We start from the raw sequence: 282,017 nt of genomic DNA on the forward strand, positions 1-282,017 counted from the left end.
GCAAAGCTTCGCAGGTTCTCTCCTTCACAAGCGGCCCCTCCGGGAACTGACCCGCTAACCTCAGACGAGATTAACGTTCCTGATCGAGGTGAGAAAAAGTTGCTGTGTTGTTGGCTGCGCCGCAACAGGCCCCCTTATCGTTTGCAACTGACGGGAGGCTCTTGTACAGCTATCCAGGGAGTTGGCATTTCCCCCCATTGCCCATTCTCTTCACCTTTTTGACGTAACTCACGGCTTCACCTGTCAGCACCTGAGAGCCCCTGAGCTACAGCTGTTGCCAAACCAGAGTTGTCTTGCCACCCTGCAGGGGGAAAAAAACAGGTCTCTGGAAACGAGCGGGTCCCAGGAGCCTTGTTGTTATATCTGGCGGGGTCTTTTCGGTGTGGGCACAAACCCTCTGCGAGGTCAAGCAAGAAAAGCGGAGAAGTTGTTGAACTTCAAGACTGGAGCTCGAGCAATAGGCATTGCTTCCTCTGCTGTTCACAAGGGCGAGCCTGCGTGTGCCACCGTTTACCACATGCCGTGGCCTGAGGTGTTTGCCTTCATTCCTTCAGAGATGCTGCAGCTCTTTTGTGGTCCAGCCGAGCGGCAGATTCTCAGACACCCCGGTACAACGTGGCTCGGGGGAGGTTTTCTCACCCACTTCCTGGGGCAGGAGTGCTGGCCTTCTGCGCAGACCAAGCCGGTTGCGGAGTTCCCAGTCGGTGGGACAGGCGGATGTGCGGTGGCAGCGAATGCACGCACATGAGAAAGCGAGAGGACGCCAGGGCTCCCTTCTCAGCTGCTCAGGTGGTAGCCACGCAGTCCTGCAGGGTAGCCCGCTCTTGACCTGAGGCACACAGCCTCCTCCACCCCACACAGGCAAACTCCTGGAGCTTCTCAAGAGACCCAGATCCACAGGGCTTGTCTCTTTGACAGAGCAGCCGGCTCTCTCTGACAGATAAACCAGCGTGGGTATTAATAGCTCAAGATTCACGCGGTGAGGCTGGAGGGTTAACTCTTCCATTCCCACCAGCAGCCGGTTTGGTCCACAGATTTCAAAGATGAATGGGAGACCATAGCCCGTGTGTGTGTGCACACACCATGTGCTATCAGTGGGGGCGAGGGTTATCTTGAGTTTCCTTCTCGTGATCCCAGCTCTTTGAGGAGGAAGAAGAGAAGAAGAGTTTGGATTTATACCCCACCTTTCTCTCCTGTAAGGAGACTCAAGGTGGCCTACAAGCTCCTTTCCCTTCCCTTCCTCTCCCCACAACAGACACCTTGTGAGGCAGGTGGTGCTGAGAGAGTTCAGAGAGAACTGTGACTAGCCCAAGGTCACCCAGCAGGATTGCAGGAGTGCTGAAACACATCTGGTTCACCAGACAGGCCTCTGGCACTCAGGTGGAGGAGTGGGGAATCAAACCCAGTTCTCCAGATTAGAATCCACCTGCTTTTAACCACTGCACCACGCTGGCTCCAGTAGTTGGATATGCAAATATTAGAAGGTGAATCTCCATTTGGACTGGAGATAAACAGCACGAAAAATGTTGACTGCTCTACTTCCAAGCATTGGGCTACTCTCCAAGGTGTGGGCATGCCGGGCCCCTAAGCCCGAGGGACAGTCGCCAACTTCCCCACCAGGTTTGGAAGCTGTGCCTTAATCGGCGCTTCCAGCTGGCACCCTCAGCAAGTCGCCAGTTTGGCTTCATAATTCCCGCACATCCCACCGTGGCTAATGGCCCAAGAGTAAGCTGGCCTTTGCTTTTCTGCTTAGCTGGCAACCCACGAGCCTGCATGTGGTAGTGGTTAGAAAGCCAGGCTAAAATTTGGATGGGCGGGTTCAAATCTGCACTCGGCCCCGGCAGCTCTTGGATACATTCTGGGCCGTTCCCACCACTCAGCCTAACCTATCTCACAGTTGTTGTTGTAAGGACGGAACGGAAGAAAGGAAATTTAGGCTCATTCTGCACATGCAGAATAATGCACTTTCAAACTGCTTTCAGTGCTCTTTGAAGCTGTGCGGAATAGCAAAATCCACTTGCAAACAGTTGTGAAAGTGGTTTGAAAATGCATTATTTTGTGTGTGCGGAAGGGGCCTTAGAATCCACCTTGGGTCCCCATTGGAGCATAAATTAAGTAAATAAATCAATGAAAGCAGCACTAAGAGGAAACAGAGATTTCCCAAGGAAGGTCTAAGAACCCTCCTTATCAAGTATATGGTGGGGATTACGAATCAAATAGCCAACTTTTGGGTTGACCTTTGGCGCTCTCCCTTTCCCCCATGAATTGTATAAGGATTTCAACCCACTACAACACTCTGCAACTTCTCAAACAGACTGGCCCCCCTCTCTCCTTCTTGAAGGAAACTGGATCTTGCTGGGCAGGTTTGGACTGGGCGTGTGGACGGAATCCGTGTCAGTTTGGAAGTTGAAGACCCTGAGGATATTTGGCTGGCCTCAGATATCTGTTCCGTTTATATGCTGTGTTTGTATGAGTTCAGTCCTGTCCTTGGCTGACCTTTCTGAAACCCCGGCGAGCCATGACGTTTGTGCCCAGAGGCGCAGGGAACAAAAAGGAAAAAACGGTGCTTTTGCAAGACCTAAGAGCCAGCTTGGTGGGGTGGGCTGAACCTGGTCTGGCAGAACTAAAAGTATAAATAGTGGGAGCGATCAAAGTTCTACCATTGGGATTGTATTTCTCTGCACTCCCTTTCCCAAAACTTTAAGCGGGAAGGAAGGAAGGAAGGAAGGAAGGAAGGAAGGAAGGAAGGAAGGAAGGAAGGAAGGAAGGAAGGAAGGAAGGAAGGAAGGAAGGAAGGAAGGAAGGAAGGAAGGAAGGAAGGAAGGAAGGAAGGAAGGAAGGAAGGAATTTGCATGCAGTCTGGATGTGCAAGCGTCAGGGTGTTACAGAATTCTGCAACTCTGACAAGACATCCCCGCCTGTTAAACAAGGTTTGTCAGCAATGCCATTCCTCCCTGCCACTGTGACCTTGCTGCTGGGGGCACTTTGGGATGGAAGGAACCACACAAGTCCCTGGCTCCCCCTCCCCCCACCCCCCAACTTGTGGGCTCTGTGTCATTCCCTCTTCTGAATTATTTAGCAGGACTCCGTTTGAAATGCATCTTCCCCAGCAGAGCCCCACCCCCGCTAATGGGAAAAATCAATCTTTTGCTAATTTATGGGGACCAGGAGGCTCTTGAAAGCGGCTCACGGAGAACATTTGGCTGGACCGTAGAAGCTACTGGGACACTGACGTGACATTCCTGCTCCAGGAAAGAGCCGGATGATACCCAGGGGGGAAAAAAAGAATGCAGCACTGGTATGTACCCAGTTCTCTTGACTCCCAGTTTTTTCCCACCCCAAAAGACCAGGAGCCACTATTGAGCTGTCTCCCCATGAAGAATTCCAGCTCCAGCTTTTCTGTCATGAAAGTTAGTACTGCATGAAAATTGGCATTAAAAAGAAGAAGAAGAATTTGGATTTATAGCCCGCCTTTCCCTCCTGTAAGGAGACTCAAAGGGGCTGACAATCACCTTTCCCTTCCCCCCCTCACAACAAACACCCTGTGAAGTAGGTGGGGCTAAAAAGAGCTCAGAAGAACTATGACTCGCCCAAGGTCACCCAGCTGGCATATGCAGAAGTGCACAGGCTAATCTGGTTCCCCAGGTAAGCCTCCACAGCTCAGGCGGCAGAGCAGGGAATCCAACCCGGTTCTCCAGATTAGAGTGCACCTGCTCTTAACCGCTACGCCACTGCTGCTCTCTTCTTTGCAGCATCCTTTATCCTTGCACAGAAAAAAATGTTTCTCTACATCTCATCCTAATAGTTGTCCCATTCTCTCCCTTCTTCGCTAATTAAAAAAAATCTTATTTTCCCCTCCTCACACATTCCACTGAATAACCTGCCTTTCGTTAATTTCCCTTGATCATGTTGGTTTCCAGTTGCCAGGGTAGCCAGATACCAGCAGAGAGCCAGGGGCTTGAAGCTGCTGGCATCAGTCTCTGTTCCTCCATCTTATCCTCACAACAACCTTGTGAGATGGGTTGGGCTGACTGTGTGTGACTGGTCCAAGGTCATCCAGCAAGCTCCCAAGGCAGAGTGGGGGGTTCAAACCTGGGTTCCCCCGAATCATTATCCGACACTCTAATCACTTCTCCGCTCTGACTGTCCTGAGCTAAGCCCAAACTCTGATATAGCATAACAACCAAAAAGGTTTCAAATAAATCTCATTAAAGGTTTCATTCTCAGATGTTTTTCAGCTACCTGTTGTGACTCTTAGGCCCTTCCGCACATGCAGAATAATGCACTTTCAATCCACTTTGCACCTAGATTTGACTGTGCGGAATAGCAAAATCCACTTGCAAACAATTGTGAAAGTGGATCGAATGTGCATTATTCTGCATGTGCGGAAGGGGGGCCTCAGCCTCAACCTGTCCATCTGCGATAAGGAGCTAATAATGCCATCTTTCTGTCCAGAGCTGTTGATTTCTGTGAAATGGTTCAAATCCTTGAACTGTATAAAGGACAATTGTATAAAGTTGCTCTAATCCCGCTTGACAAAACCCAGCTTCCCTGAGTTGTCCCGGCTGGCCAAAAGAGACTGTCGTTTTTTCCGATTGCTCTTGGCCCCGGGATTCTTGTTCAGCTACTTAGACCGATTTCTCTGTAGACCAATTTCTCTGTAGACAGCGGATCCATCCTGCGCTCTAAGATCATCCCCATTAGCACAGAGCCCTTCCAAGGCCTCGATGTTCTCTGTTCTCGGCTGATATTGAAATCCTCCAGAGCGTAGGCAACAAAAACCTACTCTCTGGAGTGGAACAATTGCCTTTCCCTGAAGCTTGGAACAGGTTCCAAAAGAACAATTGATAAGTGAACGGTACCTGGACGCAAATGACTCCATCGGTCTCCCATAATGGGCAGCATTAATGTAGGGGTTTAGAAGATCTTCCTTCCAAAATGTCAGCTCCGATCTAGAGGGGAGTTTGAGTAGCCTCGGCAAGACCAAGGCTGGGATATCAACGGCACCAATCGTAAGCAGTGTTACGACCTTCAGAATCTGTTGAAGGCCCTGTTCTTAGACTGGGTGTTGCTTTCACGTGGACGGCGCTGCGGATCTTGCCTGGGTGAGCCCAGCAAATTAGTCAAGTGGCTCACACCAGAGTTGCATGTTTACATCATTTACAGTCCGCCCTTTGCACTGGGGCTCAGGGTGGATTACACAGAACGAGTGAATATAATCAACGGATGGGACATTCGACAAACAAACGAGCATGTTTACAGATAAAGGTGCAAGCCCCGGATCATCTGCAGAACTGGGTTCAGTTCCCCACTCCTCCACATGAGTGGTGGACTCTAATCTGGTGAACCAAGCGTGTGTCCCCACTCCTGCACATGAAGCCTGCTGAGTGACCTTGGGCCAGTCACAGTTCTCTCCGAACTCTCTCAGCCCCACCTACCTCACAAGGTGCCTGTTGTGGGGAGAGGAAGGGAAGTAAGCCGAACTGAGACTCCTTAGGGTTGACAAAAGCAGGGCATACATCCAAACTCTTCTTCTTCTAGTAGGAACCTAGCTTCAGCAAGCTATATCCAGTAGCATCGGGCACAAGTTGTAATTTAAAGTGTTGCATGATAGGGCTATGCATAGAGAGCAAACTCCCAGAGAGGAACACAGGTGGTGTCGGCTGTCAAACAGAACACCCCAAGAAGCAAGATCCCCTGGGGTTTCCACCATGACTTTCAGGAAGCAAAGAATTGCTGGGCCAAAAGCACTGTGTTACTTGCCGGTATAGGAGGACTTCACAAGCCAGCAACCCTTTCCCCGGAGACACCCAGGGCTTCACCATGTATCGAAGAGATTGTTTCAGATTAATAAGCACAGATTGAGTCACTCTTCCCAAACCCATAGCAGTTCTGGGAAAACAGAGCACCGTGGCAACCTGCTGCCAGGTGCCCCGAGAAAGAGACCTTTCCTCACTCGGTTCCTGTCCGCCTTTCCCCCTCTTAGCCCCTGCCCGCGCTTGCTGCACTTTAAATAAAAGACAGAACTCAATAAAAACCCATTAGCTTGATCACAGTCTCGAAGAAACCACAAGGTTTTAATAGCCGGGTGACTGGGTTTTGCACGGCTGCTGGCTCCCTGTCAGAACGTTTCGTGCACCGTCACTGGGATAATTTGAGATTTCAGTGCGAAGTTTGGACCACCTGCTTGCAACAGCTCTGTTGAGGTGTCAGTGCTGTCTGGGGGCTTCATTGTGCCTCCTGGAGTAGGAATTTTGGCAGAGGTCTCAGCGTAGGATGAAGAAAGGAAACAGAATCAGGACAGCAGCTTGGCTATGAACAGACTTGTTGGATCAGACAAAGCGTCCAGTGTGTAGCATTATGTATGCAAGTGTTACCCACTGCCAGGGGTAACTAGAAAGTGATTTCAGAGTGATTTCAGCTTTGTCAGCAATGAGCAATAGTGATTTCAGAGTGATTTCAGCTTTGGCGGCAGTGAGCAGATGCAGAGGCAGGCTTCCTTCAGAGCACAGGTTCTTTATTGTGATTTCAAGCTCTTTCCAGGCCAGACTGCCCAGTACAGAACGAAACACAGCCCTTTTTATTCAGTTTTTCACCCAATCAGAGGAGGAAGGGGCAGTCCCTTGCCACATAATACAGACAATCTAAAACAAAGAGAAGGAAGACAGTCTTTTGTTTTTGCTGATGGGATTAAGTCCCAGAAGAAAAGGCTGCCAATGAATCTTGAGATCCTAGAAGTGGAAAATTCAATAGTCCAATGGGTCTTGAGATCCTCTTCAGTGAAAATTCAAATAGTCCAATGGGAAGTAGGGTGATATCCTCCAAACGGCCAAGGCACACCTTGTAAGTCCAAAAGGTCTTTTGTTGGTGTTGACAAACTTATCAGATTGTAAGAAGGAGTTGTCCTTACTTTGCATTTTCTGATCTACTTCCTTGTTACTTAGCTAAAATAAAACTACTAAAATCCAAAGAGGCTTCTTCTATTAATACAATAAAGTAAGAAGAATATTTCTAATCCATTTCTCTTCTTGTCTATCACTTAAAGTAACTCTATAGAATCCCTTAACCTTATAACAAAGAACCTCCAATACAGTACAAGCCCATATAAACATATAAGCAAGAATATCCTAAATTAACAGTAACAAAACCTTAAATCAACTGGAGAACCTAGCTAAAGTATAATCCTAACATTTGGCAAATAATAAATCCAACACTGAGGGGCTTACATTAAAACTTAAAAGGGACAAAGGCAAGAAGGAAACCATGTGAAATATCAGCACATTTGTATATACATGTTCTTTCCAGGACTTATGGAGGCTTTTGGACAACACTGGTCTCTTTGCTCTGATCCTTAGCCAGTGTAGTTTGGTGGCATGCTCAGGAAAATATTTTTCCTATTTTCCTGGCGGTAACACAAGAACAACCCACAATTAAGACATAAAGATACCAACCCTTTCTTTGTTGTACCTGGTAGACCAAGATGTACTGTCCCTGAACATGGAGTGTTTTTTGCTCGTGTGGTTCATGACTGGTCAAATAATGATCCACAGGTCTCCCTACAAGGAGAGACTTAGGGAGCTGGGTATGTTTAGTTTGGTGAAGAGAAGGTTAAGAGGTGACAACATAAGAACATAAGAACATAAGAACAAGCCAGCTGGATCAGACCAGAGTCCATCTAGTCCCGCACTCTGCTACTCGCAGTGGCCCACCAGGTGCCTTTGGGAGCTCACCTGCAGGATGTGAAAGCAATGGCACCTGGACTGTTAAGGCATTTGCAATCTCAGATCAAAGAGGATCAAGATTGGTAGCCATAAATCGACTTCTCCTCCATAAATCTGTCCAAGCCCCTTTTAAAGCTATCCAGGTTAGTGGCCATCACCACCTCCTGTGGCAGCATATTCCAAACACCAATCACATGTTGCGTGAAGAAGTGTTTCCTTTTATTAGTCCTAATTCTCCCCCCCAGCATTTTCAACGGATGCCCCCTGGTTCTAGTATTGTGAGAAAGAGAGAAAATTTTCTCTCTGTCAACATTTTCTACCCCATGCATAATTTTATAGACTTCAATCATATCCCCCCTCAGACGTCTCCTCTCCAAACTAAAGAGTCCCAAACGCTGCAGCCTCTCCTCATAAGGAAGGTGCTCCAGTCCCTCAATCATCCTCGTTGCCCTTCTCTGCACTTTTTCTATCTCTTCAATATCCTTTTTGAGATGTGGCGACCAGAACTGAACACAGTACTCCAAGTGCGGTCGCACCACTGCTTTATATAAGGGCATGACAATCTTTGCAGTTTTATTCTCAATTCCTTTCCTAATGATCCCCAGCATAGAGTTTGCCTTTTTCACAGCTGCCATGCATTGAGTTGACATTCCCATAGAACTATCAACTAAGACGCCCAAATCCCTTTCCTGGTCTGTGACTGATAGCACTGACCCCTGTAGCGTGTATGTCAAGTTTGGATTTTTTGCCCCTATGTGCATCACTTTACATTTTGCTACATTGAACTGCATTTGCCATTTCTTAGCCCACTCACCTAATTTATCAAGGTCCGCTTGGAGCTCTTCGCAATCCTTTGTGGTTCTCACCACCCTACATAATTTGGTATCATCTGCAAACTTGGCCACCACGCTACCCACCCCTACTTCCAGGTCATTTATGAATAGGTTAAAGAGCACTGGTCCCAAAACAGATCCTTGGGGGACACCACTCCTTACATCTCTCCATTGTGAGAATTTCCCATTTACACCCACTCTTTGCTTCCTGTTTCTCAACCAGTTTTTAATCCATAGGAGGACTTCCCCTCTTATTCCTTGATTGCTGAGTTTTCTCAATAGTCTCTGGTGAGGAACTTTGTCAAAAGCCTATTGGAAATCCAAGTAGACAATGTCCAATGCCATGTTGGCGAGGGAGCAAGCTTGTTTTCTGCTGCTGCAGAGACTAGGACCAGGAGTCATGGGTTCAAGGTAAAGGAAAAGAGATTCCACCTAAACATCAGGAAAAACTTCCTGACAGTAAGGGCTGTTCAAAAGTGGAATGCACTACCTTGGAGGGTTTAAAGCCTCCTTTGGACAGTTTAAAATAGAGGTTGGATGACTATCTGTCAGGAGTGCTTTGCTTGTGTCTTCCTGCATGGCAGGGGGTTGGACTGGATGACCCTTGGGGTTTCTTCCAACTCTGATTCTATGATTCTATGATTATGAGCAAGTCTGAAAAGGACATTATTTTTTCCTGGTATTCAGGCTAACATACTGTCAATTTCCACAGGATGGCAGTAGAAGACCCCAAATGCATTTTCATTGACTTTGTTTCTCACTACCTGGCTTCTGGGTTGCTGCTTTGTAAGTGGGCTGCATTTGGGGCCAGTTGTGGTAAGATTGTGCTTGTGTTGCACCCGTCGAAGCATTAGCTGGGCTTCCTGCTGTGTTTTTGTGACCCCTGAAGCTCGCCCCAAAGTTTGTAGCTGTTCTCAGAATGGTCATAGTTCTGCCTTTCTGCGCCCTAAATATGGCCTGTGTATGTGATGACTGACTGGGTAACACTAGACTCTTGTTGCCAGAACTGAAGCATAAGGAGCAAAGGGCCCTCCATTATACCCCACGTCATGCCCCAACGTCACACCACCACCCCTGATTTTAAAAAAGGGAAGCTGGGCTTTCTTGTGCGTTTTTGTGTTGTGTTTTGGCAGAAGAAAAAGCCAACAGTGTACCAGTGTTTTGTGTTGTGGCTACTGTGTGAAGGGTTTCCTGAATGTGAGAGTGTGCCTTTTATATCACATACATGGCTATATTGTCGTGCCCCTGGACTGTTCAATACCAAACCTCTGTGTTCAGATGATGTCTTTATTACAAAGCAGCATCAGGAATAAGCATTTAGTCTTCCGTTGCCAGAGGTGTAGCGTAAGGAGCAAAACACCCTCCATTGTACCCCACCCCACATCCCAGTGTCACACCACACCACTCCCAGACTACCAGTTCCCAAGGGGGGATGGCAACCCACCAGTCCCAGGGTCTGGAGACAGCGCAGCCTCCCCTGGGTCAGAACAACCTACTTAGCCCAATAGTGGAAGAACTGCAGCGGGGAGGGGGGGGGGTCTAATGAGCAGGTAATGCATTGCTCAGGAAGCAAATGTACACAGAGGGAGGATGCACAGGGTCCCCTGGTCTGGCCAGGAGACATGAGAGGATCAAACCAGAAATGGGCCAATCGTGACATGCACATTTTCAGACAGTGGAGTAACAGACCCATGGTCTTCTTTGGGGCCATCCGTCTCAAAAGTGAAGACACCTGGCAGCATTGTCAAAGGGAGTCTAGTGTCTAGATCGAGGGATGTAATTGTACCTCTTTATTCTGCGTTGGTTAGACCTCACCGGGAATATTGTGTCCAGTTCTGGGCACAGTAATTCAAGAAGGATGTTGACCAGCCGGAACGGGTCCAGAGGAGGGCAACCAAAATGGTGAAAGGTCGATGCCCTATGAAGAGAGTCTTAAGGAACTGGGGATGTTTACTTTGGGGAAGATGTGACATGATAGCCCTGTTTAGATATTTGAAGGGATGTTGTGTTGGTGAGGGAGCAAGGTTGTTTTCTGCTGCTCCAGAGACTGGGACCAGGAGTCATGGGTTCAAGGTGAAGGAAAAGAGATTCCACCTAAACAGCAGGAAAAACTTCCTGGCAGTAAGGCCTGTTCAAAAGTGGAATGCACAACCTCAGGGCGTAGTGGAGTCTGGAGGTTTTTAAAGAGAGGCTGGATGGCCATCTGTCAGGAGTGCTTTGATTGTGTGTTCCTGCATTGCAGGGGGTTGGACTTGATGGCCCTTGGCGTCTCGTCCAGCTCTGATTCTGTGATTGTGAGCAAGTCTGAAAAGGGCATTAATTTTTCATGGACTGCCATACTGCAAATATCCACAAGATGGCAGCGGAAGACCACAAATCGCCAATTTTGTTTCTCTCTCTACCTGGTTTCTGGGTTGTTGATTTGTAAATGGGGTGCACTTGGTGCCAGTTGGGGGAAGATTGTGCTTGTGTTGCAACTGCACAAGCAATAGCTGGGCCTTCCTGTGTGTCTTCAGGGTGACCCCTAAAGTTTGCCCCCAAGTTTGAAGCTATTCGCAGGATGGCCGTAGTCCCGCCTTCCTGCTCCCTAAATGTGACCTGTTTATGTGATAAGTGACTGGGTAACACTAGACTCCAATTACCAGAACTGAAGAATAAGGAGCAAAGTGCCTTCCAATAACCCCCCACCCCCCACCCCCCGTCATACCCCAATGTCACCCCACCCCACCCCTGATTTTAAAAAAGGGAAGCTGGACTTTCTTGTGAGTTTTGTGTTTTGGAAGAAGAATTAAAGGCAACAGTGTACCAGTGCTTTGTTTTGTGGCTATTGTGTGAAGGGTTTCCTAAATGTGTGAGTGTGCCTTTACATCTCAAACATGGCTATATTGTCGTGCCCTTGGACTATTCAATACCAAAACTCTGTGTTCAGATGATGTCTTTATTACAAAGCAGCATCAGGAACAAGCATTTATACTTCCGTTGCCAGAGGTGAAGCATAAGGAGCAAAACGCCCTCCATTATACCCATGCCATCCCATGTCCCAATATCACACCACACCACCCCAGACTACCAGTTCCCACTAGGGGATGGCACTCCAGCAGCCCAAGGTCCGGAGACAGCGCAGCCTCCCCTGGGTCAGAAAAACCTACATAGCCCAATACTGGAAGGACTGCAGCAGTGGCTGTCTAATGAGCGGATAATGCATTGCTCAGGAAGCAAATGTACACAGAGGGAGAAAGCACAACCCTAAAACAATAAGAGAGAGGGAGGGGGGAAGAGAAGAGAGGCAGGGTCCCCTGGCCTGGCTTGGAGACGTGGAAGGATCAAACCAGAAATGGGCCGGTCATGACATGCACATTTCCAGACAGTGGAGTAACAGACCCCTGGTCTTCTTTGGGGCCATCTGTCTCAAAAGTGAAGACGCCTGGCAGCATTGTCAATGGGAGTATAGTGTCTGGATCGAGGGATGTAATTGTACCTCTCTATTCTGCATTGGTTAGACCTCACCTGCAATATTTTGTCCAGTTCTGGGCACTGCAATTCAGGAAGGATTTTGACCAGCTGGAATGGGTCCAGTGGAGAGCAACCAAATGGTGAAAGGTCTGGAGTCCATGCCCTATGAAGAGAGACTTAGAGAGCCGGGGATGTTTACTTTGGTGAAGAGGTGACATGATAGCCCTGTTTAGATATTTGAAGGGATGCCAGGTTGGCGAGGGAGCAAGCTTGCTTTCTGCTGCTCCAGAGACTAGGACCAGGAGTCATGGGTTCAAGGTGAAGGAAAAGAGATTCCACCTAAACATCAGGAAAAACGTCCTGACAGTAAGGCCTGTTCAAAAGGGGAATGCGCTACCTCGGAGTGTGGTGGAGTCTCCTCCTTTGGAGGGTTCTAAACAGAGTCTGCAAGGCCATCTGCCAGGAGTGCTTTGACTGAGTGTTCCTGCATTGCTGGGGGTTGGACTTGATGGCCCTTGGAGACTCTTCCAACTCTATGATTTTTTGTCAAGGAAGTACTTGTCCTGTTGAAGCATATCCGCTGCAGCCTTTCACACCAGTGGTCTTCTGTCTTTTTGATGATAAAGGGCTGTTGTTCTGCATCAGAAGACCATTTCCAAAATACCTTTGATTTAATGGCATGCTCTGAGGCAAAAGCAGGAAATGCCTCGGATGACTGGACTTCTATTAATTCAATCTGTTTTTATAATCCCCCTTTGGTCATATGAGATCTTTAAATTGCCAAGTCCGAGTCATCCCTTTTGATCCCCCTCTGAACCCTGTTCTTAGCATCTTGACTCTGTCCATCAAACCAGAAGGCACCTCTCAGGTTCTCTTGATGGGATTTGCATGGAACTATTGAAAATATTTGAAGCGCTCCCTTTCTAGTCGCTGACAGCCGAACCCAAACTGAAAGCGAGTCAAGATCAGCACTAGAAGCCCTTCTGCCTTTTTAATAATGTTCATGCTGTGAGGCAAGCCAACCCCACCACATTGCAGCAGTTCAAGGTGTTGGATTCGATCTCTAAAGTCCTGTGTTCGTAACCACCTGGGATGGATTGCCCCCGAGTAACCACTTGGATTGCACGCTGCTTCAGGGCATCCATTTTCTCCAACTATTGCTTTCAGCTTCGGGCACTTTTCTGGGAATAAGATTTGTTGAATAACAGGGACCGTATGTCTGAGTAGGTCTGGTTAGACTTGCTCCTTGGGTTGATAAAGGCCAGAACAGAGTACCATTAAGGAAGTGTTTCAGATGCAGTAAGGAAGTGTTTTAAGTCCCGTCTTTTGGAGGTGCCGCGGTTCATTTCACGGCCACATGATGTCACCCTTTACCTTTTAAGCCGGCAATGAACCAACATTTTTAGCCAACATCAGTTTTTCGGCATTTGATTTAGTTGAAAGGCTAAATCATTATGAAGACCACTGAGGAGCTTAGTTCTCCCAGAGGGTAATAGGCAATCAAAAATGTTCCTGGCAGGGGTTGGCTGCTGTTATTCATTATGGGTTATCCTGAATTTATTTGCTCTCACAGCAGCATTTCTAGGCATACAGCATTTTCCTAGTTATAGTTACTTTGCAGTAATGTAAACAAGGATATCACAGCCTAACACATTTTTCGGAGCAACGGGTCAGGATTACAGGACTGCATAATAGAAATCCAATAGGTAAAGCTTTCCTTTATCACAGTGAGAGAAAGTGATCCCCCTGTAATGTCCACCATTCAACTATTTTGTTTAAAATGTTTAAATTTATTTATAATCTAGTTGCATTTTTTCCTCATGACCACTGAATATTATTCATGACATATATGGAAGCTGAAGAAAAACATGTGGCTCTATAAAGACTAACAACATTTTATTCCAGAACAGCAGTTATTGTACATAAACGTTTATCATCAGGAATATTGACCTATAGACAATTGTAGCCAGATAAATACAAACAGATAAGAAGGGAGACTTGGCACATCAGGACACTCGTCTGTATACCCTTCGGAAATTTCCCTGCAGGTAGAAAAACAGACTGTAAGGGGGGAAGATTCCCCGAGAGGCTAGTTTTCTATATGCAGGGAATCATGTTGTGCAAATGAATGTATGACTACCATCAGAATTACCAGAAAGGACTGACTGACACCCACCCATATTCCTTTCCTTTTTTCCCCTTGTTTTATTCTTCCTTACTAACAATTATTAAAATGAAAGTGGGTAATGTAAAGGTCCGTTTTAAAAGTTGCCAATTTCAGAAAAGGGAACGGTTAAGGCCCAACTGCGCATGCTCACTGCTCAGCGCCGGCGAGTAAAGGGAAAAGGGGACCGAAAGGGGGCGTGGCTTCGCTTCGGCGTGTGCGTGCGGTAGAGTCTTTGGCCCCGCCCGCCTGTGCCTCGCTCATCTGGGATTGGCTCCGAGGGAGCGTGCGCGCTCGACGCTTCTGCCGGGTGTGTGTGTGTGGGGAGGGGGGGGAGTTTGGCTCAGTGGAGCTTCCGGTGTTTGCGGGAGAAGCAGGAAGCGACAGGGAGTGTAGGGTCGGGGGCGGGGCGGTTGACGGTTGTGGGCGGGGCGGCGGCGGTTACCCCCTCCTTGGCTCCCCCCTCACCCCTGAGGCGGAAAAAGCAGATGGAGGATCGCAGAGACAGCGAAGGGAAGGGCTTCTTCACGAGGGCCTGACGGGGATCAGGCAGGGCGAGGGCGTGGATTGAGGGGTGGGGCAGTGAGGAAAGAAGGGGGGCTGAGATAGAGGCCTGGGCCACCCCTACAGTCAGTCCCTTCCCACCCCCTGCGAGGAGACCCAGATCTTCTCCTGGGGGGCAGTCACATTCCTTCCCCAGGTCACTGAGCCTTTTGAGGGGATCCCTCCCAAAAAGGGGAACCCCATTTATCCGCCTCTCTCTGTTTACATTAATTTAAAATCTGTTTTGCATTCATCTGTTTTTCTTAACTTAATTTGGGAGGGGGGGGTGTGTAACAGTGGAGATGGATTTCGGGGGAGGGGAGCCTTCTGTCCCTGTGATGGTGCTGCTCCTCTCATAAACTGATGGGTTCCTGAAGCCAAAGGCCAGGGAGGGCATTATCGTCCTACTCTTTGTGAGAGAGGGGGGAACTATTTAAATAAAATATATAGATATATATTTACCCAAATGGAGGAGGCAGGGCCTTATGTGACCGTGACATGAGGTGACAGGGTAGAGGGGTGTGTGGAGAAAAAGCCAAACGCCAAGAGCCAAATAATCCCAGAAATCTCCGGCAGCTGCTATGGTAAGTTTGAAAGAGGCATCTGATGTTTGATTGGAAGGGGGGGGGGCATCCATAAGCATTCTGATCTTAACATCTATATAGCGTTTATTCTGAGTGTGTGTCATTGTCTCCATCTGTACAACAGTTCTGTAAGGTGGGCTGGTGGTATTTGATAATGCAGATTAATGTGGGCAAAGGAAGTGGTTTAAGGTTCACAGTCTTTTGAACTGTGAGATTTGACATTTAGACTCTTAGCTCCTACAGTGTAGTGATGTAGTTCAGGCTCTCGAGCAGAAGTTTGGTGACTGACAAGGATGCTCAATGAATTCTGAGTCTTGCCCATAAGAGATGACTGGAGAGGACCTGTAAAAGTGCTGTCTCCCTTTGCAATATTAGCTTTTGCCAAAAATTGATAACAAAGGCCTCAGAGAGCTTTGTGTCTAAGGATGTCCATTTTTCTTCCTTGTTTGCTGATGTCAGAGATGGCTGGTGAACCTTCTGGCAGGATGTTCCAAAGACAGTTATAAGAATGGGAATTGGTTCCTGCATTTGAAGACCCAGAGAGCTGCTTAGTTCCTTGCTAAAGGTGCTGGGGTGGGCAAATTAATTAAAGGCCAGATTTCCTGGCTTGGTACATGCATAACAGCTTGGATGCGTGGGCTTGCCTCTAGCATCAGTTCGGCAACAGATCCCAAATGCAAGTTGATCAGCTGAGAGTAAATTTAAGAGAGGCGGGCTTGGCTTTGGCCATTACAGACTGAAGGGTTCAAGCATATCTTTGGCATGTTCAGGAATATCTGCCCCTTGCGATGACTTGATTGATTGCTGGGAATGCCGTGTTGTGAACACAATAATTGGCCCTAAAGAAAGTTGGAACATGATGCATGGTGTAGTGGTTAAGAGCAGGTGGATCCTAATCTGGAGAACCGGGTTGATTTCCCACTCCTCCAGTTGAGTGGCAGGGGCCTGTCTGGTGAACCAGATGTGTTTCCGCACTCCTCCATTCTTGCTGGGTGACCTTGAGCTGGTCACAGTTCTTGGGAACTTTCCCACCTACCTCACAAGGTGTCTGTTGTGGGGAGGAGAAAGGAGCTTGTAAGCCACCTTCAGTTTCCTTACAGGAGAGAAAGGTGGGGTATAAACCCATTACTCTTCTTCTTTCTCTTCATCCCCGATATATTAAGCCAGATGCAATTTGAAGAGGTACTGCAACTGTGAATTCCTTCTTTGCAAGGCTGGGCTTCTCGGAGGCTGGCAAGTATGCGAAGGGCATTGAGAGCTGGCCGTGAAAGCTGAATAAAAGTTTGGGCTTTAAATTAATCCTTTCGAATGTAAGCGCTTGCCTGATGTGTGGCATAGGCAAACTAGCAGGACTCTGCATAGACAGTAATGGCGTGTTCCATGGTATCTGGTATCCCTCCTCCTTTCCCTGTTTGCCTTTCCATTTGCCTCTCCTTTTTCCCATTCCCCTAGTTTTATTTTATGGCGCCATCAGATTTATTTTAGGGTGCTGCTGAAGTTTTAATAGTAGTGGGTTTCAAATTGGCCTTTTGTAAGCCGCCTTGAGCCCTTTGTTGGGGGAAAGGCGGCACATAAATCAAATAGTAAATAAATACAGTGGAACCTCGGTTTTCGTTGGTAATCTGTCCAAAATAATCAATGAAAACCGAAACCAATGAAAACCGAGGCAAACTTTTCCATAGGAATCAATGTAAATACAATTAATCCATTCTAGGGACTCCAAAAAACATACCAAAAACACATTTTTGGTGAATAAACATAGTGTTAAATTCTGAAAACAGTAACAAACAATAACACTAGGACCAGCTTCAGAGCCAGTGGACCAATGTCATACCAGAAAGCTGTCCCAAGAGGTCTGTTTCTGACACTTCTTTTAGATTTGTCTGAAATGGGGCAAGACATTGTCATTAAACAAGTTGCAGACACAGCCTGCAACAGCTTCGTCTGGGTGATTTTTCTCTACAAACCCCTGCACCTTACTGCAAATTGTTGAAAACAGAGGCAAATCAATGAAAACCGAGACAATTTTTTCATTGAAAAAATCGATGAAAACAGAAGGCAATGAAAACCAAGGTTCCACTGTAAAACAAACTGGGATGCAGAATCAACACTCTAACCCCGTGGTGGCAAACCTATGGCACTCCAGATGTTTATGGACTACATTCCCCATCAGCCCCTGCCAGCATGGTCAATTGGCCATGCTGGCAGGGGCTGATGGGAATTGTAGTTCATTAACATCTGGAGTGCCATAGGTTCGCCACCACTGCTCTAACCTGAGGTGACGGGTGGATCCCTATTCAGTTTTGTGCTACCAGCTGGGAAATGGTGGCATCCTATGTATTCTTGGCATTTATTTATTCATTTACATTACTTACCATCTGCTTTTGTCACCGGGACTCAAGGTGGATTACACAGAATAAGTCAATGCAGTCAACAGAATGGATCATATGACAAACAGTGCAATAGGACATGGGTTGTAGAAATCTAGAACCAGCCTGAAATCCGAAGCATTAAATATTAATAAGACAAGGGAAGTTCAGCAGCGGTGAGCAAATTCCTGGAGATCAACATTCCCCATGTTTCTCAGAGCTTCCTTCAGTTCGTGCAGTTTAGACAGGCCCAGCTGTTGCTCTACAGAAGTGCACCCGAAGGATTCTGTGCCAGGTTGGCACACGCCAAGAAGGCAGGTCGCAGGAGATACCTTGGATGTAGAAAGAGTCTGAAAGCCATTAGCCTGGAATGTTAGCTCATTTGTGCTTGGAAAGATGACTTGCGGAGAGGCAATAACAGGTAAATGGCATTGTTCACAGGCTGCGTGAATCATAGAGTTGGAAGCGGCTCTGCTGTCCAATCTGTTGCTCAATGCAGGATCAGCCTAAAGCATCCCTTGCAGGTGTTCATTCAGCCACTGCTTGAAGACTGCCAGTGAGGGGGAGCTTGAAAGCCATGAAGAATTTGATGCTGTGTCTGAAATGTTAATGGGGTGAGAATGACCCTAGCATATTGGGGCAGGACATGTCAGTCGTTCTGTTTCCAGTTAAATAATTCCCGTTCGCAGGCTGGGCTAAGGCCTTAGCTGAGACCTTGAGAACAAGTGTCTAGACAGTATATGTAATCATAGAATCATAGAGTTGGAAGAGACCCCAAGGGCCATCAAGTCCAACCCCCTGCAATGCAGGCACACACAATCAAAGCACTCCTAACAGCGTCTGTTTAAAAACCTTCAAAAAAGGAGACTCTACCTCACTCCTAAGTAGTGCATTCCACTATCGAACAGCCCTGACTGTCAGGAAGTTTTTTCCTGATGTTTAGATGGAATATCTTTTCCTTCACCTTGAACCTGTGACTCCTGGTCCTAGTCTCTGGACCAACATTGCTTGGTCCCTTCAAATATCTAAACATGTCTATCATGTCACCTCTTAACCTTCTTAATGCTGGGTTCGTCTTCAGTTCTGTTAGCATGCGTTGTTTATGCTTTCTGATTCGTCTGCTGTGAGTCCTGGTTTCTTGTAGCCCTGGAGCTTTGGGAAACTCACATGATTGAAGAAACGTGACCGGGTTGGAGAGGGAGGAAGTGATGTAGTGGGCTGCTTCAGCTACTTCTGGGTGGTGTATTAATAATCTTTTAGGGTTCTGTCCACAGCATCCCTCTGCCTTTCTCACGATCTTGGTAATCGTTACAGAATGATTTTTCCCATGGTGTGGGCGTGGGGATATTGCCGAGATTTAAGGCAGTCGTTTCCAGGTCTCCAGATCAGTGGCTCCGTTGCCTTCTACATAAGCACCAGGAGGTTCAGCAAGAATTAGACTTGTACTAGAGCTCTGTGACTTTTCCCTGCAAGTATATGGGCAAAGGTAGTCTGGCATTTGTCTTGGGCAGACATTTTGTAAATATTGTGCGGGGCTGGTTACTAGTTGCGGTGGGATTACGACAGATGACGGAGGGAAGTGGCCAGGAGATACATTAAGAAATGCACGGAGGGAGAGGTAAGCAACCCGTCAGCTCCGTCTCCAAACATACATGTGTAAAACACTTGCTTCTGGTGGCATTAAGCATCTGAGCGGTTTGCACAACGGTTGGGTTTGCCCGCCGTGCTCCGCAGCTTCAGTTACAATCAATATTCTGCACTCAGCCGCCACTTAGAGGCAAACAGGTTAACAGCGTGACTTAGCCGAGCCCTGAGAAATATCCACTTCCCAGCGATTTGCTTGTCTGAACAAAACCTTCAGTTCGTCACCAGTAGTCCTTATGGGAAAGCAACGTTCAGGGAGATGAAGATGCAGCGTTGAAGTACATCCGATCAAATGCCAACAGTCTGTGTGGTTTTTTTGGTTCTAAAGAGCTGGTCTTTGCTGTGGTGTTGCAGGGACTTATGGAGCTGCTTCATGCAGAATTCAGGCCCTCTGTTGCTTTTCTTTCCCAAATAATCTCCCTTTTGGAGCTGTCATGGTGTAGTGCAGTGGTGGCAAACCTTTGGCACTCCAGATGTTATGGACTACAATTCCCATCAGCCCCTGCCAGCATGGACAATTGGGAATTGTAGTCCATAACATCTGGAGCGCCAAAGGTTCGCCACCATGGGTGTAGTGGTTAGGAGCAGGTGGGCTCTAATCTGGTTGGCTTTGATTCCCCACTCCTCCACATGAGTGGCAGACTCTCATCTGGTGAACTGGATTTGTTTCCCCAGTCGTACGCATGAGGTCTGGGCCGGTCACAGTTCTTTGGAATTCTTTCAGCCCTCCCTGTCTCACAAGGTGCCTGATGTGAGTGAGGAGAGGAAGGAGAAGTTGTTTGTAAGCCCCTTTGAGTCGCCTTACAGGAGAGAAAGGTGGGGTATACATTTAAACTCCTCCTCTTCCTTCTTCCTCTGCCACGTAAAAGAGGTAGTAAGCTGCAGTAAGGTTTAAAAAGTGTAGACGTGATGCTTGAAGGAGGGGAAGGGTATGCTTGATAATTGCTGACTAAGAAGTAACACATAGGGGGATAAATTGCTGAATCATATCCAAACATTTCCTCTTCCTTTAAAGAACCTTTCTGGGACCCATGCATTATACATAGCCAGTGTGTATTTTGCAAGCCACACGAGATGAAGAGGGACGGCGCACTTTCTCAGCAGCACAACGGCTGTGTAGTGTTGGCACGGGAATATTGCTCCATAAAAATGAAACTCCCACCTGCGTGCTGCAGCGTAGCCTGGCCAAGTACTCTCCCCAGGCAACTGATAATGCAGTGTAACTGCGGTAGGAAGTTGGTCTCTGCCCTCGCCTGAAAGATCTAGTCAGGGATTTGAAAATACATGATTGTTAACTGTGTCCTAAAACCTTGAAGAGAGGAGGTTTCTTCAGCACAATGTTTCTCCCATGTTTAAATTGACTCTCATTTAAAAGAGGGAAAAGGGTAAAAATTATTGAGGGTCAGCAGCTGCAGGGACCTGAAGCTCCAAGTTGCCATTTTGAGAGTCTTCCATTCTGTGTAACTCATGAATCCTTGGAAAGAGGCATTTGCATGGGATCTGCCTTCTATTTTCAGCCTCCGAAGAGGGCTGAGCAAGAGAAAAATATAGAATTCTGTTGCTTAGTTACGAATGGCATTTTCTAAGCTAGCCTTAATTCAGTTCAGCTAATGAGAATTTATGAATTCAGCTTGGAAGGCTAGAGGTGGGGGAGCCTTTGTATCCAACAGAGGTGAAGGAAATCGGGAGGGGTGTGTGTGTGAAGAGTTCAGCGAACATTCTAAAAGTGACAGTTGGAGGCTGCGGCTCTCAGCACAGAGAAAGGCAGTTTTTTTGGTTGGGGGGTTTAACTGAAGCTGAAGCCCAGCTTGGTTTTCCTGAATATATTTTTTTGGTTAGTTCATTAGAGCAATTTGTAAGCTTGCCTGTTACATGTCTTAAGCTACATTAAGGATGACTGAAGGATTGGAGCACCTTCCTTATGAGGAGAGGCTGCAGCGTTTGGGACTCTTTAGTTTGGAGAGGAGGCGGCTGAGGGGGGATATGACTGAAGTCTATAAAATTATGCATGGGGTAGAAAATGTTGACAGAGAGAAATTTTTCTCTCTTTCTCACAATACTAGAACCAGGGGGCATTCATTGAAAATGCTGGGGGGAAGAATTAGGACTACAGTAATAAAAGGAAACACTTCTTCACACAACATATGATTGGTGTTTGGAATATGCTGCCACAGGAGGTGGTGATGGCCACTAACCTGGATAGCTTTAAAAGGGGCTTGGACAGATTTATGGAGAAGTCGATCTATGGCTACCAATCTTGATCCTCCTTGATCTCAGATTGCAAATGCCTTAGCAGACCAGGTGCTCAAGAGCAGCCGCAGAAGGCCATTGCTTTCACATCCTGCATGTGAGCTCCCAAAGGCACCTGGTGGGCCACTGCGAGTAGCAGAGTGCTGGACTAGATGGACTCTGGTCTGATCCAGCAGGCTCGTTCTTATATTTTTATGTAAGTGTTTTCTTGAATTTTAAGTCGCTAGCTGTCACTGGAAGTTTTATTATGCTAGCCTAACTGAGATATCAGATATAAGTAAGACTTCATAAACTACAAAAAGAAAAAGTGTTCTAACCGACTGATTGTCTCTGAGTGTATTGAATCAATAACTAGTTCAAATAGAAGGGGACTGTGGAGTCTTCCTTGACATGGTGGCAAGCGGAGGGATTTTGAAATACACTCAGTGAGTAGGTGTTTTGTTGGCAAGCAAAGAGTGAAAATTTGCTCTAGTACGAACCACAGATTTCAATTGAATGCGCAGATGGACGAACCGGTAGTGAAACCTCGACCTAAAAAGGTGAATGAAGTGCAGGTCACACTGGAAGAGTCCAGAATATGCACACCAGTTTTCTCAGCTGAGCCGGTATCAAGCAGCAGAGTGGTAGCTCAAGAGTTGGGAGCCACGGGACAGCTGTTGAATGGCAAGGAGTTGAGAGACATGGATGAGAATGACCAAGAAAGGTCTGTAGTACATCCCAGAGGATTACCCAGAGTTAATGCAACCAGACTACGGGTGCTCCCCATGCACTGTTACTAGGCACTTCAACATTTGTGTAACCTCCTTCTCCACAACTTCTTTCATACGATTGTTAATAGGGTATGGTGTGGTTTTAATAGGTGCAACACTTCCGGTGCCAATATGGTGGGAAATCATGTGAGTCAAACCGGGCTGTTCACTAAACAGCAATTCAAAGTCCTTTAATAAATGTCCAATTTGCTTCCATTGCCCTCCTGATAAACCATCTGAAATTCGAACTTTACTCACATCAGAACGCTCCTCAAAATTCCATTCCACAAACTCATCTGCGTTAGTGTCAACTTGTACTGGAAAAGTCATTACAGATCTCTCACGATACGGTTTCAACCTATTCGCATGCACAGTTCTCTGCCCACCATCTTCTTGGATTACATAATTGTCACGGGGTAAAACCTGTATTATCACATAAGGTCCCTTCCAAGCCACATCCAACTTAACAGGCTTATCCACTGACAATAATAACACTTTACTACCCACTGCAAAGCTGCTCTCCGTGATTCAGTCCAAGAAAGCCTAGGATTTAGTCCAAATCAGTTATTGTTTGGTAGAGATATCAGAGGTCCTTTGGGCTTAGCTAGAGCAAATTGGGAAGGCTTTACTGACAATTCTTGTCCCAAGGATGTAAATGCATATTTTTGTGAGCTGCAAAGAACTCTGCAGGAAGTAAGGACAGTTGCAGCAGATAATTTAAAGCAGGCTCGGCGAAACAAAAGACTTACTTTGATGTTAAGGCTAGGCCACGCCGAAAGGACATGCCTGTTTCTTCGAATATTTTGGCTGCCATGTTTCATTCGTAACCATTAGCCTCCTTCTGGACTCACACAGTCCTGATCTGGGTGCTTAACTGGATCTCAGAGCCTTCACACTCCATGTGAAGGAAGCACCAATTGTGTGCTCAGAATATGGCACTATCCTGAGCATGCAGTGTGTAATTTGGTTGGGACTAGGGACCGTTCTGGCACATGTTGGGATGGGAGAAGATCTGGAGGTAAGGTCCCAAAACCATGGAAGAGACTAGAGGTATTTGGGGTCCATTCAGGCTGGAAGGCTCCAACAGATGACATACAAAATGCCCCGTTTTAACCCTTTCCTGAAAACCTCTTTGGCAGGCATCAGAAGAGGCCTCATTACGAGCCCTGGAGAATCTAATGACCGAGTTTTTCCACAACTGCACAACCAATGAAAGAAAGCGTGAGATCGGTAAGCACCTTGATTTTCCATCCTCTGCCCAGAGGTAATGCTTGACAGGCCAAAAACATCTTCACATTTGTGTGTTTGAGTGACTGCAGTATATGCCGTTTCATATTTTGTTATATGCTTACTTTTCACTCATTTTGAGCAGAAAAAGCTTGGCACAGTTTCATGAAAGCAATCCAACAGTGTTTTTTGATCACAGATTTAATCAGGGTTTCACTATTTGAAGGCTTTCATATCAGCTCACTGTCTTGGGTTTTCCAGCCAATGTGGTAATTTTTGCCGCTAACTCTTTTTTTTTTTTTTTTGCATCTGTGGCTGGCATCTTCAGAGTCACGTCATTGGATTCCAACCCAGACACATACAAATTCACAGCACACCTGTGAGGTGGAGAAAACACCCACCACATAGTCACTCCACGTAGTGCCACAAAGAGGAATACATCTTCCCGTAAAACGCCTCTCAAGGCGCCAGCCGCAGATGCCAGCAAAACGTTATGAGCCCTGGCCTCACAGCCCAGAAAACACACAACAGCCAGATTTGCTTTTCATATAAAAACAAATGACCGTCTCACGAGGGGGATCCAGTTTGTTCATTGTGTACTGGTATGAATCATCCTGAGCCACTCAGATGCCAAAGGTGTGCTATAAAGATTGTCAGTTGCAAAATATCTTCAACGGAGTCAATAACCCTGTGGCCTGCTAAATGATGGAAGATGTCCCCAGATTTCCAAAAAGCCCAGCCCTGAGAATTTACTGGTGGTGGCGGCAGCGACACAACACCGGAGGCCTTGATTTGGGACCCGGTTGTCTGTGGAAGGGAGTACTGAAAGTGCAGTCCTGCGCACTGGGGCTTTAACCCCTCTCCTGCAAATGTCTTTTTTTCCAGAGGAGCTCCTAAATAACTTTGCCCAGCAGATCGGCGCCTGGAGGTTCTGCATCTATTTCCTGTCGAGCACAAGAAACGACTATGTTATGATGTACAGTTTGACGGTGTTTGAGGTAAGATTTCAGGTTTACGTAAAGGGGCCAGGAAATATCCTTACCTGTCACCAAATCAGGCCTTTGCAGAAGTGCTTTATGGGACCCTTGGCTGGGATAATTTACCATGCCAAACAGAATGACAGGCAGCCCCGTCCAAGAGCTGGGTGCCGAGCTACCGCCCCCTTCAAAAAGGCTTCCCACTGGTGTGGGGAGGCTCAAAAAGTCAACTTGAGAGGCAGTGAAATATCCTCCCCGGGAGCGAATACTTTCACTGTCTGTCGTTCACTATGGCCTTGCTCGGGTCCGTAACACCAAGGTGTGTCCGTTTCTTTCAGAACCTGATCAACAAGATGTGGCTCGGGGTCCCGTCGCAAGACAAGATGGAGATTCGCAGCTGCCTGCCCAAGCTGCTCTTGGCGCACCACAAAACCCTGCCTTACTTCATCAGGAACAAGCTTTGCAAAGTTATCGTGGATATTGGCCGGCAAGACTGGCCCATGTTCTATCATGACTTCTTCACCAACATCTTGCAGGTGAGACGGTCCCTGGAGATCCCACCCCTGAAGTCAGGGAGCAGGTTCGTGCTGAGTTCTCCTGCTCTGTGTCAGTTTTGAGGGGTGATAGCCTCATCTGTTGGGTATCTTGTGAATTTCACTGTTGGAGGTCATAGAATTATAGAGTTGGGAAGAGACCATACAGGCCTTCAAGTCCAACCCGTTGCTCACTGCAGGATCAGCTGGAAGTGTCCTTGACAAGTGTTTGTCCCGCTGCTGAGTAGTTATTTAAAAATATTTTAAAATACTAGGTCCATAGTTTACGCTCTGTCCTGAGCCTTTCTTCCCCTTGTCCTTATTCCCACAGTTGATCCAATCCCCCGTGACCACACCGCTCGGGTTGATCATGCTGAAGACGACGTCGGAAGAGCTGGCGTGCCCACGGGAGGATCTCAGCATAGCCCGGAAAGAAGAATTGCGGAAGTTGCTCCTGGATCAGGTCCAGACAGTGCTCGGCCTTCTTACAGGTGAGGCTTGGTTCCTCTGACAGAAAGAAGGAATCTCTGGTTTTCCCCACAGCAGTGCTTTTGGGACGTGTACAAATGGATCTTCCATGTGTGTGTGGGGGGGGTGGGGGTTTCTGCATTTGTGTAACAGTTCCTTTGAAAGTTGCTGGTTACAATTTTACAATTTATAGCTCGTGGCCCAAGGGCCCTATCACTGCCACTGACATTCTGGGTCAGTGTTGTTCCATCGCGGTCTCAGACAACCAGTGTGGTTTAGTGGATCAAAGTCATTCACATTCTCATTGAATCAGGAAGCTCACCAGGTGACCTTGGGGGCCCGGTGGTTACTCTCTCTGGCTGGCCTACCCCGCAGGGTCATTGTGAGGGTGAAAGAGAGGAAATGAGGTGTGTGTCTGTGGTCCTGTTCCTCCTTCAAGAAAGGGCCGAAATACTAGATGCTACATTCAATCTCTGGCCTTGCCTCGAAGAGACTATGGTGGAGCAAAGCCGGCATCTTCATCTCTGCTGCTGACTGGCAATCCCTGAATGCCGGCATCGTTCCACATACTGACTGACCTCCCTGAAAGAGGCTCTCCGAAACAGCTTTCCCTTCCTGATACTGATGCCCGTCTCCATTGAGAGAGGGGAGCGCTTGTATACATATAGCTGATCCTGAAGGGTACAGGAGGCATAGCTTTTACCCTTTGTTCCTGATAGGTATCTTGGAGAGCATCTGGGACAAATACAGCGTTACTGCCGCCACTCCACCACCATCCCCGACGTCGGGAGAAAGTGGTAAGGCCTTCTTCTGTATGCCTGTTCACTAGCGATGTGTTATGGATCCCAGAACTTGGGGCTCAGGGCTGTGTTTACCAGAGTTGCAAAGAGAACTGCTGCAGCTGATCCCTCTCATGCTGATGGGATAACTCCAGATTCTGGAGGGGTGCTGCTGGTATGGGAGGGAGTCACCACCTGCTCCTGTGAGGAGGGTGTTTTCTGACACTGCTCAGTGGCTCAGGAAGGAGCTACTCGGGTAATGTCAGAATAAGACATTTGAAGATCAGCAACAGCTCCGTAGCCATGGGCAACTCCAAAGGAACAGTTTTGGTACACTTGACGCTGACTCCAAGCTGTCAACCTCTTCTTCCCTACCTGTTCATTCGTAGTATCTGGGTGGTAAATATGAATCTGCCTTAACAGGTGAATTTAAGGATTATCTGAATAACCAGAGCAGGCGGACTCTAATCTGGAGAACCGGGTTTGATTCCCCAGTCCTCCACATGAGTGGCAGACTCGTATCTGGTGGACTCGGTTTGTTTTCCCACTCCGACATTCCTGTTGGGCAACCTTGGGCTAGTCACCGTTCTTTGGAACTCGCCCCACTTACATCACAAGGTGTCTGTTGTGGGGAAAGGAGTTTGTAAGCTGCCTTCAGTCTCCTTACGAAAGAGAAAGGCGGGGTCTACATCCAAACTCTTCCTCTTCATCATCCTGACCCCAACTCTGTATGCTTTGGGTCGTGAATCCCCTGCCATAAAAAGCTCCTAATTTTTGCACCCAGAATAACACAACTCTGCCCGAGTGAGTTGAGGCGCATGCTCGTCTTTTCCTCCCTTTCCCAGGAGACCTTTTAAGTAGCCTGCTGCGGAGTCCCAGCACAGCCAAACTGCTGAACCAGCCAATCCCCGTCCTGGACGCGGAAAGTGAGCACGTCTGCTCCCTGGCCCTGGAGTGCCTGGCCCACCTCTTCAGCTGGATCCCCCTTTCCGCCAGCATCACCCCATCCCTCCTCACCACCATCTTCCACTTCGCCCGCTTCGGCTGCCACACCCGAGCCCGCAAGACGCTCTCCCTCAACGGTAGCAGCCAGAACTCTGTCTTGGGGCCGGAGCGGGGCCGGCTGGGGGTGCTGGCCATGTCGTGCATCAACGAGCTGATGTCCAAGAACTGCGTGCCGGTGGAGTTCGAGGAGTACTTGCTGCGGATGTTTCAGCAGACGTTCTACCTCCTGCAGAAGATCACCAAGGAGAACAACGCCCACACGGTGAAGAGCCGGCTGGAGGAACTGGACGAGAGGTAAGGGGGCTCCAGCCGAGAAACCGGCTCTGTGGCTTCTCTGTTTACTGCCAAGTTGCCCTGACCAATGGCTGCTTGCGCCTGGTGTGTCTAATCGCCTTTTTTCAGGGTTCCTGTGTTGGAGCGAGGTGGTAGGTAAATGTCGCCAGGTACGTTAGCTCTTTCTCTTTTCATTTTGCAAAGCAGTTGTGGTGCCAAAGGGTTGTATTGTGTGCCTCCCTCCCCCCCATTCACTACATTTGGCTGCAGGTCAGAAGTGCTACCAGATCTGAATTTGCCCGCATTTGCTTGCTGCCGAGAATGGCACAGTGAGGTAAAGGAGGGTTTCTTTTTCTGACGGGCATCTGCTCTGTTTTTTTTTTTTTTCAAATAGTGAGAGGACACCAGGTTTTGAAAGGAAGAAAATAGCTTGTTTTGAACTCAGAAAGCTCTAAAAGGTGTGGAGGGTTTTCCTTTCTCAGTTGTGCAGTGGATGGTTTTGAATAGTTGAACCAACTTGTGGGCTTTGCTGCTGATCAACTCTGCAAAAAGGTATTCCAAAATCAGTTCCAGTTTTCCACTTTCTATGTATTCCTGGAGCTCCTTGAAAACAAGGAGGGTAACCTTGGGCAGGCTTCTCCATTAACTTATTTTTCTGTGAAAAACCACCAAGAGGCCTTTATGGGACTCCTTTGACGGACTGGGTTTGGCAGAAAAGCCAGAAAGCCGAGAGGAATCGTGTAGCTGTCTGGAAGAGTCGCTGAACACGAACTGGCAGAAATGGTTGGCGGTAGTGCCTCCTGAGGTTTGGGGCCTTGGGTCCAAGAAACCCTTCGGTGCTAACTTGCAGTAGTATTTGCTACACTGTTTAAGTGTTCCTGGAAGGGTGATATCAACCTTTATGCGCCACACTGCTCTGCAAAGGAACCTCTGGCAACTGATAATTGGTCAACTGTAGAAGACACAGCAATACCCAATTAAACATCCAATCAGCCACCCCAGTCCCTTGCCCGGTTTATATTGCTGTGGTCTCTTCCGCCGCTGGTCTTTTCAGCTGTCGGGTGCAAAAACTCTTGGAAAAAGCATCCAGGCCTGTGTGTGCAGCAAAAAGGAATCCTGAAATGTGTAACTAGAATAAACACAACTAAAGGCAGTTGAATATATGTCAAGGGCTTGACGTCAGAAGGGTGCCTGTATTCTTTTATTTGGGGGTTTAGTGGGAGGGTAGTTCAGCAGCTTTGGTCAACTGTGTGGCTTTCCACCAGAAGATCTGGCCTAGATCCAAAGTTTGCAGTCACCCAATAGTACTGTTTAAAAAAATTTAAGTGGTGAATCTATACCTGTCCCTGAACCCCCCCATGCCACCCAACTCTCCCTTCCCCTCCAGAATTGGTGTGAACCACTTCCATTCGGCTCCTGCAGGTCTTTGTTCCTTGAACTTGTGTAATTCCCTGAACCCTGCCTGGAGCCCACGGTGGTTTCTCGTTTTAATAGTTGTACTGGCTAAGCTGGTGTCCTTTCAGCTAAGGGGGGGAGGGGTAGCTGCTCAGCAGAAGATCTGGGTTTTGGATTATTTCACCAAGCTGAAGTTGCTTTTGACGCGACTGTCTCTTTCTGCTATGTTTCAGGTGTTAATGGAAGGAAGGGTTACCCGCCATGTAGGTAATTGCTGCAGGGCTTTAATTTTAACTGTTGGGCTTGGAAAACGAGTGAATGGCAATATTTTGAGGCAGCCGCTGCTTCCAGCGGGTTCAGACGTTTTCTTAAGGGGGTCCTCTTGTCTTTCTTTTCCTTTCGTAGTTACATAGAGAAGTTTACCGATTTCCTGCGCCTCTTTGTGAGCGTCCACTTGCGGCGGATCGAGTCCTACTCCCAGTTTCCTGTGGTTGAATTCCTGGCCCTGCTGTTCAAGTACACTTTTCACCAGGTACCACGTCACGGTCCCCCTTCCGTTTCCTCCTGCTCAGTTCCCAGTGCTTGACTCGCAAGTATTGCAGCATTTGTAAGCCAGCTTCCTGAGGGGTCAGATGTTCTGCATGGTGATAGTTGCTTTTGTCTGATAAAGACTACGTTGTCTTTCTCTGCATATCTGCGAACAGTCTTGAAACCTCTGACTTTGGTGAAGTTGAGCCCTGTGCCGATTCGTCCCGATGCCCAGAAACGTGGCTGCTTGGGCCCAAACCAGGTCTTAGCTGCCTGGATTCTGACTTGCCAAAAACGTAGAGCAAACGAGGGAGGAGTCTTCAAGGTTTTCCTTTTCAGCTTTTGAAAAGTCATGCATTTGAACAACTCTTTGGGGCCACCGTAATTCTGAGCAGGGCTCCCGTCCTTCTAAGTCTGTTGACGTCAGTGGACTGAGATCGGGGTAACTCTGCTGAGAACAGCGTGGTTAGAGTTGCAAAAACCTGCCCTGGAAATTTTACATAGGCAGAGCTGTTCCTCAAGGGCGGGGATAGGCAGAAGAGGAGGAAATCTATTTCTGGGCATTTGTCTTCCTCCGTTTATATTTGTTTGTGTCTGTCAGGCCCAGGATAAAAGCAGAGAACTAAAGTGGGCTTTAAAAAACAGACCCTGTGGCTTGGGTTAGGCCTGATCTTTCTAATGCTTGCCTCCGTATTTCCTTGAAGGGGATGTTATATCTGCATATGCACAGTCCTGTTGAGCCAATAGCCTGTACTGTTCATGTTCAAAAGCACGTCTCTAAATAGTACATTAAACTAAACAACTTGCTCTTGTGTGCATGTGTGTGTGTGTTAAAACCATGGCATATATTTTTAGATACCAGGTTAGGTTGATTTTTGTTGCACAGGGATCGTTGGGGTTTACTGTAATTCCATCCAGTCTGTTTCCGGGAATTAAAAACGCACTCCCCTGTTTGAGCCAAGCTTACTTGGCTTCAGTAGTCAAACTTGGGCTCTCCTCTTTTCGGCTGCTGGTGAATGATTGAGAGGGGCACCTGATAGCTGTGGAAAGAAAGGGGTGTTTGACATAGGGGGGCGTTGCTAGATAGTGGGTGATCCTTTAGGGCATAAGTGACAAACTTGTGGCCCTCCAGATGTTATGGACTGCAGTTCCCATCAGCCGATCAGGGATGATGGAAACTGCAGTCCATAACATCTGGAGGGCCGCGAGTTTGACACCTGTGCTTTAGGGGACTACCAGTCTTTACTGCACCAGGAGAGGACTTGCAGGTGTCTAGGAAGTGACTGGCCATTCTTTCCCACCTGAGTTTCTGGGTCGGTGACGACACCTCTCTGCCTTCCCTCTTCCAGCCGACCCACGAGGGTTACTTTTCCTGCTTAGACATTTGGGCGCTCTTCCTGGATTACTTGACCAGCAAGATCAAGAGTCGCCTGGCCGACAAGGAAGCAGTCCTCAACAGGTAAACTACGCCAGTTGCTGCTGAGGGAAGGAAGTGGAACCAGGAACAGAGCAGCAAACTTAGACCTCATTACTCTTCAGAGAACAAGAGTAACACGCTGAAGTCCTTTATTTTAGGAAGTAGCTTTTTTGAGAAGCGATTTTTCCCCCACAGTGCATGTATGAAGCGGAAGTTGTAAAGCACACATTTTACATATGAACGTTTGACAGACTGGAGCGCGGTTACACCACAGGAACACTGCTGTTGACTTCCTGTCCCCAGCAGTGTTAGCCTGTTTTTTTAATTCATCAGAGTTCCCCTTACAAATTGGCACAAGGAAGCCAGCATGGGGGTTAGCGTCAGTCTGGAAAGACCTGAGTTCAGATCTCTTCCCTGCCTGCTTGAACTTGGGCTGATGGCATGCCTTCTCTCTCCGTTTCCCTTCTTCCTTCCAGGGTAAACTCCTACTCTGAGCTCCTTAGAGGGAAGCTGGCAGGAAAATCCAGTCACAAAATAATTTTCCAAGGCTAGCTGAAGGCCTAGTTGGTCCTGCATCGTACCTAGACACTCTCTCTGATTTACGTGAAAAGGCCTATTTGTTGTTCTCCTTGGATTAGAGAGTGGGTTTGCGTGCTCTGCCTCCGCTGTGCTGGGAGAAATTAGAACATAAGAACTAGCCTGCTGGATCAGACCAGAGTCCATCTAGTCCAGCACTCTGCTACTCGCAGTGGCCCACCAGGTGCCTTTGGGAGCTCACAGGCAGGATGTGAAAGCAAGGGCCTTCTGCTGCTGCTGCTCCTGAGCACCTGGTCTGCTAAGGCATTTGCAATCTCAGATCAAGGAGGATCAAGATTGGTAGCCATAGAGCGACTTCTCCTCCATAAATCTGTCCAAGCCCTTTTTAATGCTATCCAGGTTAGTGGCCATCACCACCTCCTGTGGCAGCATATTCCAAACATATTCCAAATTACAGTCTTCCCAGCCCACAAATTGTTCAGGAGCAAAACCGCGTCAATCAGTTAGCTACTTAAATTCATCCCAGGATGTCAGATCACAAAAAGGATTACAGGTTATCACAGAAAAATGTGAACAAAATGTCTCTCTTTTTCTGACAGTGGAACTTTTTATTAGTACTTCGCTGTCCATCATGCAGGGCACGGAAATGAATCACGTATAAGGTACATTTTCCATAAGGACTCCCAAGTTTTGCCTGCACGGAGCGTTGAGACTAGAGAACATGTTACCATTTTCTCTTTTGACAGCATATATAAGATTCGGTCTTTAAAGTTACTACGAACACACATTCCTCCGTTGGATCTTATTTTACCAGTCCCCCAACCTTCAAGCCATCAATTTTATTTTGGTTGGGTTTTTTTTCAAAATAATCTCTCAAAGGGTTCCCAATTGTTCAAAAACTTAACAATTCTTTAAATAATGAGATTAGTTTGGCTGGATTTTGCTAACAAAAGCACCAACATCCCAAAGCCCCCGATCAAGGCTAGCTCCTTGGTACACTGAGGAGCTACGCGGTATGAAACGGGAGCTCAGACGGCTAGAGCGAGTGTGGAGGAAGTCTCGTGACGGAGCCGCGCGAACATCTTATAGGACGTTTATGAAGGCCTATGAGATGGCAACGAAGGAGGCGAAGAGGACATTCTTCTCCTCCTCTCTTGCATCTGCTAGCTCTCGCCCAGCGCAATTATTTCGCATCATTCGGTCACTCACCTCATTGACTGAGGGCTCTACAAATCAACAATTGGCTATCAGCTGTGAGGCATTTATGAGCTTTTTCGCAGACAAAGTTGCGTCGCTCCGCCAGGACCTTCCCTCCACCTTAGAGACAATAAGTGAACTGGAGGCTCCCTTGCCGTCTTCTGGCCCTTGTTTGGCCCAGTTTTCCCTGCTCTCTGAAGCCGCTGTCGACAGGGTCCTAGCTGCTGTTAGACCTACTACCTGTCCTCTGGATCCGTGCCCCTCCTGGCTTATTAAAGGATGCCGGGCGGAGCTACAACCCCACCTGTTGAATATCATCAATAGCTCCCTTGAGCAAGGAGTTTTTCCGGGTGGGTTGAAGGAGGCAGTGGTCCGCCCACTCTTAAAAAGACCATTGTTAGATCCTGGAGATCTGGCCAATTACCGCCCCGTTTCGAATCTTTCGTTTCTGGGGAAGGTAATTGAGAGAGTGGTGTTGGAGCAGCTTCAGGGCTTCCTGGAGGACACATCGGCGCTCGATCCCTTCCAGTATGGCTTCCATGCTGGGCATGGGGACGGAGACTGTTCTTGTCGCCGTCACAGACATGCTCCGTATGCAACTTGACCGAAGCGGATCGGGCGCTCCTGGTGTTGTTACTTCTTACCGCATCGTTTGATGTGGTCGATCACGCATCTTTTGACCCACCGCCTGGCCGTTTCTGGGGTGCGCAGGCACTGTCCTTCAGTGGATTGCCTCGTTTCCCCGGGACCGGACCCAGCAAGTGTGAAAGCGGGGACTCAGCCTCCCGAAAGTGCCCACTTCAGTGTGGTGTACCTCAGGGAGCGCTGCTGTCCCCGCTGTTATTTAACATCTATATCGCGACCCCTTGCTCCAGTTGGTGCGGAGCTTTGGGCTGACCTGTCATCAATATGCTGATGACACTCAGCTCGATTCTGTTGATGGAGGGGGGAGCGGTAATGCCCCCTGTAGCTCTCCAGCATTGTTTGGAGGGGGTCGCTGGTTGGTTGAAGCAGAGCAGGGTAAAACTGAATCCATCGAAGACGGAGATCCTCTGGCTGGGCGGGGGGGGAGGGGTTGGGGATTTCCAGCCCCCGGTGTGGGAGGGGGCTACATTGGCACCGGCCTCCTCCGTCCGTAGCCTGGGGGTCCACCTGGATTCGTCTCTTTCAATGGAGACCCAGGTGGCCCATGTAACCCGGGTTGCGTTTTTCATCTCCGGCAGGCCCGACGGCTGGCCCCCTTCCTCTCCCAAACGGATCTGGCTATTGTGATCCATGCAACGGTCACCTCCAGGCTAGACTATTGCAACTCGCTCTACGCAGGCCTTCCCTTGCGATTGATTCGAAATTAAAACTGGTCCAGAATGCGGCGGCCCGCCTGCTCACAGGAGGTGCCGCCAGAGATCACATTTCACCTGTGTTGCGCCGCCTGCACTGGTTACCGGTTGAATTCCGAATCATCTTCAAGGTGCTGGTATTGACCTTTAAGGCCTTGCGCGGCCTGGGACCTCCGTACTTGCGGGACCGTCTTGCCCCATATGTCCCAAATCGACCACTGCGTTCAGCAGAGGCCAACCTACTGGTGATCCCTGGCCCCTCAATGATGCGGCTAGCCTCTACCCGGGCCAGAGCCTTTACAGCTCTGGCCCCTGCCTGGTGGAACACTCTACTTCCAGCTACGCGGGCCCTGCGGGATCTTAATGATTTCCGCAGGGCCTGCAAGACAGAGTTGTTCCACCGGGCCTTTGGTGAGGCTGGCCGTTGATGGCCCCAGCAACATCTGTGGACCCTGCTGTCCCTCTTCTCTTCTTCCCCTCCCCCCTTTTTTAGGGGATCTATTAGTAGGACGCCATTGCTTACCTGATGTTGGAACGCTGCATTTTAAACGGGGTTGATTTTAAAATGCATAGAGCCGTTATTTAATGATTACTGATTTTATTGTGCTCTAGCTATTTGTCTGTTCACCGCCCTGAGCCCTTCGGGGGAGGGCGGTTTATAAATATAAAAAATGAATGAATGAAATGAAAGTGACTAACCATACAGGAAAAAAATGAAAATGGACGAGGGGAGGGTTTTGCCTGCTGAACAGTTTTCCTTTGCTTTGGCCATCGTGATGTGGTGGTTAGGAGCAGGTGGGACTTTAATCTGGAAAACCGGGCTTGATTCCCCACTCCTCCCCATGAGCGGCAGACTCTTGTCTGGTGAACCAGATTTGTTTCCCTGCTCCTCCATTCCTGCTGGGTGACCTTGTGCCAGTCACAGTTTTCTGCAGAACTCAGCCTCACCGACCTCACAAGGGGCCTGTTTGTGGGGAGAGGAAGGGAAGGCGTTTGTAAGCCCCTTTGAGTCTCCTTACAGGAGGGAAAGACGGGGTATAGATCCAGACTCTTCTTCTCGTGTCAGCATGTTCAGGCCCCGTACGCAGGGAAAACCAACTTGGCAAGATATTTTTTAGCTGTTGCTAGGTAGAAGTATCTCTCCTCCTTTCCCCCTCGCCAGCTCATCTACTCTGACTCCAGGGTTCCTAAATCCTGCGCAGGGAACGAAGGAACGATGGAGGAGCTTCGAATGAGCCACGAGGCCCCGGCACTGTGAGATCTTCCCTTGTGAGTCGCAGCGTCGTGCCCTGACCGTTCCTCTCTGGCTTGGCTCTTCCCCAGGTACGAAGATGCTCTGGTGCTGCTGCTGACGGAGGTGTTGAATCGGATCCAGTTCAGGTACAACCAGGCCCAGTTGGAAGAGCTGGACGACGAGACGCTGGATGACGACGTAAGAGCAGATCTGTGGGGCTTGGAGGACTGGGGGCTTGGGGGCCTGGGTGAGGTTGGAATGCTGTCCCATCGTGGCCCCTGAGCAGCTTGTCACATGAAGCAGAGCTGTACTCTTGCAAAGCAGCAGCGGAGCTAATCGACTGACCCCCACTCTTTCTCTTCCTCAGCTGCAGACAGAGTGGCAGCGGTACTTACGCCAGAGCTTGGAGGTTGTGGCCAAAGTGATGGAGCTTCTGCCAACCCATGCCTTCTCCACCCTGGTAAGCTAGTGACATCTGTCTCGATCCAGATACCTTCTCCAGTGGATCACAGGCTGAGTCCCTGGTGTTTCAGAGACCCACTATACCAACTGTAGGCGACGCCCACCCTGCAGTCCATCCAACTACTTGGTCAGCTTCAGTGTGTCAACTGGGACGCTTCTGTCATTTGGAATCCTTCCTGCTGGGATCCCAGTTCAGGGATGGGAAGTTTGGAATGCAGCAGAGAGCTCTTTCTACAAGAGACAAGGCCTGTGGTGGGAGGCAGTCATTCGCCAGGGTTGTTCTCCTATGGCAGCCTTGGCAGCGTGGTGTGGTGGTTAAGAGCAGGTGCACTCTAATCTGGAGAACCGGGTTTGATTCCCCGCTCTGCCACTTGAGCTGTGGAGGCTTATCTGGGGAACCAGATTAGGCTGTGCACTCCAACACATGCCAGCAGGGTGACCTTGGGCTAGTCACAGTTCTCTGGAGCTCTCTCAGCCCCACCCACCTCACAGGGTGTTTGTTGTGGGAAGTGGGGAAGGGAAAAGAGATTGTCAGCCCCTTACAGGAGAGAAAGGTGGGATATAAATCCAAACTCTTCTTCTTGCAATGCAAACATTGCCCAATGATGCTAACTCCAGGGCTGGCATCTGAGGCATCTGATCCTTTGGCTGGACATCCTGACTTATTTCCTCATTGCCAACAAGTTTCCATGGCACGGTGGGGAGGACCCAGAGTCTGGGTCTCTGCCTCGTGAACTCTGGGAAATGCTGGTGTCTCTTGGGGTACTGCTTTCATCTCAGGCCCCATCTTGGTTAATCAGTTGGCAGGCTGGGGTATCAAAAGCTCTGCTCAACACCCGAGAAAAATGTTTGTGGCTAGATTTGAGAAAGTCAGGGAACCTTCACGTGTCTTCCTGACAGTCAAAACCCTTGTGGTGGCGATCCCTAGTTTCCGCTTCGTCTTTTCCAGTTTCCGGTGCTCCAGGAAAACTTGGATGTCTACCTGGGATTGCAGCAGTTCATTGTAACGTCGGGGACAGGTAAGACCCACTCGGGTTGGCTGAAATTCTTTACTCCCACATACTGCTATCTTTGCTATTCACAAAGGGGCTTCTCTTACCTTGTGTCCGTATTGTGCCTCTGACTAAACAAGTGCTTCCGTATGTCTGATGCCACTAGGAGATTGGGGGAGAGAAGTAGGAAGGTTTGATCGCTTTGCCGGCGACTGTTCATTAAAATATTTATACCCGCCCTTTCCTGCTAAACAGACCTACGCAGCAGTGATTGTCAGTGACTTCAGGATAACAGCCTAGTCTCTTGAACCAAACCTTAACACAGCTATGGTGATTCAACACTCTCACTGTCCCATATAGGATTAGATTCTGGAAACAACTCCCTGATTAATTTTGTCCATGGAGAACTATGTTCTGAGCATCAGTGGAGTGCCTCTATGTTTCGAGCTAGTAGTAATTCCGAAGTGGGCTACTGTGTTGAATTTGTACCAGTATAGCCGCTTCAAATACCAAAAACCCTGGGAACTAAAGGCAAATACGAGACTGAAATTACTGGCTAATTTGAACAGTAGGCTTTGAACCGGTTTGCTTAACCACCCTCTCTGGCTTTGACATGGGAATGTCAACTCGATGCATGGCAGCTATGAAAACGGCAAACTCTATGCTGGGGATAATTAGGAAAGGAATTGATAATAAAACTGCAAAGATTGTCATGCCCTTATATAAAGCAGTGGTGCGACCACACTTGGAGTACTGTCTTCAGTTCTGGTCGCCACATCTCAAAAAGGATATTGAAGAGATAGAAAAAGTGCAGAGAAGGGCAACAAGGATGATTGAGGGATTGGAGCACCTTCCTTATGAAGAGAGGCTGCAATGTTTGGGACTCTTTAGTTTGGAGAGGTCTGAGGGGGGATATGATTTTAGTCTATAAAAGTATGCACGGGGTAGAAAATGTTGACAGGGATAAATGTTTCTCTCTTTCTCACAATACTAGAACCAGGGGGCATACATTGAAAATCCTGGGGAGAAGAATTAGGACTAATAAAAGGAAACATTTCTTCACGCAACGCGTGATCTGTGTTTGGAATATGCTGCCCCCTGGTGATGAGCTGGTGATGGCCACTAACTTGGATAGCTTTAAAAAAAGCTTGGACAGATTTATGGAGGCGAAGTCAATCTATGGCTACCAATCTTGATCCTCCTTGATCTGAGATTGCAAATGCCTTAGCAGACCAGGTGCTCGGGAGCAGCAGCAGCAGAAGGCCCTTGCTTTCACATCCTGCATGTGAGCTCCCAAAGGCATCTGGTGGGTCACTGCGAGCAGCAGAGTGCTGGACTAGATGGACTCTGGTGTGATCCAGCAGGCTTTATGTTCTTATGTTCTTATTCAGTGCTTGCAGTTTGTCCCACAAGTTGACTAATGCAGAGCAAATGCATATAACATAATTATTGCAAACGCTTCGCTTCCTGGTAGGCAAGCTCTGTAATTAGATTTTTCGTTCCGGCACTTCACGTATTACAAACTTAGGGGCAATGTACAAGCATTGTATTTTAAGTTTTTTTGAAGTGCCCGTATGGAGGGAAGAAGAGAGCAGCTTCTCGGCATTTTTGTGGCAGTCGCTGGGTCCTTGTTAGCACAGCCAGAAGGTCCCTTCTGCTGGGCTCTGTCCTGCTGTTTTGATGGGTGCGCACTGTCCTTTTTAGGCCACCGATTGAACATCACAGCTGAGAACGACTGTCGCCGTCTCCACTGCTCCTTGCGCGACTTGAGCTCCCTGCTCCAGGCTGTCGGCCGCCTGGCCGAGTACTTCACCGGAGACATGTTTGCCGCCCGGTTCCGAGATGCTCTGACGGTCGTGGAAAGGTAAGTGACAAAATGTTCTGCCGAAATATTTTTGCAGAGAGTGGGACCAGCCTGTTGCTTGAGCCTTTTTTCTGCTGAACGAGGAGCTCAAACCAACATTTCTCCTTGTGACGCTCACATGTCGTGTGCATCGAATTGTGCGGGAGGATGAATCTGAGGCAGGCAGGGATGCGAAGATGTCAAACTTGGAGGCTCCAAGGAACTGGACCATATTGCCCAGAGTGGATGCTGTCAACTGTTCTGTTGAACCCCACCTATAACAAATAGGCAAAAATCAATATTTGCTCCTTTTCTTGCCCTGCCTTGACAGGAGGACAGGAAGACACACAGGAAAGGAAGGGTTGTGGCTCCTTGGCAGAGTATTTGCTTTGCGGGTGCAGGACCCCAAGTTCACTTTGCTTGAGACCTTTGACCTTTGCTCCCTGAGACCATGTATAGTGACTGACCACTTGATGAGCCAAGTGGGTGGAGTCCTATCGTGGTTTACGGCATTTTGCTCGTGGCCATCATTTGTGCGTTTCCCTCCTTCCTTGAGACTGACTCCCTGCCCCTGCTGTTGCTTCTCCTGCAGGTTAGTCAAGGTTACCCTCTATGGGTCCCAGGTCAAGCTGTACAACATTGAAACTGCTGTGCCATCGGTGCTGAAGCCCGACCTCATTGATGTGTAAGTGTGGCGGCCTTAAGCCTAGTGTTCGGCTTCGGGAACATCGGCCTGATGTTCCAGGGTCAAAATCGAGACGCGCAGCTCGAGGTCTGTGCGGGAGCTTGCTGGGGTCATCCTGCAGTCTCTGTCGCTTGCTCCTGGATAGGAAGTCAACGGGCTCAGGAAGGTTTGGCTTGGCCCTGGCTTCCTTCTGACAAACCAATTGATCTACTTGCATGGGAGAGGGAGAACAGACTAAAAACTAAATCCCTACAGGAAAAACTATGTGGCCAGTTATCACCCAGTCTCGAATCTGCCCTTTCTGAGCAAAGCGGTTGGGAGAGCGGCCGCAGACCAACTCCGGGTCTCCTTGGACAGCTCATCTGCTCTAGATCCTTTTCGGTCCCTTTCTCCCTGCCTCGTTGAAGGTTCCTTCTGTCTTACCTAGAAGATTCCTTTCCTCTCTAGGCACGCCCAGTCGCTGGCCGCTCTGCAAGCGTACTGTCACTGGCTAGCTCAGTTCTATGGTGAAGTCCATCGGCAGAATCCGGAGCAGTTTGTCTCTCTTGTCTCCACCTCCCTGGAAGCCATCACTCCGCTCATCAGCTCCAAGGTACCAGCACCAAAAGGGCCGCTTAGTGTGAAAAAGCAACTGTGAAGCTGGCTCCGCCTCCCAGCGAACACTGAGATAATCCCCACGCAGCGAAATGGTGCAGTCGCTTGTGGGTGGGGAACACCGTTGCCGAGAATGTAATGTGGGTCTTGCTTCTTCCGTGCTGCTGGAGAACAGTGTTGGTTTTTACCAAAGCAAATAGCCTCGGGGCAAATCTAAGCGGTGGGGTGACTTCTGATTGGAGGGCCCCAGGAGGCTGGAGAAGACAGTTCAGAAAGGGGGCGCGTGAACCTTCCAGGCTTCTCCTCTGCCCATTGTCCAGACGAACAGGTGAACGAAGATCCTTCTGGGGGCCCTGACGTTTGCCAGGTGTCTTTCTCTAGCTTCTTATTGGTGCTTGGGTTTCCTTGGGACTTAAAACCCAACAAACAAGCGGTTAAAGGGTCAGAGTGTTTCCTTGTAACCTTAAGCATAGGTATCAAACTCGCAGTCCTCCAGATGTTATGGACTACAGTTCCCATCATCGCCTGCCAGCATGATGGGAACTGTAGTCCATAACATCTGAAGGACTGCGAGTTTGACACCTGTGCCTTAGAGGAAAGACAAGTTGAGCATTAGGTCTTTGGCCACCTTGCTTGTTAAGAAGTGCTCGGCTCCCTGTTCTAAAGGAGAATTGCCTCACGGGCTGTCGGCAGTGCCCGCTTTTTGGACCCTCTGGTGATAGTGTCTTCCTGTCCCCAGGTGCAAGAGAAGCTGCTGCTCTCGGCTTGCCACTTGCTCGTCTCTTTGGCCACCACAGTGAGGCCCGTGTTCCTGATTCGCATCCCAGCCATCCAGAAAATGTTCAACAGGATCACTGATAGCTCTGCGCAGCGCCTGCCTGAGAAGGTAAGGTTGGGCGCAGGAGAGCGAACAGGTTTGTTTTCTGGGCCGGCCTGACAGAGGGACACTAGCACATTTCTGGGCCAGAACCCAGTGGTCCTCAGATGCATCCAGGAGCTACAATATGGAGTTTTGTGGATGTGGAGGCTGTTTCTCTGCCCTTTGAGACTCACGCTGTCCTGCCATATCAGTCGGGAAAAAAGCCCATTTGTTCTCCTAAATAAATCTGAAAACGAGGAGCAGAATCTTCCTGATTAGTGTAATTAGCGGTCGTTGCTGCCATTAGCACAGCACAAAAGTCTCCTTTGTGTCCTTTGGTGAGACGGGACTCTCAGTCTCAAGAGCAGCAGCCCCCATTTCCGGTGCCCCGCTGCACCCTTGCCAGAGGTGGGGTTTGACCAGCCAGGGCTCAGGCCTCTCCCACCCCACGGCTACCCTCTTCCGCCCCCGAGCGATTCACCTAGAGCCGCTGGCAACAGTTTGTCCCGTATTTCCTTTTACAAACATGCACCCTGTAGCATGCGTCGCTGTCATGAAATCTGCCTCTTTTTCTTTGTGGAGCTGTCCTGGTGACAAGTGCAGGATATGTCACCCTTAATAGAGGATTGGTGACTAAGACTATCTCTGGAGCATTTGGGGGCACTGTTGCTGACGCATTTTCAGAGCCCAGGTTGCCACTGAAGCTTTGGGGTCAGGGCAAGAAGAAGAGCTGGAACTCTTCCTCTCCACATCTCTTCTGCTTAGTTGCTTTTCTCCCGGTTGGCATCTCATACTGGGCCTAAGATCCTCCCAGGTGAATGGGAGAGGCGGATTGCACAGCTTGTGTTCAATCACCTGTCTCAACCAGCCCTCTGACACGGGACTTGTGCCCCCCATTTGGGCTGGAGGAACGCAAAATGAAGGCTTGAGCATCACCTCCGTTGCTGTGACCCATAGCTTTACATATTGCCTTTTCTCTCGTTTTCTGCAGGCTCAGATACTGGTGTGCAGAGCGCTGTCGAATATCCTGCTGCTGCCGTGGCCAAACCTGCCTGAGAACGAACAGCAGTGGCCGATGCGCTCCACCAACCACGCCAGCCTGGTATTGGCCCTCACCAGGAATTACCGCGCCCTGAAGACTAGCGCCATCTTGCCTCAGAGGAAAGTGCAGCAGGAGGACGGTAGGTCAGCCCTGACCTGGCTTCGCTTGTGGCCTGTGGGTACGCCACTAGAAAAGGGAGGCGTGGGCAGTACGGCGTGGTCTCTCGTGCCACAGCAGAGCAGATGGCAGGCCCCACAGGAAGCTCTACTGGTGTCAAGTTCCCATAAGTCCCTGGCTGTTGTTTCACGTCTCTCCCTCCCACAGTCACCGTGGATGGGCGGTGGTGACGCTCTCCCCGTTTGTTCTCCCCCTTGCAGCCAAGGTGGTGATCCATCAGACGCTTAGCATCTTGGAAGACATGGTAGAGAGCATCTCCGGAGAAGCCACCAAGTCCCGCCACATCTGTTACCAGTCGCTGCAGGAGTCGGTGCAGGTCTCGCTTGCCCTCTTCCCCACCTTCATTCATCAGTCAGGTATAACCACAGGGGTTGTTAAGAAGCTAAGACCCCTTCCGCACACGCAAAATAATGCATTTTCAAACCACTTTCACAACTGTTTGCAAGTAGATTTTGCCATTCCACACAGCTTCAAAGAGCACTGAAAGCAGTTTGAAAGTGCATTATTCTGCATGTGCGGAATGAGCCTAAGAGAGAGCCAGCGTGGTGTCGCGGTTAAGAGCAGGCGCACTCTAATCTGGGTTTGATTCCCCGCTCTGCCACTTGAGCGGTGGAGGCTTGTCTGGTGAACCAGATTAGCTTGTGCACCCCAACACACGCCAGCTGGGTGACCTTGGGTTAGTCACAGTTTTTTGGCGCTCTCTCAGCCCCACCCACCTCACAGGGTGTTGAGGGGGGAGGGAAAGGAGATTGTCAGCCCCTTTGAGTTTCCTTACAGGAGAGAAAGGGGGGGGGGGTATAAATCCAAACTCCTCCTCCTCCTCTTCTTCTTCTTCTTGCTGAGAGAGATGAACTAGAATGTCCCACTGGCAGTATCAGCCAGTAACCCTTTTCTTCTGGCCTCCTCTGTTCAGACGTGACGGACAAGATGCTGAGCTTCTTCCTCACCCTCTTCCAAGGGCTGCGAGTGCAGATGGGCGTCCCTTTCACCGAGCAGGTCATCCAGACGTTCCTCAACATGTTCACCAGGTAGCCACCCCTGCCTGCCTTCTCGACCCCTCAGCTGTCGATGGAAACGTGCCTGCTGGGGAAGCCGTTGTCCCAGAAAACAGGATCCAGTTGGGCATAGCAAAAATTTGACATCCTCTTCTGGATCACTCTGGTGTTGCTCTATCAGCCTGAGTCATACAGGGAAAGAATAACTATGTTTAGCGCTTGGTGGTAATCCCGAGCTTCCCTAAACCTGGCCATGCATTTTTGGAAGAGTCCTTTGGCGAGGAGTTTTGGCCTGAGGGTCTTCCCTGGCCCCCCAATTCACGGATTTATTTGGTAGCAGGGGCCTCTGTTTTTCCTGGGAAGGTCTTTGATGCGTACATGTCTGTCTGTGGTGGTTCCGCAGAGAGCAGCTGGCGGAGAGCATCCTCCACGACGGGAGCACCGGCTGCCGAGTGGTGGAGAAGTTCCTGAAGATCCTCCAGCTGGTGGTGCAGGAGCCGGGCCAAGTCTTCAAGCCCTTCCTGCCCAGCATCATCTCGCTCTCCATGGAGCAGGTCTACCCAATCGTGGCAGAGGTAAGACCTGCAGGGGGGAGGGACTGTGGCTTTGTGGTGAAGCATCTGGTTGGCTTGCGGGAGGTCACGTGTCCAGTCCCGGGCATCCCCAGTGGGAAGGTGGCAGGTGATGTGAAAGGCTTCCTCCTGAAACCCTGTCAGGCAACCCTATGCTCTGTCAAGGCATACTGGAGGGAGCTAAGGGGGGGAAACAGCATCTTCCCCCCTGCTTGGTGCCCCCTGTCAGAGACCTGAGCCACCTCCAGGCTTCCCAACTCAGCAGGTAGCCTAGGGTCCCTCCTCAGTGGCTGTGAGCCAAAGCAGCATCACGTGCAGCACCTTGAAGGCCCTGTTTGATAGGCTGGAATAGGTCCCGAGGAAGGCAGCCAAAATGGTCAAAGGTCTGGAATCCCTATGAGGAGAGACTTAGGGAGCTGGGGATGTGTAGTTTGGTGAAGAGAAGGTTAAGAGGTGACATGATAGCCCTGTTTAGATGTTTGAAGGGATGTCATGTTGGGGAGGGAGCAAGCGTGTTTTCTCCAGAGACGAGGACCAGGAGTCATGGGTTCAAGGTGAAGGAAAAAAGATTCCACCTAAACCTCAGGAAAAACTTCCTGACAGTCAGGGCTGTTCAAAAGTGGAATGCACGACCTCGAAGTGTGGTGGCGTCTCCTTCTTTGGAGGTTTTTAAAGAGAGCCTGGATGGCCATCTGTCAGGAGTGCTTTGATTGTGTGTTCCTGCATTGCAGGGGGTTGGACTTGATGGCCCTTGGGGTCTCTTCCAACTCTATGATTCTATGATAGGGGCTGGCCCTTTAAGATCCTCCGTGCTTAAAAGGTGCCCAGCTCAGAATTACCCCCTTTGTTATCCTTCGATGTTTTTGCCCCATCAGCAGCCACTCTCGATGAAAGAGTCTGGCTCTCAGGCATCTTTGAGTGGAGTGCAAGCGAGAGGCTTATTTTGTCCTTTTCTGGTCCTTCCCCCACCCAGCAGTCCTCCCCAGATGTGAAAGCGGAGCTGTTTGAGCTGCTCTTCCGAATCCTGCACCACAACTGGCGGCACTTCTTCAAGTCCAGCGTCCTGGCCAGTGTCCAGAGAGGGGTCGCCGACGATCACATGGACAACGAGCCACAATTCCGTGCCATTATGCAGGTATTGGAGGGAGGAGGGAGGGAAGTACTCCCGGCCCTTTGGGCAGTGGCGCTGGACCTGGCTCGGGAACCTTGGAAATACGTCAGCTTCCAGCATCTCTAATGATAGAATACGCTCTTGCATCTGAATAGAGAATCTGGACTAATTTGAGTCGACAGAATGAATCTTTTCTTGCAACCTTTTGTCTCTGAAAGTAGAAAAGCATGAATTGTGAGCTGTGCTTTTTTGAATTCTTGCTAGCAAACTAGGCAGAAAACCCTCAGAGAGTGTCTGTCTTTTATTGGAAAAAGAAATAATTATCTGTATTAGACAAGATGTTGGACAATACACGCACGTGAAAATTAACCCTGCAGCTACCGCAGACACAGGCGCCAAGACCGTTAAATTGTCTAGCATTCTCAACTGTGTCTGAATTAGTAAAAATTTAAAGCAAAACAGATTTGAGTGTTATCTAAACGGCTTCCAGAAATTTTTATATAAACTCAGATCACACATACAAACAGAAATCTTACCAGATCTCTTCTGAGAGTTGCACCCAGAGAAATCTAATTTGCTTATCTTATCAGTGGGTACTTGTACAAAAAAAAGCCATCGAATCATATGCTAAATCCTACTGTAACTTAACCATGTGATCAGCATCTAGATAAATGGTTCTTATCTAATGATGAGATAATCAAGGGCATCTAAAAATGCACCTGGTCCGGGCTTGTTGCCTTTTTCAGGCAAGATCAGAAGGTCAAATTTACCTCTTGGTCTCTCTTAAAAGGTGTAGTAATATTACTTTTTTTATTGTTTTAATTAGCTTTCAACGATAAGAGAAAAACCCAATGCAGTTAGTTTGACCAATAGCCGAACCTGCTATGAAAACATGTAATCCAGATCTTGTTACAGATCCTCTGTCAAGTAGATCCTTGGTCAGATCCCACAGAAATGGTTTGTGTGCTCCTTGAAACAGATTGTCCTGATGGGACGTTCTGTCCAGCGCACCTGTCCTTCTTCCGAGAAGCTGGAGGGGTGGGGCTGTGGCCCCATGACAGAGTGTTTGCTGGACATGTAGACAGTCCCTGTTGGGGTAGACAAGACTGTCCACTGGTCTGATTTGATGTAAGGCAGCGACATTGGTGAGCTCTCCTCTGCCCGTTTTTTGTCCATGCGGCCAAGATAGCTTAGCGCATGGCCAACCCAGAGAGCTTCACTGCAGAGGGTGGATTTAGACGTGGGGGTCTGCCGAGGCCTTCATCTAATGCTATAACCCTTCTGCATTGCCAGCCCTTACAACTTAAGAGCTGTGAGAAACCAGGGCCGCTGAGAACCGGGGCATAGCTCAAGTATTACCCTGGCACGTAGCACAAAAGAAAGAGAAAGGTACACTCGGGTTCACGTTGCAGCTCTGCATGTTTCAAGATTGTGGAGGAGAGAAAGGGCAGCTGCCTGTTTGAGTTCAGTGACCCCGCACGTGAGAACGGCGTGTCGTGTCAGGCACTCCCTGTTTGATAATGTCAAATCATCTCTTGGCTCAAGTGAGCCTGTTAGCCCTGAATGCAACCCATTTATTACCAAGTAGTCATGAGGGGAATCTCTTCCGAGTGTGGAGCTGATTGGGCTGTGACAAGTCACCAGAGATCGCAGCGTGTTATCGCAATCGCCCCTGTCTTCGTGGGCTGTCGGCTGCTCTCTTCGGTGCCAGCCTTTTATCTAGCATCTGCTAAGAGGCTGTTAATGTTCGGTGTTGCAGGAACATCTTCCCCCAGCCAGCCCCTTGACTTCCCTTTCGCTCTGTCGCAGTGTGCCAAGTGCTGGCCCTTCTGTTAATCTGTAAGCAGGAGGCCGATTGGTGGCTGAAGGCTGTGTCCGCCTGTTAACCCACGCCTGCTCTCAGCCACGTTTTCCTGGCCCTTTGCGTTCTCAGCCAGCTAGCGATCTCTTTAACATTCTCGGCATGTTTTTGTGTTGGGCGGAGGGCCCGTTTAACTTGTCTGCCCACTGCCGCTGAGGTCAAAGTACAGTCTCTCTCCTATCTCTGGCCATTCCTGCAACACGTGCAGTTAATTTGGATGTGCCCGGCCATTCCACTCTCCCCCAGCAACTGGTGGTTTCGGGAGAACAGGAAAAGGGTCCTCTTTGCCCAGATTTTGTTCTTCTTCCCCCAAATCCTCAGTCTGTTCAGAGCAGGCCACCGAATCCCGGCCATTCTTGCTTCCAAGGGCAGTTTGAGCAACTCTCGACATCTCCAGAAAATAAGCAGGATTCCCTAAATCAAATGTTACACGAGAGTCCTGTTTGCGGCAAGAGACTCACACGACTACCCCTCTGAAATTTGACCCCGATGCCTCTATTCATTGGCTTTTCCAAAAGGCTGGCTTCCGCTTAGTCAATTGACTAGTGCTGGGAATGTGTGTGTATGTTGGGGGGGGGGGGGGGATTAATCCATTGGATGTGGGTCCTGTTGAGCTTGGGTGAACTTGTGATGGGGTGGATCTTGTCCTCTGAGCAGGCTCAGGTTAGCCTAGTGCTTGCGTAGGAGTAGAACGATGGATCTCTGTGTCCTGGCCGCGTTCAGCTCTCTCCGTATCTATTTGAAGGGCAAGCTGGCCCAAGTCAGATAGGCCCGCGTGTGGGCATCTAGCCCCTTCACCCACAGCACAGTAGACGAAGCTGCAGAAAGCAGTGCTCCAAAAGGCTAACGGTTCAGCCAGCTTGAGGGAGCCACCCCTTCGGACCCAGCCTCCGGACAGCAGAAGGCAGAGGAGGCATCCATTTAGGGCTTGGCTGGGGGCAAGATTTGTGCTGGGTTACGTGCGTGGCCAGTCGTCCTAAGAGGTTTTTCTGTTACGTAGGCTTTCGGCCAGTCCTTCCTGCAACCTGATATCCATCTGTTCAAGCAGAACCTGTTCTTCTTGGAGACGCTGAACACCAAACAGAAGCTATACCACAAGGTGGGTCTCTTCCGTCAGCCGGGCTCGCTCCCTGCAGCCCTCCAAGCATCCTGCGGGATTGCTTTTCCCCAGAGGCTGGACTGAAGCGGCCTCCTTCTTTCCTCCTCCTGCAGAAGGTCTTCCGGACGACCATGCTGTTCCAGTTTGTCAATGTGCTGCTTCAGGTGCTGGTGCACAAGTCACACGACCTCTTGCAGGAAGAAATTGGCATCGCTGTCTACAACATGGCCTCGGTGGACCTCTCGAGCACAGCCTTCTACGGCGACGCTTTTGCCGGGGTTTCTGGCTGACGCTTTGCTACGCGATTAATGTCGACGCCAACCAGAAAAAGAAGATGCAAGGTCCTTAGGGAGGAACTTCAAAATGGACAGGGTGAGCGGGGTGTTGGGGGGGACGGAGCCCTCGGCACAGTACGCCTCCATCTGACTTGCTGTCTCTGCTGGTATCCATCTGCAGCAGTAGTGGTTCTTCATGGAGGCATAGTGGTTAAGAGCAGGTGAATTCTAATCTGGAGAACTGGGTTTGATTCACCACTCCTCCTGAGTGGTGGAGGCTTATCTGGTGAGCCAGACGTGTTTCCGTACTCCAATTCCAATTACCACCCAAAGAGCCATTTGGACCCGTTTTCCACGGCCCCAAAGATCTACCAAGCTGGAGAGTTGGCTCCGCACAGAACCACCTCCAGTTCAGCCCCTCCACTCACCTTTCCTTCCAGTGTTGGAAGGCAGAGGCTCCGGGCAGGGAAACCGCTCTGCCCGACAAAGCAGGCAGCTGCCTCCTCCATAGGGCAGAGGGGGGGGGGGTGGTTGCGACCTGCCCGGTGCCGCTGCCTCTTGTGCTGCAGGAGGCAGCAGCGCCGGGCAGGGAAACCCCCTCTGCCCGATGGTGGCCGCAGCCTGCCCGGTGCTGCGGGGATGGCAGGGGGGGGGGATGGCGGCTGCTGTGGAGGGACAGAGGGGGTTGCGGAGGGACAGTGGGGCTGCGGGGGAATGGCGGCCCAGCAGGGGGCAGAGGGGGGATGGTGGCACTGCAGGAGGCAGCGGCGCCGGGCAGGGAAACCCCCTCTGCCTGCTCTGTGGGGCAGAGGGGGGATGGCGGCTGTGGCCTGCCCGGTGCCACCGCTTCTCGTACTGTGGGAGGCAGCGGCAACAGGCAGGGAAAACCCCTCTGCCCAACAGAGCAGGCAGCCGCCTGTTCTGTGGGGCAGAGGGGGATGGCGGCCACACCCTGCCCGGTGCTGCGGGGATGGCAGAGGGGGGATGGCGGCTGCTCTGGAGGGACAGTTGCGGAGGGACAGGGGGACTGCGGGGGCATGGTGGCTGCTGTGGGGGGCAGAGGGGGGATGGTGGCTGTGGGGATGGCAGAGGGGGGATGGCGGCTGCTCTGGAGGGACACGCCCACACTACCTTCCGACCTCCAGGCCATGCGGAGCTGCAGTATAAGGCTGAAAGAGCTGCATGTGGCTCCAGAGCCACAGGTTGCAGATCTCTGGGCTAATCACAGTTCTCTCTGGACTCTCTCAGCCCCACCTGCCTCTCAAGGTGTCTGTTGTGGGGAGAGGAAGGGAAAGGAGCTTGTCAGCCACCTTGAGTCTCCTTACAGGAGAGAAAGGTGGGGTATAAATCCAAAACACTCTCTCTCTCTCCCTCCTGCCTTCTCTCTGTAGGACCTGCCATCCTTCACCCAGAGCGTGCACAGGCTGGTGAACGACCTGCGTTACTACAGACTCTGCAACGATAGCTTGCCTCCAGGGACCGTGAAACTATAGTCCCTGGCGTGAGAACTGCGACTCCAGTTGGCGTTGAGAGCAGACCTGTCGTCTCTGTGTCGCTGTGGCCTCTGTTCCCTGAAGTTGCCAGTCCCCACAGGGCGCAGGGTCTTGCACGGGGGCTGCGCATCGGAGCTGCACACTGCGCATCGGAGCTGCCCACGCGCCCCCTTTCCTGTCCTCCCCCACCCCTTTCTCGGTTATCCCCACGGCTCAGTCAACAGCTCCTTTTTCCTGCAGGGTGTCTTAAGGCCAATCGCGGGCTGTTTCACCCGCTGGGCGCTCTTGTCTTAATCCCACCCCCACCCCCCCCAGCATTTGGTCACGTCGGCAGGTTTCAGTGGCTGGTTTTGTGCGCCAATCATGAGACAGGAAGGTCAAAAACTACTTCGGATGTTCCCACCTTCGCATCATTCCGCTTGCCTTCCTTTTCCCCTCCCTGCCGTTGGGGGAGGGTTGCCCCATTCCCACCCCCACCCCTTGTTGGTTTCAAATTGCCTTGAAGCCCCCCTGCTGTTGGTGGGGGGTTAGAGAGAGACTTTGGGGTTTGTTTTTTTAAATCTACATTTTTCTCATCATTCCATTGTGATACTAAAATGTGCTTAATGGAAATTAAAAGTGCTTACTTTGTTGTTTTAAGACGGTCTGCTTAATTTCCCTTGAAGTGAGAGAGAAAAGTCTCGGGATTTTGCAGTCCTGGGACTGGGAAAATCCCTGGTGCTAAGACGAATACCATAGAACAGCTTTTTGGAAAGCACCTCAGAGATTCTATCTTGGCAGTTCTTACAACAGCCTTACCAGGTAGGCCACTCGCCTTATCCCCACTTGGTGGATGTGGGGGGACCAAGGCTGAGCACGGGAGCATCTTTTGAAGACTGTTTAATGAGCAGTATCCTTTCTGTGAAGGTCGTTTAATGAACAATATCCTTTCTGGGCTGCCTAGCCTGATCCTATCAGGTCACAGAAGTTAAGCAGGGTGGATCCTAATTTCCATTTGGATCGGCCCAGGTGGCTATGCACAGGCAGCCAACAGTAACGCACCTCTGAATCTCTCTTGCCTCGCAAGACCTTACGGGCTCGCTGCACGCCAACTGCACCTCGGCGGCAGAAAGATAAATACGAGTGGTTGGCACAAGTGAGATTCGAACCGGGGAGTCCTGTGGGCTTGTAGCTCGTTCCTTCCTGAAACCCATGCTGGTTACCAGCTGGGACACAGGGAGCGGCCCTTGCAAAATCAGAAGAGGACCCAGCAGGTTTCTCTGAGTGCTGTCGGCCACAAGAGAGATTGCCAAGAGGGGCTGGAAAATACACTGTCCTTGACATAGTGCTAATATTTTTGTGCCCTGGGAGCAAACTCCCCGTGGATACCGCCCTTTGACCTCTGGGCTGCCGCCAGTTCAGGATTGCAGATCAATACGCAAGGGGGAGGGAGGATCTTCGTACCCCCTCCCCACAAACTCAGCCATGCACGGTGTCCGAAATTGGTTGCAATGCCCTTAACAGCCTACCTTTGGAAGTGGGTCATCTTGCTTTTGATTGTCAAGTGACAAGCTAAGCTCCTCCCCCTTGGCAACGAAGCCGTCTTTCAAACAACCTACTCCCTTCATACTCTCTTCCCCGTTTGCAGGACATAGAAATTAGAGAGGGCCTGAGCTTGACAGAACTTGGAAGCTTAAGCAGGGTCGGCCGTGGTTAGTACTTGGTTGGGAGACCACCAAGGAAGGCCAGGGAAGATGACGGCCACCTCTGCTTTGGACGGGGTCACCAAGAGTCCATTGCGGCTTGATGGCATGCCCCTCTCCCCATCCTCACTTGATGCAGCTCCAGTCGCTGGCATCTCTTGTTCAGGAGAGCAGAGATGGGATGTCACCATGGCAGCATCTGCACCTACTTATGGGCCACAGATGCTCAGGACTCAGGAGGACAGTCCACCTCGCTGTTTTTATGACATGAGAGGACGGCTGATCGACCTTGGACTGAACACTGCTCGGGCCAAAGCAAGCATGGCGCTTGGCGTTGGCTTTGTTGACCCAACGGGCAGAGTCTGCTTTTGCCATAATAAGCCCGGCGTTCCCTCTCAATTAGACGTTCTGCAAATTGGCCCAGCCTTCCTGAAACCAGATGCCCTGGTCTCTGTTCTCCTGATTCGGTGTCCTCTCCCTTCCCCCATGATCAACATGCCCCCCCCCCTATTTTTAAAAGACTGCAGACATTTCAGACTGTAATGCGAATATTTAAAGTCTATGGGATACAGAGAGAGGGATGGGAAATTGTAATGAGAACAGGGTGAGCTTGGGGTTTGTGAATGATGGCATCCTATAGGGTTGGCCTCTGATGACAGCCACTGCGTTTCTAAGAGGAAGCTGAGCCATCTTTAAAGTTGGCAGGTGGGCCTTGAATGCCAGGGGCCCCTTTTGTTTGCAGACCCTGCGGAGAGGGGGCTGTATAGGGGGGGACACACAGACATCTGCCTGGAGAAGAGTCGCTCTCGGCCACCTCCTGTGTTCCACCACATGTACAAAGGAAGAAAATGCCAACCAAGCTACATTAGTGTTCAGTGCTCCGTGCCCCCACCCTAGAGGGAAGCAAATAGGGGAAGGGGCTGCCCGTTGGATTTCACTGCTTAAAGGAGGAGGGTCTCTGTATCAGTGTTTGAAGGAATCGACGTCTTGAACGCAGGACCCCAAACCCCTGCTGAACGGGCTGCACTTTTAAAATCTCGAGGCTCTTCTCACAGTGATGTGCCCTCTGGCTTGCCGCCTCTCGGCCTGGCGTCCTCTGCCTTCCAGGAGAATGAGAAGCCCCCCACCCCACCCACCCACTCGGCTGCCTCCATTCATTCTGTCTTGGGTTGCCAGCTCTGGGTTGGGAAATGGCTGGAGATTTGGGTGAGCTTGGGGAGGGGAGGGGCCTCAGCGGGGCAGGATGCCATAGAGCCCCCCCCCCCCGAACAGAGATCTGGGGTAATTCTGAGAGATCTCCAGCGCCCCCACCCCATTTTGCCCAGGCTTGGTGTGGCCTGAAGGGACCCCACCTCCCAATGGCTGGCAGTAAACTGGGCCCCCACCTCCCAGTGGCTGGAAGTAAGCCGGTCCACTGCCCCTTAGTGGTCCAGGGGCGTGATGGGGGAGTTGGGTGGGAGACCCCGTTCCTTCCCGGCCAGTGGATCCCTGAGGCAGCCTGGCAGGAGACCCCCTTTCCAATAGGGGGCGAAGAAGGGGCGGCTTCCGCCCAGCTGCCCAGATTGGGTTAACCCTTTCATCCCGGAGATGGAGGAGAGGGGAGACCCTCGCAGCAGAGGCACTGGGGGTGGGACTCCCTGGCCGAGCCAAGGCGGGACCCAGCAGCGCCCCCCACCCCACCCCTCGGCTGCTGGCCGGGCCGGTCGCTGCAAAGTCCCTCCCCGGCTCCTCCTCCAAGCTGGGGGGCGGAGTGGCCGGCAGCAGCCCCCAGGCGCCCGTCCGGGCTATAAATCCCGCCGGGCCGGATGGATCGGTCCCCGGTGGGCCGGCATGGGCATGGGCTTCCTGCAGCGCTGCGTGGCACGGACCCTCTGGCCCGGGAGGCCGAATCTGGGCAGCTGGCAGCCACTTAAGGCGGCGCATCGTCTGTACGGCGCGGGTGAGCAAGACGTTTCTATCTGCTACCCTAAATTCCCTGCAGGAAAGGCAAGATGAAGATCCACCAAAGAGACTGAAGACTGCAATGGAAGAGCCTCCCCTCCTCAGTCCCCCCCCCCGTCCCCCTGGCTGGAAAGAAACTCTTCTAGTCGGAAAAGTTCAGATCACTTTTCTCCCCCCACCCCCCCAGCCAAAAGCGGGACCAGCCCCTGGAGCTTTGCCAGACTTCAGGTAGGGCGTAGAGATCACCTGCAAGGAGAGAAGAGAATGCCCAGGTGTTTAAAAAGATGCTTCTGGAGTCAGCAGCATGAAATGGATGTTTTGCAGCAAAAGGGTCACAATTGGGGGGGGGGGATTAGTGATGTTTTGCATGGTCTTCTGGGCGCAGTTTGACAGATAATGTTCTGATTTTTGTGCAACTGGCTCTCCCCGACCCAAGGACTGGAGCAGAAACTTCTTCTGAGATGGGACAATGATTTTGGGGGGGGGGGGAGCTGTCCTGTGGTCACCCCATCCCTATTTTACTGAACTCTGCAACATTGGCCATCTGGGATGGTAACTTGAGGGTTTCATTTGTGGTTAAATGGCACCCTCCAGTGGACCAACTGGAAAATTGCACGCCAGCCAAAACCGAGGGGCATAACACAAGGTTGTGCTTTCTGATGTTGGTGAGAAACACCCGTGAACGGACCCACGATTGAGTAACTCGGGGCCCTTCCACACATGGAGAATAATGCACTTTCAGTCCATTTTCAGTGCACTTTGCAGCGGCGCGGAATAGCCAAACCCACTCGCAGACAATTGTGGAAGTGGATTGAAAGTGCATCATTCTGCCTGTGCGGAAGGGGCCTCAGTCGCTGCCGGAGGACCCTTTTCTGTGCCTCGGTGGCTGCCTGTGTTCTTAGAGCAGCTGGTGATGTTTCTCTCGTCTTTGTCGACAGGGATACCCGGCCTGCAGGAGCGCACCCTGATAGCGGTGAAGCCGGACGGGGTGCAGAGGAGGTTAGTGGGGGACGTCATCAAGCGCTTTGAGAAACGGGGCTTCAAGCTCGTGGGCCTGAAATTGCTGCAGGTAAAGTCAGGGGGGAATGGACTCACGACCAGCAGGGAGGGTTGCCAACCGGGGCCTGGAGATCTCCCCGAATTAGGACTTATCTTCAGGGAGCAGGGGCAGTGCCCCTGGAGAAGATGGCTGTTTCGGAAGGGGAGACTCTAAGGCACTGCAGCCCATGGAGCTCTGAGAGAACTGGGACTAGCCCAGGGTCACCTAGCAGTGGCGTAGTGGCTAAGAGCAGGTGCACTCTGATCTGGAGGAACCGGGTGTGATTCCCAGCTCTGCCGCCTGAGCTGTGGAGGCGTATCTGGGGAATTCAGATTCGCCTGTGCACTCCCACACACGCCAGCTGGGTGACCTTGGGCTAGTCACAGCTTCTCGGAGCTCTCTCAGCCCCACCTACCTCACAGGGTGTTTGTTGTGAGGGGGGAAGGGCAAGGAGATTGTAAGCCCCTTTGAGTCTCCTGCAGGAGAGAAAGGGGGGATATAAATCCAAACTCTTCTTCTTCTTCATGCGTAGGAGCAGGGGAACAAATCGGGTTCACCAGATAAGAGTTCTCCGCTCACGTGCAGGAGTGGGGAATCAAACCTGGTTCTCCAGATTAGAGTCTGCCTCTCTTCACCACTACGCCACGCTGTCTGTCATACTGGCAGAGCACCCTGTGACCTTCCACCTTATTTTTGCCAGGCCAACGAGGGGATCCTGGCAGAGCATTACCACGAACTGCGGAGGAAGCCCTTCTATCATGAGCTGATCAAGTATATGACTTCAGGCCCAGTGGTGGCTATGGTAAGCTAGGCAGCCTTCTCGGGTTGCTCATGCAGGTTGGATGGAGGTCGTTGTGCAGAGCTGGGGGTGGGGGGGATACCAAGTGGTTTTTAGAAACTAGGCAAGGCCAGGTGGGGCTTTTCCACAGCAGCGTTTCGGGCTGGCCACTGACGATCCAATTGGTTACGCTGAATTTTTAAAAGTTGCTTCAGCCGCTGCCGCCTCCAGACAAGGATCTTTGCTGTGTGACGGAAGGTGAGCTGCGTGTCTGCACGTAAATGTGTCAAAACCCCAAAGGAGGCCTGTTAAACAGAGCTGCTCCCTGCAACGTTAAAGTATTATTTATGGGGAGTATAAAATGCAGGCCTAGCAGGGCTCGTGGCGATTTTTGTTCCTTCTGAAACCTGCCGTCCAGCTTGACTCTGGCTCACCTTCGCAGCCTATTTACCGGCCCGCAAATTGGATATTGATTGAGCAGTCTGCCTTGTGCCTTTCCTGCCTGATTATTTGCCACCTGAATATTTTTTGAAAGCACAGCACAGACTTTGATTAAACGCAGACCCGTCAGCACTTTTTTAAAAAGCAGAATGGATTCTTTTTTAAGTTGAAAAATTGCTGTAGAAGGTAGGGGAGAGCGAAGGAGGGTTGTTACTTCTCGCCACCTAGTAGGGTTGCTAAATGGCTTGAAAAAAATGGCCTCGGCCTCTCCTCTTGATCAGGGGGTGACAAAAGGAAATTAGAAGCTTTCCATGGCTTACAAAGAAACTGAATGTAATTGATGCAGATCGAACTGCTGTTAGAAGGCTTGCTGCAGGAGCATGGGTTAAAAGACGGCACTAATACTAGCCAATCAGTGCTGTGTGCAGTCAGCTATTGTAGTAAAGCCTGCTTGCCCCAGGAAGAGAACAGCGTATACCTAAACAACAGATAAATGTGATTCAGCTGCTTAAATTACGCATTATATAACCTTAGAATGTACAAACGGCTGAGTTCCTGTCCTCCGATTACCATATCATGAGCCACAGGGACTCTGAATCACAAAAACTAACAAGTCATTTCAAACATACACACGACGATCCCGATCCCGGACGGCATTGAAACACTTGCGTTTCAAAAGCTGGAATTGGGTGAGTTCATATCTTCTATTGTAGCATATCACAAGAAAGGAATCCCTCTAAGTCAACAAACCATGAAGTATATCAGAGACAGGCGTCATTTCTCTCACGGCAACTGATTTACTGCAGGTTCATTCCAGTTAAAGGCACGCAGGAACCTTCCCATTGTGATGCATACCTTGGCTGAGTCATTCTTTCTCTGACTAACCTACCTTGCAGGGTTGTTGAGAGGGAAGAAATCTGAATTCCGCCCTCAGCTCTTTGGAGAAAAGAAAGATGGATAATGAACTAACTAAATAAATGGAACCAACCAAGCCTGTTTGTGGAAAAAGCAGGGCTGTGAAAATTCATTATTAAAATGAGCTCTCCCACTAGGCACGCAGCGGGACCAAAATAACACTACCCTTAGTCAGAAATGCACATTAAAAACCAACAGTGAAGATTGATAGAGTATATATTTGAGGTTTTCTCTTTTTAATCTAGATTTGATTCCTTGCTGTCACATAAAAGTGCTTGCTTGCTGTGCTGGTTTTCCCAACGGCCCTGTAAGGTAGGCTAAAGCACAAGAGAATCTCCAAGGCCGTCCAGTGATTCCAGCCTCCCTCTGCTCCATCCTAATTTGTTATTTCAGCATTTCTAGCCCATTTTTCTCTCCATTGGGGACCCAGAGCTGTTCACAACATTAATTTATACATTTTATCCTCACAACAGCCCTATGAAGTAGGTCATGCCACAATTGATAGGCACATGGTCCCCCATTGATCTGCTAAGGCAGACTAAAGATTTGAATTGGGTTTCCCAGATCCTATTCCAACTTTCTGGCCCCCAGTGAGTCAAGAAAACATAGCTGTTTCTATATAGCATTTAACCATTCGTTTCACCAAAGCAGCTCAGGTTAGCTTATATGGTTCTCTTATTGGGTTTATCCTCACAGCAACCCTGTGAGGTGGGTTAGAGAGAGAAAGTGTGTATGATTGGCTCAGCGTTACCCAGAATGCTTCATGGCAGAGTGGAAATTTGAACCCGACTCTCCTGTCCTAGTCTGGGATTCTGTTTTAGAGCCCTTTGTGCGTTGAGTTGGTGAGACTCTGTGGTTCTGTTTCAGGTCTGGGAAGGCCACAATGTTGTCAAGACCTCTAGAACCATGGTGGGAGAGACGAACCCCACAGAAGCCAAGCCAGGGACTGTCCGGGCAGACTTCAGCGTCCACGTCAGCAGGTATGAGTGAGCTGGGCTCAGCCATAAAGCAATAGACCTTGCTGGGCTCAGACCTTGATTGGAGTCTCCAGCCTGTGATCTTTGACGGTGGTAAAGAAGCTGCTAGTATAAATTGTCCCATTGCTGGGCAAATGGGGCTGGATGAACCATTTGGCTGTAGAATACATCCCTGGTCAAATTGCCCGGTGTGGAATATGGGCCTGTTTCAAAGATTGGCAAGGCCAAAAGTCTGTCTGGCTGCAGGGCCTTTAATAAAGATGTTAAATGTAGAAACCAGCATCAGAACAGAAGAGCCACCTTCCCCCTCTGGTCCATCCAGTCCAGCATCCTGTCTCATACAGGAGCCAACCAGTTACTCTGGAGGGCCAGCCGCGGAGCCTAGAGGCCAAGGCCTTCTTCTCATAGGAACCTCAGAAGAGCCCTTTGGATCAGACCAGTGAGGGTCCACCTAGTCCAGTGATGGCGAACCTTTTCGAGACTGAGTGCCCAAATTGCAACCCAAAACCCACTTATTTACCACAAAGTGCCAACGCAGCAATTTAATCTGAATAACCCCCTCGAGCAGGGGCCAGCCTGCTCTAGCCTCCAGCGAGTCCCACATGCGCCGCTCTGTGCCTCTCTAGCATCTCTGCCGCCTCTTCCCCCCACCTCCACCTCAGGTAGCAGCTACCTGGAGCACAGGCACCAGGCCCACCAGCCAAGTCCTCCCTGCTTGCTAAGGTGAATGCACATCAAGTCCAGCGGCCCAGGCCAGCCTAGATGTGTGTGTGGGGGGCTATTTCCCCCCCCCCCCACATGATGAACTCTGTGCACGTGTGTCCACAGAGAGGGCTCTGAGTGCCACCTCTGGCACCCGTGCCATAGGTTCACCACCACTGACCTAGTCCAACCCCCCTTTTCACACAGCAGCCAACTAGTTCCTCTGGAGGGCCAGCAACAGGGCCTAGAAACCTCAGCCTCCCCCTGAAGGGTGCCTCTTAGCATTGGTGTTCAGAAGTTGACTGCCTCTGACCAGTTAGTCACCATGGCCAGTAGCCACTATGGAGTCTCTCCTCCACAACTCTGTCCAGGCTTCTGCAGGTGACATATTTCACAAAGTTGCATCGAACGGTGGCAAAAAAACCACCTAGGAGCACATGGCAGAACAGTTTTAAGCGTTGGCTGTGAGCCATGATGTTTCCAGGGCCTTCACTGCGCATGTTTTTCTCTCCTTTTTGGAAACAGGAACGTCGTCCACGCCAGCGACTCCGTGGAGACGGCCCAGCGGGAAATCAGCCTGTGGTTCCGCAGCGACGAGCTGGTCGAGTGGGAGTGCTGCGATCACAAAATCATGTATGAACTCTGAAGACCTGGCCGTGCCCAGAATCGGTCACTGGATCTGCTACCTCGGCCAGCGTGCCAAAGGGCCTGTGCATCACAAGCTCTGAATTGGCAGGGGGGGGGGGGGGCTGCGAGATGGCGTGGGACAGTATTGCATTTTAACCACTGTGCCTCTGCTCATGGGGACAAGTAGCTCACACTGAACCGTTTCTGTGAACTGCTGGGAGCCTCAGGATAATCCAAGCGCTGCTGTTTTGAAAAATGCTTTTACATGTTACAAGAATACCACAGGGTGTTGCCCTCCAAAGAATTTGCATTAAAAAGGTACAACCGTGATTCTGTGTGTCTGGTGTTGGGGAAGAGAGATCTGCACCTGGTCCAAACACAACCTGCCCCTTTCAGGTGCAGAGAAAACACATTCACACCACTTAATCTTTCCCCCCTATTGAGGCCCGTGACATTCAGGAAGTGGGTTTCCCCCACTTCACGCTGCCCTGAAAACGTGGATCCTTCACTTCTGCTTTAAAAGGGGGTTTCCAGTGCTCAAGCTGCCAGAAAAATGGTGGCAGGGGAGTGAAGCAGGAGTTCCCCATCTCCCAGGTAAGCCTTTTGCCGATATAGTTTCTTATCTTTTTATTCCAGAACAACTGCACCCTGCCCATTTTATTTTATTTTTCCGTCCCCTTTTCTCCCTAATGAGGACTTGCATCGTTCTCCCCTTCTCCTGTTTATCTTCACAACAACCCTATCAGGTAGACTAGGCTGAGTGAGAGTCGCTGGCCATAAGGTCAGCCCACAAGATTTTATTGCAGAGCAGGGATTTGATCCTGGGTCTCTGCAGTGCAAAGTTGCCTACACTTTCTTTTTCAGGGCGGCCTCAAATTGCACCTGGCACGCTTAAATCTGAAAGGCAAAGCTTCCCAATAGCTTGAGATCTGTGCTTAGTTTGCTATTGTATCTTCCTCTTAATGATGATGGCTGATTTTGGTTGGCCACCTTCTATCCGTCTTGGGCCACTTTATATCTGTTTCTCGCGCCTCACGACCCTTTTGCCCAGCGAGGTGACCGCCACTTGGCCACAGGGAAATTAAAATACTGTCCATAACGCTTTGCTGCCACAAGAGGGCGCCCGGGCCCGCAGTGCTCTGAAGGCGGCCGATTAGCATCAAACTACACTTCCCAGGATGCCTTGGGCTGAGCTAGTGCGCAAGCGTGATGTGCGGGGTTCGAAGTCCTGCGTCGGACAGGTAAGCGGAGTTCTTTACCTGAGGGGAGTTCGCAAAACTGATTTTTTCGGAGGCGGGAGGGCCCGGCTGATAGGACTCGTCGTCCATGAACATCTGGAGGGCCAGAGTTGCCCATCCCTGAGCTAAAGTGAGGGGTTTTGGAGGGGCGTGGGTGGGCCTCCCCAGTATGCCTGGGAAAGAAACTGCCCTGGCCAGAGATGAGATGGGAGGTCTCGTTTGCCCCTCTCAATCCACTGCCTCTCCCTTCGCTCCTGTATTGCTCTGTTGCAGTTTTGCCCCTGGAAGATTTTTGCAAAAAAAAAATCCCCATTTTGCAAATGGGAAAAAGCTTTCCGTCAGACGTTGCCTGTTGCAATACTGGCCCGGTTCTTTTTAACCTTGCTGGAGCAACATGGCAGCCGAAAGTGTGCAATAGGTGCCCTCCCCCGCAGATCGGACTCCGGAGGGCCAGAGAATGATTGACCCATTCCCGCAGGTTTCCCAACCAACACTGACAGATGTTTACCCTTTGCTCTTTTTGCAAACCAGTGATCCACAGATTCCTTACTGTTCTTTGCAAGCTCCACTGCCAGTTCCTGCAAAAATCTTATCTGCCCTCTCAGTGCTGCAGTCCAGGATCTAGAAACGTGGGTTGCAAAATGGGCCCCCTTGTATGATCTGCCCCTGCTGATCAACACCCCCCCCCCCCCCAACAAAGTTTAGGAGCATTTAATTTGTTTCTGAGGTGTGGACCACTGAATCAGACAAAATGGACCCAGGGTGCGAGAGTGATTCTCTGTCTTGTGGCTTGTTTCCTGCAGACCCCTCCCTACAGCCAGTCATGGCCAAGCAAGGCTTTGCTTGCGAGCCCCCTCCAGACGTGGACACGGATGACTGTCTCCAGGAATACTGCCACCTCTTCAGCGCAGACATCCTCAAGTGAGTTTGCTCTTGCTTGGGCCGAAAACCCACCGTGAGACTCTTGAAGTGATTCATTTCTTTGTGTGACATTTTATGTTGAGTTTGTCCCAGCACTGGGGATGTAGAGGCTTCGTAAAATGTGGGGGGGGGGGGGGGAGAGGGGGAATTCTCTCCCCATTTTTCTGTAGGACTGTTCCCCAGGGGCCTCTGAGCCTAATCTACCTTGCAGGGTTGTGGTGCTAAGTCATCTCATGATACAGAATGTGACTGACACAGCGTTTAAGAGTTTGAATCAGGCTTCCTGAGATTCTCTGCAGTTTGGCGGCTGCTCTTTGGTGTGTTTGCAGGACGGGAATTTTGCCAGAAAAGGTTTGCAACTCCGTCTTTGATGTCACAAGGTTCTAAGCATGCACAATGGAAGATCACATGCAGATTCCATTTTGCCTGGTGAGGAAATTCCCTTCCTCCTCTTTTCCAGGGACAAAGTGGCGTTCATCACTGGAGGCGGCTCTGGGATCGGATTCCGCATTGCAGAGGTACTGATGAGGTAGGCCCATTGCCCTCAAGGGACCCTGGAGCAGGAATACCCAAGTCTGGGGCACTGTGGTGGGTTTGGTACCTTGTTGCACTCTGTTTCATCTGTTCCTGTGATTGATCAGCTTACGGACCTTTTCTTGCAAATGCAGCGTTTCGCTCCCTGTAGTGGTGGTGCCGTGGCCTTCTGGGCCATAAAGGGCAGCCGTGACATTGCCCGTGGCTTTCTAGCAGCCGTGGGGGTTACTCTTTGTCCAAAGAGAGAACCCCGTATGTATCAAAGCGGGACAGAGCATCCCAGGACAAGTTTCTTTCTTCATACTGTGGCATTCAGACCTATTTTTCCCCGCCGCCACCCTCCAAATCTTGTGGGAAATATGCCCATGGCAGTCAGTTCAATCTGCAGAACTCACCCGGGGTTATAAATCCTTTTTTAATAAACCTGCTTGTTCCAGAGAGGTATCTGCGGTAGTCTGCAGAAGGGAAAATGAACAGGATCATCAAGGCCTGTCTGCTTTGGCAGGGGTAGAGGCTGCTCAGCTAGCATCTGATTGAGTTCTAGTCCAGAAATACTTATTTTCCAGATACTGCACAGTTGCTTTATTGGATGGTGATGTTACCTGAGCAATCTTGTGTCTTTGTCTAAGCAGCAAATTCTAGCGGTCTGACAAAGACCGCTTCCACATGTTAAGTGACAAATGGATTTCCCATGTAGGTGGAAGGTTGGTGTGCGGTGCGGGTTCCATGTGTTGCTCATCTTGTGAGATTTCCTTTGCAGGCATGGCTGCCAGACAATCATTGCAAGCAGGAACCTGCAGAAACTGACAGAGGTGAGTGGGTGAAAGATCGCAGTGAGGGTTTTTTTTAAGTTTATTGAGCGAAAAACGCACCACTGGATCTTTTTCCAAGCAATGCACCACGACCAATAAATGATCAGTTGAATATTTAGAGTAATTCCTGTGTAGGTTTATGTCAAAGTCTGCGGTTCAATAGTTTTGTGCTATCTGGATTCTTGAAACAACCCTGGCTGGGCAGTTCTCCTAACAGCCTGTGAACAACTTCATGCCTCAGCTTGCACTTTTAATAAGGTTAAGAAATGCAATATAGTGTGTGGTACTGATGGCCAGATTGCAGTGGGTTTTGGATGCAAATCAAAGTCTTGGTGGAGGGCTTGCCAAAAGGGGGCAGATTAGAATGTAACACATTTGATTCACTTCACAGAGATGTTGTCCAGGGCCCGGAAAGGGGTGGGGGGGCATAGAAATCTAATAAATTAACTTAAGCAGATGATAGCGGTTAAGGCAATGGGCTAGGACAGTGGTGGCGAACCTATGGCACAGGTGCCAGAGGTGGCGCTCAGAGCCCTCTCTGTGGGCACTCATGCACAGAGTTCATCATGTGGGAGGGGGGTGGAAAATCACCCCCCCACACACACATCTAGGCTGGCCTGGGCATGATCCTTTACCTGGGAATAAGCTCGGTTGCTGGCAATGGGGCTTGCTTCTGAGTAAACCCTCCTAGGATTGTGATTCACCCATTTGAAGCGTTGCTCCTGAGTAACGCGTGCCTCGGAGCCAACCGTTTTTTTAAACTAAAACCTCAGTATTCAGGTTAAATTGCTGTGTTGGCACTTTGCGATAAATAAGTGGGTTTTGGGTTGCAATTTGGGCACTCAGTCTCGAAAAGGTTTGCCATCACTGGGCTAGGATCTGGAAAACCCATGTTCAAATCGCCACTGTGCTGGGAACACTGATTGTCTTTATGACAGGAACCCTTTTCTTTTACAGGCAGCCAAAAAACTGTCCGCAGCCACCGGGCAGCGATGCTTACCCCTCTCTGTCGATGTCAGACAACCCCAGACAATCGTCTCAGCTGTGGATGAAGCCCTGAAAGAGTTCTTGAAGATTGATATCCTTGTTAATAGTGAGTGTGTTGAGGGTGGAGGGGGCTGTTTGGGCCCCTGGCTAGCTACTTGCAAGTCCAGAAAAAAATGGACACTGACTCATGCTTGTGGAACGGGATCCCTACATCTGCAGGGAGGACTACTTTGATCTGTTTATGTTGCTGTTTATATGCTGAGTTGGTTCACCTCAATTGTCAGTGTCTCCTGCAATTGGTAGTACTGAGTGTTGAGTCCGAGAGGGATTTTCCCCAGCCTTGCTCTGTGAGATTGTTTAAATGGAGGTAGCATAGATATAGAACTGGGGACCTGCGAGCAAACCGGGTTCTGCCGCCATGCCACAAGTTTTCTAGTTCAGATTGTAAAGAGAAAGATAAGCAGTTGCTGATGCAAAGGGCAGCTAATCTGGTGGCCAGGACTGCCTTGACTTCATCTGGTTTGTTTGATTGTGTGTTCCTGCATGGCAGGGGGTTGGACTTGATGGTCCTTGGGGTCTCTTCCAACTCTATGATTCTGGTTTTCTTCCCCAGATGCTGCGGGTAACTTCCTCTGCCCAGCTAGCTCCCTGTCCTTCAACGCCTACAAAACTGTGATTGACATAGATACTTTGGGCACATTCAACGTCTCCAAAGTCTTGTTCGACAAGTACCTCCGGGTAAGTAATCCTTCCCCGCCAAAAGCCCTTGAGCTGACTGCTTTTCATAGCCTGCCTTTCTCGACCAGATTTGAGGCGGGTTACAATGATAAGGAATGCGGTCGGATCAGCTTACTGCACATTTATTCGCAAAATCAGAACACGTTGCATGGAAAACATAGTATAGTACAGACAGTAAAGCCGTAATGAAGAGATCAGGGACCGATGCAGTGAAACTTTATAGTAATACAAAACTCTGTGTTCCGTGATGGTTTTCTGAATACTGATTTTGCTTAACTTCTGAGCTGCGTGATGGTGGAAAGTACCACCAAGTCATAGGCGATGCCATTGGGTTTTTAGAGCAAGAGCCGTTCAGAGCTGGTTTTCCATTTTCAGTCTCTGTGTTGTGACCCTGATACTCTTTCAATGTCTCTCAAATACTAATCGGGCCGACCCTGCTTAGCTTCCCACATCTGACAAGATTGGCCTAGCCTGGGCCAATTCATTTAATTAAAATGTGTTGTACACATTGTGTCTCACAATAGAGCTGTAGAACATATGGGCTTGTGATGAGCGTCCCTTGTGGAAGAGAAGAAGAGTTTGGAGTTATACCTCACCTTTCTCACTTGTAAGGAGACTCAAAGTGGATAACAAGCTCCTTTCCCTTCCTCTCCCCACAACAGTCATCTTGTGAGGCAGGTGGGCTGAGAGAGTTCCGAAGAACTGTGACTAGCCCAAGGTCATCCAGCGAGAATGTAGGAGTGTGGAAACACATGTGGTTCACCAGATAAGCCACTCTGGTGGAGGAGTAGGGAATCAAACCCGGTTCTCCAGATTAGAATCCACCTGCTCTTAACCACCACACCACGTTGGCTCCCTTGTAGTCACCTTTCTGTCGTCCTGTCCTGCCATGTTTGCATTCTGGAACTCAGGGCGGTGAGAATAAGGGTCCCTTGGAGGTTTCCTATTTAAGCACTGACTAGATCTAGGCCTAGTTAGCTTCAACCAGGTGGGCCCATCCTTGACCCATGTGTAATAGAATTCATGTATTCCTTAGCTCCTTACTTCTTGTGGCAAATGCTCCTGGGAGACCCCTTTCTTTCATAGGCTGTTCAGCGAGTGGGCTTCTGGGTAGCGGGCCTCACAGGACACAGAGCTGTTGTTTTGCTTCTGGACTTCTCCTGAATGGTGGCCCAAATCATCTCTCCTTTTAAAATCGATCCAGGACCACGGTGGAGTCATCGTGAATATCACGGCAACGCTGAGCTACAGAGGACAAGCTCTCCAGGTGCATGCTGGGACAGCCAAGGCCGCTGTAGGTATGGTGAAAGCTCATAAAAACTTGCTGTCTCTTTGGGTCTCCTCCAGCCTCTTGGGTGCTGGTTGTTTGTGCTTCCCTGGTAACCAGCCATGTTTGAGTAGAGCCTTTCCCCCTCTTAACTGGTTACCAGGGCAGGGCTGCTCCTTCCCTGCGGGTACCCCATTTATTGGAGAATTTTAGTAACTTCCTGATGAAAGGAAGGACTTCCCTGGTTCTGGATTAAACCAGTTGCTTGTTTCTGAGGGTCAACGTCCAAATTCTGTGTACTGCTTTCGCCACAGATGCGATGACCAAGCATTTGGCCGTCGAATGGGGACCCAACGGGATCCGAGTGAACAGCCTGGCACCTGGTCCCATCACAGGCACCGAGGGCTTCCGGCGTTTGGGTAAGGTGTCAAGTGCTGGTAGTAGGCACTGAGCTTTCTGATTTTATTGTCTTGGAGGAGCGGGCCAGAATGGGACAGCAGACCCAGGTGAATCCCCACATCTGCTATGGAAGCTAGCTGAATGACTTTGGGTCTGCTACCAGCTGTCTCCCTGCCTACCTCACAAGGTGGTTGTTGTAAGAAAATGGAGGTTGGGAGAATGGTGTTTGGCGTCCTAGGCCTCTGTAATGAAAGGCCAACAATCAGCCAAAGAACTGGCAGCTGTGCTATCAAACAACAATAATAATAATAATTTTGCAAACAAATTTGACGGCATCTTCTTTGGCCGCTCCTTGTTCTTTCTGATTCCTTTATTTCCTTTTGCGTTCTTGCAGGAGGGCGTCACGCCGAGTCGAGTGGCATGTACCAAACCATCCCGCTGCTGCGCATGGGCAATAAGACCGAGATCGCTCACAGCGTGCTATATCTGGCGAGCCCTTTGGCCTCCTATGTAACTGGCACGACCCTGGTGGTGGACGGGGGGAGCTGGCTGACCACCCCAAATGACTTCCCCTCTCTGTTGGGTATTGCTTCACACTCTTCTAAGCTCTAGGTGACGTTCCTTTTCCGCTCTGTGGGGATTAGGTAGTTAAGCAAGGGCCCCGTGTCGGAAAACTGTGGGGTGAGATTTTGTATCATGTTGCGTTCCTTGCAGCGAGAATGTCTCTGCACCCAAGCTGTGCATGCCAGCTGCACAGGATAAGCGTCAGGTTCTTTGCCTTGCCTTCCAAAGAAATGCTCTGTCTTCATACCTGCAATAATACTGCATTGGTCTACAGCAGACATGGGCATTATACGGCCCGCGGGCCACATCCGGCCCACCGGATGACCCTGACTGGCCCCCTGCCATGCTGGGGAGCGAGGCGCCTTTGAAAGCCCCGCAGAAGCCGGTTGCCTTGGCTGCCGGCTTCTGCGGGGCTTTCAAAAACGCCTCACCCCCCTGCCTTTTGGCCCGGCCCTCCACAATATTTTCTTATGTGGCCCCATGGAAAAATTAATTGCCCACCCCTGCTCTACAGCAAAATGGCTGGGCATGCAGTGCCTAAATCTTGCTCAGAGACTAATTAATAACTTCTTGACTGGGGAGGCAGGATCTATCAGCTGTAGCATTCGGGAACGTTTATTCCTACCCCAGGTTTGTACCCCAAATGCATTGGTGAAACCTGCATGTTTCAAGCATGTGCAGTGAACACAGCTTTCCATACATCTTTTCATGAGCACGGCTGATGCCGGGGTCAGCGGCTGCTTTTGTTTTTACGGCTCCCATCCTGCATTTATTACACTCAGTGTGTGCAAAAGCAGGACAGAGCCGTGTGTCGTGGTTGGACGCCAAAATGAGTTAAATTCGTTGACTTTGTGTCACTTCCCGGACCTCCATTTCTGATCCTTTGGAAACTTTGGTACAGTGTCTTGAAAATCTGTAACTCTGGGGACTAGAAGACTACACGGTACCATTCCACATCCCAAATAAGCTACTTTGAGGCATGCCATGTTAGATCTGCATGTAGCCTCTGTTTCAAAGGGTCTTAAGAATATTGACATTTGTGCATCTTCAGATTAAAATCCACCTGTTAGTTTAAAGCCACAAATGCACTTTTCTGTATTCCAGAGATGATCAGTGTGTGTGTGTGTGCGGAGCCACTATTTTTATGCACCCTTCTTCCAAGAAGCTTAGGGCAAAATAAATAGTTCCCTCCTTCATTTTATCTTCACAGCAATCTTGTGAGGTAGGTTATGTCGAGAGAAAGGGACTGCCCCAGGATTACCCAGCAAGTTTCCATGACAGAGTGGGATTCAAATCCTACACTCTGACCATACCATTTCAGGACGCTCGTAATACTTAATTCATCTGGAGTGTCTAAAATCTTCACAGATTACGTTTGGAAACACTGAACAGCCGTGTAAGGTAGGCCCGCATGATAGATTCAGTCTGAGGGGGTCTAGTGGAAGGCCATCTAGCGAATTTGCAGCTAAGATTCTCTCCTGTTGCTTTCTAATTCGTCTCTTCGTCTCTCATTGTGCCGCCTTCAAGATGACTATATCTTGAAAGCTTTGACATTCTGCCTGCGTCAGTATCCTAACTGCATATGGGATGGATTTATTTACGTCATGTTGTGTAACTAAAAGACATGGACGGCTGGGGTTTCGGGGTTATCTCTTGATGGGTTCTGTTCTTAAGGGAGGGGGAGAAACACATCACTGTTAATTAACATTTCCTTTCTTTGTGGGTTGTTGATACTTGTGCAGTTTTATTCTGGGCTGACCTGCTGAATTCTTGAGCGATAAGGAAGCCGCTACCCCAGTTCTAAAATAAGATTGTCTGACCCATCTGGCAGAAGGTCTTGCTGCTTTGGGTACGCCAAATCTTTCTTCTGCCCATTTGCTTTGGATCCCGTTGGCTTCATCCTTCTTCTTCTTCTTTCTTACAGCTGTCTGGGCCACGGACAGAGAGAAACACAAATGAATTAGGACCTCAGGGCTGGCCGACGGGATACCGCCGTTCAGATGTTTTCCCAGAAATGCCCATGTGAGCGCCCTGGGCCCTTTTCTAACAGCAGGGTGGCTTGGGCAACATCGGAAGTAGCCGCCTTTAAGAGCATGCCTCTTTCAACTCAGCTACATCTTAGGATGTTTTCTGTGCTGGTTTCACGAATTCAGCCTGTGGGGTTGCTTTATCTCAAAGGAGAATTTCCTCCCTGCTTTTTTTTGGTCTGGAAAAAAGCATGATCCCTTAACTGCTTGTGCCCCAGTTGGAGAAATTACTAAAGTTGTACATTGTACATTTTCTCCAGCAGGGATGTAAACAGCTTGGGAACTGGCCAGGTTTGCAGTGCTTTGAGTGCAGAAGGTTTAATCCCAGACGTCTGCACTTAAAGGACTGGTTATCAGGGGATGTGAAAGACCTTGGATTGGGGCCTTGGAAACCCAGGCTTTGACATTCTGCCTGTGTCTGTATCCTAACTGACTGCAGGGTTTTTTGGAAATTTGAGGGGTGGGTGTTTACCAATCAAGCAATCTTTATTTGTTATGAGCATAGATCAGCCAAGATGGACACTCACACAGAATCATCAGTGCAATGAAATTTCAGAGCCGTACAACAGACTGATTTCAAAAAGCACAAATTGCTTCCTTGCTGAGCATACCAAGGGGCCGTTCGATCCAGCTCTCTGCTGTTTTAGTTTTTGAATTGTCTTTTGAAAGGCCAGGTTACTTTCCGCACAGGACTATTTGACTGGTTTGGATTAATAAGAACATTCCTGTTTGTGTATATCAAATGTGTTTTTTCCAGTAAGAAAATGGCAGGAGAGGAAATTAAAGTGACCCTAAGAAAGCGGTCCCAGAGGCTGCATTTAGCAAAGCAAATGTGATTATTTGGAATAAAAAAATTACGGAAGAAATTGTAGGGTCGGTTGAACCCTTAGCGTTACAGGAGAGATAAAGGAAATAGGGGCCTGTGGCATTTTTATGTTCTTGGCCACAAGCCTTGCCTTTTTGAGATTGTCACAAGCTATCTGGGATGGTAGCTGGAAGAACGCTTGTGGCTTCCCCTAGACCCATGGCTAATTGGACATGCTGGCAGGGGCTGATGGGAATTGTAGTCCATAACATCTGGAGTGCCAAAGGTTTGCCACCACTGCCCTAGACTGTGGTTACTGGAAACCCATTTGGCTTGATGTTAAATATTTGCAAATTCTTGTGGCCTATTAGCTTGTCTGCCAAGCTCTCCGCTTGGGACTTTCTCAAGGAAAGGTGTCCACGTGTGTGTTCAGTGTCTACCCACCTAGCCTGAATTTTCACAGCCTCTTATCTTTGTGGGTCTGTATCACACAGGGTAATTCTGCACATCCTCCAATGCTATCCCCCCCCCCCCTGCCCCCAGTGATCAGTGCAGCAACTGGAAAGAGGGCAGCTGCCCTTCTGAGGATTGTCTGTTTTCTATCTAATAAATCTCTTTTGAAAAAATTTTGGTCAGGCTTTTAGTTTTGAGTATTGACTTGATTACTGATGTGGTAAATGCGTGTCTGGAAATCCAAGGGGAAATCCCATGTCTGGCTGCTTCTTTTCCCCCTTTCCCTTTTTTAACGTTGCTCTTCTTGATGTCTGAATTGTATCTTTTTATTCCTTTTGTGCACGGTAAAAATGTTGCCGATTGCAAAAACAAGCTAGATGGGTGTGTAGATGGCAAAAAAGGCAAAGCTATTTAAGAAACTGTGAGCACTGCATGTGGCTTTTGGAATTTCTAAGCTGCTGGACTGATTTATTTTAGGAATTACTCCAGGTTGGATTCCACATGTATGAGTGGCTACCAGGAGTGTTTTCCTCCGGCGTCAGGAGCTGCCTGCCAATGCAAACTTGCAGCCTGCTACCTGTAGCAAAACAGATCCTTTTTATTGTTCTGAGTTAATACTTCGAACTCTTGGCAACCTGCTGTGCTGATTACAGACTTCCACGCCTCTTCACGTCATATGGACCAGAAACTTGCTTTCATGTTTTAATGGAAGTTCAGATTTTCACAAGCACCTATCCTGTGTGTCCTGGACCCACCTGCTGTGTTTTCTTTCTGTTTGTTCGTGGGTATCAAAACCCCATGAATTATGCAATGACTCATCAGCATGAAGTCACATTTTCTGAGTCTCTGCATCACCTTTATGTAACACCTGCAGCAGGCAGACTCAGCCCTAAAAATAGCCTTTTTCTTTCATCGTGTCCTTTCTGTCCCATAATCTTCAGGGTGCCCTTCTTCGATCCCTCCTCCATTTTAGTCCTGTTCACAGCAGTGAACATTTAATTGCATTATCCTTGGCTGGCTGCTAAAATATCTAGAGGGGTGGGAAATGAAGCTGAGGATCTTGTAATCCAGGGCATCGTAGGGGAAGCCATCCCTGTTTCCCCCAACTTGACAGTGGCTTCAAGGCTCCATCATTGGGTATGATGGCCAGGGTGTCTCAGTCCCCTTCCACGCTTCTCTTTCCAAAAAAAGCAGCAGGCCTTCCTCTCTCTTGCCCTGAGCAAAGAAGGGCTCAGAGGCATGTGCTTGGGAGATCTAGCTTTGGCCGCTAGTTTTGTGGGCAGTGTTTCTCAGCCGTCTGACATTCTCCCCCCTAAGCTTCCTCGTTGTCAAGTGAGCCCGTTGCTAGGCAACTCATCTTGCCTGTCTTTGAGTAGCCAAGGGGGCTTGGGAGGCTGCAGCCCTGCTATCCTTCCCGGGAGTCCCTACTCTCGTAGCTATGGCAACCAGCAGGTGAGCATCAGTGTCTCTTGGGCAACCTGAGTTAGGATGGAGTGAAAAGGATCTGGGAGCTTCTCCAAGATCCTGGAAATCTCATCTTTGAAGAAAAACTGATCGTTGGCGGCAGAGCAGAAAAGTCGGGGATGCATCAGCCTAGAGAGACCTCTTGTAGAAAAGCAGAGAGACCTTGACACAGGAGCAAGCTTGCTGTGATTTGGGCCCATCTGCTAGAGCTGCTTCAGAGCACCCGGTGGGGGAACAGCTCTTGAGAGTAAGGGGGTTGCAAATAGGCAAAAACAGGCTGGTGTGTCTTTACAGATAAAGCAGGCTACGTATTGTGCTGATAAGGGGCTTTTTTTTTTAATCATTGGGATGAGGCCCTGGGTTGTTTCCTTGGTGTTTAATTTGTAAGGTTGCCCACTGCCAGGTGGTAGCTAGAGGTCTCCTGGGATTATAACTCCAGACGACAGCAGTCATCTGCTTACCTGCAGAAAATGGCTGCTCTGGAAGGTGGATTTTGTGGCATTTATAACCAGTGACTTCCCTTCCCTCCCCTAGCCGTGCCTTCTTCAGGCAACACACCAAAAATCCCCAGGGATTTCCCAACCCGGAGATGACAGCAGCTTGGCCTGAATTCAGGTCTGATTTGATTTGATACCTTGATGTTACAAACAGCAAAGTCAAGGGTCACCCCCTTCTGACACCCCCTTTCGTCACTGGAAGCGAATCTCCTAGCTCAGGGGTAGGGAACCTGCAGCTCTCCAGATGTTCAGGAACTACAATTCCCATCAGCCCCTACCAGCATGGCCAATTGGCCATGCTGACAGAGGCTGATGGGAATTGTAGTTCCTGAACATCTGGAGAGCCACAGGTTCCCTACCCCTGTCCTAGCTGGAGAGGCTGGGATGGATAATCTCTTTCCTTTTGGCTTTCCAAATGCTTCATACATCAAAAAAAGAAGCTTCCTTGAACTGCATGGAGGAGATTCCAGAAGAGTGACATTTAAAAAAAATCATGCAGAAAAATCTCACCCTGCTTTTTTTCTCATCGACAGGCAAAGAAGTTCATGTTAAATAATGCATAAAGGTAAAGAAGAGTTTTCAGCTGCAAAGTAATCTTTTAGTTCTCAGCCAAAGCTGACGTTCAAGACAGCATCAAAGAATCCTCCTTCCTGCAGTTATTTTGTTCCTGATATTCATTTGCTGCTCTTCACCGAGACTCAGATTTCTACCTTTACCACTTCCTTTTTCATATTCTTCCCTCTGGTTTCTTGGAAGAACAGGACCTTTAGTGCGTGCATGAGTCTGCCCATCGTGTTAGGACATAGGTGGCGTGCCCTGTTCTTTCCCTCTGATCATGGCTCTCCGATGTCATGTTCTTTTCTGTCTTTGCTTGGGTTAAAAAGGCACACGTTTCTAGACCTCATGGCAGTATGGGCTTGGAAATTCTGCATTGTGTCTGCTCTCCAATGGTCGCGGCAGCTGATGGAACTTTCAGGTTGTTTTAAATGGGAGTACAGTACAGTAGCTAACAGCATTTATCCCAGCAGAAGAATAACAAAATAATAAATTCTGTTAGCCTTTAAGTTGCCACTGAGTGTCTGTCAATTTTTCTGTACACCTCAGTCCCCCTAGAACTACTGTAAAGAAACCTGTTCCTAAGTTTTTCTCAGAGCGGCATAAATTGTTCTCCACTTCCCGTTTTGTCTGAACAACCCTGTCACGACTGCCAGCGAACTTTGCGGCTGACTTGGACTTGGCTTTCCAGCACACTGAGCACTGTTCCACAGAATGGCTCTTTCCTCCACCCAGGTGAAAAACAGTGACGATAGAAAGATTTCATCCCTACACTGCCATTTACTGTCCCTTTTGTCATAAAAACAGAACTTGTGAGCGTGGTGGCTGTGTATTTTATAATTTGGCCCAGAATCTAGGAAGCATTTAATATGTTCTGCCTTGTGAGTGCTTGCGTATGTTCCCTCTACCGCCTCGGGGTTATGTATTTAATTTCTCCTTAATATTAATTAGTGTAACACATTTCACTTGCCATATTTGGATTCAAACTAGTTTTTTCCCCCTTGGCAGCTAAATAAAGACACAATAAACATCCCTGGTGCGTAATATGTTCTGTGGGACTGCATTTTTCCAGAAAATACCATGTGATGCTGTACTACAAACAGCTTTATTTTTTTCTGTCTTAATTTTGCTCACTGGGTTTATTTTGACAATGCGGAATGTCTAAAATAAGAAAAATAGGCCAATGCACAGGAAAACAAAGTCACGGATTAAACAATGCTTTGTGGCATATGTTTTTGGGAAGTCCATGAGGACAAATAATTACCTTTCTTCATGAAGGGTTTTTTTTGGGGGGGGGTAATATTTGCAATCTATGCTGTGCGTTTCCTTTAAATTGATATTGGAGGTGGGGGATGCAGTGGTAGCATTTTAAAGGTTAAGTTTAAACTTTCTTTAGAGGAGGAAGTCCTGGAGTTGTGGCTGCTGTTACCCTGCACACTATAGAGGTATGGCTTTTCTTTTGTTATAATTATCACGTACAGAATCTTAAATGGAAAAATGAAATTATTGATAAATAACAGGCTGGTTAGGCTGAAAGATCAGCAAAATTTTTATCATTTAAAAAGGTCAGCATATGAATTAACCCATTTACATAACTAACAATATGCTGCCTAACTTGACTGATCATTGACTACAATGACCAGAAACGGTAAATAGCGCAGTTGTTTTCTTTTTATCACGACCCCGCAAATAGATCTCCAGCAATCGCCAACTGGCTACCATTATAGCAAATGCAATGGGTTTAAAGCAGCCGGCCCTTTAATTCGCGCCTCTCTCGACGCATGCGCATCAGGCTCAGTTCGGACACGCCGCTGACGTCTTGGTGTGTGACATCATATTTCAAGCCGCTGCGGCGGCGGCTGAAGCCGAAAGGGCAATATAAATCCTGCGTTTCGCAGATCCTCCTTGCGAAAAACGGCATGCGCAGGGGATCTTTCACGAACCGTCTGCTTCGTTTGTAGGGTTTTTGTAAAAAATGGATTATGATGTAAACAGAGGTTTAGTCAGCAAAATAATGGGATTTAGTGCCAGAGATCAACCCTGATATGTGTGAATTTTTAAAAGTGCTGCTAAGCACACACAGAGCAGCGTTGCCAACCCCCAGGAGAGACCTGGAGATCTGGAATTACAATTCCTATCTATTCCCCTGAAAAAAATGGCTACTTGGGTAGGGCCAACTGTATGGCAATATACTCTGCTGAGGTCTTTCTCCACCCCAAACCCTGGACTCTTCAGGCATCTCCAGGAATCTCCCAACCAGGAGTTGGCAACCATGCAGTGCTCCTTCTCAGCGCTGGAGAAGCACCACCTCATACATTTGGCCTCTGTCTGGAGGGAAAGGTGTCCAGAGGAGGGGCTGAAAATGTGACTTCGTGCTGACTTGCAGCACAATCCTAACTAAAGTTACTCCAGTCTATCTGTTTAGGATTGCACCGATTGTCAAATTAGATATTTATATCCCATAGCCCTCCCCAGCCTTCACGGTGGGTCGACTTTGCTTCAAAATTACATTTTCTGGACACTGTTGCCTTATCCTCGCAAGGTGCCATCTTGGCTCCAGAACTGGGCACCCAAAGGTGGGCACATTGGATGGTCAGTCTCCAAGTAGCAAAGATCTGCTTTTAGGACTGATCTTCAGGTGACACAGATCTCTTCACCTGAGGAAATGGCCGCTTCGGGAGGCGGGCCTTCTGGCATCACACCCAATTGCCATCCTCCCTCCCTAAACCATGCCCTCCTCAGGTGCCACCGTCACAGTCTCCAGGCATTTGCCAGTCTGGAGTTGGCACCCCAGGTGTGTGTGCACCCAATGAGAACGCCGCATTTTAGAAGGGCAGAGAGAGAGGGTCGGGTCTCATACCGAGGAAAGTTTTGGGATGCTAAAAGCGAACACACCTGGCCTCCATTTTGGGGACTAGACATCTTGGTTGGATGATGAGGGAATTTGTTGTGGTGCTTCAGCCAAACTAGTAATATTTTATTAGTAATATTTTATTTATCCACCTTTCCGCCCTCACGAGGCCCACCGCTGCTAGCAGTTCCAAAGACGTGATAAAAATCACATTTCGGAGCCATGAAACTTTCAGGTTGTCTCACAAACCTAATTATTCTGAGGTAAAAATTAACCAGGGTGCCGACAAATATCAGTTGTGTGGTGTAGTGATCAGTGTCGGATCAGGACCTGAGAGAGATTTAGGTCCGAATGCCACAAAATGGGTGTCCTTGCGTTTGTCACACACACACACACACCCGCCTAACCTGCCTCACAGGGCTGTTGTGAAGATAACGTGGAGGTGGGGAGAATGATAAGCCGCATTGAGTGCTCATTGGGAAGAAAAGCAGGCGTTGGATAAAACAAACTCTGGGCAATGTTAACAACTTGGCCTCCTGAAAAAAGCGAACCTCCACCTCCAGAGGCAATGTACCTGCGGATCCCAGGGTTGGGAAGTGGCAAGGCCTTGTTTGCTAGCCCTCCAGGGCAACTAGTAGGCCACTGTGCGATCTAGTCCTGGGTGCTGGTCTCCTCCAGGGGTGATCCCTTCTTCTTCTTCAGACACAATGGTTGCTTTGTGGGATGGCCTTTGGCATGGCATCCCACTGAGGTTCCCATTCCCCACCCCCCCAGGCTGCACCCTCAAGTCTCCAGGAGTTCCCCAAGCTGGACCTGGCCCCCCTACCCCTCTACGCCACGTGCCAGGGCAACTTTAGGATGCCGGGAATGGTGGGCTGCTGTCATTCAATGTTGTGTTCATGCATCGCCCGCTGTTTTATTAGCAAACGACGATCGTGCATTTCTTTATTTAATTTTAATTAAATGAAATTCATTGGATATATATCCCGTCCTTTCCCTTGCAGGGGCGTCATTGCTGGCCCGCCTTTCCCGCTGACGACCCCCCAGGCGGATCGCCGACCCCAGCCTGCCCGCCGCTTTGCCCAGGAGCCGCTGTGGCCGCCTTCCCGCTTCTCTGAGAGCGCCGCCGCCGCCGCCACCCTGGGCCGGGCGACAGGGGGCGCCCGCTCGGCAGAGACACAACGCCCACCTCCGCTCCGCCCCGGACGGGAGGAGCCTGCGCGGGAGGGAGCCGCCGGGCAGACACCAGCCGAGCCGCCCGCCCGACAGCCGGCTTGCGGGGAGCGATCGGCAGACCCACCCCGCCAGGGCAGCAGGCCACCCGGGACAGAGGACCAGGGCGACAGTAGGGGGAAGGTTGCGGAGGAGGAGGACGGGGGGAGACAGCCGATCTCTCTCTTTTTTTGCACCCCCCCTTTTTATTTGCAAGCGGCGGTTTGTATTTCAGCGATCGGGGGCTATTTGCAGTGGAGGGGGGGTCGCATTGCAACTCAGTCCCCCCCCCTTTTTTGTTGCTTTTGCTCCGCCGGGCCTGGGGCTGCCTCCCGCCCCCGCCCCCCTGGCGGTGATGGATGCGAGGCGGCGGCATCCCCGGCTTGGCTAGAGGCGGCTGGGATGGGGAGGGGGCCGCCGAGGCCACTCCCTAGGCCAGCGGGACCCTCTTCTTCCCCCCCTCCTTAGATCGCGGCTTGCAAAGCGGACCCCCCCTTCCCCCCCTATGAAAATGGATCCGGATTTGCTAATGACTCTTTCTGAACCGGGGGGGACCAAAGCGGATCGAGAGGCGCTGCTGGCGCTGGGGCAGCTGCTGGCCGAGCAGAACCGGCCCTATCTGAGGCTGGAGCCCCAGAAGGGCCCCGATCCGGATTTCGTGCTCCTCTCCCGGGAGAGCCCCGAGGGGAAGCCGGCCCTGAACGGCATGAAGCTGCCGGCGGAGCTGGAGAGACCCCTTTTCCCCGACGGCTCCCTGGACTGTCTCTACCGGGTAGAAAAGGTGGACCGGGACCCCCCGGAGCCAATCAGCGGCCGGGGAAGCGGCGCAGGTGGGGCCGGAGATTGCCCCGGGGACGGGTTGGCGTTGAGGCTGGTTCCGGTTCGGGACACCTTGGAGCAGAACCCTGCCCTGGAGGGAGAAGAGCCGGCCGGCCTGGCGGTGCCTCCGGATTTCCTCCTCCTGCCAGAGGAAGCAGGCCAAGGAGAACCGCCTGCGGTTTTGCCAGCAGAAGAGGAGGACTTGCTCTTGGTCATGGAGTCTCCTCGAGAGGAGGTGCCGTTCAACTGTCTGCTGTACAGTAATCCCTGGACTCCCAATGGCGACAGTGGCCAGGGCCAGAGCTGCCCGGGGAGCCCCTTGGACTTCGCTCCCCAAGTTGGGAATGGGGTGGACCTCTTCCCTGCGTTGTGTTCCCCCGGTGATCTCAACCCACACATTAAGTTTGGGGAGATGGAGCATCCGGACCAGGAGGCTGCAGGACCCCCAGAGGACTCGTCCCGGCTCCGAGCAGTCTTCGACGCCCTGGACCGCGACGGGGACGGGTTTGTCCGCATAGAGGAGTTCATCCAGTTTGCCACCGTGTACGGTGTGGAGCAGGTAATGTAAGAAACATTTAGGTGGCTTTAAAACCTACTGTGATGGGCGGGGGGTTAAGTTTTGTCTTTCAGGGACTCATTGTCCATTTTTGACCCAGCTGATCTTTGTTGCGGCTGCTTTATGTTTTGGGGGGACATATTTGTAGGGTAGGCCAACGGCTTCAGTTGAAACTGCGCTGTTTTGGTCTGTGCCTTGACCCTTTTGGGGCCTACTTGGATGTAAGTCATAGGGAGGCCAGTGAGGGTTATACTCAAGTCAGTGTATCCAAAGGCCTGGTTTTAGATATCCTGCGCCATTTTTAGTGGCAGATCTTATCCTGGGTTGCCGTCCTTCAGGACACAGGGTAGGCCTAGCGTGTTGCCAATTCTCTTTCCTTGAGTGGCTTTTAGGCTCATGGACAAAATTGCGTGCTAGCAAGGAGGCTGGGTGGAGACTTCTTTGACAGGCTAGCTTTCTACATGCAAGGTGGAACACGTGCATCTTTGTGTGCCTCAATATTGCAGCATCCTGAATGCACTCACACAGACGGAAGTGGTACAGGCCAGAAAGACTATAACCCATTTTTGCTGGGCAGTGAATGTATTGCAGTGACACCTTAGTGACAGAAAATTGAGTGACACCTTAGAGACAGAATTTATTCCAGCCAAGGCTTTTGTGTTGTCGCTGAGTTAAAGTAATGCAATGAGGACTGGTCAGATTGGACGCCTAACTATTTTTGGCTTGTCTGCTTCACCGGTGGTGGGTTCCGTTCCACTGGAATGTTATTATAAAAGCTGGTCCCTTGGCGGCTTTTGAGATAAATATGTGGTTTCTAACCTGCATCTTGCATGCCTGAGACAACGGGGGCAGGGTTTGTGCTCAGACTGGTGGGAAATTGGCAGGAATGAAAGCCACTGGGAAAATCTCCGGGGGGGGGGGGGTGTAGAGGTTTCTTCTGCCTCCCCCATCCAGACCCCGAGAAAAGAGGGGGACGTTTTTACCTTGCAGCCGGCCCCTGAAAAATGAACACCATCTAAACAGCCCCGTCTGTTTCAAATGCGCCTGCTTAATAAAATAACTGGCATTCCTGTTTAATAGCTAGGCCAAGGTCTTGGTTCTGTGTCTATAAGGGCTGTTCTTTTGGGATACCAGAGTGCTCATTACAGATTCATTAATGTGAACCCGTTCCTGCATACCCCCCTACAAAAAGAATTCCTCTCTATTCGGTGTCTCGTTGCTTGACTAGCGGGTATCCAACTTGGCCTAACCCGGGTTGATCTGCTGGGACAGGTTGATTGACTGTTTTGCTCGGACTCTCTGGGGCTGGGGGCAGAAACTTGTCTTTAGGATCTTGAGGCTCCCGTCCCCATTTCTTGGGGACTGCCATGGCTGGTGGAGAGGAGAATAAAGCACGCAATACGCCTCTGCAATATTTTTTTCTCCTCCAGTTAGATTTTCAAGCCAGAAATTATTCTTACTGACGATAGTGTGGCAGGAGGCCATTGCTGGAAAGAACCGGCATGTATTTTAATGGTTAATGTATCCTCTGTGTGTGGATGTTCCCCCAACCCCAAGATCTGATTGTCTTGACAAAATGTGGGGGTGAAATGGAACGCACAATCAAAATTCTCCTTTGCGCCTTCTGATTATGGCATTTTGGAGAAGAGCTTTCTTGGCTGGCCCCTTGGGCCAAATTTTGCTTGTGCGAACGCACAACGGGATGAAAACAACATGGCTGCTGTTAAGAGTAGACGTAGAGAAACATAGAGAGGATGGGTAAACTGTTGGTCTGGGTAAACTGTTGTTCATGTTGTGGGTATCATTACTGGTGTGTTGTCTGTCCTTTTGAGGGAAAGAGAGCACACTTCACAGTTGTGCTTCTATTGCGTTGGCTGCGTGTGTTCAGAGCATAAGCTTGTTGTGGAACTAACCCATGATGAGTGACCCAGTTGTGGAAGGAACGAACAGGGAACGCTGCCGAACGTTCTCTCGCTTCGGTTGGCACGGCTTTGATAAATAAATCACAGCAAGCCGACATTTCTCCTAGAAATCTCGGAGCCAAGGCAGGTGAACGAGGATGGGTGCTTAGGGTATCGGGCTCAGATGCGGGAAACCCAGGTTCAAATCCCCACTCCTCTGTAGAAGCTCACTAAGTAACGGGGAGCTTGTCACTCTTTCAGCCTCACCCACCTCGCAGGGTTGTTGGTGTTGAGTTAAAATGGGGGAGGAGGGACAGATATTGGAAGCTGCTGTGGGTTCCCACTGGGGAAAGAAGCTTAAATAGCTGAATCACCAGTCATGTAAAAAAAGCCAATAAAGCTTATGGCGGAAGCCCCATATAAAGTTTGCAGAATGTCACATGCACTGTGTAGGCTCCGACAGCCTGAACGCTGATGGAAATAGGTTGGCATCAGTAGAACAAAAAAATTTCCCGAGGCCTCTCCCTCCCTGCTTAGCAATAACAATAAGAAGAGTTTGGATTTATATCCCATCTGTCTCTCCTGTAAGGAGACTCAAGGTGGCTTACAAGCTCCTTTCCCCATCTCTCCCCACAACAGACACCTTGCGAAGTAGGTGGGGCTGAGAGAGTCCCAAAGAACTGTGACTAGCCCAAGGTCACCCAGCAGGAATGCAGGAGTGAGGAAACACATCTGGTTCACCAGATAAGCCTCTGCCACTCAAGTGGAGGAATGGGGAATCGAACCCGGTTCTCCAGATTAGAATCCATCTGCTCTTAACCACTGCACTGTGCTGGCTCTCAGTGATTGAGATTGCACGTACAAATACCTGTACTGTGAACTGCAAAATGTTCAGAAGGTTTGTCTGTTTGTGATCTTGGATGACCCAGGCTGGCCCGATCTCATCACACCTTGAAAGCTGGGCCAGGTTGGGCCAGGTTTAGTATTTCGATGGGAGACCACCAGGGAAGACCAGGGCAAGGCGGGCAAGGGCAAACCACCTTTGAACATCTCTTGCCTTGAAAACTCTACGGGGTTGCTGTAAGTCGGCTGTGACTTGTCCACACCTTGGTATTACCGCTGTCAAAGAAACGGACCATGCTTTTATCCCAGGGTTGGGAAAGATTAACAAAACGCCAAAGCTGTAATTTTATTATAATTAGGGAATAACTTTCATTTTGAACAGGGTTGACGTTTCCGCGAGTGATTCCGATTGGGTTGGGCTCACTTTTGGGACAGTTGGTGAAAGAAATCGACATGCATTGAAACAGTGTTGGAAGAGGACGATTTCTATGAATATTCTCTGACCCATTCTCCCCCCCCCCCTCTTTGCCTGTCACCTGTGTGCAGCGGCGATCGTTGCCTTTGGGGAATACTTGGACAGTATTTGCAGTCACCTGCGACATTTGATTTAATTAGTACATTTATTAATTTAATTAATTCCTGCTCTGATTTGCATATGAGGGTGGAGACTTGAGAGGAAGGCTACCCACAAATGCCCTACTGGGAGAGAACAAATCTATCCCATAATGGTCCCAGTGGGTTTTCCAGGCTGTGTGGCTGTGGGCTGGTGGATCTTGTTCCTCGTGTTTCGCCGGCATCTGTGTTTTGCTCTGCATCTTCAGAGGCGTGTCACAGAGAGTCTGTCTGTGATGCACCTCTGAAGATGCCAGCCACAGATGCAGGCGAAACGTTAGGAACAAGATCCACCAGCCCACGGCCACGTAGCCCGGAAAACCCACCACAGCCAGTTGAATCCGGCCGTGAAAGCCTTCGACAATACATTATCCCATAATGGTTTCTAGGCCATCTTTCTCATTGAGATGATGGCTGTCTGCATGCAGAGAGTTGAGACACTTGTACTTTGAAGGGGGATGGTTGCCGAAGGGGACTGTACTATGTGGTACAGGACTAACAACTCTTGCAAGAACTGCCCTTTCTGATCTGAGCAGTTTCCAAGTATGAAAGGCAAGGGATTGTTTTCTTGACAGCCCTCCCAAAAGTATCTTGGGGAATGCAAACTTTTCATTCCTCCCTAGCTGAGTAAATCCACCATGGCCAGGCCATTACAGGTGCATCAGAAAAAGGTATTTCTATAGACATAGGACTGGCAACAATTGAAGGAATTGCTTTTTAGAATAGCTGGACCCTCTTTGCCAAGTGGGATAAAATAATGCAGTTAAAGCCCCCTTTTAACAAGGTCATAATGGAATTTCTTTTGTGGCTTGGGGTAGATGTGACTGTCTATATACTTTTACCAAGGTATGCTTTACTTTTTGGGGCCAGATCTTTGCACACATGCCAGGTAATGGAGCAGAAGCAGAGCTTTGAAATGCCCCCCTCCCCAAAAGATCTGCTTGCTCGTCCAACTTATTTCAAGGGGCACTGAATTCCCAAGACTGTGTTTGTCTTACAACAAAGTGTGTGTTGATGGGACTACCTTGATGAAAGCAGAGCTCCTTCCACGGTCCAGCGAAGAAGGGGAACTGGTTTGAAGCCCTTTGTATTTGTGGCTGCGGTTTCTGCCAGAACGGTAGTTTGCCCAGACTCGGCCCAGGGTATGGAAGTCGATTTCCTCCTCTTTCTTTTTTCTCTCCATAAAATCAACACCAGCATTGTGTGGATTGCAGCGCTCAGTTTCAGGCTCCAAAAGCCTTTGTGGGGAACTAGAAGGACAACTGAGAACTGAAACTCTCCGGTTCAGATTGTTCACAATGAAACTTTTTTTCCTGTTCTGTGTCCTGGGCTGATTTGAATGTCTGAGCAAACCAGGCGGTTGTTTGGGGCACCGGGGTCTGCACGGCGAAGATGAAGTGGGGACACCACTTGGGGTCCCTGGGTGGTGTCCCTACCAGCTTTGGGTCCCCCGTGTTGCATTGTGTGTGGAGTTGTTTTGCTGAGATCTGTCACGTGCTTTCAGCGGTGAAGACAGGGTCTGTGCAAGTATCCAGCTACAGCATGTTAGCCTTTGTTAGGAAATGCAGGAGGTGTGCTGTGTTGGTTTAATTCTCTGGCCCACAGTGATCAAGCAGTTGTACCAATGGTCACAGCAGAAGCAGCAGAGACTAGGGAAACTGAAGGTATAACAGGCTTGTTATGGGCTAGAAGTGTGCATAGATCAGAAGAGAAGAGTTTGGATTTATACTCCACCTTTATCTCCTGTCGGGAGACTCAAGGTGGCCTACAAGCTCCTTTCCCTTCCTCTCCCTGTGAGGCAGGTGGGGCTGAGAGAGTTCAGAGAGAACTGTGACTAGCCCAAGGTCACCCAGCAGGAATGTAGGAGTGTGGAAACACATCTGGTTCACCAGATAAGCCTCTGCCGCTCAGGTGGAGGAGTGGGGAATCAAACCCGGTTCTCCAGATTAGAATCCACCTGCTCTTAACCATGACACCACGCCGGCTCTCAAAAGTAAGGGTAGCCTGATGGTGCGCTCAACCTCTTCGGGACACCGAACTTGCGTCACCTGATCCCACTGTTGAGTCAAAAAGGATCCCTTGCCAGGGCTATTGGTCGCTGTGCAGCCCTTCTCTAATAACAGCAGTTCAGCATTGATCTGCCTTGGACACATGTGACGCTGCCTTATACCAAATGGGACAGTTTGTTCACTGAGTTCAGAATTGTCTCCTTAGACTGGCAGCCGCTCTCCAGGGTCTCTGATTTAGGTCTTTCCCATCACATCCTGCCTGCTTCTTTTAAATGGAGATGCTGGGGATCCCACCTGCCTTCTCCTTTGGCTAGGTGATTCCGCACTCTTCCATTCGTGCAGGGTGACCTTGGGCTAGTCACAGTCCTCTCAGAAGTCTCTGAGCCCCACCTGCCTCACAAGGTGTCTGTTGTAGAGAGAGGAAGGGCAAGGAGCTTGTAAGCCACCTTGAGTCTCCTTACAGGAGAGAAGGGGGGTATGAATCCAAACTCCTCCTCTTCCTCCTCCTCCTTCTTCTAGGTGCATTATTTTTAAAGGGTGATAGGAAGTAACAGGAGGAACGTTCCTTTCTTATTTTTCCATTCTCTAATGAGCAACTGTGGTTTGCCTCAGCATGTTGGACGTTAAAAGAGCCAGGCTGGATTCCAAGACAAATGATGTCCATTTCCCATGGGTGATGTCTGAATTCTGTTACCTCTTGCTTTTTCTACAAAAAACTATAACCCACCCACTCTTTTCCAACCGCAGCATTCTGCAGCCGGTCTGATCTTTTAAACCTTTATAGTTGCTTGTGCCAGGGCTCTGTACCAGCAAGAGTTTGGATTTATACCCCACTTTCTCTCATTTAAGGAGACTCAAGGCAGCTTACAAACTCCTTTCCCTTCCCCTCCCCACAACAGACAGCAGGTAGGTAAGACTGAGAGCGTTCAGTGAGAACTGTGACCAGGCTAAGGCCACCCAGCAGGCTTCATGTGTAGGAGCGGAGAAACAAATCCAGTTCGCCAGAGTCCGCCGGTCATGAGGAGGAGTGGGGGAATCAAACCCGGTTCTCCAGATTAGAGTCCACTGCTCTTAACCACTGTACCACGCTGGCTCTTAACCACTGCACCATGCTGGTTGACCTGGCTGCCCCTGTGGGATTTTGTTACTGATCAACTTGCACAACAGAATGCTGACCTTGATGCTGGGTGGGCGACTTTTGGAAATGCTTACAGGTGACGACAAACTGCTTTGAAACCGCCAACAGACCTCTGCTTGAAAAACCTGGGCCTGTCAGAGTCCCCGCCGCTGCAGTCTTCGCAGGGTATGTTTGCAAGCGCAGATACGATCTTCAGCTGCTTTGGCTGTTGTGCGTTTTTGTAGATGTATGTAATCCTTGTGTCATCCAAGCAAAGTTTCAAGGTGGGGGTGGAGTGGGAACAGAAAGGTGCCTGTAGCTGGTGAGAAACTCAGCCAGGGAAGGCGGTGGCTTTATGCAACGGAACAGCTTGGCGGCTTTGCGCAGCCAATGTTGCGGCTCCTGACCTTCCTGGTTTGATATTTTTCGTTTGCTGCCTGATTTTGCTTCTCCTTCGAAAGAAGGAATTTCAAGGCCGGAAGCGAAGCTGATCCAAGCAACCAAATCTTGCGCCCCCCCTGAAATGAATGTGTGTGTTGGTGCGGGATTGGTGGTCCTATGAGTGCAGGACCAACCAATGCTGAAAAATAAAGCAAGGAAACTTAGTGGTACGAGAGAGAGAGAGAGAGAGAGAGAGAGAGAGAGAGAGAAGCACGCCGCGCCAGTAAATATACAATCTGGTTAAACAAATGCACGGCCTAATCTCTGCCATTTGATCCATTTATTAGGATGCTTAAAATGCCTTCCCCCCCACTTAGCACAAGGAAGCTTACAGTGAACATGGTCCATGCCTGATTTAAAGTGTCGGAGGTAGTAGGTAAGCGAAGAAGAGGATGTCTCTCCCTTGGGGTGAATGTCCTCAGCGATCTTGAAGAAACAGTGAGTTGTGATCCTGCAAAGTTGGAAAACTGGCTCTTTTCTAAGAAAAACTTTGGGCGGCCTAGGTTAGCCCGATCTGGCTCGATCTCAGAAGCTAAGCGGGGTCAGCCCTGGTTAGTATTCAGATAAGAGACCACCAAGGAAGAAGAGTTTGGATTTATATCTCCCCTTTCTCTCCTGTAAGGTGACTCAAAGGGGCTTACAATCTCCTTTCCCTCCCCCCCCAACAAACAAACACCCTGTGAGGTGGGTGGGGCTGAGAGAGCTCCAAAGAACTGTGACTAGTCCAAGGTCACCTAGTTGGCGTCTGTTGGAGTGCACAAGCTAGTCTGGTTCCCCAGATAAGCCTCCACAGCTCAAGTGGCAGAGCGGGGAATCAAACCCGGTTCTCCAGATCAGAGTTCACCTGCTCTTAACCACTACGCCACGCTGGCTCTCAAAAGTCCAGGTTGCTTCACAGAGGCAGGCGATGGCAAGACAACCCCGCCAAAGGAATCTCAAGAGGATGGAGCATGTTGGAAATCCCATCGCTTAAAATATGTGCTTCCTTAGTCGAATAAGCTCTCTGGATCTTGCCCTGTGTTGTTCCACCCTGTTTTACTTTGAATGGATTCTCAGCTTCCTTTCACCCCGCTGCCTTCCTCATCAGGTCTGTTCTGGGGGGGTGGGGGTTGTTAATTTTAAAGTACTTTTCCCCTTCTGTTTTTAGGCAGTGCTCTTGTGGTTGCAAAGAGTGGGCGGGGCGGGGCGGGGCGGCATTTTACTGTTAGGAGTGACTGTACCTAACAGCCAGCGTTGGGATGGAAAAAGAACCTGTTAGGTTGGCGTTTCTCAATTCCCCGCCTCTTGCTTCCAAGTTTGGTTTAATTTAGTAGCCTGCTTGCTGTACCAGTGTGGGAAGGTTGGATCACGAGCCTTGGGAAGGGGGGAGTAAACAGTGACGTCCTTGTGACTCATTGAGGCCTTAGAGCCAAGTGTTTCCGTAGCTCTGTGTGGCTCTCCGATGGATGTGAAAGGGCTATTCCTTTTTCCCACCCGCCTGGGGCCATTCGATCACTTGCTACTGTCTGTCTGAGTCCCCTACGGCTTGTTTGCACTCCTTCAAACCGTCTCCCTTGGGAGCAGCGTGCTTTTAATGCTTTCATCAGCTCTTGTTCGACACGTGCCAAAAGTTTTCCAGTTCTGTAGCAGAGTTTCATCCGAGCCTTAAACGGGAGCAAGGGAGGCTTCTCTCGGGCGGTGTTGGAACATCTGGGTTACAGCTGTTTTTTCCTTCGGTTTTTCATTGCAATGAAAACTGGCCGGATTTCCACTCGGCAGCTCGAACTGGCTTTCCCAGGGGGCTGTGGGAGGCAGCAGAGAGGAACGCAGAGCCGAAAGGGACCTCAGGGGTCATCCAATCCAACCCCCTGCACAGTGCAGGAAATTCTGCTCCCCACCCCAAATAACCCCTGCTCTATGCCCAGAGGAAGGCAGAAAACCTCACAAGGTTTCTGTGGGAATGAAATGGTAAGGTTTTGCAGGGGACAAAAACATAACAGGTCAATGTGCCTTCCAGCTTCTAACACACACACCCCCTCCCCAAATACTTGTGCTTTATGCCGTTATCACATTATCCATTCTGGACCAGAGCTAATGATATGGGGAAGTCCCAGAGATGATCGCCTGTACACGTTACAGCTGTTTCACACAACCTGCCAGCCTCTGAGGATGACTTGACCGTGTGAGTGGGTCATAGCTGAAGCCAAGTCCTGGTGTCCCTTCAAACACAATAGAGCCCATTCATATACGCAGCCAATAACGCGGCACGGCTCAAATAGCTGTTGGAGTATTTATGCGACCCTTTCCTGCCTGGCAAGAGGTTGGTATGAGAAAGAGGTGTGGTAAACCCAGGCCGGACTTTTCTAAGTCGAGAAAAATTAATAGGGTTTCCTGAATCGGGGCACACCCTTTTGGCACGCCTCGCTTTGGGGCTTGAGGCTTTGCAGTTCAAGGAATCTGGGAATGTTTCCTTGACTTGGTAGGATTACTATTTCCTTACTGCCCGTGTAATTTTTAAAGACCCAGTGTTTGAGAACTCCTTTGAGGGCTGCTCTCCACCCTTTTTTCCTCCTTCCAGCTGCTGCAAAATGATTTCGGTGGTTTCTGTAAAGGAAATCCAGTGGCAGAAAGGCGATACTTGGCACGCCGGCCTCTGTAACCGGAGCCACAGCGAAGACGTTGTTCTCAAGGTAACTCCTAGATGGTATCGCGCTCGGGCCAGGACTGAATATTTCTGAGCAGGGCAGGCATTGTGTCGCTGAAATGCAATCCTCGCTTGGAGAAGGGGATCGGTTTCCTCTTCCACAGTCACCTTAGTGATCTCACAGGACATCTTTGTTCTGCAAGTCCCTTTTTTTCTTTTTTTAAAGGTTGGGAAAGGAACACTACATATTTTCTGGACGTTTCTTGCCTTAGCGCAGGCCCCAGGAATCATCTGTTTATGTAAGGGGCTTTATCTTCGCAGGGTAACATATGTGGCACTACTTAGGTGAATCAAATGGCACCTGGACGCCGTGTTCCCCTCCAAATAGCTGCGCCCCCACCTGAGACAGGGCACAGCTGAATACCAGTGAGCGATGCTGCTTCCCCACCCCACCCCCATCTCCACGTGGAGATTGGGCGTGGCACGATCAATCGCAAAAATGCCATTTTTTTGGCATGTAATCTCTGCAGTTTGGTGAATTTTTCTCCAGTTCGCGTTCCCAGCCTTTCCTTCCAGCCAATGGTTTGGGATCCAGTCTGTACTGCTTTCTTACCTGCTAAATCCATGTGGTGAAACCTTCAGGTGAAGAGGCACTCTTTGCCTTCTGGTATTTATCCTTGCCTCCAGTGTCTTTAGGTTTCCCCTGACTCTGAAATACGCTTCGCTCCGTTCCTCCGAACCAGCTCTTTGGAAGGGAGGTGGCAGATTCTACCACTCTGCTTTGTGTAAGACTTTCCAGACAAGAAGTAATATCAGAAACATTCACCTAGAGGCAGAGGATTAGCTGCCTGGCGTACCTTCGTGCTCTTCGGTCTCAGGAATTTGGGATATGTGTCCCAAGCTTGCTAACGTTGACCTGAAACGCTGACAGAAGTTGAATGCATCCATGTCTGGCTCAACGGCCCCATATGGTCCAAGTTGCATATGAACTTTATCTGCTGAAAGTGACAAGCTCTTCGACAGCATGTCGATTTCACGCATGTCATAGCATCCTAAATGCAGGCAAGTCTAGTCATGTTTCCAAAGTATCCTTAAAAAAATATATAAATGTCTGCAGTAGCCATGGAAATTCTTGTAGTTCAGCAGCTATCAATAGGTTGCTATAAAAATCTTCCTTTGATACATTTTTTGAGAGAGCAAAACCTTCTCTTAAAGCCGTTTATGCATTCCAGAAGAGAAGACCTTTCTCTGGGGCTTTTAACAGCGTTCTGCAAAATGTCCAGGTTTCTTCCCCCTTCGGGGAAGAAATTATGCGCTCCACTTTTCCTGTTTCTTTCCAATCTAATCATGTCGTTCCCTGTTAAGGAAACTCAGCATGGGTTCCGTAGGGTTTGTTGGAAGTCTCCTGTCAAGGTGCTAGTCAACCCGAAACCTGCTTAGCACCTGCATTCCACGTCTTCCGGCAACAGGTAAATTTTGCCTTTTGATTTGTAGCCATTTCTCTTGAAAAGCCAGGTCTGTGTATTCCTCTGGCTGCTTGAGAAATGCAGCGTGTAAAGGTACTGTTGGGAGTTCTTGTCCACCATTCATAGGCAGAGGTCTTAGGTAGCCATATCATATTGGCCAGTTAGAGTTCTGCATGAGTGTTTGAGAGGCAGGGGTTCGAATCCCCACTCTGCCCTGGAATTTTGCTGGGTGACCTTGAGCCAGTCACGCCACTCCCAACCTAGTCTACCTCACAGGTTTGTTGTGAGGATAAAATAGAGAGCTGGAGAACAGTGTAAGCTGCTTTGGGTCCCTACAAAGGGACAAAGGCAAGATATAGGACAAGTAAAAAAAATAAGGCTCTAGATTAGAACCTTCCCCTGTAGAGACAGGAGCAGCAGTGGCCTAGTGGTTAAGAGCAGGTGCACTCTAATCTGGAGAACCGGGTTTGATTCCCCGCTCTTCCACTTGAGCTATGGAAGCTTATCTGGTCAACCAGACTAGCTTGTGCACTCCAACACACGCCAGCTGGGTGACCTTGGGCTAGTCGCGGTTCTTCAGAGCTCTCTCAGCCCCACCCACCTCACAGGGTGTTTGTTGTGTGGGTGGGAGGAAGGGAAAGGAGATTGCAAGCCACCTTGAGTCTCCTTACAGGAGAGAAAGGGGGGATATGTATCCAACTCTTCCTCTACAGCTGGGGTCTTCAAACTATGGCCCTCCAGATGTTCGTGGACTACAATTCCCATCAGCCCTGCCACTTGGCCATGCTGGCAGGGGCTGATGGGAACTATAGTCCATGAACATCTGGAGGGCCATAGTTTGAAGACCCCTGCTCTACAGGTTGTCCGTACCCTAAACTGCTGTGTTATCTCTCTCTCTCCTCTCCCCTCCTTGGTGAGTTTGTACTTAATATCACACCTGATAAAGAATTAAGATGTCAAAAGCTTGCCTGCTGTCTTCTGACCTATGTCTTTTGGTGGTACTTTGGTTCTAATACGATAATATTAGACAAAGGGTCCGCAGTTGCAGTGGCGACCCCTTGTGGAGTTTTCAAGGTAAGCAATGTGCAGAGGTGGTTTGCTGTTCCCTCTGACCTCTGGTAGTCTCTCATCCAAGTACTAACCATGATCTTGGTTTGCTCTTGCCTGGACTGTTCACGCCGCTGGTTCCGAGAAAAGGGCAATTTAAAAAATATGCCCAAGGCCGATGGTGCACAATAGAGTGAAATATTTTTATCACTTAATTAAAATCCCCAAAATTCCTTCCGTGTTTTCGCCAGGAGGCTTCTTTGGGGAAACTCTGTAAGTCTTGCTGTGATTTTTCAAAGAAGAGTACCAGATCAGTAGCCAAAAGGCTATTGGCTAGTGCTGGGATGAGATCGCATCTTCCCCTCCAGGGTGTTTTATTGACCGATTAACTAGCTATAATTGCCATCAAATGGAAACTCGCTCAGAGCTGAGCTTTTCTCCCTGTCCACATTATGCTTGACCTGTTAGCTGTGCAATGAATTTATCTGGTTAGCAAAGAAGAGAGAGGCCAGTCCGGAGTTGGTGGCGTGGTGGCCATTGCTGTGGAACCTTGCTTCACGGGCTGTACAACATCTCCTTCTGAGAACTCTTAGCTTTTTATCCTCTTTATCCTTCCTGCCCTCTGAGGTGCATGAGTTTGGATTACCCTTGGCCAGAGAGGCCAACTGCCACTAAACAGTGTGGTTTTGTGGTTAGGAGTTGTGGGCTCCAATCTGGAGAACTGAGTTTGATTCCCCACTCCTGCACTTGAAGCCTGCTGGGTGACCTTGGGCTAGTCACAGTTCTTCAGAGCTCTCAGCCCCACCTACCTTGCAGGGTGTTTGTTGTGAGGGGGGGTAGGGAAAGGAGATTGTAAGCCCCTTTGAGTCTCCTTACAGGACAGAAAGGGGGGTGTAAATCCAAACTCTTCCTTCCTTCCTTCCTTCCTTCCTTCCTTCCTTCCTTCCTTCCTTCCTTCCTTCCTTCCTTCCTTCCTTCCTTCCTTCCTTCCTTCCTTCCTTCCTTCCTTCCTTCCTTCCTTCCTTCCTTCCTTCCTTCCTTCCTTCCTTCCTTCCTTCCTTCCTTCCTTCCTTCCTTCCTTCCTTCCCTCCCTCCCTCCCTCCCTCCCTCCCTCCCTCCCTGTGTGTAGGCTGTTGGGATTTTAGTACGTCTTAATTTATGAGATTTTACCACCATCTGGGTATACATTTGGTAGATTAGGTTATTGGATGCTGGCATTATTTTGTATTTCTTCTACAGTGGAAGCCGACCCGAACCTGTAAGGGGAAAGGCAGCCTGTCAGTGCAATAAACAAGTAAAATAAAGTTGCTTTCCTGCTGCATTGAAACTTCATTTTCAGCAGCGAAAGGAAAAACCTTGTTCCCTGTTAACAGGCAGCATTTTAAAGGCGGGACTCTCGACCGTGCTCTTGGTGCGAGAAAACGAATCAGGGTTTCCACTTGTCCTTCAGCATCTGCCACTGATCGCGGTGTCACTCCTGTTGCTCCGTTGAAATAAATAACTCTGCCTGAGATCTTGCAGTTGGAATGCTGGAGAATTTGTGGGCTGACCTGATAGTTGCCAGCTACCTAGACGCATTCTGGGTGCCCTCCTGCTTGAGTGGGAATTCTCAGGTTCCAGGGGGCCAGGAGTCCCAATAAATTACAGGTTTATACATTGGCCTGAGCAAACCCTAGGCCTGGGGGGAACTATGCCAAGCAGGGCATTGGCTCAGTGTCAGAGTGCCTGCTTCCCATGCTGAAATCCTGGGTTTGATCTTCAGAGTCTCCCATGGGAAGGAAAAAGGAGAAGGGGTTTTGTGTGACTGTGGAGAGCAGCTGGCAGTTGGAGTAGTCAGTCCTGAGTTTTGATTCCAAAGACCATAGGTGTCAAATTCGCGGCCCTCCGGATGTTATGGACTACAGTTCCCATAATCCCCTGCCAACATCATGCTGGCAGGGGATTATGGGAACTGTAGTCCATAACATCTGGAGGGAACCTTGGTATTTACCTGTCTCATAGACACGTGGTAAAGCGAACCTTTGGCACTCCAGATGTTATGGACTACAATTCCCATCAGCCCCTGCCAGCACGGCCAATTGGCCGTGCTGGCAGGGGCTGATGGGAATTGTAGTCCATAACATCTGGAGTGCCAAAGGTTCGCCACCACTGCCATAGAAGATTGATTCTTGATTCAGGAAGGATATTGACAAGCTGGAACGGGTCCAGGGGAGGGCAACCAAAATGGTGAAAGGTCTGGAATCCGTGCCCTACAAGGAGAGGCTTGGAGAGCCGGGGATGTTTACTCTGGAGAAGTGAAGGTTAAGAGGTGACTTGATAGCCATGTTTAGATATTTGAAGGGATGTCATCAGCGGTGGGATTCAAAGGATTTAGCAACCGGTTCCAGTGGTGGGATTCAAATAATTTAACAACTGGTTGTATACAAGCACAATTTTAAGAACTGGTACTGCCGAAGTGGTCCGAACCTGCTGAATCCAACCCCTGGATGTCACGTTGTTGAGGGAGCAAGCTTGTTTTCTGCTGCTCCAGAGACTAGGACCAGGAGTCATGGGTTCAAGATGCAGGAAAAGAGATTCCACCGAAACATCAGGAAAAATTTCCTCACAGTCAGGGCTGTTTGACAGTGGAATTCACGACCTCAGAGTGTGGTGGAGTCTCCTTCTTTGGAGGCTGGATGGCCATCTACCAGGAGTGCTTTGATTGTGTGTTCGTGCATTGCAGCGGCTTGGACTTGATGGCCCTCGGGGCCTCTTCCAACTCTGTGATTCTATGATTCTAAGGTGGTTTCATGTGAAACCTATTGGCAGCCCATGCTTTGAGAAAAAGGGAATGGCTATTGCGTGGCATTCTTAGGGCCTGCCTTGTTTGGTGTCATGTAAAGTTTACAGAGGCGCTATGGCAAGCTACTTGGAACAAATCTCCCCCCCACCAATTAAAGACTTGTGCAGGTGGACTTCTTGGAATTCCTTCTCCAGAGCCATTTATGGTTCTCCATTGGGCATCGCTTCCATTTCCCCACTCTCCCTTCCAGGTAGGGTGCTTCTGAGGTCTGCAGTGCCCACCCACTTCCCAATTTGCCCACCTTGCTGTTGCATTTCCTGTTCAACCTCCCCACCCCCCTTTGGACAGGGCAGCGGCCACGCGTACCGGTTTACCCTCTCCTCCTCTTGCATTTAATTAGGTTTTATTTTTCGTCTGCTGAATAAAAATACTCAGGGGCTGGAGGTTTAAGCTCTGAGGTTCATCAATAAGGAGCAAAGCTTTTCGAATGGAAGGAGAGGCGGAAGTTAATGTTGAGTTTCCCTTCGGGGAGCAAGAGAAATACAAAGGTTACTGTTCTTTTCTAATCAGGCAGGTAATTTCCAAAGGATTTTTGTGTGTGTTTTTTTAAGCAGTCCAAGTTCCTTGTTCCTTAACGACTCAAGAAACAAGAACTTGTTCTCAGCATCACTTTCTTTTTGCAAACCTCCTTTCCAAATAATAAAAGGCTTCACTTTCTGGGAGTCAGTCAAAGTTGTTGACATAATTGCTTTTCCAGCGGCTGTATTGCAGAAGCTTTGGGGTTGCTTGGCTGCCCAATGTGGAAATGAAAAACAATAAAATCAGCTGCGCCAGATTCAGGCATGGGTGTTTGTTACGGGCCTCTGCGCGTGCCGCGGATTTGTACCTTGCCTGAAACTCACAAGCGCTGTCGCCGTTTAGCAGTGACACTGTTGGCCCCTTCCGCACATGCGGGATGATGCACTTTCAATCCACTTTCAGTGCACTTTGAAGCTGGATTTTACTGTGCGGAATAGCAAAATCTGCTTGCAAGCAATTGTGGATTGAATGTGCGTTATTCTGCATGCGCAGAAGGGGCCAAAGAGTAGGTTAGGGGTCCCGTATCTTTTGAGCCCCAGGCGCCTTTGGAATTCTGAAGAACATTCATAAAATGGTGGCCATAGCATCACTCGAGTCACACAGTAAAGATCCTTGTGCTGTGGTGGCAGCTGCTGCCAAAACATTGACGGCACAGATTTTGTAATAATCGAATCTGCAATGGTCAGTCAGACACCTTGCTGGGCAGAAGCCCTACCTAGCCCCACCCACTTCCAAAAAACACTTGGTGGGTGTATTATTGGGGTCCCTTGGACTAGGCTTTGGGAGGTGGGGGCTTGGGTTCAAATCCCCACTCAGCCTTGATGCTGGGACCAGTCACAGTCTCAGTCTACCCAAGCTTGCAGGGTTGATGTGGAGGAAGGACATGTTGACTGTCCAGAGTTCCTTGGAGGAGGGGTGTGGATAAAAATATGCTAGACATGGGAAGTGCTGCGGCTGTGCTTCGTTTCCTGGGGAGCAGTTATTCGGAGCTTTCTGCAGTGCTAGAAGTGTGCTACGTAAACGTAAAGCCAGGTTCAAGGAATCAGCTTATTTTCAAACTTTGCAGATAGGTTGCCCGGATACATCTGGTGGGCTCTTAGTGGCATTACAATTCTGGCCATCTTCCCTTCAGCCCCTTTTCCTAATAATCCCCAATATGGTGTGACCCTGAATTCGAATGGGTGGCACGGACCCACGCCCCTTTTGAGATGCTAGCAGGTAGGGAGGCTTTCCCTGACCTCTCCATTTTCGTCCTGCTTCCACCTTCGCCCCTCCCAAACGCTATATTAGACCCCTGCGCAGGACGTTTTTACTCGCACAAAGAGGTTTATGCAATATGGACTGAATTCTTTGCTTTTTTCCTTTTGCAAGGAGCGAGAATTCCGAGGAACATCCTTTCTGACCCACCTCTGCAAAATGCTAGCGGAAAAATGCATTTAACGCTGCCGTCTGCTTTGTTTGGAGACGGACCTCTTCCTCTTGCCCTTGGATTCGTAAAAGGCCTGGAATGTCTCTCTGGAGCAGAATCACAGCAGCCTGCCTCACCTCGGAGGCAGAGACGGGACCAACAACATGTCAAACGGGGGTGTCCCACTTTTCAGTTTTCCGCCTCATTAGCTCGGGGGTTGGCCACCTTCCTGGGTTGAAAACCACTTCATTTCTTTCTTTCTAGCGTCTGTAGTGGAATTATTCTTAGCAAGCAGGGCATCAAATGGCTTTGCCCCCACTTGCTCCAAATAATTTCTCCGTTCGTTGCAGTCTGGGACGGGTTCCATTGTTGACCGGGGAACTTTCCCATAATGAAGTTCCGTCTGATTAATTGGTAGTTGGGGGCAGGGGGGAAATAGTATGTTTGGTGCCAGTGCCTAGTAAAAATGCACACTTGGCCGGGAGCCATCTTGGAAGAGGCATTCCTCCCTTTGAGTGAGAGCTAGTGTGGTGTAGTGGCTAGGGCATCAAACTAGGATCTGGGAGGCTGGTCTGAGTTCAGGTCCCGACTCTGCCATGGTTAGACCGCTGGGTGATTTGGGGCCAGCCTAACTTTCCTCACAAGGCTGTTTTGAAGATAAATGTGATCGAAGCAATCCACGTCGTCTTGAAAATAAGATTTCTGGTGAGCTTAGATGCTCAGATCCGATTAGTTATCAGATTAAGTAAACCTTAGTTCAGCGATGACGTCTGGTGTGGTTGACAGCGGTGTTCTTCACGCTTTTTTGTTTTAATTTCATGTGGCTTTGTTAGTTGTTTGTGCGTCTTGGTTTGAACACCCACACATATAGACCCAGTGCAACTTCCTGTTTTTGTGGGGGGGGATTGGGGTTCTAAGCTGTGTTCTCTTTATAGCAAAAGTTTCCGCAAGGGAGGGAGGGAGATATGAGTATGAGTGATTTTTAAACTTTTCCAGGACATAAATAGCTGTTTCAGCAGCCCTGGTTTGTAAAACTCTACCTGTTTCAAATGCCTCAGAAAGGAAGCGGCAACTTCAAGTAACTGCTGCTAAAATTATACTCACGTTGAGAAAGTTTGTGGTACGTAATAGATGAATTGTGAGTCGTGACCCATCTCAACCTGGCTTCTTCTTAATAGAAGGCATATTCTTGGTTTCAGACAGGGTGGGTTTGAACTTGGACTCAGCATCGCCTCTGGGACCCCTTCCACACATGCAGAATAATGCACATTCAATCCACTTACACAATTGTTTTGCAAGTGGATTTTGCTCTTCCGCACAGTCAAATTCAGCTGCAAAGTGCACTGAAAGTGGATTGAAAGTGCATTATTCTGCATGTGCGGAAGGGGCTTAGGGCGACTTGCTTTTCTTCAAGGCTCATCTTCATCCTCCTGTTATATCTGCCCTGCAGCATGGCAGCAGAATCAACATTGACTGAAGCCGGGCTCCCCAACCAACCTGTTGCAGCAGAGCCAAATCTGGCTCGGACCGGAACTTTAGAAAAGAAAAGGAAATCTTTAAGGTGTACTGAACTGATAGGTGAGATGCTAGAATGATCAGGATGTTAGGGGGACTGCAGGCAAATATTTTTTTTTAGCTTTGACCAGAGAGCTTCTGAGAGATGCTTTACAGAAAGGGAAATGAACAGGTGCCTGGAATCCCAAGTGCAAACCAAGCTCAGATTAATATCAGCACGCAAAAGCAAACACACAGGGTGTTCCTGGGCATACTCATTGCTTATTGTGAGACCTCACGGGTGCCACTTCCCAATAAAGGAATCGCCTGGGGCATTGTTGGTTCTGTGTCTATTGTTGGGATCATGGCAGCGACCTTTCCTACAGCAGCTCATTGTGAGTGTCTTGCGCTGACTCCTGATATAGGAGTCTTCATTCTGACGTTTTTTGACTTCTGGATTGAGACTTATTAAAGATTTGTGTCATCGTCCCCTGCCCACAATAATGCTTTTAGCAAGATTCACATCAGTGTTGAATGGGTGTTGCTGTAAAGAACCACAGGAGGGTTGTGTTTGTAAGTTGCTGGGGGGGGGGCAATGGGGTAGGACTCAGAGGTGTCAAACTCAGGCCCTTCAGGTGTTCATGGACTACGATTCCCAGCAGCCCCTGCTAGCACGGCCAGCTGGCCCTGCTGGCATGGGCTGATGGGAATCGTAGTCCATGAACACCTCGTAGGTAATATTTCAATAGCATCCTTGAGCAAAAGTGTTATTTTGTCTTTTGGGGGGGTCTTATTTATGTATGTACCGCACTGATGGAGTGGATGATCTGGACTAGGTCTGGGAGATTTGAGTTCATAACATGCTTGTGCTAAAATGTACTGGATTTTGTTTGTTTTGGTTTGGATATGCTTTCTTATCTTCCCCTACCTTGCAGGGTCGTGTTGGGGTTGTGCGGAAGGAGGACGCTGTGTATTTTGCCCTGAGGTTCCTTGAAGGCAGGGGGTGGAATAAAAATCCACAAAATAAGCCTGATCTCAGTTTTCAGTCTTTTTCTCACTCCTCATACATTCTAAATTATTTTTCATGTCCTAGATCGAAACATGCCTCTTAACCCTTGCTAACCCATACGATCTTCTTGTTCCTATGAATGGCTGAATAATCACAAAGGCTTTACGTTCTGCCTCTCTGCCCTCTTGTGTATTCAGGCGTCGCACTGTGGAATTCTCCTTTAATTGAAGATGCGCCGGAAGGTTGCCAATGGGCCTTGTCAAGCAGCTGCCTTATATAATAGGCCTAAAATGAGACAATTTATTCCGTGAGGATCCTGGATGCCCCAGCCTACATAGTGCAAATCCTGTGCAAATCTTTCCACATCCCACTGCAGCCTCCATCTATGGGCTGAGCCTGTCTGCTGTGCCATTTTGGATTCTGCCCGTCCGTCCGTCTCTTCTGGAAAGCCATGCTTTCTCACGTTTCGGCGCTCTTTCGCCCTCTGACCTTGGATGTGCGCCTTTTTTTTAAATGGCTGTTTTGTGGCCTGTACGGAAGCTCCAAGCTGAGGAGTTCCCAGAAAGCTAAGGGAGAGATTGGGCTGCGACTGCAAAGTGGAAAATGGGTGGGGAGGAAAAAAAATATATCAAGATCTGTCTGTTTTTGTCGAAAGGGGTCTGGATACGGTGTCTGAAAGGCAGCCGTCCAGTCAAAGGCCGGGCCTGTGAGGGTTCCAGCAACCTAACGCCATTTTGCGGTCTCTGCCGTTGCAGGTGAAAGACTTGACCAAGTTTTTGGACCCTGCTGGACTGGGAGTGATCAGCTTCGAAGACTTCTACCGAGGAATCACAGCGATCCGGAACGGAGGTTGGTCTGCTTTTGTGTGTCTGTGTGTGTCTGTGTCTGTGTCTGTGTCTGTGAGTGCACGCAATAAAAGAGAACGGGTATGGTTAGAGCATCTGATTAGGTTGGGGGTTCCTTGGCTCCAGTTACTCACTTGTCTCGTCAGTTTCAGTGCCTGAGCTAGAACCTGTCGCATTCTCTCACCTGAGCCGTGGACTGTTGCCTGGCGTACTGGATTTGTTCTCCCACTCCTCCACATGAAGCCTGCTGGGTGACCATGGGCCAATCGCAGTTCTTGGAGAACTCTCTCAGCCCCCACCTACCTCCCCAGGTGTCCGTTGTGGGGAGAGGAAGGGGAAGGAGTTTGTAAGCCACCTTGAGTCTCCTTAAAAGTTTACAAAAGCTGGGTATAAAAATCAACTCTTCTTCTAAGTGAGAAGGGCAGGGGTAGGGAACCTGCGGCTCTCCAGATGTTCAGGAACTACAATTCCCATCAGCCCCTACCAGCATGGCCAATTGGCCATGCTGGTAGGGGCTGATGGGAATTGTAGTTCCTGAACATCTGGAGAGCCACAGGTTCCCTACCCCTGGAGAAGGGAATTTTGCAAGGTGGGGTAGGCACGTGAGCCGAGGTGGTGGTGCCGGAGATCTGTTTAAGCATAGTTAGATGGCTGCAAGAAAAAAGATGGGAAAGGAAGGGAGGAGACGGGGGCGTGGGTGTGTGTGCTGTGCCTCCCCCCACCCCCGAATTCCTGAGTGATTTCAGAGAACAGATGGAAGATGCTGGCAAATGAATGGCAGTTCACATTGGTAAGGCTACCAGTTGCCAAACGGTTCCCCTTTTTTTATGGGGGAGGGGGGAGACGGCCTTCCTAATGTGCATCGCCCCCTTCTTGATGGGCCCGTTATTTGTTTTGCTGTTGTCAGGGATATAGACAGTCTTGTAGACTTTCTGCATTCCAGTTCCTCTCCACTGGGTCAGGAGCAGCATCAATAGGCGGTGCTGCCAACGCTTCACTCGTCCCCCCAGACATCGTTTGGCCCTGGCTTTGCGTGGCTGAGACTTGTTGGCTTGCCTGGCTTATCGGGGAACTGCGAAATGCTCAGGTTGTTCAGGTTGGACGCTCGGCTCTTGGATCATGGAATCACAGAGTTGGAAGAGACCAGAAGGGCCACCCAGTCCAACCCCCTGCCATGCAGGAACACACAGTCAAAGCACTCCTGACATATGTTCATCCAGCCTCTGTTTAAAAGCCTCCAAAGAAGGAGACTCCACAGCTCTCTGAGGCAGTGAATTCCACTGTCGAACAGCCCTGATGGTCAGGAACATCTTCCTGATGTTTAGGTAGAACCTCTTTTCCTGCACCTTGACTCCTCTACTCCGTGTCCTAGTCTCTGAGGCAGCAGAAAACAAGCTTGCTCCCTCTTCAACATGGCATCCCTTCAAATATCTAAACATGGCTATCATGTCTCCCCTTAACCTTCACTTCTCCAGACTAAACATCCGCAGCTTCCTAAGCCTCTCTTCATAGGGCATGGACTCCAGACCTTTGACCATTTTGGTTGCCCTCCTCTGGACCCGTTCCAGCTTGTCAACATCCTTCTTGAATTGCAGTGCCCAGAACTGAACCCCGTACTCTAGGTGAGGTCTGACCAATGCAGAGCAGAGTGGTACAATTACTTCCCTGGATCCAGACACAAGACTCAGTGACTCAGTGGCCTCTGCAGCCCTTCTTTCACGCACACACACCCTCTTAAGTTTATTGCTCTTTCGATGCAGCAATAAACGCTTCCCTGTGCTGATGCTTCCAGACCAAGCAGGCAAGTTTCGCTGACTTCACGTCACACCCAGAAGCGCAAGATGCATTTGGCAACAGACGCCGTTTCTTTAATACCTCCCCTTCTCTGCTGTTCTGGTGACAATAAATGCTTAATTGTTCACCCAAGCTCTTCCCCATCTGCATTGCAGAGCGCTTGCCGTCCTCTCAAGAAAGAGGGGAATCTGTCCCGTTAGGCGGATAGCCACAAAGTCCCAATCCGGAATCGGCTTGGCTGTCATTTTATAAAAGTTCTTTTTTATTGTTAAGATTGAAACCTACATTGAAACCTACATTGATTTGAAACCTACCTTGAGATTGAAACCTACATTGGGGACCTTGTTTTCTTTGGGAGCCCACTGGTTAGAGAGGGTCAGACTGAGATCTAGAGAGCGCTGGTTCAAATCCCCTCGCTTGCTGGATTGCTTTGGTCCACTTGCGTTCTCTCAGCTTAACCCACCTTGCAGGGTCGATGTGCAGAATTGAAGGCGGGGAGAATGCAGTGCCTCAACCCAAGCTTCTTGGATGAAAATGTAGAAACTGAACAAATGCCCAGTACAAATGGTTGAATGGGCTGGATTTGAGCCCATCTTTATCCTGAACAAGGAATGTGATATTTTTTTGTCCCGCTGCTACACTAGCCAAAGTTGAGCCAGTGGTTGTTTAATCTGGTTCACTCACCTGCCACTGGGAATGGAGAATAACGATGAGTCATGCTTTGCTTTTGGGGTTTTTTTGCGTGTCTCTTTCTTCTCCATAAAAGCCTTGCTACTGCACTCACGGCACACGGTTTTAGTGGTAAGCAAATACGAATCTGCTTGATCCTCATGTTTACGTTCAGCACAAACTGCAGAGAGGAACATAAATTATATTATGGATGGGTAGTAAGCTGTCCTTTCCTACTTTTAGGCCTGTTTTCTTCTCAATTCCCCTTCTAAATTTTCCTTCCCCCCTCCCCCACGCATGGTGTAGCGGTTAGAGTGTCAGACCAGGACCTGGGTTCGAATTCCCACTCTGTCGTGGAAGCCTGCTGGGGTGACCTTCACTCAATCACACACATTTAGCCCAACCCACCCGAAAGATTTGTAGGGATAAAATAAAGGCAGAGGAGAACGATGTGAGTTGCTTTGGGTTCCTCCTGGAGAGGAAGGCAGGGCTATAAATTAAGTCAGTAAAATAAATTTTAATCCTGCTGTTTCCCCATGGTCGCTTCCCCAATTCTCCCCACCTTTATATCAGCACCTCTGCCAGACTTTTCCATTTGACATTCCCTTCCTTCGTCTTCTTCCTTGTTTCTAAAGCGCCTCCTTTACCTGCCTCACCTCCGTTCCATCTCAGGATGGAAGATTTGACCTCTGAGAGGGGGTTGCCACAGCAACTCAAAGTGGTGCCTCCGGAGACCATCTGTGCGGCTTTGGGGTTGCCGTAGCAACTTGACAGCTGCTGAGGTGCTCTGCTGCTTGTGGCGGATTGAACCGCAGTGCCCTCTGCCAAGTAACAGGCGTCACACCTAATGCCCAGGTCTTTGTTGAGGATGTAGATTGGGTGGCAGAATCCCTGCTGAAGGAGTAGGAAGCATTGGGGTCTCGGTAGGTGGCTGAGGCAACTCAAAGGTCTCCTGGGGGATACCATGTTATTTTGGTTATCTTGCGGTTCTTACTGAACGTCTCCGATTTCAGGAACCCATTTTGAAAGTATTCTTGCCCAGAAATCCACACTGCTATTCATCAGGCAGATGTGCAAATAGACTCCACTGCTAAACATTAATGCTTGCCCTTTATAGAAGAGTTTGGATTTGTACCCTGCTTTCTCCACCATAAGCAGCTTACAAGCTCCTTCCCTTCCTCTCCCCACAACAGACACCTTGTGGGGCCAAGTGAGTTCTGAAAGATCTGTGACTAGCCCATGGTCAGCCAGCAGGCTTCCTGTGCAGGAGTCAGAAAACAAACCCGTCAACCAGAGTCTAATCTACTCATGTGGAGAAGTGGGGGATCGAACCCGATTCTCCAGATTAGAGTCCACCTGCTCTTAACCACTACACGACATTGGCTTTCCTTGCATAACGCTGCGTGATGTGGATTTCCAGTTCTGCCGATGCTCTGGTGGCCTTTTTCCTGTTCTCCAGCGATCTTTGTCTTTGCGGCCATCTGAGCTGTGGCATCTCTGCCCGCCCCAAACCAGCTTGGGAGACGATCTGACATGTTGACCTAGTTATTAGAGATGCGGCACTGACGTTTGTAGCAATCGTGCCAGTTTGCTTTTATCGCTGCCAGGCCAAACTGGGGGTGCCAGAAAAGCTACTCGGATACACAGCTGGGAGGAGGGGATGAAGGTTTCTCTTGTAGCCTTGGAAGCAACCAGATTTCTTTTCTTCTTTTTTTTTCTAGTAGCCTTGGAGGAATTTTTTTTTTCTGATCTGCACACATCTAGAAATGTCTTAAAGGATGTCAAGTGCAGACTCTTGACCTGTTAGCTATAAAGGCAACTTCTGATCCCTAGATATAGTTTTAATTTGAGTAAACCTTTTCAGGGCAATATATCGGCTCTCCTGCCGGTACTTGTGTTAAGCAAGAGGTGAGTCCTGGTGACGTTTCAGGTTTGGAATGTTATAAAGTGGGAAGCTCCAGTCCCGTGCCCTGCACTGCCAGTCTGAATGTGCTCCAAACCAATATGCCTCAAGACTTATTTTTTTTCCTGGTGGGCATCAAACATCAAAATCCTGGGAGCCAGTGTGGTGTAGTGGGTAAGAGCAGTGGACTCTAATCTGGAGAACTGGGTTTGATTCCCCACTCCTCTGCCTGAGTGGCAGAGGCTTATCTGGTGAACTGGATGTGTTTCCACACTTCTACATTCCTGCTGGGTGACCTTGGGCTAGTCACAGTTCTTGGGAACTCTCTCAGCCCCACCTACCTCACAAGGGGTCTGTTGTGGGGAGAAGAAGGGACAGAAGCTTGTAAGCCACCTTGAGTCTCCTTACAGCAGAGAAAGGAGGGGTATACATCCAAACTCCTCCTCTTCTTCTTCTGGTGGGCTCCAACATGAAACTCCCATGTGGAGAATAGTGCTGACATGGTAGCGTGGTGGCGAGAGATCACTGTCCTTGTTGGAGGGGGTCACAGCCCCTTGGTGAGAACAGAAATTAATCTGTGTGAAGGATTTCAAGATCTGCATTGGAAGTGGGTGTGTGGTGGTAGCAGAGATAAGTCCTGAATATGTGCAGATGCCTTCTTGTTATATTGACATAGCCATTCGAGGAGTTCCCCCCCTCCCCGCCCTTGCGAGGCTCGGACACATTTGTGAGGTGAAGACGCCAGGCTTGCCGGCCCTAGTGGGAAAGCAAAGGGGCTCTGGCCGGGCGTCTGCGGAGTCCACAGTAAAATGCTCATTTGGGCAGGAATTCAGAAAGCTTAATGGGCCTCATTGTGTCGGAGGCTGTGGTAGGCTTGGTCCCCATAGCAACGGCTGGTGCAGGCAGCAGGCCTGATGCGCCGGGAGGGGCGAGAGAGGGAACAAATGGATTGGGTGGAGGATTTGGGCTGGTTGTCTCGAACCTGACTTCTCTCTTGGCTCTTCCCATGGATTTGGGATCTGTTCTGTCTCCAGAGCTCCAGGAGGACCCCCGAGTGACTGGCGGCCTGCGGTGGGTCATGACAGACAGCTGTCGTGTTTTCCGCTTGGCCTTCCCTGGCTTGAGCCTTATAACCCCCGCCCTGTGAGGCTGGCTACCCAGCCTACGGCTACCCAGAAAGCGCAACAGAAACACAGATCTAAACCTGGGTCTCACTCTTCCTAATTTGACAGTTGAGTCACTACGCTGCTGTTGCCTTTGTGGTAATTATAGCAGTGGGAAATTTTTGTTTTTGGGTGAACCAGTAGCCTCCCGTTGCACGGTGGGGGACATGTGTACTGCAAGTGTTATAGCTTCTCATTCTTTACCCCTCTGGAAACCTGCATGCAGCCCATGGAGGAAGATCCACACTGAGGCTCGCTGGTGGTAAAGATGGAGTCAGGAAAACCTTGTTGTACTCATTGGGGAAACAGGAGAGGGAAGGTGTTTAAGCAGGCTTTGAGGCTGTGTGCCTGGTACTGCCTCTTGTGGCAGGTTCTTGAGAAAGCCCAAGCTCCAGTGCAGACTGGAAGGCTGGCTCCCATTTATGGGTAGAGGTAGCAATGCAGTCTAGCTTTTGTCAACAACCCACCAGAGGCTCTGGTGCTAATTTTTTAACTTCCTGTTATGTCTGCCCTTCTCCCTAATGAGGACCTCTCTTCCTTTCTCCTTGGGAGCTCACCTCAAACTCAGGGATCAAAAATGCTGCTGTGGCACCGAGCGATATAAGCTCAGCTGCGCTTTGTGGCAATAAAGTTAAGTCCAAGTTGGGTCCAGATGCAGCTGTGCCAACTAAAAAGAGCACGGAAGGTAGGGTACTTAGAACCCTTGAACACCTGGACCGGGCAGTTGCACGGATGCTCTGGCATTGATCTCCTCTGTTATCTCTCAGCTGCAGCCCGCGAGAGCAAAACTAGCAAGTCCCCAAACAAAGGAACAGCTGCCCTTTCCAGACCCCTCCCCACACGGGCTCCTGGGGTCTTAGCCAATCTGGGTGTCAGGTCAAGCCCACCAGAAGGTGGCCCCCTCCAATCAACAGGGGGTTAACACATCAAAGAGCCGGGATGTTTTCCTCGTTGGTTGTGAATGACTCTCTTTGTCTGGTTCAGTGCGTCTCTCTCTTGCTGTCAAGGATACGAGCTCAGCCTTCTCTATCTCTGTAACTGTCACAGCGTATCTTACCCGTCACCCCTTCATCCACGTGGTATCTGTTAGCAGTAATGAGGATGGCTCAATCTAAATATTTTGAGACCCGGTTACCAGGTACAGCATACAGTTCTTTGCCCTCAGGGACAATTTGTACCAGCAAGGGCAACTAACGGATTCTGGCCGAGGCCCAGCTGCTACCCCGTATGTCCCCTTGCCCCCCCCCCCCCACCTCCACTTGTGAGTCAGGTTTGGTGGCCGTTGACATCCGCTGAATAGTCCAATTTGCATAACAGGCTTTTCTACTTTGCAAAAGTGTCTCTCTTTACGGATGCAACCTGCACACACAAAAGGCGACTTCTGCAACAGCCGGTTTTGTCCCACGGATTACGAATTCAGTAGACGTAAGTGCTGCGAACAATAGAGCCCGGAGTCCCAAATTGGGAGAGCTGGTGAGCTGGCGTCGGCCGCTCGGAGCCGTAAAGCACTCAAAAGATCAAAAGTGTCAATTCGAATTACATCTGGAAGCTGACGGCGGAGAACCTAACCAGCTTTTGAAGAGCTGCCGCTCTTTGGCCCCAACAGTTTCTGCCAAGCCCCCTTTCAGGAAATCCTGAACTATACTTTTTTAAGGCTAAAGGTGACACCAGATCTTTGTTCTAGAGTGGTCTGCTTGGGCCCTCGTGCCTTGGGGACAGAACTAGGTGGGCACCAGGACCCAAACAGCATTCTAGAGCAAAGACGGTCCAGGAAATGGCCGATGAATTCTCAAACCTGTCATCTTTATCCAGGAAAAGGTATAGATAGGCATTTGAGGCAGGGTTTTCATGCCAGAATGCAATGCCCCCCTTTTGCAAGGCTAAGAGTCTTGGTACTCGAGCTTCATGAGGTGTATCGCCTCACGAAGAGAGCCAGCGTGGTGTCGTGGTTAACAGCAGGTGGATTGTAATCTGGAGAACTGGGTTTGATTCCCCACTTCTCCACCTGAGTGGCGGAAGCTTATCTGGTGAATCAGATGTGTTTCCGCACTCCTACATTCCTGCTGGGTCACCTTGGGCTAGTCCCAGTTCTCTCAGGACTCTCTCAGCCCCACCTACCTCACAAGGTGTCTGTTGTGGGGAGAGGAAGGGAAAGGAGCTTGTAAGCCACCTTGAGTCTCCTTAAAGGAGAGAAAGGTGTGGTATAAATCCAAACTCCGCTGCCTCTACCTCTGCCTCCTCCTCCGCCTCTTCTTCTTCTCCTTCTCTTTCTCTTTCTCCTTCTCCTTCTTCGCCTCCTTCTCATTCTTCTCCTTCTCCTTCTTCTCCTTCTCCTTCGACTCACTTTTCTTCTTGAAAACCCCGTTGGAACAAGTACTTAGGGGTAGGGAAATTGTTTGTGGGAATCTCTGTTGACAAAACAGGATGATGATTTGCTGGCTTTTTATTTGCTGGTTTGGTAGAGTGCTTCAACATTAGGGTTTGGGAAAGGAGGCTTCTAAGAAAAAAGAAAGAGAGAAATTTGGAAATATTTAGTCAGAAATGTCTATGCCATTAAAGGTTATCTGTACAATTAGTCAGAAATGCTGTAACCCTGGTTCTTCACAAAACAAGAACTCTGTGTAACTCTGCGACTGTCCCATTTGCTGGGTGCTGTTATCTTTAAGGAACTGTGATCCTTACCTGTAATTCTGGTAAAAAAAAACAACCTTGTGGCATTCAAGGGCTGGAGCCCATTTCTCAGCTAGTGAATTCGCTAGGCCCAGTTAGTTAATTTTCTACAGTATATAAGAAACTTGCAGTTACCCCAAGATGACCAAAGCGCGCTTTGAAAACTCTTGATGTCTCCTGGGGGTAGTTAATGATCTGAACCAATTAGCTTCCCGTTTGCCCTGGAATGTGTAAACATACCTCAGGCCAAAAAGAGATCAAGGGTTACAGTGACAAGAGAACCAGCTGTGATAACGGATCCCACCAAAGCCTTCCTGCGACTTTTTGAGAGAAAGATCTGATTCAGTTTTCCCTCCAGTGCAAAGTGGTTCCTTAAAACCTGTCTCCTGGCCAGTGTTTTCAAAAGGTGGCAGGGCTGCCAGCCGTCGCACGTCCCGGTTAGAAAAAGACTCCATTCGTCAAACCACCTTGTGCTGCACTTCATTCAGAAAGAGCTGATCCTGACGGAGAAAAGCCAAGCCAAGAGCGTCCTTGGAAAGCAAGCGCAGCATTTCTGGGATGGGCCCACTTGATGCAGATACCCAGTTGACTGTTGAAGAGGTTTATTGTCCAAGTGTGGGAGGAATAGCCCAGGCATATTGGACAGCAACGACATCAAGTGTGACCAGAAGGAAAACAGAAATGCTTTAGCACACAGATGTCAAACTCATGGCCCTCCAGATGTTCATGAACTACAATTCCCATCAGTCCTTGCCAGTATAGCCAATGCTTCTGTTGGGAGGGACTGATGGGAATTGTAGTTCATGAACATCTGGAGGGCCACGAGTTTGACACCCCTGCTTTAGCAAATTCTTCGAAATGGAGTTGAGGTTTTGCAGAAATGTTCTTCTGCATTGCAATAAACTTTCTTTATGTTTTCAGTTATGCTCGTGGTTGGCTATCAGGTGGGAGAGGGTATAGGAACATTGAATGTTTTCCTTAAAAATTGAACTTCTAAGGGTTTAGAAGAAGAGTTTGGATTTATACTCCACCTTTCTCTCCTGTAAAGAGACTCAAGGTGGCTTAGAAGCTCCTTTCCCTTCCTCTCCCCACAACAGACACCTTAAAGTGAGGTAGGTGGGGCTGAGAGAGTTCCAAAGAACTGTGACTAGGACAAGGTAACCCAGCAGGAACATAGGAGTGCGGAAGCAAATCTGGTTCACCAGATAAGCCTCTGCCACTCAGGTGGAGGAGTGGGGAATCAAACCCGGTTCTCCAGGTTAGAATCCACCTGCTCTTAACCACTACACTACTAAGAACCTGTACCGGTCTGGCCATTCTCCTTCCAAACTTCAGTTCCCTGCAATTGCAGGTGCCTGCTCATGTTAGAGTCGGTGCAGGCCCAGTTTAGACCCCGATGTGCGGAGCCGAGGCAGTTGCTGAGGTGCCCGTATTTGGGCATCGCAGCGAATTCGGTTCAAAGGCTGTACCAGAACTAGGACTTTTTCAATTTGTTCTTGATGTGTAAGATGAGGAAAGGAACGTGAGGGCAGCGTGTGCCTCCCATTTGTGACGGTCACAGACCAAGTGTGATGCCAGTGTTCAGCCTTTGGTGTTTCTAAGTCTGAGGTCTTCCTGAGAGTTGTCGTCACAGTGTCAGTGTCTCCTCTGAGCCAGGTATTTGCACTGTGTATCAGGAGTGCCTTGAGCGTTCAGGTCCCATCTGACGCAGAGATGCGGCAGGGTTATACTTCCCTGGCGGAGGCTTACTGGAAGGAGGCCAGGCAGAGCTGCAGATCCATGAAAGAGCAAGAGAGAATCAGTGGGAATCCTGGTCTGCGCTGGCAGGATTCCTTCCTTCCATCCTTCCCTCCCACCCCCCCACCCCCAGTTAACACTTCTCAAAGACTCACTCTCCGTTACCTTGCTGGACATTGACCGGAGGAGAGTAGTTTGCATGCACAAATGATCCGAAAGGCCTTCTGTAACGCTGCTGTGTTTTTCTCCCCTTCCTCCTTTTTTACAGCCGATCCTGAAAACCAGCTGTGTCCGATGGGGTACACTCCATCCGCCTGTCCTGACGAGTTCGATGACTTTGTCACGTTCGAGGTAGGGAAATGCAAATGCGCCCTCTTCTGTTTCCTCTCCCTCCCCCTTGTTTGCATCTGTTACCCTCGAGGAGCCTTCTCCTTCTCTGTTTGTATGTGTATGTTTGTGAATGTTCCTAACTTGTGCCCCTTTGATGCCGCTTATTATGCAGTTGATTCATACACACAAAAAAGGTGTTTTAAAATTGTGTGAACTGAACTGGGGGGGGGGGGGGGGGGGGGGGGGGATGCTACAAGAGAAGCCGAAAATAGTCTAACTTGTGGAATTTGGTTGGTGCAGCAGGGAGAGAAGCAGGAATGTATACGGGGGTGGGGGGTTCTCTTCAAAATGGCTGGATTGCAGAATTTGGCAGCATCCCACTTGGAGGTGAATGCACGTTAGAATTTCTTCTGTCTTTTGGAGTGACTTGAGTATGTCCTGGTGGAGCCAATATGGTCCAGGGTAAAAAGTCACACCAGGGCACTCAGACCAGCCAGTGTAGTCCAGGGTTTGAATGTCGGACCTGGAAGAGACATCTTCAAATTAGCAGTGCTGTAAAAAATGACTCTTGAGACGCTTCATCTAACCCCAGGGCCAGAGGAGGTTTTCTTGCAAGAAGTTAAGGTGCAGGGGCAATAAAGACAATAAAGACATCTGAGAGTTGTCACATCATGTGCGGAGGTGGAAGTGTTGCATGTATCATTTTCAGGCGACTGCAATACTCACGGCACCGTTCACAATACAATAAAGCCATGGGGACATATGAGTAAAACAATCCCATGGATAACCAGCAAGACCCTTTACAATATTGGGTTGTAGCCCAGCTTGTACCCCTGACCTCTATGGCCTGGGCTTGCCCAGTCTCATCAGATCCTGGAAGCTAAGCAGGGTTGACCCTGGTGAGTATTTTGGTAGAAGAAGAAAAAAGAGTTTGGATTTATACCCCGCCTTTCTCTCCTGTAAGGAGACTCAAAGGGGTTTACAAACCCCTTTCCCTTCCTCTTCCCACAACAGACACCCGGTGAAGTAGGTGGGGCTGAGAGAGTTCTGAAAGAACTGTGACTAGCCCAAAATCACCCAACAGGCTTCCTGTGTACAAATGGGGAAACGAATCCAGTTCACCAGATACGAGTCTGCCATTCATTGGCAGGGTAGGGAATCAAACCCGATTCTCTAGATTGGAGTCCACGTGATCTTAACCACTACACCATGCTGGTAGTATGGAGAGCCAAAGAAGTATGGTGTGATAAAAGCGGCAGAATCTAATCTGGAGAATCGGGTTTGATTCCTCACTCCTCCACATGAAGCTTACTGGGTAGCCTTGGGCCAGTCCCAGTTCTCTCCGAACTCTTTCAGCCCCTGTGGAGGCAGGCAATGGCAAACCACCTATGAACGTCTCTTGCCTTGGAAACCCACTGGGGCCGCTTTAAGTCAGCTGTGACTTAACAGCAACAAATAAAATAAATGAATCCAGAGTCTTTTTGTGCTGCTGCTGCTGCTGCTGCCCTCTGTCGTCCAGAGATGGACCGGCAAAACACACTTTCTCTATCAGATAGCCAGGCTGAGACTCAAGCGCCTTAAATCCCACAAGCCAGCCTTTGATCCGATGTGCAACAAAATTAGTGGCGGGAAAGTGTGAAGAGGAGGAGGGCTTTTTGTGCTGGCCTGGCTTGGAGGAAGGAAGACAGTTCTGAGAGGGGGTTATTTGCATGCTGGAGAGACGCAGCGCCACTTTGGCAGCGCGTGGGAAACTCAGAGCCTTACAAAGAATTGCATTAGCTGTTTCTGCGAGGCCCATTCCGCACATGCAGAATAACGCACTTTCGAGCCACTTTCACAATTGCTTGAAAGTGGGTCTTGCTATTCCGCCCAGTAAAACCCAGCTGCTAAGTGCATTGAGAGTGGATTGAAAGAGCATTATTCTGCATGTGCGGAAGGGGCCTACGGCTGTGCAGACATACTTAGGGGTTTGGCTGGAGGGACATAATTGCAGATATGGATCCAGGAGATCAGCTCTGAAAATGTAACTTTTTTTTTTTCAAGTAAGGTGACAAATAGTTGGAATAGTCCAGGGTCCAGGAGTGTTTAAAGAGGTCAGAAGAGACAGGGCAAAGTTCAGAGGTTTATTGCCTACCTGTCCAAGGGGACTTTACCTTTATATTCAGACTACAGATAAGCTCCGTTTTTAAAGGAATAAACAAAACCAGTTTGCTAGAAATCCACAGGCAGAGGAGTGAACAGTGCTGATCTGTTGGGGTACTGGGTTTTCCGGGCTGTGTGGCCGTGGTCTGATGGGATCTTGTTCCTAACGTTTCGCCTGCATCTGTGGCTGGCATCTTCAGAGGTGTATCACAGAGGGAAGTCTGTAACACACTGGAGCTAATCTGACCTGTTACTGTGTGTAGGCGAAACGTTAGGAACAGATGCAGGTGAACTTTAGGAACAAGATCCACCAGACCACGGCCACGCATCCCGGAAAACCCACCACAACCAGTTGAATCCGGCCGTGAAAGCCTTCGACAATACACTGCTGGGGTAGGCTTGCAAGTAAATGGGCTTTGCTCCATTAAAGAATGGAGTGAAAACTGACGCGCTTGCGCTGTCATCTTCCGCCAATCAACCTGAGTTTGGCTGTCCTGTGCCCCATGTGCTGGGGTGGTTCTCCCTGAGACATCAGGAGCCAGCGTGGTGTAGTGGTTAAGAGCAGGTGCACTCTAATCTGGAGAATCAGGTTTGATTCCCCGCTCTTCCACTTGAGCTGTGGAGGCTTATCTGGGGAATTCACATCAGCCTGTGCACTCCGACACACGCCAGCTGGGTGACCTTGGGCTAGTCACAGTTCTTTGGAGCTCTCTCAGCCCCTCCTACCTCACAGGGTGTTTGTTGTGAGGGGGGAAGGGCAAGGAGTTTGTAAGCCCCTTTGGCCCCTTCCGCACATGTAGGATAATGCACTTTCAGTCCACTTTCACAATGGTTTGCAAGTGGATTTTGCTATTCTGCACAGCTGCAAAGTACATTAAAAGTAGATTGAAAGTGCATTATTCTGCATGTGCGGAAGGGGCCTTTGAGTCCCCTTACAGGAGAGAAAACGGGGATGTAAACCCAACTCCTCTTCTTTTTGTGGTGGCCTCAATCCCTGCCTTTGTAACCATTTCCAAGGCCAATAAGGGTGCTCTGTGTGCCTACTCTGCTGGACAAGTTTTGGGGGAAAAGGTGGAATTGTGTGTTGTCGCAGCAAGACCAACCTGTGCGTCCATGTGTGCAACTTTCGGTATGCATTGGTGGGGAAACCTTAAGATGGTGCAAACAGAACCAAAACATGCCTTTATGCGCATGTGCATATAATTTCCTATATGGAAATTAACATCACTTCCTACATGGAAATTAACCTGAGGAACCTGTACAGTGGTGTCCTGGGTTGCTCCCTGAATTGGTTTTTATAGGTTCACAAGGAGCGCGCTGAGGGTGTGACTTGGTTAGAGCTGGCAGGGCAGAGTTGTGGCGAAACTGCAAAGTTTGTTTTGGCAGGAGGGACTCGCACGGTCCAGCTTTCTTTTACAGCTGGCAAACCGGTAGCCCTCCAGACTACAGACATGACTGAATCACGAGGTTATCATATTTACTCAAAGGGAAGATGTACACATTTTTTGTTTTTTTATTCACCTTTCTTCCCCGTTACCCTTTATTTCTTAACCGTTTGTGGTTTAATGGTTTTTGTTGTATTGTTATTAATTTCATCTTTTTAATAAAATTAAAAATAAAATAAAATAAAAACAGGTCACCAGTTCAAGGGGAACTGAAAACCAAAGGGGAAAATTACAGCCTATGAAACAGAAGGAAATAAAGGATTGAATGATGAAAAAAAAAAGGGAAGATGGCTTTGAATATAAGGCTTTAAAATGTTTTGTGCAAAAATAAATTGCACATAACTGTCACTAGTGTGCAAATGTGAGATGCCCCCCCCCCTTTTTTTTGACTAGGAAAAAACCTGGTCTTGCGTTTGAGTAAATACTGTTAACTATTCTTCCATTCTGCCACAAAACTCTTCTGCTGCTGGATTCTATAAGCTTTGCCTTCCAGCCAATGAGCTTGGTGTTCAGCAGGCCGAGTTATTGTTTGCGTAACAAAGGACCACCTGACCAGGTGAAACGGCACCCACTTTTCAGAAAAGTGGCCCAGCTAGAGGAAGAAGCAGTCCCATGCATGTATGCTGGAGTGGTATGGGTGTGTGGGGCGGGGGGGGGGGGGGCACAGAAGAACCGGTTGCTGTTCCTGTTTCAGCTTCTGCAAATGATTACTTGAAGACTCTGCCTCCGGTCTCAGTGGACGTGAGGAATGTCAGGTGGCCAAGGCTGCCCCGGACCCATAGATCCCTTAAATCTGGACTCTGCCTCTGAGTCAGGAAGTAGCTTCGTACATAGCTGGGAGCCAGGTAGTACTTTGGCTGCCTATTCATTAACCCAGCCACAGGATTACAGCGGCCAAGTGCCTTTTGCCACAAGAGAGAAATCTGCAGCCACAAATCCCTTTTCCAGGTTCCAGCCTCACAAGGTGTCTGTTGTGGGCAGAGGAAGGGAAAAGGAGCTCGTAAGCCCCTTTGAGTCTCCTTACAGGAGAGAAAAGGGGGATATAAATCCAAACCCTTCTTCTTTAAAGCTCTTTAAGCTGGCAGCCATCTCTGGGCCCCAGAGTAGTAATTACCACACATGCACTTCATAATCTAAGGGATCTTTCTGCTTGTCAGTCCTCAGACATCCTGCCAAACTTTTACACAGGGTTTCAGTGTTCTATGGGGACAGGGCGGGATGGGCGAGCCCTGGAGCCAGGTTCAGGTTTGCTCTGTACCTTGCCGGCTCTCTCTCTCTCACATCTTTCAGAAGCAAAAGAGAGCTTTGCTTGGGGTGGGGGGGCCAGTCAGCCCTTCCTGCTGAAGTATTTGAGGAGGGGGGATCGGATTAGCTCACAGACGGGTCATCTGGGGAATTCAAGAACAAAAGCAACTCTGTTGAGAGACCTGAGCTTTGCAGCCCCGTACACTTCCTGATTTCTCTTGCCGCCTCCTCCTCCTCGTCCTGGGCCGTCATCTGGGAGTGAGTGTGTGCGTGTGTGTGTTTCCTCCTCTTCTAACCGGAGAGTGTCCAGAGGTGGACTTTTCCCTTTCCGAGCGAGTCCTTTGCGTGCCTTAGGGTGCAACGCAGTCCTTCCCGCTTCTGAGCAAGGCCAGGCAGGTTGGTTGCCGAGATCCACGTTCCCATTCAGTCTGGAATCCTCGAGCCCATTGAGCGAGGGCGGGCGTCGGACACCTCGCCTCAAGGAAGTTCAGTCCCGGCGGGCAGGGGCGGGCGCTCAGCGCTGAGAGCGGTAGGTGGCTCCGGTTTCTGGAAGTGTTCGTCCAAAAAGGGTTCTCTTTCTCTGGGTTAAGAAGAGGAATATAGACAATATTTTGGGGCGCACAGAATCCCTCCAGGAAGAAGCCAGGTAGGGTTTTGTGTCAGGGAAACTATTTATATGGCAAGCAGGGTGCGGCAGGAGCAGTTGACAGAGTTAGTTTGGCTAGCTGCTGATTGACTGATCTGTGAATTGTGTAGGGTTCAGTAATGCTATTGCTGTTTCTATAAGGGTGTGTGTGTGTGTGTTTAAATTCAGCTCAGCAGCTGACATAAGACCTGATTGCGGTTTACGGAAGTAACGTCGCTTGGAATTCCTTGGCTGGCAGGTAAAGCTGGGACGTTTCTTGACGGCGGTTCCTTGCAGCACACTCAAAAGGGCAAATTGTTTTTCGGTGGGGTGCCGGGTTGTTCAGGGGAAGTAACTTCATTTTAAAAGAGAATTAGAAAAGGCTATGCAAGACCGGTCTGTCAGTGAAGAAATAAAGCCTCCATGTAGGCGCAACAGTGGGGGAGCCTTTGGCCTCCGTGCCATGCTTGGGAGGGTTCCCCGGGGTATCTGGCCTGCCAAAGTGTGAAACACACTGCAGAGACTGTTGGTTTGACCCTTCACTGCTGTTTGTACATTCATAGAATTCAGGATCCTGTACCTGGTATGAGCAGCAAACAATCTGTGGGTCTTGGAAGTATGCCTCCCCTCCCCCTTGCCAAGACGTGCTTATTTTAAGTGGCTCCAAATATATGCCCTGGTATTTTTCATATTGTGTTCAGGGCCCTTGTGGATTTGGCCCCCAAATCCTTTCACAGTGGCTGCTCCTATTTTCAGCTAGCCCTTCAGCCTTTTTCAGGGGAATGTCCCAATTGACTGGATGGGGGTGAGCTGGCGCCCTTGGAAGGCAGTGCTTCAGTCTCTCCCATTGAAGGTGTGGTGAGGGGGGTTCGTGTGGACGCACATCTGGTTGGATAGCAGTTGTGGGTCTAGAAGGGCAATGGGAGCAGACCAGCCTATTGTTAAAATATGAATGCCGTTCAAGTGTGAGAAATCTGTGCATTGGTGCAATTTGTATCTCTGTAGGTCATGCACAGTCTTAGAGCCAGCGTGGTGTCGTGGTTAAGAACAGGTGGATTCTAATCTGGAGAACCAAGTTTGATTCCCCACTCCTCTACCTGAGTGGCAGAGGCTTATCTGGTGAACCAGATGCATTTCCGCACTCCTACATTCCTGCTGGGCGACCTTGGGCTAGTCACAGTTCTCTCTGAACTCTCTCAGCCCCACTCACAAGGCGTCTTTTGTGGGGAGAGAAAGGAAAAGGAGCTTGTAAGCCTCCTTGAGTCTCCTTACAGGAGAGAAAGGTGGGGTATAAATTCAAATTCTCCTCCTCCTCCTCATCTTGTAGCAGGGTTTAGTTATTTCTCCATCAAGCACTGGCTTACCCCACTGCTACACGTGCATCGGTAAAGGTTCTATTGAGCATGTAAACGGTGGGCAGTGAGCCCTCCAGATCACCGTTGGCTTTTGGACGACTGCGTCAAACTGAGGAGGGCCATTTTTTGCTGACTGTAGCCCACCTCTGGCCAATTAAAAATCCCAGGCCTTCTACCCAACATGAACCTGTATCTTGCCCATTTCGGGGTAGGCGGAGCATCAAATGCATTCAGGAGGGTTCATCAGACTTATCCAGTTCTGCTCTCTGAGCCGGCAACACGAAGAAAGCATAGATCTTGGCACGGCGTTCAACCTTGGCTTCCCCGTCGGGGAGCATCCGCAGCTTTCCCGGCTGCAGACCTTTGGCGGTGACCTCGCTCAGGAACGCAAGCCAGAGCGAGGGCCAAGAGCAGGCCACATCGTGATATCACCGCTAGGAAATCATCAGGATATGATCCTTTTGTTTCCCTGCAGGGATGCCCTTGATACTACGATTTCCAAGATTCTTGGAAATGTAGTTCTGTTTATAGAGAGACATGTTATTGATGTCCTTTAAATTTTTTTGGCATTGGCTTAAGCCAACATTCAGGTGAACATTTTTGAAGAGTTGGATTTTTATTGTTTTTACTGTGAAAGTTCCACTTTAATTAAAAAAAAATGCTTGTATCATAGTTTGTCTTATTAGCTGAATGCTTTAAGTAGGGTCGACCCTCCTTTGCTGCACGGATTGTGGCTCATCTGGATTTCCTAAGGTTATTCTTGGGACATCTCAGAGCGAACCGGGCAGCTTTGGGGGCAAGAGTTGGATGCAGTGATGTCTTAGCTGTTTCAGACATTAAGAAGAAGAGGAGGAGGAGGAGCTTGGATTTATACCCCACCTTTCTCTCCTGTAAGGAGACTCAAGCTCCTTTCCCTTCCTCTCCCCACAACAGACACCTTGTGAGGTAGGTGCGGCTGAGAGAGTCCTGAGAGAACTGTGACTAGCCCAAGGTCACCCAGCAGGAATATAGGAGTGCAGAAACACATCTGGTTCACCAGAGAAGCCTCCACCACTCGGGTGGAGGAGTGGGGAATCAAACCCGGTTCTCCAGATTAGGTTCCACCTGCTCTTAACCACTATACCACGCTGGACACAGTGATGTCTTGGCTGCTTCAGACATTAAGACTCTAGAACTGCTTCAGAAAGTATTTGCAAGAGAATTCGGGAGTCACTGCTGGGCATTATCTCGCAAGGCAAAACATCAAAATCCAGGACAATGGAGCGGTTTTGTGCATGTTTTACAAGCCACCCCTTCCTGTATGGGGGAGTGGACAGTGTTTGGACAGCCTCTAACTTGGCAACCTCTCTGGAATGGCCCCCTGCCTTAAAACAATGGTCATTGTCCATTGTCATGTGGCAGGCTGAAGGAAGGATTTATCTGGAGAAGGATGGGGGGTGGGTGGGTGGGAATGTGCTGAGGTCAGATCTCTTAGTCATACAAACACAAACTTCCCTAGTGGAGGAATCTGGCAAAGGGATTTCAACAGCGACAGACAGGCTGTCCTTCTGGACATAGTCCAGGGCACTGGGATTAAGGGTTTTTGTTAGGGGTGCATGAACTGCCAGGGGAATTTGGGGGACCTCTGCCTTTTGGTAAACAGATCTCTAGGTGAGGAGCAGGAACCTGTCTTCCTTGCAGGTCTTGTCTTTGGAGTTTAATATTTAACCCAAGCAGTGGAATGGAAAAGTTTTTGTAAGGCCGAGTGCGCATCTGGAACGCTGCCCAAATGAACATCAAGCCCCGTGGTGGTGAACCTTTGGCACTCCAGATGTTATGGACTACAATTCCCATCAGCCCCTGCCAGCATGGCCAATTGGCCATGCTGGCAGGGGCTGATGGGAATTGTAGTCCATAACATCTGGAGTGCCAAAGGTTCGCCACCACTGATCTAGCCTCTAAATGTGTTCAAGTAGAGCCCTTTTGCTTTTTTAGCCTTTCGACAAGGGACCGTAGTGGGGTGGCTCTGCAGGCCTTTTGTGTGCGCGAGAGGTTCCAAGCTGTGTCTGCAGACGTTTCTTTTTTTGATCTTTCAAGCTATATGACACAACAGTCCAATAATGCAACAGCTGTAACGCCTGCTGGGGAAGTCCCCGGTTCTGGATCGCAGAGCGAGGAGAATTAAATGAACAACAAATATCCCCAGGCCGCATTCAGCTGCATCCGCCTGAAAATGCGGGAAATATAGATATAAGTGAAACTGAATAGGAACGTCTGGTGGGAATCGCCGTGAACGCTTTAGAGTTCGTCATCCTTGCGATTCCGGGCAGCCCATGAGATTAATGGGGCAGGTCCGCCCTACCAATAACATCTACCCGGAACGATATGAAAAGAGTCAATTGAGGTGGCTATGGTCCATTGAGCTCCCAGTCTCTTCTCCAGACTCTAGCCCAGGGTAGAGCATCTTAAGGGGGGGTATGGTTGGGCAAGTAGAGCAGTGTCGTTACTTCAAGGAATTTCTACCGGTTTTGAACGTCATTCTCGCTGTATTGTCGAAGGCTTTCACAGCTGGAACCACTAGGGTTGTCGGTTTTCCAGGTTGTCTGGCCGTGTTCCAGTAGCATTTTCTCCCAATGTTTCGCCTGCATCTGTGGCTGGCTTCTTCAGAGGATCTGATGGCAGCAAAGCAAGTGGAGTATATATACCTATATACCTATGGAATGTCCTATATATACCTATGGAATGTCCAAGAAAGAACCGATTGCATTGGTTAAAAGTGTTAAAATCGCACCCTCGACACTTGTTAACCAGTGCAAATGATTCTTTCTCCCACCCGGGACATTCCACAGGTATAGACACTCCACTTGCTTTACTGCCATCAGATCCTCTGAAGATGCCAGCCACAGATGCAGGAGAAATGTCAGGAGAAAATGCTACTGGAACATGGCCGCACAGCCCGGAAAAACCACAACACTGTAGTCATTCTCACTAATAGGGTTTTTCATTCTTTGCTACCCATGTTGAGATTTCAGAAAGGGCAGCTGGACGTTTTAACCAATGAGGAGGGCGATCTGTAGTTTTGTCCCGTTTTTTGCACGTATGGAGAGATTAACCAAAATCTGTCGCTAAGGAATTGGCACATCCCCCCACCCCTCCTTTAGTCCACCTCTGTACAAAGCTGAACACCTTGTGCTGTTTTGAAACATGCTTTTCTTTAAACCTGATAAGAGTCTCTGTTTGGTTTTCTCAGGTGTGCCTGTTTTGGGCCAAGGTGCCCTTCGGTAGTCCTTCACAGGCACCTGACTTCTCTTGCTCCTGCTTTTTAATCTGCTCTTCTCTCCCTCCACGCTCCTTCGCCTTTTTTTGTGCTTTTCTGATTCTTCCATTTCTTGACTCAGCTTGTTTACCTGGACTCCCTGTCTGCTTGCCTTTCAGAACTCGTCTCCTTTCTGCGTGGCGTTTAAACGCCTGGCAAAAACTCGCCTGGTTCCGCTGGCATTTTCCTCCAGGCCTTTTTCTCGCCACTCCCTTTCCCTCAGCTACCTTGTGTCTGCCTTTAGCCCGTGAGCCCAAGGGCAGAGCCTGCGTCTTACTTTTTGCTGTGTCGAGCACCAAGTCTTGGTTGGCTGGATGGAAACAATTATTAACTCTTGGGCCCTCGAGCAGGAGGGAGCAGCCGTGCACTGGCATGACTTCCTTGCATGCGAATGCTTCACTGTGTCCCGGGGCAACCGACAAGCATTGTTTTTCCCAGCGTGAGGACTCACCCGTTGGCACACGACTGCTGCCCTTCCACTGTGGGTTGAGGGGTGGTGTCTGAATGTGGCTTGTGATGGAAGCAGAAGAGGGACTTGAGTGGCAGAGGCTTATCTGGCGAGCCAGATGTGTTTCCGTACTCCTACATTCCTGCTGGGTAACCTTGGGCTAGTCACAGTTCTCTCTGAACTCTCTCAGCCCCACCTGCCTCACAAGGTGTCTGTTGTGAGGAGAGGAAAGGAAAGGAACTTGTCAGCCACCTTGAGTCTCCTTACAGCAGAGAAAGGAGGGGTATAAATCCAAACTCCAACTCCTCCTCCTCCTCTTCTTCTTTGTTGCAAATTAGGGAGCTGGTTGCAGGAGGGCGAGAGGTGGGATGCTTCACGGTCACCGAGCGAGGGTGGGGGCCGACCCTTCGTCTCCTTCCTACATGTGGCATGACTTGGGCAGGGGCTGGGGATCATCGGCAGAGCAACACGATGCACGTGCAGAAGGTCCCAGGTTCAGTTCTAGGCATCTCCAGTTACTCTGGGGCGCCAGTGTGAGGAAAGACCTTCATCTTCCTGGGACCATGGAGAGCAGCTGCCAGCTCCAGGAGGTAATGCTGAGCTAGATGAACCTGGTATCTGGCAGCTTCATATGCTCATTTGCTGAGCAGAGGCCGTGGCACAGTGCTAGAATACTCGCCTTATGTGCGGAAGATCCCAGGTTCAATTCCCAGCTAAATCCATCTCAGTGCAGGAAAAAGTCATTTCTTTTCCAGAGACACTGGAGAGTCACAGCCAGTCATGGGAGAGGATATTGAGCTAGATTGACCAATGGTTTGCCTTGTTGTAGGGGGAGCCTCACCTGCTCGTATGACTTAGTGAGGCAGGTAAGTCTCATCATTCAAACTGAATTGTGTTTCAGAGCCGAAGGAGTTCATCGAAAAGGAGGGGGTGGTCAAACCTGCGATTTTAAACTTCTGCTCCGCTTGTTCTTTTGCCCCTCTCGCCAGGCAAATGAGGTGACGGACAGCGCGTACATGGGCTCGGAGAGCACGTACAGCGAGTGCGAGACGTTCACGGACGAGGACACCAGCACCCTGGTTCACCACGAGATGCACGATGAGGTAGAAACGGACAGCGCGATCGATTCCACCGTGCATTCGGAGTACACGGATCCCAGTGAGGAGCCGGAGAACGGGTAGGTGCCTCTCCCGACCGAAGCCGGACTGGAGCACAGCAAGTTGGTGGCTAAACGTTGGTCGGAGGAGGGCCAAGCTGGGAAAGTGTGGGGCCTGTCTCAGTCTCTCCCTCAACCTACCTCTCCGCATAGCTGTAGGGATAAAAGGGTCAGGGTCGGGGTGGGGGGCAGTGTGTACTGCCCTGAGCTACCTGGAGAAAGGTCAGGAGGTGAACTGCTTAGTCAACGATGAAGTTAACCAGCAGGAAAATCTTGGGCACTTGCGGAAGAGGTGAGCAGGTGGGTCACACTGGAAGCTTCTAACGCAGTGATGGGGAACCTATGGCACGGGTGCCAGAAGTAGCACTCGGAGCCCTCTCTGTGGGCACGCGCACACAGAGTTTGTCATGTGGGGGGCGGAAAATCACACACACACATCTAGGCTGGCCTGGGCCACTGAGCACGACATGCGCACACTGCAGTGAGCAGGGAGGACTCGGCTGGCGGGCCTGGTGCCTGTGCTCCGGGTGGCTGATGTCCGGGGGGTGGGGGTGGCACAGAGGAGGCAGAGATGCTAGAGAGGCACAGAGCGGTGTGCAAGGGACTTGCTGGAGGCTAGAGCAGGCTGGCCCCTGCTCAAGCAAGTGGGGCGGAGGAAGAGGGAGCCAACCGTTTTTTTCCAAACTAAAACCTCAGCATTCAGGTTAAATTGCCGTGTTGGCACTTTGTGATAAATAAGTGGGTTTGGGGTTGCAATTTGGGCACTCAGTCTCAAAAAGGTTCACCATTACTGTTCTAACGTGACCTGTAGCGGATGACAATTTTAAAATTAAAGGCACCCCCCCCCCCTCAGTTCTGGGAATCTGGCTCTGCCCGTGATTGATTTCAGTGAAGCTCGCATACCGACAGCATGCTGGCAGGGGATGATGGAAACTGTAGTCCATAACATCTGGAGGGCTGCGAGTTTGACACCTGTGGGTTAGAGTATCGGCCTCAAATCCCCACTCTGCCGCCAAAGTTCGCCAATCAACCTTGGGGCTCATCATGCTGTTAGACCCACCTACCTCACAGGGGGGTTGCTGTGAGGCTAAAACGGAGGAGAAGAGAACGAGGCTGTCGGCTGCTTCGGGGCTGAAAGGGTGCCTGGCCGTCGGGAGGCCCCGCGGCTTAAGACGGGGAATGGGATTAACCTGCCGCCTGGGCGTTCTGTGCTGACGAGTCCCGGGCTTCAGCCATTGCTAACCCTCTGCCCCTAATCGGCTTCCAAGCTCTGAGCCACAAGGACCTTTTCCTCCAAGCGGAGAATCGGCAGGCATGCCCACCTGTCCGCATCCCGCTCGACCTCCAGGGACCATGGCGAAAAACCTGGGGCTCGCCTGTTTGTCTGAGCAGGTACCTTTTACAGGGGAACATCTCTGGGAACATGGGGTCTCTGTGACTGGGGTGGCCTTCGGTTGATTTCTGGGCACGGGCTGGGAGCCAGGGAACGGTGCCACGAGCTGAGAGTCCCTGTGGTATTATTGCTCTGGCAACATCGGGAGGAAACTCCGGAGCTGCCTATCTGAAGATCCAAATAGGACTGGCAGATGTGTGTTAGGATAAAGAGGGAGGTCTAACTATGTCCAAAAGAGTATTGGATCTTCCGGTTCAGCTGGTTTGCGTGTTCTTAGTTGAGCAGTCCCGTGCCTGGGAGAACACAGATTCTCTGGTGTAGATCACATAGAACAGCGAGGGAGGCTGGCTAGATCCAGTATAGATTCAGTAGGAGAAGGCAGGAAGCCGACCATGCTGATAATCTTCCTAGCTAGATTGGTCTGGGAGTGCCATAGCACAAGACCACAGAGGTCTTTTTTAGCGTAGTAGACTGCAGCCGCATGAACATCCACCTGCCATTACGATCATAATAGAAGAGGAGTGTTGTTCGCAAATGGCAGACCCGGTGATGGATAAAGCTTGACCTGTTGGTTTTCTGTTCCTGTAAAACTTGGACAGGAGTTATATAGGGCTGTCATATCAAAGAGGGAGCAAGCTTGTTTTCTGCTGCCTCAGAGACTAGGACGCGGAGTAACAGATTCAAGGGGCAGGGAAAGAGATTCCACCTAAACATTAGGAAGAACTTGCTGACTGTCAGGGCTGTTCGACAGTGGAATTCACTGCCTCAGAGAGTGGTGGAATCTCCTTTATGGAGGTTTTTAAACAGCAGCTGGGTGAACATATGGTTTTGGTTGTGTGTTCCTGCATGGCAGGGGGTTGGACTGGATGGCCCTTGTGGTCTCTTCCAATTCTATGACTTCTCTTGCTGCAGCTGCTGCTTGAAAGGACTGTGGCTGTGGATGGGACTGAATTCATGAGCCCCCCCCCCCCCCCGCTTCAGTTCAGTGGAAGACTTGGCCCCCTCGAGCCCGTGGATGCCTCTCTGGTTGACCTGGCCCAGACGCACATGCTGAGGACACTGCGGTATAATCCTGCGTCTGCCACCCTGAGGTCTTTGCAGGGAGAAATGGGGATACAAATGTGGTAACAGGCAACAGTTGACAGGTGGTGGCCTTTTGGGAGGGGAGTCGTGGTTCCCCCCCCCCTTTTGAAAAAATTTAAAGCCGCTGAGGTGCTCCGAAAAGACGAGAGCTTCTGTCCATTGAAAAAGGCACGCAGACATTGGCCCTAAGCTTTAAACCGGCACTGCAAAGCTTCTATGGGTCTTGGAAGAAATGAGTTTTTGCAAGTCGTTTTTGGGTTGTTGGGCTTGAGACGGGCCTATAAGCTCCCATGGGGTAGAACTCCCTAAGCGGGGGCTCTAACTGCTGCAGAATTATTCTCAATGAAGACGAGTCCACAGTGGAATTGAGTGGGGGTTGGGTCACAATCTACGTGTGCCATAAACTGCACGCTGCATTTGGGAAGTCGTGATACATTTTCTTATCTTGCAGTTGGCTTTTGGGCCAGTCTTGCAGTTGGCTTTTGGGCCAGTCCCGGACTCTCCCATTCTGTTCTGCTTGGCCTTTTTCAACACCTCTTCTTACCATGCAGGTGGAGGTTGGTGAGACAGCCTCGCTCCTGTTTTCTGGGAGCAGAACGAGGCTATTAGTTCTGCAGGCCCAAAAATGAAAACGCATTGATATCTTCAGAACCGCTGATCATTCTTCAAATTCCCTTTGAATCGAGGCAGGAAGCGGCGCTGTCTCGGTCCTCCATTTCCTTCCATGGATGGATTTCTAGTTTCCAGAGAACCTTATGCAGCCCATGCCTGAGGATTGCTCCCATCTCAGCTCAGGAAGTACAGCCCACCCTATCCCCACACTATCTCGCAAGCTCATGCAATGTTTGACAGTGGAATGCACTACCTTGGAGTGTGGTGGAGTCTCCTTCTTTGGAGGTTTAACAACCACACAACCTTTATTAGGCATTTAAAAATAGGCTCTAGAGCGTTACCAGACATTTATGAAGTACAAATCAAGAGTACATTCAAAACGCAGACAGAAAGACTGTATATAGCGGTATACATTACTTAGAAAGTTCTGGCACTTGTAAAATAAATTTTGCTACTTTTCCCAAGAGCATGACATCTGTATTGTTTAACAGAAGCTCCACAGCAGAACTGTCAGAGTCTCTTTCAGATTTGTCTAGGGCCAGCCTGGGAGAGAAATTCCTAATGCCCACATATCTTGGACAGTCGAGTATAACGTGAGCAAGAGTCTCCACTTGGTTTTTACAGTGTGGACAAACCCGATCCTGGAGAGGGCTTTGGAGGTTTTTCAAGAGAGGCGGGGTGGTCCTCTGTCAGGAATGCTTTGAATGTGTGTTCCTACATTGCAGGGGGTTGGACTTGATGGCCCTTGGGGTCATCTCTATGATTCCAACTCTCTGATTCCATAGGAGATGGAGTTCTCTTTTTCCTAGTGGAGAAAGGAGGCCACATGGTTTGGCCCAGCTAGGAAGGTGGCAGAGGCTCTTGAGCTAGATATGAACTGTCACCCACACCTGGCATTCCATATATTCAGCTGCACTTGTGCTAAACCCATGCGTGGCATGATGAAACAGACAGGTGCATGTGAGTAAGAAAGAAAGGGCAGCCCAGAAATGTGTGTTGTTGATGGGTTAAGAACATAAGAAAGAGCCTGCTGGAATAAACCAGAGTCCATCTAGTCCAGCACTCTGCTACTCGCAGTGGCCCACCTTTGGGAGTGCCTTTGGGAGCTCACCTGTAGGATGTGAAAGCAATGGCCTGCTGCTGCTGCTGCTGCTGCTACTGAGCACCAGGTCTGCTAAGGCATTTGCAATCTCAGATCAAGGAGGATCAAGATTGGTAGCCATAGATCAACTTCTCCTCCATCAATCTGTCCAAGCCCCTTTTAAAGCTATCCAGGTTAGCGGCCATCATCCCCTCCTGTGGCAGCATATTCCAAACACCGATCACACGTTGTGTGAAGAAGTGTTTCCTTTTATTAGTCCTAATTCTTCCCCCCAGCATTTTCAATGTGTGCCCCCTGGTTCTAGCATTGTGAGAAAGAGAGAAAAATTACAGGACTTTGGGCTGCTTCTGGACCCTGAACAGGACTAAGCATTCCTGGAGCACAGTCACGGTTGAACTTTAATAGTTCTCGCTTGTTGTCCTCGACCGAGACGCTCTGCCCTTTTTCCATGCATTTCCGTGCCCTGTTTTTTGGTTGTGTTATTTTGCAAGTCCAACTGAGCTGGTTCACCAAAGACTGTTGTGTTTAACATCATTGGTTTTGTTGGGTTCATGCTTTTATGGGCTCGCTACCTTACATCACCCTGACCTGGGTAGTCCAAACTAGCCCTATTCCATCTGATCTTGGAAGGTAAGTAGGGCTGGCCCTGATCAGTGTTTGGATGGTAGACCACCAGGGAACACCAGGGTCAAGATCTAGACTCAGCAATGGCAAACCATCTCTGGCCGATCTTGTCTTGAAAACCCACAGAATTACGATATGTCAGTTGGGATTTGATGGCTAAACAAAAACGCTGACAAATACCGGTGAAGATTTGTGGTAGCATCTTCTGCAGGGCATTGTCCACCCAAATGGCAGATTGTTGACATAGCCCCATGTCCTGGTGTGCATCGCTTGGACACTGCCCGTGGTTGGTTGGGTCCCTGTGGTTCGTTACTGTGAAGCGGAGCGGCAAGTTCTTCAAGATGGCACAGTGGTTGGCACTGTCACTGTGCCTGAATAAAACATCCAAGTCACACAACAGGTGAGGCCAACCTCAGAAGGGGCTCTTCGATGAGAGAGGCCATCCCCCAAAAGACCCTGCTTCGGGTTGATAGTGCAGGCAGCACGCAGACCTCTGAAGAGAAAGAGGCTTAATATTGGGCTCCTCTTCTTTATTTTCTCGTGGCCCCAGTAAGTGCAAATCACAGTCTGGCTTTATTCTCTGCAGGGAAGCTGTGGTCACAATTGAGTATGGCATACCTAATGGGTTCAAGGTGAAGGAAAAGAGATTTTACCTAAACATTAGGAAAGGCTGACAGTCAGGGCTATTGGACAGTGGAATGCACGACCTCGGAGTGTGGTGGAGCCTCCTTCTTTGCAGGTTTTTCAAGAGAGGCTGGATGGCCATCTGTCAGCAGTGCTGTGATTGTGTGTTCCTGCATGGCAGGGGGTTGGACTGGATGGCCCTTGGGGGTCTCTTCCAACTCTAGGATTCTATGATTCTACTGGTGGCTGCAATCTGCTCTGGCTTTTTTGGCCCCTGACTCTTCTTTTCCTCCGACAGGTCTCACCCCCCTGACCTCCCCTTGAGCTCGGACATCAACGACCACTCCATCATCACTGTAATCAGCGGGGAAGAGCAGTTTGAGGATTACGGGGAAGGGAACGAGGCGGACCTCTTCTCAGACAGCTTGTGCAACGGGGAAAACAGCTTCTCCAACTCGTCCTTCCTTTCTCCCAGGTAACGGCAAGTCAGTGATTGACTGTTATGCGCATTGGGCTTTGAATCTGGGTTGCGCCTTTGTGAGCGTGTCGCTTACACTGCCTTGCCACCCAGGAACAGGAGAAGGGCTGGTGTTTTATGTTTCAGTGAAGGCTTCCAAGAAAATGCCCAAAGCATCCTCTCCTTCGTGGCGTAATGGTTAAGAGCAGGTGCACTCTAATCTGGAGAACTGGATTTGATTCCCCACTGTGCCACATGAGCTGTGGAGGCTTATCTGGTGAACCAGATTCGCTTGTGCACTCCGACACATGCCAGCTGGGTGACCTTGGGCTAGTCACGGTTCTTCAGAGCTCTCTCAACCCCATCTACCTCACAGGGTGTTTGTTGGGGGGCAGGGGGAGGGAAAGGAGATTGTAAGTCTCCTTGAGTCTCCTTGAGAAGGGGGGGTATAAATCCAAACTTCTCCTCCTCCTCTTCTTCTTCTTCTTCTTGAGTTGGTTGTGGGTGGAATCTCTCTCCCCCACTGCTGCAGCATGGAAGCAGTCTTGCAGAATCATATTGGGGGGTGAGTTATAGAAAGCTACAGTCCTCTATAAGGGCTCCCCTCCATTTCATGCACCAGAACCGGCAGTCCTGTCCTGTCGATATCATGTGTCATTTTTTAATACCAAGAATGTCTTGAGCATCACTTGTCCCCATACATGTATTGGCTTCCGGAGGGACAGAGACTACTTCTCTCCAGTACTTGCTTTGGGGAGTACATCTTCTCACTCCAGTACTTGCTTTGGGGAGAAGCTGGCTGCAGCGTTTTTGGGGCCCCATAAGTGGAAAGAAAAATATTCTAAAAAAAGGGACGCTCCAGAGGAAAAGGAAATCCTCCCCTCCCCGTTTTTGTGACAGCTGAGTTTGCAGTTTTCCCAAAAGCTTCGTGTAATCGGTAGTTCTTTATAGACCTTCTGTGGGCGCCATGCCAAACCAAAGATTCCAGTGTTTCCTAGCTTTAAACTGCTTGTGGCTCTCCTGTATGGTCCTCGGTGCATGCTCTGCAAGCATTATCGAGTTTGCCGTTTAACTGCCTGACTGTTTCCTTTCCAGGTATATTTGGGTGTTTAACCTTGTTTCTGTTGGCTGTCTCCTCTCTGTGTGTATGTGCGTGTGTGTGTGTGGTGTGTTAACTTTCCGGTCACAATTATCACTGTTAAACTCCCTCCGACGCAACCTTGTGGCTTCCAGAAGTTTCTTCCGTTAAAGTGAACGTGTAACACATTCCGGTCTCAGTCGAATATTTTCTCACTACCAGCTTCAGCACATTAAAGCGAGGAAGCAGAGCTGGCCTTCTGGGCTACTCTTACTGAACAGGGGCAGAGCCTTTGCGCCTCAACGAAAACAGTGTTTTGACAGTATGATAGTTGTAGGGACAGCGTCGGACTAGCACTTGGCAGACATAGGTTCAAATCGCCACTTGGCCATAAACGTTGCCAGGTCACCTTGAGCCAGGTCCTTGTAGGGGGGGTGGTTTGGACCAAGATGGAGGATAGGAAAACTAAGTGTGTCCCTCCAGCATAGTGTAGTGGTTAAGAGCAGGTGGATTCTAATCTGGAGAACCAGGTTTGATTCCCCCACTCCTCCACCTTATCTTAGGTGGAGGCTTATCTGGTGAAGCAGATGTGTTTCCGCGCTCCTACATCCCTGCTGGGTGACCTTGGGCCAGTCACAGTTCTTTGGAACTCTCTCAGCCCCACCTATCTCCCAAGGTGTCTGTTGTGGGGAGAGGAAGGGAAAGGAGCTTGTCAGCCACCTTGAGTCTCTTGACAGGAGAGAAGGGGAGGTAGAAATCCCAACTCTTCTTCTCCAGGTTCCTTGGAGAGGAGTAGTGGGATAACAGGAAAAGGGGTCGATGGGAATTTAGCCTGGACCTGTTCTCTGCCCAACTTCCATCCTCCACTTATTCTGGGAGGGGTTGCAGCCCCAGCCCGCTTGGCTGACTTTGGCCTTGTTTTCCCTCTTCAAAATGTTGTTTGTGCCTCTGTTGTTCAAGCAACCGTAGGCAGCGAAGGAAGCATGAAGGTCAGAGCTTCATGGGGCCAAGTTTCGAAGCTGGCAGAAGACCTTGTACGCGGCCAGTAGGTGCCTTGCCCCGCCTGCTGCAAGGATTCACTGAGCTTGAGACGCCAGGAGAAAAAAGGGAATGCAAAGCCGGCTGTTGTAAACAAAATGACCTGACTGTGTCTGTCTCCGAGAAGGAGCCTGTAAAGAAAGAGGCTTTTGAAATACACCACAAAAGCTCAAAATGAGTAGAAAGGTAGCTCTAGAGTGAGAGCATTGAAAGTAATTATACAAAAATTTTGCTGAGTTAGCATAAACAAACCAATCAAACTCTCACACCAATTTGCAAAGACAGCATAGTGTAAAAACATTGTCACCACCAGGTGTAATGTTTAAGGAAGGTCGTTAAAGTCCTAAGAAGAAGAAAATATTTTCAGCTGGGGTGTGACTTTTAGCTCAAGCAGAATAGAATTAAAGCGATAAAGGCAATTTCTCCACAGAGCCCTTGCATTCAGGATGGGAAAGTTTCTGGCTAAGGGCACCTGAAAGAGGCAGGGCTCCCAACTCCACCTGCCTCACCTGCCTGTTGCCTTGAGATTTTCCCGCCCCACCCTGCCTTAGGAAGGATTTTCTAAAAGCAGAGCCTGCCCCATGAATCATCCTGGGAGAAACAAATTTGCTTGAGTTGCAGTGGTAAACGGTAGGAGGCCTGGGAGTTGTTCAAGGAAGTTGCCGCTCGGAGGAAAGGGCTCATGATGTACACATTTCTGAACTGTCGACGTGAACCTTTTGTCGTTCTGCTTGTATGGGCAGAGTTGGCATCTGTCTGGTGGCTGTGTGCATATCCCAGGGGCCGGCCTCCTCTGAGCACAGGGCCGAAAAGGCCTAAATGTGGACTCCGTTGATTGGAAAGATTGTTTTTAAAACTTGTTTCTTTGAAGCCCCACCTTAAGCAGTGACAACCACCCTCGGTGAGGAAGGCCAGCTCTGGGTTTCTAGCCAGATGGGTAGCGAAGGACTTGTTGGCCTTACTGAGACTGAGGCCCCTTCCGCATGTGCAGAATAATGCACTTTCAATCCACTTTCAATGCACGTTGCAGCTGGATTTGACTGTGTGGAATAGCAAAATCCACTTGCAAACCATTGTGAAAGTGAATTGAAAGTGCATTATTCTGCACGTGCGGAAGGGGCCTTAGCATTGCCAATAGGGCATAGGCAGGACCCTTGGCACGGTCCTGATCTTGTCCTTGCCCTGTTATTTTTTAAAAACCCTGCCTTGGGGCAAAGAAACCCCACCCAAAACTGGTGTGTCGAAGCCTTAACTTCTGGAAGCCGCACGTCTGCCGGAGTTGCCCCACCTGTCTCTCCTGTCTGCACTAAACGACTGCCACTTCTGCTCTCTCCAGCGGCCACCCCCTCACCACCAAACTGCACAGCATTATCACTGACGAGGCGTTTGAGTTTTACTGTAGCCAGTGCCACAAACAAATCAATCGCCTCGAGGACCTTTCCGCTCGCCTAAACAGTCTTGAAATGAATAGGTAACTGGGTTTGCGCTTGGCTGTTTTCTCTCTTCTTTTACAAAAATGTCATCGAAGTGCATGGCGGGGCGCATCCGCGGGAAGGAAGGACTCTCCCCCTTATGCCAAACAGGCTTGTGTGATTCGTATGCCTAAAATGGAAACAGGTCTAGCTTGGGTACAAAAGGAAGGCGTTTTGGCCCAGGGGCAAAGAAATTGAGCCGTGAATCAGGTGGTTCAAGGTTCACTTCTGCTGTGAAAATCTCTAAGCAGCCGTAGAACAGAGGTCGCCTGTGTGGTGCCTGTAGGTACCACGGCGCCACCAACATTTCCTGGTGGCTACCAAGCATTTTTAGAACGTGGAAGGGGCTCAGTGGAGCATTTGCCCAGCAAGGCTTCTGACTGGCTGCTGGGGATTTGATTTCCTGGGCAGATTTTTGAAAGTGTTGCTTTGGCATTAGTTGCCCCCACAGCACAAGGATCTTCACTGTGTGACTGAAGGTGAGCTGTGGAAGCCATTTTGTGACTGTGCTCACAATTCCAAAGGATGGGGACCCCCGCCCTAAACAAACCACACTGACGCTTCATTCGTGCGCTCAGTGATTTCCTAGTGAAACCCTTTTGGAATCTGGTGAACTGGGCTGTTTTCACAAGAGAGGCTTTCAATCCCATGATAGCACCTGTCCTTGGGGCTATCACTGAGAAGGTCCTGCTTCTGGTAGATCTCAGCCCCCTGATACATTAGGCCCAAGAGCAGAGACCCTCTAGTAGGCATAAAGCACAGGCTGTCTCTGGTGGGAGTCTTTCCTTCCATATTTTCTTGCATGCTGTCGGGACAAAAACCCCTTTTGTAAGATTTGCCATTTGTGTGACGTCTGCAGCACTTGATTTCCAGTCTGCTGGGTGACCCGTGCTGGGTGAGCAGGGGCGGGGCAAGAACAGGTTGGCTGTAGAAATAGTTGGGAAGCATCGGGTGATCCTAGGGGGAAATCTTGGGGTGGGGAGTTTCACAAGCTGGGTCTTGAGGATGGGGAAGTGACCCGTAGAGCGTTAAACAATGACACTTCCAGCTAACTTCTCAACTGTGTCCCTCCCAAGTGACATGAAGGGCACTAGAGGTGAATGAACAGAAGCTTTGCCTGTTGAGATATGCAGGAAGTATCCCGGAGGAGGCTTTTGGGCTTGGAGGAGGCAAACCCTGGGCGTTCTTCACTGTAGGATTTCCATCGAGGGCTTCTCCCAGAATCAGGATAGGGGTTCAAGCTGTCCCAGTTCCTCGTTGTAGAAATTCCTGTGGTGCGTTTAAGTAGCGTCCCATGGGCTCCTGAGAGCCAGCATGGTGTAGTGGTTAAGAGCAGATGGATTCTAATCTGGAGAACTGGGTTTGATTCCCCACTCTGCCACCGGAGTGGCAGAGGCTTATCTGGTGAACCAGATGTGTTTCCACACTCCTGCATTCCTACTGGGTGACCTTGGCCTAGTCACAGTTCTCTCCAAACTCTCTCAGCCCCATCTACCTCCCAAGGTGTCTGTTGTGGGGAAAGGAGCTTGTAGGCCACCTAGAGTCTCCTTACAGGAGAGAAAGGTGGGGTATAAATCTGAACACTTCTTCCTAGAGCTTATCAGGACTTCAAGCCATCACATTACAAGGCCAGAGGTGGGTTTGAATGCAGGCTTCCGTCCAGTAGACGGTTCTATTATTTAGATTGAGGATCTGTTTTCAGGGCTGGAGCCGGCCAGTGGAGGGGAGTGGGGGAGAGAAGAGCACCCTCGGGTGGGATCGGGGCATCTTCCGAGGGCACAGCCGGAGACCTCGACGGAGTGGACGCGAAAACGCTTTTAAGCTGCCTGCAAAATGTCTGGAGCGGGGAGGCGCTCGGTGCATGCCCCGGGTGTGCTGCGTGTTTGTGCCGTGCTGTGAATGGTAAAGGATATGCCCCGGTGCCCTGTCTGTCTTCGGTGGCTTCCTGTTTCCCCGTTTCTCTCTAGTGTCAGCTTTCCTGACTTAGTTTTCCTGTTGTTCATTCCACAGTCCCAATAAGAGACTCTCGAGCAAGAAGGTAGCAAGGTATGCTGATGCGGCTTCTTCCTACCCACCCCGCTTCCTTTCGTTCGATTCTCGAAGCGCTGTCTTTCTAGCACAGGTTCTCCTGCATGCGGTGTCTTATTTATCCACCCCATGGGAAGGGTTCCCGAGGGGGGGGGGGGGGGCATCTTCCAAACCCGGCCACTAAAATCCTTTGTTTTGCTGGTGGCTTCCAGTGACACTCTGCTGTGGTCCTAGTGGGAACGGGGTGGATTCTCCCACCCAGCACCTCTGGGCTCCATTTCGTTTTGCTGACACTCCAAGCCCACCTTGCATTCAAAAGTCTGGGATGGCCGATGCGCTGTGTTATCGCGTTGATGCCCGATCAGCCTCGGAGAGCGGCTGTTCTCATGTATTTGGTTACAATCTCAGAGATCCCCCAAGGACTCCCTCCCCGTGTGCAGCGATAAACCATGTCCGTGTGGCGTTCAAGCCGCAGGCTGTCAAAGAGTAACCTGTTCGGTCCCCCTCTGGCTTCGGATTCCCCCAAATTGTCACCCTGGTGTTAGTTCTCCAGGGTGCGGAACGGCAGTGAGAGGCAGAGGCAGAAAGTGCTGTTTGCTAGCACTGGTAGGCAGACATGAGTTCCTTAGGGAATGGGTGCTCCTCTCCTGAGGTGACCGCCTTTCTCTGGTCCAGCCTCCACTGCCTTGTTCTCCCATGAGACCCCACGTCCAGCAGGGTCTTTGGCTGATGGACTGTCAGTCTGTGAGAGAATGTAGGTCCAACCCAAGCAGGCCTCTTGTCAATCATCTCCTTCCATAGGACTTTGGTCTCCTCTGGCAGATATAGAAGGACCCCACTGCCCCTTTGGGATGGTTCCCCACCACCATTTTATGCTCAATCACTGCAGAGAGGCACCCGGCCGGCAGCATTGACCAGTTTTCCGGGCTTGCCTACCTTTTCTGCCTCCAGCAGTGAGATCGGCCGCTCTGTGGGTTTGCGGGCCCGCTGAATGAGCAGGTGGCTTTAGCGGTGGGGAAGGACTTCATGTCCGCAGGCCCCTCCCCCAAACCTGAGAATAGGTTCCTCCGTCACTGCATGCAGCAGTACTCCTGAACCTGTGTTTGCTGTGAACCTCACTACTGGGAGTCCTTGCCCACAAACCTCTTTTGCGCAGTTGGTGTCCTGTGAGCCCGTCCCTTGAAAGGCCAACAATGTTAGGCTCTGCCGCCCTGAGAGCCAGCGTGGTGTGGTGGTTAAGAGCGGTGCACTGTCATCTGGAGAACCAGGTTTGATTCCCCACTCCTCCATAAGAGCAGTGGGCTCTTCTCTGGTGAACTGGATTTGTTTCCCCCGCTCCTGCACGTGAAGCCTGAGGACCTTGGGCTAGTCGCAGTTCTCTCAGAACTCTCTCAGCCCCACCTATCTCACAAGAAGGAAAGGAAGGGAAAGGAGTTTGTAAGCCACGTGAAGTCCCCTTACCATTGAGACAAGCAGGGTATAAATCCAAACTCCTCCTCCTCTTCTTCTGCACCCCGAGTCTGCCTTCCTCTCCGCCCTTCTAGCTGCTAACATTTGTTAACATAGAAGAGTTTTCCTTTACCTGCAGACAGATAAGAGTGTCTGTCGTGAACTTTGGGTGGGACACTGAACACCTTTTCCCTGATAAAACATATCGCTGGCGAACAGCTGATCAGCCTAAAAGCCGCGTCATAAACACCGCATCCTTTGAACCACGGCAGAAACTCAAGGGGCCAATGTCGCAATCGTGCGCATTGAGCCAGAGGCTTCTTGGGAGTGGGGAGGCAGGGCCCCCTCCCAGAGCACAATCTCCGCTTCGGGCCGTTTATTACCCTGAAACACCACTTTGGCCTGTCTGCTGCAAAGATTAAAAAAAAAACATATTAGGTGAGAGAAAGCATATCTTATCACGTCCCGTTCCAAAGAGCAAAGGAAAAGGGGTTGTGCTGTGATTTCCCAGGCTGGCTTGCAGTCTCTGCCTCACCTGCGATCTGCATTGAGCCTCGGCGCCTGATTTTTTGGTTTTTGGGTCAAGCTGGGCTGTTGAGTTGTGCTTTCCCCCTTTCAAGTGAGGGTGGAAGCCTTGATGGGAATGGAGAGGAGCAATTCCAGGGGACCTGGCCCTGCGTAGCTAGCTGTTCTCGCCTCCTCTGCTGCAATGATCTCCCTAATGGTGTTTTTGCTGTGGGTCGGCTTGGTGTGTGTGTATTACAGGCACCTGCATCAGACGGGCACCCTCACTGTGGACATGGAGGAGCCGTTCCGCAACAGTACGGAATGCCTGGAGGAGGACATCGCCGACAAGGTACGTGTGCCTCCGAGCGAGGGCCAGGTACACGGCAGCGTCGGAGTTACCTGCCCCAGTAGAGGCTGATGGCTGGAGTAATTAACTCTGCAGCAGACACCTGCCACCAGGAAGGGGTGTGGCACTGGTTCAGAGCATCAGGGGACATCTGATCTGGAGAGCCGAGTTTGATTCCCCACTCCTCCACACAAGCAGCAGGCTCTTATCTAGTGAACTGGATTTGTTTCCCCGCACCTACACGTGAAGCCTGCTGTGTGATCTGGGCCAGTCGCAATTCTCTTCGGCGCTCTCTCAGCCCCACCTACCTTGCAAGGTGTCTGTAATGGGAAGAGGAAGGGAGAAAGAGTTTGTAAGGAGTTTGTTTGAATATGTCCAAATTATTATTAATCCTCCTCCTCCTCCTCCTCCTCCTCCTCCTCCTCCTCCTCCTCCTCCTCCTCCTCCTCCTCCTCCTCCTCCTCCTCCTCCTCCTCCTCCTCCTCCTCCTCCTCCTCCTCCTCCTCCTCCTCTGCATGCAGAAGGGCCCAGCTACAGTCTCTGGCAAAAAAGGATAATGATCAGGTGATGCAAAGTGAAGGTCCCCATGAGCCCAGAGTACCTGGACCACATAAACACATGAAGCTGTTCTTATGCAGAGTTGCCATCAGTTTTCCCAGCTGGGGCTGGCTGCAGCTTTCTGGCACCTCTTTTTTCTTGTGGCCTGGGGGCTGTTGTTCCCCTTTCCCACAACAGGCACCTTGTGAGGTAGGTGGGGCTGAGAGAGTTCAGACTGGAGAACCGTGACTAGCCCAGGGTCACCCAGCAGGCTTCACGTGGAGGACTTTACCACGTGGACTTAGAGCTGGTCACACCGCTGGAGTAAATTCTCCACCTTTGCTATAAGCACATGCAGTGTTGAAAGCATAAGAGAACAAACAACCCCAAAACTTCCAGTTAATGGCAGATCTGTCTGTTTTTGTCCTGTGTGGCGTGTTTATCTTCTTGATGGACTGTTTGCCGCTAGCTGCTTTGTTAGCTGCCTTGAGTCTAAGGAGATAAGGCAGGATATAAATATTTTAAAGGCATATGTATTGTTAGAAGAAAAGGCCCGCTTGAGTTCTTGGTTGGATACTTCCTCTTCGTTTCACACATGAGTCACAATAGCCTCAATGCCCCAGTGCTCCCATCATTTTCAACCCCACAGGTTTGACATTTCCTCTCCTGGATGCTCAACTTGAGTTCTGTTTGATCAGCTGACCAGTTCAAGTGGTGGCTTGGTCCCAGCGGGTCCCAGGTTCTATCCTTGGTACCACCCATTGCTGGGTTTTGAGTGACAGGAGGTTTCCTCTGCCTGAGAGATAGCTGCTGCCAGTCATAGTAGACAGTATTGAGCTTGCTGGGCCTGACTTGGTTCAAGGCAGCTCTGTATGTTTCATGCCCACTTCCCCACCTCTGTCGCCCATCAGACACGGGATGTTGGGACCCCTGAATGGAAAAGCCCAAGTAGGACACTGTTGTGGGCCAGAGTGGCGTAGTGGTTCAGAGCAGGTGCACTCTAATCTGGAGAACTGGGTTTGATTCCCCGCTCTGCCACTTGAGCTGTGGAGGCTTATCTGGAGAACTAGGTTAGCCTGTGCACTCCAACACATGTCAGCTTGGTGACCTTGGGCTAGTCACAGTTCTTCGGAGCTCTCTCAGCCCCACCCACCTCACCGGGTTTTTGTTGTGGGGAGGGGAGGGAAAGGAGATCATAAGCCCCTCTGTGTCTCCTCACAGGAGAGAAAGGGGGAATGTAAATCCAAACTCTTCTTCTTCTTCTGAACTAACCCAGACTCATCTTCATAGATAGCTGTGATAGCCACAGCTCAGCTCTAGAAAGGCTGTGGGGTTTGGAAGAAGCAAGAGGGGTGGGGATTTAGTAGAGTCACCTGTGTTTCTGTTTTCTGCAAAAAGTGTGCAAGCTTATGCTTAATTCTGGCTGTGGATGACTGTTTTGTTTGCAGGCGATGCTGAAAGGAAAGGCCCCGTGGTACTTAAAACCTCCCTCTTCTTTTTCTTTAAAGGTGATCTTCCTAGAAAAAAGGGTGACGGAACTGGAAAAGGACACGGTCGCGAACGGAGAGCAGCACAGTCGACTGAAACAGGAGAACCTCCAGCTGGTTCACAGGTAGGCTGGCCTTGAACAGAGGCCTGTAGGAGCCCTGGAAAAAAGCACACGGTCCAGTTGCACCATTCCACTGGGCTGTCCAGATAGTTGAGTTGCGTTGTTCCCTTGGGCAGGGGATAATTTTCCTGTATCCATCTCTGCCTTTGTTTTCAGATCGGGGGTGGGGGGGTGGGGGGGTCATAAAGGAGAGCTTTTCACTGGATTGTGTCTTGTTAATTGTTGGAGAGGGTGTGGTCAGTGTGGATTGCCAAAGCGCACTTAAAAAACAGAGTGGAGAGTGATCCAAGAGATCTGAGAGCCAGTGTGATGTAGTGGTTAAGAGCAGGTGCATTCTAATCTGGAGAACCAGGTCTGATTCCCCACTCCTCCACCTGAGCGGTGGAGGCTTATCTCGTGAGCCAGATGTGTTTCCGCACTCTTCCATTCCTGCTGGGTGGCCTTGGGCTAGTAGTCCCAGTTCTCTCTGAACTTTCTCAGCCTCACTTACCTCCCAAGGTGTCTGTTGTGGGGAGGGGAAGGGAAAGGAGCTTGTAAATCACAGGTGAGAAAAGTGGGGTATAAATCCAAACTCTTCTTCTTTATCTCTCCCGTCATTGCTGTATTCCTGTATTTTGTGACTGTTACCAAATTTTGGGAGGGCGGGCGGAGGGGCCGGGAGACTCTTTGTTCCTTCTCAGGTTCTTTGGAATACCATAGAGAGGACTGCTTCCTCTGTCTAGAAAGTAGGGTTGAAATAACTGTGATCCTTTTAGGGTGAGTTGATGGGTAGAGTTAAGAGGACCGGGAAAAGCAGAGGCCCAGGGGAGTTCAGCAGGCAAGCTGCGCAGCAGGCAGCGGGGTGCCTCCTTGTGTAAGCAGAGAAACGCTAGGAGACCTCACTGCATAGCTAAGAGCCCCGAGGTAAGTGTCCCACACCTTTCTCCACTTGCAGAGCTAACGCCCTGGAGGAACAGCTGAAAGAACAAGAGCTGAGAGCCGACGAGATCCTGTTGGACGAAATCCGGAAGCAGCGGGAGCTACTGAGCAAGATGGAACGGGAGAAGAGCATCGAGATCGAGAACCTTCAAGCCCGGTATGGAGGGCCGACATAGTTGGTCCTGTTGTGCTTGGTCAGGATAATTGCTGTGACTGCGTGCAGCAAGCCTCACTCTGCTGTCCAAGGAGCAAAAAAAAGGTCCTTCTTTGGATTGGCTTTGTGTGAAGGGTCTGCTCTGAATGCGAAAGTGTCTGCGGAGGCAACAGAGCCTCCCCGAGGAAATATTCTTCCTGGTTTCCTTTTAAGCACATCGTCCCAGAGGAGGTGCATCTCTGGAAGCGCCCCTTTTTGCAGGTGTGCCAAAATATGTTCTGGACTGATTGTGTGCGTCTGTGTGCCAACCACAGGTTGCAACAACTGGATGAGGAGAACGGTGAACTCCAGGCCTGTGTCCCTTGTCTGCGAGCCAACATTGAGCGTCTGGAAGAGGTGAGGCAGCTTTCCTGTGTTGGGGGCTCGGGATTTTCTCAGGAGTGCTTGCTTGTTCATCAGAAGCACAATGGGAGCTCTGCGTTCCCCCGGCGACCATGACAGGTGCAGGTGACTGAGAGTCCCACAGTGACTCAGCATTAATTATACCCAGTGACTCAGTACTTTCTTTCTTATGGAATGTCTTGGAGAGGTTACTGTGTTGGATTTGCTCTGGGTGATTCTTTCCCACCTGTGTTGGATGCATTCATCACTGCCTCTGATATTCTCCACCTCGTCCAAACCAAATAATATGTATATATATCCCAAAGACGGCCTTGCAGATTTTTGACTCACACAGCACCTTTCCTCAGGCTGGGTAGCTGCTTTTCCCAAGTTCTCAGTGCACTTCCCATACATTAGTAGACAACAGCCCTATGAGGCAGACTGGGATAGTTAGCCTCGTGTTTGGGACAGCAAAAGAGGCCGAGAGGAAGGGGCTGGGTTGTCCAAGATGACCCCTGACCTCTTGCCAAGCTGCAACTGATATTGCAAGGGCAGCCAAAATATGACTAATTTCACCTTGGTACTTCCCTATGTCTGAATCTCATGGGTGTTTCCTGCTCCACAGAATCATAGAATCATAAAGTTGGAAGAGATCCCAAGGGCCATCAAATCCAGTCCCCTGCAATGCAGGAACAAATAATCAAAGCACTCCTGACAGATGGCCATCCAGCCTCTGTTTAAAAACCTCCAATGAAGGAGACTCCACCACTCTCCAAGGTAGTGCATTCCACTGTCGAACAGCCCTGACTGTCAGGAAGTTCTTCCTGATGTTTAGGTGGAATCTCTTTTCCTTCACCTTGAACTTGTGACTCCTGGTCCTCATCTCTGGAGCAGCAGAAAACAATCTTGTTCCCTCCCCAACATGACCTCCCTTCAAATATCTAAACAGGGCTATCATGCCACCTCTTCACCTTCTCTTCACCAAACTAAACATACCCAACTCCCTAAGTTTCTCCTCGTAGGGCATGGACTCCAAACTTTTTACCATTTTGGTTGCCCTCCTCAGGGCCCGTTCCAGCTTGTCAATTTCCTTCTTGAATTGCAGTGCCCAGAACTGCACACAGTATTCCAGGTGAGGTCTAACCAATGCAGAATAGAGAGGTTCAATTACATCCCTCGATCTAGACACTAGACTCCTATTGATACAGCCCAGAATCACATTGACTTTCTTGGCCGCCGCATCACACTGCTGATTTCTGTTGCCATTGACTTGACTGCATGCCCATTCTGCCCTCTAGCGGTAGGACATTTGGAAGCTTTTCATTCAGTTCAATTTGTTAATAGGCCAGCCCTTTCCTTCCAGGCTTGGGGCAGCTAACATCAGGTTAATAAATTACATGTAAAATACAAATAAATTATAAGCATTTAAGAATTTAAAATTTTAAAACATTCCAGCAGTCTGATCAGTTTGGTCCAAGGAGCTGTAATGGAAGGAAAGGAAGGGAATAGAAAAAAAGGAAGAAAAGAGAAGATAGAATAAGAAAAGTTTGGATTTATACCCCCCTTTCTCTCCTGTAAGGAGACTCAAGGTGGCTTACAAGCTCCTTTCCCTTCCTCTCCCCACAACAGACACCTTAAAGTGAGGTAGGTGGGGCTGAGAGAGTCCAGTGAGAACCGTTACTAGCCCAAGGTCACCCAGCAGGAATGTAGGAGTGTGGAAACACATCCGGTTCACCAGATAAGCCTCTGCCACTCAGGTGGAGGAGTGGGGAATCAAACCCTGTTCTCTAGATTAGAATCTACCTGTTCTTAACCGCTACGCTACGCCGGCTCTCAAAGATAAAGCGGGAGGGGAAGGGAAAAAGGAAATGGAGCAGGGATGTAGGGGAGAATAGATGGTATTTCAGCTGCCTCAGCCATATCCTTACTGAAGCAGAGCCACTGAGGGCTACCTTTGAGGACCTGTAAACACAAGGGGATGCCTGCATCATGCATTCGGGGGACCGGCCTACAGACTGGCCTTGATAGTAGGCCAGAAGTTTCCTGTAGCTGCAGCTCCCATGGTTTGGGGTGGAGTCTCATATCCATTGCGGGGGCCTTTGGAAGGCCTTCTGGCTGCTTTGAAGTTCAGTTCGAGGTCAGAAGTCAGTTGCTCTTCACACACGCGGCAAGTTAAAAGAACTTTGCACGTGTGCTTGCTCCCACCCACCCGCCTCCTGGTTCCGTAGATCCAACAGAGGTGTGTGTATCTCTCGGAAGAGTGGCTTCCATATCACTTGCCTCTTCTTTTTTTCTTTCCAGGAGAAGCAGAAACTGCTGGACGAAATTGAAGACCTCACAATGCAACTCAACGAGGAGCTGGAAAGTAAGCGGAAGCTGGGAGACAAGCTGAGCCACGAGAGGCACCAGTTCCAGAAGGACAAGGAATCCACGCAGGAGGTACGCAGGGGGAAAAGGTCGGCCGGTTGGGGATTCAGGTCCACTGGAAATCAAGTAGAGTTTGGCCCAGCCGTCAAAAGCTGCAGGCGAGTGTGCGCATAAGCAGTGGCACAGTATGAAAGCATTGCAGGCCTGCTTTCCATTTCAAAAGCCAGCGTGGTGTCGTGGTTAAGAGCAGGTGGATTCTAATGTGGACAACCGGGTTTGATTCCCCAGTCCTCCACCTGAGTGGCGGAGGCTTATCTGGTGAACCAGATGAGTTTCCGCACTCCTACATTCCTGCTGGGTGACCTTGGGCTAGTCCCAGTTCTCTCAGAACATCTCTCAGCCCCACCTACCTCCCAAGGTGTCTGTTGTGGGGAGAGGAAGGGTTGATGACCAACCAAGCCCTGAAACTCCCTTAGCTCAATTTAACCACAGTGGGATTAGTGAAAGCAAGGAAGTTATGGACGATGTAATAATGCTCTGTAACTTGACAGCAGCAACCTTGGGGAGAGGAAGGGAAAGGAGCTTGTGAGCCATCTTGAGTCTCCTTACTGGAGAAACAGTTGGGGTATAAATCCAAACTCCTCCTCCTCCTCCTCCTGTGAAACCTTTTGGGGATGTTTGGGGTGAGGCTTCTATGATGCACCAAGTATTGCAGCGTAACTGTGCCACTGCTGAGTAGTATTATCAATTCTGGAAGGGCTTTGTCCCTTTGACATGCACGATTAATGCATGGCCCCATTTACCTGTGTATATAGCAACAGTCCCTGGGGAATGGAACCGGCCGTCGTGCCGGGAATGCTAGGTTCTGTGGAGGAATACTCAGCCACTGACCTCCCCATTGACATTTCAGCTGATTGAAGACCTCCGGAAGCAACTGGAACACCTACAGCTCTTCAAGCTCGAGGCGGAGCAGCGGCGGGGGCGGAGCAGCAGCCTCGGCCTCCAGGAGTACAACAGCAGGACGCGGGAGACAGAGCTGGAGCAAGAGATCAGGAGGCTCAAGCAGGTATCCTGGGCTGGGGCAGATGTTTTGGGAGTGGCTGGTAGTAGGCCCTGGATTCAGGCCTTGATACCTTGGAAAGCCAGTGTGGTGCTACGGCTAGAATTGCTCCGGGGAAGAAGTCGATTTGCTAGAATGGAAGTTGCTCAAGTTCCCAGAAATCCTGGGGCCTATTTTGACTGAACAGGCTGGAAAAAGGCAATAAATTTGCTGTCGGGAAAGGACAAAGGAGTTCCCAGTGATGTAGCCCGGTTTTGTGTTCTAATAAACAAATACAGGAGAGCAGGTGGACAGGAGACCATTAAGAGGAATGTTAAAATAAGTTTTACTTTATATTTTAACTTTCTGATCTATTCGTTTATAAATAATCTTGAATTTGGCATTCTGTGAATTGTTTTACTGGTTGTTAACCATACATAAATAAACAGTGGCTAATATGTCAAACTAGGGTCTGTGAGGCCCAGGTTTGAATCTCTACCCTGTTAGGGAGGCTCTGAGTCAGTTGCTGTTTCTCCTCCTGATCTCCTGCGCAGGGTTGTTGTGAGGTCGAATGCAGGCAGGGAGATGAGCGTTGTCAACGTCTTTGGGTCCCCCAGCAGTGAGAAGCACAGTACAGGCAGCTAATTAAATGATTGCACGGGCGCCAGGAGCCGCTGAGAACGGCAGCTTTGACTTTTTGGGCCGTCCTTTGCCAACAGGATAACCGGAACCTGAAGGAGCAGAATGACGAACTCAACGGGCAGATCATAAACCTCAGCATTCAAGGCGCCAAGAACCTTTTCTCTGCTTCCTTTTCTGAGTCTTTGGCAGCAGAGATCAGCTCAGTCTCCAGAGATGAGGTAAGGGGTGGGGGCACACTCCTCTTGGATGGGCAGTCGTGTTGCATTTCCCCCGTCCAACAGGGGGAGCCATGAGGGCCACGCTGACCAGCTCTTGTCTTTACCAGAGTTCTGCTGCCCAGGATAGGGGCTGCGGCTCACTGGCAGAGTATCTGCCTGCCAGGCAGAAGGTTCAGTGGCCAGCGTCTCCAGTAGAAGGACCACTGGGTAGGTGATGTGTGACCCTGGGGAGCCTCTGCCAGTCAGAGTAGACAGCACTGGCCTCGATAGTCTGATTCAGGGCCAGGCATCTTTGTGTGTTCAAACTGGAGAGCCAGCACGGTTGAGTGGTTAAGAACAGGTGGACTCTAACCTGGAGAACCGGGTTTGATTCCCCTCTCTCCCGTATGAGCAGTAGACTCTTATCCAGCGAACTGGATTTGTTTCCCTGCTCCTGCATTCCTGCTGGGTGACCCTGGGCTAATCACAGTTCTTTGGAACTCCTTCAGCCTCACAAGATGTCTGTTGTGGGGAGAGGAAGGGAAAGGAGTTTGCAAGCTTCCTTGAGTCTCCTTGCAGGAGAGAAAGGTGGGTTATAAATCCAAACTCCTCCTCCTCCTCCTCCTCCTCGTCTTCTTCATCACCAACACCACTGAGACTGGGCTCTTTTCTGGATGATTTTCCATCTCAGCACCATAAGCCCAGTGCAATTCAGCCAGGGTAGAAATCAGACAGAGGCCTTGCTGTGACATCTCAGTCTTCACATTTAAAGCTTACTCCTTTAGGTTTCATTCCCATATTGAAGGACATTGAAGAAACTGGCTTCTTGGTAACTAACAGTAATAGCTATCAGCCCCGACTGCTGATGTCTGTCCGGAAGTCGGTGCCTGTTTTTATTGCGGCAGTTTATGGAAAATTAGAAACCTTTAGCGTGAACTTTTATTGTGTTTATGGGAGATTTTTACAGCGGTTGTAATTTTACGATTCCTCCTGTTAATTGCATGGTTTTATTGACTGCAACTGTACATCTCATGACTCTTATGTGTAGAAAGGAATCATGGGGGCTTTCAAAAGGGATATGACGGAGGAAAAACAGCACAGCTGGCATTTTCTTGGGTTGGGGCGGGGTGGGGATTTGGGCCGGCGTAGGAAGATGGCAGTCTGGAATAATGCCAATTTCTCTGAGGGAGAGCCAGGATGGGAGAAGAAATGTATCAGCATCGCTTTGGACTCCTTGGAGGGCCAAGGCGGGATGGAGGGTTGATTTCCATCTCTTCTGTGAAGCTGTGTCTGTTATCACTTGGTGTGTCAAATACACGGCCAGAATGGGTCCCTTAAAACTGTGCGCCATCCACCCCAAGGATTCCCAAGAGAAATGGGACTTCATTCTTGATATATGAAAAACGTAGACTGTCAACTGGCTGTTTGCTCACCTAAAACAGTTAAATTAGCATGGCACTAAAAGTATAAACCAGTAAAAGTGTCCAATGTTGTACAGTGTGGTGCACTTCAGAGCCAGTGAGGCGTAGCGGTTAAGAGCGGTGGACTCTAATCTGGAGAACTGGGTTCAGATTCCTCGCTCTTCCCCATGAGCAGCAGATTCTAATCTGGTGAACCGGATTTGTTTCCTGCTTGTATACATGAAGCCTGCTGGGGTGATCTTGGGCCAGTCCCAGTTCTCCCAGAGTGCTCAGCCCCACCTACCTCACAAGGTGTCTGTTGTGGGGAGAGGAAAGGAAAGGAGTTTGTAAGCCGCTTTGAGACCCCTTGAAGGGAGAGCAAAGCAAGGTTTAAACCCAAACTCTTCTTCTTAAGCTGAATAGCAGGTTAAAATGGAGTCAGTGGGTTGGGTCCAGAAACCTCTGCCTTCCTTCACAGAAGAAAAGCTTTTGAAAAGTCTGTCTTTGGTGAAGGAAATCTTTCTCCATTGGCAGAAGGAAGTCACAGTGGCCAATTCTGTAGCATTTTGATCATGGAGGGGTGAGACACTATATGGCAGTGATGGCGAACCTGTGGCACAGGTGCCAGAGGTGGCACTCAGAGCCCTCTCTGTGGGCATGCACAAACAGAGTTCATCATGTGGGGGGGGGGAATCGCGCCCCCCCCACACACATCTAGGCTGCCTGGGCCGCTGGGCTTGATTATTAGCATTACACCTAAGACCTAGTTTTGGGGAAGCAGTATAGGTAACTCTGTTAAGCGCTGTTAAACCCCACTGATTTTCATGCAAAGAACTAAAGCGCGATCCTTTACCTGGGAGTAAGCTCGGTTGCTGGCAATGTGGCTTGCTTCTGAGTAAACCCTCCTAGGGTCGTGATTCACCCGTTGGAAGAGTTGCACGGTTGCTTCAAAGCAAAGCCAATAACTACCACCAAGCTTACTCCTGAGTAATGCGCGCCTCGGAGCCAATCTTTTTTTCTAAACTAAAACCTCAGTATTCAGGTTAAATTGCCGTGTTGGCACTTTGCGATAAATAAGTGGGTTTTGGGTTGCAGTTTGGGCACTCGGTCTCAAAAAGGTTCGCCATCACTGCTATATGGAAAACTCCCCAGCTCAAGTGACAGAGCGGGGAATCAAACCCGGTTCTCCAGATTAGAGTGCACCTGCTCTTAACCACCACACCGTGCTGTAAGTGCCCCTAACAGATTGCAGAGTCACCTTCTAGTGAAGAGCCTCTCCTTCCCTTCCCTTCCAGCTCATGGAGGCGACGCAGAAGCAAAAAGAGATCAATCTCCGGCTTCAGGACTACATCGACCGGATCATTGTGGCCATCATGGAAACCAACCCGTCCATCCTGGAAGTCAAGTAAGAGGCCATAGCTTCTTCGTCCTGCTGACCCAGGGTGCAGCGGAGTGGCTGCTCTGGAGGAGGAGGAGGAGGAGGAGGAGGAGGAGGCGGTGACTGTGGAGGAATCTTTGCTTTGCGAAGAAATCGCAGGAAGCCTCGTGGCGGACAGTTGGGTGATGGAACCTGGTGGACCTGTGGGAGCCTCGTGGCCGGGGCGACTGTGGTGGTTTCAGGGTGGGAGGCGAAAAGGGAGTCTTCGGGCCAGGAGGCCAGCCACGGACACAGTGTGGGGCACTCGTGAACATGTGCACACCCCCCAGCACGCGCCTGTGGGGACGTAGAGGGCACGCACAAGGCCGCAACTGGGAATTGTTTTACTCTGGTCTTGCAAATCTGGGGGGTGAAAAAGCAACTGCCAGGAATAGCGGTAGGGGAGGGAGGGTTTGGTAGGAAGGGAAAACCAAAATGCCAACCTGATCTTTTGCCTGCGCCTCTGTGCGTTTTGCCACTTGCGACCTGAGCGCCCATTGAGTCGCTCGGAAGCCTCGTCCCTTTGCAGAGCAGAGCTCTGTCTGAGATTTATCAGCACGATGCAAAACATGGCTGATGGCTCTGCCCTCTTCGGCTAGGGGAAGGGAGCGGACCTGGGTCTGCCTCAAACGTTTTGTGCTGCCTGGCTTTCAGGGAGCATTCGTTGGCTTTCTGCTGAGAGTTGTTCCGGACCCCTTTGCTTCTCGCCAGCTGCCTTAAAATCCATGGCTGGCGCTCTCCTTCTGGTGGGTAGAGAGCTTGGGAAAGGAGCCATCCCACCAGGGTGGCCCTGCAGACGGACACTATGTAGTTAGAGTCCCGTAGCAGCTACGGAGCCCTCTGTGGGTACCCTCTCAGCAGGTGAAGCTGTTGGTCTGCTGGAACCGGCAAGGCTGAGGGGGTGGGTGCTCTGCTGATGATACTGCAGCGCTGGAGGCAGAGCCATCTCCCACCAACCCCAAACACACACACACACCCCGGTGCTGCAGCAATCTCTTCCCGCTCTCTTCATGGCCCGCCCTGCCTTCTGACATAGCTCAGTTCTGCTCTCTCCCATTAGGTTGCTTGAAGGCAGCTCGCCTGCTGGAATAATCCCGTGTTAGAGCAACGGAGGGCCGCCTCGGAAAGGGGCTCGTGCCGACACGGCCCCCCCGCCCTTTCCCTTATCCAGCTAAACCCAAAGCCGGTTCTGCTAACCTCGGATGAGTTTTCCATTCCCCTTGGAAAGGATGAGAGGAGATTGCCCCACGGTTGCTGTGCCACTTTCCCCTGCGCTGCAGTCGAAGAAGAAACAAGGGGATGCCTGGATATTCTGGGAAGGGGTTTGGGAAGAACTTTGCATGTCTTCGTTCTCCAAGGAAGAGGTGCACTTTGCTTGGGAACAGACAACAACAACCACACGGGGGCTCTGTTTCTACTGAATTGTAGGGGGTGAAGGGTGGATCCCAGCCACGCCTGTTTTTATATCTGCCCTCGGCGGTTGTTTTAAATGTTCTTTTTGGTTAACCCCCCCCCCCTTCAGTTTTAATGGCACAAATAGGGAAAAGAAGCCCCTGGTGGAGGAATGATCCAATGAGGGTAGATTTGCACTGTAACTTGATGTGAACGCCCCCTCCTCTCCGAGCCTGAGTGCTGAGCGGCCAAGTGTGCGCAGCTCTCCCATGGAGGCTGGGGATGGTGAGTTTTTGCCTTCTCCTCAGAATCTCTCTTAGACTCCTCCTCTCTCGAAAGCACAGACACAACAACCACACCACAGCCAGCCGCGAGGTGTCTGGCACGGCCTCTCCGGACAGGCCGAGGCCCCCCCGATCCTTCCAATCCTCGTGAAGAGGTTGGAGCGAGCGAAACAAGCCCGCGAATCGTGCTTCCTCCCCTCTGCCTTGCAAACCGGATGGCGTTCGAGTGCTTTAGCCTTAGAGTGCCACAGAGCTACGCAGTCCTGTTATTAAATGGAAAAATGCACCAAAGGAAAACACACGCACACACCCGAATCCGTTGTCGCACCACTGAGCTAGGGCGGTTAGGATGGGTTGGCTGGAGAATCCTGCAAGACGTTGGCCCAGCTGGCGTGGAAATAGCTAACTTGAAACAAATACCAAGTGGGAATTAAAGACGTCCGCAGTTTCAGGGAGATCAAACGTGCGTGTGCGAATGGGGGGCGCAGAAGCGAAGAACTGCTTCTCTGCCTCCCTCCCACCCACAAAACAGTTCTCAAAACCCAGGTCGATCAAGGTGTTTTCACTCCCTTTTTGACGCTGCAGGAAGGGCCCGGGTACTGTACAGCTCTGGATGTCGGGGTGTAAATCAGTATATACTTGGAGAGGGAAAGATTTTTTTTTTCCTTTTTCTATCTTGTAGAGTTAGGTATTTTTTTATAGAATGGAGGTTGATCAATTTTTTAAAAAAACTTCCAAGAAGAGAGCAATGTATCTGTGTATATACACACAAATATATATATATATGTATGTATGTAAGTATAATGTACAAATCTATAAATATGAGATCTTGCCTTTCTCGAAGTGGGCACACGTTCTATCCACAAACACACAAGCGCACTCCCCTCTCTGCCTTCTGGCTGATCACAAAGAGGTACTGTAATGTAAATAAATCACAGGAAGAAAAAAAACACCAACCGTTTAAACTGACAACGACAAGAAAAAAGCAAAGCACTGACTTGCACATGGCTTTAATTTCCCGAGGAAAAAAAAACCTTGTTCTTCCCTGCTAGTATGTGAAGGAATTTCCCCAAAAAGAGGCAAACAATGTCTGTCTTAACGGGTGTACTGACTCTTGTCTGATTAAAAGCTGTTACCGTCTCTTTGCAGGAGACCCAGCCGGGCTGTGTCTGTTTGTGCGGCTTTCGTCTTGTATCACACCCAGGGAATGTTGAAAGGAGAGACGTGAGGATTTGCATGGGTCTGAGTTGCAGTTGGGAAAGGTGGCAGCTAGGCGGAACCTCCACGTCCAGGCGCAGCGTATCCCTCTAAGGCAGTGATGGCGAACCTATGGCACGGGTGCCAGAGGTGGCACACGGAGCCCTCTCTGTGGGCACGCGCACACAGAGTTCATCATGTGGGGGCAACAAAAACACCACCCAACACACGCACATCTAGGCTGGCCTGGGCCACTGAGCACGATATGTGCGCATCGCGGTTAGTAGGGAGGACTCAGCTGGTGGGCTTGGTGCCTGTGCTCCAGGTGGCTGGGGGTGGGGGGTGGGGGTGGGTTGCAGAGGAGGCAGAGATGCTAGAGAGGCACAGAGCGGTGCATGCGGGACTTGCTGGAGGCTTGGACAGGCTGGCCCCTGCTCAAGCATGTGGGGCAGAGGAAGAGGGAGCCAACCGTTTTTTTTTTCTAAACTAAAACCTCAGCATTCAGATTAAATTGCCAGGTTGGCACTTTGCAATAAATAAGTGGGGTTTGGGTTGCAATTTGGGCACTCGGTCTCAAAAAGGTTCGCCATCACTGCTCTAAGGCCAGTTGTGATGGGGAAAACACGGAGCAAGCACAGTTGTGATGGGGAAAACACAGACAGGGGCTGTTGCCTGTAGGTAGTCCTCCAAAACCATTGCAGACTGGAATTGTCCTGTCTACAGCAGGCGGAGTTCTGTCCCTCAGCTCCCCTGGGAGGCTTACTGTAGAATGAAGCAAATGAAGGACTGAGGCAATGGTGATGGCACTTTTATCTGCAGCGGGCAGAAAATCGGGGATCGTTGGGGGGTGGTTTTCGTCCGCAGCTAGGCCAGGAACAGAACAACTCTTGAGGGTGCTCTGCCTTCTGGAAAAGGGTTGATAAAGGGGCCGGAGATCCATAACCATGCTTGCAGTTCTAGGTTTTGTTTTCAACAGGTCAAACCACCTGGCCCGGCTGGGGCAGTGGCGGAAGAGGTAGATGCTTAACACTTCCACGCGCCCCCTCCCCACCATTTTCCTGATCTAAATTGCTCTCTAAATTGCTCCCCAAAGCTCCTTTTGGTTGAAGAATGCCTTCAGGGAGGGCCAAAAACAGCCCTAGGGAAGGTTAAGCAGTGCTTGTCTGTGCTCCTTCTTGATCTCGTGGGGGAAGGGCCTTTCTTTTTTGACCTTCTGAAACAGTCCAACAGATGCAGTTAGAGATTTCTTTGCATAGCGTAGCTTCAGTCCTTTAGTTTATGTGACTGGGCCTACATGTGTATAAAATGCGCGGGAGGTGTTCTTGTGACTGATTCAGCAACAAGCAAAAATCTGTGCTTGCTTTCCGGGGTTTTAGCCAGCAAAGGTCAAGGCCTGGGATGCTGGAAAAGCATGCGGCTTGCAGCTCTGACATCTTGACCAACCTGTTGGGTCAGGATCCAAGGGAACTAGTTCTGTGAGCTGAACAAGGCTTTGGCCCGATTTAGATTTTTAAAACAATGGCCTCTGCCACTTCATGGTGATGTGCTGTTGGAAGGATGGGGAAAGTTTCCAGAGTGGCTTTGCCGATGCTGTTGCCGCCGGCCGCTCGAAATGGGCTTCTGCTGGCCTTTACAACAAAGTCCTCGCTTTGCATCCGGACCGTTAGAAGGGTTGGCGTCGAAATTGCTGCTTGAGATGGCGTGATTTGAGAACTGGGGACAGAATTCGACATCTTGGCAACCTGAGGTTGTGCTTAAAAGGGGACAGGAAGGAGAGCGAGTTAGAATCCACCTGCTGTTAACCACTACGCCACTCTGGGAGCAACAGGAGGTGCTCTGCCAGAAGTCTGGCTTGTCTACAGCTCTGCACTGGGGGTCAGCTGGAAGGCGAACCTTCTTTTGTGGGTTCCTGTGAGTGTGTCTCCCCTTGTTTTCCCCTGAACAAGCCAGAATGGAAAGTAGTGACAGCAGAGGGCATTCTTGAACCCGTTCTGCGGCCACTTTGTCAGCCTCAAGCCACGTGGCCTGAGTTCCTATTCATTGCCAAGGGGCTGCCATGATAGCTTGTCATCGCAAAACAGAACGCAAGTCTTAAGGACATGTTAAAGGCTTAATGGCGTTTATTTCGATCTGAGCTTTTGTGAGTCACAGGCTGCTCTTGCGGGAGCGGGCTGAAGAGGAAAGGCTTCGGGGCTTCCGTCCTCCTTGCTTGTCGTGACAGACAAACAATCCTCCACAGAAGCACACGCGTGGGCATATCAGCCTGGCCCCTGGTCCACGTGATTGTGGATGGCTTGCGGCACTTCCGCCGTTCCAGCACTAGGTGGCACCCAAGGACTGCTGGAATTTTAATTGTGATGGAAAATGCAGTCAAGTCACAGCAGATTTATGGAGACTCCATAGAGTTTTTTATTCACGAGACATTTGGAGATGGTTTGCCTCTTCCTGGGCTGAGAGAGTTCTTAAAGAACTGGGACTGGCCCAAGGTCACCCTGCTGGCTTCATGTTGAGGAGTAAGAAACTGAACCCAGTTCTCCGGATTATAGTCCTGCCGCTCTTAACCGCTACACCACACTGGCTGTCTTGCTGGCACATATTAGCCCAGTGAGCCACATGTTAGCCAAATGCCTGTCCTGTCTGACTCTACATATGAGGAAAATGCCTTGCATTGTTGGCCGGGATCTCTTTAGGAAAAGCCAGGCCAACGAGTATTGGGAGTTGGGATTTTTTTGGCCTTACGTGTGGCATTTCAGTTGTTCCCTGGTGTCTATGGCAATCGCCTCCTGGCTTGGGAGAAAGGAAAGGAGTACATCTGAGGACACCATCAGGGATGGGGCCCAGCCTGGTCCAAAGCTCATCCTGGGTCCAGCCACTGCAAATCACTCTTCTGTGGATTTGCAGGGCCCCATCTTGGGCCTGCCTCGCTGGCCCGTGCCAAGTAAGAAAGTCACAATGTATATGGAGTCCACATGGTCGGCTGCAACTGGCCACAAACCCTGGCTTCTTCCTTAAAAAGGAGCTTCTTGCTCACTCCGGCCTTCTCAATGTGTCACCCTGCCCCGTGTGAAAAACTGTTTCCCACTCTGTCTTTGTTGACTCACTGTGGTGTAGTGATTAAGAGCAGTGGACTCTAATCTGGAGAACGGAGTTTGATTCCCCACTCCTCCACATGAGTGACGAAATTTAATCTGGTGAACCAGGTTTGTTTCCCTGCTCCAACGCATGAAGCCTGCTGGGTGACCTTGGGCCAGTCACAGGTTGTGGTTTGGCGGGTGGTTTTAACCTTGAGCCACTGCCAGAGGAACGGGGAAGCTGCGTGGCTCTTGCCAAAGGTGGAAGTAAATGTGGCTTGTTTGGTTGATGGAATTGCAGAACCGCCCCGCACAGGGAGCGGCACCGCTGGGGTAGAGAGTTGATTAGGAGGCTGCTGCCGAAATACTGTGCCGACGTCACACGCACACACCTGCTTTTAAACATGGTATATTTTGGCACAAGAAGAGAGGTTCAGGCCAAGGGGCCGAACCAGAGCACTTTTCAGATTGCTACCTGCAAAAAAAAAAAAGAGAGAGAAGGAAATGATTATAAACTTCCTCAAAGCACCTAAGGAATGTCGCAGTTGAATTGTTAAGAGTACAAAGCAAGCACTTTGCCAAAGGGTGTGTGTGCTCAGTGAATGGCTGATGGCTGCGGTATGTTAAGTGAAACTAGTCCCTCTTTTCTGCGAGCCCTGAGTGTTCATGGTTGCTTTTAGAGCTGCAAATCTCCATCGATTGAATTGATAGGTTAATCAGGGGAAGTTCCAACCGATCGAAGTTAACGGTTCCCTTTTAACAAGTGGGAGAGAGAATTAAAAGTAGATTTTTGTTTCTTCGCTTGTTAAAGCCTGCTTGGGGTCTGGTGAGTGAAAAGGCAACTTGGAAGCCACATTCCCCAGCTAACAAAGGCACCTTTGTTCTGTTTTAAACATTCTCGTTTTTCTGCATATCAGCAAAGAAAGGTGCTGATATTGAGATTATGGTAATAACGTGAATTAAAAATTTAACAATTGGTTAAAAGGCATGAAACGTAATAAGGAAAACTGCGAATATCCGTTTTATTTGTGTGCAGGTCAAGCCCACAGGCTGATCTCGAAAGCTGTTTAGATTATAGCTGAAATACGCCACCCCTAAGATTCAGAGTTCTCTCCCATGGATTTTTATAAAGGATATTTTTTCGACACCTTGTGGTCAGGTCACGGTTGGCATTTCTTGTAAGTATGGGACATCCCAAGTGTTTCTTTTTTTAAAAAAATCAAAATTTGGCAATATTTGACAGGATGCTATAGAGAGGAATAAGCATTCTATTATCTGCCACCAGTCGCCGGTTGCTGTGTAACAAGGGGTCCAAAACTCAAAACGTTAAAGTCAGAATTTGACATTTTGAAAACGTTTCTGTTCAAAAGCTTACTTTCCCCCCCTCTTTGTAACATTTAGCAAACTTGCACTTATATCTTGTTTCCTTGCATTTCCTCTGCTATCAATATTCTTGTTTTTCAACTAAAAGAGTGTCGCAGTGTGACGGAAAATGTTCTAAACAGAGCTCTTTAATTGTTTCTTTTTCTCCAAACGCGCTACTGATCGGAAAGCCGAAAATCCCCTTGTGATTCCCACTAGCCACGTTTTTAAAAATTCATGATGGTTGCCAAATGGAAATTGAGAAACTCCAAGGGAGTTGACACAAATGTCCGTTCCTCCAAAATGTATCCCCGTGAAATGCTTCGGCTTAAACGCCCAAACGGCTTGAGCCCCGGATGTTTCCAGTATCAAGACCCCCTTTCTTATCCCAAATGCCCAATTGTTAGATCAACCAAGAATGCCTTCCCCTCTTGCCTAATCCAATCCTTCCCCCTTTCTCCACTTTAAAGGCTCAGTGCAAAGCATTGTCGACAGATGGAGCAGCAAACCGTAGCCCCTGTTTCCAGTCATTCATCCCGGCCTGTAAGCGCTGGCTCTTTAAATGTCGGGATTTGGAAGTGGAAGAGCACAAAAACGCAGGTTACAGCTGGGAAATAGCAGTGGAAGGGCAACATACCGTTTCAGCAGGGCAAGAGCCAGTGGAGGACAAATGCTTTGTTGCTACTTCCATCCGCCTTATTGCTGCACCTTCTTATTCTGTTGTCGGTGGGAGAGGAAGATATGGGTGAGTAAGACAGGGCAACTGTAGATGATGAAGATGAAGAGTTTAGATTTATACCCCCCTTTCTCTCCTGTAAGGAGACTCAAAGGGGCTTACAATCTCCTTTCCCTTCCCCACTCACAACAAACACCCTGTGTGGTCGGTGGGGCTGAGAGAGCTCCGAAGAACTGTGACTCGCCCAAGGTCACCCAGCTGTGTTGGAGTGCGCGAGTTAATCTAGTTCCCCAGATAAGTCTCCACAGCTCAAGTGGCAGAGCGGGGAATCAGACCCGGTTCTCCAGATTAGAGTGTACCTGCTCTTAACCACTACGCCGCGCTGGCTTTCAGATGAAGTTGTGAGGGTGGAAGGGTGCTCTCTGAGGCTGCCTCGTGCTGCGTGATGAAGCAAATGTTTATATGTAAACAGGTGTCATTCAGCCTGCCTTCTGAACGAGCTGGCTTTGTCATCGCAGAGCTGGGAAACCACATGCATGTGCGCAAGAGGAGGGATGGGCTCACACTGCCTACGGGAAGGAAGCCATGCGGAAGAGATCTGATCCATAGATTACCTTGCCAATACATATGGAAAAAGAGATGAGGGCGGCCAAGCGAAACTCATGTGATCGCAGGGCCTGCTCATCCTGCCGGACTGAAAGGCCTGCTTTTGGACTGTGGAACGGCAGAGACTCGGCGCCTCTTCCGTTCTTCTCGGGGAATGATACTGCTTCCCGTACGCAGGGAATATTTTTGCTGAAGTTAGGAAGGTGCGTCAGGTTGTACCGTGTGGCAGTTTCCGGGCCGTATCGTGCCACGCAGCAAGTGTTTTGAACGTGGCTCCCAATACTCCCATTCAGTTTGGGCAAAACCACTTTTTATTGGCATCCACATCTCAGTACTCTTCTCATCAGAGGCGTATCTAGGGAAAATGTTGGCCAGTGCAAAATCAGGAGAGAAAGGTGGGGTATAAATCCAAACTCCTCCTCCTCCTCCTCCTCCTTTTCTTCTTCTTCTTCTTCTTCTTCTTCTTCTTCTTCTTCTTCTTCTTCTGCTTCTTCTTCTTCTTCTTCTTCTTCTTCTTCTTCTTCTTCTTCTTCTTCTGCTTCTGCTTCTGCTTCTGCTTCTTCTGCTTCTTCTGCTTCTTCTGCTTCTTCTGCTTCTGCTTCTTCTTCTTCTCCTTCTCCTTCTTCGAATCACTGTTGGTCTTTTGCTTTTCCTTGCAAGCCTCTGGCCCAGAATACGTTCACTCCAGGCCTGTTTCAGTTGCTCCGGCACCCCAGGGGAGTTCTGATCTTCAAAATACAGTTCTTGGCTCAGCGCTACCCAAAGAACCATGCCATGGTTCTTTCTAGGCAGAGGACAGAGCAGCCTCCGCTGCCATAAAACTACAAAACCACCCCAGATCTTTCTGCGAGCTGGAAACAGCACATCTCTGGAACTTGATGCATCTCAGATGTTTCTCCTCTGATCCACAAGAGCTGTCTGGACCTCGCTGCGATGAGACAATTGGATCAGACGTTGCCATCTGATCTGTTACATTAAGGGATGCTCGGGGGGGAGTGGAGGATGAAATGTGCTCTCCGTAAGAGCCCCTGGGGAGGCCGGTTGGTAGCAGCACTTTGCTTTCTCAGACGTACATGAGGGGATGCTGTCACAAAATGTTTACAGAGACCCAATGAAGGGCCTTTAGCTGCAGCTCTTGAGGGTGCTTGTGAGCAAGAACGTTGGGCACTGCTTGATTTAAATTTCGGAAGAGCTGCTGAAGGCTGGGTAGAGATTGCTCGGAAGGCCGCAAACAGCTCACAAGGCGCCCAAAGATCTGAGAGAGGGGAGTGTCCGTTGCTTTTTGCAAGAGAGCCTTGATTTCTGAGATCCCAGCTATGGGCGGGGCGGGGGGGGGGGGTTGGAGTCCAGAAGGCCTCGGCTCTAGTAGAACAGGACTGGAAGAGATGCTTCAGGGGGCTTCAGACTCAAGGAATATCTGTGCAGCCTTTCAGTTTTCACTGGGGTTTTTTTTTTGTTTGCGGTGTACAAAGGCTGCTTTATTGCCACCCTCTCCTAACAGGAAATGAGAAGAGCCCTGTGGCACATAGAGGCCAGCTGCGGTCCAGGCTCTGCTCACAACCTGAGCTAGATGGCTTCAGGTACCCAGATCAAATCTGACTCAGCCGTCCATCTTTCCGCGGTTGGTCGAATGAATGAACACCCAGCTTACTTGTGTAGACAACTGGAGAGAGCTGTAGCAAAATAGACTGCCTGATAAACGTCATATGATGTCACCCCATAGGTCCGTAATGACCTGGGCCTGGTACCTGCCCAAGGGGCTACCATTACCTTAAAAGGGAATGAGCAATGAAACCAGTCAGCAGCGTGTGAGATTCCCTTTCTCCCAGATTAGACCTGAATGGGGGGGAGAGAGAGAGATAAATTGCTTCCTTCCACAAGTCCAGAGTGAATCGATGCACAAGGGGCTCCCTTCCGGGGGCCAGCAGCCCACCCCAGTCTTGGTTGAGGAATCCCCCTGCCTCAAGGTCCTGTTTGTCGCTGGAATGACTCCCCCCCCCCTGCCCCCGCAGTGCCTTGGATTCATCAGTCTGAGAAGGACCGCAAGTGGGCTGAGATTGCTCAGTGACAGGGGCAGTGCGCTGAACCATTCTTAAATTACAGCCCTGTATCTCTTGTTTTTAATTAAGGGACACAGTCAGCCACAGACTGGAATAATGTTAAATTGGGGCGGGGGGAGCGGGGGGGGAGGCGGCTTGCGGCCAAGATAGACAATATCGACATTTTCACTTTACATGTCTGGCAGCGTCTTCGTAGATAAAGGAAGAAGGGGTGGGGGAGAGACTTTGCTTCCTTCTGCTGCAACAGACCCGTCAGCTTGACCTCTTTGGTGCCGGCCGGCTCTCTCTTGGCTGGATTGATCAGTGAGATTAATTACCTAAAGCTTTAATTGCAAATTAAGCTCGACAGGCTCGTGACAAATAGTTTGGAGTTCTGAGCTGGCTGGACCGTGGGCAGGCCCAGAGCGGAAGATTCCTGATTGGGGTTGGCGGTGGCAGTGGAAGGAAGAATCATCAGATGCAGACAGCCACAGCAGAGGGAGTGGAGGCCCTGATAGGCTTAAAATGAGATGCTGGATTAGTTTTAGAAGAAGAGTTTGGATTTATACCCCTTTATCTCCTGTACAGAGCCCACATGGTGTAGTGCAGGGGTCCCCAAACTTTTTAAACAGGGGGCCAGTTCACTGTCCCTCAGACTGTTGGAGGGCCGGACTAAAAAAAACTATGAACAAATTCCTATGCACAAATGATTGTAAAATGTTTGATTTCACCTTTCAGCCTTTCTGTCATGGTCTATTTTTAGAACAGTGACCAAAGTATGTCAAGTACAGGGTTGGCTCCAAATATTGTTGGGGAGGCTGTGGAATTCCTTCCCCTGTAAAAAAAAGCAGAACTTTCCCAATGAAGCATTCCATCTAACCCAGGATCAGGTATCTTCCTGGGTTCTTTCCTCCCTAGCAGCCAGCGAGCGATTCGCCAGCCTGGCTGATGCCAATGGGAGTGAGGCGGAACAGAAAGCCTGAGAGCAACACATGGAGTAGCTGAGAGGGAAGGGCGGAGCAGGCATTGCCACATGTAAGGTTTCCAACTCTGGGTCAGAAAATTCGTGGAGATTTGGGGGTGCCATCATGTAACTGCAATCAACAGCCTTTGGGGCCGGTTCCTCCTCTCCCTCGAGCCCCCACTGCACATGAATGGAGCCATCACCGCCATGCCTGGCGGGCCGGATAAATGCCTTCAGGGGGCCACATTTGGCCCCCGGGCCGTAGTTTGGGGACCCCTGGTGTAGTGGTTTAGAGCAGGTGCATGCTAATCTGGAGAACCGGGTTTGATTCCCCGCTCTGCCACTTGAGCTGTGGGGGCTTATCTGGGGAACCAGATTAGCTTGTGCACTTCAGGACATGCCAGCTGGGTGACCCTAGGCTAGTTACAGTTCTTTGGAGCTCTCTCAGCCCCAGCCACTTCACATGGTGTTTCTTGTGGGGGGGGGGGAGGTAAACGAGATTGTCAGCCCCTTTCAGTCTCCTTACAGGAGAGAAAGGGGGGATAGAAATCCAAACTCCTCCTCCTCCTCCTCCCCCTCCTCCCTTCTTCTTCTTCTTCTTCTTCTTCTTCTTCTTCTTCTTCTTCTTCTTCTTCTTCTTCTTCTTCTTCTTCTTCTTCTTCTTCTTCTTCTTCTTCTTCTTCTTCTTCTTCTTCGCTTACAAACTCCTTCTCTTCCTCTCCCACAACAGACACTTTGTGGGGTAGGTGGCGCTGAGAGAGTTCAGAGAGAACTGTGACAAGCCCAAGGTCACCCAGCAGGCTTCACGTGGAAGAGCGGGGAATCCAACCTGATGACCCAGATTTGAGTCCACCGCTCCTAACTACTACATCATGCTGGCTTTCAGGAATATTTTAATACCGGTTAAAAACATGCTAAGGTGCCTGCCAGTCATTTCATGATGTTTGCCCTAAAAAATATGTATTTGTAAATACGAGAAACAAAGTCAGAAAAAAAACAGAACAACAATATAATAGTGGATCGATAGAAAAAGAAACAATGTAGTAAACAATGAATGGTAATAATCACGAACAGTAAATGGCGATCTAATGAACACTGAGTGATGATAACCATAATAATAAGCCTAAGGATAAATGTCTATAAATAATTTTCAGCTATTGGAAAACACATTCCTAGGTAGCTGTTGTCTACCTGCTATTAAATCAGTTTTCCCCGATTAAACATGGGTAGGGTGTCTGCTTTGCGTGCAGAAAATCCCAGGTTCATTCATTGGCATCTCAAGTGAAAAGGATCAAACTGCAGATGATGTGAAAGGCCCCTGCGAGGCAGCTGGCCTGAATAGACCATGCCCGTCCTTGATAGACTAATTTTCAGATGTAGTGGAAGGCAGCGTCATGTGTACGAAAAGCGCCTCACTTCCTCCTCTTCTGTGCCCAGCACAAAAGTTAATGGACGGGGACCCTTTCCAGTTTGCGCCCGAACTAAGCAAAAAGCTTTCCCTTGCAAAGCAAATTACCGCTCGGGCTCTCTTTGCAGCATTAAGAATTATGGTTGAGAGCAGTCATTTGACTCAAGGTCAATATGTTTTCGTTATCTGTATGTTGGGAGGGGGGAGTTCCAGCCATTTCCTTCTATACAGTCTTCTCCAGATAGGAATAGTGGGGGGTGGGGGTGTGTGATTTTTGCCAGTTTGTGTTGGAAAATCTGGTGAAGTTGACAGAAAAAAGACAAGCTGCATTCTTTTGAATGCTTTGTAGCTGGGGGCTATTGCAACTCTGGTATGTTGAAATGAGAGCCAGTGTGGTGTAATGGTTAAGAGCAGGTGGATTCTAATCTGGAGAACTGGGTTTGACTCCCCACTCCCCCGCTGAGTGGCAGAGGCTTATCTGGTGAACCAAATGTGTTTCCACACTCCTGCATTCCTTCTGGGTGACCTTGGGCTAGTCATAGTTCTCTGAACTCTCTCAGCCGCATTAACCTCACAAGGTGTCTGTTGTGGGGAGAGGAAGGGAAAGGAGCTTGTAAGCCACCTTGAGTCTCCTTACAGGAGAGAAAGGTGGGGTATAACTCTGAACTCTTCTTCTTCAGTACTTGGAAGGATCGCCCAAAAGTTCAAAAACCAACCAGGTGACAGAGCTAGCAGAAAAACTGAGCTATGCGCTGTTGTTGCAAAAGAGAGCCGTGGGGAACAGAGGAGGCACCGCGCGCTATCAGCAGTTGGGAGCCCCTCTGTATTTTCATGGGGAGAATATGACATTGGTGCCACCCTTCAGGCACCCACTAGGCACGAGCATTCAGAAGGCCGGCACCCACATTTGTTGCGGAAAGAAGAGGAAAAACCTGTTCCCTATCTGGCTCCCAGAAAATCTTGCCGGCGCCTCCGTTCTACAAGCCTTTTCCCAGCACAGTGCCTGTGAATAATAAATGAACAGCATGTGCAAGTAATAGATGCCGAAGTATTTGTGCACAAATGAGGGACACCTGTACAGATGCAGAAGTGTGCAGCGGTTGAATTTGTCAGTTTATGCGAGATGCCGGTTATTTTGACCTTGTCTTACACCTGTCAGTATGTTCTGAAGGTCTTGCCCTCCGCTCCTGCCGCTTAGCTGCATTTACTGGAAGACTTGAGTTTTGTGATGTGCTCAAATAATATGATTTTGAGGTCATATGGTAAAAAGGGGCCTACCAAAGTTATAACAGAGAGGCCAGCCCATCAGAAATGCAGGGGGGTTGACTCGGGGACACTTATTCATCCACCTTCAGACAGAGAAAGTTATATGTAGAAAGAAATCTCCAGGAGGGCTAGGGTGAGATAGTTTGACAATGGCTTTCTCACAATACTGGAACCTGTGGGCATACATTGAAAATGCTGGGGGGAAGAATTAGGACTAATACAAGATGTTTGGAATATGCTGCCACAGGAGGTGTGATGGCCACTAACCTGGGTAGCTTTAAAAGGGGCTTAGACAGATTTATGGAGGAGAAGTCGATCTATGGCAGTGGTGGCGAACCTTTGGCACTCCAGATGTTATGGACTACAATTTCCATCAGCCCCTGCCAGCATGGCTACGGATCTATGGCTACCAATCTTGATCCTCCTTGATCTGAGATTGCAAATGCCTTAGCAAACCAGGTGCTCGGGAGCAGCAGCAGCAGCAGCAGGCCATTTCTTTCACATCCTGCATGTGAGCTCCCAAAGGCATCTGGTGCGCCACTGCGAGTAGCAGAGTGCTGGACTAGATGGGTTCTGGTCTGATCCAGCAGGCTTTTTCTTATGTTCTTATTTTTAAATTCAGTTCTCTTCTTGCCTCATGTTTTCTCTTTGGCTGCACCCTGTGTTGTAGAATGGGTGGGCTTCCCAAAGACCTGAGGTTTTAGAGGCTGTGTAAAGAAGTGCTCTTCCAGTAGGCCCAGAATAAAACGTCTTGTCTGCTTCCTTTTATGTCTATCAATTGATGACATGGGATTTGTTTTTAAGTGTAAAGAAGATGCTTTGGGCTCAATTGATTGGAAGGAAAGTGTAGTATGAAGATTTAAAATAAACGCACATCCTCGGCTGCAGTTTTTTAAAAACACAAAGGTGTGTTTTAATTTTTCACAGTACTGATAGATCTTGAACTGGTTACTTGTTGGAAGCAACGGCCTCTCCCCAAATTGTCCCAGAAATCAGTAATACTTGTGTGTGTGACATGTATCGTCTCATCTGTTGCATATGTAAACATAATGGATTAATTGGTTCGTTGCCAGAGCGGATGGATCCTTTAGCTAGTTGGCAGCCTCAGGAGGTGCCAGCGAAAGGCTGACTGAGCGCCATTACTTCCGCATTCTGCCTTGGTAGTGTCTCCCCTAATCAGGTACATCAAAAGCTTCTTCTTTTTTCATTAAAGCTACTTAAGCAGTGTTGCTGGCAACTGCGATAAACAAAATGAGAGTTGTGAAGTCTGAGCTGTTAGAATCAAAGCAAGCCCTGCGGTACCATCGTGGAAGAACCTCTCCAGAAGTCGCAGGGAACAGCGTTGTTGGGGAACTTTATCTGAGCTTAGAGCGTACTGGCAGCCAGATTTCATCCCAGTGGCTGCAAGCAAGCACTAGAACCTGACCTAGCGTGCCTGCCAGGTGATACCCATGCTAGGAGGCGGCACCTTTGCCAGCTGTAAAAGAGGAAGAGGAAACAGAACCAACGGGGCGACTTCATTGGAGACCTGAAATGCCAGGAAACTACTGCAGAGACTAACTGAACGGACGTGAGGATCCTTCTTTACGTATATTGTGGTTTGTTTTATTTTTTTTACAATTAAAGTATATGTCTGTTTTTGGAGGGCCTTGCCTCACTCAGCCTTTTTTTGACCGCCCAAATCCATGCAAAAGAACCCTTCTTGCAGGCAAAAAAAATGGCTTCCGGCACAAGCCCCTAGCAGGAGTCCCCTTTTCTAGGATTATCTGGCACCAGAAAAACATCGTATTTAAGGCGAGCCTTGCAAACATGTTGTAATGTGCAAAAACAAAACTTCAGTCTGCTTCTTTCACTTTGGGCAGTAGTTGGCAATCCAAGACCTTTTAAGGAACACAATGCTATTAGAATAACTAGATGGCCTTCAGCCGGATGTTGGGGAAAATAACTCTAGCACAATGAAAAGAGTTGCTTTTTCCCTTGAAACTCTTTCTGGGTTTGGCCGGGGGAATTTGGACTGTCGCCTCCCGTACTATCCAACCCGTGAGCTGAGATCTGCCTCTCAAGCTGTTCTCACCTTCAGAGGTGAGGCAGATGACATATAGGTGTAGGGTGTTAGCATTTTTGCAGTGTTCTCACCTCTTTTAACTTCCTGGTAGATGCCAGACTAAAATGTATGTTTTACCCAGGCTTTCATTTGTGGGTTTAATCTTAGCTTTCTAATGGTTTGCTTCTGTTTTATGGGGAGTTCTGATTGCAGCTCATGTCCAAAGGGTTTTTTTCCCTAGTCTTTTTTTTATGGTAAACCACCTTGAGCTGGCTTCAGGAAGGAAAGAAGGGAAATATTACAAATCTTAGAAAAATAATTTATTCTACCACTCTTGCATATTCCACTTGGAATATATTATAATTTCTAATCCCAACCACATTAATGAATTGTTTTCCAGAGAGTCGGGCAGTTAAGGTACCGTTTTTGTGGCATGGAAGGTGTTCAGCTTTCCAAAAGATTCACGTGAGGGATGCTGAGAATTCACTGGTTATCGTATCTATACATTACGTGGAACAGTGTTGAGGATAGTTCACCCAAAGTACCCAGTAATCTTCACAATAACCCTCAAAAGGACAATAATGCAGCAGTGCCCCTGTATTACAGAACGCCACGCCCCCCAGCTGCAGAGGAATTCTCTAACAAACCCTAGTTAAAAGCGTAGCTGTTTTTTACATCAGTCTTTGGTAGCGTTGGGAATAGCTCTGAGAGGTATTATACTGCAGCAATTGCACGAGTCCTCTCCTGTTTCTCCTTCTCTAAGGCACTAGACTAGAGAAATACTGGCAGTTTTATCCTAAAGGGGTTGGCCTCTCTTCCTGTTCAGCCTTCCTTTTCTGCAGTCCTTCCAGCTAGACTGTGCCCGTTTGTTTTAATAGCTCAGCCCAAGTGTTGCTGTGGGCTGCACTCGGGAGGAGGTTGGGCAGTTCCTGCTGCCTGCGTGCATCAGGGCCAGTTGCAGAAAGATATAAACATTGTAAAGGACAAATAACGTGGGTGATGCAAATATCAGTCATATAGGCTTCACACTCTGCAAGGTTCTCTCTGCCCTGCATTACAGAGGTTCTTTAGAAGTACAACTACCCAGTGTGCAGTGCAAGAACATTTGTGCTGCTTTCAGGTGCAGGTCATTTCCTGGGTCCCAGCTCCGAGGATCTTCTCCCACTTTCTGTAGGCTTGCAACCAGTGCCAGATTTAGATGTAGAGAGGGCCTAGGCCAGTGGTGGCAAACCTATGGTACGGGTGCCAGAGGTGGCACTCAGAGCCCTCTCCGTGCGCACGCTCCCCTCCCCCACATCTAGGCTGGCCTAGGCTGCTGGGCTTGATTATTAGCATTAAACCTAAGACCTAGTTTTGGGGAAGCAGTGTAGGTAACCCTGTTAAGCGCTGTTAAATCCCACAGATTTTCATGCAAAGAAGTAAAGCGCGATCCTTTACCTGGGAGTAAGCTTGGTTGCTGGCAATGAGGCTTGCTTCTGAGTAAACCCTCCTAGGGTCGTGATTCACCAATCGAAGTGTTGCATGGTTGCTTCAAAGCAAAGCCACCGACTACCACCAAGCTTACTCCCGAGTAACACACGCCTCGGAGTCAACCGTTTTTTCTAAACCAAAACCTCAGTATTCAGGTTAAATTGCCGTGTTGGCACTTTGCAATAAATAAATGGGTTTTGGGTTGCAATTTGGGCACTCGGTCTCGAAAAGTTTTGCCATCACTGGCCTAGGCTATTCCACTTGTGAGGTCCCTCCTGAACCACTGCCCTCACAGCTAGAGGAGGTTGGAAGAGTGTTTCAAACAAAATTTAGTAAAGCCTTGGCTGACGGGTGTTTAAAATCCCACAATTCCTCCTGTATAGGTCATAAAGATGCTATTGTTCAATACTGCAGATGTTGGGGGAAATGTATAAATGTGTAAGAAAGGCCTATGACAGTGCCAAAAATATACACTCTCTAGATTTTGAGAGGCTAGGCTTCAACCTTTTGAGCCTATAGATAAAACTGGCACTGCTTACAACACTGTGATTCGTTGTAGACTTTCCCCCACAAATCGAGCATTATTTCTTCATTCGTGGATTGACTGCTCAGAAGACACACAGCCATGCTAAAGAGAACATGATTCCGAGGAACAAAGCATTTACATTTTAGAGCACATCTAAAGAAGCTGCACGTTATTGCAATGCTGCATCTGGCGCCCATCCACATTTTCCTCCAGACCAAACCTAGCTGGATTCGACTCCTGTGCCTCGGTGCCTACATCTCCCTGGGTTTGTTTTTTCTTGCACGACCTTTCTGCATCGCCGCTGTCTTTTGCAGTTGCCTGTGGTTTTAGCGTTTTTTTGGCCAGGCCTGCCTTTTTACTGCTTACTTTTGCAATTAATTTTTTTCGGGCGATTGCAGCAAGCATCTGCAACAGCAGTCCCAGGCAGGCCCCGCCCCCGCCTCCAGCTGTGGCCCAGGTGAGCCAGCCGCCCGCGGCACCGCTGCCTTGGCTCGGTGGGAGGCGCAAGGAATCCTGGGAGTTGTAGTTCCGCCGGCGCCGCTCTTTTTCTCTAGGACAGCGTTACTGACACATTTAAGGCCACCGCAACCTCCGCGAATCCCCGCTTCGTTTCCCTCTACCTCAAAAAAACCAAGCTCATTTTTTCAATTCGATCAGATCTCGAGGACCGAAACAGCCCCGCCATCAGTGAGACCACAAGTGCCAGAAAGCTTTTCTCTCTCTCCTCACAGCCTCATCCGCTTTTTTCGCCAGGCATTCGGGGTCTTGTAGTCCTCCCGTGCTATTCACGACGGCATTTGCGCTACCGCAGGAGAAGGCCACAGAGGAGGTTGCGCTACGTCAATGGCGTAAGGGGCCGGCTGAAGGACTCGGCGGCGCGAGGGGCTGGTTCCGACTCCGCTTTGAGGGGCTGAAGCAGAGAGAGGAAACGGTTTCCTGGAGGAGTCGGGAACCGGGAGGGGTGGGAGGCGGGAGGGTGGGGGCCAAAGTTAGTCCGCCGCCCGAGGCGGGGCGACAGGGAAGAAGTGCCGGGGCTAAAGCGAGGAAGCGGGAGAAGAGAGAGAGCACGCGAGAGAGAACGGGAGAGCTTCTGTCAATCAATCGCCGCCTCATCGACGGTCAGTGAGCGCGCGGCCCGCGGGGGGAATGGGGCAAAAAGAACGCTGGGGAGGGGGGAAGAGAAAGGATGAGGGAGCGCGCATGCGCGCCTGAGGAGAGGGAAGGGCGCTCGCCCTCAGGGAAGGGGGCTCGCTGGGCCAAGTGCGAGGATCCCTCCCTTTTTTTTGTGAGGGAAACTGCGAGGATGAAGAGGCCACGATCTCTGAATCAGAAAGGGGAGAGGAGGGCGTTTTGGGTAGGCTAGGCGAAGGGGAGAAGGTGAACGCCTCCCCTGCACCCCACTTAAGGAGTTGGGGGATCTCCTTCAGCTAAATATTCAACAGAGGGTTTAATCTCCCCTCCCCCAACCCCAGATCAGTGGTAGACTGGGTGCTCGCCCCCAGACCTGAATAGTGGGGGGCACTTCACCATCTCTCCTTTGCTTAGTATTAAACGACATGGGGTGGTGAGGGCATTTCACTTCCTCCCTTTTTCATCCAGTATTCAACGGAAGGGGACTGACTTTCCTTGGTGGGATGTGTGTGGGGAGGGTTAGTTTTGACAGCTCCTTGTACCTTTTCTTTGCTGAGTGGTGAGCTAAGGGCAGTGTCCCCCCCCCCCACACACACACAACTCTTAGCCCTGATTTGGGGAGCGTGGGGTAATTTGTCCCCTGTACCTGCCTCAGACTACCCAAAATGCCTTTGTCTCTCTAAGCCCAGTAGTCCGTGGACTGCCTCCTGTTCCATCTGATCCAAGGTACCACATCAAGACTGCTGGTTTGGGGAGGACTTTGTTTTTTGATGTCTCTCATAAATCTGACGTTTGCCTGTTCCATTTGTACGTTGTTCTTCTGTCATGAAACTGGACTAGGGAGTGTATGAAGTTCCCCAGGTCGTCTAGCTTTCTATCTTTAGGAAGTTCCAGTGCGGAGACTGTATCCTATGCCCTTCCGCTGAATTGTTACACCTACATCTCACCTTTTTAAAACTCAAGGTGATTTAGTGGAGGGTCCTTGCCAAGTGCAGATCACAACCAGCCCGACAAATGGGTTTCTGTGGTGCCCTCCAACCATATCTGAATGATTGTGTTAATAATCTCCCTTTCTTCCATTGGGGAACTTAAGGCACTGTACATAGATTTACCATCTAGGTGCTGATCAGATCCCAGTCTGTTTGGCTCCAGCCAGGGGGTGTGCCTCCCAAACCACGTCTGGATGGTTGAGTTCATAATCCCACCTTTTCCCACAAAGGTAGCATGCATAGGATTCCTGGAAATCCCATCTGAGCAATTAAGAAATCCAGCTTCTTAGCTTCTGCCAGATGGGATTCTCAGGTGTCCCCAAAGCATACCTGGATTTACATTACATTTATATATTGCTGTCTGTCAATCATGGTGCTGAAGATAGTGTATGTAGGGCTCTCATTCAGGAGTTCCCATTCGGGTGCTGTCCAGACCAGCAAGGTGCTGGGAAAGGGTGGGATATAAAATCTCATAAAATAAATAAGGTGCTGCCCTTAGGTATATCCTCCAACCCAATCCTTGGTTGTACATCTGTGCATGGAGAATCAGGTCCAGGACTGTTTTGAGCATTTGCTTTAGTGCAAGTGGAGAGCATTAGAAGGCCTCCATTAAATGGTTATGAGAGCAGTAGCGTTTGTGAAATGTGGGCCAACAGAGTGCTCCAGGGCCTTCTCGCTAACATGAGTGTTGATACAATCCAGTAGCACGCCCCAGAGCTGGGTAGACCTCAAAAGGGTTCAGCCTCTTCTCAATTTCTATTTGAGGTGCTCCTGGTTAGTCAATGTTTTCTTCTACTGCACGTGGCACTTCACATCTCCCTCTGCTTCCATCCTTTCTGACCTGCATGAAGTGTGGGATAGAACAGCGTAAATTACTTTGGTTCCTTATTGGCAAGAGGAAAGGCCAGTGAAGTAAACAAATCCTTTCCTAGATTCTTCTCTGTGGCCCTCTTTTCAAGGGTGGAGACCCCTGAAGAGCAACACTTTGGTGCCAACCTTTACTAGATACCAGTGTGAAGTGTCCCCTTTCTGTCATTTGGGCCCTGGCAAATGCCTGATCTTCATGACCACTAGGCCTACCCATGCCTTGAAGTCAAACCCCGTTGCACATTTTTGCCCAACGGCTTTCATTCACTCAATAAGTGTACGTTAGAAATCTCAGTGTCTTGATGACTTGGTAAACCACGGAAAAGAAAGAAAGTTTAGAAGCAGTAAGTTCTTTACTGCTCTCCATCGACGTGCCTGCATATGACATGAGTTTTTGCACTAGATCCTATTAAACTCTTGTGGAGATGGTGGATGTATTTATGTTGCGTATGATGTTACCAAAACGCTGTATAAATTAAAAGGCGAGGGTAGACAGTTCTATCAAAATAGCCACCCTTCAGTGAACGAATCCTTTCCTAAGACATTGTTGTTGTACCACAGTAGAGCTGAGCGTTGTTACTGCTTTGGAAGAGCACAACAAAGGATAAACGAAGCCTTCTAAACCTAGCTTGGAGGTTGGAAAGCATTCCTAGTGCCAAGGGAACAGGGAGAGACATGAGAGCCAAGTTGAAGCAAAGCACCTGGCGTAAGGTAAAGCGGCAATTCACAATCAGAGCCAGTAGCACGCCGATCTGTGTCTACTTGTCTTGGCTTCTCCTGCTTAGGTTCTTTGGGATGATTTGGGCCTCCAGTTAGATATTTCCAGATTTTATTGGGCTGGGTTGTATGTTGGCTTTGATAGCTGTTTTTCAGATCTTTGCATTCAACTGTAGGGTAAATTTTAAAAGTAGACTTCTGTGAGGAAGCTCTCTTTCTAGCCTATAAAGCCTTCATATGATCTATCTGAGAATTTGAGTTTCCCTTCATTTTATTCAAATGGTGATACATTCAGATGTGCATTAATTGGGTAATACAAGACAGGAGTTTGTTAAGAGTTGGTATTTTTTTTTTTTTGCATCAAGGTCTCAAGAGATGCAGACCATCAGTATATTTTACTGTGTGCATATGTATGTATATGTGCACATACACCCCAATATACAAAGTTGCTTTTGTGTACTGGCTTAAAATTATCCACACACACTGCGTGTGTCTGTGTTTTCACATTGATCTGTGTTCTGACAGTGCTTTTTTTTTGTCCTTGTGACAATTAAAAGCTACTCTAAATATTTAAATGGTTTTTTAAAAAGCAGTTTGTTTTGCAGACAGCTGGTATCTGGGCTGTAGCCAGTCAGTGACACTTTGAAAATATGCTTGTGCTGCTTCCACCATATGAGTGTTTTTTTTGCAAACGCTGGGAAATCATGAGGGACTACTTGAAATCAAACTGCTTGCGGATCAAAAAAACTTTCTCGCACACTCCTTTCCCCTCATCCAGGCAGCGGTGTGTTCCCTAAAGATTACGCTTCTCAGAAAGCCGTGCTTTTGTACCCTTCTGAGGGGGCCGACTCTTACCAATTTACTGCACTTCCTTGAAGCTATGCTTGTGTTAAGAGATGTTACTGTATTTTCCTTTTTTTCTCGTGGAGATTTTCTGCAAATAAGCCCGTAAACTGCATAGATAAATAAATAAACTAAATGGACTGGATTGATCTTGAGGACATGTAGTAGAGTCTGGTGGTTCTGCCAGTAAACATGTTGGTGCCCGTTGGTTTTGTCCAATCATGTATCAATTTTTGCTTGATCGAGAGCCTCAAAGGTCTTGGTTACTCTGAATCAGTGACCACTGTATGTTTCTGAGCACCATAATGTGTGTTTAGAAGAATACCAGTGACTTTAGTATTAACTAAGTATGTTTGGACCTGGGTTTCAGCCCTTCCTCATGGATGACGTTCACTGGGTGGGGTGACCTTGTGACAGTTGCCATGTCTCAACTAGGCCTACCACACAGGATTATTGTGAAGGCAAAGCAGGATGACCCCATGTATGTTACCTCAGAGGAAGTATGTCTGACAAATGTGATGAGTAATAAACGTACACAAGGGAGCCCAGTGTGTTGCCGGGCTCTCCAAAATCAAAACGTGTGTTAAGAGGGCTGGACACGGTTGAGGCTTTGCCTGTAGGGTGCGGCTGCGGTATTTGGCTGATTTACGGCCCTACTCACATCTAATTGGCATGGGGGCAGGTACCCTGGGTGCTACATCTTGCTTGCTACTGTAGGAGGACAGGGTGACTTTCTCTGCCAACTGGGTTTTCTTGTTTTGAGAGTTTTAAACCACCTCCCTGCAGTGATGTTTGTTCTTCTGACTGTAATCTGTACTTCACAATGTGAGCTTTGCCTTCTAAAAGGAGCTTCAGATTTGCTGACTCAGTGTTCACTTCTCTAATAATTCTTTTTTGGTTCCCTACCTGGCTTTTCTGCATGGCCACGACCAGGTCTGTTTCTTTTGTATCTTTCATCTTCCCACAACACTATGAAACCCTGCCAAGAGGCAGCAATCTTGTCTGTCCTGTTTTGTTTGTGATTTTTTTTACAACAAAACAGAGTCAGTTGCAACGTGGTCTTTGACCAGAGTCTGAAATCTGTCCCATTTATCCCGAATTTCTTTAATCATCCACATTCTTTGCCTTTTTGATGAGTAATTTGGGAGATATGTTCTGTGTGTGATTCATGCTTCGTGGGTTTTTTTTCTCTCGTTTGAATACTTCCTTATAAGAACCTGGATGCAGGAAAGTTCTGTCTTTGGATCAGAAATTAAAATGACTGAAAAAAATAGTTCATAACATAGAAACAGTGGCTTGGAAGAGGTGTTTAAGCTTAAGATCTGCTTCTGGTTTGTGCCAAGCCGGCTTAGTATGTTTGTTTATTTTTGTGGGTGTGCTTCTTGGAAGTAAATCCTGTTGAGCTCAGGTGCAACTTCCATACAATAGGACTATTTTAAGCCCAGATCTTCCTCTAGGAGAGGACGTTGGAATATGCAGGGGACCATGTATTCAAGAAGAAGAGTTGGATTTATATCCCCCCCTTTCTCTCCTGCAAGGAGACTCAAAGGGGCTTACAATCTCCTTTCCCTCCACCCCGCCCCTCACAACAAATGTCCTGTGAGGCGGGTGGGGCTGAGAGAGCTCCAAAGAACTGTGACTAGCCCAAGGTCACCCAGCAGGAATGTAGGAGTGCAGAAACACATCTGGTTCACCAGATAAGCCTCTGCCACTCAAATGGAGGAGTGGGGAATGAAACCCGGTTCTCCAGATTAGAATCCACCTGCTCTTAACCACTGCACCACAGTGGCTCTCTTCCTGCTTTTTACGCATGCTTTGCTACAGAGCCCTTAATGTGACGTAAAGGATATGGAAACTTACACAGCGCTTAGATCTGCTTTGTGACATTGAAAAGGGGAAATAGCTCTCACCCATTTCCTGGTAAGTGTGCAAGTGCAGGATGGCTGGGTGGTAAAAGTGAATTGCTTGCTAAATCTTGCCCCTTTCAGGGGAGGGGAGCTCGAAGCACAAGGTGCCTTCTCTGGCCCCTTTCTTACCGATACCCTTTTCTGGCTCTAGGTAGCACCCCTTAGGAGTGAGTTGAACTTGCCCATGAGAACAGTTCCAATAGCTATATTAGTTTCCTCAACCTCCCCTTCAGTTGAGATCCGAATAGGCCTTTCCTGCGTTGCTCAGACTCTCAAGCCTGTGTATGATTTGCAGCTTTCCAGTCGCACCAGAAGCACTGAACCTGTCTGCCCGCGTCTCTCTTTTGTCAGGTCACAAGGGGACCAGTTCCTGGTATTTAGCCGCACGTAACAAGGATATTGGCGTCTGTCTGCTTTTATCATGGCACGCTCGATGTTAGGCCATTGTTTCAGAGGCAAAGGGGAAAGAGGATGCAGTCTTGTCTTCCTTGCCCCCCTGCCCAGCGCTGCCGTTCATTGGAAGCTGGGTGAAAGGAAAATGCCAAACGCAAAAGGACAGTTGACTGCCATAGGGAAGGGGTGGCAAAAAGAAGAAAGAGGGAGAGGTTCTGTGAAGCACTGCTGCAGCAGCAGCTTTTCTGAGACCTGTGTCAGACAGCGTAGGGGAGGAAAGTCCAGAACAGATTATGATTGGCAGTAAGGAAGGGTTTCTTAATTTCCCCCCTTCCTCTCGGAGCCTTGCCCTACACAAGACTGCTGTCCTTTCAGCTTGACAGCTGAGAGAATGCATTTTCAGCGGAGTGCTTAGATAGCGAACCTTTTCGAGACCAAGTGCCCAAATTGCAATCCAAAACCCACTTATTTATCGCAAAGTGCCAACACGGCAATTTAACCTGAATACTGAGGTTTTAGTTTAGAAAAAATGGTTGGCTCTGAGGCGTGCATTACTCAGGAGTAAGCTTGGTGGCAGTCAGTGGCTTTGTGTTGAAGCAACCGCACAACTCTTCCAATGGGTGAATCACGACCCTAGGAGGGTTTACTCAGAAGCAAGCCCCATTGCCAGCAACCGAGCTTACTCCCAGGTAAAGGATCGTGCTTTAGTTCTTCGCATGAAAATTTAGTGGGATTTAACCGCTTAACTGGGTTACCTACACTGCTTCCCCAAAACTATGTCTTAGGTTTAATGCTAATAATCGAGCCCAGCTGCCCAGGCCAGCCTAGATGTGTGTGTGTGGGGGGGGTGTGACTGTTTGCATGTGCCCACAGAGAGGGCTCTGAGTGCCACTTCTGGCACCCGTGCCATAGGTTCACCACCACTGGCTTAGAAGGACAAGAGATTTGATGTCTGACTCGGGGGCAGCAAGTGCTTTAAATCCCGCCAACAGTGCAGGAGGGGTTGGGGAGTGGCTCCATGTTGGCAGGAGGAGACTGTGTGGTTATTCTCAGAGTACTTGGGGCTCTCAGATTCTGCACGTATGCAGAAATCTTCCGTGTGTTATTCCCTCCCCCCTGTCGCCTAGTGTCTTGGGTGAACTGGGTGCCAGTTATTGTGACTCGCCGTCTTTAACTAGAGCTGTGAAGCTGTTCGATTTCTGAACATGTGGGCATGTATACACCCATGTGTCTTTGTGGTTGATTTTTGAAACAGGGCGCTTGGAAAAAAAATGACATGCCTCGTTGATTTTGACATGATTGTAATTTCAATGGTTCCAAAGCAGTTTTGCGGAAATGGGAGTTTAGTTTGTGTGTATCTGGCTACTTAGGTAAATATTGCCCTCTGAATGTGTGAAGTTTGGACTGCGTTTGGGCCATTGCTCTGTCTAACTGGCACTGTCTCCTGTGATTGGCAGCGGCTTTCTAGCCTGTCAGGCAGCGGTCTTGGCCTTCTACCTCTGACCCTTGAACTGGAGATTCTAAGGATAGAATCTAGTTCTGCCATGCCAAACGAGTCTTTAAAGTTTTAGGTGCCAGATGAAAACGCCTCGGCTGTTTGCCCAGGCATCTTATTAATTGACTTGGTAAAATTTGTGCTCTGTCTGACATAACTTCTGTTAGTGTTGGCCTGCCCATGTTGTTTCAAGTGCTGTGTTGTATGACCCTGCTGAAGTTGTTTGACCTTGTGATGCTACTGTGTGATTGGTTTCATGGGTTCTGTTGATATTGGGGTTTCTTTTGCTGTCCGCAAAATATGTTTATGTTGTAATTCGCTTGGAGCCCATTTTATGGAGAAACAGCTCAGAAATAAATTAAACAAAGTACATGCTCTCCCACTGGCGGACGGCCACAGCAGATGGAATTGCTTACAGAGAAACTCGGGCATCTGCATATGTTTTCTTGTAACTGAGTTTTACATTTAAAACTTGTTGTGTTTTTGGCCCAGTTAAATGGCTCTGATAGCGCTTGATGGAGTCCCGGCTCTGGAACGCAAGTAGGTCTGCCAAGACCTGCACGGAGTGATGGCTGATCAACCCCATGTGCCCTGGACTGAGATCATTAGAGGAAAGATACAACGGTAATTATCCCACGCTAGACTTGGAGAGTCTTGGAGAGTGCGTTCAGGCACCAGAAACAAGCCAGAGTTTGTTTGGCAGGCAAGAACCTAGTTAATTGCTAAGCTCCCGTTCTATTGTGTCTCCCCCCTCCTACTTTCTGTAGAGTGCCGAAACCTTCAACTCATTCCATTGAGTTCTGACATCTAAGTGCTGGTGCCTTAGAAAACCTAGGTTAGGTCCCGTCCCCCCCTCCAGCACGTGGAATATCTTTAATTCTGGTTAAGAATCTCAGTCGCTGGGAAAGAAATGTAACCTCACATTGTCTAGGACAGTGATTCCCAACCAGGGTTCCGTGGTACCCTGGGGTACCCTGAGCACGTCCCAGGGGTACCATGACAATGCTACTGCCTGCCCCCCCACCGAAATCAAATGGATTTTGAAGGGGGGGTTGGAAGCCTCATGGGCTCCCTTTAAACAACATTGAAAAACAGCATTGTTTTATTTGCCTAAATTCGGTGTGGATTGGGGGGGGTAGATTTAGAGGGAGCACTCCCTTTAAATCCACCCAATCCATGCCAAATTTAGGCAAACAACGCAGCTGTCAACGCTGCTTTCCCTCCCCTCCCCCTGCTTGCCACTCCCCCCACCTAAAGGCCAGAAATGAAAAAAACCCTTACAAAATGCAAAAAAAAATAATCAAATGAACCTCAAGGGTACCCTGAGATATGAAGAGCAAGGTCAAGGGTACCGCAACGTTGAAAAGGTTGGGAAACACTGGTCTAGGACATCACAGCTAATGGGAATTATTTGAAGAGTTCCATCTTCTGTATAAGAAACTCCAAATATGGGGAGGAGCATGGTACTGTGTGAATCTGGTGAGGGGCAATGTTTATGTCCATCAGCAGTGAGCTTTGGTTTGTTCAAAATGTTGAAATTGTAGCCTTGAGACAGTGACCAACCGATAAATAGGTGTTTTTTTCTTTTCATATTTTTTTCTTACACAGGGCCATTCAAACCACTGCAGGATAATCCTTAGCACAAACTCTCTGAATTCACTGATACCATTCCCACATTACAGATCACAGGGTCAAGATTTGGAGGGTGGTAGGTATTCTGGGGCTGCCCAGTTAATTTGTGGCTAAATGGAGCAGAGATTCTCAATGGGGGCTAATAACTTGTGCCTCAGACTGCTGAACTACATCCGCTGTTTCGACCGCAAGCATCCTGAAGCTTTGTCTTGGCCAAGGAACACCTTTCAAGTTAAAGCTGTCTCCAGCACTGCTTCCTTTTCCTGTCTAATTACTAGCCTGGCCCCAACCTTATCTGTGCAAAAGATAGCAATGGCCTCTCAGCACCATTTTCTGGCTGTAGGAAAGAGCGCCTACCCTATGAAAGTAAATCTTTTAGATACTCTGCCAGATGACACATTAACGAACTGATGTGTGTGTAAGGGCTGTGAAGATATCAATCTGTACATATAGGCTAAGTATGACTCCTCTCAAGGGGAGTTGGGTGTGTGTGATGGGGAGAAATAGCTTGCGCTTGCAGACACGTACTTCTCTCGCCAAGCTGTAAGAGGATTGAAATGGACAGGGCTCTTGCTCTTGGCCCTGGTCTGTGTCAGTCTGTCACTGCTGGTAAGCGTGGGTTGGAAAAGTGCGTCCTTCCCCATGAATCGAGAGTTCAAGCCCATGACAAGACATGCTTATCTGAGTCACGGAGAGGAGATGTTGTTTGCAGTGGGGATTGGGGTGATGATACTTGTAGGGGTCTTGGCAAGCTGAAAATGGCTGTGATTGCCTTGAGGGAAGTGAATTCTGCTTGGGGGGCGGGGGAGATGGGAGGGTTCATTATAGGTGTGTGTTCGGACTCATAGCACTTACTGCGTGTGCCCCCCTGTCAAACAGCTTCGGCGATGGAGCCTTTTTCTGACCGGGCGGATAACCTCCGCATTCAACAGAAAAGGACTGTTCACTTCCTGCGAAAGATACCAAAACGCAGAGGACTTCTCAAGCAAAGCCTTTGACGCCCAAAGGAATATTGTCTTTTGTCTTTATCACCAGGCAACGTTAAGCAAGGGAGAAGCAGTACGAAGTGCTATGTGACGTTTAAAGTGTTGTGCCTCGAACCCAGAGTTTTTCAGAGTCAGTGAAATAAAAGCAGGAAAGCTTCCGCACCCTGCTCCCATCCAGGATGGATTTCTGTATGTTCTTAAACCTGCCGTGAAATCTTCCGCAACAGGGGGTCGCCAACAGTGTGGCAGTGAAAAGGACAAGCCTGCACACCCTTTGTGGAGCGACATCCTTCCTAGATCTTGAAGGAGCCAAAGGGGAGATTAGGGGAGATTATGACCTTCTGCTCAGGGCGGTTATTCTAAGGCCCTCAGTCTGTGAACCAGGTGCTTGCGTACTGGCATTTCCCCCCACATACGTGCACATAACCAGTTGGCAGCTGCATCCAAGCAGTTGTTGGGCTGTGTGGAAATTGACATTCCTCCTCTCCATCCTTTACTTCAGGCTGGATCCCTCCTGAAAGCAAGGATCCGTGCTCTCGTTGAAATGACTGTACCTTTTAAAGCAAGCCCCCCTCCTAAAGTCTGAACGAGTCCTAAGAGGGATTGCCATTGGCTTAAGTTTCTGGTGGTCCTTGCTCCTTCAGACCCCTTGAACAGTTGGGATGTGGGGCGATATTGTTTCGTTCACTTGGGCCTTTGAACCCTTCAGGATGACTTCAGAATCCGATCTCCGCACTTGTTTGTTTTGTCGGATGCTCTTTTCTGCCCATATTTTAGATACATGTACGAAATGTGCCAAGATTATGATCAGAGTCATGTCGGGATTTAGACAGGGAGGCTGAAATGTTTGGGTCCCAAGTGGCAGTCCTCCAGCTGTTTGTGACCAGAAATATACTTCAGGATGTGTAAAATAGTTAAAAGGATGCTTTTTATTGAGCCAGTTGATGGTGGTAGCGAAAAGCCAGCTCTGTTAGTCTGGGGTGATTGAAAATGTTTGGGAAGGGGCCATGAGCCAGCAGTAGAGCATCCACTCAGCATGCCAAAGGTCCCCGGTTCTATCCCCGGCATCTCCAGTTAAAAGGCTGGGACAACAGATGATAGGAAAGATCTCTGGAGAGCTGCTTCTCATCAGAGTGAACCGGGCTATATTTGGTAAACCAGCGGCGCGGCTCGGTGGAGCATCGCTTTGTGTGTTCAAGTGGAGTGAGGAGAAGACTCTCCTTAAGGGACAAGTCGAGCTGATGCCCAGGAGCAGAACTGCTTGTAAGCGTCGTGGGCCACAGCCTCACTGAAGAAAACTTGTTTTTCAGTATTGTGTGGTTAGGCCAGAGTTTCCTTCACAGCCGTCGCACATTGTGCATTTAGGCTGAAATCTACCCCGGAGAGAATATGAAAGTCGCCATTAACCGTGGCTTGAAAATCCCTGGTTTCCTGGAGACCTCTCAAGGGACAGCCGCTTCTGCGATGCCTTTCCTTCCCTCCTCCGCAGGTGTCTGCGTTTCTGTCCTTTGCTTTGCATTTCGCCGCATTTCTCTGCTGACTGCTGTGTGGTGACTACAGCTGTGCTCCATGTGCTCCTGTCGGGAGCAGGCTGTTGCTATGGGAGCAAATTACAGCCTTGAGGGCAAGAAACCTCCAGTTTTGTAAGTTTTAAATAACTGGTCGTATAAAAAGAGGAGTGTCCAGAGGAGCGGCTTCTCTTCTCTTGGGCAGGAAGGTTTGCGATGTGCTCTTATAATGAATTTTGGGAATTCAGCGGCAGTGGATGTAGTTATTGTTCCTAGCATCAGTGGCTTTGAAAGGGGACTAAACAGATTAATGGAGGACAAGTCTATCAGTGGCTGGTACCCACGATGCCTACAGGGAACCATCATGTCCAGAAGCAGATAATTCCAAATTTCAGTTCGAAGCAGCAACACTAGGGAAGGCCTTGGCCTCAGGGCCCTGTTTGTTGGCCCTCTAAGGTAACTGGCCGGCTGTTGTGTAAAAGAGGAGGCTGGACCACATGGACAACTGGTCTGGTCTGGCAGGATTTGAATTACACTCTCATAAAATAAAAGCTAAGCAGCTGCACCACTGCATGGTCACTTGGACTGCTCCTCCTTTACGACCCCTGGTGGGCTGCCTCCCCCAATGAAAACTGATGTCCCACGTTAGCGATAGCATGGGGCTTGTTTGCTTTGATCTTTGTGCTGTCGGAACTGGTTTTGGATTTTCGGAGATGTCTTTTTTTGGCTCGCTTTGCTCCCCGGAGCAATGTGAGTGAATTTGCCAGGCAAGAGTTCTCTTTTCCGTCGCAGTGACTTTGTACGCCTCTGGGCCTTGGGTTTGGAGGACTTTGCCCTTCATGCTGCTCCCTAGCCGCCTCATCCTCAGCTGTCAGGGAAGCGAGCAGAGTCTTGTAGACGAAAACCCGGACCTTGGCGAACAGGTTCGGCAACTGAAGGGGGAACTAACGGAGCGTGAGGGAGCTCTGAACTGGGTTCACTCGCCTGGAAGAACATGCAGTCTGTGGGGAGAAGCAACTGTGTGACCTTGGCTTCCAGATTCAGAAGAGAGGCGTTGGCGGCAGGTCCCAGTTACCCTCCCATCATCCGTGGCTGGAGATTGCAACCTTACGGATGTCTGTTCCTAACTAAGTACTTAGGGAACTGGCAGCATCTGGCATCTTCACAAACATTCTGCAAGGAGGAAGCAAAGGACCTGCTTCAGGGGCTCTGCTGCTCACACGCAACGGCAGGGGCATCGTTCTGGTGTGCCTGTCTGGCCTTTGTTTTTCTCAGATGTCTTCATCACGACTGCGGCTCCCACGTTGCAACTTTCACACCTTGGTTGGGCAAGAGCAACGGGTTGCTCTCCTTGGTGTCTCAGTCAGCCAAAATGATCAACAGATTAATTACATTGATTAAATGAATTAAAAATACTGATATCCTGCCTCTCCCCAGTGCCCAAGGCAGCTTACAGAATGATCAGAAACGTACCTTGGAATGTATGAAAAAGAGTAAGGGATGCTTTTTATTGATGCAGTCAATAAAATTGATGCCCCCACCTTTGTATTTTCTATGTCCTCTGTAAGTAGGGCAAGTCTTAGACGTGGAGGGGGGGCAGCAGTGTTCGCTGGCAAGAATGTCCCAGTCTAGTGGGGGCTGTACAGGCTGTTCCTGACTTTGCCAAAAGCTTGAGTGCTCAAGCGAGGGGAAATTGAATATACCTTCAACCGTCTCTTGCCCTACCATGATTCTTGACTCATTTCTTAGCCTTCAGGTAGCCGGAGTGGCTCCCCGACAGTTCATGCAGACCACTCTGTTCCACCAATATATCAGATGCGTGAGGTTGTTCAACGCATCAGTTGCTCGGTTGCATTCCCAGCTAGTCTCATCCTACACAGGAGGCTCAGGAACTTGACCTTGTGGCAGTATCTGATGGCATGGTAATGCCAGCAGCCACTCATGTGATTTTGATTTCCTTGCCCTGAAGGGCATCAACAAAGTTGTTCCAGCAGAATTTCTTATTCCTTTATGCAGTTGAAGTTTGGCTGAATTGGGAAGTCTGTGCTGCAATTCTTGCCAAGCCTTATGTATATTCTTAGATTCAGGGCGGGAATGTACTACAGCCTGTGCCAATCATTGGTAAGAATAAGAAGAAGAGGAGGAGGAGGAGGAGGAGGAGGAAGGGGAGTTTGGATTTATACCCCACCTTTCTGTCTTGTAAGGAGAATCAAGGTGGCTTACAAGCTCCTTTCCCTCCCTCTCTCCACAACAGACCCCTTGTGAGGCAGGTGGGCTGAGAGAGTCCTGAGAGGACTGTGACTAGCCCAACGTCACCCAGCAGGAATGCAGGAGTGCGGAAACACATCTGGTTCACCAGATAAGCCTCTGCCACTCAGGTGGAAGAGTGGGGAACCAACCCCGTTCTCCAGTCCACCTGCTCTTAACCACTACACCACACTGGCTCTCTGCCTGTCTCCCTCTTTTTGAAGAGGGTCTGAGTGGGAAGAAGTTCCCAGCAGCTTCATTCACAGCTGCTTCCTTTTGAGCTACAATGCACGTCTCAGATTGGGGGGTGGGGGTGGACCGCCTCTGCTGCACCTCGGTTTTGCATATCTGCTTCTGATGAAAACGCCGCTGTCTCCTTTCTATGCCTGTTCACACTGCCTCTCTGCCAGCCGCGGGCCATGTTGGAGATGCCAGCTCTCTCAAATCTAGGACAGCAGGTAGGAAATGGGGACAAAGTAAATGATTTGAGCAAGGAAATGGCAAATGATGTCGAAACCCCTGGGGGCCAGAAGGAAGGCTGCTTCGTGCTGCCAATTTCCTCACATAACATACTCTGAAACCAACAGGGGTCCCTTTGGTAAATGGCGGCAAAGCGACCTTTGAACCAGGACTGTGCACCAGACCTGGTTCACTGTGAGCCTGTCTTTCAGCCTTGGTGACCACTTCTAGGAAATAGAAGAATTTTGTGACCAGTTCTGTAGGATTATTGAGATCAAGATGACAAAGGAAAGAATGCGGAAATGCCGGCAAAGGGCTGTGCGGTTTGTATTGTGTGGTTATGTGCAGTGGTGAAGTGAATGGAAGCAGGAGAATTGAGCTCTGCGTATGCAGGATCTCATTTTTCACACGTTCAAAGGTAGCTGATGCTGTCTTCCAACTTCTTTCTTAGGAGCTGGTTAATATTTTTGGGGAACAATTGGCATTGCCTGTCCTGTCAGGTATCTGATTTAGGGGTTGGGTGGCTGGTCAGTTGATGGGCCAGATAGTCTCAACTGGCAAGCAGAAAGTCCACCAAGCCAAGAATGTCCACGGTAGTGGGGAAAGGACCCAAATGCCCTTGGTATGGCAGTCTTAGTCTAACCTCCCTCCTCTTTAAAACTCTCATAAGCAGTTCAGTACAATTATAGCATGTGATGGCTTAGAAAAAGAGGTCAGCGCTGACTTTGTGAGGAAGTGGAAAGTCTTTGTTTGAGTTGAGAGTGGAACATTTGTGAAGCTTAAAGTTTTGACATACATGGTACATTAATAAAGTTGAAATTTAAAAAAAAAACCCTCTCTCCAGTAAAGCAAGATCGATTTCTTGGGTAACACGGAGTGAGTTCCTGAGACAGGGCCTTCTTCTTTTCTTACATCTGCTAGTCACGAGGAGTAGAAGCCTCAGCCCTCAACCTTGTTAATGGGTTACCCTTGCCTTGGGCGTACGCCTCGCCGTTTTGACCTGGCTGCTCGTCGCAGTGTGCCGGAAGCCTTCCTTGAGTGCTGAATCACAGGTGCCCTGCAGAGCAGATACCGATCAGAGGCTGTGCCCGGCTCTTAGTCATCCTTTATCTCTTGGCTGCGAACATGCCAGGGCGACAGCGCTGCTCTGAACGGGCTGGCACAACCTCGCACGGGAAGATGCACCGCTCACCCAGCTGACACTCAGCTGTGGCAGACAGGAAGGAACTGTGCTCTTGGCTGCAGAGCGAAGCATGCCGGCAGCGAGCCACACGGAGGAGCCGCGCACGCCTGCCTGATCGAGGATTGTTGTTGCTCTTGGAAACGTTAACTAAAACATGAATAAGCAAACTGAAGTGGCTCAGTGGCTGCTCAGCATTGGCACCCATGAGAGGAATCTGTTGGTGGAGGATTTCTGGAAGAGGCTTAAGTCGCAGGGAAAGGAGTTCCGAAGTTGGTTGCACAGCCCTGGAGTTGAGCTGTTCTGGAGTCACGTTATGCTGGGTTGTCCACACTGACACTTGTACAAATATTTATGTGGAAAATGTCATGGGCTGGAAGGCAGAAAGGAATTGCTGCATCTCAGTGGGGAACACAGGAGAGAGAAACAAAATTGGAAACAGGACAGTAGCTATATGGACATTTCCCATTCCCTCCTGTTCTCCACCTGCAGAGGGATTTTCCCCACAGTCAGTGCATACCTTGTAACTCTCCGTACTTGTTCCTGATCATGTCCTGAGTTTTACTGCTTACAGAAAAGAAGACACCGTTCCTTCCCCCCTTGTCTGTTTTTATACTGGTTTCGGAATTTTCAGGCACATTCCCCTTTACTGCAGTCTGTGGCGTGGAGTGGCTGATCTCCTTTAGCAAAGTTCTTTTGGCCCCTCCGTTATCTCAGATCTCTGTACACAGACACACCTACTTTCCTTCAGCTAGTTACCCTTTGGTAGCCGTTACCTAACGTTTCTTTCTTTACATATTGAATATTACCCTGCATTTGGACAAACACGTTCTAGTGGTGTAGCTGTGTTAATATATAGTAGCCAAAAAGAAAGAATGAAAGAATGAAAAGATAGAATATAGCATTTCTGAGCAAGAGGTTACTTCAACAGATGCATGAAATGAAACCTCAGCACAAGTGCATATATATGCATGTGTGCAGTGCAGTTACACTTATTTCCACCAAGCCTATCCCCCTGCCCCAAGGACTTGGGAGAGTTCTCCAAAAAGGTGCCAGTAAATACTGGTGAGTACCACCACACAATCCCTCCCGCATGTATGTGTATGTATACTATTGTGATCGGGGGGTGGTTTAATGGGCACAAATTGAGAAAGTTACATTCTGTGACATCTCTATGCAAACCTCAAAACAGGGTTGTGTCATGTTACCTTCAGTGTAGACAGGTATCAGATACAGTAAATAAGTGGTGGACACCTTTGCCTGGGTGACAGTTATCTGGTAATGAGTTTGGGACTCTTGATTTCTTAGGTGTTTTGGGTTTTTTCCTGTCAAGTTACACCTGACGTGGCAAACCAGGAGGGTTTTCAAGGCAAGAGTCGTTCAGAGCTGGTTTGCCACTGCCTGCCTCTGCATTGTGGTGCTGGTATTCCTTGTCTGCCATCCAAAAACTGACCCAGGCTGACCCTGCTTAGCTTTGGAGATCTGATAAGATCAGGCTTGCCTGGACTATCTGCACAGGGCAATCTGGAAGCATCTTGATATATGTAGGGGATAACAGGAAGCCTTTCTTGGCTCCTTCCGCTGTATCTGTGCAGATGCAGTTAACCGTTTTGACTAATCTAGTGCCTTTTGGAACCTTGTCTCTTTTGGGCCACTGCTGTGGCCGTTGGGATACATTTGAGGGGTGACTTGAGATGCACCGGGCTTGTATCTGATCCACCGGGGCTGTTTGGGACAGGGTCGATGTTACCAAATCATAGCATCCTGCAACTGCATCAGTTTCAGTTCCTTTTATTCTGATTCTGAGCTTCGGTTTCAGCGGCCTTTTCATTAATTTGAACCTCGAACCCACTCCGTGGTTGAAAGCACGCCGTTAACCGCTTGCATCTTTAATCTGCCAGTCGGCCTTGGCGGTGTTTAGCGCGCGAAGATGAAGCACACTTGGACGGTAGATGCTCCTTCTCTCTTTTGTGAGCTCGTCGGAGACGGAGGCCGCTCGTTTTGGATGTTTGTAAAACATAAGTGATGTTTCCAGAGCTCTCAATCACTCTTGAGGGTTTTCCCCCCCTCCCTGGGTTTGCAGCGATGCCGCATATAGCTCCCCAGAGAATTCTGAAGTGCTGCCAGAAATTGGTGCTAAAGACCTCCACTTCAGTTTCCTTGGATCTCTCAGGCTGTAGCCTCAGTGCTTCTTCACAATGGCAGTTAGGGGCACCTCTCTCCTTCTGAACAAATTCCCTTTTCCTTCTGACTAGCAATAATTGTGAATCCTCGACTATCGCAGCCAGGCGTGAAGCTTTGGCTGAAACAAAGAGTGACAGACACTACCTAATGGACGCGTATCCCAATTTTTAAATAGTTTTTAAAGAGTCCAGAGTAGACCTTCACTTTGCAAGGCTGTTAACGATGCCCTGTTTTAGAGGTCATGAATTTGTAGGGTCGCCTGTAAATTGAACACAGCTTCAAAGGCAAGTTACCTGTTCTGGAAATCTGTCTTTTCTCTCACCCTTCCTTCAAAGGAGCCTTGGGGTAGTGTTTGCAGTTCTCACAGCAATCCTGTTGTTTAGGTTTTGTTAGTTTGAGTGAGAACTGTATGGCTGAGTGGATGTGCAAACATATATCTCTTGGGTTTGAGCTCAACAAATGCACCACACTGGCGGTGTAATAAGTCCTGCTCCATATTCTCTAAGGTGCATTGCACAGTCTCATCCACATTTTCTGGGGCTAAGACTGTGTCGTGCCACACCACAGTTCCGCCTGGCAGCTTGAGTGAGGGTAGAAGAAAATTGGGGTTCACATTGGCAGTGGGAACCAGCAACCTCTCCGGCTTTGAGCGGACCAATGAAACGCAGATTCCAACCGGCTTGCATTTTTCTTTTGCAAAAAGAAGGGGGTGTGTCCTTAGTGAAATGCACCACCCTGCTGGTGTCTGGTTGGCCGGTGTGCTGGGGCTGGGCTGTGAAATGCCCACCCCCTTTTTGTCATGCACTGGAAAAAGCAACCTCCTCTCTCTTTACTTGGCCCTTCCTCTCTGCAACTACAGGGCAAGCAAACCTTGCAGTATTTTTATCCCACTGAGTCCTGTTCCAGCTGATGCAGCACGAAGCCCAGAGGAATCTGAACCCGGCGCTGTTCGTTACAGTCTTGTTTCCCAGATGACATTGCGGGCGCTTGTAAGGGGGCGACTGCCACCACCTGGCTTTTGGAAGAGGAAAGAGGGATTTAACATGTTCCCACCGTGGCTGCCGTCTTGGATCTAGGAAGAAAGGAGAGAGTGGAGAACCACTGTATGGGATTGGAGAACTTTCCTTTGGGCCTCTTGGTGGCTGTAAGTGTTTTGTGTGAAGGAAGGAAACATGTGTGTGTGTGTGTGTGTGTGTGTGTGTGAGAGAGAGAATGGATTGAAAGAGTAGCAAGGAGTAAATTGCCTCATAACACAATCAGTTTATTTGTTCCAGAAACACTACTGCGGGCATAATTAACTGTAACACTTGAAATGTAGTAATTATGCCTTTAAAAACCACAAGAGGAAATGTGAAAGAAAAGGTACTCAACTATTTGTTTCGATTAGTTTAATCCCCCATTTGTCTTCTTTCCACTTTATTGCTTCGGCACCGGACCTCCCCAATTAGATTAAACCCAAGCAGCGGTTTATTTATTGATCTGAAAGGGGGGAGGGAGTTAATTTTGCCTCTTTCCCCATTTCCAAGTGCAGAGGAGTATCCGGTTTAATAGCAATAATAAACAAGCAGATTTCCTGCATTTCCCGTTTGCACGGCTTTAATCCTCAGCAACTGTCGTCTGCCACCAAAGATCTTTGTGTCTGCCCTTGGCCCCCTGTGCAAATTTCACAAGCTTCTGAATCCAGGACTTTGAATAACGCTTGGCGCTCTTCAGGCGCATCTCATCCTTGCAGCCCCGGCCCAACAATAAATCCGCAGATGAACTTCAGAGAGACAGGCATATAATTACTTGGAGTGTCTATTACTTTTCCTGTTGGTATTTCATTCCACCAAAGGTGGGTGATGATTAAAATGTCACCTGGGCGGACAGAGCCCTGATCTTGTGTTCACAGGCTGGTACACATTCTGTGAACAGCAGGAGGGGAATTGTGGGGCGGGGGGGGGGGGGGGCAGCAGTGATGATACCTCGGGCGTGCAACTAATGATTCTGTTCTTATCTGCTGGTATATGTATGGTGAAGCTAGATCCATAAATGGATCCCTCACATTTTTAAAGAGATACCTAACGGAGTTCTTATCTGTATCTTTCCACTAACAGCTCAGGGAGGGGGCAGTTTTCATTGGAAAACGAGTGGCGAGGGAGAGGTTAACCCCTTTCCTTTTGCACTAATCTGAATCACGCACATGCACAAACACACACCGTTAGTTCTTTAAACCGTGTGAGAGATCCATTCACAGGTCTTGCTTTCTTGGGCTCTTTGTGAACCCTCATTCAACTCCGGGGGTGGAGGATTACCTGGTACTCCTATTTTACAAATGCAGTCTGGGTAGGCAGATGTCCATACATGACCCTGTCCCCTTTTAACTACACTTTAAGGCCTAGGTGTCAAACTCGCGGCCCTCCAGATGTTATGGACTACAGTTTCCATCATTCCCTGCCAGCCGGCAAGGGATGATGGGAACTATAGTCCATAACATCTGGAGGGCTGCGAGTTTGACACCTGTGCTTTAAGGGATCAGGTTACAAGTGGGCGTGCTTTCTTCTCCTTTCCATTAGCTTTCACCATGGTCAAGAATTATGCTGGAGCTACTGCTAATGATGCCACATTGCTCACAACAGGGTTTTTAAACAGCTTCAGACCAGATTAAGAGTCAACTTTGGCTAGCGATAACCATAGTTAATAGAAGGGTTGATATAACCCTCCATCAATTTTAATTACTGGAGGGGGTTCATTAAGAGGTTCCACCATGGCAAGGTCTTTGCCAGCTGAGCAACTTGTCCAAAGCCACTGTTAGAAGCCATGGCCAAGCTAGGATTCAAATCCAAGACCCAGCCCATCCGTCCCAGCCCCCTCCCCATGTCTGACTTAGGTTCTGTGATCCTCCCTTACAGTGGCCTTAAAAAAATAAAAAATAAAACCAATAGATGCCAGTTGCTGCTTTGAAGCTTTTCCCCTGAGTGAAGCATTGTGAATAGGCTTGTGTGGCTTAACTGTTTTTGATCAATAGAAGATCTTGTTCCTAGAGATGCCCCTTTGAAAATGTCAAAGGAACATGAAAACCTAATACTTTAATAAGTGCAAGATACTATCCCTTTCTGTTTATGAAAAGCCTTTGGCGAGAAGACCAAGTACTGTGAGGAAGCTCTGCCTTCTTCCAGGGTCAAGTTAGCTCAGTGGTTCCAAAAAGTGTCCTACAGATCAGGGGCACCTGCCCTGAGGGAGATGAAACTCATCCCTAACCTCCAGAGCTCACTTTTATTATTATTTTTGTACACTTTTATTAATTTATAGATCGCCTTCCTGGGTGAAGGCTCCAGGCGGATGACAAAATAACAAAATTAAATTCAAACCAAAAGCGGAGACCTCTGGTAAGCAATGCGGCGGGGCGGGGCAAGGACGGCTGAACTAGAAATAAAAAAACTGCCCAAGATGTGATGGGTTGTGGAGAGTGGCCCACTAAGGTAGAAGATGGTGCGGAAAAAGGACAGCGTGGCATATACACTTAACAACATCAAACATGGCAAAAGATGGTGTCAGCCTCTTTAGGTGCTCATAGGGATATAAGTGAAGTAAATATAACGCAATGAATGAAAATACAAGGCATCAGCCCAGGTACATTGGCTGGGAAGTTGAGGTTCGCTGCCTGTTGAATAAATGTTTGGGGGCTGAGCCTGACAGTCTATCATCGTGGTTAGCCCGAAACGTATGTCTTCACTGAACAAGTTTTCATTTGTGCTCCAGCTGCATCAAGAAAAGCTGAATTTTAGCTACTTGTAACTGAAAGGAAGCAGGAGAGAGGAGGAAGATGTCGTAAATTGTTTTGGGAAGAAAAGCGGTCTGCAGATATCTACATAATTAAGTTTGGCTCAGTCGTATTATTACTAGGCTATGCAATGCACACAATAGTTTGTTTGTTTTATTTTTATCCTCCTTTTTCTGGTCAAAATTAGCTGCATTTTAAAAATCGTTTTGCAGGAATTAAATGCCCAACACAAGCAACATTACTGCTGGCAATGAAAGTTCTTTGAGGAGGGGGTTCATCATTGGAACCAAGCATGATTTGGAAGGGAGGGGGGGATTGCTCTACTTCCATTAATTCCATTGAGAACCACTGGAAGGAAGAGGGAAGCAAGGGTCCCAGATGATGCTAAGTATAAGCTTGGTTGGTGACCTAGACCTGGTGTCTCCTGCCCTCCTGTTCTTCCATGGAGTATGGGGAGGGGTCAGTGGGGGCAGGTGCTAGCTGCAGACTTGTACAGACCACTGGGAACTTGAATAAGGAGTTATTTTTTGTTGCCTTTGCCGTTGACTCGCCTCCTGGCATGATTCTTTCCCTGTGGACAGAATGGTCAAGAAATGAGCTTGTCGCTCTTATTGACGTAAATGAGTCGGTGAAAATATAGCACCGCCCGTTTAGTGGGCAAAATGGCCATGCTCTGTTTGCCTCCTTGATATTCTCTTGGTACTGTTCTTCCCCTATGATCATTTTACTTTGTTCTAAAACTTTTAAGCTGCTTTTCTCTCTCTGTGATTTAAAATAAATAAATAAATTACTCTAGTGGTATAAACAGAGGCGGAGCTAGGGGAAACTGCACCTGCGGCACGCATGCGCCCTGTGCCCCTGCCACAGGAATGCCCCTGCCACGTCCCTGGAATGCCCCGGGCATGCCTTCATTGAGGCTCTGCCACCGCCGCTCTGCCTGGGGCGTGCCCCACCCCCCTCCCTGTGGGTGCTACGCCACTGAGTATAAAAAATTAAAAACTGTGAGCTGATAAAACATATTTTGGAGAGGAGGTGACAGAATGGAGACTGAGAGAGACTGAATCTTGCTCCTGAACTTCTTGGCAGGTATTTGAACCCAGGTCAGCAGGCCCAAATTCAACACTGGAACTGCTGGGCTACTGTGGCCACTGCTTCTAGGACCACATTTACCACGTTCATGAGTTCACTCTGCTGACCGTGACATGTAGGCTGCGTGTCACAGGCCTTTTCTGCACGCACAGCTTTCTACAGATTTTCCCCATAGTCAAACCTTGTGTCTTGGAAACCTTTTCTGTGAAATCATTCACACTCCTCCTTTACCCTCCCTTCATTTTCTCCCTTGTCTCTTTGGTTGCATTTATTCCACACCAATGGCTGAAGACATATTATTGCTAATGACGGTGGGATATCATCTGTGACACAGGAGAACAGCCCTCCCCTTCAGACATTGTGCCTCCCATCATTCTCCAATTTTTTAAAACTTTTTTAAAATTCTCTGATCATATTAGCAATGTAATGTTCAGATACTAGCCAGGTCAATTGTATCAACTTTGTCAGTTTCCTGAATGAATAGTCTCAGCTTAAGGGGAAGATCCCATGTATCTGCAATTAGGAGCAAGTGAAATTGGCAAGGAAAGTTGCTTTTCAGGAAGAAATTGATGAGGGACTGCTGCAGCTCTGTCCGGGGCGTCCCCCCCTCCCAGTGGGTGCTACGCCACTGAGTATAAAAATTACCCTAGTGGTAATTTTCATCCCAATCCCTTGTTGATTTCCTCCTGCAAAAGTAACTTTCCTTGTCAATTTCACTTACTCCTAAAAGTGGGCACAGTGTACCTTCACCTTAAGGTGAAATCATGCATTTAGGATGAAATTGACAAAACTAATGTAATAAGTCTGTGCCCTTACAGTACATTTCTAATGTGGCAGAGAAAAAAGTGAAAATAAATTCCTTTCAAAAATGGAGGATGAAGGAGAGGAGAAAATGGCTGAAGGGGAGGTTGGGTAACTACACGGGGATACGAATAAGGCCCAGATGTTTGATGGGGTAAAACAATAAAGATCATTTCATCACGATCACATGCTGAAGGGAAGCTGGATTGGAATTGGATCGAAAAAAGATAACTATAAACCTATGGAGAAAAAACAAAGGGAAAAATGTGTGATATTAAAAGAAAAAAGTAGCAATTGACGGCAAGATACATCATAAACAGCTCATGCAGGAAAGGTCATAGGCATATTGGTGTTTATTTGAGTTTAGGAAATGGGACTAGCTTGGGCCGTTATCCATCTTGTTTTATGGACAGGTTCAAAAAAGGCCTTTGACTTCTTTTACTTAGTACATTTTTATCTCCCCAGTTTTTCAGGAGCTCAAAAGTGGCACACAGCAGTTTCCCCTGCTGCCATTTTATCCCCACAACCACCTTGGAGGTAGGTTAGGCTGAGAGAAGGTGTGTATTTGTGACTGGCCAAAGCCTTTGTGGCAGAACTGTGTTTCCAGGTGTCCACTAGGCGTTTTTAGAAAACGGGACGGGACCTTTGACGAGCAAGGCTTCTGATTGGCCTCGGGAGATTTGATTGGCTATGCCCATTTTCGGAAGCATTGCTTTGGCTGCAGCTGCCACCACAGTGCAAGGATCTCCACTGTACGACTGGCAGTCAGTTGCAGCAGCCATTTTGTAGCTGTCTGCTCCTGGAGCAGCTGTTGTGTGGCTGTGTCCGTTGTACTGTGTCAGAATTCCAGAGGTGCCCGCCGGCTCAAAGGGTCAGTGGTGTGACCACTACTTGCCACGGGATTGCATTACATTCAGTCTGTCAAATGCAGGTTCCTGCTGCCTAATGGATTGGATTCACTACAGAACTGCAGCGATTGCTTATTCCCTCTCAGTGGGGTCTCTTCAAAGACCACCTCCCCATTCTCTTGTAGTTGAGCTCGGGCATCACACTTCCAGCCTCCGTTCTGCCATTACCTTGCTATTTAGTGAATCTATCCCCCACTTTTCTTTTCATTTTTACAGTTCATTTCTCTTGCTCCCCTAATCCTGGTGGGCGATTTTATTTTCTCCTTCTTGCTCCTTTATTATTATTTTTTACTGTGCTAATTGCTCCCTTGATCTCTCTGCGGTTGCGACACAAATCCTGGCAGTGAGAGGTGTCTCTCCCCCCCTTTAAACATATGCTTTTTCTCACACACCTGTTTAATCCCCCCCTCCCCAGCTCAACCTTATTTTGGGTTTTACCCTCCAGGATGCACTTCAGGCAACTGGAAGTTACCCAGTGACTGTTCTGAAAAGCTGACAGCGAAACACTTGTAGCAGAGGAGTGCGGAGGCTTTAAAATCCTTATTTCGCCTCCAATGTTTGGAGAAAGGGATTTTTATTAAAATCCTACATCTGTTGTTCTGCTCTGCTCAAGACTTATCCCCCTGGATAAACAAGGCACTGTTAATGACTTGTATTATTTATAGGGGTAAGCCCCTGTATTAGGGAAGGCTTTATATTCCACTGCCACAGTTTACTCTGGAAGGTAGAATATATTCTGTTATCCCTTGAAAGTTTGTCACATGCTAAGCCTCGGATAGAGAGCGATAACAAGGACCCTTTTTTATTTTCCTTTATTTGTTTTCTCCTCTCCTAAGGGGATCCAGAGTAGCTTACAGCGTTCTCCCCTTCTTCATTCTATCCTCACAACAACCATGTGAAATAAGTTAGACTGATACTGTGTGGTTGGGCCCCAAGTGTCTTTATCAAAGTAGGGAAGTGATGGCGAACCTTTTCGAGACCGAGTGCCCAAACTGCAACTCAAAACCCACTTATTTATCGCAAAGTGACAACACTGCAATTTAACCTGAATACTGAGGTTTTAGTTTAGAAAAAACGGTTGGCTCTGAGGTGTGCGTTACTCGGGAGTAAGCTTGGTGAAGCAACCATGCAATACTTTGAATGGGAGAATCATGACCCTCAGAGGGTTTACTCAGAAGCAAGGCCAGCCTGGATGTGTGTGTGCATGGGGGTGATTTTCCACTCCCCCTACATGACGAACTCTGTGCGCCCTTGCCTACAGAGAGGGCTCTGAGTGCCACCTCTGGCATGCGTGCCATAGGTTTGCCGCCACTGAAGTAGGGGTTTGAACCTCAGGTTCCCAGATCCTAGACAGCCACTCTAATTCAGCGGTTCCCAACTTTTTTTCAGTCCATGAGCAAATTGGGAGAAGAGACAGTGAGCATTACCCAGAAATGGCTGACCCAGGAAGCGGGCCTGTGTCCCAAATGACCTTAGAAATGGCTGCCCTCAGGAGACGGAGCCAAAGGCAATACTTCCCTCTTTGCAAATGGATTGCATGAGGGAAATAAAGAGAAATCAAAGAAAACCAGGGGGTTGAGAAAGAGGAGAGGGAATAAAGAGGAAAGGCTAAAGGGGGAATGGAACCAAGACCTCTTGATCCTCCAGAATAGGTGTCAAACTCACCTCCAGGTGTTCATGGACTACAATTCCCATCAGCCCATGCCAGCAGGGCCAATTGGCCATGCTAGCAGGGGCTGCTGGGAATTGTAGGCCATGAACATCTGGAGGACCTGAGTTTGACACCGATGTGTCTAGTGGCTGTCCCTGCTGTTGTGGCCACACTGTTTCCACAGAACACAGGCAGCCAAGAACAAGCTCTGTCTTACGATGGTCCTGCTTACTTTCTGAAAAGCTTGGCGGGTACCCACGGACATCGCTTTGGGGAACACCTCTCTAACAACCCTACCAGACTGACTGTCATGTAGGGTTATGGAGTCAGTTATTACATTAGAGTTCATGGATTGCTGAACTGGACATTTGTGATGCATATGCCCCTTCTTGAGTATCCATTTAAAGCACTGGCTTGTGCCCTTCTGGCCCGCTCAGCCAAGTTAGATACTTCATCACACAGACAAAGCTCTTCCACTGAAGGAGCGATAGTTTGGAGGCCACACTAATCAAGCCAGGTTGCAGTCCCTGAGCCAGGAGCACCCCCTAAATCTAACTCCCAATCAGCAGCGCGTTGTAGGGGTTGATTTGGGAGGATATCTGTCTGTGCATTGGAGACTGAGGGAAAAAGACACACTTTTCAGTCCTCCTCGATATCTTGTTCATTTTAGGATAATTCTGCGTGCAGGCTTTTATTGTGTTAGATTTGCTAAAAGGGCTTTAGAAACCAGTTAATTAATGGGATAGAAGCCTCTCCGCATTTGGATTTATTTTGCCTAATGAGGAAGCCCTGCAGAGGAATCTGGGTTATTTTTATAGATTGTGTGCTAGGCCAGCATGATACGTTCACCTGCCTGTTGCACTACGATAGCCCAAAACCCGGCATATTGGACCTGGGGGGAAGGGGGGGTGTCACGTGAACTACATGTGATATGCTCTGCGGCCCACCCCAGCTTTGTATTTGAGGGGAGGCTCAGTTAGCAGGCTGTTCTGTAGCCAAATTTTCTTCTACTTCATATTCTCCTCTTAGAAGCATTGAGAAATTCCAGGGGGCCCCAGAGCGCAGTTGGGAAGACATCCGAGATGCCTTGTTCCGGCATGCCCCCCCGAACCACTGCTCAGCTGAACTGCAGCGTGAAAAGAGCGGCAAAGATCTGTCCCCTCCAGAACTTGGAAACTGACCCTTTTACATTCTGTGACTTTTCTCACAAATCCAAAATTGAAATATAAGTGTAGCACTTGGGTAATCTCAGGCACCATCTTTGTCTTTGAAATGTCACTTCATTGGTCTTTTTTTTTTTGTAAAAAAAAGCATACCTTATTTCTTTCTTTTCTCTTTCCTCTCCCCCTTTTGCCTCTTGTGTCTTTTTTTTTCTTTTGGTGTGTGTGTTTTCTTTGTTTTTCCCACTCAGCACCAGCCTCCCTTTCTCCGATCTCGGGAACTTTTACACCAACCCATGCCGCAGCTCCGTGCCCTTTCTGGCCTGCCGCTCGTGCCACTGGCTCGGACATAACCAAGGGTAAATCGCTTGGGGGTAGCGATGGGCAGCTCGGCGTCGTCGCTGGCCGCCGAGACAGAGTCGGACCATGGCTTCACTGGGCCAACCTACCCAGGGCACCTGGCTGCAAGCTGGTATAGGAGTAGTCCTGACAGCCCATTTTGGGAAAGCGCCCTTATAACACGGCAGCATCAACACCTGAATCCCCGAGCACGAAGGTAAGAAAGCACGGGGAGGTGCTTGCTCTCATACCTCTCAGCTCTGTCCCGGGTATAGGCCCACCCGCCGAGGAGGCTGAATCGCTAACCGTTGTCCTTGCTGGCTGGAGCCGCGTTCCTGTTGAAGCAAACTTTTCATTTCCTGGTAGCCAGCCATACTCTACAAAATCCTTTGCTCATATTCACTCTGCCCGTTCTGATGCTATGATCACTGGGAAGTCAGACGGGACGGATCAGTGTTTCTATAGCTTAGATGCAAGGAGCCATTTTTAGGCGCCACTATCAAATCTCTCTGGGCCTCTTTGGGGGACAGCCTTCGGTGTTCCTAGCTGCGTTTTTCCAAACGGCAATTCTGATGCTTCTTAAATTTTCCATTCCATGTTTGCTTTTAGAAGAAGTTATTTTACCAGCTTCCAGCTTCTTGCTAGAAAATGGGTGGCACTCTCTCGCAGGTAGGGTTGTCTGTCACCGGGCCCAATTGCGAGTGCAGGCGGCACGACAAGCCTTCAACTGCCTGCGACAGTCATAGGGGAGGACTGGGAGGAAAAATACACCCCTGGAGGGAGAAAGAGCCTTTCCAGGCAGCCCTGTGCCACGCGTGGCTTGGCCAGTTACCTCTCAGGACAAGGCAAGAGCCGCAAGCTGGTGGCAGCTGGCACCTGCCCCATGGACGAGGGCTGCCCCTTGGCCAGTTCTTGCATTCCTGTGTCTCCCCCTGTTCCATTTGCCCTCCTTGGCATCTCCAGTCACAGTGAATCTGGCAGCAACATTGGGAAATGCCCTCCTCAGGAATCCTAAGCCTCAGAGCACCCTCTCTATGGTCTAGGAGCTGGTATGGCTGCTTAGGACTCAGCCCTGGCCCTGAGCAGACTAATTTCAGTTTCACAAATGGCAGGAAGCACATCTCCCGGCATCCGTCTGCTGGGGAGGCCTTCCTTTGTGGTGCTGCATCGAGTAGGCGAGATCCCTGCCCAGAGAAAGTCCCGGAGAGTGATTGTCACGGAGAGGATTTTTGCCGTGCCTTGTCGAGATTTCCTCCCTAATGAAACCTACCAGTCAAACATCTGGTTAATGAACTTGCATCCCCGTTCAGCACACCCACTCACATGCGCGCACACATACACTGCTTCTCCCCCACTGTTAAAATCTGCCTTCCTGACGCCTTGCCCTAGAGGCTCTTGCAGATTGAGAGGTATGTCAAAAGCAGCTAAGAATGCGCTGGCCGGGAGGGTGGGGAGGGGGTGCTTGGCTTTTGAAAGCGTGTGGTGTCGAGCGCTAAGCATATTGAAGCCTCTGATTAGTGCTTGCTTTTTATAGCTTTGTGTGTGTGTGTGTGCGCGCGCACCCTTCTTAGCCTGTGTGGAAATTGCTGCTTGTTAGAAAACAGCAGTTTGCCTGCGTCTTAGCTTGGCTCAGAAGACGTTTGCTGTGTGCCGCGTGGTGCGTTTGCTTTCCTTCCCCCTCTCGCCTGTTGCCGTGCGCCCCAGGCATTTCTTGCATGCACCTTCTGCACTCTGGTCTTGACGGTGTGGGAGGGGGCTCTCCTTGTGGCAAATTAATCCACTTTTTTTCTCTTTCAGCTTTGCCTTGAATTTCTGGTCGGGTTTTTTTCCCCCCAGTGGCATCAACCCGGGTGGTTTTTGTATCTTGTGATCAGGAGTTTGGAAATGCTGAAAAGGAAGTTTTCATAAATCCCCTCTGGGAGTTTGGAATAAGCCAGGCTGCTTCTGGGTCACATGCCTCTGAGTTGCATTTCTCCTACCACCTTTTCCCTCTGGGTTGAATGTTTAGAAACTTCCCACGACAAACGGGGAAGTGGCGGAACGCAAAGCAAATTGTGGGTAGTGGAGCTTGGGAAACCCGAGTGTGCCGTGTGTGGGCGGTTGGCTTAAAGGTCGGCAAATAGCAATGTGAATGTTGCAAGATTCGGAGAGATTAGTTCTCCTTGCACCCCACAACCATTTCTGGCTTCTGTTGATTAGCTTCCGCTAGCAATTTCCATGTATCTAGGTTTTTTCCCATGCATTCAAAAAAAATCCTTGATAGGGAAGTAGTGCACCTTGGGAATGGAAGAGTTTGGTTTAAATCCAGCGCTGTTGGACTTTGAGAAAGAGAAAGGTGGTGGTGATTTGTTTGATAGGAGCGAGCGACTATCCGGAAGGCTGAAATCTGCTTTCTTATGGGACAGATAAGGTTTGATTGGGTGATGCAGGGGGGGACAGAGAGTGAGGCAGTGGCTCCGCGGGAGTGGCTTACCAAAGCACTGCAGCTGACAACAGAGTGGGTTTTTACACACATCTCACCTGCAGGTGGTAAAGCTGGGTATCACAAATTGATGTGTCGCATCTTGGTCTGAGTAGTTCACGTATGGAGGCCATTTTGACCTTTTCTTTGAAGGAGGAGAGACAAGGTCCTCTCGTATTTATCCTTACAACTCTGGCTGCTTCAACAGCAGAACATGTCATGAGCCAGCACCTAGGTACTTACCAGGATACAGAGGACTTTGAGGCAGAACCTGAGGCCAGGGGAAGACCAGGCAGCAGAGTCAACACCCTGCCTGATGACATACAAGTGGAGGAGCCTGCAGATTCTCCTAGGGAACCCAGTGATGAGCCAGCTATGCATAGGAGGCAGAAGCAAAGGCTGCTACTGCAGAAGCACAGAAGGAATGCTCATTCGGCAGCAAAGTATGGGAAATCAGAAGTCTCTGCGTCTGATGAGGATTCACTCCTCACAGAATTCCAGCCCGCCGAAAAAGGCTCTCTATATAAGCCTTCCTGTGAACTTGCTTCTGCCTGGGTGCAACAAGTGTGTTACCTGTTGCCTCTGTGTGCCTGGTCCTTCGTTGATTCCTAGCCTGTTCCTCGGTTCCCCTTGACCTATTGGACTGTGACCTGACTAGGCCTTGCCTGCTGCCTAACGTGACCTATTGGACTATGACCTGACTACGCCTTGCCTGCCGCCTGCCTTGACCCATTGGACTGTGACCTGACCATGCTTGTGCTTGCCATCTGCTTTGCCCTCTGGGGTCAGACCGGGCCCCACCCCTGCCTGCTGGCAGCCAGAACTCGAGGCCACTCAGAGAGCCTTGTGTGTCTTCCGCAGAGATTCAAACTCAGGTCTCCTTGACGCAATAGCTTCCACTAGGAGTGAGGGGAGCTGAGCTGTGTCTATCGTTGCTCGCTGACTCCTCTGCTTGGGTTGTGTCTTTACCCTGTTTTGGTGTGCCGTTCATTTTGCATTCCTGTTGACGGCTTGCATATGGTTTCCAACTCCACGTTAGGAAATTCTTGAAAATTCAGAAGGTGGGGTTTGGGGAGGGGTTTAGGCAGCAGAGCCACTCTGCAGGGTATATTACCACAGACACCTTCCAAAGCAGCCATTTTCTCCAGAGAAACTGATCCCTGTAGTCGCAGTGAATTCTGGGAGACCTCCAGGGCCCACCTGGTGGGAGGCAGCCATATCCTTGCACCAAAGGGCAACCCTGTTGGTTTGCTAATGCAACTTTTCCAAGGCTGCCTTAATAGCTCTTCCTTGTGATTAGTTTCCCCCTTCCACTGAGAAGCTGGTGTCGAAAGCTGGCAGGTTGAACTAGCCAGCAGGCCTGCCTGGTTGCAACCTGAGTGCATTAACACAGAAAAGGAAATTGTGTGTTTAAAGGAGACGAAGGAGCCAACACAAAAGGGAGAATGCGTTTTCCGCCGGCTTGCTATATAGCTGCAGAGTTTTTCAACTGGAAGTACATTGCATAGGAAAGTTGTAAAGGCCTTAGGTGAGCGCCACTTGAGGCCTGTCAGGAAACCGAAAGCGGGACAACGGACTCTCTTTTACGGCACCGGCACAGAAGAATAATTCAGTAGTCTCAGCAGAGCTCCTGGCACCTTTTCAATCAGAAGAGTGATTTACGGGTTGAATTTCAAGGCGGGCTGGATGACAGCGCGGGGCAAAGGCCTCGTGTCAGTACCCAGATCAAGGCCACACAAACAGCGTTCAAGTTTTCTTTCTCTGTCTTCATGTTCTAAAGCAATTACAGAGGGAGCAAATTTGAGTGCCGGGACTTTGCCTTACGCCAGCTTTAAAAAAACACACAACCCAGCCTTTGAATGCACTGTTTCAAAGAGCCGTCACCCAATAGGCAGCAGGTCTGGCTTTGCGCAGCAAAATCTACGGCCGTCGGTCGACTTGGCTTTCCCCAGCAGTCTCTTATCGGTGTGCCTGCCAGAGGCCTTTCTGCCAACTGTGCTTCGCTAGATGTGTGCTGGGCAGAGATTTTTTTCCCCCAGGCTGGGTTTGCAAGCGTCTTCCATTTTGTGTGTGGGTGGACACAGGAGCCCTTAAGACGCTTGGGAAGTCAGCGGAAGGGACCTCACGGCAAGAGGGCCACAGCTGACTTGCATGCCCGTTGCAATGCGATTTGCATGGATCTGGTGCAAACTGCAAATGCGCTCCCTCCCCCCCAGCAGGGCTCATTGTGTTGCTCAGCTGATGCTGTTCTTTCGATGACGTGGCCTCAGACTGTGTATCTGACATCTCTTACTTTACTTTAAGCCTTGTGGCGCCTCTCAAGACAGGTTTTTGTGGCACTCTTTTTGTTAGAGACCGTTTCCTCGGATGCGGCTTATGTGAGATGAACTATTACAGAGCGTGTCATGGAGTCCTAGATGGAAGAGGCCCTCCAGTTCAACTTCTCCTGTTGAGTGCCGGAAATCTACGGCCCCAGTATTCTTGACAGATGGTTCTCCAGTGAGAGAGGACCTTCCACCACCCATGTGGGATAGTGGTTAAGAGCGGCAGACTCTGATCTGGAGAACTGGGTTTGATTCCCCACTCCTCCACATGAACGGCACACCCTTACGCGGTGAACTGGACTTGTTTCCCTGCTCCTATACATGAAGCCTGCTGGGTGAACTCTGTCAGCCCCACCTACCTCACAAGGTGTCTGTTCTGGGGAGAAGGGAAGGAGTTTGTAAGCCCCTTTGAGTCTCCTTACAGAAGAGAAAGGGGAGGGGGTATAAATCCAAACTCTTCTTCTGCTCTTCATGATGAACTGCTCCTACCGTGGCATTTCTCCCAATTTTGCCCACATATACGCCATTCTGTATCTTAATCCCATTGGTTTTGCTCCTCTGAAAATGCCCACAGCAAGTCCGACTATGAAGCTCCAGGAGTGTAAGACTGTGTCACCTTGATGTGAAAACCAGAGGAATGGGATTGAATTTCTGAAGCACACAATTGCATTTGTGCCCTGCCCCAATTCAATTTACCCTGAGCCCCAACTGCATTTGTACTCCCGGCCACTTTAGAACTCCAAACGGCATATGTGACGTTCCATCCCAGACCCACCGGGGCGGCTTAACTTCAGCAAGGTAGTTTGGTCAAATCCCATTGAGTTGTGCTGTGGATAACCGCCACCAGACTGACTAGGCTTTGTAGCCGGCTGGTGAAAACTCAGTTTCTACTCATTGTGGTTTATTGTGACTTCTGCAGTTACAAGCTGCCGTTGAGCTGGCTGTCTCACCGGAGAAGCAATAAGGGGATGTTTTTTGTAGGAGGCAGAAAAACTGCAGTGTCCACACAAATTTGGGTTGTTACTTGTGGAATGGGGTTGGGGCTCAGTCGGCAGAGTATCTGTGGAAGGTCCCAGATTCAGTCCTCAGCAGCTCCAGTTAAAAGGATTGTGTTGTCAGTGATGTGGAAAACCGTTATTGTAGACCATGGAGAGCTTCTGCCAGCCAGAGCTGGCAAGATTGACCTTGAGAGAGCAATGACCGTACTCATTTGTATGTTTTTTGGCTAATCGGTTTGGCAGGGGGCAGGTTGCATGATTGTTCTGAAACTGATATACGTAAACAATGGGGAAAAAACATGCAACTGCTTTAGAAATTTTCGGCATATGTACATTTTAAAACTGGTGCTGGAAAAGGCTTCGGCTTCGTTCCCTGTTTTGGGTCTGAACTTCTCAGCTATCAACTTGCTTCCTCCATAAGGACTAGAACACCTTTTTGTTGAAAAGGAAAACGACAGTTCTCAGAAGTCTTTCTCACCCCAGTCTAAGTGCTACAGGGAAAGAGGTCAGATGGAATGCTCTGTTGGAAAGAGGGAAAATGTGTGCGATTTTGTTTTGTTTTTTGGTTTATCCTCCTAAAGATTTAGTCATCTGCCTTGGAGCTGCTCCGCCACACACGTGGCCACATCTCTGGCTTCTGCAAAGATGCTTTTGCCCAGGGCTTTATTTTCCCCCAGTAAATTGTATCCCACCCTTGTCTGGCTTTGTAATCTATTTGTTTTAAATGGCACAAAGCCCTGAATGTGCTCCAACTCAGTGAATGTAATTGACTCTGTGGGGGGGGGGGGGTTGTCTTCTTTCTCCTCCCCCCCAACTTCTGAATACTTGAGTGAATTCGTCCACATCTGTGCAAAAGCCAACCACAACGCAAGCGTGCGCAAGGGGATTTTGCAAATCTCTGGGGATGCGCCGTAATTGGCACATGGCTCCTGCCTCTCCCTGCAAAGAGTTGGACAAACGCAGGGATAGAGAGATGATCGGAATTGAGTTTGACATACCCCACGCCCAAGCGGCACTGAGTAACGCTTCTGGTTTTTGATGTGCTAAATGTGAAGAAAACCAGCACGGCGGTTTCCTTCCCTCAATGATGCGAAAAGGTGGCTGGACTGTGTATGATGGGTCGGAAGTGGAGCTCCTGGTAGTATGATTGGGGTGATTTGAGGACTTCAGGTTAGCATCTCTGGGTGGCTCTCCTGCCATTCATTTCCCCCTGCCCAGATCTGAGACTGAGGCCAGTGTCGAAAGCAGACTTTTTGGTGCCCTTCAAAAGTTGACAAGTCGAAGCCCAGGGTCAAAATATATCACCCAAGGGGCCTTAAATGGTGACCAAGCAACTTGGCTTGGGGCCTAAATAAATAAAGTTATTCACACTCCTGTATTTCCCCCTCCAAAGTGTAATCGTGGTTGTCAAAATCTTCTAGAAAGATAATTGCGTACTTTGTGCGATAACACTCCCGCAGGTACACACAGCTTGACATGAGACTGCTTTAGGAACCCCAAAATGCTGTGGCATTTTCTTGGCTTTTGTTTCCAGGTTTTGGGTGTCCCAGGAGAACGGGGTGGGGGGATGTCTCCCTTTTTTCCTTCTCCAGGGACTCTTTCTGTGCTCCTGTGGTGCTGAACTAGGATAGCGGGAAGCTACCGCGTGACCACTCTAGCCACAGCAGACCCATCACTTGAGCAGTGGGGATTACGGTGCGATAGAACTGAAGTAGTGCTCGAGATTCTTACCGTCACTGTGAGTATCCCTGGAGGGCGAGCTTTAAGGCGGGGCTAAAGGTTGTTCTGGTGTTTGAAGAAACCCCTTCACTGTCTCTGCCATCTCCTCTTCGCAAGCAACGAAGTGCATCTCCCATTTTTGCCGCGTGTGCCTATGGGGGGACCTCCCCCCACTTGAGAATCTTGAAGACTGCAGGCTGAGCAACTGAGACGTACCGGAAGGTCGAGAAGCATATGTTAAATGTTCATTACTGCTCTTTTTGCCTTTGATCTGTGCCAGCAGCCTCTCCTCTTGTGCATTAAAGCAAAGGTCAAGTCTGTTTGCGTTAGTAATGAGAGAAAAAAGGATGTTGAGCTCTCTCTACCTGTGTATGAATACATATAAAAGGCTAGCTAGATGGATGGATAGATGGATTCAAATGCAGTCGGGCCATGCAGAGTTCATTAGTGTGGACATTCTGCATCTGATTAAAACACACAGCTTAATTTTTCCTGTTCAGTTACACAATTATACAGCCTGGGGCGCCCGGCTGCTCTGCTGTCCGTGGGCACAGCCATTAATTGGATTGCAAACGGCCTGGTTTGCTCCACGAAGGATGACATATTTCTGACCTGCGTCTTCTGCATTACAGCGGAAGCAGCCTCCTGGTTGCCTTAAATAATTTCCTTCCTGCCCACGGTCTGAGAGGTCCAAGTAGAGTGGGCGATTTTGCTCTCCCTACAGCCGCCCTGCATTTGCTGCCTTGCCTCTCTTGGATTGGTCCCAAATCTCCACGGCTTCTGGCTGGTATCCTGAACTCTCGCCTGCCAGACATGACCTTGTTCATGCTCACTTAGGCAGGAGCAGATAGGGAGGTCTCCAGGGTCTCTGCTTTTGCCAAGGGTCACTGGGTTTCCCCCTGTAGTCTCAGGAGATGAGGAACGCAAGAAATAACATTGTGGAGTGGATCTGCTCTGGTCTAAAGGCCAGTGCTCAAAATCCCAGGTTATGGAAGAGATCTTGTTGAATTCTATATCTGTCCCTTTAGATATATTTACTTATGCCTTTATTTATGGAGCAGCAGTGGTGTAGTGGTTAAGAGCAGGTGCACTCTAATCTGGAGAACTGGGCTTCATTCCCTGCTCTGCCACTTGAGCTGTGGAGGCTTATCTGATGAATCGGATTAGCTTGTGCACTCCAACACATGCCAGCTGGGTGACCTTGGACTAGTCACAACTCTCAACCCCACCTACCTCACAGGGTGTTTTTTGTGTTGGGGGGGAAGGGAAAGGAGATTGTAAGACCCTTTGAATCTCCTTACAGGAGAGAAAAGGGGGGGATATAAATCCAAACTCTTCTTCCTCTTCTTAAACAGATCTTCAGCCAGGAATGTTGAAGAGTTACTATTACAGTCATGCCTAACCTTACCCCCTCACATACTGTGGTTGGCTCCACCTCCTGTAGTAGCCATTTTGTGGTTGTGCCCACCACCCTTAGTCAAAATTCCAAAGTTACCCGCAGGCTCAAAAAGATGTGAGCAGGGGGACACTCCTCTCTAACCACTACACAACACTGGCTCCTTTTTCAGGGGGAAGGCTATAGCGAGTGCACAGTTTGACTGTGGTTTGTTCAGGGCCCCTGGACCCCTCACAGTTGAAGCGCTGCCTGTAGATCGTGCATGGGCTGCAGTAATCCGCTGTCCGGGCTTTTGAAGTCTGGGTGGCGTCAACTTCTCAGAACACACAGCTCCAGGGCTGTATAGACTGCATCGGTTACCTGTCAGTTGCCAGACCCGGTTCAGAAATTCTTCGTAGCCTCGGGTCCTCCTACTGACAAGCTTCCTCTCCCAGTACGCTCCCTTTCGCCAGCCGAGCTCTTCAGACAGGTTTCCCTGTCGTTGCCCTCTCTTGGGCCTGCCCGCTTGGCAACGGTCAGGTTGCGAGCTCTCGCTGAGACACTGTGGAGGAGTGGAGGAGACCTTCCTTTCCTGCCTTCGGAGAGGCATGTCAAGTGGCTTTATTGGGAAGAATGTCTGCTGGAGGATAAATAGCTTTGCAGATCTGGGCCGGGCTGTGTTTACTGTGGCCATCTGTAGTCAGCAGGGCATCGGTGAGTGTGCATCGGATCACACTCTTAGCTTCAAGCCAGGCGATGATGATGCCCACTCTGTGCCTCCAATGAAGTGTGTGTGTGTGTGCGTGTGTGCGTGTGTGCTGTAGAATGTGCTCAGCAGCCCTTGCAAGATACTGGGCCTCTGGTGTCTTTGGAGCTGTTTCTTGGCAACTGACTTTCTGCAGAAAAGGGTCCTCCAAAGACAGAAAGTTTTTGGGGAAAAAAGTTTCTCTTTTTTGCGAGGGAGAGAGCTCCGTCTCATCACTTCCTCGGAACTGTGAGCAGTTTACTTCTGCCTGCAGGGTTCTTTCAACCCATGCTTGCGTCTCTAAGAATTCACATTGGAAGCAAACGGTGATGTTTCCGGGTGACGTTTCCAAAGCTGTCTGATTTGGAGTCTTTTACTCCCAGCTCCCCGCTCTCCCGCAATATCAGATCTCTGTGCAACTTCTGCAGGCTCCTAGGCTGAGGGGAACCATTGTCTTCCCCCTCTGCCCCCTCTCTTTACTGGCACACAACAAATTCAGAGGTGCATCGTGTTATTTTTCAGCACTGGGTCCAAGAACAGTTGGGCTGCCCTTTGCAGGAAGACCTGAGGAATAAATTTAAGTGCCCAAAAGCTTGTGGATACTTGGATGGGGGCGGGAGGGGGCTGTGAATATCCATCATGTACATCGAAGGGCGCTTTGCAGAATTATCTGCAAGACCCCCTGTTATGCCAAAAGCAAAGCTCTGTTTTGAGCAGGCCATGGCGGGCAACGGTTGGCATGCATGCCTCTGTCTGGAGTCTCCTGAACGACATCAAATAACTGGTTCTGGTGGGTTTTCCAGGCTATGTGGTCGTGGTCTGGTGGATCTTGTTCCTAACGTCTTGCCTGCATCTATGGCTGACATCTTCGGAGGTGTGTCACAGAGAGAAGTCTGTTACGCGCTGTGTCATACTTCAGATAAAACTCTTCTTCGCCATTTCTAAGCATCTGTGGCCTGGGGAAGGAGAGGAGTTTGTCTTGTTCATTCATTTATTTAGATATTCGTACGAGACCCAAGGTAGCTTGTGTTATTGCTCTTTCCTCCTCAGCTGCACCTTTGCTGTAACAACCGTGTGAGGTTGGTTATGTTGGGATAAGAGCTCCTGGTAGTTGGAGATTATCTCTTTATCGTAGTTAGCAGAGCGGCACGGGTGGCTAGAACACAGCAGAAGCCCTTACCTCGTGTGCGTGCGTGTGCGTGATGAATCCCAATGTGCGGCAAGCTTACACAAAAGAAAGTCGGAGTCAGTTATAGTTTCTTATCTAATAAAAAGAGTATTTATTAGTGAACTCCATTCTGGATAGAAAGGTAGGTAGATAGAGTCACTATGCTATCTTAATCTAGCTGGATGGAGATGGATGCGAGGAGCATCCATCCTCTCTCTAGGCATGGTAGGAAGAAGTGGGTGAGAAGGGGTCGAGGAAGAAGCCGGAAGGAAGGAAGTCCCTGAGAGTATCAGTCTAACATCAAAGGGATAGAACCAGCATGATAGAGTAAAGGTGTCAAATCCCTAGGTCCCTATCTAGCCACTAGCTCTCTAGTAAAAAAGCCCCCCTCTGTAGGTTGAGGCAGGAAACAGCGTAACAAAGTCCTTCACTTCCAACAGGTTAGGCTGACAGAGAGCAATTGGCCCAAGGCTGCCCAGAGGGCTTCCATGACAGAGAAGGGATTTGAACCCAGATCTTCCAGACCCTTGTCCCAACGTTCTAACCACTGTGATGCATGGGCTGTGTTAGAGATGGTGTTGTCCTCCAATGGTCCTCAACTCTGGCACCTTTGCGATGGGAGAAAGGAAGCGTTTCGCAGCGACTGGAGGATCTGTGTGATACGTGTTCGGATCCTCACTCTGCCAGGAACCTCACTCAGTGACTCGGGGCCAGTTGCCCTATCCTTCAGCTGAGCCTACCTCAGAGGGTTGTCGTGAGTAAAAGAGGAAGGAAGAAGCACGGCAGCTCTCTTGAGCTTCCTGGAAACGAGGGCAATTTTTTCAAAAAAAAGTTAATCAAATAGGGGAGACCGAGAGGAGGTGGCTGTGGCATTGTATACCAGGCGCCTGTTTCAGTTCAACGTGCATCAATTTCTTTGGAGCTAGAATGACACTCCTAGGTAGGAGCAGTAGATTTTGGGGGGGAGCTGGTGCATTGTTATTTGGTTGCCGGGTGCCTTGGCCTTTGTCCAGCAAGCTGTCTCTGTTCCTTAGGCTCCACAACCTCCAGGCTTCAGTTGTGTAACGTTTCTACACAGGGTGGGGGGCAAACCCCGGAGTTTGCTTTAAAAATATCGGCATGGCTCCCATCACCATCTCTGCATTGCAATATTCGCGTCGTGTTTGCAGCTGGTGGAGGCAGGCCAGCTGTGATGCCTCCCGGCCTCATCCTGCCCACCCACGCCGGTGAAATTAATGTCTCCCCCCCTCCTTCCGTTCAGCCTGCTTTGAAAAGAGCAAAGAGAAACGGAGCCTGGTGTTCTGGAACTGCTGTGTCTTCTGCTTCATGGACCTTTGTCTTTGCAAGCAAGCATCACGTTGAGCACACCTGGGCATGGCTTCAGTGCCCCCGTCCAGTGTTCCTCGAGCAAGAGGCCAAGCTGAGTGTTTACATGGCGTTGAAGGGCAGCATCTCCCTGACCCCAGAGAGAGAGGGGGGGAAGGGAAGAAGAGCGGGCTGAGCCGCTGCTGCTGGCTGCACAGGAAAGAGAACGCAGCTCTCGGTCAGCCACGCTCTGACCAGTGGCGCCTGCTGCCGTGACCTGTGTGGTCCCGCTAGAAAAGCTGCTGTGTTAATTGGCCTCTTGCCACCAAAGGTGATGGAAATTAATTCTAAGCGAACGTGCTGTCCTTCCTGTATGCAGATTGATTGCTTGGCTAGCATAGAACAGTGACTGTGCTCAGAAGAGGCAACCGTCGGTTGGAGCAGGGTTGTCCAACTCTGGCACCCCAGATGTTCATGGACTACGATTCCCATCAGCCCTTGCCAGCATGGCCAGTTTGGACACCTTTGGGTTAGAGCGTTGCGCTAAAAGCTGAGCCGAGTCATGTTCGAATCCGTCTGCCCTGGGCGCCTTTGGCCAGTCACTCTCTCAAGGCTAACCTACCTCACAGGGTTGTTGTGAAGGTGCAACGCAGGGGGCAGGCCGCACATTCTGCTCCTTTGGAGGAAGGGTCGGGACAAAAAGGGGTCAGACAACGGGTTAGCAGCCACATTGGGGTCTCACTGGGGAGAAAAGTGTGTATGAAAAAAAGCAAAATAAGGTAAATAGTATGTATTGCTTTTTGAAGCCTTGAATTATGAATCTATTTTGTGTGCAGTCGGCATTTTATTGTGGCTTGTACCCCAGGGCCTTGGTTTGCTTGAATAGGAAACCTTCATCATTTATGGATCCTCTCGTGCTTACAGAAAGCAACAACCAAGCTTTGTTTAAGTGGACGCAGAAGAAAAAGAACCAGCACGGAATGTGCGTTGTTTAGATTTGCATGGCCTGGCCCTCAGTCAGCTAACAAATTGGGCATTTGTTAGCAACGGACAATGTTGCTTTTACTTCCCCCCCCCCCCTCAAGTAGCTGGAGTTCCTTTGCCCAAGGGAGGGCTGAGGACTTCGCCCCTTCCTGGAACCCAAGATTTCTGAAAACGGATTAGGGAAGCTATGATCCATAAGCCGGGCTCTTACTCAATCCTGCTCTGTGCCCTGTTTAGCAGCTCTGTTCTGTTGCTTGTGCGCGCATCAGTTAAGTAGATTTTTCAAAGGAATCTGCTGAAGCCAGCCCCTCTCCCATGCCCGATAGAGTAACAGGGAAAGGAAATAAAAAGGCACATTTAGAATCCTGTCTCTCTGTTGAGAACGCACCTGGGATATTCTCCGCCACATGACCTCCCTTCCTCCTCCCCCCCCCCTCCCGTGAGCAGCATGGAGTTTGAAGACTTCCCACTTGAGCAAGTCTTCATTCTTGGCACTGTTCATTGCAAAGCCCAAATTCAGACCCCTTAAGCTCCCCCTCACTGGCAGTCTTCAAGCAGTCTTCAAGCAACGGCTGGACGAACACTTGTCAAAGATGCTTGAAGCTACTCCTGCATTGAACGGGGGGCTAGATGGCTTGTATGGCCTCTTCCAGCTCTATGGTTCTGTGGTTGTGGCAACAGAGGGTGCCCAACCAGGGAGTCTTCCAATCTCCCCTCTGCTCATTTGGGAGAGAATCAATCCCCGAGCGTCGGCCAGCCTCCTTCCCCTCGTGAACAAATTCCAGCTTGTGGCACAGGAATACACCCTGCAGACTAAAGGCTACGGTGCACAAGAGGCTGCACTTACAACTGTGTGCTTGCTGGACGAAATTACCCTCTTAAAAAATAATCATATTTGGGGCTGAACTGTTCTTCAGGGAACGGGGCTGACAACTGTTCCGCAAGCAAGGCGACCGAGCTGATAAGGACGAGCTGGAAGAGAATCTCCCCACAAAAGGCAAAAGGAGCTCGGTTTTAGTTGAGCACGGGAGATAAGGGGGAAGCTGTTAATGGGTTTTGCCTTCCTCTGTGAAAGGCGCGCAGAGAAGAATGAGTGTAGGAACCACTGTGGCTAGGACAAGAGGCACCGGGCTGCAGGTAGATATAAGTTTCCCCCCTCCTTCCCCCTAGCTAATGTGATTTCTTACAGGAAGTTCATTAGGATTGCCAACTTCCAGGGAGCGTCTGGAGATCTCCCAGAACGACACCTTCTCTCGAGGCTCAGAGGCTAATCTTGAAACATTCACCTGGAGAAAAGAGCTGCTGTGGTGGTTGAACTGGATGGCATTGCACTTTGCTGAGGTATCCACGTAGCATTAAATCTCTTGCTAGCTGAACACGGGGCTCCCTTTCATCGGTCACCCTTCAGCTGGGCCGTGTGCAGCTCAGCTCTGCCCTCCTGCCCCTGAGCACATGCACAGGCTTGTGCCTAGACGGCCAAGGGGATTTGTTTGCAAGATGCCGTTCCGGGGACCCGAGTTTTTTTCCTGCCTCTAATCTTTATGGCCACTGCATTGCTGACCTTGTCTCTCTCCAGGGACGCAGGGAGGGAGTGAAGGAAATTCTGTGGTTAATGGTCGTTGGGAGAGAATTAGAACAGGTTGAGTGGCCAAGGAGGCCTCCGTGTCAAATGGCGAGCGCAGAAGATAGCTGCAAGTTCGTGCACCAGGGAGGGATCTAGCGGTAATGGAGGGGGACAGAAAGCAAATGAATGCCCACCAGGGGCTGTTAGTTAGTAGAATTGGGGGACTTCTTCGTATGGAACGCCAGAATAACCAGAGCTGGAGGGCTGTTTTGGGTCTTTTCTCTGCGAAGAACTTTCATGGGACAAGTGGTGTAAAGGGATGCAGATCCGCTTTCTTTGCCCTCATTTTGGTCCTGATTTCCCAACCCCAACCCCAACCGCATTTCCATTTCTCCTTGCTTGGCGGGGCCGTTTAGTATCCTTTGGCCAAAGGGATAGGATTGCTGTATTTCTGCATTGGTGCCCTCACACTGGCTGTTAAAAGTACCGGTATCTGATAACTGAGCTATTCCAGGAGCTGCTATGAAGGGACAATGTGTGGGCAACTGGGAGGGAATAGGGTGTCAAACTTGCGGCCCTGCAGATGTTATGGACTACAGTTCCCATTATCCCCTGCTAGCATGATGCTGGCAGGGGATTGTGGGAACTGTAGTCCATAACATCTGCAGGGCCGCGAGTTTGACACCTAGAAGCTGTGCGTAAGCCAGGTTAGGAAATGGCTTTGGAAGGAGGAGGGAAGGTTATTTGTTTTACAGGCTCTTTCAGATTTGACGCCAGGGAAGTTAAAAAGCCCATAGCGAAAGGAATGAATAACTTGTGCAGGACAGCTGTGGGCCACCTCCGTCCAGCTGTGGACCACCTTGGTCCAGCGCTTCTCTGCAGACAGGTTGTTTTCTGACCTTGCGAGCTTAAGTCGGATTTTCCTGGAGCATCCGAGCTCATTTCCTCTGGAGCTGGGATGTAAAACCTGTCCCCCAGCTAATAGGGCTACAGCTCTTGGCAGGAGTTCGTAGACGTGAACAGGGAAACCACCTGGGTCATGATGCCCGTTCTCAAGCTTGCGTGCGCAAGAACGTTGGAAGCAGATTAGTCACCCCCTTGGCCCAGTTTTTGTTGCTCTCTTACTTCGTGTGTGTGTGTGTGTGTGTGTGTGTGTGTGTGTGTGTGTGTGTGTGTGTGTGTGTGTGTGTGTGTGTGTGTGTGTGTGAAAGAGCAATAAAAACCATTCACTCACCCCCCCCCCTCTTTTGTGGAATGTAGATTCTAACTGACCTCCCTGAAACTAAATTGATTAAATAATCACGGCATAAATGATGTGAACCTTTGTCTACCCAGGTTCATTTGGTCATATGGCTTTACGTGGCGATGGTATCTGTCGCTCAAGAACTCAAGAATCTCTGGTAGGTGGTTTGTAAGCTACTAGCTGATACAGGGTATTATGCAATTCCTAGAAGACGCAGGAAAAGATCACAAATGCTCAAGGCCAGGAGCCCCCATCCTTGTTGAGCCTGTGGACATCTGGGGGGAGGGGGCAGGGAGGAGATGAACCTCCTTTCTTTGGTCTTTGCTTCATTTTCTCTGCCTGGTATGCAGAAATTCTCTGTAGAGATTGTCAGCCAGGAATAGGGGTTTGTTGTGTCGCTCCTTAGAATCAAAGAGTTGGAAGAGACCACGAGAGTTTGGAGGAGATGGTATAATCCCACGCTCTTCTTCCGTCTGATTTATGTAAGGATTGAGGTGATTCCTTTGCCGCTCCTCTGTCAACATTAAAATGCATTAAAAAAGCAGTAAACCCATCATCTGAATAAACATGGCAGAGTCAGAATTGCAGCAGGAAGAATGCAGAGTAAACTCAGCAGTCTAGTTCCAACGCAGTAAACGAATAAAACCATAAAACTGGTTCAGCAGACAGCCATAGCCTGAAGCAAGCGACAAACACACACATGCAAACACACACACACACACACACACACACACAATTCTTGAAAATGTTTTCTTTGGAAGCAGTCGAATCTTTGCAGGGAGGGCTTTTCATGGTTAAGGATCGCCCTTCAAGGACTTGCGGTGGTGAACTTAGATGGACTAGCAGGTCCATGCAGGAGAACTCTGGGGGGGAAAACCCAGCACTTCCACTTGTGCCTGGAAAACCAGATGGCGGCCAGGGCGGCTTTTCTGAAGCTGGCGCGATGGGCTCTGTCTAACTCACACCAGCTGATAGCTTTGCCACTGCGTTTTGTACCATTTGACGTTTTTGGACCGTCTTCAAAGGCAGCTGCTTCTATCTTTCATTTAGCAGCCAGCTGCTCTTGAATATTGAGTAGCCGGGAGCACTCTCCCCTCCCCGCAGGTGAAAAAAAAGTCTGCGGAACTCGTCCAGCCCTGGTACGATCCGTGGTTAAGAATTGGCTTTGCACAACCATCAATTTGGTTTTTTAAAAAACAAACACCAAATTGGGGTATGTGTGAAACCTCCGTAAATTTTGTTCCAGGCTTCTCAGCACAGAACTGGTTCAAAAAGCTCTGATGGTAAGGACGTTCTAGAGTGTGTCTTCTTGTCTGGCAGGCTTTACCCTGTCAGAAATAACTAATGTTAGAGTTGCTGCAGGGGTCCCAGAACAGAGTTTAAAACACACACCCCTTCCAAGGTGGGTCTTGCCCTCCTGGTGTTCTGTAGACATTGACTGTTATGTGACAGAACTGCTGCTAAGCTCAGAGACAGTTGGCAGGGAGTTTTCCATACTGCTGTTTGCAGGGCTGGACAGCTCCATCAAGTGGCACCTGCCTTAGTGATCCTACAGGGGTTTTAAGGCAAGAGGTAAACAGAGGCAGTTTGCTGTTGCCTTCCTCTCTGAAGACACCCTGGACATCCTCAGTGCTCCCTTCCAAATACTAGCCAGGGCTGACCCTGCTTAGCTTCTGAGAGCTCAGGAGATGAGACCAGCTTGGGTCTTCCAGGTTGGGGCTGTTTGCATGGAGGTTCTGCCAAGGAGCTGCCAGTTCCCTCGTCAAGGTGCCATAAACTGTCTTTGTATACGGCAAGACTGGTTTGTGGCCCAGGGTTTCCTGGGAAGGGCTGGAAGGTATCCAGAGCCTCTAGTGGTCTTCGTGGAGATCAAAGCCGTTCTGCTGGGAGCTGCTGTCCAGAATGCTGAGGGAGGCTGGGAGGTGGTGACAGCCCTTTGAACATGCAGGGGCACTGAAGCGGCTCAGTCTTTTGCTCTTTGAAGCCTCTCCTTTCCTTTCATAGCTGTAATGAGCCACGTGCCAGGGTGGAATACCTGTAATAAGTAAGAGTCAGGGGGGGCTGCTAAGAAGTGTTTGGAACGTTGCAGCCGGGGAGGCGTTCTTACCCCTCTTGAATGCCCTTGCCTACACCTCTGTTCCTCTCGGTATGCATGCAAAGAGAGGCAGGAAATATAGAGCCCTTGCTCCCAACGCATGCACAGTATTTATTTATGTATTTATTTATTTGTTGGGTTTATAAACCGCCCTCCCCCGGAGGGCTCAGGGCGGTGTACAATACAAATAGAGCACAATCAATTTAAAATACAATAAATATAAGTTAAGATGGCTCTAGTAAAAATAAACCCTACCCCATAAAGCGCACCTTTCTAACCCATTGCCACTCCATAGGGGCTTGTGGCCCAGCAGGCTAGGCTTCTTGACTTACCCAGATGATCCTAACCCTTGGTTTGATGCCTGTTGCGCTATGCAATGGGAAAAAAACGGGGTGGGAAAAACACTGCACAGTGCTGCATGTGGCTCATTGTTGATCTTGGACCGTCATACCTACTAAAGAGAGCCAGCGTGGCATAGTGGTTAAGAGCAGGTGGATTCTCATCTGGAGAACCAGGTTTGATTCCCCACTCCTCCACCCAAGTGGCAGGGGCTTACCTGGTGAACCAGATGCATTTCCGCACTCCTACGTTCCTGCTGGGTGACTTTGGGCTAGTCACAGTTCTCTCAGGACTCTCTCAGGCACACCTACCTCACAAGGTGTCTGTTATGGAGAGAGGAAAGGAAAGGAGCTTGCAAACTGCTTTGAGACTCCCTGAGAAAAGTGGGGTATAAATCCAAACTCTGCTTCTTCTTCTAAATGTCTGCCTGTGTGCACACTGCTTTACATCCAAAGCCTATTGGTGGTGGAAGTCACCTCTCTATAAGCAGGCATTTTTCTCCCAGGAGCTCCCCTCACCCACATACACCCCACCTCCTCTGCCTCCTCCAGCCCCACTGTCGGCTGCCTATCAGAGCCTGAGCACTTGTGCAATGGCACCGCAAAGCAACTGACAAGAGCAGGCAATTAAGGACACTGTTGCGGTTTCCTTCCCCGCTGGGGACGCCGCCTTCCCTCCTCCGAACAGGTGAGCTGGACCCGCTTATGCCATTATGGCCGATTTCCCCCCCCCCCCCCCCGCCGGGCCATTTGCGAATCGGTTTACGACAGCCAGCGCCGAACTGCCTTTCGCTGTTCCGCTTCCTCCCCTGAGCAGCGTGCAGCCACGCCAGGTTCGGCTGGTGGAAAGGAATCGCTTCCTGCTGCCTGGTGGGTGGAGGGATGATACACGCATGCATCCCTGGTTTTGCTGGCGCCTGTAACAGCTGCGCGCCTCCTCCCCTCCCCCCCTGCCAGAAGGAAGGCAGAGGCTGTCAGCTGGCTGCTGCATGGCAGCGGGCCACAGCTCTCTGCACACCCCCTCTCTTGGGCACTAGGTAATTTTGCGCTCCGTCGCACTCCTGCACAAGGCCGAAGAGATCCTGGGGACAGAGGGAGGCGCAGGAGATGAGGGAGGGAGGCTGTGCGGGGTTAATAAGGGACATGGTTACTCAAAATAGTCCTGTTCCCTCTGAGCTCTTCCTGGGGACATGGAGCCGGTTCCCATTCTCTCCCCCCACCCCCAACACAAGCAAATGATTCATGCTTGTCCTTGGAGGGCTGGTGTCCTGAATTGCAGGGAGGTGGGATTGCCTCTGTCAAAAGATAGAGAATGTCATCACGGAGCACTTGTTTTGTGGGCTCCTATGGCATTAAGCATAGCATTCGGTTCCCAATAAGCAGGGATTTGATATTCCGGGCCTGGAGCAAAGCGATTCCAGACATCAGCTCTTCGTTGAGTGGAAGGTCCTGGTGCTTGCTCCAAAACCCTGCTTGGAAGCTCTGGCATGTTTGGAAAAGGGTGTGCATGTCATTTTTATGCCAGCTTGTCCTGAGTCAGACCAACCAGGCACCCGAAAGGAAGGGAGGACACAGGGTTTCATAAAGGAGCAACAGAGGAGGGGGGATGTGGAGAGGCCAGTGCAGAACGCACGGATCTGTAGGCACGTGGGACCGACTTCCAAGCAAGCAAGTGAAGCGTTTTGCTGGCTGAATGCCTTGCGTCACCCTCTCCCTTTAAAGTGGCATCCTTTCCAGAGCTGAACGGATAAACTCCCCCCCTCCACCCCTCATCGGGGCTAAAGCACTTTTCCAACAGGGGAAAACCCCAAAGAGCCAGGAAGCCTGCAAATTCTCATCTAGCCCTGCATGCGAGCATGAAAAATTGGCCAACGGAAGCAGGTGGGAGGTCTCTCTTTGAAAAAAAAACTTGGGTCCAAACCCCAAGCGCTGGAGTAGAAAGAGAGAAGGTGATTAGCATTTCCTCTGCCTTGGGTGTGATAAAGTGTTGGGCCTGCCTGGTAGGAGAGCTGGTGCTCAGCGGGGTCCTGCTCTTGAAGGTTGTCTGATGCCGTTTGATCTCCTCAGACGCCCTGTGCCCCGGCCTTTCTTTCTTCCAGCCTCAAAGGCAGATGACGACGCTGCATTTTCGATGGTTGAAATTGGGCACAGAAAAGCCTTTTCTTGCCTTTTCGGGATGGCCCTCCCTCCCGTTAAAGCTCTTACATTACTTGCAGCGTTTTGATTTCCATAAAGGAGGTGTTGGCGCTAGTGAGCTTCTCCGCTTTGGGTCTTGGAGTCCTTGGATTGGACTTTTTTTAAAGCTCAATCAGTTCCCCAGATGTTTTGATGCACATGATAAGGGCAAGAAACTTTATAAATTAAACCTGAGCTGATACAGCAGCTATTGAGTTCTGTGGCCGGGACTGTATTGTGTGGGTTTGACTGTGGTTTTCTGCACTCTTGTTTGGTGCTGCAGTGCCCAGTTTGAACACATGGGAGGCATCCCAAGGAACAGAGCCCCTTCCTCAGTACCAGTGACAGCTCCCTCCATGTTTCTTGTTTATCTGAAACTGGGAATTGGGGTGGACTCGCTTGCAAATGGTGGTTAGGCCTTTACCAGGGGAGAGGGGAGCAAGGCCTTCAACCCAGTTTCAAAACTGGATTGTTGATATTTTCCGCTTGCACGTTTCCGCACTGACATTTGTGGATAGTTGTATGCGTGGAAAGGTGTTCTCCTGGAGGCGATCTTGGGCATCTTGGATGGACGGGTGGTTTCCAACTCATTCTCAGGGAGGCAGGACTTAAAGATGTCACTTCCTTTAGTGGGCTTGGCATCCATCTTAGATCCCCAGTATCTTTCCTGCCTCAGCAGGGAGAGCAGTGCTTGTCAGGGCTCCAAGCTTTGTTTTCACAGATTTCTTCCTTGTTCTTTGTCTTTTGTCTTCTGTGTGTGTCAGGAGTATTTTGTAAGTCTTGTGTCTCTCCACCAGTGTTCCCTTCCAGGCCATATCGTTCCCCCCCGTTGCGCTGACGTTTGTGGATAGTTTAATGCGTGGAAAGGCGTTCTGTCCAGAGTGTGTTCTGAATGGGCACTCACAGGGGCTACTGGCCAGCTCCCTTCTGCGATGTGGGAACATCACCAGCCATTCAGACGCAAAAGCCACACTGTTGGTTTGAAAGGGATCTCATTGTTAAGTAGCGGACAGGTTAATGGTTGCTGCTGAAAGGAGAGCTGAATGAAAGGTCGAGCAGCTCCTCAGTTGCTTTCCAAAGTCAAAGGTCTCACTCAGTGTCAGCTGCTTGAGACCTTTTACTTGGGAGACCCTGATGCAAACCCTATGAGCTTTGGGGCCCTGTCTATGGAAGTGGGCTGTGCCTGTGACTCTTGGAGCAACAGTGGCATGGTGGTTAAGAGCAGGTGCGCTCTAATCTGGAGAACCAGGTTTGACTCCCTGCTCTGCCACTTGAGCTGTGGAGGCTTATCTGGTTCACCAGATTAGCTTGTGCTCTCCCAACACATGCCAGCTGAGTGACCTTTGGCTAGTCACAGTTCTTCGGAGCTCTCTCAGCCCCACCCACCTCACAGGGTGTCTGTTGGGGGTGGGGAAGGGAAAAGAGATTTTAAGCCCCTTTGAGTTTCCTTACGGGAGAGAAAGGGTGGAGGGGGGGTATAAATCCAAACTTTTCTTCAACATTTTTCTCTCCAGCAAGGACCCAATGATTCTATTCTCCCCTCCTGTGTTTTATCCTTGCAACCCTCAACACCCTGTGAGGTAGGCAAGACTGAGAGTGTTTGACTTGCCCAAGGACACCCCCTGAGCATCAGTGGTTGAGTGGGGATTGGAACCTGAGTCTCCCAAATCCTATTCCAGCACTCTAACAGGGTGTTCGTTGGGGGGGGGGGTAGGGAAAGGAGATTGTAAGCCCCTTTGAGTCTCCTTACAGGAGGGAAAGGGGGGTATAAATCCAAATATTCTCCTCCTCCTCTTCCTCTTCCTCCTCCTCCTCCTCCTCCTCCTCCTCTTCCTCCTCCTCCTCCTCCTCCTCCTCCTCCTCCTCCTCCTCCTCCTCCTCCTCCTCCTCCTCCTCCTCCTTCTTCTTCTTCTTCTTCTTCTTCTTCTTCTTCTTCTTCTTCTTCTTCTTCTTCTTCTATCCTCTCCAGCTTCCTTCCTTCCTGCCGTAGCCAGGGTGACTCACTCACCATAGCAATTGGGCCATGCATTGGCAAGGTGGGTACTGACGGAAAGGCAGAGGAGGATTTTGATTGCTGTTCTGTAATGACGGTCACCCTCGGTCCCAGAGCTCTTTGTCTTTGCAATGGAAAAGAGGCCTTTTTTGTTGTTGTTTTGGTTGTTTTTGTTTTTGCAAAGGCTTTGCAGCTCAGGTTTTTACTTAGAACTCCAGCAGTTGCCATCAAGTAGCCATTCGGCACTCCCGGTTCCTGCTGCGATCTCTGGTTTTACAGCGTTTGCCAGTGGTGCGGCCTCCCAGCTGCCCACCCCCCTGAGCCCAGCACTCCAATTATCTCCCCTCCATGAGGCATTCAGGTGCAGGAATCTGGAGGCCCTCAGAGCATTGCGCAACAGCAGCCAGCACCTCTGCGGCACGCCGGTCAGGCGGCAGCACCTTCTAAGCGGAAGCAGTTCCAAAGGCGAGCAGAAATCCGTCGGTGGGCCCCTTTCTCTCTAATTTGGCACCAGAGCTGTCTCAGAACCATGGCAGATGTTCCGTTTAGCATGGGGCGGCAAGCTGCTAGCGTCTTGAGGCCGGGCGCTTTCTCAACAACAGTTGCACACGTGCAGAAGGGCCACTGTCAGCCCTTGCCAGATGCCGGTGCGGGTTGCAGAGAAGCAGAGCCTGCCCTGTGCATGTGTGGCAGATGGGGTATGGTGCAGATGTTGCCCCACCTCTGTCTGGGGAAGAACTTGTTTATATATTTGTTCCTGGTTTACTGTGGGCTGGAACTGTGAGTGACATACTGGAAAGTCTGGGCTCAAACCTTGAACCAGATTAGCCAGTGCACTCCAGCACACGCCAGCTGGGTGACCTTGGGCTTGTCACAGTTCTTCAGAGCTCTCTCAACCCCACCTACCTCGCAGGGTGTTTGTTGTGAGGGGGGAAGGGAAAGGAGTTTGTCAGCCCCTTGGAGTCTCCTATAGGAGAGACGGGGGGGGGGGGGGGGGGGGCGGATATAAATCCAACTCTTCTTCTTTGGCAGCCCCAGGGAGGGAGTGCTGGCAGTCTTGGGGTGCAGCTTTCCCCCCATCCATCATCAGCAGAACAAGAGGTGATAGAGATTGCATCTTGGGGGTAGAATGCCCCTGCAGAGGGTTTACTTGGAACTGGCGGGGCCAAGAGGCATTGCATTGGGGAGGGGGGAGGTGTTTCTTCAAGATTGTTTGTCATCATTTTGGCCATTAATGGGAGGCAAAATTTGCCTTAAATTGGGATAGAAGAGTTGGGCAAAGTCTTCTTGAAGTGTACCCTGTGTTAGTGCACAACATTGTGGTGCCAAGAACCCCTAAGATTTGGGGGATGGAGTCTGCAAGCTTCAGGCCTGGCACCTTCTAAGTCTGGGGCCAGACCCTAGCCACGTCTGGGAGTTCTAGGTGCGCCAGCCCAGCGGGCATTGGGGCAAAACCTGGTAACGAAAGCTCTTTAAAAATAGCTTGCTCGCTTTCAGTTTTGGCTAGGGTTGCCAGCCCCCAGGTGATCTGGACTGACAACTGATCTTCAAGTTAGAAAGATGAGTTCCCTGGGGAAAAGTCTGCTTTGGAGAGCAGACTGTATGGCATTTGATAGCCCACCAAGGGCCTTATTCTCCCCCAAACCCTACCTCCTCTGGGCCCTGCCCTCAAACCTCTAGGAATTTCAAAACCCAACCCTAGTCCCTCCCCCCTCCCCCTGAGACGTTACTCCGTCCTCTGGACTCTGAGAAGGAAGCTGAATTGTTGGGATGTTAGGTCAGACTCTCAGACCATCAGTACCCTTGCAGAAAGGCAAGATCAGCCTTTTGGAACAAGAGAAGCGATCCTCCCTCTTACCTGTTTTGGGAGAGATCAGGATCCTCTGAGCACCTGCGCTGGGTTTCAGCTGGCATCAAAAAGCAGGCAACTCCAGGAAGCAGGGCAACCTGTGTGGCTTTGCAAGGCGAGTCCAAGGAGCTTGGTGACATCATAATGTGACCCCCCTCCTCGTGGCCTGGCTGTCCCCCATGCTCGAGGGACCACTCCAGTCAAGAGGCGGGCTCCCTTGGGCCCTGATGCTCCACCGGCACATCATGAAGAACGACAGCCAAGGAGCTGCGCAGAATTTAGTGCTTGACCACAGGCTAACCAGGACAGAAAATCCAAGAGGTGATTTCAGTGCAAGGGTAAAAAGGGGGAAACGGGGATGAGCTTTGCAGAAACTTCTTTTATTTTTCTGTTGTTTCTCCTCGCTTGGTATAACAGAGAGGCTGTAACTCATAAGTAGAGCCTCTTTGTCTGGCAATGGTCTTAGATTCATCCCCCAGCAGCTCTAGTTAAGAAAACCCTGACTGCCGGCAGGTCTCTGGGGTCTCTGACTGAGGACTTTTCCCAACACTTGTCACCTGATAAGTGTCGGGAAAAGTCCTCAGTCAGAGACCCCGGAGACCTGCCGGCAGTCAGAGATAGCAGGAGCGACCTTGATAGGCAAATGGTCTGATTTGGTAGCAGGGAAGTTGTTGCGGGAACTGCCAAAATCTTGATAGGTAACGCCAAGATTGTGTGTATAATTCTGCTTCCAAAATAATAAATCATGAAAAGCAAAAATTGGGGGTATATGCACAGTATGTAAATGAAGTATTTTAAAAATATCTTTCTCTACTCCAGGGGTCTTCAAACTATGGCCCTCCAGATGTTCAGGAACTACAATTCCCATCAGCCCTGCCACTTGGTCATGCTGGCAGAGGCTGATGGGAATTGTAGTCAATGAACATCTGGAGGGCCATCTGCTCTACTCCACCTCTGCTCTACTCCGAGAAGCCACGAGGAAGAGAGAATCGTTGCATGGGGCATACTGGAACCCCAACCTCTGATTATGTTGGGCCCTGTCATCTCCTGCTGAGACTTCTGTGGACATTGTCCAGTCTCTCGTGAATCTTAAGGACTAGAAACTTGTGTGTATGTGTTTTAAAAGAAGCTTAGAATAATTTTTAAACCTCCACAGAGCGGAAACCAACATAGTGCTGTGTACTAGATAAATGCAGGGAAGGTGTAGCATTTCAGGAGAAGCCGATTCTTTTTATAGGGGCTCTGGCCTGTGTTAAAATCTGGGATTGAAGTTTTAGAGATGGACAGAGGTCAGCTTCAGTCTGGATGTCCAAGAACATCTGTCTTTTCTCTGTCCAAGAGTGAGGATTTACTTGGCGCTCTGCCCGAAGAGCGTTTTTCCTGCCCAAAGCCAAGGGAGAAAGCTGGAACAAGACACTTGGATTACAAACGGGACATCCTGTAGGGTTTCGGCCTTCTTGCTGTCCCTTCCCAGCCAAAACAATAAATGAAATATACCGGTAAATGCTCCCTGTGGGAATACGGCCAGTAAACAAGCGTGCTGGGTATTTTTAGCATTTTTCAAAAGTCACTCATCTGTTGGAAGGCAGCTTTTTTCGAGGCAGGATGCAAAACGTCACGATTGTTCCATGAACCAAATTGAAAATTTAACTCTGAGAAGACATTAGGCTGGATGCCAGGATGGGGGTTGTTGCCTAGTGGTCAGAGTCAGTGGCGTTGCCTAGTGGTAAGCAAACTCTGAAGCTGCATAAAGCCCCACTGGGCCAAGTCCACTATCTCTCTTTCCATACATCGTTTCCTTCTGCTTACACCCCTGCGCTTCTCTTTCCCCCTCACTTCCTTCCAGACACAGGACTTCCTCAACATCACACCAAATCTTCTGCTGGGGTTTACTGTTCATGGCACGGCTGTCACTGCCAGCTCACCAACATCCCTGGGATGGGAGAGACTCTTTGAAAGGGTTCCTCCCGTGGTGACTTGCTTGTACTTCAGGTCTTGGCACAGTCTGCCATAATCCTCCTTCGGTGTTTGTTTTAATATGGGGGGAAACCTGGAAATCAGCAGGAAGCAAAGGCAGCATTGCAAACCAGCGTCATCTGGGAATGCTCTTAACATTGGTAGAGTTGGCGCTTCTGTGGAAAAGCTCCTGGGCCTTGCTCATAATATTTGTGCATCACATATTTTATTTTTCTGCTGCGATTCTGGGTCTTTTTTTCTCCTTTCACACCTGCTCTTCCTTTTTGGAAAATGCCTATGAGTCCAGTTGTTTAAACAGTTTAATACTTGTCTCTTTGGTCATGCAGTGGAGTAATACTTTGTTCAGAATTGTGTTACTTAAATGTGCTTGTGCTTAGCGTGCTTAAATGAGAACCAGCGTGGTATAGTGGTTAAGAGCAGGTGCACTCTAATCTGGAGAACCGGGTTGGATTCCCCACTCTGCCACTTTGAGCTGTGGAAGCTCATCTGGTGAACTTGATTAGCTTGTGCACTCCAACACATACCAGCTGGGTGACCTTGGGTTAGTCACAGTTCTTCGGAGCTCTCTCAGCCCCACCCACCTCACAGGCTGTTCGTTGAGGGGGGAGGGAAAGGAGTTTGTAAGCCCCTTTGAGTCTCCTTACAGGAGAGAAAGGGGGTTTAAAACCAAACTCTTCTTGCTGTAACTTAAAGCCCACTGTATGCCCCACTGCTCTCTGGGAGGTTCTGCAGATGTGAGATTCCTCTTTCCATGCAACAAACTGTTACATGCTAACTGGCAGATGTGGGTCTCCTTTTTCCATGCAACAAACTGTTCTACGCTAACTGGCATGAGTGGGATGACAAGGAACATACTGAGAACCTAAAACCCGCAAGGGATTGATGCGTTGAGCTTGTATTTTAAGCTGACAATGCTGGGGAACAGGTCAATCTGTAGCTGCCTTTATAGTCTTCTCAACTGCATTCAAATTACCAGGCAAGTTTCTCACCCTCATGGTTTCTGAAGCAATCTTTTTCTAACACGTTTCCTCAAAACACGACCACCCGTGCCAGCAGAAGCCCAAATTCACAGCATCTCTTCGGCTTCTACAATTCATTAAGGGCTGACTCACGATTTTTCACATTTGGGGCTGGCGAGCTTTTCTGAATATAAATGTTGTCGGACACATGCAACGCCGTCCGCTGATTGCTGGCTTCCCTCTGCCATGTAAATGGGAATTCTATGCAAATTGTGTTAATTGCACGCTTCAGAAAATGTGCGAATGAGCTTCGCTTGCTGGCTGGCGTGATCGGATATTCCCCCCCTCTCTCTGATGTGGCCCTTAGTGACTCATTAGCCCCAACCGGGTTCCCTTTTGGGAATCCTCTAGCGATGATTTTCTGCTATGTATGTCATCGCAAGCAGCCCGTCTTTCCTCTGACATCCTGTGCAGTGTTCCGTCCACCTTTTTTCTTTTGTTTCTAGGCAGCTCCTAACCCTGTTTAAAATTTGACACGGCTGTCCTCCGGCTTTCCGATTCTATACTCAGAAAAGGACCCCAAAAATCCATCGTTTTACTCACTGTTGCGACCAGCGTATAATTTAAGAGCCGTCCAGCGTTCTCTGCCTCAGCGGCTGTCAACCTGCTTCCAAGAAATGAACAGTTGGGGCGTGCAATTGACAATCTTTCTCTAGTCCGCAGAAATGAGCTTCCTTTGGATGTGGTTTCATTTCGTTCCCATGGTAAATAGGCCGGGTTGAAGCCTTTCTCTGCTTCACGGTAGCTGCTACTTGGAAAAGGGGGTTAGAATGCCCCCAGATCAAAGTAGTAGTAGAAGAAGAGTTGGATTTATATCCCAGCTTTCTCTCCTATAGGAGACTCTTTTCCCTTCCCCCACCCCCCAGCAAACACCCTGTGAGGAAGGTGGGGCTGAGAGAGCTCCAAAGAATTGTGACTAGCTCAAGGTCACCCAGCTGGCATGTGTTGGAGTGCACAGGCTAATCTGAATTCCCCAGGTAAGCCTCCACAGTTCAAAGAGGCAGAGCGGAAAATCAAACTCGGTTCCTCCAGATTAGAGTACACGTGCTCTTAACCACTACACTACTGCTGCTCCTTTAGTAACAGTGCTTCCTTTACCTGTTGGCCCCCTTTTTATCCCATCCTTCCTCCAAGGAGTTCAGAGGGAACGTGGCTCTGTTGAAGAGCATCTGCTTTGCATGCCAAAGGTCCCAGGTTCCATCCCTGGCAACTCCAGTTAAACAGATCAGGTTGTGCTTTGTGAGAGAGATCCTGGAGAGCCCATTGCCAGTCTGAGTAGACAGCACTTCCTTTGAGAGACCAAAGCTCTGATTCAGTATAAGGTGGCTTCCTGTGTTCCTTAACACAACAGTCATGCGATGCAGGCTGAGAGAGAGAGTAACCAGCCGAAGATTGCCCGCTGAGCTTTGCGGCAGGGGATTTGAACCCTGGTCTTGGCCAGTATGACAATTTCACAACGGCAACACACTGGCAGTCTCTTAAGCCAGCGAGGTGTAGTGGTTAAGAGCAGGTGCACTCTGATCTGGAGAACCGGGTTTGATTCCCTGCTCTGCCACTTGAGCTGTGGAGGTTTATCTGGCGAACCATATTAGCTTGTGCATTCCAACACATGCCAGCTGGGTGACCTTGGACTAGTCGCAGTTTTTCAGAGCTCTCTCAGCCCCACACACCTCACAGGGTGTTTGCTGGGGCGGGGGGTGGGGGAGGGAAAGGAGATTGCAAGCCCCTTCGAGTCTCCTTACAGGAGAGAAAGGGGGGATATAAATCCAGACTCTTCTTCTTCTTAAGCAATGATAGGTCCTCCTGCTTTTCCTTCTTTAGAGTCTCAAAATCCCTGTGAAAAGGGATAGTGACTGGCCTGAACTCATTCAGCGGCCATCATGGCTCGACCGAGTCTCCTTCCATTCTCCTATTCCAGTGTTGCAAGAAGTCGATGTTCTTTGATACTGTGTGGTTTTTAGCCTTCAACTTTCCCGCTTGCCAGATCCGACTCTGTCGTCTGGGAGGAAGTGTTAAAATAGGGAGGTTGCAGGAAGATAGATCTCAATTTTCTCAAATGGGAGGAAGTCTCACCACAAACCACAGTGTTTGGAGCATTTGCGGCTTTCAGGAAATCGTCCCATCTTCAGGAACGCCAAGCTAAAAACAGTGGATGCTTTTTTGGGGGTGTTATTCTTAGTTCCTCGTTTCCTCGCTTCCTGCACCAGGAAATGTGGCGGGGAAGTCACAGGACAGCAGTTTGTTTTTAATTCGTGATGTGTGTGGACTGGTGGTGACCATTGAAGGGCGCAGGTTGAGCTTTCTGCGCAGTCTCAGAGGTTCTTTCTTCTGCACACACTTCCTGTTGCAGATGGAGAACTTTAGACAGGGAGAGGATGCGTTCCAGCTCCAGTTTATCCGTCTGAGAACCTCAGCCCGTGTGGTTTCGTTAGTGATCTTTCAATACTGAGGGAGCGGAGGCAGTTGAGAGGGTCTTAAATCAGTGTCTGTTTTCATTTCTGCTCGCTCTTTTAGATCAGAGAGCTTCTTTTGACGGTGTCAACGGGCAACTGTACTAAAACTGAAAGCGGAAAGTTCCCGCGGCTTGTACAGGTTGCTGAGCTGAGTAGGCAGGGGGCTGACAGTGTGGGAGAAGTCCCAGTTCTTCTTTTGTGGCCTTGGTAATTCCAAGTTCTCCTTTTCTAAAGTCAGCTGCTGGTATAGCTGTCAGGACCCCAGCGTGGTGTAGTGATTAGGAGCAGGTTCACTCTAACCTGGAGAACCGGGCTTGATTCCCCACTCTGCCACTTGAGCTGTGGAGGCTTATCTGGTGAACCAGATTAGCTTGTGCACTCCTACACATGCCAGCCGGGTGACTTTGGGCTAGTCACGGTTCTTCGGAGCTCTCTCAGCCCCACCCATCTCACAGCAGGGTGTTTGTTGTGAGGGGGGGAAAGGAGAGGAGATTGTAAGCCCCTTTGAGTCTCCTTACAGGAGAGAAAGGGGGGGGGGATATAAATCCAAACTCTTCTTGTACCCCACCCTGGCCAGATGAAGGAGCAGACTCCTCATCTGAAGACAACCAGCACAGACCAAGGACCACCCACACAGGAGACATTGGGAAGCTCAGCTGGACCCCTTCCAGACGAGAGCCCCTGGATTCTGAATCCTACATCCAAGGACTTTCTCCTGGAGGCTTATTTCCCTGCCTCTTGGCTCCAGCTAAACGTCAGCCCCACTCCACCCTCAGAAGCTCTATAGAGGTAGTAATGCTAGCAGGCTCTTTTTTTGCATGGGATTCTGGGACAATACGCATGTAACCATTTTAAAGGGATCTTTGTCCATGCTCAGAGTTATGCACTCGAAACTTTCCCCGCCGTGGCTTCTGCCGCTCTTCCTCCGCTTTTGCCCGGTTGAGTAACGGCCTTCTACTCTCTTGCAGCCACACCCACTCGTCTGGTTCTATGGCCACCGTGCGGGAATGGTCCTGCACCCGCTGCACGTTCCTGAACCCCGTGGGCCAGCGCCAGTGCTCCATCTGTGAGGCCCCCCGCCAGAAGCCTGACCTCAACCACATCCTGCGCCTCAGCGTGGAGGAGCAGAAATGGCCCTGCGCCCGCTGCACCTTCCGGAACTACCTGGGTAAAGAGACCTGCGAGGTATGCGGCTTCACCCCTGAGCCCGGCCCAGGGGGCTCGCCGCTTCCCATCATCAACGGGGTCCTGCCCAAACCCACCATCTTGGTGGAGCCCAAGGGGACATGCAAGGAGGAGATTGCCAAAGTGGAAAGCAGCAGTGAGGACTCTGGGGGGAAGAGCCCAGAGGAGGTGGCCTTGGAGGATGGCTGGGCCTGCCAGCGCTGCACCCTCCACAACACCCCCGTGTCGAACTCCTGCTCCGCCTGCGGGGGGCCCCGCAAGCTTTCGCTGCCCAAGATCCCTCCAGAGGCGCTGGTCGTCCCTGAAGTCATTGCTCCGGCTGGCTTCCAAATAGCCCCTGCCACCCCTCAGCCTGGTGCCGTTGCAGAGACCCCCGAGAGCCACCCGGTTGCCAACCCAGGCACTGCCGCCCCAGAGCAGGAGAGCCAGAAGATGCCAAGCTTCAGCCTTTTCTCTCCTGGCCTCCAAAACAACCCGGTTCCCCGCAGCCGCCGAGAGGTGCCCCCGCAGCTGCAGCCCCCGGTGCCCGAGACCTCCCAGCCTGCCTCCCCACCCGCACCTGTGCAGAAAGCCATCCACTTCCAGGAGCTGCTGGCAACCAAGCGGATGAGCGCCCTGGAGGAAGAGATGGAGGTGAGCCCCTCCCACTGGAAATGCAGCTCCTGCTCCCTCCTGAACGCCTCGGGGAGCGGCACGTGCGAGGCCTGCAGCAACCAGAACGGCAGCGACATCATCGACCTGACAGGGGACTCCGTGCGCTTCACCCCCTGCGGCCCGTCCAGCCCCGACTTCACCACCTGGTCCTGTTCGAAATGCACCTTGAAGAACCCCACCGCCTCGCAGAAGTGCAAAGTGTGCGGCTCCTCCAAGCTCCACGGCTTCCAAGAGCACGAGCTGCCTGCCAAGTGCCCCGAGTGCGGCTCGGACAAGGGCGCCTGCCCGGTGTGCAGCTCCAGAGCTCCCTCGGCCCGCAAAGTGGCCCGCCTCTTCCCCCCACAGCCCCTGGCAGCCCCTGAGAGGCCCAGCCAGTGGCCCTGCCCGGCCTGCACCCTGCTGAACGAGCTGAAGGCTAAGCACTGTGTAGCCTGCCACACGCCTCAGAGGTACATGGCACAACGCAAGGGGGCCAAGCCGCTCCGGCGCCGGGAGAGCATGCACGTGGAGAAGCGGCGCCAGACAGATGAGGGGGAAGCCAAGGTTCTCTGGGAAAATATCGTCTCCTTTTGTCAAGAGGTGAGTTCCCTGCACTCTCTGTTAAGCTGTCACCTTGTTTTGTTTAGTTTAAAAAGCAAGTTTCTAGTCCACATTGCTGCAAGGCCGTGTAAGGAGACATACAGGTAGTAGCGAGCTGGTGTGGCACCGTTATTAAAGTTTTGGATCGGGAAAACCTCAGTTCAAATTGCTGATCTGCCACGGAAGTTTTCTGGGTGACGTTGGGCCAGCTGCACACCGTCAGGCAAACCTACCCGCCAGGGTTGTTGTGAGGATATAATGGAGGAGAGGAGAACCATATAAGCTGCGTTTGGTCTCTCCTGTGGAGAATGGCTGGCAGACTGGCTGGAAAGAAAGATTTGCCTTTTTGAATGTTTCTATAAGGTTTGCCCTTCTTGCTAGCAGCATTCCCTATTGCTGTGGTTACAAATGGTCGCCATGGTCCCCTTACAGATGTTCCAATTTGACACTGAAATGTGACAGCCTCTTGCTGCTTTATGATCTTAACTGTTTATGTAAATCATTCTTGTGGTGCCCAGGAGTGGGGATCCAGGAGCCTGGCTGGGAGAGGGCTGGGTGGGGTACAGACTGCAAATCAAACCAGGCCTGTTTCACCACAGAAATCTTAATGCAAGTGGGGGGTGGGGGCTTCTCTCCCCACATTTCTGGGGAAAGCTCTGTCTCCTCAGGACCAAAATGGACATTTCTCTTCCTTCCCCCTCCCCTCTTCACTTAACCCCTGTGAAGGACTCGATCCTGCAGGTTCTGTGTGGCAAAATCACTGTGCGTGAGTTGAGCCAAAGCATCCAGATTTAGCCCCAGGTAATTAGTGGAAACCCGTGCCCCCACATTGGCCCCCTTTGGCATCCTGCCGGAAAGGGCACTCTCTAGGGGTCATTAATAACAAACCAGGCCTGATGGCATTAATTGCCAAGCGCAGTTTGATTTCCTTGCTGGCCTGCAGCGACTGAAGTCGGAAGCCAAATCAAGCTGATCTCGTAAACGGAACTTAATCCTTTTGGACTTGAGAGGCAGCGTGGCACCATACCAGCGGGCTGCCTTCATACAGGGCATCATGATGCCTCACTTCATAGAAGATGTCCTGAATGCCTGGGGAGAAAAATTCCCTTCCTCACCCCCACCCCCATAAACCTGGGCAGCTTCCTCCAAACCCTAGTTCTAGCTTCTTTCCAGTCTAGAAGAGCTCGGTGGGATTGAAGCCAAAGCATCCTCCGTGGACCAAAAACTGGAACGCCAGAGATTAGGGTCCAATATGTCATTTCCCCCTACCTTACTGATTTTCTGTCCACAAGGCTTTCTTTCTGGGGAGGGAATTATCAAATTCTCAGTTCCCCGGCCCGCAACCCAGAAGTAACACCGTCCCTGGAGAAGCTGGGTGCTCCTGATTAGTACAAACAAGCTCTCCAATTGGGAGAATGGAAAACTGCTGCCAGCCGCAAGCTGAATGTTCCGAAGGCCAAGCAGCCTGTGTGACTGCTGGCCACTTTTCAGGCCTCTCTCCCCTTCTGAAGAAGAAGAAAAGCCTGGATTTATATCTCCCCTTTCTCTCCTGAAAGGAGACTCAAAAGGGGCTTACATTCTTCTTTCCTCCCACCCCCCCCAACAAACAGCCTGTGAGGTGGGTGGGGCTGAGAGAACCGTGACTAGCCCAAGGTCACCCAGCTGGCGTGTGTTGGAGTGCACAAGCTAATCTGGTTCCCCAGATAAACCTCCACAGCTCAAGGGGCAGAGCAAGGACTCAAACCCGGTTCCTCCAGATTAGAGTGCACCTGCTCTTAACCACTACACCACGCTGGCTCTGAGTGATCTGCAGTGTGCCAACAGGGCAGAAGGGGCAGCCAGCCATGTTCCCAGCATGCCTCCTTTAGAGTGGAGCAGGTCTGCAAGGGTGCAGTGATGATCTCTTTCTTTTTTTCCTTCATGCCGCCAGAACAAAGTCAACTTTGTGGACGACAGTTTCCCGCCGGGCCCCAAGTCGGTCGGCTTCCCCGAAGGCGACAGCGTCCAGCAGCGGGTCAAGCAGTGGCTGAGGCCTCATGAGATCAACTGCAGCATCTTCAAGGACCGCTCGGTCAAATGGTCCGTCTTCCGGACTCCTCAGCCCTCAGACATCCTTCAAGGGCTCCTGGGGAACTGCTGGTAAGGAGTGCTGGTGCTTGGATTCGCTGGCCCCATCGAGGGGTGGAATGTGGTGAAGCACTACGACTGATCATCAGACAGCATGATGTAGTACGGGGTCTCCCATGTGGTTCCCATAGCTGCCATGGCACCCACCAGCACCTTTTCTGGTGCCCGCCAAGTGCATTTAGGAAGTAGGAGGCTCTCTTTGCCCAGCACAGCTTCTGACTGACTATTAGAAATGTGGTTGGCTGTGCAGGTTTTTAAATATTTTCTAGGCCAGAGATGAAGAGAGGTGTTTTGCCCTTGCCTGCCTCTGTATAGTCACCCTGGACTTCCTTGGTGGTCTCCCCTTCAAATATTAGCCCTGCTTAGTTTCTGAGAAGATTGGCCTTGCCTGGGTTATGCAGGTCAGGGCAGGCTTTCTCCTCTCTCTTTGAAATTTAGTAGAGAAGATCCTTGAAGCCTTTGAGCGTGTGCAGTCCCTGAGAAATTCATTCCACCTAGTTAGCGTTTTCAGTGGTCTACAGAAAAAAAAAAATCCCCTCTACCGAAAAAACCATGTTTTGTCAGGACTGGCAAACCCCGCCAATAATGGTGCGCAAGCTTTCCAGTTCCCCAGAACTTTTGGGTCAAGCAGGATGCTCGGTGTGAAAGCAGCAGAAAGAGACTAACTGTATTTCAGAATATGATAAAAAAAAAGCCCCAGTGCTCTTAGCTTGGAGACGTGAGGACGGGATTCAGACTGAACTTGTATTAACCTGGCTTTGGGCCAAAGCAGGCTTATGAGAGCACCTAAGGCTGGCGAGGGCGGCGAAGCGGTGCAAGAAGACGAGCGAAATCTGAGGCTGGCCTGGGAATTTTGAGGCCAGCGGTTAATCAGATATTTCCAGCATTAACTGGGATATCCAGAAACCTTGTTAAATCAGACAGCAAGGGGGCGGGGGGGGGGGGGTGCTCACAACAATAACATAGCTGGAGGTGATTTCAGACAATGAACTTAAGGGAAAAGACTTGATTGGTTTTTGCCTTCTCCCCCCCACACCCCCCTGCAGCACATAATCTGAAATGAATCTCCATTGCCATCCCAACTGTGTTTTGGCTGTTGGAACGGCTTCTCACGGAAGCCGGTGGCAACAAAAGGTGTGGAAAGGAGGAATTTTGTAGAAATTAATTGAAAACGTTTGATGAGTGACAGGGCCGATTTTGTGCGCTTGGCCGCTCCGCTTGCTGAACGTTGGCCTGGCCTTCCCCCTTGTGGTGGTGAAGGGGTTTGCACGCTATTGTGTGCACGGGACCACCCAAACCCTGCTTTTCCCCCTCTGAAACGAGCTTCCAGGGGTGATGACTTCTGTGCTGTTAAGTCGGAGCCGGAACAGCAGAACTTCCAATGAAAGGATCTGGGTTTTGGCATGTCTTGCATTTGAGTCCTTGCAGCCCAGTGGTTCATCGCTGGGCATCCTTTCCTGTGGCTTCCTTTGCAGCAGAAGATTCTGGAGTACACCCAGCTGCTCCTGCGTGCTGCAGGGGATTCCGGTACCTTCTCTAAGGCACATGGTCTATTTGTGTGGGGCGCTGACGAGGCCCCTTCCTGTTGCCCTAATTGAAGTAAGAGGCGGATCCAGAATGTCAGTGGTTGCTCAGGGTCCAGCATGACTGGCTCTCCAGAAAGCCTCTCAGTCCTTCCTTATTTCCTCCTTCAGTGGGGATTGGTCCTATTAGCTGGTTAGGTCACACCTCCAACTGCTCAGGCAGAGCTAGGCAAATTTTTTGCCAGTCTTTTAGACTGCAGGGGGGTTTCCCTATTCTGACATGCAAACTCAGTGCAAAAGCTCTTGTTTTTTGTTGCCGTAGGAGCAGCAGTGGCATAGTGGTTAAGAGCAGGTGCACTCTAATCTGGAGGAACCGGGTTTGATTCCTCGCTCTGCCACTTTGAGCTGTGGAGGCTTATCTGGTGAACCAGATTAGCTTGTGCACTCCAACACGTGCCAGCTGGGTGACCTTGAGCTTATCACAGTTCTTCGGAGCTCTCTCAGCCCCACCCACCTCACAGGGTGTTTGTTGTGAGGGGGGAAGGGAAAGGAGATTGTAAACCCCCTTGAGTCTCCTTACAGGAGAGAAAGGGGGGATTCAAACTCCTCCTCCTCTTCTCCTCCTCCTCCTCCTCCTCCTCCTCCTCCTTCCTTATTTCCTCCTTCAGGGGGGACTGGTCATCCAAGCTGCTTAGGTCACGCCTCCAACTGCTCAGGCAGGGCTGAGCACATTTTTTGCCAGTCTTCTGGACTGTAAGGGGGCTTCCCTATCCAGATATGCAAACCCAGTACAAAAGCTCTTGTTCGTCGTTGCATCATTGCTGGGTTTTTCAGCTGTCTCCCTTAACAGGACCTTTTCCCACATCGCCTTTCCGGACAGTTGTTTGCCTGGCATTGAGCCAGCTGAGTTTAGAGATGTGACTTCTTGCCCAAGACTCCTATTGAACCATATACCTTGTTCGATCCCACACTTTGCTCTGGCTTTGTATATTGATTGTGGGGTGGTGGTTAGCAACTTCATGCTCTCTCCAGTATATGTGCTTGGGCTTACCTTTGATCTGCCTTTATTGGCCTGCGCTGCTAACTGGCTTTTAAAATTGCTGTCGATCGGTTTTCAGTTCCACTGCTGCATCTGTGTCTGATGTTGTTGCAGCCTTATTGTTGTTTTTTAAAAAAATGGGATTCTTGTTAACCCCTTTGTGGATCAATAAACAGGAGGGCGTGGGGCATAAATGCTTTAAATAGAAGCTTCCTCAGGCCTGGCGTTCATTATCTCTCCCCTCCCCCTCGGGCATGAGCTGTGATGAAAAACTTCCCAGTGGGTGAAGTGAATTGCAAATCACAGTAGCATCTGAATTCAGAGGCCTGGGGAGAATGGGGGTTTGTTTTCTCTCCCCAAATGGGGATTCTAAATGGGGTTTGCAGCGCCAGCGCTGTCATCGTGACAATTCCGAATTTGATCGAAGGCTTTGCAAACAAAGATCCTTTTTCAGGCACTCTGTGTACATAAGGGGAAGGGAAGAAGTGAGGCACAGGGGGACGCAGCAAACAGGAATGGAGCCTAAGCTCAGTGGCAGAGCATTGGCTTTGCATGCAGAAGGTCCGAGGTTGAGGTCTCGGCATGTCCAGCCGAAAAGCATAGGTAACAGACGATGCGAAAGGCCTCCTCCTTCCAACTCGCCCCTAACTAACCATTGTGCAACAAACCGTTTGCTTGTGCTGGCCTTCTCTGGAATTAACCGGTCTTCCTCTGCCACCCGTGTAGGTTCCTGAGCGCTCTGGCTGTTCTGGCGGAGAGGCCCGAGTTGGTGGAGCGGGTCATGATCACCAGGACCATCTGCCCAGAGGGGGCCTACCAGGTGCGGCTTTGCAAAGACGGCACCTGGACCACCGTGCTGGTGGATGACATGCTGCCCTGCGACGAGTGCGGCTACCTCCTCTTCTCTCAGGTGGGTCCTCAAGTTTGACTGAGCCGCTGCTTATAAAAGTGCCTGAACATGGCAAGCTGCTGCTTTTGAACCGGACAGGGAGATGGACCCCTGCCTGGCAGGTGACAAATGAGGGATCGTTGAGAAGGTAGCAAGTTAGGGAAAGTGGCAGTGAACAGATGTGTGTTTGTAAATTTTATTTATTGTATTAAATGTATATCCTGCCCCGCAGACCACTTTAAAACAATCGTACCGATAACATTAAAAACTCAGTATGCATACATATCATTAAAAATTCCAGATGTCAAGAAAAGTTTGAACTCGTGAAGGATCACTCAGCCCAACTCAAACATAGACCCCAGTTAAACAGTCCAAGCATGGGTAACATCCAGTTGTACAAAATAAGCTTCCTAATAGCTCTGTATCGGGCTTTATGGGAGTCTGTGGAAGGAAACCCAAAATATAGCAGTGGAAGCGGAGCTCGGTTTCCTAGGAATTTCACCTTCCCTTTAAAAAACAAAGTCAGACGGAGGGTCTGAACCCCAATGTCTACAAAAACATGTTTCCAGTCGCATGAGCAGAAAGATGGACAGATGAGATTGGCAGTGCTTGCGGGCTGGAACTTTAGGGTCCTTGCCTTCCCATCCTGTACGAATCGGGCAAAACCAGAGAAGTCGGTGTCCACATGCTCTGTTTGCACAACATACTTAAGATTAAGGGGAAGGTACACACACAATAATGCTAAGAAAAAATGTGTACCCACTAGGCTGAAGACTAAAAAGTCACAAGGTATTTTATAACATCATGGCAATGCTTAAGAATTATTTCAAAACAAATTTGTACAATACATTTGTACAAAATTTGCACAACAAGCATGGTACAACGTTCCAGTTGGAATTTTTAGGTCGCTAGGGTCGCCATCTAAGTCTTTTTGGCCTGGGTTCTGGGCAGTTCGCTTGTGGTATCGGCAGCTCACATTCGCACCTCCCCATTTCCATTTCGAAAGATGCAGGTTGACTCGCATGTAATTCACTGAACGGGCAAAGAGGCCGCCGTTCGATATCCAGCGACGTCATCTTCAGCTGACCCGTCTGCAACTGCATTTGTCTCTGCCTTCCTTTCCCAGGCCCAGAGGAAGCAGCTGTGGGTGGCCCTGATTGAGAAAGCCCTGGCCAAACTCCACGGTTCATACTTTGCCCTCCAGGCAGGGCGCGCCATCGAAGGCCTGGCTACGCTCACCGGCGCCCCCTGCGAGAGCTTGATGCTGCAGGTCAGCTCCACTAACCCTCGCGAGGAGTCCATTGACACTGACCTCATCTGGGCCAAAATGCTGAGTTCTAAGGAGGCTGGGTAAGACGAGGCAGGAGGGAGGGCTTTCCCCCTTCGGCTGGGAGGAGCATAGAGAAGAGGGATGAGACACTAGATGGGCTTGCATTCCCTGCCCCCTCTTCATACCACCGGTGGCATTAGGGGATTTTCCCTCTGCCAAGTTGTAGTAACATGGGAAGAGGAGGAAAATACTTTGCTTCCTCCCACTGTATCCACAGTTTTGTAAGTGTTTATTAGACCCAACCTTTAGCTCTTTCATTTCCCCTTAGATTTAAAAAGCTGCCAATAGTGTGTGCTTTGTGTTGTCGAAGGCTTTCACGGCTGGAATTGCTAGGGTGTTGTGGGTTTCCCGGGTTGTATGGCCATGTTCCAGTAGCATTTTCTCCTGACGTTTTGCCTGCATCTGTGGCTGGCATCTTCAGAGAGATGCCAGCTACGGATGCAGGCGAAACGTCAGGAGAAAATGCTACTGGAACACGGCCGTACAACCTGGGAAACCCACGACACCCTAGACTTGTAAGGAAACTCGTAGAGTGTCTGCTCTGTCCATTGCAGACTGTTGGGATTGTGCATCCAGGTAGCGGAGACTTCAGGCTTCTTTTGCGTTCTTGGAAGCAGGGCTTCCTCTGCCCCCTCCCCACAACCGATCTGGCACATGTGGATCTTGGACACGAAGTGAAAAATTAGGGCTCAAATCCCCCAGCAATTCCAGCTTCTGCAATCCGTCCTTTTGGTGTCATCCTCCAGGAAGTGCAGCAGGGGGGAGGGGTCTTCTAATCGGCCTGAGCCTCGACCAGCTTTTTCCTTGTGGTTTTGTTGGTCGCAAGTGGTCTCAACAGGGCCAGACAGGAAATTCTTTAGACCAGGGGTCTGCAACTTGCGACTCTCCAGATGTGTGTGGATTACAATTCCCATCAGCCCCTTCCAGCATGGCCAAGTGGCAGGGCTGATGGGAATTGTAGTCCATGAACATCTGGAGAGCTGCAGGTTGCAGACCCCTGCTTTAGACTAACCAAATCCCCCCCTTTGGTGGTCTGCTGATATGGTACAGATCTTTGTATTCATTCTCGTTGTCTCTGCTTGTCTCTCTCTTTGTGTGTTTCTGTGTGTCTTTCTGTCTCCTTCTTTCCCTCATCCCCGCACATATGTGCACGCTTCAGTTTTCTGATGGGCGCTTCTTGCGGAGGGGGTAACATGAAGGTGGACGATGCAGCCTATGAGAGCATGGGGCTCCGCCCACGGCACGCTTACTCCATATTGGACGTACGAGACGTCCAAGGATGCAGGTAAGGAAAAATGTAACTCCTGCCAACGATGTGATCGAAAACAATGCATAGTCGAAGGCTTTCACGGCCAGATTCAACTGGTTGTGGTGGGTTTTCTGGGCTGTGTGGCTGTGGTCTGGTAGATCTTGTTCCTAACGTTTTGCCTGCATCTGTGGCTGGCATCTTCAGAGGTGTATCACAGAGAGAAGTCTGTTACACACTGTGTCCAGTGAGAAGGGAATGTTTAGTGGGGTATATATTGTCCATGTCCCAGGGTGGGGAACCAATCAGTAAGTGTTTGGGTGGAACTTGCTATGCAAAGGCGTGGTTGACTGTATTATATTGCAGGGTGTTTTCAGTCCAAGGAGTGATTCACGTTTGCATTCCCTGCAGCAGCAACAGTCTTAGTGAATGCAAACCCTGTGTCTGGGTGGAGTCCATTGTCCATGAACCTAGGCCTTTGATTCTGGTGTTTTTAATTACTGGTAGCCAAGTTTCGTTAATTCTCAGAGTCTCTTCCTTCTTGTTGAAGTTTTCTTGATGTTTGTGGATTTCAGTGGCCTCCCTGTGTGGTCTGACATAGTAACCTTCCAAGTGGTCCAGAATTTCAATGTTTTCAAATAAAATGTCATGTCCAGTTTTATTTAGAGCTTGTTCTGCTACTGCAGATTTTTCAGGATGGTTAAGCTGACAGTGTCTTTCGTGCTCCTTAATACGAGCCTGAATGCTGCATTTTGTAGTTCCAATTTAGCCCTTTCCACAGCTGCAGGGTATGCGATGGACTCTCTGCAGAAGTGAGGGGGTCTCTCAACCACTAAACATTGCCTTTTCACTGCACACAGTGTGTAACAGACTTCTCTTTGTGATACACCTCTGAAGATGCCAGCCACAGCTGCAGGCAAAACGTTAGGAACGAGATCTACCAGACCACGGCCATGCAGCCCGGAAAACCCACCACAATCAGCTGATGGAAAACAGGTTGCTCTGGGTGGTACAAGCGATGTTGGGCAGAGTTGACCCTTCACGGGGGTCTTCTCACCCTAGGTCTGACTTGGGCCAGATTTGGTCCTTGGGAACCCATTGTTGCCTTACTTCCTTCCCCAGGCTCCTGCGACTCCGTAACCCCTGGGGCCGTTTCTCGTGGAACGGCAGCTGGTCTGATGAATGGCCCCACTGGCCGGCACTCTTGCGGCATGATCTCATGCCCCACGGGAGCAGCGAAGGAGTCTTTTGGATGGAGTACAGCGACTTTATCAGGTATCTGTGGGCCCCTTGGTGTCTTGGTTTGCCTCTCTGGAACACTTTGCTCATCTTCTTTTGAAAGAGTATGAATCTGTGCCAGGAGAGCCAGTCCTTCAGACAGGGGAAGGGTCTTCTTCCAGGAGCTCTGTGAGCCAGGCAATGGTTGCTCCTGATACATGGTCCATTGGAGGTGTGATTGAACTGCTGTGCATGTATTGCAATCTGTTGTGAGTCTCAGTGGAAAAGGCAGGCTCACAAAAGGTGAATGTGGTTAAGGCATGTCTGAGAGAGCCTCTTCGGGGACCTGCAAGGACTGACAGCCATCCGTCTACCCTTCCCAGGTATTTTGACTCAGTGGACATCTGCAAGCTCCATTCAGACTGGCACGAGGTCCGTGTCCAGGGCCTCTTCCCCGACAAGGCCAGTGGGCCCATTACCGTCACCTCGCTGACTGTGCTGGAGCGCGCAGCCTTGGAGTTTGCCCTGTTCCAGGAAGGCAGTCGGTAAGACAGCAAGAGAGCCTACTCTTGGGATGTTCTTGTGTGTGTTAGAGGCACTGCCTCCCTTGGTCCTATACCTGCCTTGACTACTAGATGGTCTGTCTAGAGCAGTGTCCCCCAACATGATGCCCCTGGGGGCCATGGCACCCACCAGGACTTCCCTTGGTTCCTGGTGGGGCCATTTTAAGGCAAGGCTTATTACTGGATGCCCTCATTAGAATGAAAGGCTTTCCCATTGGTGGATCAGAAGGACTGGTAAGCACAGGTTACATTCCACTTTGAGGCTTTTTTCATCCCAGGGAGTGAGAGGAGGCAGGTATTCCATTTGGTTCTGCCTCTTGCAGAAGCCGTTTGGGGTTTGGCTCCATTTCCAGTGGAAGCCATTTGGGGGGGGGGGCACACCATCCTCTCTCAAAGTTCAAAATGCACCCACAGGCTCAAACAAGACACCCCCCCTCCTTTCCCCCCATGAGCTTACACCAATGGATTTGGCTCTCCCTCGTTTTATCTTGCAGTCACAAGCAGCATGGTCTTTTTAGTTGTGGTGCTCTGTTTGCACAGCACCCTTCGCAGGCTGACCCTCCCAAACATCACTGTGACGTGCCAACCATATTGCCATTCCTGCACTGGCTAAGACCCATTTTTAAATGCTGCAAGTCCTTCACGTTGTAGATCTTAAACAGAAACATGTTGAATTTCCAATAACGTTCTTCAGTCCAGGCTGAAGAAAAAAGGTAATTAACACCCCTTACTTACAAATCAGGGTGGTACAAGCGATTAAGATTTCTACAAGGTCAGTCAAACATAGTAAGGACTCTAGCTTACTTTATAATATGTATTTATTTTATCAATATGAAGGCAGTGGGCATCTGACTGGTCTGTTAAGACTTCTGTCTCACAGATGTGTGGATTTTTTTTACAGTTTGTGCATGGGCTTTTTTAACAAATCACTGCTCGACTACGTTAAGCTGCTGCTGATTTGTGTTTTGCATTTGCCATCTTAATTGGACATGGGGGGGGGGGAGAAATGCCAGTTTTACTGGGAGACCTTTCAAGCCTTTCAGTAAAGAATTTTTAAATTCCCAGACTGCCCTGCAGCAGCACCATCACCCACAATGCCTGCCCCTGACCGCACTCGCCCTAAGAGAAGAACAAGCAGAAACTCTGTGTGTGTGTGTGTGTGTGTGTGTGTGTGTGTGTGTGTGTGTGTGTGTGTGTGTGTCCGTGTCCCAACCCCCGCATCTGTTAGAATCATAGAATCATAAAGTTGGGAGAGACCCCAAGGGCCATCAAGTCCAATCCCCTGCAATTCAGGAACACATAATCAGAGCACTCCTGACAGATGGTCATCTAGCCGCTGTTTAAAAACCTCCCAAGGAGGAGACTCCACCACACTCTGAGGTAGCGCATTCCACTGTCAAACAGCCCTGACGGTCAGGAAGTTTTTCCTGATGCTTAGGTAGAATCTCTTTTCCTCCACATTGAACCCATGACTCCTGGTCCTGGTCTCGGGAGCAGCAGAAAACAAGCTTGCTCCCTCCCCAACATGACATCCCTTCAGATATTTAAGCAGGGCTATCGTGTCATTGATTCCACTTCTTCTCTTCTTCCCCTCCCCCCGGCAGGCGCTCAGACTCCGTGGACAGCCACTTGCTGGACCTGTGCATCATGGTCTTTCGTGCCACCTTCACCAATGGCAACAAGCTGAACCTCGGCCGCCTGATGGCGCACAGTAAGCGTGCCGTCAAGAAATTCGTCAACTGCGATGTGATGCTGGAGCCAGGCGAGTACGCCGTGGTGTGCTGTGCTTTCAACCACTGGAACACCCCAGTCTCAGGCACCTCAGTCGGCCAAGGTAACAGCCCTGCTTGTAAGGCGGCAGGACTGGAGCAGTTCGAGAAGGAAGGGAGGGGCCTTTTGCAACTTGCCATTCAACTTGTGTGTTTCCCCCCCTCAACCAGTATCCAGCCCTACCACCAGCTTCGGGTGTGCTACTGCCGCCGCCGACCTCTCCAGCTACATCCTGGCCATCTACAGCTCCCGTTTGGTGATGGTGGAGCAGATAGAAGCTCAGTCGACCACACTGGCAGACGCCATCATCCTGCTAACCGAGAACAAGGGCGAGCGGCATGAGGTGGGTGCGCAGCTCCTGGAGTTTGGCGCCGTGAGGTCCAAGCGTCTTCCTCGGAGGGCTGGAAAACTCCCGCCCCCTTCTGTTCACCCCTTTTGTGAACTGAGCACTTTATTCCTGCACTGTTTGTGGTAAAAATTTCTACCTGGGCTCCAAACTTAGACTCAGTTTGAAATGTCACCGTTTCCTCCCCAATAATCATGGGAATTGGTGAAGGAACAGAGAATTCTCCGTTAGTGATCCCCACCCTGCTAAGCCTCCCTGGAGAAAGGAAACAGATATTAAAATAGTTCAGGACTACCGTTTCAAGTACAAAAGAAGAAAGGTTTCTTCCATAAATTGCTTCTTCACAGAAACAGATTGTGTAGCCTCTGGCATGGCCTGCTAGTGACTATTAGAGCATGCACTTGTGATGGCGCACAAAATACCATCCATTTCCCAAGCAATATTGTGTCTGGGGCGCTGTGGGTTTTCTGGGTTATATGGTCGTGTTCCAGTAGCATTTTCTCCTGACGTTTCGCCTGCATCTGTGACTTCATCTGCCAGGAGAAAATGCTACTGGAACACAGCCATACAACCGGAACCCACAACACCCTTGTGATTCCAGCCGTGAAAACCTTTGACAATATTGTGTCTCCTCCAAAGATTATTCCACTTCTCAAGTGACAGGAGTACAGGAGAGAGCTTTTTAAACCTGTTCTCTGGGTGAGGATGGGGTGTCTCTTAAAGAGGCGATTGTCAATGACAGAAGGCATGTTGCCTTAAAATTCCAGGCAACAGGAAGGAGATTCATACTTTAAATGTTTTTCTGCAATTTTTTAAAATAGCTCCCCGCAAATAGAAAAGCAGCATGGCAGAGCACACTTCCTTGCTTTGCCGGTTTTCTGTCTGCAGGGCGTCCTTAATAATATTATTGCCCCCTTACTACAGATGGGAGCAGTAGAGATAAGGCAGATTGTTGAAAGCCATCGAGCAAGTTCCTGGCAGGAGAAAGGCTTCCTTTTCCGCCAGCCTTCATGGCAGCAAGGTTTCTGCTCCAGGAGATGTTTTCATAGTATACACACAGTATTATGGTTATTCTGGCAGATGGCTCTCCAAGGTCTTGGGTGGCGAGGAGTCTTTTCTGATTGTGGTGGGTTTTCTGGGCTGTGTGGCCGTGGTCTAGTATATCTTGTTCCTAACATTTCGCCTGCATCTGTGGCTGTTCTCAACGGATAGAGAATAGATAGATAGACAATGGATAGAGAAGGGGCATCCTATACTCTGATGGTTGGAGAATGAGAATCCTGCATGAGAGGGTTGTTGGTGGTGGTTGGAGAGGGGGCCACATCTCCATTCCACGTATGGCTGATCTTTAGGAGGACTAACCAGACTGGTTTATCCCCGCAGGGGCGCGAAGGGATGACCTGCTACTATCTGACACATGGCTGGGCGGGTCTCATAGTTGTTGTGGAAAACCGGCATCCCAAATCTTACCTGCACATCCAGTGCGACTGCACAGACAGCTTCAATGTGGTGTCCACGCGGGGCAGCCTGAAGACGCAGGACAGCGTGCCCCCGCTGCACAGGTGAGAGGGAAATTGGCTGCGCAAAGCAGCAGTGTGCTTAGACTTGACCTGTTGTCCTCTCTGATACATGTTAAACCACGCATCTGGAAGGAATGGAGCAGAACTGGAGTAGTGGGGGGGGGGGGCCTCTCAGTTTACAAGCAGCCAACTGTGCATTGACTAGGCCCAGTTCTCCTTCTCCATACACAAATGGACATATCCAGGTGCCTTAACACCTTTCCCCCTGCCCAAAAAAATTAATTGATCAGGAAGAAGGGGGCGAAAAGAGAAAGCTTGAACCTTCTGTCCCTCTTCACATTGCTGTGCTATTGTTCTCCTCGCAACAACCCTGTGAGGTAGGTTAAGCTCAGGGAGCAGGACATCCTCAGGGGCACAAGTCATTTCCGAGGGTCTGCTGTGTGCATAGGACCCGCAATCAGCCAGCTGAGTTGCCCTGCCCCAGGAAGAAGGTAACTGCACACAGGTGGCCACTTCGAAATTCCCAAGTTCATTTTCCACCATGAATTTCAGTGCAGGAGATGGGAAATAAATTTATCACCTGGCCTGTCTCTCGGTGTCAGTGGTGGGTTAGGACCAACCTGGTCCCAAGCGTGTTGGTCCCAAAACAAGACGACCAGGCAAGCTTCCATCATGCAATAGGTGCCCAGGACAACCGTCTTTGGCAACAGCACACAGCCTCGGTGCCGGCATGGCTTTGATTTGTGCCTGGCCAGAGTTGGGATTGCAGACACTGTGCACTGAAACATTTCAGAAGACTTGGCCCAGTGGCTGCTGGAGATGTCTAGCCCTTGCTAGGGGAAGCATACGTGTTTCTGTGCCTCTGTCTGTCGCTCTCCACGCACATGCCCCTTTGTTTGTTCTGCAGGCAGGTACTGGTGATTCTGTCCCAGCTGGAAGGGAATGCCGGCTTCTCCATCACCCACCGCTTGGCCCACCGCAAAGCCACCCAGGCCTTCCTGAACGACTGGATGTCGACCAAGGGGACGCACAACCCACAGCTGACGCCCGACGTAGCGGGGCTCCACGGACCCCGGCCGCTATGACAAATGGCCTCGCCCCCCCTGCCGCTCTTCCGCTTCTGCCTTTTCTCGGGACCCATCTGCCTTGGGCGTTGCCCGAGCCGCCGTTACTGAACCGTAAGGGTTGAGGAGGAGGAGGAGGAGGAGGACAGTGACAACCGCGACGGACTGGGTGTCTCAAGCCAAGCGCCTTTCCTCCTTTCCCCGAGGAGTCAGGCAGGGAGCTGCTCAGGTTCCCCCCTCCCTTGCAAGCCCCCCCCCACTGCATTTCCTCCCCCCACTCCTCCCCCCACAAATCATGCACTTTATCCAGAGCTGCTGTCAAAATAGGAGACCAAGGGAATTTCACAGTCTGGAAGAAAGGGCAAGTCCCACCTATCGGACACACAGAATCCTGGGACTCGGCCCTCCCTGCAGCTGCCAAAAACCCCTACAGCTGCAACAATATACCTCTGGCCACTGTGTCTCCGTGTGTGTGTGTGTGCATGTGTGTATGTGTGTGTCTGCCTTGCCCCACTGTTGATCGTGTCGGCTGGGCCCCGCAGCGGGGTGGGCTGAGGTCAGGGAAAGGGGAATGGGATATGTAGCCTCTTCTCTTCCTCTTCCTGTACTGGGATTGCCATAGACAGACAGGAGGGCACTGACTTCCCCCAAGCTGGGTTTCCTTTCCCTTTTGTCGCTAGTTGAGCAACGGAGATTCGGGGTATCCGACAAAAAGACCGTAGCGCTGTTGAGACTGATGTACCTATTTTGCCCCAGGGTGGCCCAGCAGTAAAGCAGGGCTCTTGCAACACGGGCTCAAGCTGGCTTATTCGCCTAGGGTGAGCAGCGTTTTTTGCTGAGCGAGTAGCAAGCCCAGTTCGAAACACTCCTGCCAACTTGCAACGCACATGGTGGGAGGGTGGGCTCATGCAAAGCCTTGCACAGACCGGTAACTTCCTTTCTTTTTGTACTTCTGTGCACAGCTGGCCTAAGTATGCACAACGGACTTGTTTAACTGCATAGGGCTGTGGATAGGATCTCTTTTCCCGCCTCCTTGGTTCCTGTGCCAATGCCCCTGAGGAGAAGGCTCACGTGAAGAAAGGTCAGGTAGGCAGTGAGGTGGGGGGAGTGCCCCTTTCTGCGCCAGCTAAAAGCCATTTTCCCTTGTCCGCGTGGGGCGCAGCCGCAGTTGTACGCCCCCCGGGATTTCAATGCAGAATTCTGGTTTTGCAATGGGCACGGGAATAGCCTGTTCCCGTATCAGAAGGGGATGCTCTCTGGTGTACTGCAAGCTCCCATAAGGACACAGCTGTCTGGGTCTTGCACAAGGGCGAAGGAGTTTGCTTGTGTGGTGCTTATGAGCCACCCAGGGCGGAAGTGCCAAGAGGCTTCCCAGTTCTGTTCATAGCGGACTGCAGGCCAATGGGAGTCAAGCCACAGCTCAGAAGCAGAGGAGAACGGAGCATTTGTCTTTCCCAAGGGTGCCTTCTGTGCTTGCAATTTAGCAGTAATTCGGAAGCCTGCGGGCAAGCGTCTTAGCAAACATTCACACTTTGGTTTGGTAACGTGGCCCTTTCGTTCTCTGCACCTCTCCGCTTTCTAGCTCGATGCTGAGCTCTGCCTCCTTTGACTCTTGCAGACAGATCCTTCTTAACCCATCTGGGGTGACTGCCCCCTCCCCCCCACCTGACCCAGGGACCCTTACGCTGGGAAGGGATCGGCTGTGGGGCAGAGATGCACTAGAGACCGAGGGGCTCGTGTCATTCCCAGATCAAGAGAGAGTTTGAGCATGGTGGATGCAGCCACCCGTGGCATTGGGACTCGGTAACAGGGTATCAAGGTCAGGGTTTCGGGTCCAGAGGATGGGCTCAAAGCACAGGGCCCCTCTGGGAGGAGCGGGTGGCGTTTTCTTGCTCGCTTCATTGATTCGGGTACAGGGTTGGTGGCATGCATCCCAGGAAGAGTCGGAGGATCTCTCTCCCTTCCGTGGCTCTAAAGTATGACCAAGTCCTGTGTCGGACAGGGCTGTGTTGCTTCGTATGAGCCAACCAGCACAAAAACCATTTGTTCGGTTCTCCCTCCCTGCACACACACACACACACACACACATCATGCACAGACCTGCTGGCTCGTAGTGTGTATAAGGGCAAATGGAAAAGCAACATTTTTTTCAGGCAGCAATCGCAAACCTCTTCCGAGAACCTTTGCGGGTGGCTCCTTGCGAACCGGGCCTGGCCCAGGTTATCCCCCCGTCCATCGCTTTCCTTTCAGCTCTGCAGGTTGGTGGGAACAGCGTGGCCAGACCCGACTGTTTGCACTTCTCAGGTCGGAGCTCTCTTGGTGGTTTCACAAGGGTTCTGCCGTAGGTGGCGATGCTGCTGTTTGTTTGGGGTGGGGGGAGAGATCGCCAGAGCCAAAGAGCACTGTAGAGATCCAGGCCAGAGACAGCAATCTGACCTGTTGATTGGCAGTTCAGAACTGCGGGAAGGGAGAGGTAAGTCTGTGCAGATGCGGCACTGGCAAGCAAAGTGGTGCAGTGTGCATATCTGCATTCCTTGAGGATAGGATTGTTGCCCTGTCCAGGGCTCCTGTTCTTTTGATAGCTGCAGGACAGGCAGAAATTTCACAGGGGAAGCTCTCTCACGCACACACACACAAAGACACAAAGACACACACACACACAAATGTAAATTTCTGCTAAAGGGCTAGGTGCCCTGCCAGAAGGCAGCAGTGCCTTCTTTCGAGGCTCCTAAAGTTTGCACTGAAGGTCCTCCTGCAGTGTTTTCTGGGAAATGTAGTCCTTTCTGAGTTTAAGGCAGGTGCACCTGAAAGCTTTTATTGATTGGGTGAGGGAAAGCGGGGGGAGAGGGGTTGGGGAGGACAAGGTTGTCTTGTGGTGCATGCTCTTTCTCAAAAGGGTTGGGTGTCCGTGACTTCCATGGGAGGCATTTGGTGTTGTCAGCGACCTGGTCCTGCAGCAAGACATGGCTAAGGATGCAGTGGCTGTTTTTGCAACCAGGTCTTAGGAAGCATCTGCCTCTTGGGGGTGCATCCACACTGCGCATTGAAACTGGTTTAGCATTTGTCCTTCCTGCCCCAGGGTAGCCCAGGCAGGGTAGCAATCTTGGATTGAATAATTCTCTCTTCCTTTACTGAGCCACAGCCCCACAAGGATCCTTTGGGGAGGAGAGGAGAAACAGTGACATTTTTGACTGGCCTGAAACCATTACGTCTGTAGAGCAGAAGAGGATCTTTTCGGCAGATGTTGGCTTGAACTTTGGGGCCCTGACAACCTCTGTTGAGCTGCTTCCGGAGCTTGAAGGAGGGCAGTGTTGAGGGCTTGAAGTTGACTTTTGGATTGTAGAGTGGCCATGCTGGATCATGATAAGAAATTCTCCATTCTCCCAAGCTCCTTTTCCTCTCCATTTCAATCAGGTAGCCATGAACAGGAGGTTCCTTTCCTTTTGTCGGCCCATCAGTGCCCCCACTGCCCCAAATGTCCTTATCAATGTTCACGCTTTCATCTGGTTCCCCCTTTTCCCCAAATGGCTACTCCAGACCAGGGGGTGGCCCAGCCTGTCTTTGTTTTGGCTCCGTCAAAACGTCTTCTCCCTTTCCGACGTGTCTCGTCTTCTCTGTCCTCTCTCTCTGTGAGCTGTGAATAATTTTTAACTCTGTACATATTGACCAGCTCTTAAGAAAACATAGGATATTTTATCAAATTGTAAATCGGAAATCTGTAATCGGTTCCCTGTATAATACGAATTATCCCATGGGTGGTTTTCAAACTCAGGTTCCAAAGGACCAAATAATAAAAAAAAAGTTTTGTTTTGTAACTCTGCCTGCCTCGTTTGCTCTTTGGGTTACCTGCCCTCGCTTGAAGCGAGGTCTTAGAAGCTGAGACGCCGGATCGACTCTTCAGGAAGGGAACAGAGTTGGTCTTCTCTTCTCTGATGCAAAACGCCAGGGGAGGGAAAGTGATTGTTCATATTCCATCCCATAGAGAATGTCTTCCAGCGTGATAAATTGATGGAAATACCAAACCGATCTTCAATGTATATTTTGAATTTCAATCCAGCTGTTGCTCCATGGAGCACTGGTCAGTACAGATTTTCTCCCTCTTTTCCCACTGGCTTTCCAAAATCCCCGTGAAGTGAGGGATGAAAGAAAGGGACTGGCCGCAGGACGCAGCACAGATTGGGTCTTCCCAGTCTGGACTGCTCCTCTTACTGTTATTTTAAAATGTGCTGTATGGAACTTTAATATCTCCTCTACTGATGAGGAGACGTATTAGATTTGAGAGGGAGGGCAAATGGCTGCATGCTGTTGATCTTCTTGGCCTTCCGATCGGTGACGAACAGCACCCCCTTGGTGGCCTCGATGACAGCACCTAGATGTTCCAGCAATTGGCCTGGATTCAAGGAGCACTTGGAGCAGTTCACCAAGAAGAAGAAGAGTTTGGATTTATACCCCACCTTTCTCTCCTGTAAGGAGACTCAAAGGGGCTTACAATCTCCTTTCCCTTCCCTCCCACAACAAACACCCTGTGAGGTGGGTGGGGCCGAGAGAGCTCTGAAGGACCGTAACTAGCCCAAGGTCACCCAGCTGGCATGTGTTGGAGTGCACAAGCTAATTTGGTTCACCAGATAAGCCTCCACAGCTCCAGTGGCAGAGCGGGGAATTAAACCCGGTTCTCCAGATTAGAGTGCACCTGCTCTTTACCACTGAGCCATGCTGAGCAAGACCATGCAGGGCCCTCTGGGCGTTGATCTCCTCTTGACAGAATGCCGGGAACTGGATCAAAAGGTTGTCGAGGAGAGGGTGTAAGTGAATGCCGTACGTCCAGATGGTCGCCACCAAGTTGACCAAGAACTTCGAGAAGGTGGTGCACGGAGGAGAGATGAAGGCCACAGAGAATAGGGAGAGGGTAGAAGAAGTCAAAAGGATGGAAAAAGCACCAGGCAGAATAAAAGAGTCCAAGAGCAAGAAACTGTTGTAAGAGTACAGGCAATAATGCGCAGTTGCTCTCCCCTAAGGCAGGGAAAAAACCTGGTGGGCTGCTGAGTAACTCCCACAGGATACAGGCAGCAGAATAAATCTAGTTCCTGCCTCCCAGGTCAGTGGTAGGAATCACCCAGAAAGATGTCCTCCGAGCTCAAAGGGAGAATCATGCAGGCCTGGATTCTTAACCTGATCCACGTTTCTCGCGATCTCAGACGGCTGCTTGTGCCCCATTTTATCCTCACAACGACCCTGCGAGTTAGGTTAGGGGAAGAATCCCAATGAGCGTTGTGGCTGAGCATGGATCTGAACCTGGGTTTCTCACATCCTTGTCTGATACTCTAATCACTGACCTTCCCAGCGGGGGAATTCCAGGACGAAGGGCAGCCATTCAGAATGTCTCTGCATGGCATCACCGTTCAAAAGTGACCTTTGGTAGGTACAGTGGAGGCAGCGTTGGATGCCTGGTGGACTTAAAGGTCACAATGGTCCAAAGGAAGAGAATGTATTTAATTCTTTGCTTACTCCATTTATATAAGAACATAAGAAAGAGCCTGATGGATCAGACCAGAGTCCATCTAGTCCAGCACTCTGCTACTCGCAGTGGCCCACCAGATGCCTTTGGGAGCTCACACGCAGGAGATGAAAGCAATGGCCTTCTGCTGCTGCTGCTGCTGCTGCTCCCGAGCACCTGGTCTGCTAAGGCATTTGCAATCTCAGATCAAGGAGGATCAAGATTGGTAGCCAGAGATCAGCTTCTCCTCCATCAGTCTGTCCAAGCCCCTTTGAAAGCTATCCAGGTTAGTGGCCATCACCACCTCCTGTGGCAGCATATTCCAAACACCAGTCTCCATTTATATATCTCCACTTATATCTTTCCAATGTGGACTCAAGGTAGGTCATATCATTCTCTATTTTCCAATGTGGACTCAAGGTAGGTCATATCATTCTCCATTTTAGCTGAGAGTCGGTGACTGGCCCCAGGTCTCCCAGCTGGCTCCCGTAGCAGAGTGGGGATTCAAACCTGGATCTCCTAGACCGCAGTCTGACAATCTAGCCACTATACTACACGGCTCACATGTGTTCCAGAATCATTACAAAGGGAGACTCGTGAGGCAGGATCTATGCGTGGGCAGGGGGTGCACAGATGGGATGCTGTGAGGTATGTTATGGTGTGTATGGGTTAATCCCAGAGGTGTCTCTGGGGAAAATGTAGCCCGGTGCAAAATCTGAGTTTTCCGCTCCGTCCCCTCCATCCCCTGCATGGGCGGTGGCCCTTACCACAACCAAACAACTTTTTTTGCACCAGGTCTTGAAGTCAGTGTATGCACCCGGAGGGGGAGAAGGAGGGGCGTGGGGGCAATTCCCCCCCCCCCCAGCACACGTGACTAATTGGCTGCAGCCCAGGGGACATTTGACCCCATATGTTAATCCACACCCTTGGAGCTCAGGCTGGAAAGACCCATGTCTGAATGGGGTTGCATGAATGCAATTGACCAGCAGGTGGCAGTAAAACCTTAAGAAAGGAATTAGCTGTGCCTAACCGAGCTGGGAAGTTGGTAAGAGCGCGTGCTTTGCCCTCATCTGTGACTGGCATCTTCAGAGGCATGTCACAGTAAAATGTGTTTCTCTCCATGCGACACTGTGACATAGCCTGCATTTGAAAGAGAACAAGGAAAGCGCCAGTGGATTCTAGATATTTGAAAGCAGTGATCCCAATAATGGGCAAACGTGAATAAGCGACACTGACAAAGTGGACAAGTGACCATGAAATGGGCAATTAACCCATCTCTGATGATTTAAGGACTGGTCAGGTGATATTAGGATTAAAGTTTCTTGTCCTTGAGAGTGCAGTTTGGCACATGCTTTCATCCTTTGGATGTTATTGTTCAAATGGGGTGTGGGGTATGGATTAAGAACATAAGAAAGAGCCTGCTGGATCAGACCAGAGTCCATCTAGTCCAGCACTCTGCTACTCGCAGTGGCCCACCAAGTGCCTTTGGGAGCTCACATGCAGGAGGTGAAAGCAAGGGTCTTCCGCTGCTGCTGCTCCCGACCACCTGGTCTGCTAAAGCATTTGCAATCTCAGATCAAGGAGGATCAAGATTGGTAGCCATAGATCGACTTCTTCTCCATCAATCTGTCCAAGCCCCTTTGAAAGCTATCCAGGTTAGTGGCCATCACCACCTCCCGTGGCAGCATATTCCAAACACCAACCACACATTGCGTGAAGAAATGTTTCCTTTTATTAGTCCTAATTCTTCCCCCCAGCATTTTCAGTGTATGCCCCCTGGTTTTAGTATTGTGAGAAAGAGAGAAAAATTTCTCTCCATGACATCTCTTGTGGTGACACCTCTCTGAAGATACCAACCATGGTTGCGGGCAAAATGTTCAGAGCAAAAACTACCAGACTATGGCCACGCAGCCTGGAAAACCCACAAGAGCCAGTTAATTCTGTCTGCGAAAGCCTTTGACAATCCTCACTGTGTAACCTTGGTTCAGTCTCTCTCTGCCTAACCTACCTTGTGAAAATAAAACGAGGGAGGGAAGAATCATGTCCAAAGCCCCTTGGAAGAAGGGTACATCAGATAAATGGGGATAAATAGGAGTCTCAAAGCGGTTTACAAACGCATGGGATAAACAGGCCATAAGAAAATAGGCACGCATCAAAAAAAGGGGTGCGACCCTGCTCACTGCAACTTCCTTTGAAAACCTCTTGTTTCACATTTCTGAGCCTTAGAATTCCAGTGTTTCTTCCAGATGTTCAAATTAGAATCCACAATTCCCATCAGTTCTTCTGTCAGCATGGCCAATTGGCCATGCTGGTAGGGCTGATGTGGAATTGTAGTTCCTGAACATCTGAGAGCCAAGCAGGTTCCTACTCCCTGTTCTAGAAGAAGAAGAAGAGCTTGGATTTATAACCCCCTTCCCTCCTGTAAGGAGACTCCAGGGGGCTTACAAGCTCCTTTCCCTTCCTCTCCCCACAACAGACACCTGGTGAGGCAGGTGAGGCTGAGAGAGCTCCAAAGAACTGTGACTAGCCCAAGGTCACCTTCTACCTGGGGAATTGAAGAGTGCTTAACTCGGCCTGGATTGTGTCCTGAACGTTGTTCCTTTAGCTGACAGGGAGCACCAAAAGGGCGAGGGCGGGGAATCGGCTCCCAACTGCTCGGAAGTTGCGGAGGCTCCCAGCCGAGTTTTCTGGCTGAGCGGAGGCAGCAGCCCGCCTGCCTGTGCCGGGTGCAGTCTCCCTGCCTAGCCTGGGGTGGACACCTAGAGAGACCAGCTCGGCGAGACAGAAGGAGAGAATTTCTGTTTGTCTTAGAGCAACTTGTAATAGATTTCCTGGGCAAAACAGCTTTGTGTTCAGGAGGGCCTGTCAGAAGCCATCAACCTCAGCCTCAGAGGAACAGATGGAGAGTTAATTTGGGGAGGGGAGCGGAGTGGAGAGCTCGGCGGAAGAAGCAGTTCTGCCGCGCCTTCCTCTCCTGTGCCATTTTCCTATGACGGAAGTGAACAGCCCAGGAAGAAAGAGGCAGACGGTTGCGTGTCTACAACACTGATTCCCTCAGTAGCTGCCTGGAAATCTCCAGTTGAAGAAGAAGAATTTGAAGAAGAGTTTGGATTTATACCTCACCTTTCTCTCCTGTAAGGAGACTCCAGGGGGCTTCCAAGCCCATTTCTCTTCCTCTCCCCACAACAGACACCTTGTGAGGTCTTTTGCAGGCCCCTCCCCGTCTGTGCTAGGGATAGCCAGTTGGTAATCCTGTCTCGCCTTACCACAACTCCTTCCTGAGTGATAAGAAACAGGGATTCCAGAGTCTGATGTTACAGCGCTCTTTTGGATGTTATGTATAATATGTAAATATACACATGCTTATGAGTCATGAAGCTGGGGCACGTGTGTTTCATATTTACGGAGCTGTTTTTGTCAGAATCGGGGCTATCAACTTTGGTATGGCGCTGTCACCTTCCAGAGTTTAGTTTGCTTGTGTAGAGCACGAAGGGACACCGTGACTGCGTAAGTTGTTAACTTCAGTTTACGCCAAAAACATACAATAGAAACTGAGAGATGCTTGGGTTTTCTACAGCCCCTTGGAGCAGCCTTTAATTAGTTCTCCGGTTATTGGTTCATGTGGATAGGATACTGTGATTTGCACAGTCCCGATTGACTGGTCCTTGTGTCAATCACAAAACAGCCTCCCTCTCTTTTAGGCCAGTTTTCAAAGTGTTGCCAAAATGCCCCAGAGAAATGCCTTCACAGGAACGTTTTTTGAAAGTGGGGAGAAGATATTGGAACAGAAAACTACAGCAAGTGTTGGGTAAGATAATAGAAAACAGACAACTTGCTCAAAGCGAGCCAGTTTCATTTATACTTCGCTTTTCTCAATTGTAAGAAGTCTCCAAGCAGTTTACAAACACCTTCCCTTCCTCTCCCCACAAATGACACCTTGTAAGGTTGGTGGGGCTGAGAGAGTTCTGGAGAAAACCGTGACTGGGCCAAGGTCACCCAGCAGGAATGCAGGAGTGGCGAAGCCAATCTGGTTCACCAGATAAGAGTTGGCTGCTCGTGTGTAGGAGTGGGGAATCAAACCCTGTTCTCCAGATTAGGGACCACTACTCTTAACCACTACACCACCCTGGCTGGTCCGATCAGTCACCTTGTTTCAACGCGCAAAGTGATCCTCCAATCTTTGACTTCATGGGCAACAAAGGGCAGCAATGGATACTTATAATTGGCTGCAGCACAGCCCTTTTTTTCCTGGATTCTGGAACATGACCAGTCATGCTCTTGGCTACCAAGATGGCTGGGCTGAAACTTCTCATGCCTGGCCTTGCAAACTGTGAAGACAGAGAAGGAGATGAGAAGGTATTGCCAATGGGTTACTGGTAAATTTTGCCCCTTGCGCAACTTCCCTTTGTGTTTGCTTCTGAGCCCCCAGGTGGAGTCTTGCTAAGAAGGATAACATCTGGGCCCAGCAGTGGATAAACAGTCCTCCGGTGGGTTTTTTGAGCACGCAGCAAACATTCGTGCATAATCAGGGAGACAACTCTAGAAGTTTTTGCTCGACTTCACTCGCTGTCAGAATCGGTAAGTTTAATTCGTCGGATTGTGCCAGGAGTTTGGAGAAAACTTCTCTCTGTGGCTGCAAACTTCAGGAAAGTTCTCTGACGCGGTTGCATATGAGCAAAAAACCCGGGTTCGAAGGTACAGAAACTGATATGTAAATAACGGCTTCGAGGTGGATTCAGAGGTGTATTTGCTGGCGATATAGAAGAAGAAGAGTTTGGATTCATATCCCCCCCCCTCTCTCCTGTAAGGAGACTCAAAGGGGCTTACAATCTCCTTTCCCTTCCCCCTCCCCACAACAAAACACCCTTTGAGGTGGGTGGGGCTAGGAGAGAGTCTCCGGCGAACTGTGACGAGCCCAAGGCTCACCCAGCTGGCATGTGTTGGAGCAATGCACAAAGCTGACCAGAATTCCACTGCATATCTTCATAGCTCAAAGTGGCAGAGCCGGGAATCAAAACCCCGGGTTCTCCAGATTAGAGTGCACCTGCTCTAACCACTACAACACCAAGTTGGCACTACACCTAGATTCGGCCTTGCTAGATGCTTTCTTAAGGTTCACAACTCCACATCATCACCTTCTTGAGATTTTAGCTGATGTCCTGTCTCCTTTTCGCAAACTGCAGTGTGCTAGTTCTTGGAGCCTTGCAAACTGCCTCCCTGTTCCTATTCTGTGCCCTCTTGGGATGTAACCCCTGGCCAGCCATTGGGGAGGCTGGCTGTGCACTCTCCTTATCCCTGGGGTAGGGTTGTCCCCCCCTCTGCACCTACTTGCTATGTTCCTGGCGCAACGCCTGGCTGAGGGAGCTTGTACCATTGCCCCATTATGAAAAAAAGCACTGGCCAGTGTGTAACATCAGCATAAAGCCTTGGCCTTTCCCTCGCTCACTCTGCCTGCCTGATTCGCTTTGACTAAAATGGGAGCTGCTGGTGAATATTTGATGGCTCCCAAAGGGCAGATAGAACATATTGTGCATTTTACAACACAACTTTCCGCCTAGAGACACGGCAAGGCTGTGAGAGAACCAGGCAAACATTTTCTCAGAGGGAGAGGGTGAGAAAGGAGCGGGGGGGGGGGGAGCAAGCCGGGCTTCAAATGGAGACAAATATTCCCTTCCCGATGGACGAGGCGGCGCTGGAAGGGTGCCCCGCTGCCGCTGTGTTTCACTTTCCCCCTCTGCCAGCCGATTCCACCTCCGACATGCAGTTCATTATCTCATAGAAGGAAGGATCCAGAGTGTGGTGACAGCCAGTAGTAGCGTATCTAGGTTTTTAGAAAAAAGGATTTTCAATGGAACTTTTACTGGAAGTTTAGAAGTGTTTAATGGGACACTGTTTACATGAGCGAGCAATTTTAGGGTCCAAGGTGACATCAAGCGAGCGTATAAGGTCCCAAGCTCCAGGGCTTCATCTGTGTTCGCTTGCCTGGTTCTTCCTTGTAGTCCCTTCATACTGAAAGACACACCTGGCCCTTCCTGAAAATGGTATTCGTCGTTTCCGTCACAGTGCTGCAGAACTAGCATAAAGCTGCCGTCGAGGGCACCGTGGCAAAATGTGCGAGGGTCCCCCTGATAGTCAGGTGCCAGAGGCAAACTGCAGAAGGACAGAAGAGTCTTGCTTGAGCAGAGCTCTCAACCGCCCCGGGCGCTACTCTCTCTTCTCGGCAGAACAGCCAGCCAGGGATGTCCCTGGGCATACTTTCATCAAAAGAACGGCATACAACTGTGCTCCCTTCTGCTTGTCAGAACCCCAGCAAATGGTGGTCTCTAGCAAAACTCATGTCCGCTTAAGTTGGGACTGTCCTCCAGTGAATTTATTCTTTCTCCTTTAAAGCCATCTAGATGGAATTGTCCGTGGTGCAGTGAGTTCCAGCAAGAAGCTATTTCCTTTGAGTCAGCTCTGTTGGTGTAATTTGAGTCTCCCTCCCATTCTAGTGTCAATGGGAGGGGAGAAGCAATCTCTATATATCAAGTGTGCTGGTTATTTGCTGCTGTTGTAAAGGCGTAGAGATGTGTCCAGCTCGGTAGACCTGGGATGGAGAGTGACTTTGGTAGAGAAAGACATGGGGGGCAATGGGATTAGAAGATTCAAGAACCATCTCTAAAAGGAGAAGCTGGTAGCCGGAATGATACCTCCTACCAGTACCCCACCATTCTGTTCACTGGGCAAACAAAAGAGCCATAATGCTCGAAGTCTTTGGGGCTGTGCAGAGCGGGACGGAGAAGGGAGTTTAACTCTCGCACTCCCTTTTCCTTCTGCACATGGTTTTCTCAATCAAAACTGACCCCTTCCCGACACCATGCCGCTGTTAGTCCTGGGAAGAAGAAAAAAAGGCCCATCTTTTTGTTCTGGCTGTGTTGCTGATGGAGAGGATGGAACAGACAGACTCACTCCGGCTCTGATTCAAACAGGACCTCGAACGGCTGGTGTTTCCATTTAAGGTGACCCCAGGAAGAGCCAATTGTGGGCACCTGGAGTCTTGTCGCTCTTTCGAACTCTGTGCTTCTGACTTCTGCAGCATTTCCAGATTGGCCAGTTTGTTTATGAGAAGATTTGGGAATGCCTGGAGCCAGGTGGTAGACCTTGGTTCATCTGGTTCACAACCGGGTCCTCTCTGACCAGCTCTCCAAGGTCTTGAGAAAGCATCCTCCAGATTGACTTTGTAACTGGACATGCTAGTAATTGAACTTGGGATGTTGGGCATACGAAGAGAGGCTGTTCTTCTGCTTTCTCTTCTATTCCCTCAAACCGATATTCCCTATTTTGGCTCCTTTAGTGGGTAAGGAGAGCAGATGTGTCTCCAGATTAGTTGCCCCAGCTTTCAGTAGGTTTAACCCGGTGGTTGTGGCGCAGTGGCAGAGTAGGACGATTTTAATCTGATGTCCAGATTTGTTCCCACTCCTCCACCTGGAGTGCTGAGGCTATATTCCAGGAACTACATGTGTTCCCTGACTTACATCCCTTTAGCTTGGGGCCACAGTTCTTGAGAACTCTTTCTCAGCTCCCACCTTGCCTCTGTTACAGGGGCTGTGGAAGAGGGAAGGGAAAGGAGCTTGTAAGTTACCTTGAGTCTCCTTACAGGAGAAAAAGGTGGAGTATGCATCCAAACTCTTCTTCCTAGAGCCTATCAGGGGTTCAAGCCATCACTCAATGCAACTCTCCTCCAACTCCTCCTACAACTCCTCCTCCAACTCCTCCTCCCAACTCCTCCACCTCCTCCTCCTCCTCCTCCTCCTCCTCCTCCTCCTCCTCCTCCTCTCTTCTTCTTCTTCCTCTTCTTCTTCTTCTTCTTCTTCTTCCTCTTCTTTCTTCTTCTTCTTCTTCTTCTTCTTCCTTCTTCTTCTTCTTCTTTCTTCTTCTTCTTCTTCTTCCTCTTCTTCCTCTTCTTCTTCTTCTTCTTTCTTCTTCTTCTTCTTCTTTCGCGTACTCCGCCAACATCAGGGATTCCTGTACCCAAGTCAACAGGACTGTGCAAACTTCTTCCTCGCTTTCTCCCTCCACTCCTGAAAGTGTCGCCTCCTCGCTTAAGCGGAGCAAGCTAGTGCTTTGCCTGGGGCCCGCTCCATGCCGGTGGTTGCTGCGCAGAGCCCTCGTCAATAATGCAGGCGGCAGCTAATGGGCCTGCAGGGTAGGCACTTCTGAGAGCTGCTCTCCCAAGTTTGGAGGTTTTCCCCGACGCTTCCTCTGCGGTCTGCCTTTCGCCTGGCTTGAGTTTGCTGCCCTGCCTTGTCTGTGGATGAGCTGAACCCTGTTCTTAAAATGGGATATTTAATGCCGACTGCATTCCCTCATGCACGGGTCAAGCAGACCTCCTCCCGAGCCGTTTTAGTGCGAGGCATTCTGCTTTCAGCCGTGGATTTCCACGTTCTGTAAAATGGAAAGTCTCTTTGGATCATGACCTGATGAACAGATTGGCCGTGGCAGATAGGTGACCCCAACATGGTGCCAAGATGGGCACTAGGATCCGCCAAGAGCTTTTCGGAAGTGGGCAAGGCCAGCTTGGGCTTTTGCCCGGCAAGGCTACTGATTGACAATTGGAGAGATGATTGACAGGAGAACTGTGGCATAGCCTCCTAAGATCACTCCAGCTGGTATGTGCTATGCATTGGCGCGGCACAAGCTGATCCGGTTCACCAGCTCAAGTGGCAGAGCGGGGAATCAAACCCGGTTCTCCAGATGCACCTGCTCTTAACCACTACCCTCGCTGGCTCTCAGAGCACACCTTCCCCAAATCCCTCGTAAGTATCAGTAAACGCACATGATGCTGCCTCCTGTTGAAGCAGATCCTGGGTCCACTAAAGTCAAGAATCTCAGGAAGAGGCCTTTCACACCACCCACTACCCAGTTTCCTTCTTACTGGGAATTGAGACTGGGAATTGAACTGGGCACTTTCCACATGCCAAGCTGGTGCTCCGCCACCAAGCCACGGCCCACCAAAGTGGAAGGAAGCAGTCTAGCGGTGTTCTTTTCCACTGCAATGAATTTGTTTCCAGCCCAGATTCACAGAGCAGGCAGGAATCTCACAGGCTGTTCTTTTCCCCCCTTCCAAAAACGTTCGAATTTCTGTCTCAGTCCTCTTCCCCTTTCTCATGTCACAAGAGCATATAGCAGCTTTTGAAGAAGGATATACGAACCTTGTGGGTATTCGGGACAGCGAATCCTTTTCTGGATCCATGACATGAAATCAGATTCCACTGATCTCCCAGCCCGACCTCTGGTTTGTTTGTGTGTTTGGAGGAAGATTTGGATTCTGTGAGAAATGCCCAGGCGAGGAGGAAGCCGGGCAGCTGGCTTGGCCTTCCTAGCAGGCTGTGGCCCGGCTAACCAGCTCCCACCCAATGCTGGGTTGGCATCCCCAGCACTCTCTCTAATGGAGTTTCTAGCCTGTCAGGGCAGCTTCTGGCTGCGTGTCTAATGGATCCCTGGCTGCTAAGTGTGCAAACATGCTCCAGGGGCAATCTGTCCCTCCTGGCTGGGAACTACAACGCTGAGTTAACCAGGTACAAAGCATCTCTGCGGCACTGGGAGCTCTTTATATGTTTTGTGGGATGCCCCAGCTGAGGCCTGGCAAAACCGCATGGGCTTGTGGGAAAGAGTTCCCATAGCCCTTTGCAACCAAAAGTGCAGGTTTCTGTGCCATGTACAGGATTGGGGTAGTGGGAACGCTAAATAATACCTCATGCCCCACAAGCAGGCCCCATTCCCAAAAGCTTTCATGAATAAACACTGTAGATTTTCTGGCTATGTGAATATTCATGCTTAGCTCTTAGACTGCATTGACTGTTAAAGAGTCAGCATGGTGCAGTGGTTAAGAGCAGGTGCACTCTAATCTGGAGAACTGGGTTTTATTCCCTGTGCTGCCACTTGAGCTGTGGAGGCTTATCTGGTGAACCAGATTAGCTTGTGCACTCCAACACATGCCAGCTGGGTGAACTTGAGCTAGTCACAGTTCTTCGGAGCTCTCTCAGCTTCACCTACCTCACAGGGTGTTTGTTGTGGTGGGGGGTGGTGGTGAGGGAAAGGAGATTGTAAGCCCCTCTGAGTCTCCTTACAGGAGAGAAAGTGGGGATATAAATCCAAACTCATCTTCTTCTTAAAGAGCAGACCAGGTTTTCTTGTGATTAACCGGTCAAAACTGAGTGAGGTGGGGGCTGATTCTCAAAGGCCTACCAGATTAACTGCCTTGGGTGGAGGACTTCGAGTGGATGTCTGGCTGGCCTTCCTAATCAGGCGTTCCAGAGGATGGAACCACCACCGAAAAGGCCCTGCCTGCGTCCTTCCCTAGAGTTAACCTTGCATCTAGAGTATGAGCCTAGTTCCGTTAAGTCAGACTGCAAGACTATCCGTTCCAACATCCCGCTTCTCACAGCGGCTTCTTTCGAGGTGCCCCCAGACAGGGCACGAAGCACAGCTTTTCCCGCCATGACTTCACCTCCCCTCCTCCCCCAGTTACTCAGCACTCCCAAATAAAGACCTCTCTCTAAGCTTTGGGGCCACCTGGAGCGCCTAGCCCTGAAATAGTTTTGGGCCCAGAGTTAAGCCTTCCTCCCTTCTTAGCCACTCAGTCTCCTCGTCTGCATAATGCTGGCCACCAGCTCTGCAGGATCACCGGCCCCTCGTCAGGCTTTTCCTGGCAAAGGGCAGAATCCTTTTGATGGCTGGAAGCTCTCTGTGTGAGCACCTCCAGAGTCTTCATGGTGGCGATTGGCGCCCAGATGTTCATGGATCTGCTTTATCAGTTTCGCCAGCATGGCCAATTGGCCATGCTGGCAGGGGCTGATGGGAATTGTAGTTCATGAACATCTGGAGCGCCATAGGTTCGCCACCACTGTAATCTGGTTCTCAAAGGAGGCCGGGCCGCTCCCTCCCGCCTGTCCCTTCGTCTCCCTTTTTTTTAATCCAAAGGCAGCCGGGAGAGTAGAAGATGAATCCGAGGCCTCCGCGTCCCCCCAGCTGAAGTGGGGACGGTTTGGCGAGCGCTGCAGCCAGCCGAACGGGCCCGGTCTGTCAAGAGCCCGGCTATCGAATCTGAAAGCAATTAAAGACATCAGCGGTGGTTGCTCCGGGCTGGCTCCAGGCTGCAGGGAAACTGCCACAACGCATCACGCGCTGGCGGATGCTGTCCCCAGCACCCGGAGGCAGCCGGTGTGCTCTCTTGCTTCCCACCTGCCTGGCAGGGACGGGGCCGGCCTTGCCGAGCAATCCCTCTTCGCTGCTGGATAAGTGGTCTCCAAAACGGTCTGTCAGAACAATGTTCTGCGGCGTGGCAACGGCCGGGCTGTGGCAGGCCAGGCGGGCCGCGCTGGTCTCCGGAGGGGGGCGGGGGCGGGTAAGATCCAGACCCAGCCAGGGTGGTTTCTCCCCCGGCACAGAAGCACAGCTGGGCCCAGCGTCCCAAGAGGCTGGCGGTTTCGTTGCCCTTCCCTCCCGCCCCAACTCATCGTGCCTGTTTGGGGGCTTCGGAGTGAAGGGGATCTGTCGTGTTGTGTGTTTCTGTTTCCACAAGTAGTCAGGTGTTCCAGGGAGCCTCCGTGCAGTTTTCTTGGTGGTGGGAAGGACCCTCAGAGCACAGCTCGGTAATCCCATCGGTTTTTCTTGTCAAGAGATATCCAGAGTTTTGGCAGCTCCTGCCTCTGCATAGCCAACCCTGGACTCCCACTGATGGGCTCCCATCTTGGGGCTAATCATGGCTGACCCTCCTTAGCTGCTGAGATCTGACCAGATCGGGATAGCCAGGGCCATCCTGGGCAGAGCAGACAGCTTCTTAAGAGGGAGTGAATATTGAAAGCTTGTGGTCTGTCATTGTGGTGTAGATTTGTCTATCCCCCTTCTGGTCCAGGTGGTTCGGACCCGTCCGTGCGCTGGCTTTAGTGCTGCATCAGTTCCCTCACAAGAAAACAGCATGCTTTGGGAGTTGTCCAAAGTACCTTCTTGTCGAGCCGCTGTGAACTTTCCAAGGTCTCTTGGTCATTATGCTCCAGGTGCCTGTCTAGGAGCCAGCGTGGTGTAGTGGTTAAAAGTAGGTGCACTCTAATCTGGAGGAACTGGGTTTGATTCCCCGCTCTGCCACTTTGAGCTGTAGAGGCTTATCTGGGGAACCAGATTAGCTTGTGCACACCAACACATGCCAGCTGGGTGACCTTGGGCTAGTCACAGTTCTTCAGGACTCTCTCAGCCCCACCTACCTCACAGGGTGTTTGTTGTGGGGAGGGGAGGGAATGGAGATTGTTAGCCCCTTTGAGTCTCATTACAGGAGAGAAGGGGGGGGGGATATAAATCCAAACTCTTCTTCTTCTCCTAAGAACCAAAAATGTGCCCTGTTGGATCAGACCAGTGGCCCATCTACTCATGCACCCCATTCCATCCTGTGGCCAGCCAGATGGTTGTGGACAAGCCTACCAGCAGGCCTGTTATTGTTTGCCAGCTCTGGTGTTCCAGTGATATACTGCCTCTGAACGTGGAGGTTCCATTTAATGGCTTCTGCTGGACCTCTCCGGGAATGTTATCCCCAGCTCCATTTGGAAGGCGAGTGTAGTTTTGTCAGCTGCCTTAAGTTTTGGATTTAAGGGAGGGTAGAAAGAAACTAAGCTAGTGATCCTCAATACCTCTTGTTTCTGTGAATTTCACATTTTAATTCTTTGCTAGGCAAAAAGGGGTGAAAAACACAATCCCCCATGCAAGCACTGGGTCAGTACTGACCCATGGGGTGACGTCACGTCACAATGTTTACTAAGAGGACTGCGTTTACTTGGTGGTTTGCCACTGCCTTCCCCGGTTGTCTGTACTTTACACCCTGCAAGCTGGGTGCCTGTTTTGCTGACCATGGAAGGTGCCGACCATGGAAGGTTGAGTCTAGCAATAGCCTCCCTGAGAAGCAGAAAGAAGGAATGGATGCTTGGTTTGTTTTGGTGGCGGCGGGAATTGACACAACACGAAGGGTGTCTCTCTGTTCCTGAAAGAGATTTCCCTCTTCTGGCACCCTCCTGCTTTTTCTCCACCGCTTCTCAATCAACTCTCAAAGCAACTACAGCTCCCAGCATCCCCCGGGGGCATGCAAGTCCCATAATGCAATGTATTGCCAAATGTCTGGTGAGCTTGCTCCTGTGTGTGAATGCTTAGTCAAGGGAATTCGTTCCTCCATCTGTGCCCTGTGTGTTTTCCATCTGAAGGGTCTTGGATTTAGGCTAACATGGATCTGACTTGCCTCTTCTCCAGTTCCTATGACCCTCAGCCGGGAACGGCTAACGCTGTTCCATGCACCCTTCCTGTAGTGACATCTCTCCTCCATGGGGGGCCACACCACATCAGTCAGAAGTGGATGCTGGTGTGGTTTCCTAATTCTTACAGCTGCACAGTGACACACGCCTCTCCCCCCACCTCTTTCTCGCTTCCCCCTTTGCCTTCAAACCCCTTCCAGGAGCAAACGGCGGAGCCCTGGTTTCTCAACCGGCTATTTGTCTGCCCTGTGTTTGCTCCATCAACAGATCAACACCCCCACCCCGCCCCGGCCCCTCAAATTAGCGAGTCAGAAGACCTAAGAGAGACCACCGCTGCTAATTTGTACATTAACTGGTTCTGACAGAAATATTTCACAAGTGAAAAAACAGAGAATGCGCCTCAAGAAAATGTGCAGCGTCCATACCGCTGTCTTCTGCTTAACTGTTTCGGGAAAGCCGGGTTTCAGGGGAGGTGGTGCAGGTGTAGGTTGGGGCCTCCCCTCCCAATCTGTGCCAGAGCGTGCCACAAACTTCTGATAGCTCCAGAAGTCATCTTGAATTTTAAGAGTCTCTGGTGCACTCTCCTTCAGCATCCAAGTTTATCTTTAATAGACTATTTCCTTGACTCCAAGTTACTGAGGAGAGCTGGTTAACTTGTACCCTCAGAGTTCTCTCAGGAGGAAACCTCAGGCTGGTGGTCACCCAAGAAGAAGAGTTTGGATTTATATCCCCCCTTTCTCTCTAAGGAGACTCACAGGGACTTACAACCTCCTGTCCTTCTCCCCCCCCCCCCCAACAAACACCCTGTGAAGTAGGTGGAGCTGAGAGAGCTCAGAAGAACTGTGACTAGCCCAAGGTCACCCAGCTGGCGTGTGTTGGAGTGCACAAGCTAATCTGGTTCCCTAGATAAGCCTCCACAGCTCAAGTGGCAGAGCGGGGAATCAAATCCTGTTTTCCAGATTAGAGTGCACCTGCTCTTAACCACTACACCATTCTGGCTCTCATTAGGCCATCTTGTTCCTCAGAGCAGGAGGAGTCAGACAAACTGGGGGTCAAAAATATGACTGGGTTTTTTAGGAGTTACCTTGCCCCTGGCACAATCAATTTGGGACGTGTTGAAATTGCAGTTTTAAGTGTGTTTCTGTCACATTACTTTCTCCAATCCTAACCTACCTCAAAGAGAGGGAATACAATAAGGGGGAGTCTCACACATTCACTACTATTTTTTTGCCCTAGCCTACTTTGCAAGGTTGTTAGGAGGGTAAAATGGACGAGATGAGAACAAAATAAGCTTGCTTAAGGTCCCAGATACAAATGAAGTTAATAATGTTTTAAAAAGCCAGTTGGCAATTCATAATTTGATTTCTGATCATTTGCAGTCATTTTTTTTCAGGTTTCTCAGTTAACCAGAAGGATGACTGAGCTTCAGAGCTGAAGACCAGAGCAGTACTTGTGGTAAGGCAATTATATGATATTCTCCCCAAAGTACACAGTCTAGTCACAGTTCATTTCGTTTATTTATTCTCCCCAGGCCTCCAGCAGTGGCGTAGGAGGTTAAGAGCTCATGTATCTAATCTGGAGGAACCGGGTTTGATTCCCCGCTCTGCTGCCTGAGCTGTGGAGGCTTATCTGGGGAATTCAGATTAGCCTGTACACTCCCACACACGCCAGCTTGGTGACCTTGGGCTAGTCACAGCTTCTCGGAGCTCTCTCAGCCCCACCTACCTCACAGGGTGTTTGTTTTGAGGGGGGAAGGGCAAGGAGATTGTAAGCCCCTTTGAGTCTCCTGCAGGAAAGAAAGGGGGGATATAAATACAAACTCTTCTTCTTCTTCCACCAAGGTGCTTGAAAGATGCACGAGGAAGGTCCTTATTGGTGGTAGCCCCACAATTGTAGAGCAACCTTTCCCCGAAGGGGTGCCTGACCCCCTTCCTTTTCAGACGGTTGAAGACAGTTTTATTTGAGATTGTATTTGGCTTATTTGGATTTTATATTTTGGCAGTCCTAGTAGAGATTTTAAATTCTTGTATGGTTTTTTTTAAATCATTGTTGTTTTATTGGCATTGTAAGCTGCCTTCGCCCTGACCTGTATGGCCCAGATCTCTAAACCTAAGCAGGGTTGACCCTGGTTAGTATTTAGATCAGTGGTGGCGAACCTATGGCACGGGTGCCAGAGGTTGCACTCAGAGCCCTCTCTGTGGGCACGCACACCCAGAGTTCATCATGTGGGGGGGGGGGAGGCAGAAAATCATACCCCACACACACATATCTCGGCTGGCCTGGGCACGATCCTTTACCTGGGAGTAAGCTCGGTTGCTGGCAATGGGGCTTGCTTTTGAGTAAACCCTCCTAGGGTCATGATTCACCCATTTGAAGCATTGCATGGTTTCTTCATCAAGCTTACTCCTAAGTAATGCGCACCTCGGAGCCAACTGTTTTCCCTAAAATAAAACCCCAGGATAAATTGCCGTGTTGGCACTTTGCGATAAATAAGTGGATTTTGGGTTGCAGTTTGGGCACTCGGTCTCGAAAAGGTTCGCCATCACTGATTTAGATGCTGAGGAAATCCAGGAGTCGCTATGCAGAGGCAGGCAATGGCAAAACCATCTCTGAATACCTCTTGTCTTGAAAACTCCGCGAGGGATCGCCGCAAGTGGACCACAACGGAGGCATTTTGCACAAACACATGCTGCCTTGAGACCCACAGGACGGGAAGGCAGCTGAGAAACGTCCTAAGCTAAGTGGACCAATAAAATGAATTCCTCAGATACAAGGAAGAAGGGGCAGAGAGGCAGAGAGTTGTCAAAGAACCCATGACAGGCGATGATTGCAAAACTGAACAAAACATGGGTAGTATCTTTATTAACAGGGGCAGGTTGGTCATGATGCCACAGCACCAGCACAGAGTCTGCTTGGGAGGAGTCTGGGAAGGGAAGCCGGCTGAGGACATCAGGTGCATGATGGTCCAAAGCCACCTCTAGCCCAGAATAGGACGATCTATCAAGGTCCCTTGAGCTCCAATCCCTCGGGTACTAGGGAAGACAGAAGGAGCCCGAGGCTCCCCAGCCTGGCTGCCTTATCAGTAGATGCTCAGCCAGCAGGACCCTGCAGCCCAAGCGCGGGTACGGCAGGAGCCGGAGCCTTTTCCTGGCTGGAAACGGACTTCTGAGAAGGTTGCTCCGGGCTGGAGATGAAACGAGCCAGATAGCTTTATCTTCCCCTCAAAGAACAATGGGATTCGGTCTGCAGGCTCCTATCCCCCCGAGGCCTGCAAACCCACGTGCCCCACGGGGTGCTGATAACTCGCCATAAATCTTGCACGTGGTCGTGAACATCTTCTGCCTAGTTCTGTTTCGGAGTGAGTTTCCTGACAGTTCTGTAATGCGGCTGCTGACCATTGTTCTGTTTCAGGCTGAGGGATCACGACGGGCTTTTCTCGAAATTAAGCGCTGTCCTGCATTACTTGTTCTCTGTGAGGCGTGTCCCCGGGCTAGTCCCATCGTGGGCTGTCCACCCTAGCTGAAATTGGACCATTGCAAGCGTCTGGGGTCTCGGGATGGGTGGGGATAGCAAAAACCACTCAGCTCCTCCTGGCTGGCAGTTTCTCTGTACCATAGAGCTTCCCCAGGCCCTTCCTCCTGGTCCTTGGCTCTGCTCCAGCCCCTGCACTGCCTAACCAATGGACCCACTCCTCCCATTATCCAAGGCAGAGAGTGGCGTAGTGGTTAAGAGCAGGTGCACTCTGATCTGGAGAACCGCGTTTGATTCCCCGCGCTGCCACTTTTGCTGTGGAGGCTTATCCGGTGAATCAGATGAGCTTGTGCACTCCAACACATGCCAGCTGGACGACCTTGGGCTAGTCACAGCTCTTTGGAGCTCTCTCAGCCCCATCCGCCTCATAGGGTGTTTGTTGTGTGGGGGGCGGGGAAGGGAAAGGAGTTTGTTAGCCCCTTTGAGTCTCCTTGCAGGAGAGAAAGGGGGGATATAAATCAAATTATTTTTCTTCTTCTTTCTCCTCCTCCTCCTCCTCCTCCTCCTCCTCCTCCTCCAAGGCTGGTTATATCAGAGTAATAATTGTTGCTTTGGTATAATAATTTTATGTGGGCAACCACCCTAGTATAGAGAATGTACTGAGCCAGTAGATGATCAGGCTAGGACTGAGGAGAGCTGGATTCAACTCTTTGCCCTCAGTGGTTGACATTGGCCTAGCTAGCTGGTTTGTCCTAGCCTAACATTCCTCAGAGTATTGCTGGACAGATAAAACGAAGGGAACCTTGAACGTTAGCCGGAGCTCCTCATGCGGACTTAAGAAATGAAATCCATCCGTGGTGGGGTCCCCAACCTTTTGGAGTCTGGGGGCACTTTGGGAATTATGACACAGCATGGCGGGCACAGCCACACAATGGCTGCCACAAAATGGCTGTCTCAGCTCACCCTTGGTCAGTGGAGATTCTTGTAATATGGTGGCAAAGCAATGTTTTTAAAAATCTGCCCAGTCAATCACATTTTCATTGACTTATTAGAAGGCTTGCTGGGCAAAAGCCCTACTTGCTCCCATCCACTTTTTAAAAACACTTGCGGGTCCCTGGGAAAGGTATTAGTGGGCGCCACGGAGCCCGCAGGCAGCACATTGGGGACCCCTGAATTAGAGAAATGCTTGCTGTGGCCATTAGGGAAATAAAGCCGGGATAGAATCAGTCCAGGACCATCTTTGGTTGATTGGTTTTTGCATGACAAATCGGTCAGCCGCTGAACGCGTCCATCACGAGCATTTCCCGAGCACACGCTCACGGTCTTTGAAAGCCGACAGTCCAGTGACCAGCATCCAGCCAAGTAAACTCAGCCCTGGAGTTAAACTCCGATTAGAACCATAGCAAGGCAGAATGCTGACTGGAGGCAGGCGCTTGGCTGGACAGATGGGCCTGGCATCGTACCCTGAAGCTTGGCAGATTTGGGCAATTAGATATGGGGGTGGGGAGAATCTCCAACTCAGGGGCATTGACCAAAAATGACAGAATTTAGACATACAAATAGCTTTGCATCGACTGATCTTTGGCATCAGGAATTTTCCTTCAGACTGGGTTGGAGGAGTTGGGGGAGGGGGGTTGCCATCTTTTGGAGTCACTGGGGGAGTGCAGAGGGTTCTCGTTGTGAATTTCCTGCATGGCACAGGGGATTGGACAAGAGGGTCCCTTCCAGCTCTATGTTTCTATGATTTTCTATCACCTAGATTTTATTGTTTGCAGGTCTCACAAGAGAAAAGTGGGTAAACAGACACACACAATATCATGGTCCTGCTTGGTGGAAAGAAACAGGCAAGTGCATACCCTTTGTTTGCATAATAGATTTTTGACTGCAGTGGTTTGCACTGAAATGGGGGCATTTTGAGAACCTTGCCAGGGCTGTGGAGCGAGAAGGAGGTAACACCGTGTTTGTCCCAAGGAAGAAACAACCTCCGTGGGTCATACAAACCAAGGCGTGGCAGGGAGAGCTCCTCTTTTGAATGAAGCTAGTCTGTGACAATCCCCAGTTACAAGATTCCCAGGTGGAGTGAAATAATTAGAAGACCCAGTGTGGTCTAGTGACTAGGAGTGCTGGACTAATATCTGGGAGAGGCAGGTTCGAATCCTCACTGGTGCCACAGAATCTCTCTGGGTGACCTTGGGCCAGTCGCACTCACTCAGACTAGCCTAAACAGGGTTGTTGTGAGGATAAAATGGAAGAGAAAAGAATGATGTGATGTGATGAGAAAGGCAGGGTGTGAAATTAATTAATAGGATAGATCAGTGATGATGAACCTTTTCGAGACCGAGTGCCCAAACTGCAACCCAAACCTCACTTATTTATCGCAAAGTGCCAACACAACAATTTAACCAGAATACTGAAGTTTTAGTTTAGAAACGAACAACTCAAAGATTACCATCTTTTGTCTTAAAAGGCATTGTGCTCTGCCACACACTCGGACTGCGGCGTAGGTGGTGGGGGAAGACTCGCTCTCTGTGGAGCTGACATGGTGCCCAAGTGAGCTTGGGGTTACTGGGCCTGCTGCCTGGTCTGGTAATGAGGTGGGGGAGAGGGGGTACTTGTGGGGTGGTAGATGGTACTTACAGCAAATCAGGTTGATTCAAGAGGACCTACCTGAACCTCAGCCCCAGCAGACAACAGCCTCTGTTGGGGCGAGGAGAGGCGGGAAGGGGGAGGCTATGAGTCTGTACTGGGGTGAAGGCACGCGTGCCCACAGAGAGGGCTCTGAGTGCCACCTCTGGCACCCGTGCCATAGGTTCGCCACCACTGGGATAGATGAAGAATCCTGACATTTGCAGCTTAGCAAATGGTGTTTGCAATGAGATCAGCCCCCCCACCCTCCCCCCAATTTCTAGTTTGTGCCTCTTCTGGGGGAAGACATAGGAAGCCCAGACTGAAATAGTTGTAGAGATGTGTGTGCGTCACGGGTGGGTTTCTCTCTGCCAAGCAGAAAGAGAAGGCCCATTGTGGGATCATGGCCTTCTGAAGGCAACCTCGGCGAAAAGGAATGGGAATTCCCAGTGTGACCAGCCTCCCAGCCCTTTCTCCCCAGGCAAACGCAGAGCCCCTTTCACTGTTCCCACGGGTGCGCATAGCAAAACTCTCGCGTTGCTCTGTCTGGCGTTACCTGAAGAGCAGGAAAGGGGGGGGGGAGAGAGAGAGACCGGGTTCCTGATGTTTAGTGCATGCTTTTCAAAGCCTCCCAGAAGAAGAGAGTGAATGTCTTTCAAGAGCAGCCTGCATGTTCAGGAGGAGAAGATCTGAGCTTCTGGGATCTGGCATTCCACATCTTTCTGACTCGCACAGTTCCTTTTATCAAGCGCTGCAGGTTTTCCAGCTCTCCCTACAGAGGAGGTGTCGAGAGAGCAGTGGAGCCCAGGATCAGAAAAAAGGGAGGTGTTTAGCCAGGGGTCGGCCCCGCTTCTGAGTATCAGGAAGGTGTGCGTAGGTCAGGCTGGCTCGGCTCTGGCCTGGTGCCTCGTTCAGAAGAGTCACTACTGAGAGTGTGTATGTTTGTGTGTACTTATAAAACTGTACTTGGGCTGCTCTGGTACTCTTCCGTGTCTCACTCCAAAAGATTGTCTTCAAGAAAAGAAGTCATTTTGGAGTTTTAAAAAATGAGTAGGATCCAGGAGTGCAGTGGAATTGTCTAGGGCAGTGATGGTGAACCTTTTCGAAACCGAGTGCCCAAATTGCAACCCAAAACCCACTTATTTATCGCAAAGTGCCAACAAGGCAATTTAACCTGAATACTGAGGTTTCAGTTTAGAAAAAACAGTTGGCTCCAAGGCACGCATTACTCAGGAGTAAGCTTAGTGAAGCAACCGTGCAACACTTCAAATGGGTGAATCATGATCCTAGGAGGGTTTACTCAGAAGCAAGACCCATTGCCAGCAACCAAGTTTACTCCCAGATCATGCCCAGGCGAGCCTAGATGTAGGTGTGTGTGTGTGTGGGGGGGTGATTTTCCACTCCCCTCCCACATGATGAACTCTGTGAGTGAGTGCCCAAAGAGAGGGCTCTGAGTGCCACCTCTGGCACCCGTGCCATAGGTTCGCCACCACTGGTCTAGGAGCAGCGGACGCTCTACAGAATCGTGTCCATGGATCCAGGCCTGGAAAGGAAACTGGCGTGGGGAGTTTTTCCACTAGGACTGAGGCTTAAATAATCCTACAGGAAAGCAGCCCCACCCGTTTCAAATTTCTGGGACTTTATCCTTCAAGGACTAAGTGGGGTCGTGTTCCTCTAAGCAGCCTCTCTTCAAATATTTTAAATCAAATCGTGGACTACGTTGCCGGCCTGTAGTGAGGATTTCTGAGTTGAATGCATGTGAAAAGTTGCTTATGCTATAATTAGGTCTTATATCTAAGTATCCCCCCTTACGTTGATGGCCCAGGTTAGCTTGGTCTCATCAGATCTTGGCTGCTAAAAAGGGACAGCCCTGCTTGGTTCTTGGACAGGAGACCACCAGGGAAAGTCAGGGTTGCTATGCAGAGGCCAGCAATGACAAACCACCTCTGCTTGTCTCTTGCCTTGAGATTTGGCAGCGCTTTCTGCCCCTCTCCACCACGTATTATTACAGTCATTACCAGGGGTTAAGTGGGAGTGTTTTTATCACAGGCATTGAGGGGCTAGGCAAATTTCCCTCCACACACATGCACACACACACACGCCCCTGTGAAAACAAAGTCATTTGGAGAAACAGGATGATTCAGTTCTGCAGAAACAGCCTGGCCACGCCAGTCAGGCAGTGAAAATCAACTATGACAAGCCCCATAAAGGCTGCGCCCGGGGGGTGCAGAAAAGGACAAGTTCGTTTCCTTCCTCTTGCCATATGGTCCCTTTCATCTGTGTGCTTGATCACTGTTACTAACTACTCTGCTGGTTTGGATTGGCAGGCAGGCAGCCGGAGTTGCCTTTTCAACCCCCTGTTCGGCAGAGCAAGGAACCTCTGCTGGCATCGGATTCTTCTGGTACTTTCAGCTCCGTCTGCCCTCTGCAATGGATTGCAGGCGTGTGCCCTTCAAGCTGTTCCTCCCCTTCGGGGGCATCCTAGGAATGCATTTGGGATCAGGGTTGGCATCGTTGCCGCGTGAGCGTGTGTGCAAAGCGCTGTCAAGTTGCAGCCGACCGACGGCAGCTCAGTAGGATTTTCAAGGCACCAGACTAGCAGAGGTGGTTTGTCATTACCTTCCTCTGCATGACAACCCCGGAATTCCTTGGTGGTCTCCCATCCAAATACTTACCAGCATGGACCCTGTTTTATGTATTGTCGAAGGCTTTCACGGCCAGATTCAACTGGTTCTGGTGGGCTTTCTGGCCTGTGTGGCCGTGGTCTGGTGGATTTTGTTCCCAACGTTTCGCCTGCATCTGTGACTGGCATCTTCAGAGGTGTATCACAGAGATCTGATAAGATCAGGAAAGCCTGGGGCATCCTCATTAGAGATTTAAGTTGCAGGCTAGAAAACAGTAAACCTAAAGATAATGAAGAAGAAGAGGAGTTTGGATTTGTACCCCACCTTTCTCTCCTGTAAGGTGGCTGACAAGCTCCTTTCCCTTCCTCTCCCCACAACAGGACACCTTGTGAGGTTGGTGGGGCTGAGAGAGTCCCGAAGAACTGTGACTAGCTCAAGGTCACCCAGCAGGAATGGAGGAGTGTGGTTCACCAGATAAGCCTCCACCACTCAGATGGAGGAGTGAGAACTCAAACCCGGTTCTCCAGATTAGAATCCACCTGCTCTTAACCACTACACCACATTGGCTCTAGTTCTACCCAATTACTACTACATTTCCTCTTAAATAGTGACTGGTCTCTTTTTCTGACTTTCTGTGTATCCCCTGGAGTTCCTGAACTGTGGAATGACTCATGCAGGCCAGCTGTTGGCTTCCAGGTCAGGTGGGGATTTTGCTTGGACTGCAACAGCGTTCACTGTGTCTGGCTTCTGAGTTCCCAACTATCGGCTCCCGCTCATTGGTTCCCTATGGTCTAGCACTGATGTATTGACTCCTCTGTAATAGTTTATTTTATTTGATTACAGGCCAGCTGCTGTTACCTCATACCAATCTGGTTGAGGTTTGTGGAGGTTCTAGTTAAGGACCCTGTACAGAGTTCTGGGAAAAGTATGGAGCTGAGAGGAAAGGTATTCAGGACCCAGGACAGCTCCCAAGATGCACAGGCATTGCCCTGAAAATAGGCTTTTAATTTCTGCCTTGGAGCCAGTGCCTGCACAAACCTTTGATTCTCAGCTTTCAGCTGAAGAAATCGTTAAGGGAGGGGTGTGTTGGGGTGTTTTGTCCTAGCGCTGCTGTTTATTCTTTAGTTATATGTTGACCTTCATAAGGTGGGAGCATAAGCATGGATTCTGGTTCCTTGCTTTAAGTGATTTGGACAATGGCCCCGCCTGCTTTCCTCAAGAACATGCCAAGACCCTGGAGAAGCCCCTGTGGCCACCATTTTGCCCATGGGGGCAGTGTTGGGGAAACCTTGAGCTAGAAGACTGTAGGTCCTCAGTGTCATTATCTGACTGGATCACTCTAACTCTTGATCTTATGTTTCAAGAGGCCTGTAGTTAACCTAGGGATCCTAGGTAACCCAGCCAGCGTGATGTACAAGGTTAAGAGCAGGTGGATTCTAATCTGGAGAACCGGGTTTGATTCCTCACTCCTCCACCTGAGTGGCGGAGGCTTATCTGGTGAACCAGATGTGTTTCTGCACTCCTCCATTCCTGCTGGGTGATCTTGGGCTAGTCACAGTTCTCTCTGGACTCTCTCAGTTCCACCTGCCTCACAAAGTATCTGTTGTGGGGAGAGGAAGGGAAAGATGCTTATCAGCCACCTTGAGTCTCCTTACAGGAGAGAAAGGTGGGGTATAAATCCAAACTCTTCTTCTTCTTTGCTATATGTCTGTGCTCTGTTTTCTGGTATACCTTCAGCCTAGATGAGGATGGCACCATAGTGTATCTCTTAAAACTAAGACTGCATAAATTGGGGATGGGAAAGAGGCTTTTTTGAAACCAGAAGTCCCTTTAATCCCAGCCAGTGGCGCTGAACCGATCTCAGTCCTACCTGACACGTAACGCCATATGACTCGTATCGCCTGAGCGAGTGGGGAATGGGTTTCACCCACACTTCTTCCCCGTGTGCAGCTTCCCCTACCCTGTCTGCCACATCTCTCGGAGACGTTGCCAGCGCCTCATCAGTGACCTGTGCGCCGATTGGTCCCACTTAGGCAGCGGAGTGAATCACTGACTCCTTAAACTGGTTCTGCGGCTAAGGACTTAACCGCGTCACCGCACTGGGGCCGGGGACGCTAATGTGATGTGACAGCAGCCCCACACACCTCCCCGAATGCGGTTGCTCGGGGCAATGGCCGGCGTGCTCCTCCACCACATCCCAGGGAGCGAGGAGCCGGATTGTTGAGCCGTGCCTTTCCAGGCAGCTTGGAGCCATTATCTACGTAGACGGAAAGAAGGACGTGGATGGACACCGCCCTCCTCCTCTCCTTCACCACCTGAACGATGGGGCAGGGCGGTGTGGGGAGGATGTGAGGAACGGGCTGGTGGCTGAGGCAACAGGGCTAGTGCTGAGGTGACCTTTTGACGTCACCGAGGAAGCGGGTTTAATGCCTGTCAATCGAATGGAAAATGGTGTCTTCGGCCCCCTTGGCTGTCCCTCCACCCTCCCTCCTTACCGGGGTGGTTGTTTTTTTGAAGGCCTCACTGTAATAGCGTTAATGAAAGTGACAGGCTGGCATAAAATGGTATTTGGGATTAAGAGGGAGAATGCAAATGGCAAAACCTTGGCATTAACTCTTTGGGGTCCTGGGTGCTTATCTTTGACGGTAGATGGCCAAGTCAAGTGGATGTTTTCCTTTCTCAGGCCTGTGTTAATGAAAAGGGAGCTGCCACGTTGCAGAACGAGTTGAAGAAGAGTTGGCTTTGTTACCTTGCTTTTTCTCTAGTTTCAAAATATTTTACAATTGCCTTCCCTTCTGCTTCCCTGTGAGGCAGGTGGGGCTGAGAGAGTTCAGAGAGAAGCGAAACTGATCCAAGGTCACCCCCAGCAGGCTTCATGTGTAGGAGTGGGGAAGCAAACCTGATTCATGTGTAGGAGTGGGGAAACATGAAGCCCAGCCGGCTTCATGTGTACGAGTAGGGAATCAAACCCGATCCACCAGATTAGAGTCCGCTGCTCACGTGGAGGAGCGGGGAATCAAACATGGTCTGTTGCTCTTAATCACGTTGCAGAATGAGTTGAAGAAGAGTTGGCTTTGCTACTTTGCTTTTTCTCTAGTTTCAAAATATTTTACAATTGCCTTCCCTTCTGCTACCCTATGAGGCAGGTGGGGCTGAGAGAGTTCGGAGAAAAGTGTAGCTGATCCAAGGTCACCCAGCAGGCTTCATGTGTAGGAGTGGGGAAGCAAACCCGATCCACCAGATTAGAGTCCGCTGCTGATGTGGAGGAGCGGGAAATCAAACATGGTCTGCTGCTCTTAGCCACTATGTCATGCTGGCTTTAGTTATTTCACCAGTGCTAGATTCAAGCCCAGTAGCACCCTAGAAACCAAGATTTTTAGGGTATGAGCTTTTGGGTATCTCACTTGGAGGTTGTTATGAGGAATACAGTGGAGGAGGAGAGGACCATATTTTCTGCCCAAGTTAATGGGAGGAAAAGTGAGATGAAATAAAATAAATGTCTGTCTTTCTGATCCTTTATCCCAATTGAGAGATAATGCCTCCACCATGCCATGGGGATACCAGTAGCTGGCATGTGGCTAATAGATTTCAAACAATTTTGTAGTGGTAAAAATGTCAAGACTTGGGGTTGCACATAGTTTGCAGTCACATCGAAAGGTCCATGCTCCATAGCATTACCTGGGACTTAACTGGGAATTCCATGATCAAGAAAGGTTGAGGGTTTTACCTAGGAGCATGGAAGATGAAGAGTTTGGATTTTTATCCCATCTTTCTCTCCTGTAAGGAGACTCAAGGTGGCCTACAAGCTCCTTTCTCTTCCTCTTCCCACAACAGACACCTTGTGAGACAGGGGGGACTGAAAGAGGTTTGAGAGAACTGTGACTAGCTAGCCCAAGGTCACCCAGCAGGAATGGAGGAGTGCGGAAACACATCTGGTTCACCAGATAAGCCTCTGCCGTGCAGGTGGTGGAGTGGGGAATCAAACCCGGTTCTCCAGATTAGAATCCATCTGCTCTTAACCACTACACCACACTGGAGAGAAATACCAGGCCCTCCAAGGCACTGTGGACCCTTATTTACCCCATTCCTGTCCCCAGCACAGTCAGGGCTACCAAGGTATGCGCAAGGACGGACTGGCCGTTTAGCAGAGAAGAAAATTCTTGGTGCGCTTTTGCCCTGGCAGGGGCTTGGGCAAGAGGAAGCTAAGTGGCTTTTGTGCTTGGCTTTTGTGCTATCTGTAACCATGTGCAAGATAGTTTGGTCAGTCCCAGGTTGTAGTCACTTGGACAACCTCTGTCACTTCACCTGGCAAGTCTACACTGTAGTCACCCTTGTACAGCCCAGGCCCATAACAACCACCTCCTTTGGTGCCGCCAGCCACTTGCCTCAGCCTTCTCCAGGACTGCTGTAGTATCTCAGCCTGCTTCTAAGTGCGTGACCTTTTTGGAGAAGCAGTGCTGTGCATATGCTTCGTACGGGTCTTAAGGGACCCCAAGAAAGCGAAGATTTGCTTTGAGTCTTCCAGATAGTTCTTATAAACAACCTGGTTGTACACAGAGGAGTAGGTAGATACCGTTCCCATCACGGGAGTATTGTGTTGCTGCTTTCAAAGGCTCAGGCCGATCTGAGGGATAGCAGTTCAAAGCAGGTAGGGGAAATGCCCAGCTTGGTAAACAAGGATGTGAGGAAAAGATCCCGGTTCATGAGGCTGTGAACGGCAGCAGGGTGTTGCCAGAGAGTCAAAGTAATGTGGCGATTCAGTGGCTGGATTTGAATGGTGGGGCTGAAGATGAACTTCTTCACAGGGTGGCTGTGAAAAAGCCAATGGGATAGACTCATCCCTTGAGCTTCTCCAAGTGGGATATCTATGCAGGAAATGAATGACAAACATGGGGGTGGGGGTAAGGCCTTCCGTTGAACTACAAAGCAAGGCCTTTTCCCATCTTCTCCTTGACCCATCTTGGCGTCTTCTTCCCCAGACTTGGAGTACTTTATTTGTTTCTAAGGATACTTCTCAGTTGAGTGGCTTTGCCTTCCGTACTGCGATCCGGACAAGCGTGTCCCTTAAAAGAAATGCCACACTCTAATTAAGGTGGTGAAACCCAGGGAAATCTTCTGTGACTCGTTTGTTATTTCGGAGCCTGAGGCGGCGCTCTGGCCAGCAGGACCCTGACAAGCGACCGGGAAACCTTATAATGATCAGTCCACCAGACCAGTCATGGAGAAAGCCATGTGCGTGTGTTTGTGCAGATGCAGACGCACGTTGGAGAGGGGAAAGGCTAAGGCAGGGGAAAATCACGGTAATGAGTGCCCAGGCCTAGCAGTTGCCCAGATGGCCCGCCTGGTGCCAGGGGGGACAGAAGGGAGATTCCTTCTCCCCACTCCCAGGTGGAAGGGGAGGCCTCGAGTGGTAATGAGGTCGGGAGGAGAGAGCCGTCTGGACGTGGGGGAAAAAAACCAATCTTCGCTCATTCCCCTGGGCTGCTTCTCTGCTTTGCTCCGGCTATGCTGTCTGGATGCTGTTAGTAGAATCCCCACATCTGGGAAGTTCAGAGCTCTCCTTTTCTGGGTGCCCCAGTTTTGGGGCAGTGAATAGTGTAGCATTTCAACCTAGTGTAGCATTTCACTGGAGCAGCAGTGGCATAGTGGTTAAGAGCAGGTGCACTCTGATCTGGGGAACTGGGTTTGATTCCCCACTCTGCCACTTGAGCTGTGGAGGCCTATCTGGGGAACTAGATTAGCCTGTGCACTCCAACACACACCAACTGGGTGACCTTGGGCTAGTCACAGCTCTTTAGAGCTCTCTCAGCTCACAGGGTGTTTGTTATGAGGGGGGGAAGGGAAAGAAGTTTGTAAGCCCCTTTGAGTCTCCTTACAGGAGAGAAAGGGGGATATAAATCCAAACTCCTCCTCCTCCTCCTCCTCCTCCTCCTCCTCCTCCTCCTCCTCCTTCTTCTTCTTCTTCTTCTTCTTCTTCTTCTTCTTCTTCTTCTTCTTCTTCTTCTTCTTCTTCTTCTTCTTCTTCTTCTTCTTCTTCTTCTTCTTCTTCTTCTGTCATTCTTTACCTGCAATGGTCCCAGTTTCCAAGCAGCCAATTCCTAATAAGTCATCAATCTACCAATCGACCTTTATTACGGTCATGGACCAGCATAAGGTAAATCAAACTGAAAGTATAAGACATACTAAAACAGTAGATACATATCTAAAAGAGGAGGGAAATCAGGAACATGGAAAGGTATGGGAACATAAAGAAAATAAGATAAAAGCATAAATACTAAAAGCATAAATACTAAATAAAAGCTTAGAAACTGTAAAAGGACTAAAAGGGGGGATAGACATAGGGGAACAATGAAACTGGTAAATTGAAGCCTTCTTTATTGCAGAGACAGTGCTGTGATGTACTTCAAGTCTATCGACTCTGTTTGATCCCTGTTTTGGTGGGAGATGACTTGTAAACTTCTTTTAGCATGAACCGCTAGAGTAGATCTTGACAGGCAGACCCTTCCCCATGACCTCTAGACGATCCGTCCCTGGAAAGGGTGTGCTTTATTCTGTCGTGCATGTATAAAACTGGATCGAGGCCGCAGTGTTTTTGCTTAACTGATTCATACCGAATGCCGTTCTCTTGAAGAAAGCGACTTTTACAGCATCCTGATCCAAGGCTGGATCACTTAATCCTGATCCAAGGCTGGATCACTTAATGCACATTAAAAATGGCTTTCCCTTCAAATCATTCATCTCATCAGTTTCCAAAGTATTTGAGACTATAACCCAGTTTTTGAAAGTGGTTACTGCCCCCTTCCTTTTCCTTTCACTTTTGGGACTATATTCTAATTCAGTTTCCTCAACCGCTGTACCTCAACTACCACCCTGTTTCCCCGAATATAAGACACCCCCGGAAAATAAGACGTAGTGGAGGTTTTGCTAAAGTGCGAAATATAAGGCATTCCCCAAAAGTAAGACGTAGCAAAGTTTTTGTTTGGAAGCATGCCCGACGAACAGAACACAGAAAAATAATACATCCCTGAAAATTAGACATAGCGCATCTTTGGGAGCAAAAATTAATATAAGACACTGTCTTATTTTTGGGGAAACATGGTAACATCTTTGTCTGAGACGAAGTATAAACAGGAGTCTAGGATTTGAACCCAAATCTCTCCAGCCCTAGTCTGACACTCTAACCACTACATTACCTTGGCTGTATAAAGATTACTCAAACCAGCAGGACTGGGTCAAATCAGTCCTGTATTTCCAGTCACTCTCCAAGTTACTTTGAGAAGCCGCTAGAATACATGCACTGTGGGATGTCGGTATCAATGAAGAGCTACGAAGAGGGTTATAGCAGGTAACCAAGAGACAAGCATCTTGAGTGTCCATTTCTGATCCCTGCAGCCATGCAGAGACCTTGTGGGCGGCATGGAGGAAACAATTGGTTATTTGTGAGTTTCCCTAAAACCTTGCCGCAGGCAGTTTGCGCTGTCACTGGCTGTAAACACCAGCCTTTACCCAAAAGCGCAATCCCAGCCCAACGTAGAATTGATCCCAAGCTTGACAGTTGCAGCAAGAATTTCACTGGGAACACACCACACTGGACCTCGGATGATGGCTAGCTGTGTGTAAACAAGCAAAAATGGGGGCATTTAAATGAAATTATTGGGTGAGATGTCACCTAATACTGGAGTTTAGACATTACTGAATCCAAAGTGCCAGCCAGGATTGAAGGGGAAAGAATTAAATAACGGGCCCGGCTGGATTAAGATGGAGAAATGAATAACATTTATCTCTCCACCTGCTTCATTTCTGGTTACAAACGGGCCAAGAGGAAAGACAAATAAATACACATGGAGCCTCTCGTCACATCTGGCTTGACCCTCTGTGAAAGCCAGATGTCCACTTTGGCAGAGGGCTGCCCTTCATTTGGCGAGAGGCGTCTTGCTTCAACTTCTGTCCTGTAAGAGTGACTGTGGTGGTGCTTTGCTTGTGTGTGTTTTTTTTTCTGAAGATGGTTTTTATAAACAATTTGAGTGACGGGCTGTCCCTCAGGGAGCAAAATGCTACCCAGACAGAGCCGGCACCATGGGGAGTTGACTTTCTATTTAGATCATATTAATTTGCATCTATGGATGTAAATTAGCATATGCAGATTTTGCCCTCTTTTTCTACCCCTGTTCTGTACTCTTGTTCTGAGGGCTCGTGTGTGTGTGTGTGTGTGTGCATGTGTGTGTGTGTGTGTGTGTGTGTGTGGGTTTGGGGTGTCATCTTCAAATGCTCATCTATTTCCTCAGCTATGCCTCAACCTTCTCCAAAATTCTGCCTCCCACCAAAAGCCCTCTTTGAATTACTCCCCTTTCTGTCAGCCAGCCGACTGACTTTCCTCCCTGTGCTCTTTTTTTGCCATTGGCGCTAAAATTTAGCCGCTAGAGCTACCTGCCCGGTCTTTTTTGCCCAGCCAGAGCAGGACTGAGGAAGTCACCGTTGCCTGGCAGCCATTTTGAAAGAATGTCTGGTGGCCATTTTGAAACCATGTCCCACATCCTTTTCTCTTCTTCCGTCTCTCTCTGAGGGAAAGTGTACTGAGTCTGCACTAAAGACAGTGGTGTGAGGAAAAGGTAGAGTGGGGACGAAGTTAGTAATTTCTGTTTACTGGTGGATAGGGTAGCCAACCTCCAGGGGCGGCTGAAGATCTTTTAGGATGACAACTGATACCCAGGTGACAGAGTCCACTTAACCTGGAGAAAATGGCTAGTTTGGAAGGTGAACTCTATGGCATTATTGTACCCCATTGAAGTCCCTTCTCTCCCCAAACCCCGCCTCCTCAGGCTCCACCCCCAGATCTCCAGATATTTCCCAACTCAGAGCTGGTGCCCCTCGTACTTGGGGCGCCATCTTGGGTGAAGCAGACACCAAGCCTTCGTCTTCAAGAAGCAACCAATTCCCCTAGAAATTGTGCACATCTTTTTCCTGCCGTTGCAGAATGATTGCAACCGGGATCGGTTTCGACTTTCTTCTGGATCCATTCTTCACGTCCTTAATTTTCCCTCTTTTCGCCCCATTGCTGATCCATTATGGTGCCGCTTTTATTTCTCCCCCCCCCCCCCCCCCATCACACACTTCCCACCCCCCTGGCAAAAGAAGGGCTGTCAGAGGCAGAATGCTTGATTGGGCCTGACAGCTTTGCTCTTTTTCTCACGACCCGTAGGTTTGACTATGAGCGGAGGCTTTAGCCCACACAGATATAATTATCCACTGAACGGCTCAAACTCTCCCCTACCTCTCTTTCCCTGCGCCCACCCGCAGGAGATTGCTTTCCACCAAACAGCTGTTCCATGTCGTATCGAGTCACTCTGACAATGCAGACAGCAGCCGCGTCTCTGGATCCAGCTAGCGCAGCGGGGGCCCTGCTGCCACCGTCACAGCCATGGCCGTGGCTGCACGTGTGTTCACCTGCCAAGGTGAGGCCTCGAGTGCTGGGCTGCACTGGCCCTCCATATGTTATGGACTACAGTTCCCATCACCCCCTGCCAGCATGATGCTGGCAGGGGATGATGGGAATTGTAGTCCATAACATCTGGAGGGCCGCATGTTTGACACCTATTCTCTAAGGGCAGCTCCGTGAAGAGGCTTATATTCTTTGTCTTCAGGTTCAGCCATTTCTCCAGGCCCAGGACCTACCTGGAACTGGGGCTGCCGACCCTGCTGTGGGTAATCCCTAGAGTTTTTGAGGTGAAACCTGGGAAGGATGGCTTTGGGAGAGGGGAGGGGCCTCAGCAAAGTATAATATCGTACAGTTCGCCCTCTGCAACTGCCATTTCCTCCAAGGGAAGTGATCTACGTCGTCTGGAGATCAGTAGTAATTCTGGGAGGTGTCCATCACCCACCTGGAGGATAAAAACTGCTTTGGAAGACACACACATGCCTGGCTTTTTTCCGTACAGCGTAGTGTTGTGGTTAAGAGTGCTGGGGTATGGCCAGGGAGGCAAAGGATGGCCCTCAACCGGTCATTCTCTCTCTGTCTAATCTCCCCCAGAGGATAAAAATGGAGACGATGAGTGTCATTTACATCAACCCCAAGCTTCTTGGAGAAAGGACGGCAGCGGGGCTCCTTACTGGGGCATTGAATACAGGCTGGGTTACTCCGGTCCTATATCAACTTCGCTGGTTGCTGATCGGGTACAGGATCATATTCAAAGTTCCAGTGCTGACCTTTAAGGCTGTGAGTGGTCTTGGGCCCGCATACCCTGGGTAATGGGTGGGACCAAATCTCCCCGTATTGCCCCATGAGGTCGCTCCCCTCATCCTCTTTTGGGGAGAATTTTAAAAATGGGGTTGGTCGGACGCCTCCATTATTACTACTATTGTTATTGATATCGCTGTTTTAATGATTTTATAATTTGTTTATTTATATGTCATGTTGTACACCGCCCAGAGCCCTTCGGGGATGGGGCGGTATAGAAGCCCAATCAATCAATCAATCAATCAATCGGAGGAAAACCTGCTGGTGGCCCCTGGCCCAAAAGACATCTGGCTGGCTACTACGAGGGCCAGGACATTTACGGCCCTGGCCCCCGTCTGGTGGAATAGGCTCCTCAGTGAGATCAGGGCCCTGCAAGACCTCAGTTGCTCCTGCAGGGCCTGTAAGATGGAGCCATTCCGCCAGGCTTTTACATCTGGCCAGCCGGGTTGAACTGAAAGGATCATTGCTATTGGCCTCCCGTGGGTACAGAAGAGGGGGGGGGGTTGTCGCCATCTCTTGCTTATTTATGGTTTTATGATTATTAATGTTTTTATGCTGTTGTTGTTCGCCACCCTGAGCCCTGCGAGGGAGGGAGGGAGACAAATCGAAAAATGGAATAAAAATAAAGTAAACCTGAGGCAGACATACATTGGTATACACGATCTCATGAGTCATCAAAGCAAAATGTCTTTTATTTCTCAAATGTCCGCTGGGTCATGGTGATTGACTACCATCCTGGCCTTGGGCCTCCCTAACCCTCCAGAGCAGCCATTTTCTCCAGGGGAACTGGTCTCTGCGGTCTGGGGATTGGTTGTAATTCCTGGGAATCTCCAGGCCCTGCCAGGAGGTTGGCATCTGATATGATGCAGAAAGGGAGTATCATGGCTGCTTGACCAACATGATGATGTGAGGACAAAATGGAGAAGAGGAGAATTGTGGAAAACGACGTACTTTGGGGAGAAAGGGGGCATAAGAGTGAATTAATTTATCGAGCCCATGAATAAACAGAAATAATTTCACTTCTGATACCCATTGAGCGTGGGGTGCTTCTGCTGCCCTTTGATATGTGGGACTGGGGATGTCTACGGAAATCGGTCCATGGCGTCGCCATGGACTTCAGTTTCTGTTCAGGTTGGCCTAGAACTTAGCGATCTCATGTGTACACACGCTGCTGCTTCTGAGAAAGATCGGCTCTGTTTTCTCATTATTCGTTGGCCCAGTTGACAGTTGCATCCGTGAATTTGGATTCCACATGAACGTATTTACAAAGTGAGAAGCAGAGAAAAGAGAGGCGGGTTCCCAGCTAAATTTAATATATGGATGAAAATGATGAATGGGTGCTCTTGTGTAATCACACGACTCCTGTATTAATTTGTTGTTAAAGTGTTCAAAACTAGGAGGCCAAGTTTGCGGATGAGATAAAATGTCCTCTTTCCCCCCTTGCGTGAACAGATTACTGGATCCATTGGCTTTGTACGTGTTCCAGGATTTAATCTTCTGCTTGGTCTTCGTTTTCAGGTAAGTCTCCCTCATTTCTACAACACTACATGCATTCGTTGTCATGAAAAGTTCGCCAAATGATACTCTTGGGGAGTAAGATTCTGTGTGCCAGAAGTTGCCCACCAATCTGGAATTGTTGTGGTGTGTTTGCTCAGTTTTAATGGACTTCACATTGTGTTAATAGTGACTTGTTGCATTCCACTGTTTGCTTTATTAGTTTTTATCTTTTTCTGATTTAGTCTCAGTTTGTGAGTGTTTTGAAGTGGTGAGAATAAAGTAGCTTTAGTATGAAGGCTTAGATTCTAGGTATTTATAAACAACCTAGAAGCCGGTACAAAAGGAAATTTGACTGCTTACATACTAGGTGTGGCCCGTTAATCAAACTACTCTTTGATAAAACTGGTAAAAGACATAGAAAAATTCATTCAGAACATCACAGGAGAGCGGCTCAAATTACTCACATTCTTACATTTTTTACAAGCTGTTCATTTAATTAAGCACAAAAGATCCCAGGAGTAATTAACTACCCAACGTGGCGTAGTGGTTTGGAGCAGGTGGATTCTAATATGGAGAACCGGGTTTGATTCTCCACTCCTCCACCTGAGTGACAGAGGCTTATCTGGTGAACCAGAGGTGTTTCTGCACTCCTCCATTCCTGCTGGGTCACCTTGGGCTAGTCACAGTCTCCTCAGAACTCTCTCAGAACTCTCTCCCACCTACCTTGCAAGGTGTCTGTTGTGGGGAGAGGAAGGGAAAGGAGCTTGTAAGCCACCTTGAGTCTCCTTACAGGAGAGAACAGAAGATATCAATGAACCCATTTCTACCTTCCCAATGTCCCATTAATTGCAATGTTACTGCCTCTCCCAGCCACTTAGACACCAAGTGAGTGATGTCCTCCAGGTCAGACTTCTAATGAGCATGTGTGGTGGCGGGTATTTTCTGTGAGCTTTTAAAGTGACCACCGTGCAGTTCCATCATCTCTCTGTCCAGCTTTGTTCCCAAAATCAGTCCAAGTGACCTTCATTAACAGGGAGGACATTGTCTAAGGCGAGGAACTCACCTGCATCAAACGTTAATGGAAGCCAACCAACCAGCAAGCACCAAGGTTTCTTTCCTCCAGGTTTGCCAATAATGCTTCTTGAAGGCAGCCTGGCTCTATAAAGGACAACGGAGGGGGGCCCTTTCATCGAACAGACAAGTAGCCCTCCGGGTGAGTGCAGCAGGACAGGCGGAAGCACAGCTCCAAAGCCCTTGATTTAACTGCTTGCATTCTGAAAGAAACTCAGCCGAAAGCAGAAGCAACTTCTCCTAAATTCTGCTACTTCTGGTCGGGAGCTTTTCAGATGTGCAGTGCCATGAGGGGAACACCACTAGCTCTCCCTTCTCTACAAAGGGTGTAGCCACAGGGAAAAGAACATTTCGAGTTTATACCCCGCCTTTCTCTCATATGTAAAGGAGGACTCAAAGATTAGCCCACAAGAAGCCTAATTTCCCTTCCCTCTCCCCACAACAGACACCTTGTGAGGTAGTGGTGACTGAGAAGAGTCCCAAAGAACTTCTTGACCCAAGCCCAGAGTCACCCACTTAGGAATGGAGGAATCACCTTGGAGACACATCTGGTTCACCAAGTAAGCCTCTGCCAATCAGGTGGAGGAGTGGGCAATCAAACCCAGTTCTCCAGATTAGAATCCACCTGCTCTTAACCACTACACCACGCTGGCTCTCTCTGGGATAGGGACTGGGTGATCTACCGAAGACCCCGTTCTCTATGGTGTTTCAGAGGCGGACACATTCACACAAATACACAACTGTCTGAACAGCATTATTATTACGTGTGCGTTGAAGATGTTGGAGCTTACCTTGTTGACCATGGGCAATCCCAATTTTCTAGTATTGTTGTCTTGTGAACCACCTGTTCATAGCCAGTCATCTTTTTAAAATCCTCTTCCCCTGTTGGGGGGGGGGGAATCTAAAAATCTTTTTTTCATGTTAACTGCCCGATGAACCAGAAATGAAAGAAAAGGTGATTGAACACATAGAAACTGCCTTTGACTGAGTCAGGCCTTTCGTCTGTCGGGATCAGAATTGCCTACTCTGACTGGCAGCAGCTCTGCAGGGTTTCAGGGAAGAGTCTTTTGCATCACTTACCGCCTGATACCTGCCTGGTCCTTTTAACAGGTGATGCCAGCGATTGAAAGCACGCCTTTCTCTTCACTCCCCATGGTCGACCTACACAGAAAGGTGCTTCCATTTTGTCTGAGCACTTCCTTTTCATGACATCATTGGATCCGGTTTGAGGACAGAGGTATGGTTTTGCAAGAGGACAAGTATACGAAGCAACATTTTGAACCTCCGGTGGGACTGTGTCCTTCCACTCTTCTAGGAAGACAAGCATCTGTCGACCAGTTGGTAGTTGCTGAGGAAAAGGTCTTGGCCGGTGCCAGTCGTGTGAGGCCAGCTGAGCAGATGTTCTTGGCAGCCCTTGCCTCTGTGTTCTCTGGGCATATCTACCCTACAGATGGATACTGTTTTTACACTAGCTGAAATATTACAGCATTCCCCCCCACCCAATGATTTCGCGTACGGCAAGTCCCCCCTGTCAACTGCCCCTCGACTACAGTTTGGGATCCCGTTAAAACCAGCTGAGGATTCACTGTTATTTATGAATAAAACTTTATGGTAGTAGCCGGACAAATGCTTGAATTAGCAGAGTTGATGCAGTAATGGGGGCGGGAGACCAGTTGTACTACTGGAAATAAAGTTTACTTTACTACAGGGAAGGGAAGCTTGGAAGAAAAGCAATAAACATCTTTTCTTACTGGCTAGCTTTCCAGCAGCCCGGCTTGCTGCTTAGACTATTACGTGGCTACTACGCTATAGATTCAGACTGGACTGACCGGGCTAGGCTGACTAGGCGCGTACGGGAATTTTAAGCACAAAGAAGATATATCTAAAGCCTACTGTGCAGACCTGCATGTAGCCCACCCAACCAATAGGTATCAATTACCTGGTCACTGACTTCTGACCTCACTAACTAATTAGCATGCAACAATTAACTCCTTCATTGGGCCTTTCCCACTTCCCTTAAGCCCCGCGCTACTCGAGGAGAGTAGTGCGGGGTCCCTCGGCACTCCCCACTGAGAGGGGCGGCGACAGCGCAGCCGCCCTGAAGCTGCTGCTGTCGTGCCCCTCAGCGCGCAGCATCCCAGGCGCTCTTCTCAACGGCGCCTTTTGATGGCCCCGCGCAGAGCGCGGGGTTGTGGGGACGGCCGGGCGCGCGCCTGGGATGCTGCGTGCTGAGAGCAGCGCGCAGCATAGAGGGGAAGGACAAAAGTGGGGAAAGGCCCATTACTGGATTGTGTTACTGGCACTTGCCAAATCCCATCACTTTAGCATTTTGATTTGAACCTAAGTAGCTCTTTTTCATCATCTTGGACTTCGCTGAGACCAAAGTGCATGCTAAGTCATCCTCCTCATTGTGTCCCTTCTTACTCTTTAGGTGCTGACTGGGCTCCGTCCTAATTGCCTCGCCCCCAACCTTGAGCAATGCTGAGCTGACAGTCCTGCCTCGATTTGTATGGAGTATCTGCATCATGCAATCTTTCTGGTACTTCCAGAAAGGTTCCGGATGCTCCTCCACCCAATACGGTAGGAGCCAGTCTCTAATGTTGCTTCAACAGGCTAACAGTCCTAAGCCCTTTTTTAATGCTGTCAAGTCACAAGTGACTTAAGAACATAAGAAAGAGCCTGCTGGATTAGACCAGAGTCCATCTAGTCCAGCACTCTGCTACTCACAGTGGCCCACCAGGTGTCTTTGGGAGCTCACATGCAGGATGTGAAAGCAATGGCCTTCTGTTGTTGCTGCTGCTCCCGAGCACCTGGTCTGCTGAGGCCTTTGCAACTTCAGATCAAGAAGGATCAAGATTGGTAGCCAGAGATCAACTTCTCCATCAATCTGTCCAAGCCCCTTTTAAAGCTATCCAAGTTAGTGGCCGTCACCACCTCCTGTGGCAGCATATTCTGATCACGCGCTGCATGAAGAAATGTTTCCCTTTGTTAGTCCTAATTCTTCCCCCCAGCATTTTCAATGTATGCCCCTTGGTTTTAGTGTTGTGAGAAAGAGAGAAAAATTTTTCTTTGTCGACATTTTCTACCCCGTGCATAATTTTATAGACTTCAATCGTATCCTCCCCCGCTTCAACAGACTTAGCAATCCTAAACCCTTTTTTAATGCTGTCAAGTCATAAGTGACTTATGGTGGCCCCTTAGGGTTTTTGGTGCAAGAGGCATGGTGCGCCATTTCCTGCCTTCTGTGTAGCAAACCTGACTTCCTTAATGAGCTTCCATCCAGTTACTAGGCCAATTGGCCATGCTGGCAGGGGCTGATGGGAATTGTAGTCCATAACATCTGGAGTGCCAAAGGTTCGCCACCACTGTACTTGGCCAAGCCGACTCTGCTTTGCTTCCCAGGTCTGACAAGATCAAGCTAACCTGGGCTAACCTGGTCAGGGCACCAGTACTTTCCTCTAAATCCACTGATTTCAGCGAATTAGAAGGATGTGATTGTTCTTAGGATTGATCTAATTTTGGTGCCCCCCCCCACCCCCCCAAAAGCAAACATCCACCAATTCCACTCTCTGTTGCTTGGCTGTAAGGAATCATCTCAGACATGATATGCCAGAGGTCTGTCTAACTGAATATTGGTTTGCATCACTGGCAGAAGCATGTTAATGCTTAGTTGGGGATTTTCTTCAGCCTTGTTAATCCAGGATCCTTCATTTTCAATTTGTGGGAGCAAGGCATGGATCCTTTTCTTTCTGTGCTCAATAACAGCCACGCAAGGTACCCGAAGAAGCCCATCTAGCACCAGATGTTTCATATATACCGGCAGCTGAGGAGGAATCATAAAAGATTGGAAATGCACACACATGAATTCTGAATACAGAGAGACCCCAGAGGATAAGAACACTCACAGTAGGTGCTTGGCCTGTTATAGGAAGGCTTGCAATTTAAATGCCAGTTAAGTGCAACTCTGAATCGTCTCAAAGCATTGCCCTTCGCCTTGTGAAACAGATGGGCTAACCAAAATGGAAAGGAAGCATCCAGACTGCCAGAATCAACATTAGCAACAGCCTGTTTCAAAAGCGTGTGGTGGTGACGGTACAAGTGCTGGCCAATGAACCCCCTCCATGGCACAGCATCCTTTGTTCAAACTAGCCCTGTTTTTGATCCTGGTCCTCTTAGAGTTTGCTTCCAGCAGAGAATAAAGACACTGATGTCAAATGTGGCGAAGACAGCTTTGGACTAAAAATGTTCTAAAAATGCATTTTTCAAGTTTGGGGGTTTTCAAGTTTCAAGGGTGATGCATTTTTCAAGTTTGGGGGGGAAATAAGTTTGTTAAAGCTTTCTGTGTTGTCTTTCCCCGTTAGAATGATGTGTTCTGGTATCCTGTTTGAAGTACATGATGCAGCCATGAATATTTCCAATGGGAATTAGTACTTTTAGCATAGGTAACAGGATGTAAAACAGTTTAACTCCTTTTCAGCATAGCTGCTTCATTGTTTGGTGTTCCTAAACCCCTGTTCCGAGGCACTTCCTCCTCTTCTCATGTATGGTTCCTCCCTCACTTGTGGAATGAACATGAAAACAATTGCTCCTTGGAATGTGTTAATTCATTTTGTATCGGCGCACATTCAAA

The 282,017-nt window shown here is 49.6% G+C and overlaps 5 protein-coding genes across 16 annotated transcripts; all 5 read left to right on the plus strand.

The window, feature by feature from the left end:
* The first annotated feature begins 14,563 nt into the window (after positions 1–14,563).
* Positions 14,564–49,916, plus strand: XPO6 (exportin 6). 2 transcript variants are annotated; one of them, XM_048494728.1, is made up of 24 exons: positions 14,564–15,298; positions 23,450–23,540; positions 24,423–24,535; positions 24,853–25,050; positions 25,379–25,538; positions 26,235–26,312; positions 27,140–27,593; positions 29,373–29,499; positions 30,845–30,954; positions 35,307–35,415; positions 35,585–35,677; positions 36,629–36,698; positions 38,376–38,535; positions 39,107–39,199; positions 39,647–39,791; positions 40,533–40,679; positions 41,644–41,833; positions 42,072–42,227; positions 42,785–42,899; positions 43,270–43,441; positions 44,415–44,573; positions 47,411–47,509; positions 47,623–47,881; positions 49,176–49,916. In XM_048494728.1, exons 1-23 carry the CDS (start codon positions 15,296–15,298, stop codon positions 47,797–47,799), a joined length of 3,219 nt encoding a protein of 1,072 aa, XP_048350685.1. In that variant the 5' UTR covers positions 14,564–15,295; the 3' UTR covers positions 47,800–47,881; positions 49,176–49,916. The 2 variants fall into 2 exon arrangements, with proteins under 2 accessions (XP_048350685.1, XP_048350684.1); XM_048494727.1 differs by having other exon boundaries at positions 14,569–15,298; positions 44,412–44,573.
* A 2,601-nt stretch (positions 49,917–52,517) lies between these two features.
* Positions 52,518–58,709, plus strand: NME4 (NME/NM23 nucleoside diphosphate kinase 4). Its single transcript, XM_048492469.1, has 5 exons — positions 52,518–52,898; positions 53,839–53,969; positions 54,640–54,741; positions 56,941–57,053; positions 58,278–58,709. Exons 1-5 carry the CDS (start codon positions 52,547–52,549, stop codon positions 58,396–58,398), a joined length of 819 nt encoding a protein of 272 aa, XP_048348426.1. The 5' UTR covers positions 52,518–52,546; the 3' UTR covers positions 58,399–58,709.
* Positions 58,710–59,561: 852 nt separating this feature from the next.
* On the plus strand, positions 59,562–69,381 carry DECR2 (2,4-dienoyl-CoA reductase 2). 3 transcript variants are annotated; one of them, XM_048494946.1, is made up of 10 exons: positions 59,562–59,620; positions 60,421–60,538; positions 60,999–61,067; positions 61,833–61,884; positions 62,842–62,977; positions 63,485–63,609; positions 64,814–64,907; positions 65,191–65,295; positions 65,670–65,887; positions 67,764–69,378. In XM_048494946.1, exons 2-9 carry the CDS (start codon positions 60,441–60,443, stop codon positions 65,885–65,887), a joined length of 897 nt encoding a protein of 298 aa, XP_048350903.1. In that variant the 5' UTR covers positions 59,562–59,620; positions 60,421–60,440; the 3' UTR covers positions 67,764–69,378. The 3 variants fall into 3 exon arrangements, with proteins under 3 accessions (XP_048350903.1, XP_048350905.1, XP_048350902.1); XM_048494948.1 differs by having other exon boundaries at positions 59,592–59,620; positions 65,670–65,858; positions 67,764–69,381; XM_048494945.1 differs by having other exon boundaries at positions 59,614–59,747; positions 65,670–65,858; positions 67,764–69,381.
* A 6,336-nt stretch (positions 69,382–75,717) lies between these two features.
* On the plus strand, positions 75,718–146,534 carry RAB11FIP3 (RAB11 family interacting protein 3). 4 transcript variants are annotated; one of them, XM_048493944.1, is made up of 16 exons: positions 75,718–77,081; positions 97,165–97,258; positions 107,459–107,541; positions 119,065–119,252; positions 124,968–125,144; positions 128,579–128,713; positions 130,725–130,760; positions 132,957–133,047; positions 135,090–135,193; positions 136,125–136,265; positions 136,577–136,658; positions 138,945–139,082; positions 139,921–140,076; positions 140,769–140,909; positions 143,584–143,693; positions 144,766–146,534. In XM_048493944.1, exons 1-16 carry the CDS (start codon positions 76,209–76,211, stop codon positions 144,806–144,808), a joined length of 2,592 nt encoding a protein of 863 aa, XP_048349901.1. In that variant the 5' UTR covers positions 75,718–76,208; the 3' UTR covers positions 144,809–146,534. The 4 variants fall into 4 exon arrangements, with proteins under 4 accessions (XP_048349901.1, XP_048349902.1, XP_048349903.1 ...); XM_048493945.1 differs by having other exon boundaries at positions 143,584–146,534; XM_048493946.1 differs by lacking the exon at positions 128,579–128,713.
* A 16,389-nt stretch (positions 146,535–162,923) lies between these two features.
* On the plus strand, positions 162,924–240,912 carry CAPN15 (calpain 15). 6 transcript variants are annotated; one of them, XM_048494432.1, is made up of 13 exons: positions 162,924–163,128; positions 190,172–190,476; positions 221,013–222,462; positions 224,393–224,601; positions 227,878–228,061; positions 229,167–229,390; positions 230,530–230,655; positions 231,739–231,891; positions 232,218–232,379; positions 234,002–234,231; positions 234,338–234,510; positions 235,897–236,075; positions 236,941–240,912. In XM_048494432.1, the coding sequence occupies exons 2-13, from the start codon at positions 190,301–190,303 to the stop codon at positions 237,116–237,118; spliced, it is 3,444 nt and encodes a 1,147-aa protein (XP_048350389.1). In that variant the 5' UTR covers positions 162,924–163,128; positions 190,172–190,300; the 3' UTR covers positions 237,119–240,912. The 6 variants fall into 6 exon arrangements, with proteins under 6 accessions (XP_048350389.1, XP_048350390.1, XP_048350391.1 ...); XM_048494433.1 differs by lacking the exon at positions 190,172–190,476; XM_048494434.1 differs by lacking the exons at positions 162,924–163,128; positions 190,172–190,476 and adding an exon at positions 181,397–181,692.
* The last annotated feature ends 41,105 nt before the right edge of the window (positions 240,913–282,017 follow it).

The sequence above is a fragment of the Sphaerodactylus townsendi genome, linkage group LG04, assembly GCF_021028975.2.
Source record: "Sphaerodactylus townsendi isolate TG3544 linkage group LG04, MPM_Stown_v2.3, whole genome shotgun sequence".
Taxonomy (NCBI): Eukaryota; Metazoa; Chordata; class Lepidosauria; order Squamata; family Sphaerodactylidae; genus Sphaerodactylus; species Sphaerodactylus townsendi.

Bases quoted from the DNA above. Each gene is read 5' to 3' on its own strand.
- XPO6 (XM_048494727.1), top strand. The intron at 24,536-24,852 runs GTAAGATTTCAG...CGTTTCTTTCAG, and splicing joins ACAGTTTGACGGTGTTTGAG to AACCTGATCAACAAGATGTG. The intron at 35,416-35,584 runs GTAAGAGCAGAT...TCTCTTCCTCAG, and splicing joins ACGAGACGCTGGATGACGAC to CTGCAGACAGAGTGGCAGCG.
- NME4 (XM_048492469.1), top strand. From the start codon at position 52,547: ATGGAGGAGAGGGGAGACCCTCGCAGCAGAGGCACTGGGGGTGGGACT. The intron at 52,899-53,838 runs GTGAGCAAGACG...CTTTGTCGACAG, and splicing joins GCATCGTCTGTACGGCGCGG to GGATACCCGGCCTGCAGGAG. The intron at 53,970-54,639 runs GTAAAGTCAGGG...TATTTTTGCCAG, and splicing joins TGGGCCTGAAATTGCTGCAG to GCCAACGAGGGGATCCTGGC.
- DECR2 (XM_048494948.1), top strand. From the start codon at position 60,441: ATGGCCAAGCAAGGCTTTGCTTGCGAGCCCCCTCCAGACGTGGACACG. The intron at 65,296-65,669 runs GTAAGGTGTCAA...GCGTTCTTGCAG, and splicing joins CGAGGGCTTCCGGCGTTTGG to GAGGGCGTCACGCCGAGTCG. The intron at 65,859-67,763 runs GTATTGCTTCAC...TCTTTCTTACAG, and splicing joins TGACTTCCCCTCTCTGTTGG to CTGTCTGGGCCACGGACAGA.
- RAB11FIP3 (XM_048493944.1), top strand. From the start codon at position 76,209: ATGAAAATGGATCCGGATTTGCTAATGACTCTTTCTGAACCGGGGGGG. The intron at 77,082-97,164 runs GTAATGTAAGAA...CTGCCGTTGCAG, and splicing joins CCGTGTACGGTGTGGAGCAG to GTGAAAGACTTGACCAAGTT. The intron at 140,910-143,583 runs GTAAGGGGTGGG...CTTCCCTTCCAG, and splicing joins GCTCAGTCTCCAGAGATGAG to CTCATGGAGGCGACGCAGAA.
- CAPN15 (XM_048494432.1), top strand. From the start codon at position 190,301: ATGGGCAGCTCGGCGTCGTCGCTGGCCGCCGAGACAGAGTCGGACCAT. The intron at 224,602-227,877 runs GTAAGGAGTGCT...CCACCCGTGTAG, and splicing joins GGGCTCCTGGGGAACTGCTG to GTTCCTGAGCGCTCTGGCTG. The intron at 231,892-232,217 runs GTATCTGTGGGC...TACCCTTCCCAG, and splicing joins GAGTACAGCGACTTTATCAG to GTATTTTGACTCAGTGGACA.